Source organism: Meles meles, chromosome 17, assembly GCF_922984935.1.
Source record: "Meles meles chromosome 17, mMelMel3.1 paternal haplotype, whole genome shotgun sequence".
Taxonomy (NCBI): Eukaryota; Metazoa; Chordata; class Mammalia; order Carnivora; family Mustelidae; genus Meles; species Meles meles.
This window is the reverse complement of record NC_060082.1, coordinates 37,760,905-38,037,464: the sequence shown is the minus strand read 5'-3', so window position 1 is coordinate 38,037,464 and position 276,560 is coordinate 37,760,905. Positions and strand designations below refer to the sequence as shown.

Genomic DNA, 276,560 nt, shown 5'->3' with positions numbered 1-276,560 from the left:
TGCAAGGCAGGCAGACTTTAAGTGGTTATAGATCTACTCATCTGACCTGTGTTTAAAGCAGCTGATGTGTAAAAATTTGACTTTGATGCTGGCAGGCTTAGTACTAATGGTCCTACCCCTCAAGAAGCAAACCCTACAGGGTTCGTGTGTAACCCATTATACAGGACACCCCTAAAGAGAATGGTAGGTAGGGTGCAGGGTCTCCTTCAATCACTCCACGTTCTCTGCCACTGTAGGGCCCATTCAGAGAGCTGCAGGGTTGTCCCCAGACTGCTGCAGAGTGGCCTGGATCCCCATTCCCGCACCGTGTCTCAGCCATCGCATGTGAGGGCCCCGGAGCCTGGGAGCAGACCTGCCACCTGTCACCACCAGGGTCAGCCTCTCCACATGCACTTCGGAGGTAAGGACAGACTAAGCTTCAGGGCATCTCAAAGGTCCCCACCACCGCCTCAGCTCAACTCAGTTGGCAGAACCTCCATCATCCCAGCAAAGCCAGGCAACAACGTACTTCATCCCAGGACTGCCCCTGTCAATGACATTCTGGGCTGGGTATAAAAATGAAAGTGAAATAATGCCATCGCATTTGAGATGCTGCCGACTGTGTTATCTGATGAACCAGTAATACATGGGACAACTGTATAATGCATCCTGGTTGTTCAGTGTTAACTATGAAAACAGGCTCCCTGACTCGGCAGATGCAATGGGTGAGTGTGGCTGAGCCCATGCTCTTCCTGCCACACACGCCGCCCCCCCCCGCCCCCCCCCCCCCGCCCCGTGGTGTCAAGAAGTTCTCCGAGGTCCCTTTCTGATCCCACACCCCCTGGCGAGCCTCAGTGCCTTCTCCGGCCCAGATGCCCTCACGGGAGAAGGGACCCTGGGTCTCTCAGACATGAGGAGCCTCAGCACCTGACATTCTTAGCAGCAGGACACACGGCGGCTGGTGGGAAGCAGTGGTTCTCGGCTGCGGGGGCTGCCAAAAGTGGCAGCAGATGGAGGGTTAGGGCAAAGGCTGGGAGGTAGACCCCATCCAGGAGGGACCACATATGCCCCCTAGGGAAGGAAAACAAACGTCCCTCCCACCTTCTGAGTTCCCAGAGGAGACCCTTGTAATGAGAGACGGACAGGTGCAATTGTTGACGCAGAGATGTCCAGGGCATATGAGTAACTCCCGAGGCGGTGCAGAGTTCCTGCCTAGGCGGGAAGGGGGGATGCAGGCCTCCTAGGGGGGACGTAATGTGTAGGACAGGGACCGGACCAGAATGACAGCCATGACAAGTCTGCCCAGGGTCGACAGTATTCCACCCCCTGTCCTGTAACCCAGTCAGTCTTCCCAGGATGTGGTCTGTGACACCTGTGGTCCTTTGGAGGATCCATCCTCAGGCAGACAAGGACATTCAGAGAAACCTCCCCCTGTACCTGCTGTCCTCCAAGGTGGATGGGTGGGTGGGAGGATGGATGGGCAGATGGAAGGATGGGTGGATGGATGGATGGAAGGATGGATGGATGGAAGAATGGATGGATGGAAGGATGGGTGGGTGGATGGCTAGATGGACAGATGGATGTGGAAGGATGGAGGGATAGATGGATGGTTGGATGGATGGATGGAAGGGTGGGTAGGTGGGTGGATGGATGGGTGGATGGACACACAGATGGTCACTGTCAAATGCTAAGTGGAAATCCCATAAGAAAGGACATGGCTTATCTCGTGAAGTTCACTGATGCACTCAGAGCAGTGTCAGGAAGCAGAGGGCAGTTGTTTGGGGAATTTGGGGGAATGACTAGTGCTGGAATGGCTAGTGGAGACAGCAAGTGTAGACTTCTTTTGGAAGCAGCTTGGCTGGGGAGGGCAGAAAAGACAGGTATTTAGGAAGTAAGGTGGTTAAGAAAAGGATTTGGGTCTGCTGTAAGATGGAAGAGCCTTGATGCGTTGATGTGCTGGTGGTGGGGAGCTGAGGACCAAGGAGCAAGGGGAGGATCCTGGTTGGGGTCGGGTACAAACAGGGGTGTGCACAGCGTGGAGAGGGGAGGAGGGTGGGATGCAGGCTCAGGAGCTTCTCCACGACACCCAGGGCTATAGCCACAGGACGTGCCTGAACTTGGGAGAAAAAGGATAAACCTCAGTCTTGCAAACCTGGTTTTTTCCCTGTGTCAATAAAAAGCATTTGAGCTGCATGGACACCTCTCCGCCTTCCCCTCCCAGCCCAAGGTGGATGGGCTCTTGGCCACACTGCTGGGCTCTTGGCTGCACCAACACTTCGTTCTATGTGTTTGGGTGGAACTTTCTTCATCGGTCCCGTCAAGCAACATAGTATGTATGTGATTTCATCTTGTTTAAAATTTCAGTTGGGAAAATTAAGCCATGTAGATTTGTCATGGAAAGAAACGTTCACTTCTGCTAATAATCTGGATTTGGAGGGAACAGGCATTTTAGCGAACACTGAAGAATTCTCTCTCCCACGAGCTCCCTTCTCATTAATTGCACTTCATTTTCATGGAAAAAAATTTCCTTGAAGTGTTCTATGATCTGAGTCAGTCTTGAAGTGAATCTTTTGGGGGAAAAAGTGAGCTAAAATTGCTTCAGCTGTTTTTGACTGGTGGGATGTTGGAAAACACACACACACACACACACACACACACACACACACACACACTTCCTCTCTTTAAAAGAGAGGGAAGAAAACATGCTGACCTATTTTTACACCCGCGCAGCTCGCCATCAGCCGAGCCATAAACCCCAAACTTGGCAAGCTGGGCTGACGTCTTTGAAGAGGCAAACCCAGCTGGCTCAAAGGGACATGGCTGCAGACATCACAAAAGTTTAAAACCCTGCATCCGAGCCTGGGGAGGAGACATCTCTTACCCAGAGTTTAAGCAAACCTCATTAGAGGATCCCCACTAACAAGCTTCAGGGATGTTGCCCGCTGACATCTCTTTCGTTAAAAACAGCCTTAAAGAGGAAGAAAAAGCAGAGAGAAGGCTCCCGAGCTCCTGCAGACCCCTTCGCTGATGCCACAGACAATCGCGAGAGTTTCTCCTGGATGGATGTGGGTATTTTAAACCTGCATTTGAAGCAGGGACAGTAAAGCCCCAGGCACTGGGAGGCTGGTTCTCAGCACACCAGCAGATCTGATTCCTGGAACTTGAGACACTGCATCTCCCATGAAACAACAGCCCCACTGTGTCCCTGGATGGACTGGTCTGGTTTAGGGTGTGGGGTCTGGTGTGGGCCGCCCCCGGAGGGAAGGGCCCGGAGGTACTGGGCACCTGGGGTTTGGAAGCAAGATCCCTGTTCAGAGTCAGCTCTGGGAATTCCTGGATGCTCCTGCAGGGCTGGCGTGAGGCCGGGCAGAGAGTGGTGTCCGGCCAGCGGGGGCCACACGGAATGGTGTTGGGAGTGGGTCCCCGAGCCACATACCTGCCTTTGCTGTTCACTGATCGCTCCTTGGCTGCATCCTGGAGCCTCAGCCTCCCCGTCTGTAGGGTGGGCGTGGCAACAATGGTGCGATCGGCCGGGTCTGACACACACACATTGCCCTCCAGGTGTTAGGAGTCAGCAGACGAATGTATGGCATGTGGGATAAGCCGGACTACAGGGCAGCTTATTTTCGGAGTGTTGTGTGCACACGGGAACATGCTGCGTGGAACACACAAGAGCAGGTGTGCATTGCCAACGGCATCACCAGGCTGAAAGGAGAGCTTGCTCTCCCTCCTGTCAGACCCACATCAGGGCCCCACCTTTGGGTCCCCACAGTGAGGCACGGGGCCCCAGAAGTCAGACCCCTCAGCAGCAGCAGCTACCCACATGGTGAGGCCACGCTCATTGTCATGGTGCCCTGGCCACCAAGAGCCCCCAACTTGATTTCCTGGAACAGCCTCAGAGAATGTCCTCAGCTCCTCCCCACCTCTGCTGTCGCTGGGCTGTAGCCCCCCTTGTGCATCCCTCAGCCCATGGAGTGGGGCCCAGCTCCAGCCGCAGACCCTCCCTGCCGAGTCTGCAGGGCCCTCGTCCTCACAAGAGGGCCTGGCTCGCAGCCAGAGGCAGCAGGTCTGGGAGACATGAACCCATCATCCTCTGGCCGCCAAGATCCATTGCCAATGTGCTGTCCCCGAAACCATTAGCATCCCGTTCAAAGAGAATTTGTTAAGTGGGAAGAGATTCTCAGACACTGTCAGGCAAATTCCACGTTTTGGCGCCTGAGGAAAACAGCCTCCTGGTTTAGATCAGCCTTTGGTGCCAAATGCCTCTGCCAGAATTCTCATTTCCTGAGTGTGAGAGCCAAGGGAGCAGTGGCCACAACCTTGGGGCTCTTCTAGTGACTTCCAAACCCTCCAGTTTTGGGAGGGGAATCTGCTAGGGACCGCAGGCGGCCTGGCCTCCAGAAGCTGGCGTTGAGCACCTGCTGTGTACCATGCCAGGCGCTGGCGTGCAGGAGGAAGGAACAGGCCCTGGCCATCAGGAGAGGCCGCTGACAGCTAGAGGGGCTGGAGAGGCACGGATCGGATGTTCACGCAGCACGACAGAGCCTGCTGGAAGGGCACACACTCAGGTGTGTGGTCAGGTGTGCAGAACGAGGCCTGGAGCTGGTCCCGGAGAGGCGAGTAGGATCTGGGCTTGCTGGAGCCTCTGCTGGCCCCCCCCCCCCGGAGCACTTGGTCTTGCCCTTGAGCCAAACTAGGCATCCTCATGTTGCTTCCCCAGCACAAATCTAACTCCAGTGGGGGACAGACCAGAGAATTCTTGCTGAAGGGCTCCCTAGGAGATGGAGGAGAAGTGTCCACACTCCCCAGAAAGCAGAACTTTCCTGAGACCCAGGTCGGGGTCTCTGTTCCCTCAGCAGTGGCTCGCCCTGCCCCCACAGCCCCCAGACCCGCACGCTGCCCCCCAAGCTTCCAATCCCTGGGCTCTTGGACTCCAGATCACAGAAGGAAAGAGGCAGGGGCCGCCAGAGCAGAACTCTGCATTGTGGGGGCTGAATCATATGCCCCGCAAAATCCACATGTTCCTCGGAGTGTGACCTCGACAGGTGTCCTTAGAAAAGAGGATGTGTGCAGACAGGCCCACGTACAGGTATGCCATGGGAAGGGATACAGGCAGCGCAGGAGATAGGCCTGGAGTGCTGTGTTTCTCCGAGCCTCAGAAGGGGCAACCCTGTGACACCGGCAGGCACTGGACCACAGCCCTTACTGACACTGTGCAGAGGGGCACACGAGCTGGGGAAGTTAAAGCTGCCAGACCAAGTGCCTGGAGACACGCAAGGTGGCAGGAGGACTGGCCATGAGGAGCACCAGACACCACGCAGGGCGGGTGGTGGATGGGAAGTGGGGGCGGCTTGGCCTGGGAAGGTCAGAGTGAATCCCACTGCGACCTTGCGCCCTCTGCCCTCCACCGGGGCGGCAGGTGGACAGCCTCTCTCCTGGAACAGGAGCAGGTGTGCCTCCAGCCCTGGCGTCTGCCCCCCTCTGCCGTCCCTGTCCCCACACCTGTGCCAGACTCACTGCCTGATTCCCCGGGCCTTGTGGGTGTCCAGCCTCGCTCTGCAGATGGGCAGGGTTCCCACATGCTGGACGGTGACCAAGCTGGCTGGGGAACCAGCCTGTCTGAGCCACAGGCTCCTCAGCTATGAGGCGGGGCAGCCGAAGCCAGGGTCTCCCCCGTTCCAACACTCTGGGGATCTAGTCATTGTCACCTCCTAACAGCAGGGCTGTTCTGACAAAAACAGGGCATGGGGTGGGAATGGGGTTTTCTGGACACTCCGGGGCCCTGGCCAGGCCCACATTCCAGGCCAGCACATCCTCAGCACCTCCCAAGGAGCTGGGGGGTCTCCTCTGGGGTCAAGGGCGGCAGACCCCCACGGACCCCACAGACCGCAGCAGCCTCTGGTGGCCACTCCTCTCATCGCCCCCAGGTGGCGCTGCAGGACCTCCACCCAGGAAGTGGGGGGGCTTTCAGTTCAAGACCTGGCCTTCCAGAGCTTTCCAGAGGAGCTGGGTGAGGGCCTCTCACGGGTCCCTGACACTGACGTCAGATGACACAGTGCCCAGAGCCTGGAATTCCCACCTGGCGCCACTGAGTCCTGTCTGCCCCTGGACGCTGCCTCTCCTGCCTTTAGAAACCAAATGAATGCGCATGCCTTCCTCGCCACACATGCGTGCATGCGCACACAAACACATACACCCCACGGGTGCACAAACACATACACCACAGGTGCGCAGACACACACACACTGCCAGTGCGCACACACACATCCTGTGGTGCACGCACATACACACCCCCCACGGTGCATATACACACACACACCATGGGTGTGCAGACACACACACGCTGCAGGTGCACACACACACACACACCCTGTGGGTGCACAGACGGCGGACACACGCGCACACACATACAGAACATTGTTGACCTGTAGTCCCAGACTGGACTGGTGGGAAATCCATGCTGACTGGGGCTGAGCTGGGGGATGGTCTGTGCAAGGGGAGGCCCTGGGCCCCAGGGGGCGCTGGCCAGCCCCACCGTAGCCCCAGCTGCTGCTGTGGGCAGCAAGGCTGCAGGCGGACAAAGACTGTGGACTATTCTAGTAACCTTGACAGATCCCGTTTTCTCAGACTTCTGCCATTTTTGTCGGGAGTTCCAGGCTCCGGAGAGTAAAGCACCACTTACAAGGGAATGGAAGGGGACGGTCGGAGCTGAGTGACCCTGAATCACATCTCTGATGTGTGACAGTCGGAAGGAAGGTGGCTTTTCTTGCAGAAGGGCCCGTGGGACCCTGTTCCTTACCCCACTCCCCACCCTGGAGCTCGAGGCCAGAGGCCCCAGACCCTGGTCGGCCGCTGTCTGCTGCTCTGTGGAACCAGGCTGCCCCGGGTGCCGTCTCCTTGCAGGACGGTAAAGACTAAGCCCAGTCCCTGTGGCTGGGATGAGGGTAAATGCCGGCGTGAGAGGCAGTGGGTGCAGGACCCTGAGCTGTGTGCCCTTTCCACTCTGTCTCAGTGTGATGGCCAAGCCAACAGAGGGGTCAGTGCCCCTGGCCAAGTCCGTTTCACGATGTGCGAATCCCAGCCGGTTGCGCTCAACTAACCAGCTGGCCATTAACTTGGTTAACTTGGTGCTGGGCAGGTAGGGTTCACCCTGCCAGCCTGTTTCTCAACAGTGACCAGCAACCATCTTGCCAAACGAGGACAGCCAGAAGGTGCAGAATGCTAAGTCACTGCATAAGGCCTGGACAGTGGGAAGGACCTCCAGGAAAGGTATTGGAGTGCCCGTCTCTCCTCTGTGGGGCTGCGTGGGTTCTGGCACCTGCCACGCCCGGGCTCCATGCACTGCTGCGGGGCTGCAGCCTCACACGGAAGCACAGACGGGTCACGTCACCTATGCATGAGAGCCCTCTGTGTCCCCCTCCCCTGGCCCCGCTGAGGCTACCCTTTCCTGTGGCCCCAATGGAGAAGTCAGGCATGATGATGATGCAGGGTGGCATCTGAGCGAGGTCACAGACTGGCTTGGGTGGACAGAGCCCAGGCTTCCTGAAGGCCTAGTAAATACCCATCCTGCTCCCAGTCCACCCAGGAAGGTCTGCGGCACTTCAAGGGCCTTCCAGGGACAGAGCGGCGTGCAGGAGTGGCGGGACAGCCTGCTGGGCCCATGGCTGTGTGTGCCGCGTCTCCACGGGAGAGCAGCTGCAGACATTACCTCATCTCCCAGACACTAGCCTCCAGATCTCCAGTTTGGGGGGAATAGGACTCCCTCCCTCTCTCCTCCCTGCTCCCTGCACCCTACCCATGTGTGGACCAGGGAGGCCGCCAATACCCGGAAGGCAGGGAGGCGTCCAGAAACTCATGAGGGAAAGTGAATCTCCCTAGACCTTCCCTGCAGCCCCACAGGTCCGCTTGAGCCAGAGCCAGATCCTGCTGTTCGGGGTGTGGGGTGTGGAGTGGCGCCTAGGGCTGTTTGAGTGCCACCTCTGGCGTAGGGATTGGTGGGTTCTGCTCTTCTTCCTCCCTGGGCCCTGGCCTTTGTATCTAGCTTAGCTCTGTATCAATGTCGTCCTCCCTGCCCCGCGTCCGTCCACCCTCCTCACCCCCGGGCCCAACTGTTGTCCCCACTCCTGTGTCTGTGGTCCTCCCCGCCCCCCATGCCTGCTGCCCTCCCCGCCCCCATCATCCTCCTTGCCCCATGACTGCTGTCCACCACCCCGCCCCCCACTGGCCTCACGTCCTTTGTTTTCCTCAGGACAAGGACTTATATTCACTTTAGTCTCAGAGACCCTTCTGTGGGGAATGGCTTTTACATAATAGTTGCTCAGTAAGTGAGAAGTTAAATAAAAATGAATTAGTTTCATGAAGTGCAGATAATGGGGTAGGACCTTGGCCTCCGCTTGAACCCAGAAGGTGGATGCCAGGTGGGAGGACTTGTCTGCACCAGCCCCTTGTCTGTCAACTGTGGTCGGCAGCCCCTGTGGAAGGCCCACATGCCGGTAAGACCCTCATGCCCCACTGCCCCCCCCGGCTGGGCTGTGTACTTGGGGTGAGGCCATGCCCTTGCACCCTGTGGGAGCTGAGCGGCCCGTGCAGCAGGATGGAAGGGAGGACTTTCTGGGATGGAGCCTGTCATGGGTTTACTTGCTCTGGATTTCCTTTCTTTCTTGGGGGCTGTTATGGGAATTTCCCACTCGTCTTCAAGACTATAAAGCAATCTCGGTAAACCTAAGGCAGAAGAAGGGATGGGGAGGAGCTTGGCTGGTCAGGTGCTTCTGATGGCCCCACAGCTCCAAACAGGAAGGCTGCACTTTTCTGTGTGGATGTGGCCTCTGGTAAGAGGAAATCAGGACCCAATAACAATAAGAGTCCCCTGCATCCAGGAGCGTCCCCTGATAGCAGCCCCCGACACTGGTGTGCACCAGCTCCCTGGGGTCCATGGCCGCGTGTGTGGGGCAGAGCTTGGCGTGGGAAGGCTTGGTGTGGGAAGGCCTTGCGTGTGCAGGGCAGTAGCTGTAGCATGAAAGGCCTGGCCAGGGAAGGGATCACTCAGGGATGCCTGTGTGCCTGAGGGACGCCACTGGCCTGGGGTGGGGGGAGCAGCAAGGGGAGCTCTCGGGCACGGTTCAGCGTCCTTAACACTAAGAGGGAGATCATACCCCATGCGTGCGTGTACACTGTACACTTCGTCCACCCCCAAACGTTTGTGTCCCCTTGAAGAGACACGTGGACTGGAGGCGTAAGCTTGACTTAATCCTGGGAAGATGTGGTCACATCCCCAAGGGACAAAGAAATGGAGAGGCTCTCACACCTTGCCCTGGGGTGGCCTGCTGCAGGGCTGGTCCTCCAGTGGCTCTGGTGCCCCATGCAAGGCAGCCAGCGGGGCCGTGTCTGCACCTGCTGGGGGAGCCAGGAGAAGAGAGTGTGTGTGGTTCTGGAGTTAGCATACTCGGGGAACGTCCTCTCGGCTCTCGTGTGGGACAGGGGCCTGTCACTGAGGCGTCAGCGTCCAGCCTACAGGAGGGTGTTCTCGTGGTCAGAGCCTGAGGGTCCACATGTAGATTTTGTGGGTTGCCTGCTTTGTTTCAATCCTTGAGGATATTTCCACTCCAACCGTGTGTCTGGGTTGGGCTAACAGGGAGGGAAACGGAGGCACCGTGGCAAGAAGAGTGTGGCCTAAGCCCATTCGGTGATTTTCAAAATCCCAGAGCAAAGCCGGGAGCTGGCCAATGCCCAGTGGGTTCGAGTTGGTGTTTCCCATCTGCTCTTGGTGAGCAAATGGGTTCTGCAGGCCTGTCTTGTTTTTTAATCTGATGCTTGTTTTTTTTTTTAAAAGGTTTTATTTATTTGACAGAGAGAGAGAGAGCGATCACAAGTAGGCAGAGAGAGAGGGGGAAGCAGGCTCCCCGCCGAATGGAGAACCCGATGTGGGGTTCGATCCCAGGACCCTGAGATCATGACCTGAGCTGAAGGAGTGGCTTAACCCACTGAGCCACCCAGGTGCCCCTGATGCTTGTTTTTCTTTAGTGGTGCCTGATACAAGAGACAATGAGCCCAGCAACACAAAGAGCCTTCACTCGACCAGACAAATTATGAGCAGAGAATATATTCGCATAAAGGCTGGTCATTGAGCCGTCCATTTTCAGCACACTGCTGATGAACTAAGAGCCTCTTGCTGAGGTGGTGCGTGAATGAGCTGTTGTGTTCAGGATAGGGATGCCTACCCAGGCACACACCTCTCGTGGCCCACTGCTGCCGACACACAGCTCCCACGCCCCGGCCTGCAGGACCAACGTGTCACTGGCCCACAGCGGCACAGCCCACGGTCACATTGTCGCTCGCTCCTGCCCAAGACCACAGAGAGCAAACTGTCTCCTGCTAAAGAAAGAAGGGACTGCCCACAGGGGTGTGGGTTCCTTGCTACTCCTGGGCCCCGGGCCATGGTCACCTGCGGTCACTTGGGCCCCTCCACCGGCCCACCCTCCTGCACCGCCCCACCCCCCAACAGTCCATTCAGCAGCCCAGGGGCCCCTCTGAAGCCAGGAAGTTTGCTCTCCGTCTGTTCTATTTCTAGAGCTTGGACTTGGCCCTGGAATTTTACAAGCCTGGGAGGAACTAGTGTCTTGGCGCTTTCCTCTGCTCCCACAGGGCCCCTGTCTTCTGCGTCTGGGGTACTTGGCAGGGCTGGGTCCCCAGCCTGGCAGCAGGATAGGCTGCGGGAGGCTTTCCAAAGGGCTCCCAATGCAGGAAAGCAAAAATCTGTGACTTCTGTAACAAAAGTGATCCCTCAGCTAGAGTATGTGAGAGGATTCTCTAAGCTGACGTTGGGGCAAAATAAACTGGCTTCCACTGAGAGGGCTCCTGACCATGAAGATAAACGGCCTGTGACAATGTGTTTATGTTTTCAGGACGTCAGGACCCTTGTCTGAGTCCCCGCCCCACAGCCAGTGCTTGGGAGAGAGCCTGGCCCACAGCAGGTGCTTGGTAACGGCGAAAGGATGGAGGGAGGGAGGCATCCATGTCATAGCTGTGTGTCCTCAGACCCAGGGCACCCAGGGAGGAACATGGGGGGTCCTCCTACCAACATTTGGGGACAAAAGTCGAAATTCCACGCCTGAAAACCAGCACACCATCTTCACGTTTCTGCTTCAGTCTCCTCAGTCCCGTCGAGGGAAGGATGCAGTGGGGACCTCAGCCTCACTCTGGAAACAGAGACACTGTGGTGACACGCTAGTGTTGGTCCCGGCAGTTACTTCAGGGACGGCCAATGGCAGAAACCTTGCATGCGCCACATGCACAGAAATCACGCTTTAGAGCAACCCTGGGTTGGTGAGGCCCCATCTCTGTGTGGCAGAAACTGAGGGTTTTCCATTCAGCACCAGTGGCCACAGGCTGGACCCCCCTGTGTGGGGCTGTCCCATGTGCACAGGACGCCAGTGGCCAGTGGGACAACCAAAACTGTCTCCAGACCTCGGCCAGCGCCCCCTCGGGGGTTGAGAGTGTCCCAGGTCAGCCAGAGTTGAACTGCAGGGACTTTAAGGAAGAATGTGTATTTTCCTGCTAGGAAGGCTGGGGCTGGAGGAGGCTCAGTGAGCTGCCTCTTTCCTTGAGGTGATGGGGCCTGGGACCCAGAGAGGCTCACGGATGCCCCAGTGGACTCAGTGCAGCTGCTCAGAGCTGTGCAGGAGGACACCTGTCATCCTGGACGTGGAAGCCACAGCACTACCCTCCCCTCACCCCTGCCCAGGGCTCCAGCTGCTCTGGGTCCATGTGCTCTCCTGCTCGGGTTCCAAGGCCTTGCTTCAGCCAGGCCATGCCAGGCAGCCCCAGCCCAGAAGTGGGACTCTTCGAAGGGACCTTCCTTGGTGTCGCTCCTAGGTGCCCCCCTCCCCTGTTTCTCTGCCCCATGCGGCTGTTTCCTTGGGGTTCCCTGGTGCCCTGGTGGGGCCGCGTGCATGTTCTCTGTCTGTCTCCACCTCTGGGCCGAAAGCAGAGCACACCAGGGACATGCAGAATGGAGGCCTGGTTCTCTGCATGTTCTCGGGGAGGGCACTTCTGGACCAGGAACGTCCTCACCGGACCACGGAATGAATGAGAAATAACTGCTGTTAAAGACCGGGCGTTCAGACTGTGTCTGTCCTGCAACCAGCATCCTTAGGAAAGCACATGTCACGGGGGACTGAGGTCTCAGGGGTTCTTGATGGGGGCGGAAGCCATTGTGGCACCTAATGAGATAACCATGGGCCTTGCACAGAGCTTCAGGAGCTCCTTTGGCCTGCGGCGTTCCCGCGGTGGTGCTGGGTCCCTTCCTGAGTGTGTGATGCTGAGCCACGAGAGGCTTGCAGACAAGCCTGTTGTCAGAAAATAAAGCCTCAGCATTGAGAAGCTTACCTCCAGTACACACCCTCTGATTTTTTCACCTAAAATCTTCCCATGGAGACATATATTCTTGAGTCATGAAACAGAAAGGACAATCCAAGCCCTGGGCTTATCTTCTTCAGAAAAAAGAACAAAGACTTGTCCCCAAGTCACTCACTCCCAGAGCAAGGAATGGACCAGCCCCGAGGTGCAGCCTCAGAGCCACATAGAGAATATTTTAACTACTTTCAGAATAACCCTTTGCCTCTGCTTTCAAGGGCTCAGAAATAGTGAAGCTCAATCTTAGAGCAGCCAGCTGCTGGATAAAAAATATATTCTAATGATCAGCAAAGAGACGTCTGTCTCTGGAACGGTCATTTGCAGGAAGACAGGAACCTCTGGTTTCAGCTGGGATGGCAGGTCCAGACCCCTGATGAATGGGGCCCAGGAAGTCCAAGGGCCGCCCAGCCTGGAGACATCGCCTCAGTGCAGACAGGCCAACAGCTCATTGGGAACATGGGGACCCTGCACAGAGACTGTGCTCCGTGAGCCTGTGGGTCTGTAATTTGTCACTCGGTGAGAGCCCACCGCAGCTGCACTGCTTTCTTTCAAGCCAGTGACCACTGGCATTATCTGGGTTCGGGGCAGATCTGTACCTTAGCCCCCAATTCCTCCTAAGTTTAGAAGGGCCTTTTTTGGGGGCCACACATATGACCACTCAACGGCCCAGCTGGACCACACATCTGGACTGTTCAGGACTAATTCTTCATGATCTCTCGAGACCTCTCCCACCAGCCATCTTATGAGTTCCCGTGTAAAGGATGCCAGGCTGCACAGCCTTCCCCCGCTGTGCCCACTTTCTCAACACAGCCCTCCCTAAGCATGCTCAGACCACAGGACTCTTTCCTCAGCTCTTGGGACCTGGGTCAGCCTTTTGGGACATATTCACTGATTCAATGAAAGTTTATTGAGCACTCACTATGTGCTAAGTGCTAGAGATGGAGAATAAATACATCAAATGGCCCTACCTTCTTGGGGACCTGCCAATCATCATTCACGAGCCAAGCTTTTCTCCTCTTTCAGACCCAGCCTGATGCTGGTAACTCTGCTTCTAAGCTCAAAGACCACCTTGTAATTCTCACTCAGCTCCCCAAGCAGCCCAGCCCCAGGGAAAGAAGTCAGCAGACCCCTCCATGGTTAAGGGCCTAATCCTGGTCTATACATCAACCCCTATGAGTTTGGTGAATGGGACTCTGTCCCAAGAAACAGAGCCACTCTTGCTGGACTGACAGCACGTTTCTGGGCTTGTTAGACTGGGAGCCAGATAGTGGAGCCATCCCTTTTGCTGAGGGGAGACCTCTGTGGGCGTTTCCTAAGCTCGTCTCTCCTCGTCACTCTGTACGTCCATAAAGAGGTCACGGTGGTGTTATTGTAAGGGCCTATTTAGCCAGAGCGGCCCCACCTCGGTTGAACAGCCATTTTGTTGTTTGTGCAGTAAAACTTAAATTGACCCTGCCCTCCCCCACCCAGGGGAACTTACTTAAAAGCAAGTCCCGGAAACCAGTCCCAGGTAACAAAGCCGAAATACAAGGGTCGGTCAGGTCAGGTAGAGATAATAGCCCGAATGCAGGGGTGAGTTGGGTCAGGTGGAGACATCTAATCAGTGGGCGCACATACTGTCTCCCTAGCTACCAAGGAGTGTGGGCCCTGCCTTTTGGGAGCCAATTCTCACCAAGGTGATAGGCTGGTTCAAATATCTACTATAGGGTAAATTGTAATTCAATTGGTCACTTATGTGTGACCTAGCATGACTGTGCAGCTTTCTCTGTGTGTTACAATCTCATTCTCCACCTGTGTGTGGCCAGGCCCAACCACATGGCCTTTGCTCTATAAAAGTTAGTCTGTGAGGCAGGGAGGAGTCGGTTTGATTCTCAATATTTGGCATGAAATAAAGCTTTGCTTGACCTTCGCTTTGTATCAGTCTCGCTCCTTTAATCACGGACCCACTATTGGGGGACCCAACATCGGGGACCCAACATTATGACTGTGAGGAATACAGAGTGTGCCGGGTCACTGCGGGTGATACTCACTGATGTGCACAGACAGACCCAAGCAGTGGCCCTGGACAGACTGGGCCTGCTTACATACTGTTGGCCTCTGCCCTGCAGGGACTCAGGAGGTGTCTGCTCATGAGCAGAGCTCTGATAAATCCTGATAAATCCTGGCTCACAGCTTTGACAAAACCCAGGCAGTTAATTAAAATGAGAACATGCTTTCAGTGACTTGAAAACAGTGAGTACAAGACAACCAAGTTAATCAGTCTCACTGTTCGTGTCTCAGCAGAAGTGTTTTAATTCAACTACTTCCAATTCTCTATTAACTCACTACAAAGAGGATCCTACCATAATTAACTAGTTCTAAGAAATACTTTTCAGCCAAAAGCCTGGGCTGGAAACAGGTAACTCTGGGGAGCTGTCCACAGAGTCTCTGTGTTGGCTTGGCCCTAGCTCCCACGGGCGTCCCTTAGTCCCCACAAGTCTGCTCACTTACCTGCGAATTTATCCCTAGCTAGATGCTAGGGATAAATGACCTAAAAAACCATCATTATGGAGATTCCACTTCTTATGCAAAGTCCTCAGTGCTCCTCTCGACACTGGATACTCAGAGCCCCATCTTCCCCCTAGCCCTGTCTCCGCCTAGAGCCCTGTCACCCACTTGAGCCCCACCTCCTACCCCTCTGAGCCCTGTCTCCCCCGGGAGCCCCATCTCCCCCCCAGAGCCTGTCTCCCCCCACCCTGGAACCCCGTCTCCCACTCAAGCCCCATCTCCCACCCAAGCCCTATCTCCCGCCTGAGCCCCATCTCCCCCTCTGAGCCCCATTTCCCCCACCGCAGCCCTTTCTCCCACCCAAGTCCTGTCTCCTCCCTGAGCCCCGTCTTCCCCCTGAGCCCCGTCTCCTGCCTAAGCCCCGTCTCCCACCCGAGCACCATCTCCTCCCTGAGCCTCGTCTCCCCCTACTGAGCCCCATCTCCCCCAGAGCCCACTCCCCTGGGGTGGGTCTTGAGCCTTCAGCCTGTCCACCAGCGGGAGCTGAATAATGCAGAAGAGGGAGAAAGACTATGTTTTATGGCGTCTGCAGGATAAGGGTGGGGCTGACCGTCTCCTCCAGTCCAGCCTGTCCCCATCTCAGAGCCTCCAGGGAGGTGACATGGAAACCCAGAAGGGACATCCAGCACCACAGCGGTGCCACACTGCGACCCAGGACTGGGTCGTTCCCACCCGGGCAGCAGGTGCTGCTGTGCCCACCGGACCCAAGCCTCAGATGGGGTGGACGTGACCTTTGGGGGTGATTCAGTGATGGAGGTGAGGAGCGCGGGACTAGAGAGCTGACTCCTGCTCAAGTTCTAGTGTCGAGAGTCGTAGCCTCAGCGTGAAGGCCAGAGTTGGAGTGAAGGTCTACACCGTGCAAGCCAATTGTGTGGACGTGTTGCACTCAGTGTTGGGAGCCGGGGCGGGAGTCAGAGCCACAAGTGCTTATGGGGCCCTTGGTGGGGTGACACTCAGCATAGACTTTGCCGTGTCCCACTGCCTCACCGTCCAGGGCACAGGCAGTTGGGCCCTTGGTCCCTACGTTCGGCCCACACAACCACCTGTTTCAGGGAAGGCCAGAGCGCCTGCCTCCCTTTTCTCATTCAGATGGTCGGCACGTGTACCTTTCTCTGACAGACGAGAGCCTCTGGGGACTGGTCGGTTCAAACGGCAAACGTTGGCTGGGCAGTAGTTCAGCAGTTGTGAGAGATGAACGACTCCCCAGACGCTTGGCCAGGTGCCGCACTGCTGCTCACACAGACTTCTCAGAACGTTTGAACCAGGAATCCATGCCCCCACTTTGAAGGTGAGAAAACTGAGGGTCAAGGAGTTTGAGGCAAGTTGCCCGAGTCCTCCAGACACATGTGGGGACGCTGGCTCCCAAACAAACACCTTTGGCACTGAAAACACCACAACAGAAGCTGGTGTACACTCAGGGCCAAAGGGTGGGAGTGGGCGGTCTGCAGGTGGAGTGGCAGGTATGGGGGCTGTGGCATCCCAGGAGACAGACGCCCCCGAGGGGACAGCTGCCGGGCCCTTCTGGGACTCCCACTCTCTGTGCCTGAAGCAGTTCCAGGAACCGCCAGGGGCATCATCCCAAATACTCGCCTGCTCATTCTGCACTTAGCACATGCGCACCTGCCCTGTACCTTGTTCCGGACACCGCGTTGCAGGTCCCTGACCTGAGGGGCTTTACAGCGATCAACACAATAGACGAACACACTTCTGTGATGAGCAGACTTGAGCAAGGGGGCGCGCGGGGTGGTTTGATGGGCCCAGTCCAAAAGGTGGTGGCCTGTCCATGTGGTGGTGGCTCCAGAGCCAGAGTGAGGGGACCCGGGGTCATCCTGCTGCAGGCCCTGTCACCTTCCAGTGCTGGACACAGAGAAGCAGGCACTCCAGGCAGGGTGTGGGTGGGGCAGCTGTGGGCGGCGGAGGCCGGGGCAGCGTTGTTGTGAGGGGACGGGTGGTCTGGCGAGGGACGGCTCTGGGAAGGGGTCTCATGCTACCCTCTGTACACCACAGGAAACCATCACAGGGTCTCGAGTATGATCCTCAAGTCGGCTGATGGGGGGAGGGACAGCCTGCGTCGGGGGGCACAGGCAGCTCGGTGGGGAGGAGGGGAGATGGGCACGCAGTCCTGGCAGGCACATGAGCAGCGAGAAGATCGGAGGCTCAGGAGGCAGAGCTGACCGCTGACAAGCTCCGTCCTGATCTTCGTTTAATCCAGGAAGGGAAAGAGACGTGCAAACGGGGCAGTGTCTCTCAGGTCAGCCCCCACTATCATCGTGATTGGGGCCAGTGGCGATGCTCTGAAGTGACACCGATGACATGATGTTTGATTTTCCCTGACTGTTGTACTCCAACGGTGTAAGCCCCGCAGAGCCCAAGGGGTACACACTGCTTCAGTGCGAATGCAGTGCCTCCGTGTTCAGCCCTCCTGTGGGCCCACAGACGAGGTTACCGCACAGACCCTGGCTGCGGACTGAGGTCTCTGTCCTACAGGTGAAGTCAGAGTGGCAGAGTGGTGTCTGCATTCTTCCCAGTCCTACTGGGAGAAACACGCCCATTTCAGCACCAAAGTTCAGGCCATAAGACCACGCACAAGCCCAGGTCTGCCCATGCGGGGTCTCGGGACAACCTAGCCTGGGGGGCTGGGCCGTAGGCAGACATGCCCCCTCTGGTCCTAGTTCTGCTTCTCTCTAGTGCTGAGCCCAGTTCCCCTATTTCCAAGGTAGAGACACCGTCTTCTCTTCTTTCCCTGCGGGAGGTGAAGGCCTGCTCTGGGAAGACACCGCTGCAGTGTCTGCGGGACCTTCGAGGCTCAGACCAGGAGACCGGCAGTGCGCGGCCGTTCCGTCGCACCTGAGACACGCCCTCGTGGGCAAAACCCAGCTCGCCATTGTTGACAAAGACAAGGACGCGCTGTCACCGTGTCTTTGTAACATCGTTCTTGAAGGCAAAGAGAGACCACAGAGACTGGACGGAGCAGGGAAATTGTCCCTGTGAGCAGATGACGGGATTGCAGGTGCAGTAAGGCCAAAAGAATCCAGAAGGGATCGGGATTAATATGGTCACTGGACAGAAGGCCAACATACAAAACTGAAGTGTAGTTCTATATATGAGCAGAAAATGAAAACTGGGAAACTTCTCAGTGTCACTTACAAAAACATCAGAAAGGAATAGGATATCTGGGAACAAGCCCAACAAGAGCATTAGAGACTCTACAGGAGGACTGCAGAAAGGGACTTCAACCATCTAAGTAAGTGGAGACACACCATGGTCACGAACTGGAAGGCTCGGGATTTTTAAGATGTCAATCCTCCCCAAATAGATCTATCATCACCATTGGAATCCCAGAAGTGTGTTTTGTGTGTTTTTGAGAACACTGAGAAGCCGGTGGAGGCTCTGGTGGATGGGCCCTCGGTAGGGTCCCGAGTGGGACAGAAGGAACAGCTCCAGGGAGCTGGCTGCCGCTGGGAAGGATGCCCCTGAGCACCTCACGGCCGATGGGCGCGTCTTTCCTAGGAGGTGCCAACGTCATCCTTGCATGGCAGCCACAGGATGTCTGCATGTGTCGTAGGAAGGACAAGATGGCCCAAGTTTACACGGCAGGATGTTAGGGTCAGGCGGAACTGCAGCAGGGGCAGGTCTAGTTAGAGGGTGCCAGGAGAGGGTGGTCTGGAGCACCCCCGAGGTGGGGCTGCCTGTGGGACGCCAGCTCCTGGAGCCTGTGCTGGAAAAGCTCATTGAGACTCTTCCATGATTTTCCAGTTCCCACTGCATTTGGGCAAAAAGTGTGGACTGTGTTGTAAAAAGGTGACCCATCTCAAATCTCGAAAACAGTCCTCCTTGCAGAAGGCCTCCTCCTTCATTGTCCTCTGTTTTGGCCACATTTCCCTGGTGGATGGGTAGAAACATCTGTGGAGGCCCAGCGGTTTGGTTCCCCAGAGCATATTCACTCCTGCAGAAGCTTCCGGAACACGGATTTTACTGTGCTCTATAGAAGTACATGGCTCAGCCACACAACCAGACCAGAAAAGGAGGAATTTTGCCAAAGTCAAGGAAAGACCCATCTGCCATCAAAAGGGCTTGGAAAGTGCTAGTGGGAATGGACAAGACTCAGCACACGAGGACACAGATGGACACAGTTCCTGGATTTCACAGGCAGGCAGCAGCCCCGCAGGCATCCAGGAGGGGGCCCAAAAATGAGACGTTCTCCACAGAAACCACATGTGGGGAGCACCTGAGTGGCTCAGTTGTTAAGTGTCTGCCTTTAGCTTGTGTCGTGATTTCAGGGTCCTGGGATCGAGCCCCACATTGGGCTCCCTGCTCACTGGGAAGCCTGCTTCTCCCTCTGCCTGCTGCTCCCCCTGCTTGTGCTCTCTTTCTCTCTCTCTGTCAAATAAATAAATAAAATCTTAAAAATAAAAAGAAAGAAGCCACACATGTTTGCAGCAGACTTCCTGCCGGACTGGACTCAGTGTCCTCACATTTTCTTAGGGAAATGATTTCACCCCCAGAACCGAATACCTGCCAGCAGACCATTCTTGCGCAAAATGAAAACATCATTGGGCCAAGACTCAGAATGTTTTTCAGTGGAAAGGTAATGATTCTGGAAGATACTATGAGAGAGAATGTCCTTCAAGATACAGAAGAGTGGACTTGGAGTAGAGCAATGAGATCCAGGAGCAGCATGCGGTGAAGACACGGTGGCTGGGGCAGAGCTCACGGGGACACGGAACTGGGACATGTAAGGTGACCGGTACAAGGAGAAGCCTACAGTAAAACCCAAATGATGAAAACGCAGAGAGAAACATGTAAATAACTGACGCAGGAGAAGAGTGTCTGGAATGGCGACTCGGCTGCCGAACAGGACACTCCTGATGACTGGGAGGCGTGAGAAAGTCTCAGAGGAAACTGCTCCATTGAGTGTGGAACTGGCAGACCAAGAACCTAAGAGTGATTTTCAGTGCAGCACCGAATTTCCTGAGACGGCCCCAAACAGTATGGTTTGCTTTCTAGATTTCAAGGATTAATCCAAGCGAAGCCCCCAACTGCACAATTTGGAAACACTGAATGTTAAGGAAAACCCAATAAACTGTGTTCTTGCAGGGGTGGCAGGGAGACAGACCCGCCTGAGTGGGGCCTAGAGGCAGAGTGCCTGCCAGAGACCCTCGCCGCTGTCCTCCTCCCGGGGCGTCTTCAGTTCACACAGGTGCACAGCGCACACACTGGCAGCCTCACCATGATGCCACAGGCGCCTCCTCCTCTCTGAAATGCTCAGCTGCGGGTGAGGATCGCCCTCTACGAAGACAGCCGCGGACACTTCGCTGCTGCCCCCACCCCTGGAGGGTCAGCCAGAGCCCCGAAGTGCGTTCTCCTCTGTGGCAGAGTGGACACGGCGGGCGGCGTGGCAATGCTGGCTGCTTCCTCGGCGGTGACATCTTCACACGTCATGGAGCTCTACTCTCAGGACTCATGCACTTGATGTGCGTGAATGTCTCCAAGGAGAAGTCAGAAAGTGAAAAAGAAAGGGACCGGGAGAGTCTGTCACAGGGAGCAAAGAAATGGGTTCTGGGCTGGAGGCAGATGTGGGGTCAAGGGCCAGGTGTTTACAGTGTGTTTCCTGTACTAAGGACACCTTAGTGGGGAGGGGGTATTGATGATGACGAGCAGGGTAGGCTCAGCTGTTGAGGGAGGGACCCAGATAGGGTTCGACCTGAGGCAGCAGGACATTCCAGGCCCTCGGGGGGTCCAACACTGGGGCGTCACTCTGACCCTACCCTCCATGCCCCTGCTCTGTCCCTGCAGCTCTGGGGCTCAGAGCCAGCAGGCATCCCCCTGCCCCCGCCCCTGGGCCCTTGGAGGACCCGGCAGTGATGATGAGCCCCGTGAGCTGCTGGAGAAGCAGACTCCATCCCCCGACCCCTCAGATGTTTGGCATCAAGACATCAGATCACTGGCATTAGAACCTTGCTTGAAGTTGGGCCCAGGGCACCCACTGCTCTCCCCATGGCCACTCAGTATGGTGAGGGGTGTGGCCCCAGCAACGCCCAGTTCCCCAGCTCCGTGTCGGCGAGTGGAGCACATAGATGCTAGGAATTGGCCAGACTCCCAGCCGGGGTGTCTCTGTGGGTGTGCCGCTCGGGTCAGGCCACCAACGCCCCTCAGAGCCCTTCCAGTCCTCTGGCCGCAGGATCACAGCCCACACGCACCATGCTTAGTAACTAGTTGGTCAATTAAGTGCAGGGAGCAAACAAACTCTGGACAGAGTGAGATGCTGGCTAATGGGTCGGCTGACAGGCTGGGGCCTGGGCTGCGGGAGGGGGAGGCCAGCTGTGCTCGGGAACACGGGAGCCAGTGTGCCTGGGCCGCCAAGGTAGGAGGAAGGGTGGTGAGAAACTACTTGGGGCTTCGTTGGGCATTGGGCTGTTTTTGTTTGGGATGTCGTCATAAATTGACCCCACATGTAGGTGGTCTCAAAGACAGAACGGAGGAAGAAATACTTCAATTTTCGGGGATGGAATCAATGTCTCGAGGTTCCCAGGCCCCATGAGCTCCCCTCCCCAAGACTGCCCAGACCTTCAGACCTGGAGCTTCCAGGCTCTGGATGGGACGGGATGGGACAGGATGGGTGGCGGGCATGCCCGTAAGCAGATCACAGAGGAGACCTTGCCTGGCGGGCCAGGACAAGCTCCCCGGCCTGTAGCCCCTCCCAGTCCAACAGCCCCCAACCGGGCTTGCTCAGGGTTAGTGACAGGGTCCCCAGCTAGTGGCTGCCTCTGCCTCCCTGGAAATGCCTGTAGGGACGTCAGCCACTGCCCATGTGACAGCCACGTTGTCCCTGTGCCTGATAAGGCCCAGAGATCCCATAGCTCCTACACCCACTTCAGGGGGCCCCTCGGACAAAGGCCTTCCCAGGGGGCAGGGTCCATAGGTTCAGCCCATGCCCTGCCTCACAGAATCTGGAGTGTGCTTGGCGGACCCCAGACCCCAGACTCCCTCTGTGATGGCCCTGAGCTACTTATAGGACTCTCATGGGACTCCTCCCCCAGGACTGTCTCTCCTAGACACCAGGCAGCTCTCTGTAGGAAGGGGACCAGAGCGAAGGCCCGTGCAGGTCCACAGGGCACATGCGAAGCCCGGGCAATGCAGGGCAGGACCCTGCTGAGAGGGCAGGGGACCACAGCCAGCTCTCCCCTCACCTCCACCTTCTGCCGCACAGAATTCAAAATTCTAAATTCGACCTGGCCTGGATTCCAGTTGCCAAGAGGGTACATTTGTCAAGGCTAGAGAGTAGAACATGTCATGTTATGGCTTCTTGCAACAAATGCTTAGACGTGGGCTCTGGGTCCCGTGCATGTCAGGGCAAGTGTGCCCAGAACTGGGGAACAAGCTGCTCCCAGAGCCCACCCCTCCGTGATGGGGGCTGCTTGAGCTCAGTCAAGGTGTTGGATTTGAGGAAGTACATCCTTCCCGGGTTGGCCTGTGCCGGCAGCGTGTGCTGTGGTGCCCTTAGCTCTCCAGTGCCCTCGTGCCCTCTGTGGGCCCCCCAGTATCCTCCTCCCTCTTCCTTCCACACCGCCTGTGGGTCTTCTCCTCCTGATTTGCAGCTGGGCCACTGTCCTTCCTGACCCTGCTGAAGTGCGGTCTCCTTCAGTAAGGATGCCTCCCTGGATGACCTGCTGGGGCTCCATCCACACCTCTCACCCAGCTCCTGCGGGTTCTTGGTGTCTCTCTCATCCCAGACAGTGGCACTTCTGGTGGCCCCGTGGCTGGTTCTGCATGGAGCAGGCATGGACAGACGAGCGCACGTGGACACTAGTGTTTGGGGCATCGGCCGGGGTCTGGGAGTCAGGGGCTCTGTTCTAGACCTGAGTTAGCAGAGAGTTCCTCTGTCCCGGGGGCAGTGTCCACACTTTCACAGTGGCCACAATGATGTGGAAGTGGCTGCCACTACCCGCCCCTCCCAACCCGGCGACAAGCCCACGGTCCCTCCCTCACCCCAGAAGGCAGCACAAGGGCCAGTGTGGGGACAACACCAGCAAAAACCAGACATCAGACCAACCTGCCCGAATGCCCCACAGGATGGTCCCAATGGACCGTGCACTTCTTCTCACAGCATCCGACTGTAAGGGGTTTCCAGGGAACAAATGCACAGAAAGGGGCTGAACTGAGAGGTGAGGGTTCTGGAATGCTCCCTTGGAGGGAACTTACGATCGTAAGTGCCCAAACGCCTGCACTGGTTGGTGTCAGCATCTAGGCCAGGAGGCACTGTCCATGCTGCAGGCCAGGGCCCAGCCGAGGTGTCCGTCCCACCTGCACCTCACCAGACCCCACACGACTCCCTCTTGACCTAATGGCCTCAGCATCGGCTGTACCCAAATGGGGCTGGGTTCAGAGGGACTGGTGGTAGGACTTCGACACCGTTACCCCTGCCACCAAGACTCCCCGTGAACCCCTGTCACCATGCCCCATCCCGACACACAAGGAAGCTCATACCTTCCTTTATGTTTCTGAGAAACGTTATGGCATCGAGTGCCAACACCAGAGCACGTCCGATGTGTCCAGGGTCGGCTCTTGGCACAGAAAAACCTCTCAACTCAGGATGAGCCAGACAGCAGTGGGGCAACCGGCCTGACCCAAGGCTTCTGAGGGTTGACCTTGGCCTCCCGGTCAGCCGGCAGCGGGACTGCGGCGACACCAACACCCCTACAGCCTGAAGGTTGGATGTACGAAGCTGCCTGGTGGACTGGATGGCTACGGGCACTCGGGGTGTTTGGGTTGCTAAAAGGAGAATCTGTATTTTCAAGCTGGGGTTTCTGTTCCTGTTGTGCTTTTGCCTAAAGATGGCGGGCTGGGAGGACAGATGCTGGAGCCAGCATGTACGCTGGACACGTCCTTCTTTCAGACCCACGTTTGGGGCGGGAACCGTCACCAGAGTGATGCTCCCAGCCTGCCCGCTGTGCCCCTGACGCCCTCGCTGTGGCCGGGGTGCTGCTCCCGCTATCGTCCCCCTGTGATGCCCGGAGCGCGAGGAGGAGCAGGCGCTGTCCTGCATTCTGTGTGCCGGGGCCACCAGGTGAGTCCTTCCTGTGAGGACGTGGATGCCCTGCAGAGCCACATGGAGAGCTCCTCCCGTGGCATCAGAAAGGCCTCTGGGCTGGAAGGGGACCTGTCCTCTTCCCAGCAGAAGCAGGAGCGTGAGGAGGACCAACCCTCAGGCCTCCATGCCACCCCCCACCCCGCCCTTCATCAGTAAAGGCCTCTCGGGAAAAGAGCTAAGGAAATAAAAAAATCTCTGGATTTTCTGTGTGATGATCTTCCTGTCCGGGTTTTGATGCCATCTGGACCCCAGAGTAGGAGTTCAGCTAGTGTCCTTGCTCCCTCTGTCCCATGTTCTGTATCCCACGTCTGCACCCTGGGATTGGCGCTGTCTGTCCAAGGTCACCAGACACGGTGGTATCAATCTCCTGCCGACAGCCTGAGGAAACAGCAAACTCCTGAGTTGGAACAGGTCACTCTCATGCTGTGGACCCTCTGGGTGCTCCCCCAGGCCCCCCCGTGCCAAACCCAATTTTGCTCGCACCCTGCAATCCACCCTGGCTGCCTCCCCGCCCCCAGGGCACTGCCTGGCCTGGTCTTGCCCTGGCACTTGGCGCGTCTGTAACTAGCACTTGGGGTGTTCACCGTGTCCGTGTGCCCAGATGGCGAGTCTCCGACAGTGGACACCTGCCCTCACCCACAGTCCTCAACAGTGTGCCCTCAACAGTGGTGGGAGCACCAGTGAGCGAACTCTTTCCAGAAGGAGGATGGCACGGGGGAGCCTCTGCGGCCTCTGGACACGGGGGAGGGACTGGCGTCTGCGTTGGACCTGCATCGTCGCCTCTGAGCGGAGTTGACTGGCCCAGGCCAAGGCTGATCAGGGCAAGCAGCTTCATCACCTGCCATCCAGGCTGGTGTTACCGCTGAGCGGCCACTCAGAGTGCAGTAAGTCATTCACTGGTTCTGGAAGCTTCTGCCTGAGGCGAACTTGTCACACACACGATTGGCTCAAGTAAGTCACACGGCTGTGTCTAAACTTCACGGGGCCAAAACGAGTGGTCCTCCTCCTGTCGTTATCCTGTACTTTCCCGTATCGGGAAGTAGGCCTCAGGGAGAGCCTGGGTGGGGGTGTGAGCTTGGCTTCCTGCTGTCACCGTGGCAGGTGCCTGCCCTGCACACATTCAAGCCGGGGTGAAAGGAAGAGAGGGCCTTGAGCCCCGTTTCCCCTGGCACGCATGTGTTGGTCAGCACCAGGCCTGGAGCCCCAGCCGGAGCCTGTGGGGGCCACAGCTGACGTTTCCATCTCTCAGCCCAGAGGCTTCAGGGAAGCAATTCCACAGACCCTGAGGCAAACCCTCTCTGCAGGTGTCCTTGCAGGATCCTGGCCCCAGTCTGCTGCAGGCCAGGCTGGCCAGCTGTGCGAGAAGTCCACACTCCCTAGTGGTGAGGGGGTGAGACTCCAGGTGCCGGGTCTGTTCACCCTAGGATGGCACCGGGGCTTTGTGGTGGTGCCAGGGGAGCCTGCTTGCTTCCCTGTTGACCTGGTGAGCCTCTCTCCCTGACGTCCTGCCGGCTGGTTCTTGCTGGCTGCAGCTGCAATGATTTCCTTGTACAGCGTCTGATATGAACTTACACAAGCTCCCTTCAAAATGCTTAGTTACTGTGTTCTCTGAAACATGGAAGTGCATCTTCCCAGCCACCCAAGCCCCCCTGGGGAAGAAAGTAGAGAGGCTGGTAGTTCGTGCTATGAACCTGGGTCCTGGAAAGGCCACCTGGGCTGGGGGAGCTGGCTACCCCCCTCGGAAGCCACAGGCACGCTCGGTCCCAGGGACACAGCTTCCCTTCGCTTCTCCTGGCTCCTGCTCTTTGGCGGGGAGAGCTCAGGAGGCTCTCTGTCCTTTTGTCTTTCATAATGGGCTAACTCATGCCCGGGAGCTCCCGGTGGATTTGCTGGGCTCCGAGCATGTGCACCTGTGCCTCCGACCCTGCAGGGGTGAAGGGCAGAGAGACGTGCTCAGAGTGGCTGTCCAGGAGCTCGAGGCCTGCACACCCCACGCAGACACGGGGACTGCGGTCCCTTCACCACAACTCCTGCCAACCGGAGTATGCTGGGTGTGGGGCTCGGCCCAGAGAGTCGAGCCCATGTCTGCCAGCCAGGGGTCTCCCAGGCAGTGTTACCCTGATCCGCACATGCCCACGATGCTTGCTTCTAGACACCCGCCCACCCTGACCCTCCTCTAGACCCTCAGTCCACAGAGCCTGCACTGCACTGCTCTAACATATCTGTGAATTGTGCCACAAAGTCCATGCAGAATTCAGTCCTCCAGTGGCTGCTGGTGTGCCTGAGTCATAAAGGGCGAGCATCGCTGTCTGCCCTCTGACCCACTGGAGGCTCCATCCTGCGTGTGGTTTGAACGGAAGGCAGAGAGCGTGGGGGAGTCAGTGAGCATCACGTCCAGACCTGTGGCCCTCTGCTCCGTGGCACTTTAAAATTGCCCACTGATGCTTGAAGACGCGGGTGCCCGGAACACATCCTGACCAGCAAAATCAGAATCTGTGCAAGAGGGATGCAGGTGTGAGTGCATTTTCACCTGGGCACATAGAGAAGCTGAGCCGCACACCAGGTGTACGCACTTCATGAGGGGTCCTGCCCATGGGCGGGGTCTCCTCCTGTGGGGATTCTGGATTTCTAATAGGCTCAAAGTCATGCTGCCGCCCATTCACACACCTCACCTTGAATTACAAGGCACTCAATGACATTCCGAGCTTTCTGGAATTGCCCTGAGCACATTTTGTGACAGCTGCTCACGAGAGCCAAGTCCCCTGTGATGCACAAAGCTGAGTTCAAGTGCGTGTCAACGATTGGAGAGAACAGAGTGTATCTCGAAGCGCCCTAGTGCCCGTCCTTCAGATGCCCCACACGGCTCAGACCCCAGTGCCTGCCGCCTGCAAACAACACTCAGTGTCTCTGCCGGGACAGGCCAGAGCCCACCTCCAAGGGCTCCTGCTGGGGCCATGCAAGCTCCAAGCTTGTCCTGCACCAGGGTGTGTGTGGCAGGGGCAGCCTGGGTCTGGGAGCAGGGGAAGGCCAGGGCTGGGGCTGCTGGGCTCGGGGAAGGAGAAAAGCCTCCGTGGTGGCGAGTTCTGACAGCTCCCTTCCTGATAATCCGAAATCCTAGCAGCGTGAAACCAGAGAAGTATGTCCAGCTGTTTTTTACATCAAGTCCCCGTTGCAGCCCCACTTAGTCCTTGCAAGACTGGGGGAGGGTCACCCCAGGCTCCCACCACCGCCCCTGCCCCCTAGCTTCCTCCTGCCCTGGAGACTCCCCGTTCACTAAGCCTCCCTGCACTTGGGAGTCTTGTGGGGCCTCCAGATGGATGGACGGGAGCAGCTGCCTCCTTGGGAGACGGGGGCCAGGCTGCACTGCAGGGGCCATGTGACAGAGGCACGGGGGTGCAGCCACCTTGGTTCCCTGCCAGTCCTGTGGGGGGCCTACCCTGGGGTTCCATGGGGCATCCCCCTTCCCGTCATGCTTGCGTTGTGCGGGCCAGGCTGCAGGAGAAGCCAGGGATGCCCGTCCTCTCTCCATAGGGTCCTGGGGCTGGGGACACAACTTTGGTTCTGACCCGAGGTACGTCCCGTGGGTTCTGCAGGCTGCCCTGTTCCTCAGGAGCCTGCCGCCCGCGGCCTGATGACAGACAATTGCATTTGGCCCTGGAACATCTATGTCCAGGTCTTAGGAAAGTCGGCTGCATCACTTGAACCCAAACAGTGGTAAGACCCCTGTCTGAGAATGTGGGGAAGCCTGCACGGGTGAGCATGGCCCCGGGCAGGGGCGGTGCTGGGACTTGGGTGGCTCTCTCTCAGGGGAGCCGTGTTGGAGCACCTGGCGCAGGGACCCAGTGCTGCCGTCCCCCCTATCCTGTCCAGGAGCTACTTCTGGGATGCAGGGTTCAGGGGACCCTACACTCCTGGCTTCACTCGCACACCCTTGGCAAATGCACAAGCTGACTGGGCCTCCCCAGATCCCTCCAACCACCAATGATCCCTGTACCCAATTCCCCGAGAGCCCCGGTCCCCAACCTCAGTTTACCTGCTAAGCACTTTCATATGAAAACCGCAAAGGTTTTCTGCTGCTGCGAGCAAGGGGAGGAGGTATTTACAGCTAGGCGAAGCAGGTGCTGGGCGGCAGGTCTGAGATCCCAGCAGGATGCAGTGGGAAGCAGAGGCACACGGGGAGGAACCCACCACACCTGGGCTCCACCTCCCAGGCTTCTCAACCACGAGTGCTCCCGCCCTCCTCCTCTGATGGAGACACCGAGTTTCATGGAGGCTCATGGAGCAAACGATCCTCTGCCGTCAGGCTCAACACAGGCCCTGAGCACACATCTCCCCCCGCCCCCCATCCCATGAGTTCTGACGTTGAAGAGAAAGCTCAGCGGTGGTGGGAGGGAGGCAGGCCCGAGGGAGGCAGGCCCGGCGGCCCCCGGAGCAGTGTGGCCACCGGGGTCTCCTGTCTCACTGGCTGTGAGCAGATCCTGAGAGCCCCCTCACCTCCTGTCCCTGGGCTTCCTGCGGGAGCCCATGTTTATGGAAACGCAAGAGCCATGGAAGCCGTGAGGGACTCTTTCAGTGGAAATAATGTGAAAAGTCAGTTCCCTGGTCATGCAAGGCGCTCGGGGGACTCCTTCTGTCAGGGCCTCAGGCCTTCCTGTCCAGTTCTTCCCGTGCCTGGTTGTGGGGAAGGCCAGTGCTCCCGTGGGTCCGTGTCACGTGGTCCCTGTTTCCCTGCTGGTCCTGCTGGCCCCCTCGGCCCAGGCTGCCACCCAGACCCATGGGTCCTGGTCACCCCAGGGGGCACAGGTTCTTGTGGCCATGGGGTCCCCATGGGCCTGTCCCCCAGGGTCTCTGCAGAAGAGGGGCCAGTGTGGGAAGACTGTGTGTCCTGGGACACACAGACCCCATTTACGGCCCACAGTGTGGAGACAGGGCCACAGATGCCTCAGGCAGCAAGCGGGACTCTTCCCTCCTGCAGCCCAGACCAGACAGGCAAAGGGACCACCCCAGGTCTTACTGGTGTTGGCTGAGACTGGAGTAGAAGCCCCTCGGCCCCCAGGACCCTGGGGGGACACTCCCAGTCTTCCTGCTGGGAGAAGTCCTGGAGAAGATGCAGAGCAGCGACCCTCCCGTCACTCACTGGTCAGGATGTCACTTTCTTCCAGTTGGAAAGAAACAGCTCATTTAAGAAACTTCCGTGCCTGGGCAGCCTCCTGTTTCCTCCTCCCAATCTGGTCTAGCCACAGAGAAGGAAGAGCAGTCCATTCTCTTTGCTTCCTGCTCAACCCCAGACAACTGTTTCCTAGGGTGGGGCAGATGTTACCAGGCCCGTGCCTGTGAGAAAGTGGGCAGGGGGTCCTTGACGCCAATGGGCAGCACAGTGGCGAGAAGGGGCCCAGGCCCGCCTGAGGCAGGCAGCCCCCTGCCTGAGCACCTCCAAGAATGCAGAGAGCACCTCACTGTCTGCAGAAGACAGGCCTCTCTGCACACCTCGCCCCTGAATCTGTTGGGAATCCTGGCGGGAAACTGACCGAGAGCACGGGCCACCCAGTCAGTGGACAGTGAGCAGTCCTCGCCAGAGGGAGGAGGTAGCAGGGGACGACCCAGAACCCAGCGGGCACAGCATCCCCAACAAATGGTCAGCCCATGTTGGCAGACAGTCACCACTTCCAGTCCTTGTTGTCCAGGTGAGGCAGGGACCTACCCCATTTCTCCTCCTCTGACCTTGACCTCCAGAGCCTAGACCGATGGGTCCATCCCCCCTTGGACAGTGAGACTTCCCACTCAACATTCAGTTGCTGCTCTTTCTGTCTTTATCTTTAACAAAAGAAGTGTCACTCATCACAGAGGGAAAATAATTCTGCCTCTAACGCCAATGAGGGCACAGATCTAGAGCACTGCTGGCCGTCATCATGCCCTTGGTTCCTCGGGGCCCAGCCCTGACCTCCCAACAGGCTGGTCAGGTGCTCCCAGCTCATCCTGGGTGGATGGGAGCCTGTCTCTCCTCGTGCACAGCAACCGCGACACCCAGAATGTTCTCCCTACATCAAACCTCTGGATCTGCCCAATTATCCATGTGCACAAAGAGCCAGTGAGGCCCTGCTGATGCTATTCCCAGTCCTTGCATTAATGGATCATTTTCCCTTAGGGAAACAAAGGACTCTAAACACGTCTTCTTGTCTGTGTGCTCCCCACTTGGCCCGTGGCCCTCTTCTTGGTCGGGTGGGCCAGCCTCATGGGGAAACCGCTGGGGGGTCAGGCAGAGTCCTTGCCTCCACCCCAGCAGGGGTGCCCTTTGGTGAGCTGTCTACGCCATTGGCATCTGCTGGGGAAGTGGAAGTTTCAGACGCTATGAGGTCCTGACATTGCTGCTAGGAAATTTAGGACAGTAGTTAACTTAAGGATTCTGGGTAGAACTTCAAACCCTAAGTGAAATCCTAAACCTGATAGAAGTCAGTGGCTTGTGGAAGTGAAGACAAGGTGTTAGCAGGGATGTCTAATGCACCTGCCTGCATTTCACTCCTTTCTCCATCCCTCTATGAGGCCGATTCTGAACCCACCAGGAAGCCCCCTCCCCAGGCCCCCCACATTGTGTTGAGTAGGGCCCTGAGCTGCACCAGACAAAACCTATCCTGGCTGGTTTTCAGAGCACCGCATTTCTTAAGGGACATCAGGAAACTCACTGAAATCTTGCAAGCGCTGGAGTTGAGGGCACCGACTTTCCAGGAACAAGGTGGGTGCCTCACTGAAGAACGGCCGTGGTCCGGGAGCTACCAACCACCATTCACAAAACCCAGGATCACCTGCATTTGCGGAGGTGCCTGTCCCTGCTGGTGTGATTACCTGCACGCTGATTCTGACGGGACTGGCCAAGCCCATGCCTGCAGCCCTGGGGCAGGAGGGCTGGGCATATCTTCTGGATAGAAAGCAGGTTCCCAGCAGTGGTGAAACTCTCCAAGTAGGCACAGGCTGTTAAACTTTGGGGGTGCCCATGAGTGGACAAAGCCTGATACACATGCAGGATTCTCCTTTCTGTGAATCCTTGGGTGAGGTGAGTCTAGGCTCGAGCCCCCACAGCAGAAGCCCCTGTTCAGTGTTTACATTTAGAGCATCCAAGGAAGTTTACTGAGAAAAGGATTTGGATCACAGCCTTCCGAGCTCATGTGTGAACAACCGTCACAATGGTCCTCGGTTGTTAGCAATGGCTACTTAACCTTCCAAGTGTGTGCACCACCACTCCCAGGGCTGGCAGCAGCCAGGTGGGCTGTGTTTGGGAGCCCAAGGACACCCTTGCTGAAAGCCCAGCTCTGCAGCTGCATTTCCCGATTTCTCTTGTCCTCAGTTTGCACATCCATAAAGTAGGATTGTGTGCTGACTTCAACAGGTCAATAGGTTGGATGGATGGTGGGTGAAAAGGGACCACAAGGGCAGACAGCCAATGCTCAGGATTCCCCACCCCTTCCCCTTCCTTTCTTCCACCTCAAGTCAGCATTTCTGCCCCTCAAGTGTCAATGATTTTCTTATTTAAAAAATACCTACAACAAATTAAGTAAAAACGACCTATATTCCAGGCACATTGAGAAAATATATACAATAAATATATGCATAACATGAAATTACTCCTTTGTTAGTAATTAGTCCCTCACTGGACTCCATGCCCCAGAGGGAGCCTCTGCTACATGTTTTCTGTGTATCAATGTAAACATTTTATTTGAAACTCTGTTTTTTTCCACTTAATAAACCTTGGGTATCTATCCAGGTTAGCTTATAAATACCCGTGTCATATTTTTAAAGGCAACACAAAGAATTCCATAGTTATATTGATTTGGGTTCATTGGTGAATATCAAGTTGGTTTCACCAATATCCTCATACATGTCTTACCCCCTCTCACTGGCATTTCCAGAGGAAATGGTCCTAGAAATGGGATTCTTGTATCTCAGACTATAAACATTCACAATTGTTGTTAGAAATAGCCCTTTTGAAATACTGCATTGGTTTTCACTCATCCAAAACAGAGTCTCTCTCCCCTCATTGTCTCCGATCTTAAGTTCTGGCCCGTCTGTTAGGTGAAGATGGCAGGTCGCCTGGGGGCTAGACCACCCTGTACTTCTTCTGCAAAGTGCCTGTTCATGCCATTTGCCCATTTTTCAACTGGGTATCCTTTTCTTTTAGATATGTATGATAGAAGTAGTAACACTTTTTCTGTTGTAGACATTGTAAAATTGGTTTTCTTGCAGGTAGTCATTTGTCCTTGGTGATGGTTTGCTACCTACTCTGGACATTTGGGAGTCCGAGGCTCATCTCTGTCAGAGTCCTCCCCCTGTAGCTGGCTGGGACCGCACTCAGCAGTGTCTGTAGCATAAATGAGTGAATCAACGTTTGGGTGGCAGACTAATGAAGGGAAAGTAAATTTGCATTAGGGAAAACTCTATATTAGGAGATTGTAAAATGAAATACATATTCCGAGAAATGTCACTCCTGTCTGTCCATTTTCTGAAAGATTTGTCTTCAGTTCAGATCGTTGCAGAAAAAGCACTGTGGGTCTTGGGTATTGTTTTTCAATTCCTAAGCATTAAGAAGCCCTCAGAATGAATATGAAACACACATGTGGCAGTATTCATATATGTAAATAGCAAATACAGAACTAGAAAAACATGTATCTACTTTGAATAAGAACTAAACAAAGATTGACAGGCTAGTAAGTAATTGTGTCATGAGAGGTCATAGAGACTGCTAAAATCAACACAATATCAAGGAATCATTAACTGCTTTTTAAAAAATGACTTTGTCATAATGGGTTTATGTCATGGAAAAAACCCTGGACTACTAGCTTGGCACTTCATCAATTCAATGACCAGGTTAAGTCCCTCAGCCTTGGTTTCATCATCTGTGACTAGGGGAAACTATCTGCCAACCATTCATTGTCCTGTTATCTACTTACTCACTCACTCAACACTTAGCAGGCATCTTCAAGTGCAGGTTGATTTAATTTAAGTGAGGAGTGGTGACTCCAAGAACAGCCCAAGAATATAATGGGTGAAAACGGTGATGTGACTTCTGGAACATAAGTAAATGCCACTTATTTAAAACACAGTGCTGTCCCAGGGAGATGGACTAGAGCAGGATGAAGCCTTTATTATCTTGTGGCATTTGCACAAACACCCCTATGGGAAACCCCACACATGCACATCCACGTTCTCTACACTACACACACCAGCTGCTGCAGGAGCAGACACGCAGACAGTGTCAGTGTGATGTAGAGCTGGTGAACAACCCTCCGGGGCTGTGCTCTGCGTAAGAGCATCTCATGCATCTTGTCCACTGAGTCTTTGCTGCTCTGTAAGGACAGCATCCCAACTTTGGTTCATGGATGCAGAAGCTGAGGTCCTGCTCTTCAACCTGGGTCTTCCAAATCCCTCCATCTTTTGTTCATGCCAGGAGACTCTAGAATGCTCAAGACACTGACCCGTTGTCCCAATACCTTCATATCTCCCATTTGAACAGAAGTCTTCTTATGCAGTTATCCATTTTGCAAATCCCTTTTTCTTGGCGGGTGTAAGCTCTGCTTAAGGGCGAAAGCTTCCAGAAGGCAGAGGCTGTATATTATCAGAGGTGTTCTCCCACGCCCTGCATGCCACAGCACTCAGAGAGTCTGTGTGGCTTTGGCACGACAGGGTGCCTTGCTAGAGGGCTGCAGGAGTTCTGTCTCTCAAGGATGTGGTGTAATGAGGGAGACAGGTAATCAGGTGATTGCAACACCGGGCAGAGGATGTGGACTGTAAGCCAGTGCTGGAGGGACCCCAGGGTGGTTCCGTGTGACCCCCAGGACCCCACACTGCATAAAGGACCCATCCACATGATTTTCCAAAGACCCAAGTATGACTCCAAAACACAAAGAACAGAAAAACCTCCCTCCTGCCCTGAATGGGCTCAAGAATCCAAAGGAGTTCTCTCACCCAGAGTGGCTTGCAATAATCAATCCACAGAAGAGAAAAATCATTTTTTTTGTTTCCAGAGCAGGATCTGTCCCTAAATTGTTTTCTGAGTCATAGTTATTTAGAGGAGGGACTGAATTTTGTCCCAAAGTTTGCTTTTCTAACCTCTGCTCTCTCTTGGATGGTCAAGTGCCATGTGATTTGTCATGATTGGCAGGGAATCATCCACAAAAAGGAAGACTCCCTGCCTGGCATTCGAAGCCTGGGCTCTGTGATAGAAATATCCAACCGCTCAAGATCATCCAGCCATCTCTCTCCCCATCTGGCATGCAAAGTTCCAGAAACTGAAGGTCGAGGCCCAACTCGAGACGCACCTGAGCGTCAGCCTGAGTGAGGGCATCCCAGAGATTTCGTGCTTCCAAAGCCTTCTCCAGATCTCTGCACGAGCAACTTTGCTGAAGGAAAGAGGAGCTGTGGCTTTGCATCCCCCCACCCTTCAAGGCACCGCTGTGTGCAGCTCATGATTGCTGCTGGGATGCAGGAAACCAGAGGTCAGCAGTGGACCCCAGAGCTGCCCAAGGGGAGGGGGTCATGGCTTTGGGTGGGAAGCAGCCCACAAAGTTCACACTTAGGACCCTTTAAAAATAGATGTTGTCTCACTCTTCTCAACCAGTGTTTAAACATCGGGTAAGGTTTTGCCTTGAGATACTCCACCTGGACCGCTCTGCGTCATGAAGTGGGAGCAAGGTAGGAGCTCACAGCGGGGTCTCAAACTCGAGCTTGGCTTCCTCACATAACCTCTTTCAGATGGACTTACTTAGCAAATCCTTTCCCCTTTAAATGCAGAAAGCTAAAGTTAAGTTCACGGATCAAAAATGTCCAACTAGTGGGTAAAGGCTAAGTTGTCACTTGGCCACAGATTAAAACCAGATCTTGTAGGAATCTTGCTGGGGTCCAAAGGAAAACATCTCTTGCTAAAAACAGTCTGCCCCTTCATGTTTTAGGATGATGTAGATCACATTATACAAAGTTACGTGGAAAAAATGTGAATAGAAGGGCAGACATCAAAGTTTAGCTATTCTGGTTGATTTGAGCACAGGAAGCATAGCCCCAGAGTCACGGACAGTTCCGGGCAGGGCTCCCACCCTGACCCACAACAGGCACCGAAGTCAGGATGCATGTCCCATTTCTGACGTCTGGTGGGAACAGTGGGGGCATTGACTGGTAAGCCAACATTGGCTTACATCCCCAAATACAGCTCCTCATAACCGCCTGGGCCACTACTGACCTTCTTAAACAAATTAAAAGTACATGGTTCTCAAGGTTACTGAATGTCCTGGCCAGGAAGAGCACTCCTGAGTGTAGAACATCGCTGCTTTGTGCCCTGCTCTGCCTAAATCCGTGAGCTGCCCCAGATCTCAGGGGGGCCTTGCTGACATGCTGCGGATACCCGTCAGTCCTTAACAGCAAGCCGCCCTTGCTGCACTCATGCATACTGAGTGCTCAGGGGAGCGGAGGGCACGGCACAGACCCTTGTGACACACTGTGCTTTCTAAAGCTTATGAGAGCAGTAGTTATACTCTTGGTTTTGTTTTTTTTCCCCATGAAAAATCCTAAATTTGGGCAGTTAAAGCATTAAGAACAAAAGATACAAGATTCTACTGACCAACCATAGATAGTCATTACTGATCTTTTCCCTGTATATTTATAGGAAATGTGACATATATTTAAAGGAAATGAAACATGGAGGAAAGTGGCTATTTTAAAAAACACTGCAGATTAATATGATAATTGGACATAACAAACTGAATATCGGCAAACATTCTAGAAAGATGTGTAATGGTATAATGGGTATTTGAACACGATAGTTTCTTCTGCATTAAAAAAAAAAATCCCCTCCTGATTTCAACAAATTTCTAAGTTCATAGTTGTGTCTGAATTTTATGAAAAAAAATCTAGTTAAGTCTTTTGGATGTTTTTTACATGGATGTAATCTTTTACATGGATGTAAAATGACTCTGCTCATTAAAGAGAAAAGACACAGCTATTTTCAATCATGGTTTCCTCGTATTTCATTCAGAACTGTCCTAACTGCTGGAGGAAAGATGGTTTCCATGGGAGATCAGGTGAGTCAGGACTCTCACCTGATCTTTTGTAAGACCCCATCTTCAAACCACCAGCTGCAATAGTTTCAAACCCAGAACGATGAGAGCTGCAGCAGAGGGTGATAAAGAAACCGCACATGGGGCGCCTGGGTGGCTCAGTGGGTTAAAGCCTCCGCTTTTGGCTCAGGTCATGGTCCCAGAGTCCTGGGATAGAGCCCCGCATGGAGCCGTCTGCTCAGCAGGGAGCCTGCTTCCCTTCTTCTCTCTACCTGTCTCTCTGCCTAGTTCTTCTCTCTGCCTGCCTCTCTGCCTACTTGTGATCTCTATCTGTCAAATAAATAAAATCTTAAAAAAAAAAAAAGAAACTGCACAGAACAAGAGCAGAGCGCCGCCTCACACAACAGCGGTTCAAAGCGGGGAACGAACGTGTGTGGATACAGCCTGCGACTCTCCACTGACGCGCTTTGTGCTCGTGGCCTGTCCTGCTTTTCCATCGACTAGAGATGGAAGAGGTGACTCTGTAGGGAAAAAGTCACGGATGAATCTGGGAACGTGGGCTCGAACCTGAAAGTATGTTTTGTCACAAATACTGCCGAGCAACAAGTATTTCACAGGGAAAGCGTTCTTTCCTCATGTGTAACTCAAAAGCTTACCTGCTTTACAATTATCCACAAGGGGACCGTGGATGGAATTTCTCTGTGAGACAAAACGAAAATGGGGGCCCTTTGCTGCCCAGTAATGAGGAATTAAAAAAAAAAAAAAGATTTCTAGTTCCAGCTACCAAACTCTTTAAGAAATTCCTGCATGAAAAATATAGGCAGTTCAAAGCCCCAAATCGGCAGATGTAACCCACCTGAGTTTACAGCCACACTCAAGGTTCAGGGTAATGAGGCAGAGCGGAGGAAAGACGGGCCCACGGCTCCTGGAGCCAGAGCAGGTGCGGCAGGCTGACTGTGGGGCTGGCCAAGGGCCTGAGGGACAGAGGACCCCTCCCTCCTTGGCTTCCCTGACAGTCTTTCAGGGAGACTGTTCAGAAGTGTGTCTCAGATCATCCTTAAACTCAGTCTGTGTCTGTGCTGCCATAAGGCTGCTTGGGGTCACCACACTTCACAGTTATAGGTTTTCACAGGAAAAATAAGGAGTCCTATTTCAAACGTTCTCTCACCTGCCCTCTTCCTCTAACAGAGCCGAGTGCACTGAGGATGGACATAGAGTCCCACACTCAGGATGGGAGGGCTAAGCCACTCCCACAGGCAGCTCAGCGTCCACACCAGGCCTTACAGGTGGGTCCCCTCCACACTGCGTGAGGCTTGGCAGTGACGTCTGAGCCACGCGTTACTTCCATCCCCAAGAGAACAGACAGGAGCACCGCTCGGTTCTCCCCTCGGGGCTTTCAGACAGGCAGGGGTTGTCTGGAGGCGCTCAGTCAGCGTCTGACAGCTTAAAACCCTGTGGGGGAAGAGCACTGGAGGGAGCAGGGATGTCGTGGGAGGACGTCTCCAGGGATACCGCGTGGCAAGATTGGAGGTGTGTGTTTTCACTGCAGACAATGGGAGGACCAATGGGTAGAAAAGCCACAGGACAACAGACTGTAGTCAGCAAGGGAGTCAGGTAGTGAGTCCCTTGTCGCCAAATAATGGAGAAGCCAGAAAACTACTTAACAGAAATGTGGGTTGGAGTCAGGGAACCATAAGGTCCTTTCCAACTCCTGACAGCTTTCTTTAGGCCCTGGAATAATCGGATCCAATTTGGAAAACAATTCTCAGAAAATAAGCAATATGGCTTTTGGAAAGAACGTTGTTACTAAAAACATTTCCATGGGTGCCTGGATGGCTCAATCGGTAAAGCATCTGCTTTTGGCTCAGGTCATGATCTCAGGTTCCTGGGATCAAGTCCCGTGTCTGGCTCCCTGAGGGACCCAGCTTCTCCCCTGCCTGACATTCCCCTGCTTGTGCTCTTTCTCTCTCTCTCTGTCAAATAAATAAATAAAAATCTTAAAACATTTCCACCCACTCTCTTGGGAGGACCAAAATAGAGGCAGCGTGGGAGGGACATGGGTGCAGTGGCACGAGGAGGTGACCTGCCCTGTATCTCGGGCCCCAGACTGGTGGGACGGTGGAGGGGGTGGAGCTTCATGGGGCACCCTCACCCTGACAGCTTCCGGGCCCACGGGCTGTCTCCCCCATGCCTGTCCACGTGTGTCCGACCCCACCAAGTGCGGCGCTGCTCCTCTCTGGGCATAACATACGTGAGGTGAGGACGGCGTACTCGCCTTCTAAGTGACGAGACATAAGACCTGAATACTGTGCTTTTGGGTCAAAGTGAGTCACTGGCTTCATGAAAGTTCTACTCATGCAAACAGGCAGAAAGCACCATTAATATGCATGGCAATTAATATAAATTTTAGTGTGTAGTTCCTGGATCCCACCAAAGTGTCTCTATCAAAATCAGTGTTTATCTTAGGCCATCGGAAGTTGGAATGAGTGCACCCCACTCAGGGTATCAGGTGAGCAGGGCGGCCAGAGAGACCCCACACTTCCGGAAGCTTCTGACTCTGCACCTGGGGCTCACAGCTACTGCACAGCAAAGACACCGGCCAGCACTCAGCAAGCTGGGTATCAAGGTTAAAAAAAAAACAACACCTGTTTGAACGTTGTACTTTTTGAAAATATAAAATCCAATCATCAGCCAACACTCATGGGATATGTTTGTTGACTGTTCATACAGGATATGAAAATACCCCATGATTTTTAATGAACTGATGCCCATTCCCTTTCCAAACTTCTGGATTTCACTTCCATTTCAAAGGAACAATTGAGAGGCACCGATTTAGAATTTAACACGGTATTTATTAGAGTGTTTTTATTAACAAACTTTCACTAGAATGTTCTGAGTGTGTCAGTGCAGGGGGCACGCTGGCTTCACACTCCAGCATCTGATGGCCTGCACACCCGCATGTCACCTGGACCCCTTGGCCACACCTCTGTGGGTCATTAGGGCAGCACCGGGCGTCCCCTGTGCAGTGGTTAAACACGGGTTTTGGTTCATTCTGATTTAAATATTTGGAGTCCTGTGACAGGCATGGCTCAACTTTCCTTTCTGCCTCATCTGCTGGACCCCCTGGACCCAAGCCCTTGTTCCTGGCCCCTCTGCTGCCCTCCACGTTCCTGAGGTCTCTGTCTCTGGAGAGTCCTCTTTGGCTGTTCTCGGGATCACAGCTGGGTTTTTGTAAAGACCCGGGGCTTCTGTGGACAAAGGATGGAGGCTCTGGGGTCTGTGGACCGGGCTCCTCTGTGCCCTGGGCACTGGCCTTGCTGACTTTCTCCTGGACCTGCACGTGCTGCACCGGGTGGATAAAGAGGCCTGTGGGCAGAGGGCTCTGCACTCCCAGCTGTCGGGCTCTGCCCTGCAGGCAGGGGCAGTGGCGGATGTGTGGGACAGCGCATACAAAGCCTTCGGGGGCTTTCTGCATGTGCACAAAGCTGCTGGCGGCAGCGCATCGGGGGCACAGGCCATCGCCCGCCTGTGCTCCAGCATGCGGGCTGGGGCTCAAGTGTCTGTAGGCGTTTGGGCAACGACACTGCTGATTCAGAGAGAAGAAGCGACACAGGCTGTGCTGCTCGAGAGCGGGCGGGAAGGAGACGGGGCTGGTTTCCTGTTTGGAGCTCGGACTGTAAGCGGCTTGCACAGGCAGCCCCAGACTCTTGGCCTGGTTGCTGAAAAACTCGGAGCAGATGTGGGTCTCCTCATAAGCTGCCTTATCAGACGTGGAGCAGCTGTGGGACGCCAGGGGTTCCAACTCGTAAAACTCCTGCTCCATGTCGGATTTCTGGGCCCTGGGGTCAAAGTGATAATCACTCATGGCACGCGCTTTGCTCTGTCCCTTGTCAGCAGGGGTCGCGGACAGGGCGTGAGAGAACGCACTGCACTGCAGCTTCCTGGGCAGCGGAATCTGCCCACAGGTGCCCTGCGGCCCGAGGCAGCGGCACATGCACTGGAAAAAGAAGGTGGCGAAGGCCCAGCTGATGCACATGATGAGCATCATGAAGGTGCCCAGCTGGGTGTATGCCAGAACTGTGGATGGCATCATCATGGCCCCTGCCACAAAGGTGGTCAGCGCAGCCATAGCAATGGCAGAACCCATGCGGCTCAGCGAGAAGATCACCTTTCCCTCCCGGTCGGCGTCTGGGGCCAGGCGGTAAGCGACCCCATAGTGGACAGCAAAATCCACGGATAGGCCGACAGCCACTGAGATGATGACAGACTCCAGGACGTTCAGCTCCCAGCCCAGCAGGACAAGAGAGCCGACAGTGACGAATATGGTCCCGGCAATGGAAAAGATGGCATACAGGCTAATGATGACATTCCAGGTGGTGAGCAGCATGACGCTGAAGGCCACAGCCACGGACAGCCCCATGGCAATGAGCGTGCCGTCGGAGAGGCTGTCCTGGAGGTCATAGAACTCCAGGTTGCTGACAAACCAGCCGTTGCTGAGGCCCTCGGGGGCCGAGCTGAGCTCCCGGGAGATCCACGTGTCCACCTCCTTGTAGAACTGGTGCATCTTCTCATAGGCCAGTGTGAAGAGGTAGGTGCTCTGGAACTCCAGCACGACCGCCCGGATGGTATCGTTGACATCGAACCGCGGACCCGGGGTCTTGCTGTCCAGATGGTAGCCGGTACTTCTCTCCAGCTCCATTATGGCCCTCTTGATGCACAGCTCAAAGATCTCCTGCTTGTAGGGGAAGCTCCAGCGCCGGCAGCACAGGTACAGGGCAGGCTCGTCGCAGTCCTGGTTCTCCATCCACTGCTTGAATGTCTCGATGAAGCAGCTGGTGAAGTCCTGCTCCTCCGTCTGGTAGAAGAAAGTTTGGTTTCTCAGCTTCTGACAGAAGTGCAGGATCCATACCTGGGAAGCCGGGCTTGCGATGTTAAAGCTGCCATCCAGCGCCAGCTTCCCCTTACTCTTGGGGTTCAGGGGGTCTCCGTTGTCTTCTGGGGACACGCCCCAGACCACGGTGATGGGCATATGCAGCTCCTCCCCACGGTGGACACGCTCAAACATGAAGAGCTTCTTGTACTCGGCATCATAGCGCTCAAAGGGATGGGAGGGCCTGAAGAGCTGAAACTCGGACAGCTCCAGGGATGGCAGCTTCATCTTGGGGTTCACACACACAACATAGGCCCCGCCCACGGTCAGGGCCAGGAACCACAGCAGCCAAAGGTAGCGGAACTTAATGACGATGCATGGCAACACCTTCTCAAAAAAAATGCGCGAGGCTTCTGAAACAGCTAACAGCGCCCTGTGGCATGTCCGGCGGGCCACTGTCCAGCAGCTCTTGCCCTCGAAGACCTGCTGCGGTGGCTTCTTGAAGCAGCTGAACATGTTGAGGAGGTAGCGCTCGTGCAGGACGACGACGGCTGGGAGCCATGTGACCATCAGCACATAGTTCACCAGGATGGCAGTCCCCGCGTACACGCCGAAGCAGCGGATGGCAGTGATGTTGCTCACGTAGTTGGCGTAGAAGGCTGCGGCCGTGGTGAAGCTGGTGACAAACATGGACAGTGCCGCGTGCTGCAGAGTGATGCCCACTGTCTCCGCAGTCGCTGCGTGTGGCCGGTCGAACTTGGTGTAGCTCCACACGTCACATAGGACAAACGCATCGTCTGCACCAATTCCAACCAGAATAACAAGTGCGGTGAGGTTCATGAAAGGGAAGAACTCGAAGTTGAACACTACACGGTAGAGGAAATAGGAGACAATGAGGGAGCTGATGACGGCGAACATGGTCATCAGTGTGATGAACAGGGACCTGGTGTAGGCGCACATGACCAGGAGGACCAGCAGGACCGCGATGGCCGGGTAGGTGGTGTCCGTCAGCAGATAGTCCTGGAACAGGCTGTGTTTGATGCCGAACTCGATGCCCGCCACAGTGGTAACACCGTCCGAGCCATTCCAGTGCTCGAAGTTGTCCAGGTAGATGTCCATCATGCTCTCCCCCTTCTCTGTGGGAGTAAAGAGCATGCTGTACTTGAGAGCCGGCGCGGCGGGGCTGGCCACCTGTGCGGTCAGGAAGTCCTTGTCCACCAGGTAGTGCAGGATCTGGTAGACTGCGTTGTATTTGGTGCATTTGCGAGGCACACCTGTGCACTTGAGCTGCCCCTTTCTCCTGGCGCCCGCGTCCCAGCAGTCGGGCTCCAGGGTGCCGTTGTGGTAGTGCTTGGCGCATGCGCGTACCAGCTTCAGGGTGTGAGACACGTCTCGCTCCACGATCTTCTGGCAGGACGACCTGTTGTTGAGGATGGCGATGTAGTTCCCCAATGTCCAGCTGGGGCAGCAGGATGCAGCCGTTGTCCTCTGGCACAGGTCGCCGAACTTCGGGTGGGATCTAATCTGCAGAGAGAGACACGTGGAGACCGGCGTTTACAAACGTTTCACCCAGAGGCCTGAATTAAGGCAGCCTTGAGGGGCAGGTTAAATAGCTATCTTCCTAGTTAGGTGTCAGCTGGGAACAGGTGGCCATCCCTCAGAGTCTGCCCCGCACAGCACCCACCGGGCACTTCCCTCCAGACAGCAAACTGCTCAGTGTGCAGGGGACCCAGTGCTGGCTTGGTTTTAAGGAGGACACAGAAGTAGTAGCTCTTTAGGAAACAGGCCTTTTCCAAGTTACTTTAAAAGGCAATGAAAAGGACAGGCCATGGGCTCACGTATGGAAACTACAGGATTAATTTAAGAGAACGGTTGTTCAACTGATGGAGGAAACAAATTGATGGCTTTGCCTAAAACTTCTGGTTATCGGCATGAAATTTTTGGTGACAAAGGTAATATATCTCAACCAACTTAGCTGGAAGCAAAGATGATATTCCCCCAGAAAGCTATCAGTGAGCCCCCAGGTGACATGGTGAGCACTGATGTCAGGGGTGCATGAGAGACCAGGGGTGAAACAGTTTCCTGAGAAATGAGCAGAAAAGGGCAAGTTTCCTAAATTACAACAGTCTGCATATCTGATTAACAAAATACTTAGGTAGGAGCTGATTTCTTCTACTTCCTTCAAAACTTATTGGAGTTGGCTGATACTCTCTGGGTTTTGGTGACGTGAGATCTGCTGCGTGGCCGCCGCAGGATAGCTCTGGGTCTGGTGTGGACGGTGCCTTGCTTACAGCTGTTCCTGGAGGCCTTTCTTCTCTGGCTGCTCTTGTTACAGCAAACTGAAAAATGACTCCAATGCCAAGGATGGGGTTGCTGGAATATGGTGGAGCCTTCACAATTCCGTACAAATCTCTAACTGTGAGAGCGGCCCCTCTTTCCTGAGGCTGAGTTTAGGAACTACGTCCAGAGCTTTTCTGTAGAAGGCAACCACTCATTTCTATTTACCAAATGCTGCTCCAGGGAGGAGACTCCAAAGTTCAGAAAGGGCATGAGTGTGTTTCCTCTGCCGGGATTAAAGTACTCTCTACCTTTATTAAAGCTGACTCTATCAATCATAGGGAGTATTGGCACAAATAGTCTTTGGAACTTAGAATGATCCCAGAACCCTGTTCCCCATACCCCTCAAAGGCCTGGCCGTCAAGCTGCTTCAGTGGGACTAATCCTGGGGGTGGGTAGAGGACAAACCACTGCCCGTGTACCCCAAGTGTCGGAGCTGGGCGACCCACAAGGGGGGAGTCATTATACTAGTCTACCTCTGCATACATTTAAAAATTTCCATAATAAAGCATTTTAAAAGGGCATACTTTTGAAGGTAAAGACAAATGAGCCAAAAGGGTTATTATTCAAGTATACTAAAATGTTTACTTTAACAAAGGCTTAATTTTCAGCTCATTTCTAAAGAGCAATAATTATTCGACATTCTATAACACAGGATGATTAATATTTAATTAAATTTCAAATAAATTTATTTATTATATATTATTTAAAATAATTTATTTAATTTAAAATAAAATTAGTAAAAATATTCACATATGCTAAGTTGGGGGAAATGGAACCACCTAATAAGAAGTAACAGAAAACCCTGGGATAGCACCGCTCTGGGTTTTGTGACAGATAACCAGTTCCAATCCCGCAAAGAAGTATCACACAAGTCCCTGGAGTCAGCCTGGTGAGTGAGAAGAAAGAGGATACAGCCTCAGCACTGGACAGTCTCAGAAGGAGGAAAATGATCGCGTCCGTTACAAAGCCTGCCACCAGCTCCACACCTGTAGTTGCTTGAAGAACCAAATGTTAATGGTAAAGGGAACAGGGTTGCCAGCCAAAGCCTGGAAAGAAATGACTTCGAATAACCTTTTCAAATAGTAGCAGGGTTTGCATATGAGCATGACCAAAGATTAAAAAAGTTAGATAAGATAAGAAGACAAAAGCATATCAAAACTAGAATCTAGCAAGCCATTGAGCACCAGTCCTCCAGTTCACAGCTGTAGTTGGTTGATATACAACCTTCCACACAGTCCTCGAGTACTCTGACAGGGTTAGAAATAAGGACAGAGAAAAGATGCTGTGACTGATACTTTTTACCCTGAGCTGGGTGTCAACACCCTGAATCTAATGGAAGGGAGTCTCAGAGACTGTCTAGGCTCTGTTGGAGGAAAGCCCTGTATTCTCATCCATCCACCCACCCATCATCCATCCACCCACCCATCATCCATCCATCCATCCACCCACCTATCCACCCATCCATCCACCATCCACTTATTCATCCATCCACCATCCATCTATCCACCCACCCATCCAACCATCCACCAATTCATCCACCCATTTCTCCATCTGTCCAACATCCATCCATCCATCCATCCATCCACCTATCCATCCACCCAGCATTCATCCCTCCATCCTTCCATCCTCACATCCATTCATCTATTCATCCATCCAAAAGAGAAAACAGAATTTACTGGGCACCAACACACAAAGAAGGGTAGGAGGGTACAGAGGTTCTTGCCCCAGAGCTGCTTACAGTGACAGAGAGAAATTGGGATTCAGTGTGGAAAGGAGCATACTGTGTGTCAGGGTCCGTGCAAACCTGCAGGGGGGTGCTCAAGTCTTTGGGTGGTGGGATGGTGACACCAGTCTGGGGTACACAACCGGGGTGGTGAGACACTCCAGCATTTGTTACATCATGGGGCTGGAAGAGACTGCGAACAGGCACATCCTCACACAAAAGGCAGCTGCACTTTCTGCCATGTTGTTGCAAAAGAGATTTCATTGGAGTGATTTCAACATCTTTTAAGTTATCTAACTAAGAACAGCTAGTGGAAGTAATTTCTTGTAGCTCATGAGAAAGTGGCCGTTGCCATTCTAGTCAGTCATAGATTGGATGTTTTCGGGAACTGTCTTGCTGCTGTGGCTGTACCATGTCTGTGTACACACCTGTTGCCTGACCGCAGTAGGGGTGAGGTTGATTTAGAAGCAGGGGGAAGCAAGAAAAGAGAGAAAAAGAAGAAACCAGCAGAATTTTAAATGACACCTTAACTTTTAAAACTACTGGCAAAGTTGGCAAAAGTTGTAAAAGGTCGAGAATGAAGTGAGAATAAAGAATGTGCCCTACCATGGGATCCCATCCACTCTCTTCTCACGTTGCAAACCCCTCTCATACTAAAGTTCAAGGGAACCAGGCCCCCCCCCTGCCCTCTTTATGAGACTGATGCGCTACCTACTGCGCTAACAAGGCACCTTCCCCAGCCCTCTTTAAAACAAGCATCAGGAGGCCCATTTTTGGGGGTCCACTAAGCTTCAGGGGCTCTCATGTGTCCATAAAGCTTATGCAGTGAACAAGGTGGCAGGCACTAACTTTCAAATTTTCTCTTCAAAGCTGCTCCTCGAGTTCTAACTTCTATGAAGCGCAAAGACTGAGGAACAGGGAGAAGGGTTTCCAGCAGAGTCAAGATCTGAGAAACACACTCTGGCTACTGATGGCGGTCTGTCAGCACATCCCTGGGGAGGGAGATCTGGGGAGTCGGCTGAGCCTCTTCTGACAGCGTCTGAGGACACAAGCATTCTCTGAGGAGGAACTCTGGAAACAAAAGCCCGTTGGAACCATGAACTGAAGTGGACTCAGGTTGGAGCTCCACGTGCCGTAAACACAAGCAGGCGACAATGGCCGCATCTGGCCTGAGATGCCGTGCCAATCACCAGCTGTAGGTAAGCTCCTCTGCTTGGTATCACTTGCTGTGTGTCCCATCCTCTGATGGTGGCTGATAGCCATGTGCTGGAGCGGGACAGGAGGAGATCAGGGGAGGGGAAGGGATGGGACGGGCTGACCAGTAGCCTGGGGACACAGCTTGCTTGCACCACCACCAGGCTAGACAGCACTCTGTAAAGGCTCTTGAGCTGGGAGACCCGGAATGGGTACTGTAATAATCTGCAGGCTAAACTGCTACACATCAGTTGTCTCTTAGGGTGTCACGGGACACATTAGCTCCTTTGTCAGAAGGTTATCGCTGGGCACTTGCTGAAGAGGCCAAGACTGGAATAGAAAGGTGTGAGCAACTGGTAAAACAATACTGAACAAGTAAAATGATAACCTGCTCTGGGGCCTTGACCCTCTGTTTATTCATTTGTTGTTGTGGGTCTGTAACTGGCTTGACCATTCGGGCAGACATGTTTTGGGTCTGTTCCTCGACGTTTCAGAAGAGGACTGAGTGCCCATCGTGTTTCCGCCAGGAATCACACACTCAAACTCAGGGCCTTCAGTGCTGACTCTGAGTCCACAGAGAGAAATACTCAGACAAGGGGGCATACTGCTCCCTCCACAGTCCATACATTTTGCAAATGCGATCAAGTCAGACCATTGGGAAGCCACACGCTTAGACTTCACTGTTTCAATTTTTTACAGAAATACCTTTTGCCGGGACACCTGGGTGGCTCAGTTGGTTAAGCGGCTGCCTTCGGCTCAGGTCATGATCCTGGCGTCCTGGGATCAAGTCCCACATCGGGCTCCTTGCTTGGCGGGGAGCTTGCTTCTCCCTCTGCCTGCCACTCTGTCTGCCTGTGCTCACTCGCGCGCTCTCTCCCTCTTTCTCTCCGACAAATAAATAAATAAAATCTTAAAAAAAAAAAGAAATACCTTTTGCCATAAGTTCTCCTGTGACCAGCCCGAGACGCGGCTTAGAAATCAGCTCAGATTCATGACAGCATGTCTCGTGAACATGCTGTTAACTAAGAACTTTGTGTATGACATCACATTTCTTCTGCGGAGGCGGGGGGCCACGGAGATGGTGCTCCCCTCTGTTAGGACAGGGAAGACCAGGCTTCTTCTAAAACTGCAGTTTGTTGCCCTCTTTGTGACTTTTGTCACCGATTGCAAATTCTTTGCTCCGGTGGCCGGGGACGGAGGGGAGAGGTGAGCAGCCACCACCAGTGAGCGTGGGGGACTGTGGGCACATATCACTGAATTGAAGTCACACGTGTGTGGCTTTACCTTTTCCTCCCATGGTTTTCCCTTCAGTTTAGCCAGTTTGCCTTCTCTGTAGTCCTTCCTGTGAGCCACCTACTCATGCTGATTTTTATCATCTGATATATTCACATGTGTATGAAATAATGTCCTGCTTCCATTCATGAAAGTGTCCACAAAGTGTCCACAGTGCTCATGGGCTTGAGAGTCTCTGGGTCCATGCAGAGCCCAGCGGCACTCATAATCAGGCTGTTGCTCATTCGAGGCCATGGGGACTCTTTAAATCCTTTTATTTGCTTGTGTTCTGAATGGAGAAGTCCATGCCGAGGTTAAGAGGTGGATGGGGACTGGAACCCAGCCTTCCTTGAGTCTCTTTCCTGCCACACATCACATGCAGAAGACAACCACCCCTTTTCCCTTGTCTTGTTGTACCCTATATGCTATTTTCCACTCAGAGGATCCTCAATTCACAGCACCGTCACCAGGACTAAATGAAATAACCTCGTCAAGTGTTTGAGACACACCCTGACAAATTCCACAGTACCCAACACCGAGCAGCTACTAATCAGCTGTGTGGATCCAGTGGCCCGAGAGCCTTTAGGGGAGGGAAGGTCTAAAGGTCAACAGCAAAGGTAGCTAATCAAGGCGTAGAAGGTGTGGAATTCCTGAACCGTTCTGTTGAGTGTGGTCAGCATGTCACCGTCTGTGAAGTCGCATCACAAGTGCAGGGTCAGGGGCTGACTACGGGGAGGGGTGAGAATACTGAGCAGGAAGTCCTGCAGATAAAAACTGAGCAGTGGTTAAGAACCTCGGTTTGTGTGGAGAGGTTGGTGACTTTGGCCAGTTTGAACGGGGCAGAGAAAAGACGGTGCTCACGGAAAATCGCAATAGCTGGGCCGGCAGACAACACAGAGCTTTCAGAATGAGGAATAAAGTCGGAAGACCTGGGGCTCAGAATGAGGAATAAAGTCAGGAGGCCTGGGACCCAAGGGGGAACCCAGCCTGCTTCCCCGAGAAGCCCTGTGGCCAGCCCAGGGCCCTGCACCAGGGGTCAGGCTAGCTCTCAGGTGGGAATGTGATGACACTTCCTGCTACTAGTGAGTTTCCGCGTTAGAGTCACACTAGGCATACAACCAGCTCCTCTTCTGCCTGGTTCCTGAGCTTGGGTTAAGTGCAGCAGTGACAGCAGACAGCAAGCTCTCCTGGGAGAATCCACCTCTGAGCACACGGAACTGACAGTTCTTCCAGGCCTGGAGGCTGATGTCACAGTTTCTGGGGCTGACGTCTTCTGGCTCCAGAGACTGAGGATGGACGGCTTTTTGTTTTGAATCCTCTATCTTCAAGATATTCAGAGTTCAGGACAATCTGGGCTGGATTCCTCATCACTTACAGGGACACCTACACCCCTGGATGTCCCCTTTCCCAGCCTGGGCCCTAAATCTGTCCCAGATACCCACTGGTTGCCATTGGTTGCTCACTGTGGAGCAGAGATGCTGACAGTGGCCTCAGGAGGAGACACGGCAACTAGCTTTGGAGAGACAGCACCCAAGAGAAGACAAGACCAAGTCTGAGCTGTGAGATGGGGCAGTGGCAAGGAAAGTGCTCTTTGCTGAAGAAGGCGGCAGGTGTCAAAGATGGGGCCAGTGGAGGTGCTCAGACCCTGGGGTCTACAAGCGTGTGAGCCGGCCTCGGGCGTGTGGTCCCCAGGAGTGAGGCGTAAGTAAGTACTGTCATTCCACAAGTCACTGGGGTCAGCAGGGAACAGACTGGCAAAAATATAACCTTATTTGTTCTCAATACATTTCAGTTTTTCTTTACATACCCTTGAATTATCTACATTGCACATTGATTTAATGGCAGGTAAATTCCATAGTGTCTCCTCTCCAGCTGAAGTAAATACTACTCTGGAATATCGGTCACCTGGTGACATGAAAAAGAAAAGAAAAAGGTTTATAATTGTCCATTTTTTTCATCAGATTCAGCATTCAGGAGCAACTCAGAGTGGGGAAGCAGTGGGACAAGTCATTAACAGCAGGGAGTCTTTCCTTGATAAATTCCAGGAGGAAAAAAAATAAAGCAATGCTATAATATTGTTTCTGCTCACAGCCTTTGTCTACTCACGACATCTGAAAACTCGTAGGCATTATATAACAGATCCATTTCTGATCAGACTGTAATTAGGAACAGTAATCTGTAAGAACTCTCAGCACAAAATTAACTGAATGCCTCCCTCTTAATTTTGAAACATGTCACCAGAATGGGGTGTAAAAACCAAGAAGGATCCATTAGGGGATATCAAGAGTGGGTGTTCTCTTTGGCAGCTAACCAGGGAGGAAAGAGAGCAGATAATTGTTTTAAAAGCACTTTTTAAAAACAGTCAACCGGATACCAAACGCAGGCCAGGGTTGCAGACATATTCCATGTTCTGGCTTGGTCGATGGTCTCTCTGGGCCACCAGAGTCTAGAATAAATACTGTGATAATCACACTAACACAGACAGGCTGTGGGGCAGGCAAACCCAGCCCTGGGGTCAGAAGCGGTGGAACCAGGTCCTGCCTCACCCCAGCTCTGGAGATGAGCAGCTCCTCTGAACCCTCGTCCCTTGTTTAAAAGCACATCTCTCTCAAACAGGTGTGAGAACTAGAGGAAAAACAGCGGTTCAGTTAGTGCTGTTTCTACTCCTTCTGCCATTAGAAGAACTTCATATGATAAAACAGAGTGAATTCACTTTCTGTTATCTAAAATGCCTAATAGTGATGACAAAGAAAACCAATCTGCAAATTTATGAATAAAGCTTTATTACGTGAACTTTAATTCATGATTGTGAAGTTTTCTTTTGTAAACCCTTTTCTTCATCAAATGGCCATTATCTACGTTGACTAATTTCGAAGAGTGAAACAAACCCATGCAAACAAAGGACAGAATTCTCCCTAATTTCCTACTTTCATCTCTCGGTTACTACACAGTGAAACAGACCCTCGCCTAGCTCTAGAAACATCGGAGGTCCAGTGAGGTGCTCTAACGAGACAGGAAAATACACATTTTAGGGGGATTTTCAACAACAATTCTAAAAAGCTGCATTAAAAAAAGCACTGGTATGAAGATTGACTGAAGGAGAGGCTGCAGGTCCTCATGCCTGCTCTCCACGGCTAAGCAGCCAGCTCCCCATGCACCGGTGTCCCCGAGGCTGTGCCCTATGCCACAGCAGATGCTGGTTAGTCAATCTACTGCCAGTGTCTGGAGACCTAGCGATGCTATATTAAAATCTGGATTCCTGACCTCGGGGAAGTTCTTATACATCTAGACACTCATTCCTGCAAGGCCACATTCTGTGGAGCTAAGTGGTAGCAATTTGCGCTCCATAATATGATGTCACATCCCACTGCCTGATGCATTCACATGACAGGCTGTCCCCTGAAGCACTCCAGCTGTGGGCTTCTGGACCGTATTCTGTTCATCTTTCTATCTCTAATGCCTAAGGCACAGAGAAGGCTATTATATATGCTTTCTGAATGAAAAGAAAGCAAGTATATTTCTGATAATATAGTAGATTATTTTAGAGTTTGATCCAAAAATATGTACTTGTTACCTCACTGAGAATATTTTTTAAAATAATTTAATAAATTTAAATGATAAGAAATTTGGTGCAAGGTCAAGTTTTTTTTTTTTAATATTTTTTATCTTCCTTAAAACTGAATCTAACTCAATACTCTCATTAATTTTTATTATAGGTAAATAAATTTAGATTAGTGGTTGACTGACCTTGAGAAGAAAAACTAACAGCTAATATCTGTGTCAGTGCCCAGCATCTCCTCCCACCAGTTTTTGATTTACTCATGCTCCATCTCGAGTACAAGGAGCCCCAAGGGGCTGTTCACCTAATGCCACTCACTCGGAACATCACAGAAAAAGCTGTCTTTGTGGAAGTTCCAGTCAACTTCTCTTTTCTCTCTTTCATAGTGATCATCTGACCATCTATCATCCCGATGGCTGAAATGGAACGACAATGAGATCTTCAATAAAGCACTTGTGACAGCACAGGGAATGTAATCAACAACGTCGTAATAGCATTGCACGGCGGCAGACAGGGGCGAACACAGTGTAGGGCGCAGACTTGTTGAATTGCTCTTATATATCCGAAGCTAAACTATGAGTGTCAACCACAATGCAATCATAAAAACATAAAAATAAATAAAGTACTAGTTTTTTTAGGCCAATAAGGATACCAGTAATGGTGTACCACAGCCATGACCTAATTGAAATGAAAAGGATTGGGACACCTGTGTGGCTCAGTCATTAGGTATCTGCCTTTGGCTCAGGTTGTGATCCCATGGTCCTGTGACAGAGTCTCACATCAGGCTCCCCACTCAACGGGAAGCCTGCTTCTCCCTCTCCCACTCCCCCCTCTTGTAATCCCTCTCTTACTGTCTGTCTCTCTGTGTCAAATAAATACATAAAATCTTTAAAAAGAAGAAATCAAAAGGATTAATATAAGCAACCAACATTAATTTTCTCACTTCTGTAAAAGAAAAAAAAAACCCAAACCCTCCCTTTTTTTTTTTTTAACTTAATACAACAGAATCTTAAAAGACAACAAAAATGTAAACCAATTCAGTGGCAAAGGATTTTGAGCCACACACTGGCATTTAATCATCTTGCTTAGGCAATCCTTAAAAGCGGAATTTATCAAGTAATGTTTTGTGTAAAAATTAATAAACAATTACCTTTTGGCCTGTTCATCTGCATATTTAAAAGGATAATTTGCTAATGTTGCTTTGTATCCTGTATTTTTCACCATGTTATTCCATGTGACCAGTCTCTGGCCTATCGCAGTCCCTCTTGGCTCAAAACCCTGAGACAAAATATTAACAAAATCCCATTAGTGCATTTCTCTTCAGGCTATGAATGGTTACAGCAGTTTGGGAAAGCAATGCTGGGGCAACACGTGGTTTTCAACAGAAACACAGACGCTCCTCGCAGCTGCCCAGGGAATGGACACTACTGAGCAAGACGGTGGCCACTGTTCACCAGGACAAGGCAGTTTGGTTCTCTGGTGTGTGACCCAGCAAAGAGGAATAACCATATCTGGAGCTTCTCTTCCAAAATCATACCTAAGCAATTAGCAAATACTCACTTTGATGTTATAAAAAATTATGGTGTAATTGAATTATGACATGCACATTACAGTGTTTTATGGGAACACTTACTTAAAAACAGACCCTGCTATCTCTTAGTAAAACTGAAATTCCTTTCACTTCTCGGGGGGGAGGGAAGAAAAAGAGACATTCAGTCTTAAAGACTTTATGAAAATATTCTTATGGAATGCAGATTCTCTATTTTATTGCTTTTTAGCTTAAACGTGGGAGCCAAGAAGCAAATTTCCAGGTCTGTAATGGTGAGCAAGTTCCTTGACTTTTTAAGAACCTGAAAATAGGATGACAAGGTTTTACTTTTCAGAAAGAGAGCTGCATACTCCTCTTGATGGCTTGAGAAGGTTTTAAAAGAAACGGGATACTAAATTACATAATGTTACACATTTTAAAATACTGAATTTCTTGAGATAACTGTGGGCTACAGCAATTTGATGGGCTGAATTGTCCTTACCAGCAGTGGATCAGAGAAGTCAGGAAGCTCGGGCACTAACACCCCAACCAAGGCGCAGACGACGATGAACACAGTGCACATACCCAGCACCACCACGGGCCAGTCAGCTATCAGGGACGCGTAGCTGCAGAGCAGAGAGGAGCACACAGGAGGCCACTTAGAAGCAACAGAGGCTTTACTGCCTGAGAGAGCAATGTGTTAAATCCTCCTTGTTCAGACCTAGCCCTAGAGTTTATCAATCAAAGACGCAGTGAGATGATAAGACAGACAGCATTTCACATCTACTTCTTCTGTTCCTGGAGAGATCTCCAATCTACACCCTCATGTGGGGAAAGAATGTACTGGAACCCAGGACCCATCCTCCTGCAGCCTCTTCTGGAACTTGTTTCACCATCCTTGTACTCTGGCAGTTCTTGGAGAACTCAGCCCACAAAGAGGCTCATGTATCCATCTTCAGAATAACCAAACCAAACCCCAAACTTCCACAAACCTGCCACTTTCCTTCCAGCTGGAACTATAACGAACATGTCAGCCTCAGTTCCAGGACAGAGAGAGACCTGTTTTCTGGATTCATTTAGTGTCGTATCAGCACCTGGACCGGCACCTTTCAGAAGGCACCCCGTGAGTACCTGCCCCTCCCTTCACTCTCCAACCAACCTCAGCAGCTGGGTCTCAGTTTCTTCCCCTCCCTGTCACCAACTCTGCCCCAGGTTGGAGTCATTTCTTCCAGGTGTCCCTCCCTGCTGTAAGATTCTGGGTCTTACTGTAGTGACACATGCAGATCTTGATATGAGCTCTGTGCTGAACAGAAGTTGATGGAACAGAATTCTTCAAAAAATTCAAAAATGTATCTTGTCAACTTCAGGTTTCTTCAATTTTTGTTAGAGAAAAAAAAAAAGAATTTCACTTGTGGACAATTACTTTCAAATCCTTGACAATGTTAGCTCACTTGACTGCTATGATGGCTGTTTCTAGCTCCTTACTCCTATGTGTCTGGGTTATTTCTTCAAAGTCAGACCAGGGGTTTAATGAAGCTGGAGGCTCTAAACGTCACTCAGAAAAGCTGTTGTTTGTCTGTGTTTCCATTCTGATCACGCAACACCACGGATCTGGCTTTCTGTGGGTATTGACTTCAAATGAAATTTTAACACGAAATTAAAATACGGCGTAATTCTGCTTTAAGGGAACACTCGCACAGGGATTTTTCAGTGTTGTTCTTCTCAAGGTCATCTCAGGAGCAGGAAGAATGATCGCTTGCACTTACCAGTGGCTCCTACGGGTCACGCGTCACCTCACTTAATTCTCACAGCTTTTTGAGATGCGCTGCAGCACAGCTGGGATGTGCTCTGACTACTGTTGGCAACACCGGACTGCACATGTGAAAGGGCCTGGGAGAGAAGATTGTAACAGGCCTCATCACAAGAAAACAAAATTCTCCACTTCTGTTCGATGGCAGATACAACGCAGACTTGCTGTGGTGAACGTTTCACAATACATACAAATACTGAGTCGCCATGTGGGGCGCCCAAAGCTAACATAATGCTCTATGTCAGTTGTAGCTCAATAACAAAGTCACAAATAGGAACCCCAGACATCTGGTTCTAGAGAGGGGCCTTCTAACCACCACAATATTATCTCTTGCTCCAAACACGAGAGAAACAAAACACATCAGGACTAAGTCCACTTGCCACAAGAGTATGCACCCCCAAATTCACATTTTACACTGAATATCTACGCCACACTAACAGTTCATTTCATGATGCAAAACCACCGAGATCCATAGGCCCCCAAGTCTGAGCATTACTCACAAGCCTGCAAATTCTGAACTTAACAACTCACTCCGGAAAAGTTATGCCAGATAAGATGGACGATTCTTGGAACATAATTCTGAATGTAATGAAAACATATAAATCACGGAGGCTGATTTGGCTTGTTCAAAGGACACACTGTTTCCAGAACACGCCCAGTGCTGATAGTCTCCCTGGACTCTGTTTCCTCCTCTGCCAAGTGCAAACTCAGGATGAAAGCAATGAGTGTGGAAGCAATCTAGTCCTTTGTCAACAGCACACTTGAGACTTTCTGTTCCTGGCTTCTGCCTTAACAAGAGTCCTTTACATTTTAGATCTTTAAAATATCAGCTCTGTGAAATGAAAATGGCCCCAGGCTTAGACAATTACTCCCTATACTTTGAATGGACCAATCTCCTTGCAAATGGACCATAAATTCTGCGTTCTTACCTACAAAGTATTAACAACAGAGGGCACTGGGCCTGGAAGTGCTTCGTTTTCTCTCTGTGGGTCAATTTCCTCAGATGACTTCTTGTTCTGTGTTCTTGAAAAGTCTGCACACACACGCAACCTGAACACCCCCTTCAACTGTTGCTTTTCTTCCCTTGAGCACACTGGGGTTTGACTTTCCTGTCCTAGGCCATGTGTGGGCATGGACTGCACACGGAAACTTCACAGCATTAGTGATGGCTGTACGCTTCTTCCAAACCTGCTCCAACTCCAAAGGGCACTCCAACTCCCTTCTCCCACAGCGCGTGTCTCACAGGCGAAGCTCTCCTGAGATACTGTTCACACTTCTTGGAGTCACCCCGCTGAGCACTGCGGGGGTGGGGGTGGGGCGGACATCCACAGGGGTCTCTCCTTGATACCTCGTGACTGCTGCCTGCGCTGGATATTGCTTAGCCATGGGGACCACGTGAGAAACACAAGTCATATGTACCATATGAAACCCAGACAATGTTGTAATACTAAGATAAAAATCTAATAAAGCAGGAAAACCGGAGAAGCAAAGGAAATTAAATATGGCCTATAAATGTCACTGTTACATTTTTCACTAATCCCACTCCTGATGAGCCTGGGTTCAAGGCCTGTATGGTACCTAAATAAAAAGAATAAAGTATCTGTGCATTATGTTTCTGAGATATGAACCACATGTGTAGGAATGATGTGTCAAAAGGCCCACTGCTTTGACTGTGATACCTCCTCCTGCTGTCATGTAGTCCTGTCCTCCTTGTGCCCACTCTCGTTCTGGAAACTTCCAGATGCTACCACAGCATCACTGCAGAAGCCGTCGGCCTCTGTACCTCAGCATTTCCCAGCTGGTGACTGGGAGGAGCTCTCCCAGAGGTCCTCAGGATGTTAAGTCCCAGAGAAGACACAGATCAGAGGCACTTGTCCCTTCTACAGGACAGGGACACGTGTTGCAGCTGAGCTGGGGATCCGTGCAGGCGTGCAGCCAGCTTCCTGGCTCAGGCTGTCACCCACATGGCAGTTTGCACGAGTAGATCCTGAAGTAACTGTCCCAACAAATTCATGCAGTGTCTTTCAGGGTTAATCTTTGCTTGGGGTCATGGTGTAGGGGCTGGTTCTAAATGGGCCATTTGTACCACAATGGGCCTCCACAGGGTATTTTCCTCTCTTAGCTCACAGAGCTGTTTTCCTCTGCCCTTCCTGGCTTCTCTAGAAACAGGCTCTCCTTTCTCCCTTCCCTCTGAGCAGAAATCAGGGCTTCACAGTGTGAGTGCCCTGAACCCATGCCCCCCTTCCCGACTGAATACCCAACCCATAACCCCTTGCAGCCCGGCTGCACTCTCTCGAACCTGCCAAAGCCAACAGACTAGTTCTCTTTTTGGTTTCCATTCGCCCTCAACTGAGCCATATTGGACACTTCAGTTATTTAACACTTTTGCGGTATTTAACACTTTCTTCCTGAAAATCTCTTTTTCCTTGTTTTTCTTTTCCCTTCTATTTCTCTTAACCATTCCTATTTCTCTTGTTCCTTAAGGGCAAGCATTTCAAATGTCATTAATCATAGTTTTCCTAGTGACATCAGCTATCAATTTAGTGGGAGGACTGACTGAAGCTTGTGGAATTTCCCAAAAGAACACAGGATACAGAATTCTCTCTTTGTTTGGAAGTAACAAAGTCAATGCCCTTAGCGTCACAGAACAAGGGCGCAGGTGTCAAGGAGTAAAAACATGGCAGATGCAAATCTCACTCTTAAGGGACGCAGAACCTGATACAGAAAATCGGACAACTTTACAAATACTTACAAAACCAAGTAAAGAAGTATGTGTTTTTAGAGGGAACAGATAAATATTTTGTGAATTCAACAGAGATTACTTTCAGCTAGTGGAAGGGAATCAGAAAAGGTTTTTTTGAAGAAGTTGTATTTGTATGTGTAAGTACTGAAAAGACATAAGGACTTATAAAAATACCAATCTAATAAAAGAAAAAACACAAATGAATGTCCTCAAAATGCAAAACTCTCAGTCACTACAGAGAGCTCTATTATCTGTAGAAAAATGGAAATTTATTTCCTAACATGCCATATTTAGTTCTATAACCACTTCCTTGGATAAACACAGTCTATCCAGACAACGGACGGTCATTCAGCCTTTGGAAGGAAGGATATTCTGCCACTGCACAGATGAGCATGGAGGGCATCCTGCTGAGTGACATGGGCCAGTCCCAACAGGATAGACACCATGGGGCTGCACTCACGGGAGGCGTCAGTGGGGTCCATTTCATACAGGTGGAAAGTAGACGGTGGCACCGATGGCTGGGGGAGGGAGGAATGGCCAGCTCTGTTTAATGGGGACAGAATCTCCGCTCTGCAGGGCAAAGGGAGTTCTGGAGGTGACCGTGGCCATGCCCCACAGTGACTTGAACTTGGAGCCACAGAGCTGTGAACTTGCACACGGTTAAAATGGCAGATTTTATGCTCTATTTTAGCACAATTTTTTAAAAATAATTTTTAAATGGAAAGGGAATTTACAAATGAAAATTTATTTAGTAATTCTACTTAAAAGAGAGGATAAGGCTTTGGTCATCAGTGCTTCCCTAGCAGGTGAGTTTCGAAGACTGCATAGTCACCTACATCTGGAACCACCACCTACAAGCACATCACCAGGCTTTTTAAAAGAAACACTTACCCATTTAACATTCTGCTTTTCGACTGAAAAGATAAAACTTCAAAATTTCCACATGAAAGAATACCTCCACTTTAATATGGCAACCACATTTTGGGGAAGAAACACAGACAATCCATCTGGAACAAAGGGCTACAAACTCAACTCCTGGCAGATGGCAGAACAGTGATTCTGTCCTTGGCAAGTAAGACAAGAAGGAAGAGACCCATGGAAGGAGCCAATATAGACGGTTAAACACAAACAGAATCTAAAGACTAAACTTCTACCTTCAAGTCAAACTTCCTTTGGGAGTGAGGATTACTCAATCAGCCAAGTCAGGGGAAATGTATTTTTCCTTCATAAAACGAACGAGGAAGGCAGAAACAGCACCAAAATGTGAACAAAGGATTGAAGAGGAAAGTATGCAAGTAACTTCATCATTTAAGGAGATGATACAGCTCACTTTACCTTCTCGGTAATTTGAAAGGTCTGCACGGTCTGAAAAAAAAGCAGAGGAAAAGCAATCAGAAACAAGGCATCATAACATGAAGGCTTTTTATGTGCACTTGGCATTGTTTGAAGGCACAAGGTGGAGATGCAGGTGGAGTCCCCACGCACTGGGTGGGGTGGGGGGGCGGGCAGGGAAGGGGAAGGGTGTCAGAGCAGCTGCCCAGGACATGGACATATAAATGGATGACTTGACAACTGAATTAAATGGCACAATTACAAGAAAAGGCACAGCTGGCATGCACAGGCTGAATAAGCACCCTTGTCAGATGCTAGGGGCAGAGGCGCGTGGATGCCACGGACCCAAGGGCAAGATGGGAAGGAGCAACACCATGGAGTCAGTGAAGGGCTTAAAAGGGGCTTTCATTCAAAACAGCTACTACTCAAGAAGTTATGAAGAATATTTAATCTGGAGGATAAATATACCCCAAAAGCAAAATACCATATTTTTAATATAATTACATATTTGTTTTTTAAGCTTTACTGAGATATAATTCATAAACCATTCAATTAGTCCATTGAAAGTGGACTGGTGGCTGGTGGCTTTTAGTGCCTCCACACACTGGTTTTTACAGAATATGCTCCCTGAACACCAGAGATGAAGCTTCTCTTGAGCCTGAAGAGAAAACCACTTTTACAGAGCAGGAGAGTAAGGCGCTGAACAAAGAAGCAAATCACTTGTACCCGAACCCTTAGTATTTTACTCAGTGTTCAAATCATACATCCTCAAAACGACCTCCCGAACCCAACAGACTTTGTTGTCTCTACGTCGAGTGACCTTCAGAGCCACGACTCTGGGACAGATAGTACTCAGCAGTTGCAAAGAAATGATAGTCCATTCTATAGATTTTGGGTCGTAACAAATGTAAATTTTTTTCTCTCCTCCTACTCACCCCTACTAACTTCTTTTTTTAACAGATAAATTCATGGATCTATGACTAGTTTACTTCCTAGAGGCAGAAATACCCACAGACTCCTCACATTCTTTCTGCTTGAATAAAGACTTCATTCTGTGTGATATTTAGGGAAGTAGAGATGGTCAGATCCGTTGTACAAGGAAAATGGGTTACCACCAAGGTACCTCGTGGGAACACAAGAAATCCCGTTGACACAACAAATGGATGTGTGAACTGATATGACAACAGGCAGATACGAGACCCATCTGATTCACCACTGGTGATGGTTCCTTGGCTGCCTCTCACTACAGGGCACCTGCAGAGGAGGCCAGTAAAGCATCCCCCGACTTCCATCCACTAGAAGCTGTCTTCCATCTGTAAAATCCTTCCAGTTTGCTTTTAATCTCTACCTAATACAACCTGCAGGATGAGTTTCACCTAACCTCAGTCTTGCGTTGATAAATAACAATTCTAAAAACAAGCAAATCTAACCTCTATTACAGAGCAAAATAGTCTTTTCTAGAATTCATTCACATTCAGTACTATGTAAACTCACAGCCAAAACCAAACAAACAGAAATAATCTCAGGTGGGAACATCTGCCTGTTCTTTGGTTAGGTTTTAGTCTCTTTCAATGGGATAAAAAAAACCCAAAGCAGACACCATTTGCTCGGTAACAGAGTCCCAGGGATGAGCTTGGGTTGTGCGCCATTCCCAGAGGACCAGTTCCAGAAAAACATCATTACAGGCAAAGCTCCAATCTGCATAAGAAAGCACTTTGTAACTTTGTTAGTTGGGTCCTGGCAATTAGGAGTAAGCTGCTGGGCACCTCACACCTGAGAACAAGAACAGTTGGGGACTGTGGCTCTAGGACCCCAATGGCAGTGAACTGTGCTGTGTGTACATTGCTCAGTCAAGGGCACAACTAAGGAGCCTGCAAAGTTCTCAGGAAGGGAGCACAGAGGTACGGAGCGGGGGTATCTCCATGATGGGGTTGAGGCAGATAGAGAGGCAAGGGAAGTCTTTAAAAAGGCAATAGAAAAAAAGAAGTATGAGAGGAAAGTTAACAAGAAAGAAAAAACGTGGAAAAGCTATAAACGGTGTTTCTTTGTTTCCCTTGTGTTTTCTCTCTTGTAACAATGTCTGGGGATAGAGTAGGAGATTGCAGGGTAAGGGAAAGGAGATTAGGAAATCATCAACCTCACCCATCTAGATTGCTCCTGTTGACAAAGTTCCAGAATTAATATCACAACTTACAAAGAGACAGTGTCAGGCTTCACAAATTCTAAGTCATTCTTTTTAGCAGTTGGGAACATCAAAGCCATGGGGGAAAACTGTATTATTTCTTTATATTTTTTCTTATTTATTTTTTAAGTTAAAGTGTAGCTGACACAGGCTGTGACATTAGTGTCAGGCATGTGACATGGTGACGTGACAAGTGTGTGCGTTACGCTGCAGTGCCGTCCCTTCTGGGACTTATTCATCCCGTTCCTAGAAGCCGGACCTCCCTCTCCCCATCATCTATCCCTCTCCTTCCTTCCCTCTGCAACCGGCTCTGTTTCTGCTCTTGTTTGTTTTGTGTTTTGTTTTGTGATTTAGACTCCACATATGAGTGAAATCACATGATAATTGCCTTTCACTCTCTGACTTATGTCATTTAGTATAATACCCTCTGGTCCATCCATGTCGTTACAAATGGCAAGATTTCACCCTTTTTTATAGCTAAGTAATATTCCAGTGTGTGTGTGCGTGCATACCAACCGCATGTTCTTTTTTAAATTATTTTTTAAAACTGCAGTATTTTACTTAATTTTTTGAGTAATCTCTATACCCAGTGTGGGGCTTGAACTGAGAACCCTGAGGTCAAGAGTATTAGAGTCATATGCCCTACTGACTGAGCCAGCCAGGAGCCCCACTACCATATCTTCTTTATCCATTCATCACGTGATGGACACTTGGGCTCTTCTGTATCCTGGCTGCTGGAGGTAATGCTGCGATAAACATGGTATGCATGTTTCCTTCCAAATCAGTGCTTTCATTTGCTTTGGATAAATGCCCAGCAGTGCCATTACTGGATCGTAGGGGAGCTCTATTTTGAACTTTCTGAGGAACCTCCATACTGCTTCCCACAGCGGCTGCACCAGTTTGCATTCCCACCAACAGTGCATGACGGCTCCCCTTTCTCCATGACCTGGTCAGCACCTGGTGTTCCTTGTGTTACTGTTTTTAGCCCACCTGATAGGTGTTAGGTGATTGGTATTGCCTTGATGACCAGTGATGTTGAGCATGTTGGCCATTTGGATGTCTTCTTTGGAAAAAGGTCTATTCAGGTCCTCTGCCCCATTTTTTAACTGAATTATTTGGGATTTTCTTGGTATTGAGTTGTGTAAGTTCTTCATACATTTTGGATATTAAGCCCTTATTAGATGTACCATTTGTGAATATCTTCTCCTGTTTAGTAGATGGCCTTGTCATTTTGTTGATGGTTTCCTTTGCTGGCAAAGCTAAAAGGCAAAGCTAAAAAAGCAAAAGCTTTTTACTTTGGTGTGATCCTAATAGTTTACTTCTGCTTTTATTTCCCTTGCCTCAGGAGACATATCTAGAAAAATGTTGCTAATGCTGATGTCCAAGAGTTTCCTGCTAATTGTTTCTTTTAGAACTTTTATGGTTTCAGGTCTCACATGTAGGTCTGTAATCCCTTTTGAGTTTATCTTTGAGTATGGTGTCAGAAAGTGGTCCAGTTTCATTCTTCCTCATGCAGCTGTCCAGATTTTCCAACACCATTTGTTGAAGAGACTGTCTTTTTCCCATCAGATATTCTTGTTTCTGTTGTCAAAGGCTAATTAACCATTTAAGCCTGGGCTTACTTCTGGGTTCTCCATTCTGTTTCATTCCTTCTTTTTTGAAAACTGAGGTATAACTAACATATAATATTAGGTTCAGGAGTATAACCTAATGATCAATATTTGGATTCACTGCACAATGATCCTAAGTTTGGTTAACACTGACATAGCTTTGTATATTTCTGAAGAGTGAAAATGCTTTTTGAGGAAATATACTTTCTGCTTTGTGGCTGTAGTCAAATTTAAGTAAGAAAGTGCCTCAAGTAGCACGTTTTTGTCTCGATTGTCCCACTGGATTGTACCATATTGCCTTTTTGTAAAAGAGGGCAGTTTGCAAATAGTAACTTTTCAGTTCAGCGCTGGTATGTGAGGAAGAAAGTACCTTAAAGTAAAGAATCCACTCCCTGATGAGTGTTCTTGAAAGATTTCCAATAAAAGCAAAAGCATTCTTTGTCCTTCAGTGTTTGCACAGATCATCTCAGGGACCCTCGGGTGCTTCAAGAAGATGAAACAAGCAACCTGGACGTTCACGCACCAGAGGTGGATGTGCTGGGGTGATGCACTTCCTGAACGCTTGCAGACGTCCACTCCATGCGGGTCATCTTGCATCTGGAGTTGTTACCACCATGGAGCTCCAGCTACCACACGAAGCACAAAATGAACCATGTGGGCAGACGAAAGGGCCAGCAGTGGAGGACTGGCGTTTAAAGAGCACCTCACAAACACCAAGCACTTTATAAGTATTAACAAAGACATTCAGCACATATTAAATGCTTGAGTATGAGGAAATTGTCTTTTTTAAAAAAGATTTTCTTTCTTTCAGAGAGAGAGTGGGGAGGGGCAGAGGGAGGGAGAATCTCAAGCAGACTCTGTGCGGAGCACAGAGCTCGACACAGGACTCGATCTCGCAAGCCTGAGATCATGACTTCAGATCACGACCAAGAGCATGATGCTCAACCAACCAAGCCACACAGGCTCGGTCCCCTAAATATGTAAATGTGGTAAAAAATTTTGGAGGGGAACTCGGCAAATCAATAGCCCTCTTTACTCCGGGGGAAAGAATCAAGGATGAGTTCTACTTTGTATTTTTGAATTCATGAGAATGTATTCATGAATCGGTTGTATAATTAAACAGAAGTGAAAGAATTTTTATAATGAGAAATTGGGAACCTGTTCATTTAGGTATGTGTGACTGAAATATTTTACTTGAAAATTTCTCTCACTGATACAGAATCCTGACTAACTACAAACTAGATGAAAAGAGGTAACACTACACACAGATCATAATTTTCAAAGAACTTAAAATCCATTTAATATGAAGTTGGTAGTTCTGCTCAGTTCAAATATTTACTGCATGGTTTAAGTGACAAGTAATCTGATCGTCACCGGAATGAATCCCTTGGAGGCTTAATGAGACTAGGGTCCCAGGCTCCTCACCAGGGATGGGCTTCGTAGCCTTGGGGCAGGACCTACACAATCCCAGCCAGGGCGACCGCCTTGGAGAGTTGCCAGGAAGATATGACATCCAGACAAAAATAGCTAGAGAATAATACAAGAAAAGAAGCAGAACTTAAAGGTATGGGGCAAACATGGAGTAGACAGGGAACAGGGAGATAAGGTGAGGACAGAGTAATCCAGAGAATAGTGCTGAACTGGACGTGAGAAGCAGAATCTGAGTGATGTCTTGGGGGGCAGGCTGGGCTCAGAGAGGGACAGGAGGCAGACGGAAAGCAAACTTCACACATCGTGCAGGACCTTCCCAAGCAGATGGAGCTGAGTCACAGTGACAGTTTGGAGGCAAGGGCTGCTGTGGGGCTGAAAACTCTATTTTAGGATGAATGATCTGGGGCCGGAGTATAGGGTGAACCCCAAGGAGAAGCACTGAAGACTCAGGGAGCCCTGTCTGGGAGCTAGTGCGTGGTCCAGGAGCACAGCTATGGGAGAAAGAAATAGAATAACTTCTAGCTTCCTTTAGTGAAGAATCTAATGACTATGGGAATAAAAATTCTTAGTATGTATTTTCATAAATATATATGGTATGACCAGAAAACATTCTGGTGAAATGCTGAATAAAGCAGGTTGATACATCCTAAGCACCTTAGAACACACTTCCATACTCAGTGGTGTTTAATACTCCTTTATGATGACCTACAATCAGAAATGCCTAAAACGACATTGAACATCTTTATAGAATGAACTAAGAATAGCAGTCGGGCCCATGGAAGGGAAGTTAGTGACGATTTGGATGGAGAGATTGTCCGAAAGACTGGTCTGGAGGTTGAGGGCACAGTCTTGTAAGCACGACTTTGAGACTGACATTAAACCTGGTTCAACAAATACATTTAATCACTCTCATTAAGACACAGAAACACTTCTCACTTTCAAAATTCTATGGATCTTATCTATGAAAAATTAAAGCCATTTTTGCATTTTCACCACAAACTATACAAATTATATTAAATAAGAGCATGTATGTTAATCACGACCTCAGTGATGGGACATCTGAATTTAAGTCGAAGTTGTCGGGTTTTCCATGAGGACAGAGCCCTCCGTGGTGAGACAGAGACCATAGCAGAAACACAAACATCCTTCACTAACCTGTTGGTCACCTTCTTCAAGTTCTCCTGGTCCCCAGTTTTGGGTTTGACGTGTCCATATTTGGTTCACCGTGAAAACAATTATTTGAGCTCAAGATTACAAGAGACATCATTCACCTTTCTTAAAATTCATTTCCCACACATTTGGGATTACGTTGCCTCTCCAAAATTACTCTGTATCATACAAGTTTGTGTATGGAAGGTTGAAAGTCACACCTGCTACTTAAAAAAACAAAACAAAACAAAAACCTTTGAGGGGGAGTTACAAAAAAAATAAAAATCCACTGTATCAAAATGAATTGCGACAGTGTAAGCAATACCTCGCAGCTGTTGTGACATCTTCATTGTGCAGGCCAGGAGTGCAGGCCAGGAGTGCAGGCCAGTGCTCACCATCCACAGAAATTCTTTCGTTATGCTTTTGAGAACACCAGTATACAGAGAAACGAAATTTTCTTAACCACATTTGCTCACATTTATCCTGTAGCTTAGAAACTAAATTTACATAACTCCACTGCCAAAAGATCCAATAAAGATCAAAGCAAAACCCAAACAAGGTCAGCTTTTGTAAAAATATAGATAAAAAAGAGATTCCTTCTCAGCTGGAAGTCCAAGGTTAAAAAAATCAACTAAGCTGAAAGGAATCTGACGAGAACAAATGAGAATTTTCTGAGGGAACATGAGGAAGAGCCCAGCGTGGCAGGGCCCACCTGTTCTCAGCCCACAAGAAGCACCACAGCAGTGAGGCGGAAACTTCTGGGCCACTGTATTCGGTTCAGAGTGGTGCTGACTCTATGCCAATGACACCCAAACACCACAGAGCAGAGTCTGGATGTGTATTCTGAGGACAACGTAACAAGAAGATCATGATGACAGGTCAGGAAGCCTGTGACTAACAGGGGGCTAAGCGAGGGCCCCAAGCCTTCCGACTTCAGCCTCTTCTTCTGTACAATAAACAGAGCTGGATTCTATCGTTTCTAAGGTCCTCTCCTGCTTTGAAATTCTGCTGTATTCTGTGGAGCTTTAGATCCTTCAGATCACTACCTGGGTATCTGAACACCAAGCCATCCGACAAGAGCTGGAAAGCCAGGCGCTCCCAATCAGAGTTCTAGGCAGAAATCTTCATGGGAATAATCAATGGAAACGATCTTCCACAAGAGAGGGAAGAACTAGTGTCTTAAAATGTTTTGAAAAATAATGCTGACTCTTTATGTGAACAGCAAGTGAGAGAGATTTTTTTTTATAACTTTTTTTTTAAAAATTTTATTTATTTGACAGAGAGAGGTCACAAGCAGGCAGAGAGGCAGGCAGAGAGAGAGGAGGAAGCAGGCTCCCTGCCAAGCAGAGAGCCCGATGTGGGACTCGATCCCAGGACCCTGAGATCATGACCTGAGCCGAAGGCAGAGGCTTAACCCACTGAGCCACCCAGGTGCCCCGAGAGAGATTTTTAAACTGCTAAATCGATGGTTTAATGAAAAAGGTGCTAAAAAGGGCTTGGGAGGAGGGCTCCCCGTGTTTGGCTTCAGATGAGTATGCAGGGACCCCAGACGCTCAAAGGCAGTGGTGTCCCCAGCGCAGCTGACATGTAAGAGCGCTCAGGCTTTCCATAAGTCCCTCACTTGAGTCTCTCACCTACTCTTACTGAAAGGCAGCATAAAATATTCATTTTAAAAAATTTAAACAAATTAGCTTTGATGGGCTTTTTCACTTAATAAGTTTTGTCCATTCTAAAATAGGAACTTTAACTATTTTTTTAAAAAGATTTTATTTTATTTATTTGAGAGAATGAGCGAGCATATACAAACGGGGGAGAGGTAGAGGCAGAGGGAGAAGCAGGCTCCCTGCTGAGCAGGGAGCCCAGTGTGGGACTCAATCCCTAGAACCCTGAGATCATGACCTGAGCCAAAGGCAGATGTTTAGGGTATTTTTTTTTTCAGGGTATTTTTTTTTTTTTAAAGACTCTATTCATTTATCCGACAGAGAGAGATGACAAGCAGGCAGAGAGGCAGGCAGAGAGAGAGGGAGAAGCAGGCTCCCTGCTGAGCAGAGAGCCTGATGTGGGGCTCGATCCCAGGACCCTGGGACCATGACCCGAGCCAAAGGCAGAGGCTTAACCCACTGAGCCACCCAGGCGCCCCCAAGGGCAGATGTTTAACTGACTGAGCCACCCAGGCACCCTAGAACTTCAACCTTCAAAGGAAGGGCAAATCTTTGAGGGGAGATATATTTTCTGTTTTAATGTTGGTTTTGTTTTCCAATTGTAAAATGAACATACTCATGTTTTTAAAGCCTGAAAATGCAGAAAATCGTGCAGGAAAAGCAATCATCGACACTCTCACTACAAAGATCTAACTTCTATATTCTTTTCGATCTATTTCCTTTCAATATGTTCTCCTTTGTGCCTCAGTCTACACGTGGAACATACACAGGGCACAACCGGATGTGTAATGTGTCATCACCTCAGATATGAACTTTTCCTAAGGAATTAAAACTTCCTGAAAACATAACATTCTGAAGTCATATAGTGTACTATTGCGGTTATGATGATTTATTTAACATATACACAGAGCAGTAATCACACACTCCTCTTTGGCATGTCCACATGATTGTGCATTCACATGTACGCACACGCATCTCTCCTACTCATGTATGGGAACCTGGTGACAGCTGGGAAACATCAGTTATGGCAACTATTTTTCCTACTTGTTGTCTGGTCTGTTTTTAACATGATTTTTGGACACACATCTTAAAATTTCCATAGTTGCAACTTTCCTTTGTAATCTCAGGAACTACTTTTACCATTGAAGAGTGACCTTTGACCCAGAAGTCTGTGTTCTTCCCAATTTCCCCTCAGTAACCTATTACTTCATGATGCTTTGGCTGTCATCTTCTGCAAAGCTCTGCTTTCAGGGGAAATGAGGGTCTAAATGTTCATTTTCATAAAATGTGTGATGACAGCAAGCTGATCACGGAGCAGCTGCTGAGGCCCCTAGACCCACTGGGCACAACTGTGCCGCTGTTCACATGGGTTCACCGTCAGTGGTGATAGCTGTGGCTCCTGACTGATGGCCTTCGTAGCCTATGCTAGTGGTGAAGAATCTATTGATGAGTTGGTGCTCACCTTAGCCAGATCTGGTGACACTGGGCCAGAAATCACCTCCCACCTCCTCCAGGCTTTTGGCAGAAGCAGCAGCAAATGTTAGGCTCCATTTGAGACTGGGAGCCGAGTGGAAGTCAGAAACCCACAGAGTCATCAAGAGGTTTTACTTAAGTGAGGATTTATGTATATTGAGGTCTGTCTCATCTATCCTGGTGGGTCCACAGATTCCATGGTTTTCACAGAATCGCATTGTTTTTGTTATTTTGGCTTCAGGACAGGCAAGAGCTGGGACAGAGTGAACTTAGGAAATCCTACTCCCTTTAGAGAACAAATGGGTTTACAGTGTTACTGCTGCATCTGTGACTTCACAGTGACTCCGGGGAAGGAGAGAACAGCAGGGGTAATGAGAGGACAGCAGTTCTTCAGTGATGTGTGCATCCTACGTTACAGCCCAGAACTAAGGTCCTGAAGGAGATTTCAGAAGCCCTCAGCTCACTCAGAACCACTTCCTAACAGGACAACGGCATGAGCCCCAGAGGAAGAATTATAGCAGACTCCCAGATGCTTTCCTAATATGAAGCAATTTCTCACAAAGTAAACGTACTTTCCGTTCTAAGTCAACTGAGAGCAGTACGTTTCCCTGAACCTGACTTCTGTCATAGGATGAGGTATTTTGGAAGAAAAGGCTTACACATGTAGCCTCTCTCATGTCAGAAATGTTAGAAACACCCTCTCTGTTCCTTCTTCCTGGCCCTAAATCTGGCTCTTCCATATGGAAAATTGCAATCTTTTTATAACCTTGGCTTAATTCTATCGTAAGGCCTTCGACAGATGGATGGAAAAGATGTGTTACTGTCTCCACATGGATGGCTCTTTATTGTTTCCATATTACTGAATCATTCCTTTGCCATCTCTTCTCCACCCTAGAAGCTCCAATTCACTAGGCACTTGTTGAGGAGGAAAAGGCAGAGAGTAGTTTCTGCTCTCAAGCACCATGATGGGAAGATGGGCAGCTGACAGAGATGCTAGAAGGAAAGCAAACTGGGCAAGAATGTGATCGTGTCACAAAAGGCTCTACCCTTCAGCTTCTGAATAAAAATGCAGCTGTGGAGCACATGGTGTGCTCTCTTCAAATCCCGGAAAGCATTTATCCACACAAACAGCAAGGGGATGAGTCGGGGTGGGGGGTGGGGCGCGGAGCTGGGAGGATGACAAAGTCCCAGAGGAAAGTACCCCACACCTTCCTCCTGCCTCTTAACCCCTCCCGCTGCATAACCAGGAAGAGAAGAATGAATGGAATACCCCCCCTGTCTTCCAAAATGAGGAAAGGACATTTTAGTTTTTCAAAGGCCATACATCATTCCTATATGGTCTGGCTTGTCAGTAAGAGGCACAAAGTGTAAGAGTTGGACCTGATGGATTTTCACACATGTGCATGTCCGTGCCTCTCCCACTCAGGTTGGAATACAAGATCCCCCAGCAGGCCAGGAGGCTTGCCGGTGCTCCCTTCAACCAATCGCCATACTCTGCCCCCACAGGTAAGCAACGTTCAGGCTTCCCTCACCACACTCTGAGTTTTGCCTCAAGGACTGCCTTTTTTTAAGACAGCCAAAGAGAAAAGTTCAGGTCAAACTTGGAATAAAATTCAGCTTCGCTCAAACTTAGGAAAATATGTAAAGGTGAAGTCCTAGTAACATTTCAGTGGACGGCTCACAGATGAGCATCCACCGGCCCTTTGCCTCTGACGAGCAACACAACCTCGTTCATCAAGGCTACTCTTGGTTCAGTTTTCTGAAACATTATGCTACTTCTGAGTAGGTAATTTTTAAAAATCCATATTGTTCTGTTTCCTTACATTTTAATTTCTTCCAAAATTCACGATCTCGCCCAAGTCAATGGTATCTAGTTACAATAAGCTATGCTTACTTGTGTCTAATTAACAAAGGTACCCAGGCTTCCATTTAAGGGTTTCAAAGTGCTCTCTTCTGATACTTTGGCAGAATATTTGAAGGAAGATGTCCTACACGCTACTGTGAATACAGAGACATCCATCACATGAGAGATATGGGCAGGAAATGGGGATTTGAATTTCTTTTTAAAAGATTTTATTTATTTTTCAGACAGAAACAGAGAGCACAAGCTGTCGGGGGTGGGGGCACAGAGGCAGAAGGAGAAGCAGAGTCCCCACTGAGCGGGGAGACTGATGTGGGACTTGATCCCGGGACCCTGGGTCATGACCTGAGCTGAGGACAGACACTTCATCAATTGAACCACCTCGGCAGTCCAGGGATCTGAAATCTTTAACAGACAAGAGCGGGTAGGAAAACCACAGTGACAAGGTATTGGGAGAGAAAAACGTGGCTTGGTGAGCAGCACACAGGCAGGACGGTCACAGCACTCAGGAAAAGCAGAAGCACTCTGGGGCTACTGAGAGAAAACTGTGTACGGACGGGTCATCAGTGGGGGCTGTGAACCACAGAACTCAGGAAAAGAAAGGAGATGGTGTCACCGTTCTGGGTATCCCCAGGAAAGGGGGAGGGGGACAGTCAGCCTGCAGGTCATACAGAGGACAGACATGAAGTCTAATTACATACTAGAGACAGCAACTGTCAACATGTCCACAACTTCACTACATGTCAAACATGATGTCCTAAGCACTTGACATAGGAAAACACTTAATTCTGAAAACAACTCTGAAAGGTAGGTGGAGATTTTATAGATGAGGAACCGGGACACAGGAAGGATAAATAACTACCCAGATTTGCACAGTCGGCACGTGGGAGGGTAGGATTCAGACCCAGGACTCCGTGCAGCTGGTGGCAAATACCTTGGCTGTTCTCCCAAGCAGCTGGCGAGCCATCCACATCCAGTGGCTGAGGCTAAGTCCTGCTGGTGTAAACTGGAGAGGGAGGTGCACCAGGAAGTGTGCTCAGGGGCTTGCAGTGGTGAGGATGCAGTTCCCCCAAACCCTCAGGGGCGTCGGGGGCAAGCCAACATCTGAAGCAGCCGGTCCTGTCCAGACAGCTCCTCCATAAAGGGCATGTCACCCTTAAAAGCTGCAAGACAGACTCATTACTGCTGACATTTCCACCACCACTGTGTTTGAGTGCAGCGTGGATAGGACACAGACAGCAGGGAAATGAGGTGGACTCTCCCTCTGGTCTGTGTGAGAGGCATGTGAGGAGCCTCTGTGTCCTGGCCTGGAACTCCTCCTGTAGCCAGAGGTCCATCATCTGGATGTGATCAGCAATCCTGGAGGGGAGCCTGTGCGGTGCTTATGTCATGGCAGTCCTGACTCATGAACTTCTGCGGACACTAAGACACCTCGCAGTCAGAGACCAGGACTCACCCCAAGCCCCACACTCTCTCGAAATGGCACTTCATGGTCTCATTTAGCACTGGACAGAAGCAACAGCTCTGAACTCCTTGGGCTGTTTCCAGGATTAAATCAGAGAGCATGTGTAGAACATAGTACAAGGTCTGGTATATGGGAAGGGTTCGATGAAACCATTAGTATTGTTAAAAATTTGAGACTTTCTGCCACTGAAATCCATTTTCTTTGCCAAAGACACAAGTACAATGCACGATCAAGTCCCATCTCATAATTTTGAAAGAATTTTACTCATTCATGTGTTTACTTAAGACTGCTATTCATTATACCAGAATACTTTAGAATATTTTTAGTAGTGATAAGCCTTACTATTAAAATTCTTAGAAAGGTAATTTTGTGATGACATTATGGAAAGGACATAGTCATGGGATTGCAGAATAAAAATAATTCGAATATTATATAATCTAAAATGCAATGTTGATGGAAAACTAGTCTTAATTGTGCACATGACCAGACATATTCAAGGCGGTCATGAACACAGACCCCATTAGTAGTTGACTGTATTTCCACATGAAGCCTAAATCTGCAGGTGAGAGAAGGGGAGACACGACTCTTTACGACTGCCTTCATCCCTTCCCATCTTCACACCTTGGTAGCACACCTAAAATCCATGTGAGTGTGCTCTGTGTTTCACAGACTTGATTCACACTCATAAAGAACTGCTTTTCTTTTAAATCATGATTTTTAGGCAGAATGTCTTAGGTTGGTTATTTTAACCAATGAAAAATAAAATATTTAACTTGTAAACTATATGACTATAAATCCTATTTCAAACCATGTTGAATTTACACCTAAGATACATCTAGACTCCTCATTATGACCATTTCTACCTTCAGTAATGAATGTCTACACTTTTAACATACAAGTTTTATATTTTCTTTAGAACTTATGGGAAATGCCAGTCTATGGGAGAAAATAAGGCATGTTTTTCAAAATGACCAAACTGCTACAATGTCTGATTATGGGCGATCCTTCTGCTGAGTCCCCTTTGCTGTCTTTCACTTCTATGCACTTGAAAGCCCAGGTAACCATTTAGTGGCTAGTGGTCAGCTGAGAAAATCCTACCTCCAACTGTGCTATTAAATAATTTGCAGTTTCCCTCCTGGAGACAATAAAAATTTCTCAGAGATTTAATAAAAGATTCAGCAGACACAATGATAGAAATGTGCACTTTGAACATACTTAAAAACCCCTATGGCGACTTAATCAAAACTGGCACAAGAGGAATGCCTGACACTTAAAGACGTCTCTCCAGTGGGGATACAGAGGGGAGAGCGAGAACAGTGGCCTCCATTAGTCACTGGTCCTGGTGACCTGAGGAGGCATTTCCATGCGATGTTCCAAAAGTATGTTTTTGCATACTATACGTGATTCTCTGTCTGTCCTGCTCAGACTCAAAGCCTCTCAGCTGGGACAAATCCTACTTGCATGAAACAGCTTGAGTTCTAATTTAAGTTAAAAAGAAAGTTCTTGTTATTAGAGCCTGGTCCTAAGAAGCAAGCAAGAAATGATGCCATTTTGTCCCCAGTGATTTCAATAAACAAGAAAGGAATTGTGTTATCCAAAGCTGGGGGAAGGTGGGTAAGGATGTCACTTCCTCTACTATGATTAGTTCATTATCTCCTCTTTAGAGAGTGCTAGTTAAAAGGCAGCTCTTCAGCTGGCTGCTCCCTGAAAGGTGAAGGAAGCGGAGCGTGGGAAATTCATTTTCAAACACATTTTGTCTCTGCCACTTAGATGGGAGAAAAGAGGAGAGGCAGTAACCAAAGGTTGAAATACCACATGGCTCTGGTCCCATGCAATGCACACCCTAAAAGAGGAATCCAAGAATGCCTTATTGTTTTCACAAGGAAACTGTTTAAAGGCATTAGAACACTGAAAAAAAAAAGCACAATCAGTTCATTAAGAATAGTTTTAAATGGTTGAAAAGTGGCTTTGGTTAAGAAAGCATTCTTCCTCAGCCCATGAAGTTACATCTGCATGGTTTAGTTGGAGCCTATAAAGCAAACAGCCTCATGCATTACAGTTAACGTTACACTAAATTATAAAGCACTTGCCCTTAAATGTGAGCCTTTGCACGCCAGACGATTGCTATGAGCCCTACACCAAACATACTAAATAAGAGGACAGCATATACTTTTCTTAGTAAGATGTGAATAATAATCACTAACAAGAGATCCAAGAAAAGCTCAAAGAAAGCCAGCAAAATCTTATTAAACTTAACTAACTTAAGACCAAGGAATGCTGGAACGAAGTCTAAAATCCTCAAGCCAAAATACTCAGCAGACATAAACGCTGCTCGAGTAGAATGTGCTTTGGGAGAAGAAGGCGAGGGTATGAAAGTAAAGTCAGAAAAAAAATCGGTACAATGTGGTGCTCAATGTTGGGTTTAACTCTGTGTGTGTATATGTGGGGGAGCATTTTAATAATTGGATAATACATTTAAATGCATGTCTCCTAGGGACTGCTTTACAATGAAATAGTTTTATTTTCTGTGGTCAATAAGGTGGCCAAAGGCTGACAACTGAAAACTCCTAGGCTAATCCCTAAAAAATAAAGACCCAGAATATTTAGTGTTGGCTGGGACCCCCCAAATTACCTAAGTTTTAATTATGTGTAGATGGAAACAAAGACCCAGTCTACCGTTAATCAGATTTCCATTTAAACTGCTGAATGGCAGGAAGAAAATCTGTCACAGTCATCTCACTCACTGAGATCTGTCACCCTGTTCCTGTTCAGGGTTACGGACTTTTCCCTGAACTACCACCCTTCCTTCCTCCAGCAAACACACTCCCTCCCTGACTCCAATGCCAGGTCAAGGAGTTGGGGGAAACTGTGCAGGATCCCTGAGCCAGGGCCGAGAGGCATAATGAAAGCAGTGTCTCAGGAAGGGGAGGTGGGCAGGCCCAGGCGACCACAGACACAGAAATAGGATCTGAAGGAATGAATGTGCTTCTTACTAGATACCCAGAGCAGTGCTTAGAAGCAGTTAAACTGCTCACATTCCAGTAGAAAGCATCAAGCTTGAATCTCAAACCACTCAGTAATGATTCAAACCACTTAACTCACAAATCCATGTAGAACAAGGTATCATATCTCGTCCTACAACTTCTTGTTTGAGTCTGCTTTCTAAATTCATAAAATATATATGAATAAAGAATTCGGAAATTTATGGTTCATCCACCAGTTTTATAAAGTCACTCTTGCGGGACCTGCAAATATCCTGGAGGGGGCTGGGACCGAGCAAACAGAAAGGTTATTCCTGGCTGACTTCTGGAGTAAAGATTCCAGGCCCCACCTGACTTTCTCAAAGGAGCTCCAGAGCTGGGTAAGATAGCAGCTTGGGAGCTGTGTAAGGGCCTCATCTCTACATGTTTTTCCTTTCCTCCTTATGAACGAGTCTGTGATTTTTTTTTTTTTAAGATTTTATTTATTCATTTGAGAGAGAGAGAGAGAGAGAGAGAGCAGAGGGAGGGGTAGAGGGAGAGCGAGAATCTCAAGCCAGCTCCGCATTGAGCATGGAGCCTAGTGCAGGGCTGGATCTCAGGACCCTGAGATCATGACCTGAGTTGAAACTAAGAGTTGGACACTCAACCAACTGAGTCACCCAGGCATCCTCAATTATTTATTTATTTATTTAATTTTATTTTTTATTTTTTTTAAAGATTTTATTTATTTGACAGAGAGAGACAGATCACAAGTAGGCAGAGAGAGAGGGGGAAGCAGGCTCCCTGCTGAGCAGAGAGCCTGATGTGGGGCTCGATCCCAGGACCCCGAGATCACGACCTGAGCCGAAGGCAGAGGCTTAACCCACTGAGCCACCCAGCACCCGCCCCCTTTTTTTTAAGTCAGAAGTCAGTGCATTTGCAGGGAGATTTAAAGAACAGAAGGAGATATATCCCCCAATAGACTCAAACAACAGTAATAAAAGAGTGTTTTTAGGGAAACAGAACCTGTGGAGTCTTCCCCCACATTTGGGCAAATATCTTACCTCATTAGACCATTGGTTCCTGATTTTCATTATCAAATTATCACATCATCAAAATAAGCTCTGCACAAGAAAGACTTGATGGATGCTCATTTATTAGCCTGTTGAACAATTAATTTGAGTGTTTACTAAATGCCAGGCCCTATGTTGGGCCCTGGAGACACACAGTAGTACCAAAACCTGGTTCTGAGGGCCCAGGGAAAGGTCAGTGAATCAAAGGTATAGCTACAGCTATGGCTGCTGTGTGCGAGTCCTTAGTAAGTTCTTCATGATGCTTATATAACACTGGGCACATGCATCTCGGGAAGCAGGCTCCTTGGACCATCTCAGTGTGCTGTGCTTCAAGGATCCCATGTTACATACCCAGCACAACGTGCTGTCACCCCTCCTCTGGGTCCTTTTCCAGAAAAAGGCCACATACCATCGCCCTCCATGCTCCCACTCCCTTTAGGCCTCCTGCTCCTGCCACCTACTCCCAAGCCCTCACTCTCACCCTCTCCAGACCTCCTGCTCCTGCTGCCCCCAGGCCCCCACTCCCATCCCCTCCAGATCTCCTGCTCCTGCTGTCTCCCCATGCCCATCCCCTCCAGGCCTCCTGCTCTTGCCTTCCCCCCATGCCCCCACTTCCACCCCCTCCAGGCCTCCTGCTCCTGTGGGCCAGGTTTAGGAAAGGCCCTGAATTCCTTTCTGGGATTCACATGACTCTCTAGATTGTGTCTGTGCTCAGACAGCAGCTGAGTTTGCTGCAATCATCTCTACCCTCTGAGACCATCATGGCCCCTGATGCCAGTGACCAGTCTAACTTCACGAGCTTTCCTTAAAAAGTTTAAATTCTGTGAATTTTTCATTACATAAGATGTTCCAAGAATTACTGTTTTGTGATCATTCACTCAACAAATATTCACTGAGTTTCAGCTATGCTGCAGGCACAGTTTACACCCAAAATACCAACCAACTGGCTAGATACCTTGCTTGTACTTAAACAAACAAACAAACAAAAAGAGATGTATTTTTATGGAGTTAATTTGCTGAAAAGAATATATAAAATAGCATAGCAATCCTTTACCTCTTTGATTAGGTTTATTCCCAGGTATCTTATGGTTCTTGGTGCTATAGTAATGGAATCGATTCTCTAATTTCCCTTTCTGTATTTTCATTGTTAGTGTATAAGAAAGCCCCTGGTTTCTGTACATTGATTTTGTATCCTGCCACGTTACTGAATTGCTGTATGAGTTCTAGTAGTTTGGGAGTAGAGTCTTTGGGGTTTTCCATATAAAGAATCATGTCATCTGCGAAGAGAGAGAGTTTGACTTTTTCATTGCCAATTTGGATCTTTTATTTCTCTTTGCTGTCTGATTGCCATTGCTAGGACTTCTAATACTATGTTGAACAAGAGTGGTGAGAGTGGGCATCCTTGTCGTGTTCCTGATCTCAATGGGAAGGCTGCAAGCTTTTTCCCATTGAGGATGATATTTGCTGTGGGTCTTTCATAGATAGATTTTATGAAGTTCAGGAATGTTCCCTCTATCCCTATACTTTGAAGCATTTTAATCAGGAACAGATGCTGGATTTTGTCAAGTGCTTTTTCTGCATCAATTGAGAGGACCATGTGGTTCTTCTCTCTTTTCTTATTGATTTGTTCTATCACATTGATTGATTTGCGAATGTTGAACCATCCTTGTGACCCAGGGATGAATCCCACCTGGTCATGGTGGATAATCTTTTTAATGTGCTGCTGGATCCTGTTTGCTAGGATCTTGTTGAGAATCTTAGCATCCATATTCATCAGTGATATTGGTCTGAAATTCTCCTTTTTGGTAGGGTCTTTGCCTGGTTTGGGGATCAGGGTAATGCTGGCTTCATAAAAAGAGTCTGGAAGTTTTCCTTCTGCTTCAATTCTTTGGAACAGCTTCAGGAGAATTGGTGTTATTTCTTCTTTGAAAGTTTGGTAGAATTCCCCAGGGAATCTTTCAGGTCCTGGGCTCTTGTTCTTTGGGAGGTTTTTGATCACTGCTTCAATCTTGTTACTAGATATCGGTCTATTCAGGTTGTCAATTTCTTCCTGGTTCAATTTTGGGAGTTTATAGTTTTCCAGGAATGCATCCATTTCATCTAGGTTGCTTAGCTTATTGGCATATAACTATTGGTAATAATTTCTGATGATTGTTTCTATTTCCTTGGTGTTAGTTGTGATCTCTCCCTTTTCATTCAGTTTTATTAATTTGGGCTTTCTCTCTTTTCTTTTGGATTAGTGTGGCCAATGGTTTATCAATCTTATTGATTCTTTCAAAAAACCAGCTTCTAGTTTCATTGATACATTCTACTGTATCTCTGGTGTCTACCTCATTGATCTCTGCTCTAATCTTGATTATTTCCCTTCTTGCATGTGGAGTTGGTTTGATTTGTTGTTGATTCTCCAGTTTTTTAAGGTGTAGAGACAGCTGGTGTATTCTGGATTTTTCAATGTTTTTGAGGGAGGCTTGGATGGCTATGTATTTCCCCCTTAGAACCGCCTTTGCTGTATCCCATAGGTTTTGGACCGAAGTGTCTTCATTCTCATTGGTTTCCATGAATTGTTTAAGTTCATCTTTGATCTCCTGGTTGATCCAAGCATTCTTAAGCAAGGTGGTCTTTAGCTTCCAAAGGATGAATACCCAACTTTTGTAGCAACATGGACGGGACTGGAAGAGATTATGCTGAACGAAATAAGTCAAGCAGAGAGAGTCAAGTATCATATGGTTTCACTTATTTGTGGAGCATAACAAAGAACATGGAGGACATGGGGAGATGGAGAGGAGAAGGGAGTTGAGGGAAATTGGAAGGGGAGATGAACCATGGGAGACTATGGACTCTGAAAAACAACCTGAGAGGGGTGGGAGGGTGGGGAACCAGGTGGAGGGTAATAGAGAGGGCACGTATTGCATGGAGCACTGGGTGTGGTGCAAAGACAATGAGTACTGTTACGCTGAAAATAAATAAATAAATAAATAAATAAAAACAACAATTAAAAAAACCAAACAAAAAAAATAGCATAGCAATCAAAATTCTCCTAATAAACATTAAGTTATATAAATTCTTTTAAGTGACAGCTAGCCATCCACTTAAGTTTGGAAATAGGGTACTCTCTTTGGAAATAGGGTGCAAACGATTGGGTCTTCCTGAAGAGATGGACCTTATCCTTTCACTTGGGTTTACTGTTGGTTGAATTTCTTACATTTCTTTAAACTACTTTTTTAGCCAAAAGAAAAAGAGAAAATTTAAACCATTTCTTTTTTTTCCCTCTTCAGTCTCTAGTGTCTACTAAAACAACTCTCCCTGACAAAGAAAGGAGGTGAAGAAAGAACATGTTTGCCTCATTCCAAAAAATTAATTAGTTTTATGAAAGAAAGAGGGCAGTGTTTGCTGACATGTACTATGAAAGCAGAAGATGACCAAGGTCCAAATTCTGAAATGTGCATTTCACAGCCCCCTCTGAAATTCGTTCCTTTATCCACATTAGTCTCTAAGAGAACTCTTACCATAAAACAGGCCTTCACCCCACCTGCCTGCCAGACAGACTGACTTTGGCAAGCAAGCTTGGAACATTTCAGATTTTACAAATATTATCCTGTTTTAAAAGTTAATTTTGACTAATTTAAGGAATTTAAAAATAAACCTCAGTTTCAATGAACTCAAGATTCAATCTTACCAGACTTTTAAAATTAACCCCATAATCAGATGACATATTAACATTAGCACAGTGGCTCTGGGTCCCCTGGGCAGAGAGGCCCGCTTATTCTCCACAATCCTCTCCTCATCCAGATGGCGAGTCAGGGACCGTCTGCTACATTTGTTCTTCTGGGGGCTAGGGTCGGCGGGGACAAGAGTGAAAAGCAATACATCATGTGTTTATTTCAGCCAGGAGTCAGCCATAGCTTGATCTCTGAAATAAGACTAATGGAGTGAAGAGCAGCAGCTAGGAGAAAGAGAAGAAACAGAGAGGAACACACCAGAAGAGAATGGTCACTCCCGTCTTTGCAGAGACAGAAGGGAAGGCCGGGAGAAATGAATGCCTGCCTGAGACACAAAGACAGCAAGTGGCCTGGGCAGGACTCACACGGGCACATGTGTGCGAAGCCGTGTGCACACCCCTCACCTGGCATGGGGAGCAGGGGAGAAAGAGCCGGAAGAGTGAAAGGCGAGTCGTAAAGTAGTGGCTGTGGTGCCTCCCAGGATGGCTGTCTCCCAGAAAAGCTCTGCCTGACACTGTATTGTAGACCTTCCATCGACAAATGAAATATGCAGATACCTTTGCCTTCAGGTTCATCTAAATAACACGGCAACGGCTTTTGTGGGTGTAACCGGGGCCGCTAGAGGGTACCAACCCACTACAATGTTTTACAGTTGGGAGGCTTTACTCCTTTAGATTTTTGAAGAAAAGGGATTTTATCTTTTGACATTTCCCTATGATACAGTAAGCAAAACATAAGCAGTCAAACCCTAATTAATGAGAATCATGTTCACACACAAAAAAGGGTATCATTCACTGTCAAATACGGCTGTCACTCTACCTCGCTGGAGCTCCATTTGCTGCTGCAGAGGTCAGAAGGAACCTCAGTTGCTCCAAGAGAAAAGAGAGCCTTGCCCAGGGAAACACCCTAGCAGAATGCACATGTCAAGTATGGAAGCCCCGGCACAGGTGAATGGCGCCCAGGAGACTTAGAACTGAATTCCGAAGTTCACTGGGCCCTGTGAGCAGTGCACATCTAAAGCACGCAGTGGGACCACCCCATCCTCCAATGCGCCTGCCCGGCAGTCCCACCATCTGTAAGTAAAGGCTCATGATTATGTTGCTCTTAGTAAGAGAGGAAAACAGGAGGGAAGAATTTATGCAACTATGATCTGGTTCTCCTTCTGAATTAATATATGGACGAAGAGTGCCACTGTTTCACTTCTGGACCTCAGGAACCACTGTGGACACCTACCTAGAGTCCACCCAGGCCTACTAGGCTCTCACCCCATCCACACCACCCCCACACCTCTGAAGGTGAGGACCACGCGGTCTGCACCTCTGCTTTCAGCACCCGACACCAGGTACATAAGTACTCATTGACTACTTGCTGAGCAAGTGAAGCACTAACCTGGAATTTGTCCACTCATCACAGCAGCATCTTAGAAAAGCCATCTGGTTTGAGTCTAGTGATTAGGGCAAATCACAGACACTGGGATCGACATCAATGCCAGGTTCATGCCACAATGCTAGTGAAGTGTTCATTGTGATTTCTGTTTCAAATGTCCCAGCTAAAGGGAAATAACTCAATCGCCAGGGCTCAGGAAAGGGGAAAAGGGTGGATCACTGCAGAGCACGAGCATCACAGGAAGGCAGTTTGAGAAACAATGCTCAGAGCTGTCATTTGGCCCAGGGTGTTATGATATACTGTACACCAAGAAACCAGATTTCAGGAAGTAGATTCTCTCCTAACATAAAACAAGAATTCTCACTTCCTACTTTTTTTTTAAGAAGAGCTGAAAGCAAGTAGTGTCCTAGGGGAGAGCAAACAGAGCACCTCTGAGCAAGTGAGCCAGATGCTGGAAGAATCCAGAAGGACAACAGGAGAAGGTGACGCACACTACAAACGGCATAGGGTACAATGTTTGGGGCAGGGACAAGAGTGTGTCCCGCTGTCAGCCCCTTTCATGGGCTCCTCCAAGCCAAGCCTGCTCAGCAGCACAGCTCTTAAGCCTCTGGCAGTGGGGCACACTCAGAGAGTGACCATCTGCCTACGAGACTGCCTTCAGGGAAGTAGAAGTGCGCTTGCCGGGCACCCAGAACTCACATCATCCCTGCCATGATCATGAGTTTGGGACTTGCCAAGCATCATTCATGACATCCTCTGCCTTGACTGAAAACAGCTCAGAGCTTGCACTGGGAATCTGCTATTTTTGGATGCAGAATTCCTTGCTAATCCTGTCATATAATACTATTACCCTTTCATCTTCAGGTGGCAGTAAAAGGACCCCAAAACGCCAGACGGCACTTTCCAGATCTCCAGAGGACCAAACTGGGCTCAGGATACTCCAGCAGGGCCCGCTCTCATGCTGCCACACGCATGTGCATACACACACAAACACACACACACATTATGGCCGGCACAACCCTCCACTCCCGCCATCCTGCTCACTCTACTCATCCTTACACACACTGTCAGTCTGTATGCGCTCCCCTCCTCCTCCCCAGGATGTCCATGCTCTGCCCCTATCCCCTCCCATGCTCTGCCCCTCTCCTCTCCCATGCTCCATCCCCACTCTCCTCCCCTCTCCCTCTTCCATGCTATGCCCCCTCCCTCCCCCTCCTTCCATGCTCCTTCCCTGCTCCCCTCACCACCCCAACCTCCAAACCCTCTCTTGTCGGTCAGAAGGCCTCTCACCTCATCAACCCACAGGGCTCCTTCCCTCCTCTGATTGCCTAGAGATATTTTTTTCTACTGCAAAGGAAACATCATTATTATGGTACTTATTTAATGTTTAACTCCCCAGGTGATTCAGAAAGCCAGAGGGGTGCGTGCCTTGTCTTTTGGTAGGGGGACATTACTTCTTGCCTTTTGGATTCCTCAGTGTTCTCAGTTAGACCCAGTAATTAATGGCCAGACTATGGGTATGAAGATGGGAATCTAGAAATGAAAAATTGGAAGCTTTAAAATGATATCTAGGTAAACTGCTTCATTTTTGGTGATAAATGGAATTAAAATAGGTATTATCATGATTCTCACACTGACCTCCGTTTTATCCATCAACAGATTGACAGTTAAGGTTACAAAGCAAAAAAGCACACACAGGTGATTGATGTAATGGATCTTTTGGAGCAATGTGCTGGAACATAAAGAGCCAAGAAGGGAGGAGACAGAACCTATGACTTTATAGATGGTAAGGAAAGAGAGCAGCACGCATGGACCAGGACAAAATTACAGTTCCAAATTGACCCTTTAAAACATTCTCTATGACTTAGGTGTTTTATAAACAAATAAAACTAAGAACCCAAAAACAAACCCAAATACCAGTCAGGTAGGCCTATCTGTGGCGCGGGCAGAGAGACACGTCGTTGCGCAAACTGTTCCCGTCCTCATGGGTGACTAGCGTTCGGCCGCAGCCTTCAAGCCCCTTCTCTGCACCACGCCTCATGATTTCGTACCTGTGGCTGGCTTTTCTCTCCCTTCCCGCCACCTCACAGTCTCATCCTGTTCATAATTACATTTGCGATGCCCGGCATGTACTCAGAAAATACTGTTGACTATATAAATAAGTAAATGTTGAAACTAATATAATCCTGTATGTCAATTATAGCTTATAAGGACACATCCTAAGTGAAGTATGTGATAGACACAACTGCGAAGAGACACTCCTGTACAAACATCTGTAGAAGATTCCATCTGTTACACGGCGTTGATCAAAAGGCTCAAATTCTTGAGAAACATTCTGGATAGGAAAAATTTCTCAAGGAATATTCCACTTTTTCCTCCAACTTTTCTTGATAGACAAATATGACATTTTAATCTGTTTTTTAATGCTATTCTATTTATTTATTTTATTTTTATTAAAGATTTTATTAATTTATTATTTGAGAGAGGGAGAGCAGGTGAGCAGAGGGAAAGAGAGAAAGAGCGTCTTAAATACTCCATACTCAGCATGGAGCCCGACATGGGGCTCGATCTCATAACCTCTCATGAGATCATGACCTGAGCTGAAACCAAGAGTCACCCACTGAACCGACTGAGCCACCCCCATGCCGTCCTATTTAAAGCTGTATGAACACAGGACTCTCATTCCTTTAAGAATACGTGCAGAAACACTATGCTAAAGTCCTGCCTGTGTATTAAAAGAAATGGGTTACCTGCCCATAGGTTTAACATTTTCTGAAGTTTTTTAAAGGTGGGATCAGCCTCAAAATATAGAAGTATCTGTCTCCCCTCACATCCTGCAACCATATAACTAATGATTCTAAAGTGTCAATATCAGTGACCATTTAATTTTAAAGTCAAACACTTCCACAGTTTAATTCAAAGTAGAAGGAGCCTAGAGCAGGTCACATAGCACGACGCTATCAGGACAAACCTTCAGAGAAATAGCTTTGGCCCATCCTTCCCATAGTTCTGACTAAAAGACTCTCGCCCCTGACTTGGAAAATGTATTTAGAAACTGCAAGAACATACTGCAGAGGACGGTCCCCTGAGACCCATTGCCATTCCCCATCTCCCTCTGTGTTCTTTTTCAAACGGTGAAACCAGATAATGTCAACAGCAACCCAAAGGATCCATTCCTCAACCCTTTCTGGATCTGATCCTTTTTTTATGGAGCTGTAATTGACATACAGGGTTATATTAGTTTCAACATAATTTGATGTTTGTATACATTGTGAAATTAGCACCACAATAAATCTGTCACTACTCATAGTTACAAAAGCTTTTTCTGGCCATGAGAGCTTTTAAGATCTCCTTTATTAGCCACTTCCAAGCACACAGCCCTGTGTTCTTAGCTACAGTCAGCACACCATATGTATGTGACTTCCCCAGGCCACACTTCCCAACTGGAGGTCTGACTGACTCTGTAGGTGACTGTGAGCCTGTCCCAGGTACACAGTGCATTGTGACTCAGCAACAGAAAGGCAAACTATGTGGCAGTGAGTCGTGTTTCCAACACTATACTGAGTGGAAACCGTGGGACACTGACATGTACACACTATATGACCGCATTTGCATGACCTTTCCAGGCAAAACCAGCACGCAGTAGCAGAGCTCAAAGTGGTAACCGTGTGAGGTGAAGACAGCAGGAACGAGGAGGAGGTGGCCGGAGGGACATTCTCTGTCACCCCAGAAAGAAATGCTCCAAGTGGGCCGAGGTGTGGACCACAAGGGTCTATGCCAATGGAGTTGTGTGTGTCAGACTGACGCTTCTCCCTGGGTGTGAACTCTCCCCTCATTGACAAAGGAGAGTGCTTTCCCAGCTCACTGAAAGCTCATTATCCACACTCAGTGTTTCAGAAAATACCAGCATCGCTCACCTGCAGTGCGTGTGGGAGAGACTCAGAGCAGAAAGCACGCATTGGGCTAGGGCGGGCACTGGACATGACACAGGTGTGCCCAGCATTTTTCCGTCTACCAGACCCCAAAACACTTCATAAAATGTAGTTTTCAGAGACCTACGCTGCAGATCGACAGGGTCCCCCCTTGAGAGATGGTCTGATCTCAACATGGTCAACCAAAGCCCACGAACAGAGCTGGTGGACACGCCGCTCAGACGCACGCGGAAGCACCTGCTTCATTGCCATAAAGGTTGCCGACCACCAAGACTCCTGTTCAGGCAGCCTTGTCACAGATGTATCCCCCACGAGTAGTAACAACAGCTGCTGACAGTAAAAGCTTCATGGAACGTTGTAAGTCAAGGCCACCAGGACAACAAACTGACAGGCAGGCAGGCAGGCAGCACACAGGGGTCCATCAACGGATGAGACAGGGACATATTATTTCACATGCATTCTGGTTTCCTCCTACTGACACCTGCGGGCTTCTCCTTTTGGGGAAATTGACGCAAGCAGGAGCATTTGTGCAGACTTGGTGGGGCACAAAGGTGAGCAGAACCTGTGCACACTTACCTGAAGCTGGCCATGTGCGGTTGCCCGGGCTGGTGTGGGAAATGGCCAGGCCATGCGTGGTGCAGGCAGAAGGACGGAGAGGGCTGCAGGCAGCACGCAGCTTGGTAGATGGGTGTATGGCCAGGACACAGAGGTGCAGAATATTCAGAGTGTGGCTGCAGGCAGCATGAGGCCAGAGCAGAAGGTGTGCCTGGGCCAGCCTCGGGCCGGCCCTCTGGGTGACTGCTCTGGCCGGCCAGGGGCCGATGGAATGGGCACGGGTGGCAGCATGGGGACAGCATGGTGGGCGCTCTTTGGTGGCTGTCCATGGGCAGAAAGGAGGACTTCACGGTGCCATTGACCTGCAGGCATCCGTTCGGACTCACTTTAGTTCTCAGGGCCTCTCTGGCTGCAAGCTGCTGGGTGGCGAGATCCCCGTCACAGGGTGGGACGGCGCTGAGGGTGGGAGCACTGGTTGTCACGCTGCCATTGCCCGGACCCACAAAATCACTGTTTCCATCGCTCACCGCCATGTTCTGACTTCTTGGCCCTAAGAGAGAAAATGATATAAAATCAGCCTGTGACAGGCAGACAGGCAAAGATGCAGACAAGACAGGAAAGATACTGGAAGGAGTTGAAAGCGCAGAGAAAGCAGCAGCCTCTGCAAGGGGCCCAGTGGCTCCATGCACCTGAAGAGCCACCGTCCCGCCCACGCCTCCCCACTCCTGCTTTCGGCCCTTCTCTCCCTGTCCTTGTCCTCAGTGTGAAGCACGGGGTAAGACTTAGTGCATTTTAGGGGAGGACAGGGAAAGAGAGAGCACCAACATCACCCCCTGACTCTTCACCCAGGCGTGGGGCATTAGGACACAGGAGTAATGGACAAAATGAAGGGCCACCATGAGGGTGGTGAGTTGTGTAGTTTAAAATAATTTGGATATTTTTTCCCCTAAAGATCTTTATTTATTTATTTGACAGAGAGAGACACAGTGAGAGAGGGAACACAAGCAGGGGGAGTTTGGAGAGGGAGAAGCAGGCTTGCTGCTGAGCCGGAAGCCTGATGCACGGCTCCATCCTAGGACCTGAGCCGAAGGCAGATAATTAACCAATTGAGCCACTCAGGCACCCCTATTTTGAATAATCTTTTTTTTTTAAGGATTTTATTTATTTATTTAACAGACAGAGATCACAAGCAGGCAGAGAGGCAGGCAGAGATAGAGGGGGAAGCAGGCTCCCCACTGAGCAGAGAGCTCGATGAGGGGCTCAATCCCAGGACCCTGGGATCATGACCTGAGCCGAAGGCAGAGGCTTTAACCCACTGAGCCACTCAGGTGCCCCTAATTTGAATAATCGTAAGAACGTCTTGTGTCTTAGAAAAATCTCAAGAAAATAGGATCTTTCCCCTAAGTCTCTCAGGTCCTAGAATAAGAAGAAACAAAAGAAAATAAAAAACAATCAGTTAAGCCAAGATATCAGACACCAGAGTTTTCTCTCAACTGATGACTAGAATGCTTAAAAACTGAACAAGCATGCCATGGAAGCTGCCAAGAACGTATTACTTTGTCCTCTATGTTATGTAGCATTGTTTGCACATGAGAAAAAGAATAGTATGAGTGGGATTTGCTTGAAATGAGGTTTTTGTTCTTAACTTTTTTTTTTCCTTTTACTAGAAGGTCCAGGGCTTCAATGTAAAGGAAAATTAACAGTCAAATTACCAGTAGCATGTTTCCGTCCATCAACAAACAAAAGCAAAAACACACAACCTCCTCCCTCCCCTCTCACCCACCTCACCTCTGACCACGTGCACAAAATGGAATCTGCAGTAAGAAGAACGGGTCCCCCCACTGCCTGTGTCTATTTATCCCACACATGAATTCAAGCCAACAAGAAAAACGCTGTGTGGCTCTCTAAACCTGGGGCACTCCTTAAGCAGGTAGAACAGCCTCCAGAATAGTCCCTCCCTGGTCTCTCCCCACCTCCTGCGGACACGCAGGCACCAGAAGAAATCACCAGGGCTCAGTCTGAGCATGCGGCCATCAGACCTGGCAAACCTGCCTACCCCCTGCCCCGGGAAGGTCCCCGTGTGCACTGTCACCCACTCCATGCCCCCACAGCAGGGGACTTCCTGAGCAGAGCACGCCACAGCGATGCATGTCCAATCTGATACTGGTGCCCAGAAGATGTTGGCCACAACTCTAGCATCATTACTGTATTTCCCTTCTGGACAGAAAAAGACTCCCAAACACATGCACAAATTTAGCATCATAAGAAATAGACAAATTATATGGATGTCAAATAATTTCTTTGTAAATTATTTTAGTGGAGAAACAAAGACTATAAACCTCAGAATATACATAAAACTGTGGATGCTGGCTTCCCTCCACCCCTGTTAACACTACTGAAAGTGGTCACAGGTCCTGCCCTCCTTTGCAGGGACCATGGGGAGGGGTCGTAGTAAAGGCAGTTTCCCTCTCTGGGTTAAGCACCTGGCAGAGGGCTCTGGTAGGTCCCCGAGTCACCGGTCCAGAGAGGGGTTGCAGACAGGCCTCCCCTCACCTTCTCAGTGTGCTGGCAAGGCAAGAACTAAACCCTGAGGCCCTTCAGGAGGGATCTGTCACTCAGCTTCCTCTCCCCAAAGAATGTATCCTCCCTTTTGCTAACAACAAAAAAGCTGCATACAAATGTCTGAGAACAATAAGACAGGAATCATGGGGCATCTAAAGAGGCACTAGACTTTTTCCAAAGCCAAGTGAAATACAAGATGCTTTGTACTCTGAAGTGCAAGGCAGCCCAGAACGTGTAAACACAGGACATAAATGTGATCACATCCCAGAACTACTTGACACACAGGCATCATGGGCTCCTGTCCCCACACCAGCGACCTCATCTTCTCTCCAGAACTCAGCCCGGCTGCCCCAGCTTGTGGGGTCTGTGGTCCAATGGGGAACCAACTCTGCTGACCTCACCACACGGAGGACCAAAGGGGGAACATTTTCTCTGATTTGCTGGTCTGTCTTTACCGTCAGGATCATTAATATCCCCTCAGATAATTGATTTTGTCCATCAAACCTATCAATGCTAACCACAGCTGTCGCGGAAGTTATGCTGGCGCCAAGCGTCACCCAACCACCCAAATCCTCAAAGTTTTAACAAGAAAGTGGGCGTTAGACAGTGTCCCAGCCTCTAGCAGCCTTCCCAGTGCCCCTGATGTCCCTGCAGACTCTCCAGTTCCCTCTGTGTCCCCATCTTCCAACTGGACGCTTCTCCCAGGAAAGAGAGTTTTTGGTAACCAGAATCCCACGATCATTCTTAGTTTTACTGCAAACGCATCATTAGGTGATTATATAAGAGCTACACAGACTTGTGCAGGCTGGCCAAGTTCAATCACCAGTTCTGACATTTCCCCCACCACTGGTAAAACACACTCCAAGTGCCAACTCATGACTTACAAATGGATTTTTGGAACATAACCTGCTTCTTAAACTGGAGACTTCTTTCAATGGAGTAGGCACAAGTAGAGAGTAAACAACCACTTGAGCTCTGACTGGCTTATATTTGAAGTAAGTCACACGAGCTTCCTATGATCCAGGTTCTTCAATCTTAAAGTAGGAACAATCAAACTGACTTTATAAATAAGCTGTGAATTAGAAGCAAAAAATAATTAAAAGTGAAAACAGAAAAAAATTATTCTAAGAAATGTCTGTGGATTAAGTTCAGTGGGTGTATTTGGCCTGGAAAATAGCAAAGTTTCGATCCAAAGTCAAGAAGGGATCCTACAGCTTTACAGATAAAGATCTTATTTCTTTAGAAAAAGATCTGGTCTGAGCCTAAAACAGAGAGAGCTGAGAGGAAAGCAGATGAGAGAGGAAGAGACCACTTAATAAAAAGGAACTATCCTGACAGATGTAATGCCACATGATTATGTCTGCAGTGAGGTTTAAAGAAAGTTCTGGATCAAATGCCCTCAACTGCAAATCACCCATTTTCCCTGGGGCCATCACACATGGAGGAGGCCAAAAGAAAGCTGTTCTGAGTTGCTACTGGCTTGAGGTGTGACAGGGCCCCACTGCCAGAAATATCAGTGTATTTCCCTATTGTTAGTGAACACAATGGGCCAGTATCAATACACGCAAAGCTACTCATCCCACACCCCTTATCTCACCTCTTCTACCAGCGTTCTTGTAATGAGTGCTTTGGCAGTTCAGGGGCCATAAGGCCTTTGGTCAAGGACCATCTGCTAATTACATTTTAAAATTTAATTTCTTTTTTCTTTGAGCCTCAGTTCTTCCCATGTACTAATCAGAATAATAATCAACGTCCATCTCATAGGACCACCATTAAGGGCTTAGAAGAGGAAAGAAAGCTTCCAGGCTCATTTACAAGGCCAGCCTTACCCTGATAGTAAAAACATACAAGGACACTGCAAGGAAGAGAACTACAGGCCAATATCCTTAATGAACAGAGAGACAAAATCCCCCAAGGAAATATTAGCAAATTGGGTTCAAGAATACATTAAAAGGATTATACATCGTAATCAAATGCAATTCATTCCAGGGATACAAGGATGGTTCCATGTTCATAAGTCATTCAATGTGACACATCACATTAACAGAATGACAGAGAAGAATCATACAGTCATCTCAATAGTTGTAGAAAAAGCTTCTGACAAAATTCAACATACATTTGTGATAAGTAGTCTCAACAAAGTGGGTACAGATGAACAGACCTCAATGTAGTAAAGAGCACATATGACAAACCTTCAGCTAACATCATCCATAATGGTGAAAATCTGAAAGCTTCTCCTTTACCATCAGGAACAAAAGAAGGATGTCTACTCTTGACACCATTATTTAACACAGTATCAGAAGTCCTAGCCAGAGCAATTAGGCAAGAAAAAGAAATAAAAGGTCTCCAAGTCAGAAGAGAAGAAATAAAACTGTCACTCCTTGCAGACAGTATGACATTATGCATAGAATCCCCTGAAGACTCCACCACAAAACCGTGAGACTAAGTGAATTCAGTGAAGTTGCAGGATATGAAATCAATATATAAAATCATAAAGGCTGTGCATTTATGATGGAAGAATTATCATAATTGCCTGATTGAGTGTTAAGAATATAAAGAGATAAAGAATAATGCCTCCTAGCTTTAAAGCCAAAATTATGCTTAAAACAGCAGCTGAGGGGTGCCAGGGTACCTCGGTGAAGCATCTGACTTCGGCTCAGGTCATGATCCCAGGGTCCTGGGATCAAGCCCCATGTCTGGCTCCCTGTTCCACAGGAAGCCTGCTTCTCCCTCTCCCTCTGTCTGATGCTCTGCCTACTTGTGCTCTGTCAAATAAATAAATAAAATCTTAAAAAAAAAATACAGGGCACCTGGGTGGCTCAGTCAGTTAGGTGTCTGCCTTCAGCTCAGGTCATCATCCCAGAGTCCCAGGATCAAGCCCCACATTAAGCTCCCTACATAGCAGTAAGCCTGCTTCTCCATCTCCTCTGCCCACCTCTCTCCCTGCCTTGTGTTCTCTCTTTCTAATAAATAAATAAAATCTTAAAAAAAAAAAAAAACAGGGGCGCCTGGGTGGCTCAGTGGTTTAAGCCTCTGCCTTCGGCTCAGGTCATGATCTCAGGGTCCTGGGATTGAGCCCTGCATCGGGCTCTCTGCTCAGCAGGGAGCCTGCTTCCTCCCTCTCTCTCTGCCTGCCTCTCTGCCTGCCTCTCTGCCTGCTTGTGATCTCTGTCTGTCAAATAAATAAATAAAAATAAAATATTACAAAAAAAAACAAAAAACAAAACCCAGCAGCTGAGACATCTGTTGCTTAGAAGAAACAAAGCAATCTGAGTCTGAAAGCTGACTCTACTACTTACCACCTTTGAGAACATGGGTCAAATGATTTACATTCTTAACAGTCTCTACTCTTGGCTCTTCTGAGAGTTAAATTTCAAATGCAAATTAGCATAACCATCTAAGAGAGCAACATGGCACTCCAAAATAATAATTTTAAATATCCCCCTCTTTTGACCACAGTACTACTAGTAATTTAGATTTTGGATATACTTAAACAATGTGTAAAGATAAATGTACAGATAAGGATGTCAGAGACTGCACCAATGTCTGTACCAGTGAAAACTGGAAACGATCTAAAATATCAGCAATGGCAGACTTAAATTCTGTCATATCTCTACACTGGGTACTCTGCACCAAAAAAAAAAAAAAAAAAAAAAAAAGAATGCATTAGATCAGGCTATATTACTATGGAAAGAAGTCCAAAGTACATCTTCATATGTAAATAAAACCTAGCTACAGAACAGCCTACAGGGTATGAATCCAGTCCACTGAAAAAGGAGAGAGATATTTATATATGGTCAGGATACACAGACAGTTTCCAGAAGGACATACAAAATGCTAGCACTGTTTCCTGCTAGAGCTGGACTGGAAATTTTTGGAAGGGTAGAGAAGACTTTCACATTTCATTTTCTGTAGTACCCACAACTTTGGCTATAACTGTACCTTCTTTATAGTAATAAAATATGAATAAAACAACATAGAAAGTCTCTAGCACGGGGACTAGCATTGCACAAAAGATAATTATATTTAAAATGTAAAAACAGAAACAATTCGTCTTTTACATTACAGGATGAATAAACATCTAGTCAGTGGGCGCCTTTTACATTGTTTATCAGTGGGCGTTTTACATTGTTTATCTTCCAAAATGTATCTGCTGTGTTACAGTAACATCCATACAATATATTGAGTAACTGGATGAAGCAGGAAATGAACAGGAAGTTGAGGGGCAAGAATGGATGATACAACATATTCAGGACAGGCTCCCATGTCAGGTTTCTGGAAACACACATGATGATCTGCTGGACCAAAGGTATCTACGAACCAAGAAAGAGAACCATGACCAGTGCCACAGGTGGCTGGCAGATACCGCAGACCCTGCAGAGACCCCTTCGTTCGTGTTTCAATGTAGAGAGAAATGTCGTCGGAATTCTCGTGATTACAGGGATCCCATGATCACCTCCTACTCTGGTTTGGGACCCAGAAAACTTACAATTTAGCTGTAGAATATATAATTACATGTAATATACATAATTAGTATAATTAAATATAATAACATAGTAATACATACTTTTATAATATAAGGAAATTACATTTAAAAGACAGAAAGTAGGGCTGCCTGAGTGGCTCAGTCGATTAAGCATCACCTTCAGCTCAGGTCATGATCCCAGGGTCCTAGGATCGAGTCCTGCGTTGAGCTCCCTGCTGAGCAGGGAGTCTGCTTCTCCTTCTGCCCCCTCCTCCCCTGCTCCTGTTCTCTCTCTGTCTCTGATAAGTAAATAAATAAAATATCTGTAGTATATATATATAAATGAATAAAAATAAAAAGAGTGTCTCATTGAATATATTATTATATAACCACAGTAGGACCTGTTTGAGTTATAAAAATTTTGTCCATCAACATATTGTATTCATCAACATATTCTATAAAAAATAAGTTACAGGATACAGGGTCACAAAGGCCATCAAGCTATTTCGGTGGCTGGCAGAGCACAGAGACCTCCAATGCATTGCGATGAAAACCTCATCATAGCTACCTAAAATTGGAAGTCGGGACTACGAGCATGGTCAGAAGACTGCCAAGTTGAAATCTAAATGCCATGATGAAAAGAATACACAGACCTGCTCCAATCACCACGGTGACCTCCAGCAAAGCCAGCATGACCTTTAACAAGGAGGGGCTCACCAGCTGGAGGAGCACCCTCCCCACTCCCATCGATGGCTCCAACATTCCACAAGTAGGACCCCACTTGACTCGACCCCCAGACAAGCAGGCGGGGCAGCCATCACCAGTCCATTTTGCTGAAGAGAACTGGAGATGCGGAGTTTCTAGTGGTTGACCAGGAAGCCTGAGGTCCAGGATTTCAGGGCTTTCTGCTAAAGGACTCCGCTAAAGTTTGATCACACATTCTAGTACAACCCTTACCTTTGTCGGATCCGTATCACCAAACCTAACAGCTGGCAGCAAGACGGGTTCCCTAGCATGGTTCCAAGCTCTAGCCAGTTACCTTTCCCAGAAGCATGATGTTCCCCACAGCACAGCTTCACCGAGTAAAATACAGAACACTATCCCACCATTTCTCAAACTCAAGGATCACCTGAGCTGTTGCTACAATGCAGATCTGGCTCCAATCTGCCTGAGCAGGTCAGCAGGGCTCCAGCAAGATGCCCACACTGCGGGTCCTTGGAACACACCTTGTGCAGCAAGGCAAACCACAGACCTGCAACAGGCCTCAGTTATGGCAAAAGATGCACAATTCCAGCAGCATGGGTCAGGCAGGGAAAGGACAGGAGTGCCAGAAACAAAGGCCTGCTGTTCCGATGAAGTAACACATTTTAAGAGGTTCTAGCTGGTAACTAAGTTTAAGTACAGTTTACTCAAGTGCTACAGGCACAGATTTCAATCATTCTGGTGCAACTCACAAATAGGGATCAAAGCACCGTGCCCAGTTCATGGGTGAGACAATCTTCTTCCCTCAGGTGGTACCAGATATCAGGGTATGGATGTATAAAGACACACCAGGTATAAAGGCATTCGGCCACCTGTATCCATTATTTATCAAATATATTTGAACATGAAATCATTCCTCTAAAATGGCTGGACACTTGTCCTGAACGATGGCCTCATTTCTGATCACGGCCAGCAGGTTGGCCTGTTAATGCTGGTGCTGTGGCCAGAAGGTTAAGTAGCTTCTCCAGGTGCAGCGAGGACGTTCTATGGGCTCTTCTGCAACCGGGCTGCTAAGCTGGTCTGTAGAAGGCCGTGTCTCCAGGGACTTTTTTACCCTTAAAGGGCTACTAAAACTGTTTTTTAAAATCATCTCAGTGCATCAAGTGCTTTCCTTATAATACCTCTTTGTAGATATTACTAAACCCACTACAGAGAATCTGAAGGTTCCAAGTACTGAAGTGGAACTAATCTAAATCACACCATTGGGATTCCCTCTCAGACCAGCCCGCCAAGACTCTCCTGCCACCTCAAGATGCCCCCAGAAAAGGGCCCAGCTCCTGGAGCTTTGATGGGACCCCTGGAGGCAACAGATACAAAACTCAGTTTGAAGCCCCACATGAAAAATAGCCTCTGAATTCAGTATTTCCTAAGACAGTTTCAGAAGGTATAATTCAGCATCCAAGAGCATCAGAGATAGATTTCACTGAATTATGAATCATGTTATGCAAACCTGAAAGGCAAGGCGAGGGGCTGAACATTGTTGTCATGCACAATTTCAAAACATAACTGTGACCTGAGAACCAAATCTGTATCTTTATGCAGACACTCAGGCTTGTGAAGGAACTGACAAGACCGGTCATACACGAAGAAACAGAATCTTCTCCCCTTCTGAGACAAGTTACATTTTCTCATTTTTGTTTGAGTTCAGGAACTTCCTACCACAAAGCTCTCCTTCCACAAGAACACTTATCAGTTATCTTTACCAATGAGGATTTCATATGTTACAAAGAACTATACAGAAATGTTGTTATTGTCTGAGTGGTAGTGAGAGTTAATGCGTGCTTCTGTCATTCCTCTTCCTCAGAAACGGCACTAACGCAGAAGTCGTCTTCCCTGAGAGACAGGGGTGCACACTGGAGCACCTATCCTCTGAGCACATGCTCCCTGAGAGCCCCCCGCGTGCTCCAATGCTCTCCCCACACCATGAAGAAGCAAACCGACTGATCCCGGAAATCTGAGTCACAGATCACTCTTAGAATGAAAACATAACTATGTTCTATTCAATGTACATTATCAAGAAGGTAGTTTCCATTTACGATAATAAACACCACCTTTGAAAATGAAATCTATTATTTTTATATGACCTCTTTTAATATACACAGTTGATACTGATAAAGACATCATAAACCGTAAAAAATGTTTCATTGTTACAACTGTTCAAGGTATTTACAAACAGCTTCATGATATGGGAAAAAAAATGGTCTGATAAATTTTCCCCCCCAGATTTACAACCAAAAAATATCAAAGTTAAATAACCTTAGGCAGATCTTACAGTCACTGCAAGTCTGAAAACCCGGAGTCTGGGAAGCAGTCCTATCACCAGTCGAGAATCCAGTCGTCTGAGCAGAGACCCACGCAGGCAGGTGCCAGGTCTTTCCCGGCTGCAGAAATGCCAATCTCCATTTTCTTGTGTGTTTTATGTCCAAAGTGCCTTTGACAACAGGTCTTCCTGGGAAGAGAAATGTAAAATAAAGCTTATCTTTTACATGGGATAATGACAGCCAAGAATATCTTCTTGATGAACACTTATCTCCTGAAATTCCTATTTCAGGAGGACCATCGCTGCATTGTGGTGATGAGGACAGTTTTCAGAGTTCCCTTTTCCAAGTTCATCCACAGAAATTATCAGTCTGCACGGCAGGCACAATGTCTCCATACATCTATGGCCTTCAAAAAGAAAGGCTTCTTGTGTCTCTGAGTTTCAATTTCACATGAGCTCATGGGTAAAACTAAGACTATATAAAATAAAACCAGAGGTGTTTTCTCTCATTATTAATATCAATCAAAGGTCTTTCACAGAAGTTCTGGAAAGTCCTCCTAGAGCCAGCCATGACCAGCGTCTAGACTCGGCCACAAGTCTTTAAGGGAACGTAACACATACAACAAATATTTACAAAGGTACGAGTCTCTTACAATACTCTCAACCCTTTCTGCACTTTAAAATCACTTTAGTAATATAAAAAAAAAAAAATTGCAGACCCAGGGCCTTGACCCCAGAGGTTCTAACTGAATTCATACTGGAATGGACTGCGGTCATTAGTATTTTTTCAAAGCTCCTCAGATGATTCCAATGTGTGGCTAGGGTTGAGAATCACTGATTTATGCTTCTTATTAATTAATGCTGACCAAGTCATAAGAACAAACAACAGGCACTCAAAATATTCAACATGCAAAAAATATTGCCTCAAATGCAGAATGCTGCTCTCTACTCAAATTTGGAACCGGTACTCCATGTCAGACGTGCTTTGGAGCATTTAGATGATCTTAACCTCTCTTATGTAATAGTAAAGAGTCCTTCTGAAGTTCTGAAGGTGGGGATGAGGGCACAGTAAGGAGAAAGCCTTCGTCACACAGTCTGAGAGACAACAGTGAGGAATTCACATGCATCAACGTTGTGAAAAGGTGAAACATGGCGTCACGAGGCCTCAGACCCACAGGTTATTTGAGATTGAAGTTTAGGATACAGCCAATTTGACTAATGAGTTTATTTAATCCTCAAGAAAAATTATGTCTCCAACCCCTTGTCAGTCTTCAAAATGAAGGCCTAAGCCCTTGTTTTTTTTTTTAAGAGTTTATTTATTTATTTGACAGAGAGAGACACTGGGAGAGAGAGAACACAGGCAGGGAGAGTGGGAGAGGGAGAAGGAGGCTTCCCGCTGAGCAGGGAGCCTGATGCAGGACTCGATCCCAGGATCCTGGGACCACGACCTGAGCGGAAGGCAGATGCTTAATGACTGAGCTACCCAGGTGACCCCCCAAGCCTTCATATTAAAAGAGCATGTTCTCTGAAGTTTTGTGCCAAAAAAAAAAAAAAAAAAAAAAAGGAAAAGAAAGAAAAAGAAAAGAAAAAGACGTGTGATTGTATTTTAAGCATCTTGAATGTTCCAATGCTTAGACCAGAGAGCCTCAGACACCAGGCCTGCATCTCACCTCACATCCTGACAGGTAAGAATTAAAAGACGCTCTGTCCATAAGCAGCAATCCCCCTCTGTGATAGGTCAGGCCAATGTCTAGACCATAAGATTGCATCTGAAAATACTGCCTCAAGTGAAACCACACAATAGGCAACCTCGCAATCTGGCGAGCTCTCTGGGACACTGCAGCTCTTCCCCAGCAGAAACAGGATCCTATTACGGAGCTTAACTGACATGCTGAACAGACCACAAGTAAGCTCTAAGACACCAGGAATGTTAATACTTCACACATCTCAGAAACTCAAAACTGAGCAGCGAGCTAAAAGGAAAAACACGTCACTGAGATAAATCAAATCAAGAACATTCTACTCCTACATATTGTGAGGCAAAGGAATGTGAGAGAATTTTTCACAGATCCTCCCCAACACAGAAACTGAGATCAATCACCATAAAGGACATGGGGCTGTTTGGTTTAGATGGTAACTGTTGTTTTTTGACACTGCTCTGGAATCATCTAAGCTTTCCCCACAAACGCTAACGGGTCTGATAGCAGGCTCCCACGCCCTGCTGTTCTGTGAAGTCTGAGCAGTAGCAAATCCGATTTCCTAGAGCAGCACCCCAAAGGGGCTCTTTCTTCAGAGTCCAGCAAACAGTGCCTCAAGGACCTCCTTCATTCCACCGAGCAATTGAGCAGTCCCTCCTGGTACTGGTATGAGACACAGTTAAACATACCTTTTTACTTAAAGAACTCTGAAATTTACCTGCAGCTTAGGGAAACATCAAATTCAAAAAGACTTTTATTTTTCCTTGCATTGGATCAGTAACTTCCCTGTGTGTGAGAACCTGGGTGTGATGTTCATACAGCTGTTTGTCTTTATTGACATTATCACCATGAATGGTTGTGAGCTTGACCTGCTCTCCTGGAGGCAGCAGATGGACTGAAATCAGAGCGACTGGCCACGCGGGATCCTCATTTGCCCACAAAGGGAACCAACTCATGTTTTCCAGTGAAATAGGTGAAGGTCCTTCTTTAGCAAGCATTTACTGAGCAGCTACTGTGTTCACTGCGAATGATTCTCTTGGAATCTGTGATGCGCACCTGCAGGGTATGAGCTTGCTTCCTAGGGACTGAATCCATAAAGCACCGAAATCCAGATGGAGCCAATACAGTCCACTCTCTTCCCAGTCCTGCTTTCTCTAAGTTTTACTCAATTTACTTTGTTTTGTATTTTTCCCAAGAAGGACAGGCTAGGCACCTTGCCTGTCTTGTCCTAAACACCCATGTGTACTTCCTGTGTTAGGGTGTGATCGGGACTTGCCATTTTAAAGACCAGGTGTGTTCACAGAGCCAGTGTGGCAAGGCTGCCGGCTGCGCTCTCGGATATGGGTGAGGTGTGCACCCTGCTCCCACCAGGCCCGCAAAAGGCACAGACCCACTGGCAAGTGACTCCCCCACAGATGCCAACAAGGGCTGACTGGTTCAGTATAAATTACAGACAATGGGCTCAAGTTAAAAAGGTGGGATGAATCAGTCCGAGGATACACAGTATTTTCTAGATGAGGCAAGGTTTACATGTGTTTTCTAAGCTGCTTCATAGGTCAACCATTTCAGACACTTCCGCATTTTTTCATAATCAGAGCAAACAGGTCCTGCTCACAATCCTCCAGTTCACATCTAAGATGGAAGCTAGATGAAGTGTGGAAGATACATGAAAATACTCTGCTTTACTTGTGTACACTGACACAAGAAGTTACAAATGAGACGTAATCTAATAGAGTATTCCTATGTTCAAGTTTGGCAATGAAAGCGGGTAGCTTAATTAGACACGTCAAGTGTAAAAATAAATGACATAATGCAAAAGATTATTTATTTTAGCATTTTAAGAGTAGAAATGTGTCAGCAGACATTAAAACCACAGGAGGCAGTAAATCCACTGTCCACAAGTAAAACACGTATTAGTTTGGCATTTATTTACATAGCTTAGTGACTCCTGAGGCTTCAAAGGGAGCTAGAGTTTTCTTAATTATAAATACTATGATTGAAAACAACCTTTGTGTGGGTAAAAAGGATATATTCATTCTTTTTCTTTCACAAGATTTCACAAAATTTCTTGGACAAAATTTTACCAAATTGTTAACTGTGCTCTCAATTTCTTGCATTATCACTGAAGAAACTCATTTACGGTCAATGATTGGCATGAAATACCTCAGTTTTGACAACGTTTTTAATCTGCTTAATTTCTTTAAAATTTACATTTGACTCTCGGACAAATATTGCACAAGTTATTTTCCTGCCAGTGGCATAGAAATGAACATGGCAGGGATAAGAAGGATGTCCTTTAAGGTACAGACTTGCAACAGGCAGTAAACCAGTCAGAAAACTCATGCAGGGTAAAGAATCCACACAGCAACACTGAACTACCACCATCACACCTGCTAAGACACTATAATTTCACTACCCCTAACACTGGACAGAAAGGGTAACCATGTAACAGGAGAGCGGTGCTAAATATCACTACTACAGGGTTCATTGGTATAATACATAAATGTACCAAATCAATACACCCATGCCTACAACTTACACAATAGTAAATGTCAAATGTATTCAATAAGAAAGAAAACATGTAAACTCGGCCCACTTATTCTGACTTCCACTCTGAGTGGTAAATCCAATTACAATACATGAAACATGTCATCAACTCAAACACAGCCTGAGGTCGCACACAGCCTGTGTATTTAAGACAAGCGTCGCCACGACTTAGGCTTTCTGTGGATCCTTAGCTCTGAGGTAGAGATCTTTGCCAGACTTCTATCCATATAGTTTGGAAGATTCTAATATTCTTCCGTCTTTTTACCATATTTAATTCATACGAGTGAATAAAGTAATTCCTAGGGTTCTAAACCTAATTTTCTACCAGCTAGCAACGAGAGAAGAACATATTTTCAAAATCCTCTCATTTAGAAGAGGTTAAAGACGATCCTCAAAGCATGAAAGAACATAAACTACTTTAAATCTGCACATTTTAATAAACCCCCAAAATGGCTGACCTTACCTTACTGTGGCAGATCAAAATTCAAATAACCTTCATAAGATTTTTAGTGCGTTATTAAGATGCCATTCAAAGTTCATACCAAGATAAAAAAAGTTCATACCAAGATTAAAATTTGATCCTTGAAGAAGAGGACAAAGTTCCATTTTTAAATAGATTCTCAAAACAACAAATGCACGCATACAGAAGCACAAGTACATGTATTACCTTCGCGTGTAAAGAACAGAGCCTGGCTGGGGCTACTCGAGGGACCAAGGGACCTCGACAGCAAGAGCTCCAGGAGAGGCAGGCGGACTGAGGGTGAGCACAGGCAGAGCGCTTTGAATTCCGAGTGTGAGGGGCTGGGACTCTCAGTGTCTTCACTCCTATAGGACAGGGGCTCCTTCTCTCACTCCGCCTCCCGCCTCAGGGGCAGGGTCTGGGCAACAGGGAACAGCTGGCACACAGAGGCTGGATCTGAGCGCAAGGTCAGCCAGCCAGGATATGAAGGTGACATGTAATTTCTAGCCTTTTCCTGCTTCGACCAGGGAAATAGCAACAAGGGCTGTTTTTACTTATAACTTCCTTTGATCTTTTGGATTTAAAGTTACTTAGTAGATTAAAGCCATGTTAGCTGATATTATTTGCTTGCTTAGGCTAACTTAAGTGTTACAGATTCAGTTTTCTGACACTTAGGGCTACTACATTTAAACTAACACAAATAAACACCAACTGTGTTTATTTCCAAGTTCCGGGATTCTTATGTTTTTTTCACGAATGGCTCTTGACACTCTACTTTAAGGGCAGAAAGTTCAGAGTTTTTTTTTAATTTTTTAATTTTTTTTTAAAAAGTTCAGAGTTTTTAAGAGGCAGAGTCTTCTTTATTAAAGAGGAAAGTATTATTTAAAGCAGTGATAAGTGTTTCCTTTCAATTTTCCTAAACAAAACAGCAGTTTGTTAAATGACTTTGACACTACTTTTAATAGACGTGTGATCCTGATGATGTCATTATTTTAAATTTACAATGTAAAAATCTTGTAAATATCTGATATCAGCAAACAAATACTTTCCATTTACAGCCACTGGCAAATAAGTAATCATTTATTGAAACCATGAAATCTAACTCTTCATGATCTCTCTAATAAACAAATGTAACAGGCTATATTGATTAATTATATAAAGACAGCACTTTCAAAATTAAAGAAATTAACACCAAAAGCACATGTAATCCAAGAAAAAATAGGTAACACTGGACTTTGTTAAAATAAAGAAATTTTATACATCAAACAACATTATCAAGAATGTGAAGACAACTCACAGAAGAGGAGATATCTGCAAATCATGTATCTTAGAAGCTAGTATCCACATTATAGAAAATACAACAATAAAAAGACAAGTAGGGGGTGCCTGGGTGGCTCAGTGGTTTAAGCCGCTGCCTTCGGCTCAGGTCATGATCTCAGGGTCCTGGGATCGAGTCCCGCATCGGGCTCTCTGCTCAGCAGGGAGCCTGCTTCCTCCTCTCTCTCTCTGCCTGCCTCTCTGCCTACTTGTGATCTCTCTCTGTCAAATAAATAAATAAAATCTTTTAAAAAAAAAAAAAAAAAAAAAGACAAGTAGGGGCGCCTGGGTGGCTCAGTGGTTTAAGCTGCTGCCTTCGGCTCAGGTCATGATCTCAGGGTCCTGGGATCGAGTCCCACATCGGGCTCTCTGCTCGGCAGGGAGCCTGCTTCCCTCTCACTCTCTCTGCCTGCCTCTCTGCCTACTTGTGATCTCTCTCTGTCAAATAAATAAATAAAATCTTTAAAAAAAAAAAAAAGACAAGTAATACGACCTAATAGTCAAAGTTTTAGAATAGACATTTTTTTCAAAAAAATGTATGAATGGCTAATATGCACATGAAAAGTTGTTCAACACCACTAATAATTAAGGAAATGCAAAATAAAAGCATACCTATAGCACCGGACAATCATTAAGATGGCTATAACAGGAAAGAAGGGAGGTGGGAGGGAGGGAGGAAGGAGGGAAGAAATGGAGGAGGGGGAGGGAAAAGGAAGGAGGGGGTAAGGAGAGAGGGAGGGAGGAAGGAGGGGGAAAGGAGAGAGAAGGAAAGAAGGGGGGAAGGAGGGAGGAAGAGAGGGAAGGAAACAGGTCTGGAGTTCCTAAACAAATGAAACAGTTACTATCAGGGTAGGACAAAAGTACCACGCCCAGCACAGTGTTTGTGGATTCCATATTTGCAAATTTGCATACTAGCTCCAGTTTGCTCCTAGCTCAAAATCATCCTGGCAGGGGTTTCACATTACTTCTGACATGCGCACGCACATAATGAAAAATTAGAGTCCTCCAACACACATGCTCCCATATGACACTGAACACAGCGACACCCTGTCTTGTTTTAGTTCACAGGCAATAAACAAGCGTTCTTTACTGCCATGTTTTTTTTCACATTTCTGTGCTTTTCGTTGGCAATTTCACTGTTTAAACTGGCCTCAAAGAGCAGTGAGCAGTCTGCTCATTGTTCGTAAGCTCGTGAAGGTGTGATGTGTATGTTAGGTACGATTCCTTCAAGCATGAGTTATAGCTCTGTTGGCCGTGAAGCTGATGTCCCCAAACCAACAATATACATTAAATAATGTGTCTCTCCACAGAAACACACACAAAACAAGGTCAGGTACTGACTGAACATCCAAAATGGAAGCAAGGCTCGAAGGCACCTAATCGTGCATTTCCCTGATTTGGTGTCAGCAGCGATCGTAAGGAATAGAAACACTGCAAGCAACAAGAGGAGTGAAAACACTGGTTCATACGAACACTTGCACCAGGGTGTTCACAGCAGCACTGTAATCAGAACAGCAAGAAAGCAACTCAAATGTGCGTCAATGACACACGGACAAACAAAATGCTACACACACACACGAAGGGACGTTATTCAGCCATAAGGATGAAGGGCACATGTGACAACATGGACAAACCTGGGAAACAGGACGCTAAGTGAAAGCCCAGACGTGAAAGGTCACACACTGCATGGTTGCACTTATAGGAAACTCAAATCCATAGAGATGGAAAGCAGGTGAATGGCTGCCAGGGGCTGGGGTGGGGGGAGTCCTACTTGGACTTAGGGAGTTAACTGCTATGGGGGAGGCAAGTTCTTTTTGGGTGATAAAAATGTTCTGGAATTCAACAGAGGTGATTGTGCATGATCTTGTGAATTTCTGGAATACGGACTTTATCTCAACAACAACAAAATAAGTATAAAGTTATGGTGCATGATCTTGTGAATTTCTGGAATACGGATTTTATCTCAACAACAACAAAATAAGTATAAAGCCCTCTAACTTGAGTGTCTGTCAGAACATCCAGGAAGGCTGGGAGAAGGTAGACTGCTGCATCCCAACCCCCCAGGGCTCTGATCAGGTAATGCAGACCCTGCTGATCTGAGTCCACAATCTGAGAACCAGCATATGAAAGTCCCTGTTTTTGCCCAAAAGTAATACAATACTGCATGTCAATTGCAAACATCGAAAAAATAAAGACATTGTCTGAGCTCCTCCAGGGTAGGAAGGTAACTTTTCCCCTGTATCCTCTGAATTTATATATAGAAGAAACAATCCTGGGGTAAAAGACAAAGATGGAAGAAAAGAAGCATCTACTCAAGTAAATACATTAAAACATTCAGTCTCTGAAACCACAGGGTGTTTGAATTCCATGTCATATGGATGCCAAATGTTAAGACCAAAAAACCTCCCAAAAAAGGGGGAAGAACTACAATGAACATGAAGGTATTTTAGCATTCTTTGATGGTCTGAAGAGGACTTTAGTTCAGTTTATTAAAGCAGCTAATCCCATAGCATCATGCTTGTTGCTGCAAGAGATGCAAACAAAGGTTCTAGAATTGTTGATCCACCTCAAGAAACCCCTTAAATTAGTTATGGTGCTACAGAAACCAAAACCCAAACTCTTCAACTCTTAAACCTGCAAAGTCTTATTTATATTTTTAACCAAGCCACTGATTGGTGTGTTTTAATTACTTTATTTAAAAATGCTGGGTCCATGTTGAAGCAGAACATTTAAAGTACCCCTCTGGCATGGTCACATGCACTACATTACTATTTTACAAATAACCATCAGGATTACTTCCAAGGGCTTCTGTATGTTTCTCAATATACTATTTAGAGTAAAAAGTGAAGTGCTAGTAACTTTACAAAGTTCTCATGTTCTCTGAAAACACTACTGTTTTCTCTGAGGTCCCATTATCAAGGGATCTTTCTCCCTCCAGGACTAAACAGATGGAGGGTGGGAGATAGGACAGAGACAGGAGCTGGCAGCGGGGCACAGCATGGAGCCCTCGGAGAAGGGAAGACGGGTCTGCTGACTGACAAACTCTTTCACACTAGAACACAGTCAAAACGTCGCTCCAGGTTTTGCTGTATTTATTAACACTCCCATCCGATAATGTCCTTGTGTGCCACACAGCAGGTATGATGCAGTGAAGCACTGGGTTAGCACGGTCCTCCTAAAGGACACGTCCAGAGAAGGGGATCATAGGAACATTCTGCAGGTAATACTCCACATCATACTTTAATGTCTCTGCACATTGTTGGGGACACTGAGGACTAGAGTCCAGAGCACGCGGCTGCCCTGTCCTGGCCACTACTGGGGGTCAGTACCCCCAGCCAGCCCAGTGACCTTCAAATATCACACCCCCCAGTCTACAGAATCCACACATTGCACAAGATGGCCTCCAGATCCCTCCCAGCTCTGAGTTCAGTTTTTATGATTCTGGGCATCACTGCAGACGGATAAAAGGAGTCCCAAGTTTACTCTTCACATCTACACATTCGATGTCGAGGTAGTGAGCTTGGAGCAAAACCAAGACATCGGCCTCATAGATTCCTCTCACCGGACACATGGATTCCTTCATGTTAACATCTTCCTTTAAAATCCCATTTCTTGTTGAACAGCCTGCAACCGAAATCAACAACTCTTAGAGACGCACGCTTTATGAACCTGCTCCTTCCAGTCTGACAACCCAAGATCTGCTCCTCACCCTGGCCCTCACCGCACCCTCCTCCTCGCTCCTCCCTGCAGTCTGTGGTTGGCACCCACTCACTTCACTACCCTCCTCACACAGGCCTTTTGGCGGCACCCCCTCCACTGCATCTCCTCCTCCTCTGGTTTTCTCCCAGGTTTGTCAACACTACTGAAAAGCCACCACTGATGCAGGCTCTCACCTCTCAGCAGGCTGTCTATACCGCTGAGACTCACCACCCACCCACCTTCTCTGAAATCCCACAGGGCCAGCTAAAAACCCTTCTCATGCTCCCTCCCTTCTCCCTCTCCACAAACAGTGCTACCTCTTTCATGGAAAAAAATGAGACTATTTGGCCATGGGTTCCTTCGAATGTTGCCGTCTCTCCCTTAAACTTTTTCAGGCAGTCCTTCTCATTTCTCACAATGTCCGGTCCACTTTCTGAAATTAACTACTTACCCACTGTATCTCTGCCACCCAGTAAGGGAGCCACAAGCCACATGTGACAATTTACATTTAAATTAAAATGCCATGAAACTGAATTTTAGCAGGTCTAGCATTCTCTTCTTGCCAGACAGTCCCTCTCACCCCTTCTTAGCCCTACCCACCATCTGACCAAACCCTTCCTGCAGAGATGAAAAGCGACAGTCCTTTCTCAATACTCACTTTCTTTAAATTTCTTCATCTCATAATGCCCCTGGCAAGACTCTCTTCTTGCTCAGTCTCTGCTGTTCTCACATCCTCTGCATGCAGGACCTCAATTCCCTTTTCCGGGAGGACGCTTGTAATTCTCTTATTCTAAATCTTAGTGACACCCCAGGCTCTTGTCAGCTGTCTCCTGCCTGTGTTGTCACATCAACTTCTCCCCCCACCCTTTTTAAAATAAAGACTATTTATTTGAGGGAGAAAGCACGTGCAGGGGCAGAGCTGCAGGCAGAGGGAGAAGGAGGCTCCCTGCTGAGCAGGAAGCCTGATGCGGAGACTCGATCCTTGGACCCTAAGATCATGACCTGAGCTGAAGGCGGACAGATGCTTACCCAACTGAGCCCCCCAGAAGTCCCTGAACTTCTTTTCTAAGTTCCATTTCTGCAGCTCTTGCTATCTCAGGACATTTCAAGATACGTGTCCTGGCAGCGGCTCAAACTCAGTAATCGAAAAATATAGTCATCCCCCCAATCCATGGGGACGTGTGCAAGACCCCGTGGGCACGTGCACGTGAAATGGCAGACAGGATGGGCCCCTGCGTGACCGTTCCCACACAGGCACACTCAGGATGGAGCTTCCTGTATAAACAAGGTGCAGGTGGGATGAACGACAGTAATTTAGGATTAAACAGGGCCGTCACAACACAACGCGGTAATAACAGCGCGTGAACGTGGCTTCTCCCTCTGAACACCTTCTTCCTGTGATGGAGATGACATATGGAGTGAAGGGCACAGGCATGCAACATGGCACTGGGCCGCCCTGAGCCTCAGGCCACACGTCAGCAGGAGGGTCATCTGCCTCCAGACTGTGGCTGACCACGGGGAACCGAACCCACGGAAAGCCAAACCCAGAAAAGCTGAGGCGGGGGCAGGTATGGACAGACGGACTACTGTATAATTATCATGTCATCCTCAGACAGCCTCTTGATTTTCCTGTGTTTATTTATCCTTTCACTCACTGAAGCCTGAACTCTAACTGAAATACATATTTACTGAACGCCTGCCTGTGTGGCATCCTGACCCCCTCCCAGCTGCCTGCTGGCGCTGTGCTCTACTGTCCTCCCAGCTGGATCCACTGGCAGACACGCCCCTCCTCGGCTTCCCAGGCTGCCCAGTCTGCCCTCAAACCACTGCTGCCACTGCAGCCGTGCTCTCCCTCATTCAGGCAACCTTTGAGGTTCCAGAGTCCCCATCGGAACAGGCAGATTTGGGTACACTACGCCCAGTTCAGGAAACACAAGCAGCTGCTCCAGGAGCACAAGGTCAAGTTTAAAGTCCCTGGCTGGCATATGAGACCCTTTGGCTACGGCCCTTCCCATGCAGTGCTCTTGCCAAACAGAATGGGCTGCACACACGGCGTTTCGGTGCTATCGCCCTCCCTCACCAACGGTGGTCTCTGCGGCCACATCTTATCCATTCTTCACAACACAGGACGGATCACGTCCTGCCACAAAGCCTTCCCAGGCCACCCAGCCAGGAGCCCTCCAGTCCTTCTCCCTGAATCTCTTTTATGGCATGTACACCTTAGTTCTTTATCATGGTCATTTAAAAAAGGATTGTATTTATTCCATAGAGAGAGAGAGGAGGAGGAGCAGAGGGAGAGGGACAAGCAGACCCCACACCAAGTACAAAGTCCCACGTGGGGCTCTATCTCACAACCCAGACATCCTGACCTGAGCTGAAACCTGGAGTTGGACACTTAACCAACTGAACCACCCAGGAGCCTGTATCTTGCTCATTTTTATACCTCTTTCACCCACGTCATCTACACTTATCCCCACAAATTCTATCACCATCATTTTTATACCCGTCAGGAAGATCTATCACGTGACAAGTACCTGACAATTATTTATCGGATAGAAGGATGTTTTACAATTTGCTACCATTGTATTCTTTTAACTTCGGTATATTATTACTACTTTGTTAAACAGAATAAATGTGGTTTTGAAATGCAAAATAAAACTCAGTATACAAAATCTTTTTTTCCTGCTCATTTCTATGAGCCCCAAGGACCACTTCCACTGTGATTATGGGAAAGAAACAGCCAAGATTCAATATATTTTAAGTACGACTACAATATCTTGCCCTATTGTTGGCTTATAAATTTGGAGTAAATTGCTGTTGAATCATAAGAAATATCATGGTTGGCTTTTCATGCTTTTATCCAAACCAGCGGAGGTCGCTCCAGCAGCTAATATGCAAGCTTATTCTTGGGAAGTTTTGAAGCTTATTTTTATTTTATTTCTAAGGTAGGGTTTTCCTTGGCACTGGCATAAATATTCTTAAACAATGAACACAAATAAAAGCTTTCTCTCACAGTGAGCCATAATTTAACTTTCTTTCTAACTGCCAATTGGTCTTACGCTGGCATGAATGATAAGTGTCCTGGAAACAAGGAGATCTGGGAAGTCTTAGTTTTTATTCATTACATCCTTTGCTTGAGATTTGATTCAACACCAGGAAACTCTGCACATTTTATCAACAATCCAGAAAGCATTTTAGTCATCACAAATGAAATTTACTCATTAATCTATAAACTTCTAGAAATTTTCCTGAAGATCAGAAGTGGGCCTACATATTTTAAAGCACAACGCAATAAGGTTCTTAGTGACTTTTCAGAGAAAACGTAGTTTTCTATTTTCCTATGGAGAAAAAAATCTGAACAGGCAATACTAAAATAGACAAAAATTTGAGCCCTCCTTAACCTAATCAAGAGTCATAAAACCTTTTTAAATGTGAAAACCAACTCAGTCGTTAGTTTGGTTTGGGTTTCAAGAATTCTGGTAAACATTCTGACTTTGCGTGAGCAGCGGACTTAGCAGCAGGAACATCTCCTCCCACTGAAGGGATATGGAATGCGTTATGTTTTAGAGGAGGGGAGGAAGCCCAGAGTTGATAGTTTCATATCAAAAACAAGCTGGAACATATCAGTCATTACAAAATAACTAGACTGTAGATCAGCTAAGAATATAATCTTGTCATGCATGATGATTTAAAGGCAAAGCATAATGCACCCATGGGCTCTGGAGAGCTTCCAAAATATTTTTGGTTTGTGATATAAGATTTCAAAGGAAGATACTTTATTTTCACAGTTGATGCTCCTGGTATGACATATACTCCTCAAATGAAGACCACTGTCTTAACTCTGAATCTAACTGGAATATATTTTAAGGGTTTCAGCTGCACTGCTACCAAATAAATCTAAATAAATCTAAATGAACATGGTATGCATAGATTAAGAGCAGGATTATGACCAATAAATTGAAATTTTTGATTAGAAGCCAGACTTCTAATATTTATGGAGAAAATTACACTTACTTTTTGTATGTCATGAAACAAAAATACAGGCAAGTTCATTTTCCAAAAGTCAGACTTGGTAGGAAAACAGCTGTGTCACTCACATACAGACACCTGTCACCACTGCCGAGGGCTCCTGTTAAGTGACACCATGACACGCTGCATTCTTGGACATGAGAGGAAATTATACAGGAGAAAGTAAATGAGATTCCTGGTCCCATTTATTTATCCTTTCTGTAATGTGTGGTAATATTATTTTTGGCAGGCAAAAACCTTAAACTACTCAAACTCTGAGGCAGAAAACAGCATTTAGGAGTCTATTTCACAAATGCAGTGGGAGTCATTTCCTATGTGGAAAACACACTCATAACTGATTCAGAAGTTCAACTGGTCCAAAAATTATGAAACTGGTGCCACGTCTGGCTGATTCAGAGAGAGTTTATATGGAAAAAAGCTCTGTGAGATGCCCCTAATGAGATAAGAAAGGAGGTAATAACAAAGAAAGGAGAAGGACATGTATTCGTATCAGAACCCAAGACAGTAGCTATATTCTAGACTACTTGGGCTTCCTTGAAATCTTTTGATGTATCAGAGCATGGCAGTGTTGCTGGACTCCAATCAGAGGCCTGGCTGGAAGAGCACATTTAGAAACAGGGTACATCAGAAACTAGGATTAGGTCACGGAAGGTACAAGGGTTTCTTGACATGTTAAATGCAGCGTGTCACTGAGCTCAGCAAACACCACCTCAAAGTCTGGGGATAGAACCCATCTGGCGTGCTCCACAATGAGTCCACAATAAGACTCATCGAGAACAAACCATCTTTGGCACATTTGCTGCAAACCCCAAAGGTAAAGGCGCCTATGCCTCTCTAGCTGCTTATGACTGTCCTTGGCAGGGGGACTTCTGGGTTGTTAGCCAGGATGGATCTCATGGGTACCAACCAGTAAGAGCTCCAGCTCAGCGGCTGGGATGTGTGGTCACAGCAAGCCAGGTGTCCTGATGCCCATCCCAGGTCACCACACACGTGCCACATGACATGTGCTGTTACATGCTGGCATCCACGGAAGACCCAGGATGCGATGTCTGGGGGAGGGGGAGGCTAAACTGACAGCAGCCACTGGCCACATCATCAAGCCCAAGTATCTGCTCAGAGTCACCAGAGGAGCTGGGCAGGGGCTCACTTCATAAGGGACATACTTTACTTACAAAGCAGGTCATTGTATCAGAGTTTTGAGTTATGCTAACAATAGCTTACCACCACCATGACCTCTGCCTTAAAACAGAAACAGACAAGAGGTAGTCATCACAATGTCATTAGTAATATCCAGTACTTAGATTTGCAAAGATCTGTCACAGGACAATGAAAGATGAAAAGAAAAACAAACAAACAAACAAAAAACAAAAAATGGGGTGGGAAGGTGGAACCTGGAGAAATGGAACCAGTGAGTCATTTGCTTCATACCTGAGTTAAGGCATCGGCTATGTCCGGTCACCGAACAGTCTTGGTCTCCCTGGATATCTCCAGGAAGACCTAAGTATGACCCTTATTTAATAACCTCAACTTCATAACCTATTAATTCCCTCACACAGCAGTACAACATCACCCTGAGCCACAGAAAGGAAACACTGTACATTCCCCCACGCCATTCCTATGGGATATTAGGCAACTTGGCACTCATTCCTTCTTGTGCCAGTGGAATGCCTTAGTAACAGGCATCCACACCCTGCTGGCTTTGCAAGGAGTCAAATCCAGCGCCAGGGATCAAGCTTAGAACCCCTATATAGAAACAAGTGGGACTGTCACAAATCTCTAAAATGATCTCTAAAGCCAAAATATATTTCTTACTTAGATCAAAGAAGCCTAACTCTTAGGAACGACTGCTTTTCCTAATCTCTGATTATATTTGAAACAATGGCTACAAAGACTGTCCAGGACAACTGCAGCTGAGCTCAGATTCTCTGAAGCCAGGAGGACATGAAAGATGCTCAGTCTTGGGGCATCTGGCCGACTCAGTCACTGGAGCGTGTGTCATGAGTTCGAGCCCAACGTTGGATGTACAGATTACTTAAAAATAAAATTTAAAAAAATCAGATGCTCAGTCTTTGCTCCTATGACCTTAATTTCCTCACATTTTTGTCAGACTAAATTTTACAAGATCTCAGCATTATCTCTTATGAAGGGGGTAGTATTTACAGAGCTTATTCTCACAGCAACAAGTAACCATGTATCCTTCTCAAGAGAGCAAGGAAGAAGCAGGGGGTGAGAAAACTGAAGGAGAAAGTCCTGATGCTCACGTCTTGGTTCTACAGCAAAGCCCTTCAAGCTGGTCCAAAGAAACCTGAATCTTAATAAAAAAGCACAAAACACACAGGGTCACAAGAAAAAAAAATTTTCTGACCCCAACTTCAAAGCATAAAACTAATATTCCATTGGTATAATACCTTTCAAAAGGCAACTAAGTTTGTGTATAGTAATACACTTTCACTTCTAGATTCTGTTGCTCTGTCTGAAAAGCTCAACTGAGCATTTGCACGGTCTCCCTAAAAGAGCTTTTATTTCTAAAAAGTTCCTTCTGAAAACCTAAATCCTGATGTCTTTGATCAAGACTGACTTCAAATAGAGGGACAAGCGGTTTCATGACAGCCTGAAGATTTTCATGATTTTCATTGGATCTCGGGCATCAAACTAAGTCTATACCCGCCTGGGTCGGAGGAACCAAGAGCATCACTTACACAGCAGACCTCACCCAGGCTCTGTGCAGAGCATTTCTTAAAAAACCAAGTACTCCTACTTTCAAGTACGAATATGGGAATAAAACAAGTTATCCCCACTTGGCTCTGGAGGAGACCAATTATACAGGAACAGGAGTGTATGAATCTCAAATTTTATAAGTTATCCAAAAGACAGATGCTAATAACATCGCAATTTCATGTTTCATCTGCTCTTTCACTGAATGTTTAATGCTAATATCTTGTGACTTCTTTAATATGAAAGGTTAAATAATAAAAGCAGAGGAAAAGTGGGGGAAAAAGCATTTCTGAGTAAATAAAAAAATATAGTTCAAATTATTTTAATATTTTGTGAATCAACCTCCTTTTCAAATAAGCCCTTGAACTTAGAAGTTCAGATTGGATAATATAGGTCTTAATGATTAACACCTGTACTCTAAATTGATACCTACAAGCTAATAGTTTGATAAATGAAAGCTAATTATTTTATTCATGAAAAATAAACTTAAGCCATTCATTTCTTGGCTTAATTCTTTGATATTTTATTAAATGACTGTTTTGATTTTATATTTCATTTCTGACCATGTTTGGGGTAATAAGACTTTAAGAGACAGTGGGGCAACACTTTACACAACTTTGAAATAAATCTTTTTACCATGCTAAGTTCCAATTACCACTTTCTACTTTATTCTACCATTTTAAAGTACGGCTCAATTTTTTTTTAAGTATAGGTTTGTTTGTTGTTGTTTTTTTTTTTTTTAAAGAATTTATTTATTTATTTGACAGACAGAGATTACAAGTAGGCAGAGAGGCAGGCAGAGAGAAAGGAGGAAACAAGCTCCCCACTGAGCAGAGAGCCCGATGCGGGGCTCAATCCCAGGACCCCGGGATCATGACCCGAGCCGAAGGCAGAGGTTTTAACCCACTGAGCCACCCAGGCGCCCCTGTTTGTTGTTTTATTTTCAGCATTCCTGCTATAACCATACTCCTACAGGTTGAGAGTCCGGCAAATGTCTCGCGGTCTGAGATCATGTGGCTGCCTCTGGCAGCTGGGCCTTCCTCTCGCCCCCATTCCCGCATGTGCACCAATACTCAGACAAGAAAGTGCTTCCCTATCACTTGGCCATTTTTCTAGTTCACATTCTTTAGTGAAACCTCAAATAACCAAACAAGTTCAACAAAAGTTTACCGGAGCTTATGAATATAGTGCTAATGGCTTTTCTTCTGCTGCTATCTAATGAGCCCAGAGAAGAAAGGTAGAAAGAACAGCTTGTTTAATATAGGGGTCACCCCCCCTGCAAAACAGTGCAGGTATATGGGAAGTGGACAATGACCACAGAGTTGAGGTGAGTTTAAGACGTACTCACCAGATAACGGGGAAGAAGGGCAGCAAGGCAGAACTCGGGCCATCTGAGGAGGACACAGGGAGCTGAAGGGAGAGGACAAAATACACCACTCAATCTAGGAAGGCAGAGGGGAATTTGGGGGTTTTATGCTGTAATCAAAGACAGAGAGGTCCTCTTGGTTCCTACACCAATTTACTGGCAGCAGGAACACAACTGGAGCAAATCGTGTCCCTGGGCAGACCTCGAGAGTCACCATAGGGGTGGGAATAAGCGTTTCCATGCACCGTGGTTCTTCCTGAGATTTCAGCTTCATTCTCTTCTTATGACCCCTAACAGCCATTATAACCCTGGATCCCAGGGCTGTGGTTAAGGCATGCAACTAAGAGCCTGTGAAACACAGGGGACTTTAGGGGTCCCAAGTGGAGAGACGCAGCAGGGTCCTCAGAACGCCACGGCACCTGCCCCCGATACTTCCCCTCAGAATGCCACGGCACCTGCCCCCGATACTTCCTGCAGCTGGAATGGCCACCTCAGTCCCTCAGGATCTCCTCCCCCTGCAGGAAAGAGACACCAGATGTTCTCCCCAGTGTTACCATTGAGCAAAGTAAATGTGAGCTATCAGTTCCTTTGTGGCAGATATGTTATCTTCTGGACGACTCAGGGAAAAATAGAAACAGGCTTCCATTGGGAGCAGATACTCGCTGCTGCTGGGACACCCTTAATTTATACCAATCCCTAAGCAGCCTTTATTCAGTCTGAGGATCCCCGGAGGGACAAAGGAAAAATGGGTTTTAACCATAAGTTAAAGTAATACAAGGAGATGAACCCGTTTCTCTTGATACAGAGACACTCCCATGCCCCTGAGAAGGGCTCCAAAAAAATCCACTACTTTCTTACATAAATCCTCACGTCGGGACAAACTGCCCTCAGTGTTGAGTCCTGAACCTCATTACCTATGTGCACTGTGCTCACGATGCTGTCTCCTGTGAGAGCTGCAAAGCTGAATGCTGTTTCCTCAAGGTACAGCTAAAACCTCCTTTCCTCCTTTTAGACTATGGACTCATAGAAATCCTTCTTTCCTTTGATTGCCTAACAGCTAGTTTCTGTGCCCGTACTGGATATTTGCGGGATCGTAAGGGCTTCTATTTTTGTAGTAGGAGTAAGTGAATTAAAGCTGTTTATTAGCACACCAGGTTCACACCTGACTCCCACTCCTCTGACATATTCACCCCCTCCCGTACTACTGTCCAATCTCACCCACGTGCTCCCTCTAGGATAATTCTCTTCCTGTTGATTCTATTTTTTTGGTATTTCCTCTGGGAGGTTATGTGAACAGTAAACACTCTTATTTTATATATTTTAAATTTTCTTAATTTTGTTCTCCTCCTGGAACAACAGTTTAGGAAGATACAAGATTCTACACACACTGTTCCTTTCTCTTAGCCCTGCTGGATTACTTTCCTGTCTTCTGGCATCTCAGCTGCCAAGGACAAATCTATTAAGGGAAGCCTTTCCCCTCTTCATTGTACAATTCTCTCTATGTCTAGGATAGTTCATGTGAATTTGCCTTTATTTGCTGTTTGGTCCCTGGAATCCTTCTGTTCTGCTGCCTCTTGACCTTCATCGATTCTGGAAGACTTGGGGTTGGGTGCCCAGCCCTTCTTCCTGAGCATCCCAGACACACTGATCTATAATCTTTGTGAGAAAGTTCCAAGAGTGGATTCGATATCCCAGGATTTGCTCTGTCTTCCTTAACAGATGCTTTGTCACCGAGGTTTGCAGGATCATTTTTGAAAGAGGTCATTTTTGTTTTGTTTCGACCTTGTTCTCCTGACAACTGTCTTCATAGCTGCCTGCACTTAATTCTTCTCCCAGCCTGACTGTGTTCACATACATGCTCTAAGACAGTGTGGATATTAGCGTTTTAGAGCTTCAGTTCTATGGTGATATCAGGAATAGAACAGAACCAGCAGACAATCTGCCTTGGTTTCTGGTCAAACCGTGTTTTTATCCCACTTTCTTCCCTTGCTTCACAACTTCCAACAACACGACGGCCCCAACACATGGCAGAGCTCGTGAATTCTTGCATTTGGTCACAACGGTGATGGAAATCAGGTGGGGGAAGAAGGGTTCTCGCTTTCACTCTTTCCTACAAACAAGGAGCCCGGCTCCACTGCCCCTATCCCAATAGCCAAGGAGCCCTCATGCACCTTCCCACTCTGGCCAGGAGACCAGCTGGCTCACCTTTTCAAGTTCTAGTCCGATCACAACTTCCTATCTCTGAGCACCTTCTGGTCTTTGAGGTGTTCATCTTGATCTTTGGGCGGACTGTGTCACTTCAGTTTTCTCTCTTGTTCTGTCATCAGCATGTGGAGGACAGTGCAGAATATCAGGCCTACGGAGTGGGAGCCGCACTGACCAGGACTCTTCTGGCACCCAGTGTGGTGCCTAATACACAACAAGTAAGTGCACACAACCCAATGTTGATGGAGTCTTGAATCAGCATAGCACAGCGTCAACAGTCATCATGGCATATATGTTTCATTTGCTTTGATTAAAAGTAGCCATGTCTGGGGCACCTGGGTGGCTCAGTTGGTTAAGCCACTGCCTTCGCTCAGGTCATGATCCTAGAGTCCTGGGATCAAGTCGCGCATCGGGCTGCCTGCTCAGTGGGGAGTCTGCTTTTTCCTCTGACCCTCTCCCCTCTCATGCTCTCTCTCACTCTCATTCTCTCTCAAATAAATAAAATCTTAAAAAAAAATTGCCATGTCCACACCAGCCACAGGAATGTGACAATTTCCTATATTACTCATAACAAGCTTGAAAGAGTTCTAAGAACACCAGCGAGCTAATGGGTATTCTCTACATTTAATGTATTATTGATGACAGGATCCTAAGAAAAATGTTTTTTGGATCCGAAACTGAAATTTACACGAATTGGCTCAAACCCATTTAGCCAACATCATTCTCAGAAGAAAGGCATCCTGGAACACCTGGGTGGCACAAGTGGTTAAATGTCTGACTCTTGGTTTCGGCTGAGGTCTTGAAGTTGATGTCCTGATCTCAGGGTTGTGATCTTGGGATTCTGGGATTGAGCCCTGCATTGGGCTTTGCACTCGGTGTGGAGTCTGCTTGGGATTCCCTCTCTTCCTCTGCCCCTCACCTCATGTGCGCTCTCTCTTTCTCTCTCTCAAATAAATAAATAAATAAAATCTTAAAAAAAAAAAAAAAGAAAGTAGTAAGCCATTCCAAGAAGCTTTTCTACAGGAAATGTGTAATGTAAGGAAAAACAGTGTCTCCCAACCAATCCCGAAGCCATCAGGATAAAATACATTTGCAAAGCATAGCATATAAATACCACAGGAAGAAGAGTAATAATCCCCAGGAATTCTCAAAACAGAAAAAAAAAAAAAAGGAAGAAAGAGAAAGAAAAGGTCAAAGAATAAAAATTTTTCATATGGCTTCAGCACTAACCAGGAAAAAATGGTCTTTGATTTTTTGAAAAGTCTTCCATTTATTTAACACGGAAATATCTTGGTACAGAGAAATTAAATTTATTAGGTTGTTGACTTCAAGATAAATAATGCTTAAGAATATCCAGCTGCCACTGACTTAATGCTCTGGGCATCACACAGCTGCTCTGACTGATAGTTTTACCTTCCAGGAGAAAAAAACACACCGCATGAAAGTGTGTCATTCTGTTCAAGCTAGTTTCGTTCTCGCTTTCACATAATATATTGACCATGTATTTTACAAAGAAGTCTTTGGTTACTTCTGGGTAAATTGATAACCTGCAAAGCTGAAAGCCTGTGGTTACTCCATCGAAGTACAAACATCACTTTCTTTTAAAACTCTGTACATTCCAGGACTAATAATCTCTTGACAGCTGTGCTAAATCATCAAATCCTTAAACCACCCTGTCTTCTGTTGGAAATGACCCTAGTGGTCGTCTTTCCTATAGAATTCCTGATCCTCGGCTGTTCCCTGATGACCCTGCTGATACAAAGGTCCCTGGAAGGCCCATTTAAAACTCACTGGCAGATTCCAATTTAGGGATTTGCATTTCTAACAAGCTCCCAGGGGATGTGGAAGCTGCTCGTTGGAGAACCTCACTTTGAGAACCATGGTTCTAGCTTCTTTCTTTCCCCTTCCACGACATCCAATAGAGTTCAACCAATCCTCCTCAGGCCAGACATCAATGTAACAAGCAGAGCTGCCACATGAAAGCTAAAACAACTCCTTTTCCTCCCTTAGCCCCTCTGTTAATCAGATCCCCTGTCCACCCCCACAGCATCTCTTGTCCAACCAACCAAACCCTTTCACAGCTCTGACTACCTGTGATCTCACTCGGCTAGAAGGCTCTCCTTATCTGCCAATAAATGGTCACTCTTTTATCATTCTTATTCATTCACTCAGTAATTCAATAACTATTTATGAGTCACCATACTTAGTGCTGTGAAAAATACTGAGGTCAAAACCAGCCATAATTAGCCTCAAATCAACAAATACTCCATGACTCCATATCCGTCTTAGAAATTAAATTGTTTAAACAAGCAAAAATAAGTCCCCCCAAAGCATTCTGGTTTTTCCAGGAGTGGAAACAGATATGTGGTGTATCTAGTGTAGTCTCTTTCCTGGTCCTCTTGTAACTTAGTATCTATTTTGTTTTATTTTTTAAAGATTTTATTTATTTATTTGACAGAGAGAGATAAGTAAGCACAGAGGCAGGCCGAGAGGCAGGCCGAGTGAGAGGAGGAAGCAGGCTAGATTAGAGGACCTGAGCCTAAAGCAGAGGCTTAACCCACTGAGCCATCCAGGCGCCCCTTAGTATCCATTTTAAAGAGTTCTAAAAAGAGTTAAGAATGTAACAAAGATTCCACTATGTATATGCTAAATTGATTTGCAACCTCATGCTGTAGGCTTAAGAAAACTAATTGCGGGGCGCCTGGGTGGCTCAGTTGGTTGGGCGACTGCCTTCGGCTCAGGTCATGATCCCAGAGTCCTGGGATCGAGTCCCACATCAGGCTCCCTGCTCCTTGGAGAGTCTGCTTCTCCCTCTGACTTTCTCCCCTCTCATGCTCTCTCTCACTGTCTCTCTCTCAAATAAATAAAAACCTTTAAAAAAAATTAAAAAAAAAAAAGAAAACTAATTGCTGGTAATTACAAATTCATGCTGGGTATTCTCTCTACATAGAAGGAAAGTGAAGTATTTGAGGGCCAGAAATAAGCCTGCCATCTTGGTATTCCTGGAGCTTAATGGCACATGACAGCTCAAGATCTAGACAAAAGGATGAAACCACTCTCTGCCTGTTATATTTTTCATATGAAATATTTTTATAGATAACTCCACGGCAATATATATTCAGTGGTCCTACTTTACTCAGTCTTTTGTACCAAACAGACATTTTCCTAATCCTCAAAGTCCTATGAGTACATTTTTACTCTTTTTACTCATGCTTAATTTTTAAATAATATTTATTCATTTTCCAGTGCAAATCTTAATGAAGTCATCCAAGTTATCCAAAACTAATAAGCCCATGGAATAAATGGAATTAGTAATGATAAAGGAAGCTTTCACACAGACCCAATTAAGTCAATTTTATAATTTTATTAAAGTATGACAGAAGAGCCCATGTAAGTGCAATAAAGTTTAATGGAAACTCAGTCTGGTACTAAGAGTGGGCATCGTATGCAATGAAAGCATAAGTTATAAATAAGAAACAGTCATATAAAAAGTCTCTATTTCCTCAGAAATTAGGCAACATTTATGCACTCAGAGCTGTGGATAGCTAAAATGATGCTATATACTGCTTGTACAGTTTGCATTTGAAAAATGAAGTTATTCTTTAATTAGCATTTCTAAGCCAAAGTTAATGGCTGTTTGAAAATGAGGCTCATTACATGATTCTGTAAATGTACTCGTAATAATTGACATTACCACACAGCTGTATAAACATATTTACCATGACATTTTTCTTCTACTGCAGGTGTATATTTTCCATTCTGAGCATTAGTAATATGTATCTCAGACTAGCCTGGTTTAGTAGTAACATTGAAGGGAAAAATATTTCTTAAATTATTTAACTATTTGTAAAATAAAATGTTAACCCCACAGAACATATGTCATAAATACATCTTATTTTTGTATTTTTATGCTCCGACTTATCCCTGAAAGAGTTTATGGTAGCCACTTAATTCCTTTTTTTTTTTAGATATATTAACAATAAAATCTTTATCTAAAAGTTCAATGAAATCAGCCTCCAAAGAAATAATCTGATTTGCATGACCAGCAGACATTACTTGCAACCTGAATATATTTTATGTTTTTCTAGTAACAAAATAAAATATTTTAAAAAGGTAAAATATTCCATAATAGAATCAAACAACTAGGAATCATTCAGCAAGTCCCTGAAAAAGCTAAAGATAAATTACTCTTTCTGAATTTAATATAAAGTATGACATTAAGAGGAAAGGTTTCAGGAATGAACTTTTAGCCTTTAGAACATCAAGAATGCTAATGTGTTAGGTGATAAAAGTCTAAAAATATAGCACACAAATAGCATATTTGATACCGTTCTGAACCAATGGCTTAGTAACAACTTACAATGATCACTTACAAGCAGAGGTTCAGGAAACTCCCACAAAATTTTATTATCTATCTAACAATTCCGAAGCTTCACTCTTGGAGACTACTTTTTAGTTTTGGAAAAATAAAACTGCTTAAAAACCTCACACTGGCAAGTAATCAAACACCTTCCATGTCTCAAGTGATTTCTTTTTTTTTAAATTTACTTATTTATTTTAGAGAGAGATAGAAAGAGAGTGTGAGCAGGAGGGGCAGAGGGAGAGGGGGAGAGAATCTCAAGCCGACTCTGCACAGAGCACAGGGCTGATGCAGGGCTTGATCTCAGGGGCCTGAGATCAGGACTTGAGCCAAAATCAAGAGTTAGATGCTCAAAACAGTCCCCCAGATGCCTACAGTGATTTCTAAAGATGTTGCAACCTTTACATAAAGGACATAAGACTATTTTTCAGCTGGTGCCCAGTGCCTATTAGCTTTACCCTTCCTGAAGAAAGGAATACACAAACTTTTATTTTCCATAAAAGGGATCTGAATTGTGGGGAACCCAGCACACACGCTGAGTTCTCTCAGATCTGAACATGAACAATGGAGGGGACGAGGATAATAAAAGATGTATTTAAGCACAAACTTGATGTGGGCTGAGCTAGCACCCAAACACACAGCTTCCAACACACAGGAGCGGCGCTCTTCCCCAGTCTCTGTGCAAACACCCCTGGAGGTCTCTGGCATCTGATAAATCCAGGATTTAGACTATTTTTTTTTTAAGATTTTATTTATTTGACAGAGAGAAATCACAAGAGAGGCAGGCAGAGAGAGAGGAAGAGAAGCAGGCTCTCTGCTGAGCAGAGAGCCCGATGCGGGACTCGATCCCAGGACCCTGAGATCATGACCTGAGCCGAAGGCAGCGGCTTAACCCACTGAGCCACCCAGGAGCCCCCAGGATTTAGACTATTAATGTTTAGCATACCTCAAAGGTGATGTCAACTATCTCTGACACCTTACACAGTGCATTTCAGGTCCCACTTCACCCACCATCTCTGCACAGTGATCACAAGGCAGACCAAGGGACAGGAGCTTGCAGGGCTTTTCTGTGTCCTCACGCATCCCAGAGCAGAAGCATAGTAATTTTTGTAACAAAGCAATCTGCTATAGTCAAGCATGTGCTCCAAGTTCTTCCCACTGTAATATCAGAAGATACATTTAAATATATATATATAATGCTACAATTTAATATTTACTGTTACAATTAATGCTTCTTTAGATCTATCAAAATACTGACCCACTTCTATGCTCATAGTGATTTTTGCCTCTCACGCTTGCATCTGGCTTCAATTTCCTTCTAGTTGAAGGATATGGTTCTGCAGCTCTTTTGGCAAAAATCTATTGATAGGACAAATCCTCAGTCTCTGCAGATCCCAAAATGTCTTCTCTTCACTGTTACTCTTAAATTATTGCCCCTAGCACTTTGAAGGTATTAGCCCACAGCCTTCTGATACCTGCTAGGAATTCGGCTGTCAGTCTTAGGAAGGAAACCCACCGTTGTCTGCAGTCATTGCTAGCATTTTCTTTTCGATGACTATTTCACACCTGGTCCTGGCTCTTCCAGCCTCTGACAAATCTGCCTCCATCTTCATGCTGGGCTAATGACCTGGGTTTCTAGTTTCCCGGAGATACATGAACAATCAGTGTCCACACTCACTGCCAGGGGCCCAGCAGCAACTGCATGCAGGCCAGCTCTCTGACAGCTGCCTTCTTACAGATAAACGACTCTCACTCATGAGGCTAACCCTACACTTGTGCCCTAGATGCATTCTCTCATACGCTACAGAACTCTGCCCAACACTTCTCACAAAATCTTCCCTCTCTACTGGCTCACCCCATCAGTTCATAAATAAGCTCTTAGTTTTTCTGTTTTAAAAATAACAAGACAAATATAAAACCTCCCCCCAGCTCATGCCCAGATTTCCAGACAGAGCCCCCACCTTCAGCTACCATGCGTCACTCTGTTCTTATAATATCGGCTTTGATCACAAGTGAGATCATACTCAAGTTTGTTGGGATCACACTGGGATCACTTGAGATCACAGTTCGCTACTGCCATATTGATCTATCTCTAATTTTTCAGGTGAGTTACTATCCTGCCTTAAAAGTATGTTCTGGGAGGAACCACTATATCTTTTAATAGATGAACGGATAAATGAACACATGCACACAATGGAACATTACTCAGAGCTAAAAAGAAATGACAATTCAAGCCATGAATAGACATGGAGGAATCTTAAATGCTTATTATTACGTGAAAGAAGCTGATCTGAAAAGGCTACATGTTGTACAAGTCCAACTACAGCACATTTTGGAAAAGGAAAAACTATGGAGACAATGTAAAGATCCATGGTTGCCAGGGGTTAAGGGGGAAGGGAAGGATAAAGAGGTTTATGAGGGTAGTGAAAACACTGTGATACGGTAACAATAGACACACATCATTATACATCTGTCCAAATCCACAGAATGCACACCACCAAGAATGAGCTCTAATGGATACAACTATGGCCTCTGGATGATTACTATGCGTCCATGTAGGTCCATCTACCCTAACAAGTGTCCTGTCTGGTGAGGATGTTGATAGTGGGGGAGACTATGCATGCATGGGATTGGGGAACACAGAGGAGCTCTCTCTACCTCCTTTTCCATCTTGATATGAAACTAAAACTGCTCTAGAACAAATACTACTTCTGTTTTAAAGCAAGTTCTGGGTTATTTTGGTTATTGCTGTTTTCACTGAAAGTCTAACTAAAGTCAAGTTTCAGTCTTTCAGACTGATATACCATCCAGTTTGCAAATTTGTTGAAGGATGGGACTTTTCCATTTTTCAATTAATTCCTTGTTCGGTAGGATCCCCAACAGAAAAAAAGAAAACAGAAGCCAAGAACAACAACAAATGAAGGGTATGATGAACTGAAAAGCCACTCACCAACTATATTTTCTCTTTCCTGTCTCATCTATTGAGATAGATAATCCAAATTCCCTGCATTGTGTGACCATATATAGATGACCTGTTATTCACCTTAATTCTCATTCTTCCCCGGAGAATCAAGTACCATGATTATCCCCATTTCATCAGTGAGAAAATGAAGGTTTAACAACATTGCAGAACTGACAATAAAGCCTGGCATCTGAGACCAGAGCCTAGACTCTTACCCACTGTACAGGTCAGTCCTAAGGACTCAGGTTTGTAAGGTAACGTGTGCTCTCCAACACATAAGCCCCGTCAGGGTTTTAGAAACTAAACTACCAGAATTTTACTTTTTAAAATTAATCGTACTAATTTACCTAATGACAGAGCATATACTGTACTTTTAATTAAACTTTATAGTAAAATTAATTGAACTCTTGAAGTCAGAAAACTTTTGGGCGTGTAAAAGCCATTACTTTTTAAAAAACTGGATTAAGGCAACATACAGCTCTACATAGAAATTGACATTAAATCTCTTCTTGGGGTACCTGGGTGGCTCAGTGGGTTAAGCCTCTGCCTTCAGCTCAGGTCATGATCTCAGGGTCCTGGGATCGAGCCCCACATCAGGCTCTCTGCTCAGTGGGGAGCCTGCTTCCTCCTCTCTCTCTGCCTGCCTCTCTGTCTACTTGTGATCTCTGTCAAATAAATAAATCTTTAAAAAAAAAAAATCTCTTCTTGCTCTGGTTAAATAATCTCATTCCTTTAAGCCAAACGATATAAAATAAGGCACTCACCCTTTGCAATGAGGACATCATTAAAATGGAGATTTTATTGCTGAAAACTTGGTTAACGTAAAAATTGGATTTGAATGCCCACAACTTAGAAATCGCAGATGATAATTCATCAACTAAGAAGACATCTTAGTCTTCATCTGACATCTGCCTGAGAAAATTAGATACTGAAGGCAGAGACTGAAGGAAAGCAAGTTACTTTTAAAACCATTGTAGATATCCTCTTACTGTTAGAACCTAAGACTCTATTTTCTTGATTTTCCCCCTATGATCAACAGGTTGAAAATTTCAGGAGATGGCACAAGGCAGTGGAAAGACTGTATGAAACATAATTTTTGTGTACTTCGGTTTTCTTGTGGCCTTATTGTACGAATCAACTGAAAAGTAAAGGTCTGTATTCACACCAAGTGTTATTTCAAAAAGAAGCTGCTCAAAAATGTATTTGCAACTTATTTTCTAAAAAGATATATAAATCTTTTCTCAGAAGCATCAAAGATTAAATGTCACGGGGCGCCTGGGTGGCTCAGTGGATTAAGCCGCTGCCTTCAGCTCAGGTCATGATCTCAGGGTCCTGGGATCCAGCCCCGCATCGGGCTCTCTGCTATGCAGGGAGCCTGCTTCCTCCTCTCTCTCTGCCTGCCTCTCTGCCTACTTGTGATCTCTCTCTCTGTCAAATAAATAAATAAAATCTTTAAAAAAAAAAAAAGATTAAATGTCACAAAAGTTAAAGTAGCTCAGTGTTAGTTAATTACAGTAGCTCAGTGTTAGTAACTAGTGTTAGTTAGTTACTTTGATAAACCAGATCAGGGCCCAAGTACACTAACTAGCTTGTTTAAACTAGTCTGAAATTCAAGCTCAGATATCAGGAGATATAAGGGAATGAAAGTAATGTAATATGTATTATATAACCTAACCCTGGGGGCAACTTCACACAGCGTCTATTAAAAATGGAAACTGTGCCTTCCCTGCCAACCCCAGTAGGCTGTTGGGGAGCTCACGAGAGATGCTGCATTTGAAAAAGGTTGGCGACGGGAGTTGGGGGGTGATGCCTGGGTGGCTCAGTCTGTTGAGTGTCTGACTTGATTTCAGCTCAGGTCATGATCTCATGTGCCCCGACATGGAGCCCAGCAGCCAGCTCTGTGCTCAGTGGGGAGTCTGTCTGCTTGAGATTCTCTTTCCCTCTGCTCCTCCCACTCACACTCTCTCTCACCCTTTCTCTTTCAAGTAAATAAATAAATCTTAAAAAACAACAACAACATGGTTTTAAGTGTTAGGCACTTTTTTAATTGAAAAAAAAAAAAAGTATTCTTGTTATTATTAAACCAAAAATTCAACAGGAAGGGTTTCAAGACCTATAAATGACCTAAAAATTTTCATTTGTTTTTCAAGAGAAGCACTTTTCCTCCTCAAAGAACATTCTATGCCACATAAAAATCAAGCTGATACTTCAGTCATTGTGTCCCTCCCCAACCACTGTGTGAACTTGGGTCTTTTAAAAAATAATTCCCCTTCCCACCTCTGAAAAAGACATTCTGATCTGGCTTAAACTTTTATAATACATCAACTGATACAGATTTTCTCCACTCAAAAAGATGTTTGTATCCCTGCAGCTAAATTTCTTCCATGTGCTATAAGCTATAACCAATCCTGAAGAAAGCGACCAGGACTCTACAAATAAGACCATTTCATAAGCAAGCTTATGTTTTTGCTCCAAGAACTCAGCTAGTGAAAATCAGATGCCAACAAACCATCTGTAAGACACGCAGACACAAGGCAGGAAAGCAGGACAGCGCATGCAGGTGCTGCTGACCAGCAGCTAGAGACGGAGATGGGGAAACGCGTGTTCTCAGTACTCAGGTGACAAAGGGAAAATTTTCTCCAAAGGAAATCCAAAAGGAACACAATCGTGTTTTTTTTTTTTTTAAAGATTTTATTCATTTATTTGGCAGAGAGAGATCACAAGTAGGCAGAGAGGCAGGCAGAGAGAGAGAGAGAGAGAGGGAGAAGCAGGCTCCCTGCTGAGCAGAGAGCCCGATGCGGGACTCGATCCCAGGACCCTGAGATCATGACCTGAGCCGAAGGCAGCAGCTTAACCCACTGAGCCACCCAGGCGCCCCACAATCGTGTTTTTAAGGCATGTGTAGTTTAACCAAGACACCAAGTACTTGAGCCTCTGAAGGCACAGTCAAATATATATATAATAATACTGGTATGCACATTAAGTATATAAGCCACTCAGCTGAAAGTGAGAGCTGTAGATGTTCAGAAGCTTTTCCCGGAGACAGCAGGGCAGACCTCGTTATTTCTCGATCACACCACATCTGTTCGGTGCAACGTTAAACCATTCATGACCGACTCATGGAACGGCCTCCCCAAAGGGTTAGTACAACCCCCTGGAAAGACAGACGGCTCCTTGCAAATTTAAGTGATCATATACTTTCTCACAAATACACAAAACTAGATGCTAACAGTATTTGAATCATTGAAAATGTAATTTCACTTTCTCATTTTTAAACAGCTTTGTTGATGTATCATTTCCACACGACATGTACAGATTTCACTGAGTTTTGAAAAACGGGTGGGCTTGTCCACATGACCACTACCAGATTCGAGCTACAGAGTATGTCACTTCTTGCCCCCTTTCCAGCCAGCTCCCCACTCCATGCCACTCCAGCCAGCACCGATTAACCCGTGTGTTCACAGATGCCTCTTTCCCACTAGAGCACTGACTCAAAGACTGCACCACAATGCGTTTACACATTCTCCTGTGGATACACGCCAAGGTTGTTCCCAGCTTTTGTCAATTATAGATAGAGCTGATGTGAACACTCATGCACAAGTCTTTGTTTTCACTAGCTACACAGCTATGGAATAGCACGTGTGTTTACTCAAGAGACTGGCTGTTGGGCATGTGATAATGCCACGTTCCCACCCACTGAAAATGTTCCACTCGTTCTGCTTTCTGTCCAACACTTGTTCTTCTCAGTCTTTCTTATTTTAGCCATTCTGGTGGCTGTATGTGGTATCTTGCTATGAACTGTATTTTATTTTATCTTTTAGATCTTATTTTTAAGCAATCTCTATACCCAATATGGGACTCAAAACTACATCCCCGAGATCAAGAATCAGGAGCCCCCTTGCTGTGAATTTTAAATAACTGAAGTGTCTTTTCAGGTCTGCCCATTTTTTAAAAATCATCTTATTACTATATTATAAAAGTTCACTAGATCTTCCAGGTACAAGCTCTTTGTCACACATTGTTTCACAGATATTTTGTCTGACTTTGTTTTACTTTTCATTTTTTAAATAGTAACTCTTGAAGGCCAGAAACATGTAGAGTCTTGAAGTCCAATTTATCAAAACATTTTTTAAATTGTATGAATAGTGATTTTTCTCCTAAGAAATTGTTATGGTCTAAATGTTTATGTCCACCCCTCCCCCCCAATTTGTAGTTACATCCTAATGTGATGGATTAGGAAGTGGGCCTTTAGGAGGTGATCAGGCCATGTGGATGAGGCCCTCCTGAATGGGATTAGTACCCTTAGAGAAGAGAGCCCAGAGAGAACCCCAAGGAGAATTTCACCTTCAGGAGGATGGCCCTCACCTGACCATGTAGGCACCCTGATCTTGGACTTCCAGCCTTCAGACCTCTGAGAAGTAAAGTCTGTTTTCTGTAAGCCACCCCTGCCTGTGCTACTTTATTACAGGGGCTTGAGTGGACTAAGAAATCTCTGCCTAACCTAAGTATATAAAGGCTTTCCATGCTTTGTTCTGTAAGCTTCGGGTTTAGGTTTTACAACATTTAGGTCTATGATAGATTTTTTACAGACCTTGGTATTTGTCGTAAGACAGAGATCAAGGTTATCTCACCTGACCCCCAGGAGACCCAGTTAACCCAGCATCACATGTTGAAAGGCGAATGGTTGGCACCTCTGCCGAAAAGCCAATTGGCTATACACGTGTGGATCTATTTCTGGACTCTTCATTCTATTCTGTTTATCTACCAATCATTCTCTTAACGAGGAGAACTGGACTTTATTTCCTCTGTCTTGGTATCAGGAGTGAGAAGCAGAGCAGCTGCTGGTGCTGACGCATCCCTTCAACAAGGAGTAATAACAGATTGAGAAAAATGGCAAAAGTTTTTATTTTGGTATTCTTTAAAAAGGATCACTTCTAGGGGTGCCTGGGTGGCTCAGTCAGTTGAGGGTCTGACTCTTGATTTCAGTTCAGGTCATGATCTCAGGGTCATGGGATCAAGCCCCCATGCAGGGGGGGGGTCTGTGCTCAGCGGGGAGCCTGCTTGAGATTCTCTCTCCCTCTGCCCCTCGTCCACATGCACACACCTGTGAAAACATATGCACATGCACGCTCTCTCTCTCAAATAAATAATAAATCTGGTTTAAAAATGGTCACTTATTTTTAAAACAATAAATATAAGCCAAGGTAATGCTAAAATGTGTTCAACTAGTTTTCTAAGTTGACTGTTATTCAGTTAACTACTTGGAATGAATATAGAGGCAAAAAAGCACCAAGAGGGCTAGCCCCACAAAGGGCTGTCAGTAAGCCTTTCAGAATTTCCCCCAAACGCTTTCCCTGGTCTTCAGCTGGACAGTGCTCCCCCAGACTCATCCCTGGTCAGCTTTCCCCAACTATAACCACCCTGCCCTGGCCAGCCAGGCCATGATAACTAAGAGGTATGAGTTCACGCCTTCTTTAGAGAGAAAACAGAAACCATCTTTTAGATTTTGAAATTCATCCATATTTCCATGCATCCTTAGTTCCTTCCCAGGAACTTCCCTCCTTCTTTGCTGGATTCTCTACCCATGTCCTTCATCTTAGCCTCATTGTCTCACATTGTGAATCCGCGACATTTCTGAAACCAGAAACTGGAATCCCCGAGAATTCTCAATACCATACTTTAGTCCGTATTTTTCATACATTTATGTTTTAAATAACAAGTGACAGAAATTATACACAGTGAATAATTTTTCCAAGATAGAATTATATTAAAAGCTTCGGAGATTCCCTGTAACATAAGATATTTAGTAACAAAGGCATGGTTTTTTATTATTATTATTATTATTATTATTAACCACCAACATATTATAATAAGATTACATATTCCAATAACATGTAAAAATGATCTATACTTCATAGACATCTAATAACAGAAAATAGTAAATGAAATGAACATAATGTAAATGTCCAACAAAAGTCATTTAAAAATGAAAAGATATATAAAAGTCATCATATTTTATTTTTCAGTTTTTTTAAGTAGGCTCCACACCCAGGGTGGAGCCCAACATGGGGCCTGAACTCATGACCTGAGACCAAGACCTGAGCTGAGACTAAGAGCCGGACGCTTAACTGACTGAGCCATCTAAGTGCCCCAAAAGTCATTTTTTTTTTCCATTTTATTTATTTTTTCAGTGTAACAGTATTCATTCTTTTTGCACAACACCCAGTGCTCCATGCAAAACGTGCCCTTCCCATTACCCACCACCTGTTCCCCCAACCTCCCACCCCTGACCCTTCAAAACCCTCAGGTTGCCCCAACCTCCCACCCCTGACCCTTCAAAACCCTCAGGTTGTTTTTCAGAGTCCATAGTCTCTTATGGTTCGCCTCCCCTCCCCAATGTCCATAGCCCGCTCCCCCTCTCCCAATCCCACCTCCCCCCAGCAACCCCCAGTTTGTTTTGTGAGATTAAGAGTCATTTATGGTTTGTCTCCCTCCCAATCCCATCTTGTTTCATTTACTCTTCTCCTATCCCCCTACCCCCCCATGTTGCTTCTCCATGTCCTCATATCAGGGAGATCATATGATAGTTGTCTTTCTCCGATTGACTTATTTCACTAAGCATGATACGCTCTAGTTCCATCCACGTCGTCGCAAATGGCATGATTTCATTTCTTTTGATGGCTGCATAGTATTCCATTGTGTATATATACCACATCTTCTTGATCCATTCATCTGTTGATGGACATCTAGGTTCTTTCCATAGTCTGGCTATTGTAGACATTGCTGCTATAAACATTCGGGTACACGTGCCCCTTCGGATCACTATGTTTGTATCTTTAGGGTAAATACCCAGTAGTGCAATTGCTGGGTCATAGGGTAGTTCTATTTTCAACATTTTGAGGAACCTCCATGCTGTTTTCCAGAGTGGTTGCACAAGTTTGCATTCCCACCAACAGTGGAGGAGGGTTCCCCTTTCTCCACATCCTCGCCAGCATCTGTCATTTCCTGACTTGTTAATTTTAGCCATTCTGACTGGTGTGAGGTGATATCTCATTGTGGTTTTGATTTGTATTTCCCTGATGCCGAGTGACGTGGAGCACTTTTTCATGTGTCTGTTGAAGCCATCTGGATGTCTTCTTTGCAGAAATGTCTGTTCATGTCCTCTGCCCATTTCTTGATTGGATTGTTTGTTCTTTGGCTGTTGAGTTTGCTAAGTTCCTTATAGATTTTGGATACTAGCCCTTTATCTGATATGTCGTTTGCAAATATCTTCTCCCATTCTGTCAGTTGTCTTTTGGTTTTGTGAACTGTTTCCTTTGCTGTGCAAAAGCTTTTGATCTTGATGAAATCCCAATAGTTCATTTTTGCCCTTGCTTCCCTTGCCTTTGCCGTTGTTCCTAGGAAGATGTTGCTACGGCTGAGGTCGAAGAGGTTGCTGCCTGCATTCTCCTCAAGGATTTGGATGGATTCCTTTCTCACATTGAGGTCCTTCATCCATTTGGAGTCTATTTTCGTGTGTGGTGTAAGGAAGTGGTCCAATTTCATTTTTCTGCATGTGGCTGTCCAATTTTCCCAGCACCATTTATTGAAGAGGCTGTCTTTTTTCCATTGGACATTCTTTCCTGCTTTGTCGAAGATTAGTTGACCATAGAGTTGAGGGTCGATTTCGGGGCTCTCTATTCTGTTCCACTGATCTATGTGTCTGTTTTTGTGCCAGTACCATGCTGTCTTGATGATGACAGCTTTGTAATAGAGCTTGAAGTCCAGAATTGTGATGCCACCAACTTTGGCTTTGTTCTTCAATATTCCTTTGGCTATTCGAGGTCTTTTCTGGTTCCATATAAATTTTAGGATTATTTGTTCCATTTCTTTGAAAAAAATGGATGGTATTTTGATAGGGATTGCATTAAATGTGTAGATTGCTTTAGGTAGCATAGACATTTTCACAATATTTATTCTTCCAATCCAGGAGCATGGAACATTTTTCCATTTTTTTGTGTCTTCCTCAATTTCTTTCATGAGTACTTTATAATTTTCTGTGTATAGATTCTTAGTCTCTTTGGTTAGGTTTATTCCTAGGTATCTTATAGTTTTGGGTACAATTGTAAATGGGATTGACTCCTTAATTTCTCTTTCTTCAGTCTTGTTGTTGGTGTACAGAAATGCAACTGATTTCTGTGCATTGATTTTATATCCTGACACTTTACTGAATTCCTGGACAAGTTCTAGCAGTTTTGGAGTGGAGTCTTTTGGGTTTTCCACATATAGTATCATATCATCTGCAAAGAGTGATAGTTTGACTTCTTCTTTACCAATTTGGATGCCTTTAATTTCTTTTTGTTGTCTGATTGCTGAGGCTAGGACTTCTAGTACTATGTTGAATAGCAGTGGTGATAATGGACATCCCTGCCGTGTTCCTGACCTTAACGGAAAAGCTTTCAGTTTTTCTCCATTGAGAATGATATTTGCGGTGGGTTTTTCATAGATGGCTTTGATAATATTGAGGTATGTGCCCTCTATCCCCACACTTTGAAGAGTTTTGATCAGGAAGGGATGCTGTACTTTGTCAAATGCTTTTTCAGCATCTATTGAGAGTATCATATGGTTCTTGTTCTTTCTTTTATTAATGTGTTCTATCACATTGATTGATTTGCGGATGTTGAACCAACCCTGCAGCCCTGGAATAAATCCCACTTGATCGTGGTGAATAATCCTTTTAATGTACTGTTGAATCCTATTGGCTAGTATTTTGGCGAGAATTTTTGCATCTGTGTTCATCAAGGATATTGGTCTGTAGTTCTCTTTTTTGGTGGGATCCTTGTCTGGTTTTGGGATCAAGGTGATGCTGGCCTCATAAAATGAGTTTGGAAGTTTTCCTTCCGTTTCTATTTTTTGGAACAGTTTCAAGAGAATAGAAATGAGTTCTTCTTTAAATGTTTGGTAGAATTCCCCTGGGAAGCCGTCTGGCCCTGGGCTTTTGTTTGTTTGGAGATTTTGGATGACTGTTTCAATCTCCTTACTGGTTATGGGCCTGTTCAGGTTTTCTATTTCTTCCTGGTTCAGTTGTGGTAGTTTATATGTCTCTAGGAATGCATCCATTTCTTCCAGATTGTCCAATTTGTTGGCATAGAGTTGCTCATAGTATGTTCTTATAATTGTCTGTATTTCTTTGGTGTTAGTTGTGATCTCTCCTCTTTCATTCATGATTTTATTGATTTGGGTCCTTTCTCTTTTCTTTTTGATGAGTCTGGCCAGGGGTTTATCAATCTTATTGATTCTTTCAAAGAACCAGCTCCTAGTTTCATTGATTTTTTCTATTGTTTTTTTGGTTTCTATTTCATTGATTTCTGCTCTGATCTTTATGATTTCTCTTCTCCTGCTGGGTTTAGGGTTTCTTTCTTGTTCTTTCTCCAGCTCCTTTACACGTAGGGTTAGGTTGTGTACTTGAGACCTTTCTTGTTTCTTGAGAAAGGCTTGTACCGCTATATATTTTCCTCTCAGGACTGCCTTTGCTGTGTCCCACAGATTTTGAACCGTTGTGTTTTCAGTATCATTTGTTTCCATGAATTTTTTCAATTCTTCTTTAATTTCCTGGTTAACCCATTCATTCTTTAGAAGGATGCTGTTTAGTCTCCATGTATTTGGGTTCTTTCCAGCTTTCCTCTTGTGATTGAGTTCTAGCTTCAGAGCATTGTGGTCTGAAAATATGCAGGGAATAATCCTAATCTTTTGATACCGGTTGAGACCTGATTTGTGACCCAGGATGTGATCTATTCTGGAGAAGGTTCCATGTGCACTAGAGAAGAATGTGTATTCTGTTGCTTTGGGATGAAATGTTCTGAATATATCTGTGATGTCCATCTGGTCCAGTGTGTCATTTAAGGCCTTTATTTCCTTGTTGATCTTTGGCTTGGATGATCTGTCCATTTCAGTGAGGGGAGTGTTCAAGTCCCCTACTATTATTGTATTATTATTGATGTGTTTCTTTGATTTTGTTATTAATTGGTTGATATAGTTGGCTGCTCCCACGTTAGGGGCATAGATATTTAAAATTGTTAGATCTTCTTGTTGGACAGACCCTTTGAGTAGGATATAGTGTCCTTCCTCATCTCTTATTATAGTCTTTGGCTTAAAATCTAATTGATCTGATATAAGGATTGCCACCCCAGCTTTCTTCTGATGCCCATTAGCATGGTAAATTGTTTTCCACCCCCTCACTTTAAATCTGGAGGTGTCTTCGCGTCTAAAATGAGTTTCTTGTAGGCAACATACTGATGGGTTTTGTTTTTTTATCCATTCTGATACCCTGTGTCTTTTGATTGGGGCATTTAGCCCATGAACATTCAGGGTAACTATTGAGAGATATGAATTTAGTGCCATTATTAGCCTGTAAGGTGACTGTTACTGTATATTGTCTCTGTACCTTTCTGATCTACTACTTTTAGGCTCTCTCTTTGCTTAGAGGACCCCTTTCAATATTTCCTGTAGAGCTGGTTTGGTGTTTGCAAATTCTTTCGGTTTTGTTTGTCCTGGAAGCTTTTGATCTCTCCTTCTATTTTCAATGATAGCCTAGCTGGATAGAGTATTCTTGGCTGCATGTTTTTCTCGTTGAGTGCTCTGAATATATCATGCCAGCTCTTTCTGGCCTGCCAGGTCTCTGTGGATAAGTCTGCCGCCAATCTAATATTTTTACCATTGTATGTTACAGACTTCTTTTCTCGGGCTGCTTTCAGGATTTTCTCTTTGTCACTAAGACTTGTCAATTTTACTATTAGGTGACGGGGTGTGGACCTATTCTTGTTGACTTTGAGGGGGGTTCTCTGCATCTCCTGGATTTTGATGCTTGTTCCCTTTGCCATATTAGGGAAATTCTCTCCAATGATTCTCTCCAATAGACCTTCTGCTCCCCTCTCTGTTTCTTCTTCTTCTGGAATCCCAATTATTCTAATGTTGTTTCGTCTTATGGTGTCACTTATCTCTCGAATTCTCCCCTCATGGTCCAGTAGCTGTTTGTCCCTCTTTTGCTCGGCTTCCTTATTCTCTGTCATTTGGTCTTCTGTATCACTAATTCTTTCTTCTGCCTCATTTATCCTAGCAGTGAGAGCCTCCATTTTTGATTGCACCTCATTAATAGCTTTTTTGATTTCAACTTGGTTAGATTTTAGTTCTTTAATTTCTCCAGAAAGGGCTTTAATATCTCCAGAGAGGGTTTCTCTAATATCTTCCATGCCTTTTTCGAGCCCGGCTAGAATGTTCAGAATCGTCATTCTGAACTCTTGATCTGACATATTACCCATGTCTGTGTTGATTAGGTCCGTAGCCTTCGGTACTGTCTCTTGTTCTTTTGTTTGTGGTGATTTTTTCCGCCTTGTCATTTTGTCCAGATAAGAGAATATGAAGGAGCAAATAAACTACTAAAAGGGTGGCAAAGACCCCGGAAAAATGCGCTGTAACCAAATCAGAAGAGACCCCAAATTGTGGGGGGGAGAAAGGGGATAAAAACAGCTTCTGAAAAAAAAAAAAGAAAAAAAAAAAGAAAGAAAAAAATTTAAAAAACAAATAAAAAATATAAAAAAGAAAGAAAAAATATATATATTTAGATGAACTAGTCAAAAAATGTTAAAAAAGAAAAGGGTAAAAGTTTAAAAAAAATTTAGCAGAAGAAGAAAAAAGAAAAAAGAAAAAAAAATTGAAAAAAGAAAAAAAAAATTGAAGTAGCCGCAAGACTAAAGAATCATGGGGAGAAAGCCATGAGTTCCGTGCTTTGCTTTCTCCTCCTCTGGAATTGCTCTGCTGTCTTAGGAATTGAATCTGCTTTCTCCTTGATAGATGAACTTCGTCCTGGCTGGATATTTTGTTGATCTTCTGGGGGAGGGGCCTGTTGTAGTGACTCTCAAGTGTCTTTGCCCGAGGCGGGATTGCACCGCCCTTACCGGGACCGGACTAAGTAATCGGCTCGGGTTTGCTTTTGGGAGCTTCTGTTCCCTGAACGCTTTCCGTAGAGTTCCGGAGGACGGGAATGAAAATGGCGGCCTCCCAGTCTCCAGCCCGGAGGAGCCGAGAGCCTGGGGCCCCACTCCTCAGTGCGCCCCCAGAGGACAGCACCCAATCACTCCCGTATCCCCAGCCTCTAGCCGCGCTCCGAGCTCACCCAGCCCGCGACCGGTTCAAGGTAACCCCGAGCTGAGAGTTTAGTCCTCGGCTCTGTCTCTCCAGCCGGCTTCTCCGTTCTAATACCTGCGAGCTCTCCGACACTCCGACACCCCCGATCCTTCTGTGACCCTGCGGGGCCTGGGGCCACGCTGGCCCCGCGTGGGCTTCACCCCGGTTTAGCCCCTGGAGCAATGTCCCTCAGTGGAACATACTTTTAAAAGTCCTGATTTTGTGCTCCGTTCCTCCGCCGCTTGCCGGGAGCCGGCCCCTCCCACCGCGGTCTATCTTCCCGTCGTTTTAGATTCACTTCTCCGCCAGTCCTACCTTTCAGAAAGTGGTTGATTTTCTGTTTCTAGAGTTGCTGTTCTTCTTCTCTTCGCTCTCCCGTTGGATTTGTAGGTGTTTGCAATGTTTAGATAAGCTATCGAGCTGATCTCCTGCTACCTGATGTAGTCTCAGGCTGCTACTTCTCCGCCATCTTGACTCTTTTTTTTTTTTTTTTTAGAGAGAGCATGAGTGCGGCAGAGGGAGAGGGAAAGAGACTCCCAAGTGGACTCTATGCCCACCTTAGAGCCTGACTGGGGCTCGATCTCACGACCCTGAGATTATGACCTTAGCCGAAACAAGACTCGGATGCTTAAAAGACTGAGCCACCCAGCACCCCAAAAGTCATAATTTTTTTAACAAAAATTTTAAAACACACAAAACAGTGACCATCTTAATCTCTGCTTCATGACAAATGATCCAGACACAGAAAAATTTCTTTCATTTTGCACAGATGCAAAAAAAGCACCAAGGGGGCTAGCTCCACAAAGGGTTGTCAGTTGTGACAAATGGGTGGGCTGGCCATTTGGGTATATTTTGCTTCATTTAAACTCATTTCCATTTTTTGTTTTCTTAAAATCCAATATAGTTGACATACAGTATAATCCTAGTTTCAGGTATACAATATAGTGATTTCACAGTTCCATACGTCACCTGGTGCTCATCACGACAGGTAAACTCCTTCATCCCCATCATCTGTTCCTCCCATCCCCCATCTCCTCTCTGGTGACCATCAGCATGTTCTCTAGAGTTAAGAGTCTGTTTCTTTGTTTGTCTTTTTTTTGTTTCTTTGTTCACTTGTTCTATTTCTTAAATTCCACACCCATTTCCTTTTTTTTGCCCCCCATTTCCTTTTTTAATGGTGAGGGCATTTGCCTGCTTGCCCTGATTTTGGTTTTGCCAACAAGGTCAGTATTGGGTCATGAATTCAGATTACAAATCAGTTTCAATCCCACAGCCACGCTCACACCTTTGTTCCACTCAAGTACTAACAATAATTGCAGCCTATAGCAAGTATCAAGCCCTGGAAACTGTTAGCAAACATAATGAGGTAGCATTCCAATAATGTCATTTGAATCTTCTAGAGAGAGAAATGTCATGACACAGACCTGCAGGTCCAGACGGCCAGTTTGCATGAGTACCGGCTAGTTCTTGGAACACCACTCCCTGGAATCATACAAAGTGATGAAATATATAATGGACTTATTAATACTTATTTTGTGGGGTCTTGGGGGGGCTCAGTCAGTTAACTGTCTGCTTTGGCTAAGGGTTATCCTAGGGTCCTGGGATTGAGCCCCCTGTCAGGCTCCCTGCTCAGCAGGGAGTCTGCTTCTCCCTCTCCCTCTGCGTTCCCCCTGCTTGTGTGCTCTCTCTCTCTGATAAATAAATAAAATCTTTAAAATAAATACTTTGTTTGCAAGAACAACTCACTGTTAGCAGCAGACATGACTAAGAATACACATGAAGGGGCGCCTGGGTGGCTCAGTGGATTAAGACGCTGCCTTCGGCTCAGGTCATGATCTCAGGGTCCTGGGATCCAGCCCCGCATCGGGCTCTCTGCTCTGCAGGGAGCCTGCTTCCTCCTCTCTCTCTGCCTGCCTCTCTGCCTACTTGTGACCTCTCTCTCTGTCAAATAAATAAATAAAATCTTAAAAAAAAAAAAAAAGAATACACATGAATACATGTAACAGCCAAATGTAACAGGAGAGTGTGAATCTTTCCTTCCTGCATGCTTCCGTCCAGGTTCCCAGGAATGTGTGCCCTGGCCCCTGACACCTGCACCCAGGTTTCCTGCTCTCTCTAAAGATTTGATGTCAGCAGGACCCTTTGAATCAATCTATGCCTTCATTGCTGATCCTTAATTTTTACAGGAGAGTTACAATATTTTCCCTATTTTCCTGATTTCCCCACCATTTAGGGGTCTGGGGAATAGGACATAAATTGTGCAAGGAAACAGGTATTTTCATCACCTGTGCTTCCCATTCCCACTGATTTCCTGCTCTTGGCTTCCAATCAAACCATTCTGAGCGCTGCCTTCCTTCCCCTCTCCCCTACCACTGCTCAGTACATTTACTATGTATTCTTATGTTGTAGTATAAATGTATACTATGTAAAGATCCTTACTAATGATTTACTCCTGCTCCTCCTCAACACATAATAGTCAGGTTTCCACTCTCACCTCCTACAGAGCCTGGTCTTTGACCTCTGCTCTCTTCTCAGCTCTCCTCCTCCTCCACCTCCACGTAGCACCTGCTGCCACTAATCAGTCCTCTAACTTGGTTTTCTGAGCAGGGCTCCATCCAGGTACATCCGACTGCCTTCCTGTGGGCTGCTTGTTCTGACCTCTTCCTCCAATGAAGGTTTTCCTCAGGTTCTAAGGAGCCCAGGACTTCCATCTGAGACACCGTTCCTGAGTGATTTCAGCAAACTCTGACCCAGCACGCCCTGACCCCCAAGTCCTTCCCTGCAGCTGCAGCCTTGCTCCTGACCGACAGATACAAACTTCCATCTGCTAGATTTCAGCACCTGGAGATGGCAATCCTAATTTCTTTTAGGCCATGCTCAGGGCACACACAGCCTCTGCACATGTCCTATCTTTAGCATGTCCTAGGGCCACCTCACTGCACTGGCTCCCAAGTCTGTCCTTCAGTGAGCCAGGCTTCCTTCCAACACGAGACCTTCACATGCTGTCCTCACTTCCTGAGAAAAAAGTCTTCCCCTCCCCTCTTCTTCACTTGGCCAACAGGTGTTGTGAGTTGCCATGTCCCCCCAGATCCACACACTGAAGTCCTAACCCCAACACCGCAGAATGACCTCATTAGGAAGTAGAGTCAAAACCGAGGAATTTCTTCAGATGAGCTCCTATGCCTGGGTGTCCTGATATAAAGGGGAAGCTTGGACACACACACAGGGAGAATGCCTGTGTCAGCATGAAGGCAAAGACAGGGGTGATGTGTCTACAACCCAGAAATGCCAAAGACTGCCCACAATCACTAGAAGCTAGGAGAGAGGATGGAAGAGATTCTCCTCGGAAGCCTCAGAAGGAACACCTTGATCTCAAACTTCTAGTTTCCAGACTATGAGACAATAAATTTCTGCAGTTGAAGCCACCAGTCTGTGGCACTTCCTATGGCAGACCCTTGGAAACTGACATACCTAGTCGCCGTTCAATCTTAGCTCAAACGTCACGTCCTCAAGGAAGGCCTCCCCGTCTCCCTCAAAATGAACTAGTCCCCACCTCCCTCACTTACATGGTCTCACTCTACTCTTCCTTTGTGGCATTTATCTTATTTGTCTGTGTGATTAATTGTACTGGCACTGATCTCCTCTAGTCTATAAAACAGACTATGTCCAGGTCCACGGCTATTTCTCTCTGGCCTTGAGGTCCTGGCCCCATCTGAAGTTAGCTCAATCATCTATGTATGTACTTATTTACTGTTTGCTTCTTCCTCCACCGAGCATGACCCTGGCCTGTAGGAGGGCACAGGTATGTGGCTGGTGTGCAGTGAGCTTGCCCATCCCAACTAACCCCAGAACCCAGGTCTGCTCTGCCCACTACTGACTGTGTCCCCAGTGTATAGTCACACAGAAGGCAACTCGAGTTCTCCAGGCTGAATAAATGACTGAAGGAGCCTAGTTAGTATGGCGGGCAGTTCATTATAAGGATGCTGTAATCACTTAAAAACATGAAAGTTTGAGGACTATAATCTTCTCTTTATTAAAGAAAATCTCATTAAGCACTAATACATTCTTCATCAACTCATTTCTGCTTTCCAGCTGATATTTAATATTTAAGAATGTTTGCCAACAAAAGAACTCAAAAGGCACAGCTCTTAGCTATGACTGATCTCAAAATGATTTAAATTCGTGGACTGAAGATAAAACTTTTCAAAACTTTCAACAAAACCAAAAGACAACTGACAGAATGGGAGAAGATATTCCAAAATGACATACCAGATAAAGGGCTAGTATCCAAAATCTATTAAGAACTTATCAAACTTAACACCCAAAGAATAAATAAATAATCTAATCAAGAAATGGGCAGAAGACATAAACAGACATTTCTGCAAAGCAGACATCCAGATGACAAACACACACATGAAAAAGTGCTCAACATAACTCAGCATCGGAGAAATACAAATCAAAACCATAATGAGATACCACCTCACACCAGTCAGAATGGCTAAAATTAACAAGTCAGGAAATGACAGATGTTGGCAAGAACGTGGAAATAGGGGAACCCTCCTACACTGTTGGTGGGAATGCAAGCTGGTGCAGCCACTCTGGAAAACAGTATGGGGTTTCCTCAAAAAGTTGAAAATAGAGCTAACCTATGACCCAGCAATCGCACTACCAGGTATCTACCCTAAAGATACAAATGTAGTGATCCAAAGGGGCACATGGACCTGAATGTTTATAGCAGCAATGTCCACAATAGCCATACTATGGAAAGAATTTAGATGTCCATCAACAGATGAATGGATAAAGAAGATGTGGTGTATATATACAATGGAATTCTATGCAGCCATCAAAAGAAATGAAATCTTGGCATTTGCAACGACATGGATGGAACTAGAGGGTATTATGCTAAGTGAAATGAGTCAATCAGAGAAAGACAATTATCATATGATCTCTCTGATATGAGGAATTTGAGAGGCAGGGTGGGGAGTTGTGGGGGGTAAGGAAGGAAAAAATGAAACAAGATGGGATCGGGAGGAAGACAAACCATGAGAGACTCTTAATCTCATGAAACAAACTGAGGGTTGCTGGGGGGTGAGGGGTTAGGGCTAGGGTGGTTGGATTATGGACATTGGGGAGGGTATGTGCCATGGTCAGTGCTGTGAAATGTATAAGACTGATGATTCACAGACCTGTACCCCTGCGGCAAATAATACATTATATGTTAATTGAAAAAAAAAACACAAGACACTTTTCAAAACTTTCTTCATTATGTTTTCTGCTCTGAAATAGCAAAATGGAGAAGGGCTAAATGTTTTTTTTCTAGATATTGCCGATGTAATGCTAGCAATATTAAGAAAAATTTTTAAAGATTTATTTATTTATTTATTTATTTATTTATTTATTTATTTATAGAGCAAGCAAGCAGAGGGACAGAGGGACAGAAAAGCGTGGAGCCCGACATGGGACTCAATATGAGATCATGACCTGAGCTGAAATCAAGAATTGGATGCTTAACTGACTGAGCCAACCAAGTACCCGGCAACACTGAGAAATTTTTTAAAATTATTTTTACCCATTATCCTAAGTTTCTAACAGAATAGGGACTTTCTTTTTTTCTGTGTTTCCTATGGTCTTTGCTCAAAGCACATACATTTCATGTAGTTGTAATAATATATAGCCATGACTATGAGAAAAATGATAAGCCAATTCAAAACTATATCTGGAAGAAAAACAGTATCACACAAACCAAAGATATTGTCCCAAGTGCTTTTGTTTGCAAGTCATCTTCAATCAGAAAAATCAATCAAAAGAGCTCCGTTTACACAGGAATCTTTAGGAATTGCAGAAAAGCACTTATTGGCGGGGGGGAAGATCCCCTATCATTAATTATCTGAGCAGACAAGGTAACTGGACACCAAACAGAACCCTGGCTTTCAAGGGATTAGATGTCAATTTATTTAATACTCACTTACTTGGATTTTGACATTTCTTCTTCCCTCATTCTTAAAGTAAAAATTCTTGACCTCAGAAAGGGTCCTGATACTGTTTTCCAAAATACACCATAACCAGAAAAACATGACTTGAAGTGTAAAATGTATTTTTAACAAGAGTTAGAATCTCAGGAAAATAAACATACTACTTATCTAAAAGGTTTCAAGGCTAAAAATAAGTAAACAACTTAATAAACTAAGAAATCTCTTAGAAGTCTTTCCAACAATAACAAAAACCCACCAAAACACAGAACACAAGCAGTGACTCAGGATAAGGCTGTCACTAAAGTAACATAAAAAGAAACTCTAAAATGTTTGCAGTTCTCATAAAAGATAGCACTGGGGATGTTGTGGAAGTTTGTGGGAGAAAATAAGGACCGTTGGAACACCTTCTGTAACCGTCAGGGACAGCAACGATAAAAACACCGTACACTGACCGTTTCAGAGATCCTTCCACTCTTGTGCACGAGCCAATAGCACCCCAGCGGGCACACCCTTGCTTCAGAAAAAAAACTTAACAAAAGTAGTTTTTTTTTTTTTGTTTACAGCATAACAGTGTTCATTGTTTTGGCATCACACCCAGTGCTCCATGCAGTACGTGCCCTCCCTATTACCCACCACCTGATTCCTTAACCCCCCCCTTCAAAACCCTCTGATTGTTTTTCAGAGTCCATAGTCTCTCATGGTTCATCTCCCCTTCCAGTTTTCCTCAACTCCCTCTCCTCTCCATCTCCCCATGTCCTCCATGTTATTTGTTATGCTCCACAAATAAGTGAGACCATATGATACTTGACTCTCTCTGCTTGACTTATTTCGCTCAGCATAATCCCCTCCAGTCCCGTCCATGTTGCTACAAAAGTTGGGTATTCATCCTTTCTGATGGAGGCATAATACCACATCTTCCTTATCCATTCATCCGTTGAAGGGCATCTTGGTTCTTTCCACAGTTTGGCGACCGTAGCCATTGCTGCAATAAACACTGGGGTACAGATGGCCCTTCTTTTCACTACATCTGTATCTTTGGGGTAAATACCCAGCAGTGCAATTGCAGGGTCATAGGGAAGCTCTATTCTTAATTTCTTCAGGAATCTCCACACTGTTCTCAAAAGTGACTGCACTAACTTGCATTCCCACCAACAGTGCAAGAGGGTTCCCCTTTCTCCACATCCTCTCCGACACACGTTGTTTCCTGTCTTGCTAATTTTGGCCATTCTAACTGGTGTCAGGTGGTATCTCAATGTTGTTTTAATTTGAATCTCCCTGATGGCTAGTGATGATGAACATTTTTTCATGTGTCTGATAGCCATTTGTATGTCTTCGTTGGAGAAGTGTCTGTTCATATCTTCTGCCTATTTTTTGATATGATTATCTGTTTTGTGTGTGTTGAGTTTGAGAAGTTCTTTATAGATCCTGGATATCAGCCTTTTGTCTGTACTGTCATTTGCAAATATCTTCTCCCATTCCGTGGGTTGCCTTTTTGTTTTGTTGACTGTTTCCTTTGCTGTGCAGAAGCTTTTGATCTTGATGAAATCCCAAAAGTTCATTTTTGCTTTTGTTTCCTTGGCCTTTGGAGACATATCTTGAAAGAAGTTGCTGTGGCTGATATCGAAGTGGTTACTGCCTATGTTCTCCTCTAGGATTCTGATAGATTCCTGTCTCACGTTGAGGTCTTTTATCCATTTCGAGTTTATCTTTGTGTACGGTGTAAGAGAATGGTCGAGTTTCATTCTTCTACATATTGCTGTCCAGTTTTCCCAGCACCATTTATTGAAGAGACTGTCTTTTTTCCATTGAATATTTTTTCCTGTTTTGTCGAAGATTATTTCAGCATAGAGTTGAGGGTCCATATCTGGGCTCTCCACTCTGTTCCACTGGTCTATGTGTGTTTTTATGCCAGTAAAAGTAGAAGTTTTATCTCTTTTCATTCAATATGCTACCACGAAAAATTTTACTTAAACTCTTTTCCTAAGATTGGCTTATCCAACACATGTAATAGCTTGAAATTTTACTGTTTAGAAGATGGTTTGTTCCATCTGTGTGTGTAAACACCACACACATCTGTAGGGACCTGCTCTGTGTTATTCATGCCTGTGCTGTGGCCAGCCTGTGTCACCCAGGGTGGGGGTGGGGGTCACTGGGATTGCCTCTCCAGCTGAGATCAGACTGTACCACAGGCTCTTCTCTGTGCTGCACACACATCACTCAGAGGCGAGGGGGGAAGCTCAAGGAGAGAATGCTGTGACTGTTTGGGAGAAGTCTACAAAGCTAAACCACAAAGTAGGAACGGTCTTCAGTGAAACAATTGGTAGGAAATGCCAACTTGATCCTCACATTCAGGGAGACCGACTTTGCAAATCCACCCAAACTGTGAACTCCTTAAAGTTCCTTAATCAATATTCAAAGTCCAAGCAGCCAAGGTCCCAGGAGAGTCCCTATTGGAACCCAAGATCATTGACTGGAACAATCAGATGATAAAGCGTCCGCAGCTCCACTTCTCTGCCATTGTGACCTCTGAACCCCACTCCCACCTATTACATTAGGACAAAAGCTGTTTCCATTTTTTTTTTTTTTTAAGATTTTATTTATTGGGCGCCTGGGTGGCTCAGTGGGTTAAAGCCTCTGCCTTCGGCTCAGGTCATGATCCCAGGGTCCTGGGATCGAGCCCCACAACGGGCTCTCTGCTCTGCAGGGAGCCTGCTTCCTCCTCTCTCTCTACCTGCCTCTCTGCCTAGTTGTGATTTCTCTCTGTCAAATAAATAAAATAAAATAAAATAAAATAAATTGTATTTATTTATTTGACACAGAGAGAGAGACAGCAAGAGAGGGAACACAAGCAGGGGAAATGGGGGAGGGGGAAACAGGCTCCCCACTGAGCAGAGAGTCCAATGCAGGGCTTGATCTCAGAACCCTGGCATCATGACCTGAGCCGAAGGCAGAGATTTAATGACAGAGCCACCCAGGCACCCCAGCTCTTTCTATTCTCAAGGACATCATTATTTTGAACATGAAGATGTTTAAAACAAAAGCAACATGATATTTATAAATAATAAAGCAAATCAGGCCATCAACAAACTGAAAAGGCAGCCGGCTGAATGGGAGAAGATATTTGCAAATCATACATCTGATAAGGGGCTAATATTCCAAATATATAAAGAACTCACATAACTCAATCGAAAAAAAATCTGATTTTTAAAATGGGCAGACAACCTGAAGAGCCATTTTTCCGAAGGAGACATACAGATGGCCAACATATACATGAAAAGAGGCTCATCATCATTGATCATCAGGGAAATGGAAATCAAAACTGCAGTGAGATCTCACCTCATGACTGTCAGAATGGCTAAAATCGGCAACATAAAAAACAACAGGTGTTGGTGAGGATGTGGAGAAAGGGTAACCCTTTGGCACTGTTGCTGGGAATGCAGACTGGTGCAACCGGTGTGGACAATGGGGTGGAGGGTCCCCAACAAATGAAAAGAAGAGTTACCCAGCAATGCTACTTCTGGATATTTATTGGAAGAAAAGGAAAACACTAACTCGAAAAGATATCGCCAGCCCCATGGTTACTGCAGCATTACTGACAACAGTGAGGATGTGGAAGTAGCCCAGATGTCCGCTGATGGCTGAATCAATGAAGACAATGTGAGTGTGTGTGTGTGTGTGTGTGTGTGTGAGTGTGCGTGTACCATATCCCTATTCAACCATAAAAAAGGATGAAGCCTTGCCATGTGCAAAAACACAGATGGACCCTGAGGGTGTTAGGATAACTGAAGTAAGTCAGACAGAGAGGAGTGAAACATGAGTGCCATAGGATCGCCCTTATTTGTGGAATCGAAAACAAACACCCCAAACTCACAGGTACAGAGAACAGACATGTAGTTGCCAGAGGTGTGGGAGGTAGAGTAGGAGAGATGTAGTTGTTGTTTTTAGTTTAAAGAAATTGAATTTCTAAAAAACAAGATTGAACTTTTTAAAAAAGACCAATGTAGTATTTATAAGTAATTACTTAGCTCAGGAAACTCTTATGCCTGACACTACTCAGTATTTTGGCCTAGGAGTGTCCGAATAATGGGAGAAGAAAATACTCGATGGGGTTCTTTCACTCTCAACTGGTAGAGAAATGTCCAGATGCTCTGGCTATGATCAGGACAGCCACTCAGAAGGATGACAAACCACACGAAAATAAGGTTTGTAATTCAGGTATTCAAACAAGTATTTTTAAAATGTGCCTGTCTTAGCAAGCAAGGTTTTAAGCTGTGAGAGGGTAACACAAACCAGCTTTTGGTTTCCGATTTCCCATTAACCTGACCTCAGGGAAGAGAAACTCGGTAACTCCACATCTCTGAACTGAATCGTCAGCATCTGTGATTTTTTTCCCCACTTGAAACCCTTCACTGAAAACATCTCAAGCACACACTTGGTGTGTGTGCAGAGTTGTGCACTCATTCGTCACCTGGCCCTTCCCAGCGATGTCTGCAAGAACATATGCCACCCGCCAGAGGACTTGAAGGGCCCACCACACCCCGCCCAACTTCCCATTGAGGAATCCTCTTCAACAACTAATCCTCTGCCTATAGGGAAGCCAGATTAACTCCAAATAATCTCTCTCAAAACTCTTTAAGTAAACATGGTGTTTCAAATAACCCGCAGCTATTTTCAACTCCCTTCTGGCAGAGGAATTTTCTTTCTAGGCTTTTCTAGGTCACCTGACTGGTCCCGGGTATGCCAAGATTGCCTTGAGTCACTCTGCTTCAAAGGAAGCGCAACCTAAGACGGTCTCACAACAGTTCCGACATCAAAGTCCACGCAGCTTCCTCTACTGCTGGGATCCACTGGCCGAGTCTACACAAGCTCAGGGAACTTCAAAGAGCTGGATCCCAGCCAGCCACATTTGTGCTCAGCTGCCTCCTATCCTAGTCAATCCTCCTCGAGGAAGAAATGCAGGCATTCTTTACAGGAGAGATCCACACTCGGCCTTCCTACCACCTGCGTGGGTAAGTCTTAGTGTTTTCAGAACTTTTCAGTGTAGTTCTAAAGCACATAGTAGGTGCTCAGCAAACATTTCCTGACTGCAAGAATACCTGAATCGGGCAGCTGCTCCGTGGGCACGCTGTTCCCCTCCTGCCTCTGATGTTCTCCCAGCACTCACATTAGAGGACCCAGCCCCTCGCTCTGTGCCATCAGCATCAGAAAAACGTGGAGAAGAAACACTAAAGGAGCATGAGCATCAGCTCCAGTGTCAGAGCTGGAGAGGTCTCCCCACAGCTGAGAGGCAGGGACTCCACGGGTAACAGCACACACAGCAGATGAAGCCTAAACATGGCCTACCGAGCTGCCCTCTGCAGGGTTTTCACATTTTCTCATGGGGCAGAACGCACTAGAACATCATGGTGCTCTTTTTGAAGTATCACATTGAGTTTGCGTGAGATGGCATAAAACAGGATCTATTCAATTCTATAATACAAATTAGGAATCACTTCACTGCAGAAAGTGTTACTGTGTGTGTGTGTATTCCCCCCCCCCCCCCAGAAATTTATTTCTTTGGGGAACCTGGTGGCTCAGTCAGTGAAGTGTCTGCCTTCTGCTCAGGTCATGATCTCGGAGTCCTGGGATCAAGCCCAGCATCAGGCTCCCTGCTCAGTGGAGAGTCTGCTTCTCCCTCTCCCTCCTTGTGCTCTGTCTCTCTCTCAAAAAATAAAAAATCTTTTTTTAAAAAAAGAACAAAAATAAAGCAATTATTGAAACACTTCCCTTTAAAAACTCAACCAAGGGCCTATATCACACACAAAAAAACAAGTTTATGAATTTTATATTATCATTTAAAAGTCTGGCATTAACAATAATATAATTTAGCTCTTCATTTGTCTTTCCACGTAATGTTTACTAACAAAAGGTAAGAAAAGATATGAATAATTTATAAAAGAAAAACTCAAAACTGGGCAAATCCTATCCAGTTAATCTATTTTTCAGGGAACTTGGAATAGACCACGTTTACTGGACATAGCAGAGACACACCAAGGCAGTGTGTGGGACATCAGAGCACCACAGAAGCTGATTTAAGAATGAAACCATGACAGTCAGGGAGGCTGAAACAGGGAAGCCGGCTCCACACACAGCCCCTAACTCTGCCCCTGCCAATCCTCTCCCAAGAAGCAGATCCAGCCCCGCACAGGCCTTGGAGAGCCATGGTAACCCCCCCTTAGCTCAGGAAGAAAGGAGACCCGAGGTCCCACATCCCCTTCCAGGGCACCTGCTAGGTCAGTCCCCTTTTCACTCTTACTCCCTTATGAGTGTCCAGTGCAGTTTTCTGGAGGCTACATGATAAGCAACATTGTAGCAGACTAAGCAAACAGAAAAATCCAGCTCTTTCTAGTGACCCAGACAGTGAAGAAATTTGTAAACAGTGTAAAACCGTGTCACTGTTCTCTTCTTTTTATTTGGAAAAATAGTTATTTTTTTCACAAAATACGTTATTTATCTTAACATGTGATAGGTTTTTTTTAATGAATTAATGACTATTTTTTTGAAAGATTTTATTTATTTATTTGACGGAGAGAGAGATCACAAGCAGGCAGAGAGGCAGGCAGAGAGAGAGGAGGAAGCAGGCTCCCTGTGGAGCAGAGAGCCCGATGCGGGGCTCGATCCCAGGACCCTGAGATCATGACCTGAGCCGAAGGCAGCGGCTTAATCCACTGAGCCACCCAGGCGCCCCGAATTAATGACTATTTTTAAATTCTCTTTTTAAAAGATTTTTTATTTTATTCATTTGAGACAGACAGACAGACACACAGAACACAAGCAGTGGGGAGCTGGAGAAGGAGAAGCAGACTCTCCGATGAACAGGGAGCCTGACATGGGGCTCAATCCCAGGACCCCGAGATCATGACCTGAGCTGAGGGTGGATGCCTAAGCAACTGAGCCACCCAGAAGGCCCCTAAAATTCTGTTTTAATTCCTACCATGGTAAAGATTGATAGCTGTAACTCACATAAACAAAAGCTCCTTAAGGTCCTCAACCAATGTAAAGAGTGTAAAAGGTTCTACAGATCAAAGAGTCTGGGCACTGCGGCACAGCTGGCCGGAAATGTCTAGGCAAAGACCGAGAATAAGGGAGACCCCAAGCAGCTCACCTCGCTACAATGCCAGGGTTGGCTAATCCATTTATACTTACTGCCTTATGCTCTAATAATTATTTTGTTTGAAGATCCTGGAACTCTCATTAATCGGGACTAGGTCAATCCTATTTAATCAATGTAACACATCAACCTGGCACTTAAATTCTGGGATCCTTTACCCTCTGTTTTGGGGAAGGGAGGAATATTGTGTTGCCAGACATTTAGTCCTGAGTGAAGAGTCCCCAATTCCAGCTAAACTACCTGGAGTGGTCATACAGAGTTTCTCAGTGTCAGATATCCTGGAAACACCCCGAGGGGATCTTCAGTTTGTCCATGTGGAAAACCATTCACATCTGCCCTCAATATTGTTTTTAAAAGAAAGTCATTTTTTTCTTTGCTACATAGCAGTAAAATTAAAACTTTTTTCTTCCACCCTTGTGCTCCTGAGCACACACCCCCAATTCAGAATATAAATTACAGAAATGTACTTTTGTACCAAAAAATTAATTAAATTCAAAAACATACAAATTAGAAATTTGTTAACAGGACAATGTAAACAATACATTAAAGTACTGTTTAAGTTATTTAGTTATTTTAGTTATTTAGTTATTATTTCAAAAACTGCTTCACTATAACATTTTTATTTATTATTTATATATTGACATAGTAAGAACAGTGTTATTATATATATGTATGTGTGTATATATATGCATTTTTTTTAAAACCATACAGCCACCTCCTAGCTGGCTCAGTCAGAACAGCATCCAGCCCTTGCTGTCTGGTCGTGAGTTCAAGACCCACCTTAGGTGTAGAGCTTACTTAAAAAAACAAACAAACAAACAAACAAACAAAAAACCAGGGTGCCTGGGGAGCTCAGTCAGTTAAGTGTCCGCCCATTGATCTCAACTCAGGTCTTAATCTCGGGGTTGTGAGTTTGAGCTCCAAGTTGGCCACATAGAGCCTACTTAAAAAACAAAACAAAACACAACCCTAATTTCAGTTTATTAGGTGCCAGTGGTTGTCGCCATGGGGAAGAAAAATCTCAAAGATAATATGTGGATCCAAACAGAAGAAGCACATTTTTAGCTGCAATGTCAAATCACAACACTTGCTTTTTGATCTACCAATGAGTTGTTAGAGGTCTGTCTTCACGTACTGCGAATTTAAAATGTCAATAAGCTCCAGGTGGTGACTTTAATAGCAAATAATCTCAAGGTATGATATGCTCAGTGTGAAATCGATCACTAATAAGAGGCATATTATCTAATAAGCTGAAGAACTAGGGTTCAAAGCCAAAAAATATGACTTCAAAGTCAGGCCATAACCCTTGTTGCTCGAAGTGTGACATACAACCAGCTACATCTGCTGGGAGCTTATTACAAATGCAGAGTCCCAGGCCCCAGGCCAGACATACTGACTCTGATTCTGCTTTTGAACTAAATCCTCGGATGATCTGTGTACCTACTAAAATCGAGAAGCACTGCTCTAGAACACATATATATTTTTAAAAATTGCCTGAATGCTTAGTATCCCAAAACATCTGACTACAGATGCTCCCTAGAGAGTTCAACTTCATATAGTCCGATATCTAGACATCCTTAAAAGCCTGAAATGACTTCTATTTGAAAGAGTCAGAGACCTAAAATGATCTGTTTCTCCAGATGGCTGTTTTTTTTACCACAATAGCTGACCAGAGAGGTACAGATAGTCTGCATTTGTTGGGCCTTCTAGGGAAAAGCTTCCACAAAATCATGATTTACTTTCGCCGTAATCTCTTATATTGCACATCGATGTAAGAAATAGCTATTCTAAAACCACCAAGAGCCCCCCTAAAATATGAACCCCTCAAAGGCACGAGCCAGGTCTCAGTTATTCTGTCTCACTGGGGAACAAGTATAGCACCCCAGCACATAGTAGGGATGCAATATATTTGTTACATGGATACATGAAAGAATGAACACAGCTCTCATCTCAGCTCCCTTTTTGTGTGGATGTTTTGATAAACACCACGTGTACACTTTCACACCCTCATGACAACCCTTGGAAGTACAGACTCAGGGAGGGAAAGTAACTTACCCAACATTACATATCTGATTAGAGATTGGATGTAAATTCAGGTCTGACTTCACAGCCCATGGGCTAAACACCGGTTCTGAAAAAAGGTGAAAATCAGAATCATCTGAGGAACTTGTAAAAACTGCTCTGTACTTTCGGAGCACATCTGTCTGTCCTGTTCTGACTTTTAGAACCTACGTTCAATTGACCACACCCCACACTGAGTACAGACACTAACAAAGGACCCTAACTGGGTTATGAGTGAGTCACAACCATACTGCAGGAGGCAGAGGAAGGAAATGGTCCTAATAAACTCAATTACACTGTTTTGACTGAATACTGTAAGACTAAAAAAAAAGGAACTACATAAAGATTATGTGTTTTTCATAGGGGTATAGGCTGGCCATTCTGAAACTGCTCAATGCCCCAGGTTTCTCAATGTGGGCACTACTGGCATTTTGGATCATTTAATTCTGGTGTGGGGGCCGTCCTGGGTACATCTCTGGTCTGTCCTCACTAGATGCCATTAGCACTCCCCCACCTGAGTTGCGACAATGGACTATGTCTCCAGACAGTGCCAAATGGCCTTTGGGGACAAACCGACCTCCAGTTAGAGTCATTGCTTTTTGTGTCTACAAGATTTGAAGAAACAAGTAAATGTACTATAGATAATAGGAGACAAGTCTCTCACTGCTGGAGAAACAAGTGACCAGTAAGATGGGCGATTTTAGAAAGAACCCTGTCCTACGGGATTTGAGTCAGAGGGATGTAGATGCTGAAATGAATGTGTGCAGCTGAGTCCGCATGCATATGTGCGTTAACTAGCTCCGTCCAGCCAGACAGACCTAAGAGCAAAGACACCCAAACAGCAGGGGGCACATCCAGCGTCCTGATCTTGGTTTCTACATGCCACTCTCCAGTACAGGAAACCCTTGGAGCTCTAGAGCCATTGCAAAAAAAACCAGCTTAGAATATTTTGTGATGCGTCAAAGTACAAATGTGCTAAAAAAAAATGTGGAAAGAAGTCAAAAGCTAATTCAAAGGAGTTCACCATGGCCAAGGTTGCAACCATCTAAGCAGGAAAACAAATTAATGATGGTACTGGATGAAAGCCCACAGAGTCCAGTAAACACTCCTGAGGCCACACTGACATAAATAATTAAATGAGAGGAAAGGGACAGTTCTTCCTTACAGTTGCTTTCCAATTATTAATGTGGAAGGAAGGGTAAAAATAAACAATCAAGCAAGTACCACAGTGATACTTGTTTCAGGAAAGAGTCACAGCATTTTGATGAGAATCAGGATATTTACAAAGTCATCAAGCCACAGATGCTGTTGACTATAAGAATCACTACTATGGTATCCTGGTATCTGCCTAATGGTAAGGTTTGTTGAGAAATAGGATAGTTGCAAAGCACCTCCTCACAAGATACTTAATTACAAAGGAACAAATAGTAACTTTACAGAGGGAAACAAACCTGGGTGGACACCATAAGAAATCAAAGTTACCATCACCAGTAATAAGACTTGACATCATCTACCCCTTATAGGATTTACTCACAGGTATACAGCTCCTGTGGTATTTCTGCCCCAATGCATAACCTCAGTCTAATATGAGAAAACATCAGATATATACCCAAATTGAGAGACATTTACAAAAAAAAAAAAAAAAAAAAAGGCTCTTCAAAATTGGCAACATCATGGAAGATAAAGACTCAAGGAGCTACCACCATACCCTGAAAAAGACTGGGCAAACAAGACAATTGAGCACAATGTGGGCTCCTAGATCAGATTCTGGGCCACAAAAAGGATGTAAATGGGAAAATTGGCAGAATTCAAATAAGGCTTATAGATCACTTAATAGTATGACAATGTTCATTTCCTTGTTTTAATAATTGTGCTATCGTTACATAGGGTAACATGAAGAGAAGCTAAGTGAAGGGTCAAGGGGACCTCTAAGTTTGTTTTTTAAGATTTTATTTCTTTATTTTAGAGGGGGGGATGAATGGGGACAGGGTAGGGGGCAGAGGGAAAGGGAGAATCTCAGGCAGACTCCCCACAGAGCAAGTGCACAGCCTGACCCCGGGCTCCATCCCTGGACCCTGAGATCGTGACCTGAGCTAAAATCAAGAGTCAGGCACTCAACGGACAGAGCCACCTAGGCGTCCCTGTTTTTTGAAGGTTTAAAATTATTTCAAAATAAACACTTGGGAACAGAGACCAGGGCATATATATATATATATATATATTTTTTTTTTAAGATTTTATTTATTTGACAGGCAGAGATCACAAGTAGGCAGAGAGGAAGGCAGAGAGAGAGGAAGGGAAGAGGCTCCCCGCTGAGCAGAGAGCCTGATGTGGGGCTCAATCCCAGGACCCCGGGATCATGACCTGAGCTGAAGGCAGAGGCTTTAACCCACTGAGCCACACAGGTGCCCCCCACCCTCAGAGCATTTATATTTTTAAACATCTCAAGTGGGGCACCTGGGGGATCAGTCATTAAACATTTGCCTTCGACTCAAGTCATGATCCTGGAGTCCTGGGATTGAGTCCCACATCAGGTTACCTGCTCAAAGGGAAGCCTGCCTCTCCCTCTCCAGCTCCCCCAAGCTTGTATTCCCTCTCTCACTCTCTCTCTCTGTCATAAATAAATAAAATCTTTAAAAAATAAACAAACAAACAGACATCTCAAGTGATTCTGGTGAAGTCACCCGGCAGGAATTTGGAAGACTGCACCAGCAATCAGAGTCTAGAGAAAAGAGTGACGGATGAAATACAAACCCCTGACTGAGAGCCAGCTATAGGACAGGTCCTCTGCTGGGGAACCAGGATGAGAAAGACAGGACGGGTCCTTGTCTTCTGAGCTGTTACTCTGCCGGCTCTCCTCATCATCAGAGCCCCTTCCCATCGTGGTGTGTCACCAGCCCTCACCACGGTGCGGGTGCAGCTGGCATGTGTCTATCCGGAAGCACAGTTGCACACCGTCCAGGTTCGCCATATTCTGGCACCGTGACCCTCCACACTGCCCACTTCCAGAGCCATGGCTGTACTTCCAGTGAGCCTCGTGCAAGCACATGTACGAGTCCATCTGCAGAATTAACAGCTCTGGGAGTGCTTGTGGCTGAGCCACTATGTCTTGTAACTCCTGCACAGTCTGTCTCTAAACAATCAATCTGCAAAGTGGAAAAAATAAGGTTTCTATACAACACTTGGTCCGTGTGCATACCCTTGGTCTCTGTTGCAGCTGTGTCTAAGTCTTTTCAATTATTTTCTTAAGATAAATGTTTATGCTTGGAATTCCTGGGTCAGAGGCTATGAACATATTTACGGTGCTTAAGCTGTCCTCTGCATCATTCAACCTGACAAGGACTGGGCCTCCTCTTCTTTAAAAAAAAAAAAAAAAGAAAGAAAATAACAGTTTAAAAGAAGGAAATGATTCTCCTGCCTTATTTTAACTGGCATTTCTTTAGTTAACAGTACCCTTCCACTAGTCTTCTTGCTATATGGACACACATCTTTCCTAAAGGCTGGTCCAGGCATAATCTTACCTATTTCAGTAAAGCCTCTACATGGGACAGACTTTGACATTCTTTCTGAAAAAGTCCCTTGGAAAACGTTTGTCTTCTCTGATAATATTTTTAATTTTTCCACTGGATATTAGTTTCTGCGTATCTGTACAGATCCTCTATGCTGATGTTTAACATACTTTCAATTGTTGCCATTATCATTTATGTCCAGTGAGACTGGCCCGTCACAGAAATAAGGAATTTATGTCATTCCATCATAAACTGTTTTCTTTGTTCTGTCAAATTCCATGGAAAACCAAGTCAGACAAATGGGAAATGCCCTAAAAGAGGAACACATAGGAAGTTGTAAAACTACAACAAAGGGAACATAGAATTTCTCCATTTACAAAGTTATAAAGAGAAAAATTCAGTTCCTTTGCATTAACCTGCAAATTTGTAGTATTTCTTCTTCCCTCACCGGACAAAGATGCTTTCAAATGTAACGCAGACAAGACAAGATCCCACCAGACAAGATCCCACCATCTCCTCCTTTTGCCACGCTACTGGAGTCCTCCAGATACCTGTCATTCCCAAATTACTACACTAGTTAGAGAAAATGTTCCTTTGTGGTGCAGATGATTGGAATGGCCCTTGAGTAGTAAAGAGAAATTCACACACCTGCAAGGAGGAATTAAATTTAGAAGCTAAATCTTAAGAGATGAGAAAAATTGTTGCAAAATAACAGTATTATACTTATTTGCAATGTACATTTTATCTTAAATGATCTGCAATGTACAAGTATTTTATTCTTGATTATCTCATGACATGAAAACACATGGTAATGAGACCATGATGGAAAAGATTAAGAAAAGCTAAAAATTCTCCATGTCAGGCTCAGAAGGAAGTGAGACAATTCCTTGTCTGCTCATGTAGTGCTTCCTTTCAAGATGGGGCAAGGTTCTAACTCTACAGAAAGAAAGAAAAGCTGTTTTTCGAAATGTTAATTATTGAAGTCCCCACCTCAAAATTTCCTTTAATCAAATGTTTTCATTTGGTAAAATAGTCTTATTTCATGTGTACGTGTTGGATACATAAACCCACACAAATATATATGAAGGTACTCACTCAAAAATTTATTCCTGTCTACTCTTTCCAAAATAGGAGCATCTTTTGTGTCCCTTCCAAAATCTAGAATTAAAGAGTGTCAAAGTAGTATTCTTCTTTTGAACCAAAACCAAAGGTACAATGATCCATAAAAACACTTGAGCACAACAACTGAAAATACTGTGTTGCTAATTTTACAAGCTCAAATTATACCCCAGTGTCAGCTGGCTCTGCCAATAAATCCACGACGAAGCCGCAAATGCAGCTCCTCCCTCACCACTGTAAGGAGAACTTCAGAAAGAAAAAAGACAGAAGCGCTTGTTTGAACCTCCCATTCCTTCCTTAAAACCGTGGATGTGAACAACAGGAATGGTTCTGCATCAACGGTGCTAAAAGGTATGGAGCAGTTCCCTGTCATGGGACACAGCAGGCCTGTGAGTGTTCTCAAAGTCATGTGAGTTCAAACCAGTTTTCCTATACAGCACACTCTCCTGCTGCTCTTCTAGAAGGCCACACGGCCCCCTCTTCACACTCAGGAAAGCTGCACTTCTCCCAGAAGGGCTCAAGCATCCTTGAGTAGTTCTGACAGGAAAGTGTTGTCCTCTCTTTGGAAAACATAGGTGCTTTCTCTGGAACAAACAGCCTTCTTAGACTGCTAGGAAGGCCAAGGCAGGCTGCCTTCCCTCGCATGGGAATATCGTCCCAGAAGTTATTTTAAGTAAATACTGTCTGCTCTCTTTCTGGTGATGGACGTAGTGCATGCATACTGAAGAAACACTGGACAGCACAGAAAAGCATGAACACAGATAAAATAATCACCCACAATCCCAAAGCTGGGATGCTCTCTCAACATCCCAGTGCCTGTATTTCCAGGCCCGTGTATGTGCCCACGTTCCTCTTTTTACAACAGAGCTGGGATTGTGCTCCTGTTTCCTCCCCACTTAATAGGACAACCCAGTTCTCAAGTTAAGCTTCATAAATATAAATTGGAACAGTTGCATAATATTCCATCATGGTGATACCTCATAATTTATTCAAAAATTCCCCTGATAACCATTTAGATTGCTTCTGATTTTTACAATTAAGAAACCTCAGTGAATTACTTTTTTTTTTTTTGTGAATTACTTTCATACATGACTTTTTCATGTGTACTGTCATTTCCTGAAGACTCCCAACAGTGGAGTCTTGATGCATACGATAAAGCCATTCTCTTGAAGTGTTCTGTACTCCACAAGCAAGGCATGAATGTTCATTCTGACAAACCGTCAACAGCATGAAGTTTTTGTCAAATGTTTATTTAAAAATGTTTATCTTTGTGCTTCTCCATTTTCTTAAACTACACCTGAAGTCCTTGATCCTCTCCCATTACCTGCCAGCTTTCAAAATGAGCTGGTTCCTTAGCAATCTCTAAATGTGATCCGTGAGGACCGAGATCTAGTTCTCTTATTAAGCACTGTCTGGGGCCCAGCTCACACCTTCTCCCCTCTTTCTGGCTACCCTTTATTGCTGGCAGAGACATGGGGACCACCTCAGAAAGCACGGGGAGCAGCTCCACAGCCGGGGCTGGGTAGAGGGGAGCGATCCTGGGAGCGAGGAGGAGCACACCAATACACTCGTCCATCGATCACCCACTGCACATGGTGCTTTAGCCATAGTGAACTCTCAACAAATGTTTGTTTAACTCACGAAAGGTGGAAAACACTGCAAACATGCACATATTAATAGGCACTTCAGCTGAGGGTGGCAATGAGTAGGAATGTCACGGTCATTCTGGTAACAGTGGTTAGGCCCAAACCATTTATTTAGAACACTGTTAAGTTCCTTGGTATTTGTTCACTATTTATTTTAGGCTTTAACTCTGTGTTTGTGTAACAGTGTAAACTTAGGAATGTGCATCACAAAGCACTCTATTATATTTAATGATGGTGACCTTTAGGGTGAACAGCTACTGGCAAAAAGGACTAATGGAGTGAGGACCAAGACTCTTTTCCAATGGCACAGATGTTTCAAAAAACTACCCACGGATTTGTGGATGTAGCTTCCACCCTCTCAATTCTTGTCTTCTTCTAAAAAGCCATGTAAACTCTGGCTACCCTGGGCCCTCCAGATCAATGTGTAAGACTTCCTAACAATGCCCCCATTGTTTACAGTTGTTCCCACGCCATCCTTCCAGACTGTTTTTGGTTCACCCTGATTTTTAGGGACTCTAGTCCACCCGACAGTGTCTTTCCTTGCTCTTCTCATTCCCCACATACCCAGTTGGGACTTCACAGGGCCACATATCTGACTCATACCTTCTAGCTTCATCTCCAGTCCCTCCCTCTGGAGCTCTGCAACCTGTTCCACTGGCCTCCTTTGGGTTCCTCTCTGGCTGTGCCCCCTCCAGCAGCACTTCTGGGCTGTGCCTTTGGGCTGGACCACACCACCCTCTCTTTTTCACTGAGCTCCTGCTCTTTTTCTTCAAAGCCTAGCCCTAAGACACTTGTCAGAGGAGCCTTTTAGGACCTCCCCAACCAGCTTCTGGTCCCAGTCCTAGTCAGTTTGCACGACTGTAGCCAGAAACTCATAGACTGGGGGGCTCAAACAACAAACACGTACATGTCACATTCTGGAGGCTGGGCAGTCCCAGATCCAGGCACCAGCATGCCAGAAAGGGGTTGTGGTGAGAGCCCCCTTCTTGGTTTCCTCAATAGGACAACTGATGAAACACGATCTCTCCTGTCTCTTCTTACTAGAGCACTAATCTCACCATGAGGATGCCACCCTCAAGAACTACCTACCTCTTAAGGACCCCATCTTCAAATGCCATCACACTGGGGATTAGAGTTTCAATAATGAATCTGAGGGCACACAAATTTGTGGTCCATAATATCCCCTATTAGAGGGAATCACACTTGCACATGTCTTTCAAGACACAGGTTACAGGTGTCATTTACATTTGTGTGGGTGATTTAACTAATGGTCTACCTCCCCTATGATGTAAGGGCAAGGATGATGTCTGTTGGGGCTCAGACCTTACTGAAATGCCAGTTCTTGGCATTTCTGCATCAACAACTATAAAAGGCACTTTAGGGATGCTATTAATTCCTAACAAACTGGGATTGAGACACTATTTTTTTTAATTATTTTATTTTTTGACAGAGAAAGGGAGTGTGTATGTGAGCTGAGGGAAGGGGGAAGGGCAGAAGGAGAGAGACAGAATCTTAAGCAGGCTCCATGCTCGATACAGAGCCCAACATGGGGCTCAATCTCATGACCCTGAGATCTGAGCTGAAATCAAGTGTTAGATGCTTAACTGACTGAGCCACCCAGGAGCCCCGCGGTATTATTATCCTTACTTTAGAGATGAGATCACAAGCTCAGAGAGGTAAAGCCATGAGCTGAGGGGTAGAGTCCAAAGAAGCAGAGAGGGCAGACCCATGCCTCTGACTCCAGGGGCCACACTGTCTCTCTCTTTCCTTGCTGCTTTTATGGTATCTCCAAGTACTTATTTTAATCTGTGTTCATGTAAAGTATTTCAAACATAAGGAAGAAAAGAGAAGGATATAATGAGTGCCCATGCCCTCATTTCCCAGCTTTATAAACATCTTTAAATTCTGTCTTATCTGCCCCCCACCACCATATTAAGTAGATTCCCCTGCAGAACATTCTGCGATCCTCTTCTCTTTTTTTTTTAATTTTTATTTATTTATTTGACAGAGAGAGATCACAAGTAGACAGAGAGGCAGGCAGAGAGAGAGAGGGAAGCAGGCTCGCTGCTGAGCCCGATGCGGGACTCGATCCCAGGACCCTGAGATCATGACCTGAGCCGAAGGCAGCGGCTTAACCCACTGAGCCACCCAGGCGCCCCTCTTCTCTTTCTTCATGCCAAAGATATGACTGCTATCCTGAATCCGGGGTTTTCACTTGCAAGTATTCCTTGGGCTGTTGCTCCATGTGTATCCATACACAACAGGGTACCATCATGCAAGTCCTCAACTTCCTATAAATGCCGTCACATCACGTGCACTGCTCGTGTTGAGCAGTGTTGGCTCACTGCTGCTTCTGCAATCCCTGCTCTCACACAGCTCTGCTTCCTCCTTCTAACTGCTAAGGCTTAATCCAGTGTGGAGACGTTAAAGTTCACTCACATACTCGCTTTTGATGGACACTGAGGAGTTCTGGTATTTTACAACTGCTGACGGTGCTGCAATGAACCTCTTTCTGCCTCTGGTACATGTAGGCAATTCCCCAGGGCTCCGGTGACCTTGAACAATGCAGGTCTGAATTGCACAGGTCTGCTCCTATACATGTTACAGGACATGACTGTATATGTGCTCTTCCTTGTGATTTTCCTAATGCTTCCTGTATTGTATGAGTGCAGTACACAATAAATACAACAGACAGGATATGTGCTCATTGACAAGATATCGGTAAGGATTCCCAGTCAACAGTAGGCTCTTCCTGCTTCCTCCTCTCTCTCTGCCTGCCTCTCTGCCTACTTGTGATCTCTGTCTGTCAAATAAATAAATAAAATCTTTAAAAAAAAAAAAGTTACATAGAAACTTTTGATTGCCTGGGAAGTTGGTGCTCCTAATCCTTGCATTACTCACTAAGAAGTGAAACTGTTCATGTACACAGAGGAATCTATGCACAGAAAGAGCCAATCTGCTCACCAACTTGCAGGTACTCCTTTCATTTTAATTGATTAAAGATTAAAGATACAACAGATTATATACTTGGGAAGCTGAGTCTTTTCTGTTCCTACAAACACTGATCAACCAACCTCTCCCCATATACACAGAGCAAGTGAGTAAGGTTTATGAAATAAAATGAGTATCCAAACCAAGAAATTTATTAAACCTTTGTTCTGTGTCAGACACGATCCTAAGAACTTCATTCATTCATTCACTCATTCCAGTAGGCTCTAAAGAACCCCAGTCCACAGGCACTGCTGGCTCAGGTCTTGGCTATACTCTCGTGGTCTTTTTTTTTTTTTTCCTTTTTAAGATTTTATTTATTTATTTGACAGAGAGAGAGATCACAAGTAGGCAGAGAGGCAGGTGGGGGCGGGGGGAGCAGGCCCCCTACTAACAGAGAGCCCAATGTGGGGCTCGATCCCAGGACCCTGGGATCATGACCTGAGCATAAGGCAAAGGCTTAACCCACTGAGCCACAAAGGCGCCCCACTCTCGTGGTCTTTTAAAGACACTAATTTTGTGCTACTTTAATGAAAACATAAAAGCCTGACACAAGAGCAACTGATCATACACACAGATCTTGGCCAAGAAAAGTGTTAGTATTTTGTTCTCTCCACCCCAAGTACACTCAAATTGTGACTGGCATTTTTCTTCAAGTTTTAAAATTGACTAGTTTTTAAGTTTGATGTGAATAATGGCTTTCTTAGTGCTACGTGAGGCCTATGACTAACACACTTTCAGTAAATATTTACATTCAAAAATATTTCTCTTTTATTAGTACCAGTGATTTAAAACAAACAGCATCTTAGGAGTGAGGCATCCCTTCTGTTGGAAAATTACAAGGGTATCTACACTTATTTCGGTTACTAAGCCTTAGAATTTAAGAAAATTGCAAAATGCAAAGTGTTCATGTTGTTCTCTTTTTAAATGAAAATTATAATTACACTAAGCAACTCATTTCTTGACAAAAGAAAGGTCTGAGTCTTCACTAAACCATGGGCATGAGAATTTATTAGCCTTGGTTTCCCATGGAAACAACATTCATCTTTTATTGGTAAATATACTTATTTAATCAGTTGATGCTAAATACAAAAGCTTATGAATTATGTAAATGCTTAAAATTATGTGAATGAACAATGTAAGCATTTGAAAAATGTGATCTTAGGGAAAGCACATCTGAAAATTATCCTCAAGATGTTCTTTCTGTATATGTTATTAATGACTAATTTCAGCGTATTAGAAACCATCCAAACAGAACCAATCAGTAGCCAGGTAATAATCCATGATTTTCTTCTATGGGAAATTCTACTTATTGACTTCACTGTTACAAGTTTATTAAAACACACACACACACACCACCCTGCCAAAAACATCAGTGCTTGCTCATACACTAAAATTGGAACAATACAGAAAAGATCACGTGGCCCCTGTGCGCAGATGACATAGAAACTTATGAAGCAGCCTGTATCTTTTATTTTTATTATTTTTATTTTTTTTGAGAGCAAGAGAGATCGAGCCCATGTGTGCATGAGCTGGGGGAGGGGGATGCACAGGGAGAGAGAGAGAATCTTAAGCAGGCTTTGCCCAGCGCGACTCGGGGCTCGATCTCATGACCCTGAGATCGTGACCTGAGCTGAAGTTAGGAGTCAGATGGTCAACTGAGGCACCCATGTGCCCATGGCATTCCATATTTTTAAAAAAATCACAAATACACAAAGCTATAGGTTGATTTTAATTTTTATTAGGTCTTTTTCATAAAAAAATAATAGATGCTTCTTGAAACAAATTAAATCATCTAATGATAAACAAAAAAAGAAATAACAAGGTTTCCAGATCCCACTCCAGGAGACAATGCATACCCCATGCACATTCCCAGATAGAAAAACCTCTCATATGTAACATACATGTATATACGTTGTATGTGTGTGTATATCCCTACATTCCTCATATGGAGACATATGATATAAACACACATGCGCAGGGTTTTATTTTATTTTTGATCAGATAATACATATTACTTCGCAACTTGCCTTTTCTCACAACACAGAGCATACACAGTCTCTGTAATGCCCACACCTTTACTCCCTAATCCTGACAGATGTTCAGATTCTTCCCGAATGAATGCTTGCCACCCTCAACCCTTCCCTGTGGGCCTCCCTCTCATTAACCCCCTCTGCATCCCACACTCCAGGAGCGGTAGGAAGGACAGAAAAGCTCCTTCTTAATCCCAATTTTACGGGTAAGGCTACCCCTCACTGTCCCCCTTTGAATATATTTAACATACTGCCTAGATAAATCTGCATGGAAAGACACTGATATATTATATGGTAGTAAGAAGTCTATTAGTTACAAGAAAGATACACAAGACAGAGAACCATGAACCCCAGGCTCTATTTCCAGTTTCAGGTGAGCCACCAATGTGACACTGAAAAGTTGCATAACTACTTAGAGGGCCATTTCCTCCCCTAAATAATGAGCGGCTTGAACTAGATAATTTCTAGTCCTTTCACACTAAAATCAATGATCCTATATTGTTCAATGAATGAGGACTTTATGACAGCCCAGAGAGGGTATTTACTGAAAGAACCTCTGTGTAACTCCCACAAAGATTTACTAACAAATGAATAGTGGAAACAATATTAAAAGAACACCTATCTTAACAACTCAAGAAAGCAAACTTTTTAAAGTACTTAAATATTTCCATAAGAACATTATAATAACCTATTTATAACTTATATGCTAATCACAATTATAACAGTCATTTTATTGAAGCAGTAACTAAAAATCTCACATTATTATATATGTTTGGTTCAGTTCCAATTATTATAGATCTTGAAAATAAAAAAATTTTTTTAAAATGTAGTTAGTGTTGAATGGCTACTGAGAACCTTCCTGTATTTCCACCTCAGCCATTCAGTTTCTAGATTAAGTTTCTTCACTTAAAAAACTCAGAAGTACCCCCAAAGCTTTAGGAGTCACTCACTCTTTAAATGATCTATCAAGCATGTCCAGGGTGCTGGGCTGACACTGTGCTGTGTGCCACAACTATGGGAAAGACCCATCCCCCCTGGGGTGGCCCCTCACCACTGGGACAGCACACACCTACAGTTCTGCACCCCAGACTGTTTTCTAATTCAAACTGGTCCCTCCATCACTGGACTTGATTCAACTAAATTTCAATATACTTCTGTTTAAAGATTTGTGTGTCATTTTTTTTTAAGTTTTTTTTTTTTTGGACAGAGAGAGAGAGACAGTGAGAGAGGGAACATAAGCAGGGAAGTGGGAGATGGAGAAGCAGGCTTCCCGCTGAGCAGGGAGCCCAATGCGGGGCTCGAGCCCAGGACCTCGGGATCATGACCTGAGCCGAAGGCAGACACCCAATGACTAAGCCACCCAGCAGCCCCTCATGTGTCATTTTTTACAAATGTTCTGCTGCATTTTGGGTTTTTTTGTTTTTTGTTTGTTTGTTTTTCTGGGTTTTTTTTTTTTTTTTTGAGAGAGAGAGTATGAGCAAGCGAGAGCAGAGAGAGAAGTAGGGAGAAAGATAATCCTGAGCAGCCTTCATGCCCAGTGTGGAGCCCATCCAGGGCTTGATCTCACAACCCTGGGATCCTGACCCGAGCCACACTCAGGAGTCCCACCCTCAATGGACTGAGCCACCCAGGCACCCCTCTGCTGCATTCTTTTATTTATTTGTTTATTTAAGATTTTATTTGACAGAGCGAAAAAAGGAACACAAGCTAGGGGAGTGGGAGGGAAAGAAGCAGGCTTCCCACTGATCAGGGAGCTCGACATGGGGCTCAATCCTAGGACCTGAGATCATGACTTGAGCCAAAGGCAGACGCTTAACGACTGAGCCCCCCAGGGGCCTCTCTGCTGCATTCTCAAACACAGAAAGGAAAGTCAGCAAGACTTCAACCAGCAAGAGAGGCTTGCTCACTGTAAATTATAGGAAAGGGTGACAAGAATTACTTCACACCCATGAGTACCTTTAGTTCGTGAGTGAAATGAAAATGTACCTGCATCTTAATTTGCATGATGTTTGTCTCACTTAAAAACATATAAGACAGAATGAAATACAAAACAAACCCCAAAACACTGCATGGATCCCATTTCTGAGGCCATGCTCTCCTGTGAGAGAAAGCAGTGAAGACAAAGCCAGCACAGACAAGAGATGAGGCTGCGCCTGGTGGGGGGGTGTGGGGGGAGGGGGACAACGGCCAGCCTGGAAAAAGACCCCCACTGGCCCCTCTGCCTCGCCCAAGTCCTCCTGCTTAAGGGGAGGAATGGGTGAGCTGGCAGAGCACGGACGCACTGAGGTAAACATGAGTTTCCTTGGGTAACTCCCAGCAGTCCTCATGCCAGTCTGGTTCCTGGGTGGCCCACTCCTTGAAGAAGTTACTGCATTATCATAAACCCAACAGGGGGCCCTGAAGTGACAATTCAAAGAGAAAAAAAGTAACTATGTGCTACTAGTGCAAAGATATTTCTGTAAATATGCCAACTACACATGAGCCCGTATGTCAATTAGTAATACTAGGCTGACTCAAGAGCAGTCTCTGCAGCAGGGAAGCATAATAAAACACTTTAAATCCCAAACCCCTACCCCCACGCAGTGAAGTAATAATCCAGGGGCACCTGGGTGGCTCAGTCCAGTAAGCAATCAACTCGTTTCAGCACAGGTCACGATCTCAGGGTCTTGAGATGGAGCCCCACGTCAGGTTCCGTGCTGCGTGGGGAGTCAGCTTGGGATTCTATCTCCCTCTGCCCCGCCCCCTGGTCGCATGCATGCATTCTCTTTCTCTTCCTCTTTAATTAATAATAATAATGATGATGATGATAACAATGAATCTTGGAATACTGAAAAAATAAAATTTAACAGAAGAAAGAAATCCAAAAAACTTTACTTTCAAACATTTAATCTTAGAAAAGAGTATGTAAACTGTTAGTTTTTCTTTAAATAGGAAGGGATTTCAAGACTAAAGTTGTTTAAATGTCTTGATTTTTCTTAGTTTTAAAAGATGCAGAATCCTGGCACTTCCCCCTTTTAAGCATGGGGACAAAAAACTTAAATGTTTTTGTAAAAGTTTAAAGAAACCATATTGGAAGAAAATGTCTTTAAAACAGAAAATGGTTGGGGCGCCTGGGTGGCTCAGTGGGTTAAAGCCTCTGCCTTCCATTCAGGTCATGATCCTGGGGTCCTGGGATCGAGCCCCGCATCGGGCTCTCCGCTCAGCAGGGAGCCAGCTTCCTCCTCTCTCTCTGTCTGCCTCTCTGCCTACTTGTGATCTGTCTGCCAAATAAATAAATAAATAATCTTTAAATAAATAAATAAAACCTGAAACTGGTCAATTCCCAGCCAACCATATGGAAAAGTCTACCTGAACATAAAACTAACCCCCTTGTTTCTTCCTAAATATCTGGTAGCATGACTCTTTAGAAATTACATTGTGAATTCTATCCTAGAGGTTACAATACATATGCTACACTTAATATCCTTCAAGTAAAGAGAAAAAGCAAATACAAAAAAGAATAAAGTAGTTTTTTTTTTTAAGATTTTATTTATTTATTTGACACAGAGAGAGAGATTACAAGTAGGCAGAGGCAAGCAGAGAGAGAGGAGGAAGCAGACTCCCTGCTGAGCAGAGAGCCCAATGCAGGGCTCGATCCCAGGACCCTGAGACCATGACCTGAGCCGAAGGCAGAGTTAACCCTCTGAGCCACCCAGGTGCCCCAAGAATAAAGTAGTTTTTTAAACAAGTTTCTAGGAATAAAATAAGAGTTTATAGAGCAAGGAGTTACTTAGTTTTAATTATATCAAGACAAATATAGGCATTTCCTGAGGTTTAAGGAAAAAAATTCACTTCATGAAGGAACATCATTAATGGCTGTCCTAAATTGTAAATCTACAATCTTTGAGGGCGTAGGTGAATGAAGCTCCACTGTTCCCCCCACACCTGGATTACTCATAGTTAATATAGCTGGCAATGAGTCTGAAGGTTATCAGAGATTTCTGATCACTTACTCATACATTATCTTCAAGTATTCTTTCTTATATAATAACAAGCCCCAGTGACATGGAAATTCTTTTTGTCTGAAACGGGGGCGTAGGAACAGAATTTAGATGAAAAACTTATTTCACGTTGTAGAGCTGACAAATGTGAAAAATGTGCCAGACTCTGCAAGCTACAATTTCTGTAATCAGAAAAACAGGAACCTTTTCAATGATGCTGCCCAAATCTGAGGTTATTCAAATAAAAGAACTCTTTTTCTTACAGAGTAATTTTATTTTTATTTATGACTTTTTCTTACTGGAAAATGATTGTTCCTATTAATTGAATAATTTCTCTGCATCAAGCTTTAAATGGCAAAAAAAACAAGAGTACTTAGGGTGCCTGGGTGGCTCAGTCGGTTATGTGTCCAATCTTGGTTTCAGCTCAGCTCATGATCTTGGGGTCATGGGATTGAGCCACATGTGGGGCTCCACGCTCGCTCAGAGTCTACTTGGGATTCTGTTTTCCTCTCCCTCTGTCCCTCCCACTCATGCTCTCTAAATAAATAAATAAATATTAAAGAAACAAAAAGAAATAAAACAAACCAAGAATACTTATATGGAGTCCTATCTCAGCTGGTTTAAAATAAAATAGGAAGATACTGGAGAGGAAAGAACCACTTGTTCAACAAAATTTTATTTACCACCTACCTCGTGCCAAATTTTGGTCACAGCAGTGTGATTATATAGAGATAACACGTAATAACTGTATTTACTCATTCATTCATCCAAATCCTTAAACCATGGATTTACCACTCAATGCCAAAGACTTGGACAAGATACTAGGGACACAGTAAAGTATCACGGAGCCAGGTTTCCCCTGTTGGAGTTACAAACATGCTGAGACTAGAACAAATCATGGGCTGCTGGATTTGAAGTACAATGATGTCAAGCGTTCACGTAGATACAGAGCTTTAGTTCAGACACAGACAGGTGTGTTTACACACACAGGTACACACATTCCCTGGCTCAGTCTGAGAGATCGGAGACCTGACAGGATCTAACGTCAACAACAAATTAGTAGCAACATGCACGCCAAGCACCCAGATCTTGCCTTTACAACACCATTCTTCACAAAAAGGAACCAAGACACCCTAGAAAAAGGCCGAGTCCAGGGCTGGGGCAAAGAAAGTATATGAAGAACTTAAAACATCTTGTTATGCCAAGAAGCATGAAATTCTCAAAGAATGATGAAGACATTTCCAAAGGTCAGAGCAACAGTTAATAGGTAGGAGCTCCCACAGACCAAAGCAGGAATAATTTCAAGCATCAAAATAATTAATGACTGTAAGGAATATAACTCCTTGAATAAAGGAAGAACCTTATGAGTTTGAGCAAATATAAATTTTAAAAAGGAAGAAAGGGAAACTCTTTCTTAGAGCATAATACCAACTAACAAATAGGGAAGGCTGGAAGGATGGATGCTGTGACTGTAGAGTAAAAGGTTGATGAGGAACCAGTATTTACAGTTTCAAAGCATCTCCTCACAAATTACATATTAATTACAAAGGGAGAACAATCATTTTACAGTGGAGAGAACTGGTGGATGCAATCTAACCGACTGACAAATCAGTGTATTTGTACTTGACCTCATGTACCTGCCGATAGGAGATATGAAGAAGGCACAACATCCCTTCTCTGGCTTTGCTGCCCAAACTAGCAAACTCCAACTGAATCATGAGGACACATTAGACAAACCCAAACTGAGGACTACTCTACAAAATAATTGAACTCTACTCTTCAAAGCATGTTAATTAAGGTCAAGAAAGTAAAGAAAGATTAAAGAACTGCTCCAGATTGAATTAAAGGAGGACATGAGGCTTACGTGGACCATCTGACTCTGGACCGGAAAGAAATGGCTGTACCAGACAGCATGAGGCCATGGACTATAGGGGAACAGAGCAGTGTATCAAGGCTAAATACAGAGGATGGCACTTTAAAAAAGAATGGACTACTTGGGAATTACGTAGTGAAGTATTTAGGGGAAAAGGGGCATGATGGCGGCAACTTACTCTCAAATGGTTCAGAAAAACACTATGCATATATAAAAAATTAAAAATGTGGGTGCCTGGGGGGCTCAGTTGGTTAATGTTCTGCCTTTTGACTTCAGCTCAAGTCACAATCTCAGGATCCTGGAATCAAGGCCCAAGTTGAGCTTCCTGCTCAACGAGGAGTCCACTTGGGGACTCTCTCTCTCCCCTTCTCCCTCTGCCCAGACCCCCACATGTGCACACACGCAATCTCCCTCTCAAATAAATGAATATATCTTTTTAAAAAAATGAAAACTTAGTAAACAATTGGTAAATCTGGAAAAATAGTATATGAGATTTCCTTGTACTAATTTTGTTAACTCTTAAGTTCAAAATTATACCAGAATAAAAAGTTACAAACAAACAAAATACTATAGTTAATCCACTCATGAATGTAGTCCTTCACCTAACAGTTAAGACTTTATAAAAGTCACACAGTGGACAAAGATGAACAGAACATAGATTCATACCCTTGAGGACAGCTTAGTCTTGAAAGGGTTGTTTGTTTAGCCTTTCAGAAAAACAAATGATGAAATTATCTTCATTTTTTTAAGATTCTATTTTTTAAAGTAATCTGGATACCCAACGTGGGGCTTGAACTCACAACCCCAAGGTCAAGAGCCACATGCTCTATGGATGGAGCCAGTCAGACACCCCTAAAATTATCTTATTACTACTCTCTTCTAATGCACCCAAAATACCTCATGAGGAAAGCATATTGTGAAGGACGTGAACATTTTCCCTGCTGTACTAGAAGTTTGATAATAAACATTCCTAAAAATAAATGTCTGTCTCCCGAGAAACAGAATTTTTGCTTTAAAAATATTTCTGTTGTACATGATCTATATTACAACAACATTACTAGGGAATTCAGGGAGTGTGGCTTTACTAACAAATATTATTTTTAAACGCCAAATTAATCATTCACTATGGTGAATGAATTTTGGAAGAACAGTAGGATGATGATCAAGAACACCACACGGTGAGAAGGTGGAATGTTTGGGAAGGTGTGGGCTTGTCGGTGTTAACTGGAAGTCAAGGGAGAGCACTTTAGCAAGAGGTGGGTGCAGACATCCACACAAAGGACAGCTGAAAAGCTGTGCTGAGAGTCATGAACATGAGCTGAGCTGCTCTGACTTCATAACCAGACAAAGCCAAGGGCAGGGATGGCCGCACAGAAAGGCAGAAACAGCACCAAGAGCAGTCTCTGGCCCATGCTGAGTGCTGAGTGGGGTCCCTGCCTCCCCGCACCCCTCCCGACTCAGAGGGCACCAGGCCAGGATGTGACAGAGATGGGACTCAAATCCAGGCTCATCTGACTCAGAAGCCAAGCTCTTAATCACTACATGCTTACTTAATTGCTACATGAACCTGTGTTTCATGGTGTAAGAGAACTCTGGTCAAACGTCTGAGGATCTCCCATGTGCACGGAGTATGACAGACACTTAATGATAAACAACATAATCCCTGATTCCACAGAGTTTCTGGTCTAGAATATGTAAATGGCTGGAATAACAAAGCACTAGAAGGCTTCTCTAGAGTGAAATGTGCTATTAGTAATTTGAAGTTACAATAAAATTACCACCAATGGCTCATAAGGGGTGGCCTTGGTACATAAATGCAAAGTCACCACAAAAGAAACCAAAGAACTAGGGGCGGAATGCTCCCAGCCACTCACTGGCCTGTGATGGAACTGACTGTCCTAAGGTCTCTAAAGGAACACAGTAATTCAGAAGGCAGGATGGCAGCGACGGAAACCGAGAGGATAAGACATGGGCTGCCCCAGAGGGAGGGCTTCTTGGCCCACGGACAGCCACACTCTGGTGACAACTGTGGCCTTAGTGGAGGAATGGGTGGACCCTGGTTCCATCAAATATCTGAAATTTAATTTTTACTTTTATCAAAACAACCTATTTACATAGTTTTAAAAAGTCGTTCTAAAGGGCCCATATTGGGGGGAAAAGTGATCCCCTGCCCCTCTTGCTTCCCCTACACCTTCTCCTCATTCATTACCTGCAGTTCACATGTTCATAACTGCTTTGCAAATTTTTTCAAGTAGGCTCCACGCCCAACATGGGGCTCAAACCCACAACCCCAAGATCAAGAGTTGTACACTCCATTGATGGAGCCAGCCAGGCACCCCCTGCTTTTTAAGTCTTTCAGGCATTATGTATGGACTTCACACAGGCGATAGGAATGTAGCTCTCCAGAGCATCCCTCCCCCTTCTCTGCAAATCACACCTGTTCGCTAAATCAGTACTTTTCACATTACAACTAAATAGTACCTCAATATTATTCCCAAAGGAATCGCCTATAGAACAATGATCACAGTTCTTTCTTGACAACATGCTTCCTTCTAATCTGCAGCCTCCTACTTTTCTGCTCATCTTCTTAATACAAGGATGATTCAGTGACAACACCTCCAGGCCTGTGACATGTGTACACAGGACAGCAAACAACTCCCAACTTCATGGGATCTAGAGTCTAGAGTACACAAGCCTGGACAACAGCGGTCCCCCCAAACCTATCCTGGAGTTCCACCTGTCCTGTCCGTCCTGAAAGCCCTGTCCATCATGACAGTGCTCTTGTCCTGTCTGTCCTGTCCATCCCATCTGTCCTGTACCTCCTCCTGTCCTGTCCGTACCTCTTGTCCTGTCCATCCTGTCTATCTCGGAGCTCCTTCTGCTGGGGTCCTGTACCTGCACCTCCCCAGCAAACACCAATGCCGGCTCCCTCTAGCTGCACCTTGTTACCTCCATTCCCACTTTATTGTCTGCCTCCCTGCCTGCTGAAATCTATTTTGGGGAAGGTAGTCTCCATTTGATGTCCCAGACCTTCTATTGAATTAATAATCTTCCAATATCCAAGAGCCCTATTTATTCTGTGAATGATCCTTTCTGGAGCCCTTGTTGTTCCACAGACACAGCGTCTTTTCTTACACCTGAGGATTTTAATTACAGTTTCCTTGAAATGTCTTTTGCTCCTTTATTGTTTCTGCTCCTTTCACGTTCTTTTTTTAATCTTCCTGTTTGTTTTAGTTTCTTTCATGTGAGAGGCTTTCCTCCAGCACGTCTGTCCGAGTTAAGAGACAGCAGAGACATAAGCAGTAGCTGTATGTCGATGGCAGAACTGTTTCTTTTCCCTAAGAGATCCTCCATTCTCCTGTGTGTGTGTCTGTTGGGGGTGGAGAAAGGGGGGGGGTGGGTATAAGCCTGGGAGCCTCTGTGTTTTCGCCAAAATTGGTCAGAGAGCATTGCAACTCAATATGCAGACTCTGGTTTGATTCTGTTAAAATGTTAAGTCAGACTGTGTTACTCAAACTCATTCTAAGAAAAAGCAAGTACTTACAATAGCCAGCCAGGCCCTACATGATCTCCACTGCCCACTGGCCCTTCAGTACTCCTGACCTCATCTCTCACTCCCCTCCACCAGCTAACCTCCTTGCGGCTTCAGTCTTGCATCTACCTCAGGACCTTTGCACTACCTGTTCCTCCACCCAGAACACTACCACCTCCAATCTGCAAAGCTCTTTTACTCTCCCAGTGCAATACTCAAATGGCTCCCACTTGGCCACCTCGTTTTAAACCACAGTCCTTCCCCCCAGAACTCACAACTTCCCTGATTCTAAGTTTTTCTTCTCTAAGTATTTATCACTTCTGACCACTTTACTACATCCACTATTTACTGTCCATCTCCTCCAACAAGAACAAAGCTTTTTTGATCCATTGAGACCATTGAAGTCACTCATACAGACCCAATACCCCATCCCTAGCTGTGCCCAACTTAAGGATTCTGAAAATACAGCACCGGTCTTCTGTTACAGCAGGGAGAGGCAGTCCCCTGGCCACATGCAGCAGAGACAGGAGCCCAGGAAACCAGTTTTCAAACAATTCTCCTGTTTGCAGCTCCTGCAGCATGCTCGCCCTCAGATAGCCCATGCCCTCCAGGTCTGTGGCCTCCAGGGACGCGATCTTCAATCACTCACTTCTTGTCTGCTTCTACCCTGTTCTGTCCTCTGCTCTACAGTACCCATCAGCACAGTGCTGGACGATCCACAGTCCAGCCTCCAAAATACTGGTCAAGTTCATTCTATGGTTGTCATCCTCCATTCCATTACAGTCAGTTCAGTGAGAGTTCATAGGGGCCAGAAAATAGAGCACATGTTCAGTTTACCACATTTACCTGGGTTGCTAACTATCTGAATCCCAGAACTAGCTCCCCCTTTCACACTCCTCTGCTCCCCAAGAAACCTGATGCTGATTACGGCTCCTCAGCTCTCTGATCTGGTGCCAGCCAGAAGCCATAGTCTGTAGAGTCCTATTAGCAGGCAGTAACTGCAGTTATCTTGTTCTGTGACCTTGATAATGTCTCCCCAGGAGAGAGAGCTGGAGGCTTAAGAGGCTGACATACCAGCAGACTGAAAGTCACACGAAGATAACATAATCTTAGAAGCCTCTTGGGAGATAACCAGTGAACCTTTCATTTTTCATACATTTATCCTTTATGCTAAGTATTCTCATATTTTAAATTTCCACAGAACACAATTAGATTTTTAAAAAATATTTATTTTTGAGAGAGAGGGTGCAAGTAGGGGGAGGAGCAGAGTGAGAAAGAACCCTCAAGCAGACTCCCCACTGAGCACGCAGCCCCACATGGAACTCGATCCCACAACCCTGAGATCATGACCTAAGCCAAAACCAAGAGCTGGACACCTAACCGAAAGAGTCACCCAGGTGCCCCCAGAATACAGATGGATTTAAAAAAGAAGGGGGAGGCCGAAAAAAAAGATCTGTAAGATAAATATAAAAATATAGGCAAGTAGGTAGGCAGGGGATGGGTGAGCAAGCAGACAGACTGGACAGAGACAGACAATTCACAATAAATATATAATAAATCATTTACTGAGTACCAAACATGCCACCCTATACCTACCATATCATTAACCCTCAGACTAACTCTGTAATCTGTTATGCTATTTTATCTAAACACAAAAACAAAACAAAACAAAAAACCCTAAAGCCCAGGATCTTATGTCACTGGCCTGAGGTCACAGAGTCAGCTGAGATAAAGTCAAAACTGCCCATTAAAAGTTCCATGATTCTTATTCCATACACACTGTTTTTAAGTGTCCATTAATACAGTTTGAAATGTGAAATGGGGGGGCACCTGGGTGGCTCAGTGGGTTAAAGCCTCTGCCTTCAGCTCAGGTTGTGATCCCAGGGTCCTGGGATTGAGCCCCGCATCAGGCTCTCTGCTCAGTGGGGAGCCTGCTTCCCTTCCTCTCTCTCTACCTGCCTCTCTGCCTACATGTGATCTCTGTCAAATAAATGAATAAATAAATTTTAAATAAATAAATAAAAATAAAATGTGAAATGGATACATTCTGATCTGATTTTAACAGAATGTTAAATGGTGACATTTTGAATGTTTCCCAAAGTACTATTATTTTTATTACTTGCAATAAACATTAAAACATACTGTCCACCCAGCTCAACATTCTGTCCCAAAATGGCCAGTGGCATCAGTTGATAATCCTGTGGTAGGAAAGAGCTGCTTTCCCTCACACCAGCTTCAACACCTTAGGGCCAACCCCCAGCACAGTCTCGTTTTTCTAGAAGACTCTGCCCTACACTGGTCCTCCTCTGTGCTGTGTCTATGAGCAAGCCCACACCCACCAGCCCAACAACAAAGCCCAGTTATGTCAGGGTAGAGAAGCCTCCACTTCCAGCCGCTGGAATCTTCAGCACATGATCACGCCTTCTCATGGGAAAAGGCAAACATTGCCTTTGGGTTCAGAAAAGGAAAATTACAAACAGTGAGCAGCCATACCTGGATTAGTAATGAGTGACAGCAGCACAGCCGGGAATTATTAGTTTCATCTGGGCCGGAAGGAGCCTCAGTGCAGGAATTTTTGGCTGTAACTCTGCTCTTTGCTGAGAATTCTGAAAATTAAACACTGATCCCCTCGAAGTGGGATGGCTATGCAGATCACAGAAGTGTGCTGGCCGTTGCAGCCAGAGGTTTATATGAGATCTAATAAAGCACTACACGTCGGAATACAGTTTTCAATTTTCCCATTTGAAGTCAATAAAAAATAAATGACAGTCATGGCGCTCAAAATATTCACACCCTGGAGCTGCCAAGCTAAATAATTCAGTATCTTTTTGAACAGAAAAATCTTCTCCCCCAGGACATATTTTTCAAAGTATTAAATGTTCTGTTAGCTCAGCCCTCCTTCTGCAGCCAGCTGCATTCTGTTTTTGAAACTGGAGAATGATGGTCTGTCTCTCCTGTAATTGGAGAAAAATTCCAGTCCTATTACGTAGGAAGCATTCAAATCACACACCCTTACAGCTTATAAGTTATGGTATTCTTAATATTATGCAAACTCTGAATTAGTGAAAATATCTTCAAAAGGTGGGGAGAAAAATGTGCTTTGAAATAAAAAAAAGGAAGCATTTTACACTGCATAATTAAGCTAGTTAACTCTTTAAATTTTGTTTCATTAAGCATGAAAAGCACGTAGTAACCAAGTAAGATTAATTGCAAAAATCAGGGCAGCTTGATTTGATGAAGACATGGCCTGAGTGAGGCAACCTGGGATGTGCATCTGTACCCGGGCACCTAAGAACCATTTCCACGTGCTGATCCTCAAGGTTAAGACTCATCACGGCTACAATCTGCTGCTTTCTAAATAGTTTAGAGTGCTGGTTACTTCTGTACATATTCTTAATGAAGATAAGGCAAGATTTTCATTTAGTGAGAAAACGGAAGAGTATCTTTCAGGGCTTTCAAACTCTGATTAACATTTAAATCCATCATTTCTAATAGCTCTTACTTTCCTCGCTCTCACAGTGTGGAAGTCAACTGTTAAACAGGTCCTTCCCCTACTCTCCTTGTGTGAGAAGGGCAAAGGAGGCCAGAACAGGGAAGTCCCGGTGAGAAGGTTCCTGTGAGGGCTCCTCATCACAGGCAGAGATGTTTCGGGGGCTAGTGTACACGCTTTACCTCAGGCAGGCTCTGCGACAGTCAAGAGCTTCCACTGCTTTAGAGTTCTTTGTTTGGCTTTGTAGCAGCTCCCTGGTTAAGGGGAGTAGAGTGGGCTGAGTCCCCACTCACGGCATCTCTGCAAACCTGCTATCCCTGGCCACCCCCAGGGTTGTCTGGGGGGCCCCTGTGCCCCAGAGACAAAGGTGAAAATGATTTACACTGAACTACTCTGGCTTCCCCACAGACAGGACTGTTGGTACTCTGGAGCACCCACTCTAGCCCCCCAGTTTTGTTCATCGAAAGCAGCTTGACATCCCCACATATCCTTCAGTGCTCAACTTTCAAAGCACAATCTTATAGATAAGCAAAAAAAAAAAAAAAAAGGAAAGCAAACAAAGCGGTGAATTGGAAAATTTAGGCTAGACAAAAGGATCTGTTCTGATGAACAGGAGGGAAAGCCCTGAAGCCGCCATTTCAGCAATTCCAAGGCAAAGTTTGTTTCCAGGCACAAATACTACTGGATGACTGCAGCTTTGTCTCTGAACTGCCACAAATCATGGCCTGGCACCGACTTTATTATTAAAACACAGAATAAACATTAATTATCAAGACTAGGCAAAGGGCTCTACTTTCTCTGCCAAATAACTCATGGGAGGTGGCTTTTTAAAGCAAAGACTACCCTCTCCTCAGGCCCTATTCGTCTGTTTCCTGTACTTGAGGCTATTTGTATATGAACATATGTAGGACATACACTTACACACATACACGTCTGTCTCCAAGGCAAGAACTGTCAGTGCCAAGTTCACTGGCACACGGCCCGCACAAGCACCTGCGAAGCACCATCACAGCAATGTTCACTAGCACACTGTCCAAGCGAGTACCCATGAGGCACAGTCACTGCCAAGTTCACTAGTACACTGCCCGTGTGAGTACCCGTGAGGCACAGTCACTGCCAAGTTCACTAGCACACTGCCCAAGCGAGCACCCGCGAGGCAGTCACTGCCACATTCATTAGCACATTGCCTGAGTAAGTACCCGCAAGGCACTGCGAGTGCCATGTTCACTAGCACACGGCCAGAGTGAGCACCCGCGAGGCACAGTCACTGCCATGTTCACTAGGACACTGCCGAGCGAGCACCCTCAAGGCATAGTCACTGCCACGTTCACCAGCACACAGCCCAAGTGGGTAGCCGCAAGGCACTGTCACAGCCATGTTCACCAGCAAACTGCCCACGCAAGTACCCACGAGACACCATCACTGCCATGTTCACTAGCACATGACCCAAGCGAGTGTACTCAGTTACTTTTGTTCAATATGTATGTGACACCCTGTTAGCTAAGTCCCACACACTAAATCAGGATTAATCACCAGTAATTTTTTAAAAGGGGGATAAGGTGCTTGTGTTTGTTAATTTGGTTTGATTACTCCCCAGTAGAATTAAGACCCTTGAAAAAGGACATATTATCTTTGAGGTCAGAATTAGCAGTGCAGAATAAAACCAACATTGATTTCAAAGGAGTATCTTCCTTCTCTCAACTGTGATACATGATAAGATGTGTTACTTGGGTAATTCGTCCTCCTAGAGGAGGTCTGACTTCGTCAGGCTATCATGGTGAGTCACATGAATGATGATCTTAGTCAAGAAGACAACTTTGCACTTTGGCCGACTAGAAAAATATACACTAAAAGTCTACATTATTGTTTTGTTATAGTTGACCTGTCTGCCTTCAAAGGCTTATGAGAAACCCCAAATGCTGTCAATCTGAACTTTTTCCTAACGATTCCAAATAAAGCGTTCCTCCACTGGGCAATTAGCTTCAAAAATATAGAATGCTTTTGTTTCCAAGTTGGAAAAAATACAATTAAAATGAGAAACATCTATTTTGTTTTCAGTAGAGCTGGCCACTTGTTAGGAATATCTGAAATGGAAAATAACTACAGAATGCTTTTTATAACCCTAATACCATTAAGATATTTAAAAGCAGAGCTGTTACACTCAAATACTGAAGCACACCCAGGAATGTAACAGTTAATGAATTACTGGGGAATAATTAAGTCCCTTTATACTTGTATGGTGCAGATCTTCTATCCTCCCTGAATGCAGAGAATAAAGTGAGGAGCACCTTCCTGTGTACATAGAGGTTCCCTGACACCCAAGAAGCAAATGGAAAGGGCCCCCACAAATCACCTGGGAAGAAGGACATCTTCAACTCAGAGAACTCATGAAATCCTCTGAAACTGGGAAAGAACTATGGGAATTTCTCTTAAATAATGCATCTTCAAAGAATCTTGCGTACAATTCCAGTGATTCAGCAGCCCTGCTGAAGGCATGCAAAGACAGGAGCACCACAAGGAAGAAGGAATCATGGCCACTGGGCTGTCAGGCAAAGGGACAGGAATTGGGAAATTTAAAAATATGATAACCCTTGGGGTAAAGTGGGAAAAACAGACAGTGAGGAGAGAGAAAAAGGGAAGGACAAGGGAGCTAGTGGAACTGAGAACACGTGGGAAGATGAGAACACCGAGGAGGAGGGGGAAAAGGGGTAAGCTGGGAGTGAAGGAGGGAGGGAGGAGGTCTGTTGGTATCTCTCATGTCAGTGCCCATGTCAATGCCACAAGCACTGCAGGACATCCACCTTGCACATGTCCCAGCTCAGGTGCTGGAGGCACAGAAAGGGGAGGCAGCCTTGCCGCCGACCAGCAAGTGACTTCAACAGAGGCCTGCTGCCCCACTCCGCCCATGCCCTGTGCTTCTCTCCACATCCCTCTTCCAGAGGACGTTCTAATATGTCTGGGGCATCAGAATGCATTCTCTTTCTCAGGGGGCACCCTTTCAGAATCTCAGTGACATGCCTGTCAGGAGCCAAAACGGTCAGGGTGTTCTTTTCTCTTTTTCCGGCTGTGCTGTGATACAATCGATGTATCACGCTGGGTCGTGATGTTTGTTCCAACTGAACTGGTACTTTTATTTTAAGGCTTTTGATTTTTAGAAATTTCATAATTCCACTTGTCAAAATGCATCATATGCATTAAAATATTATAAAAAAAATGTACTAGAAACAAAACCTGTCACAGTCACTCACAAAGGTACTTCAAGTTCCACAGTCTTTCCGAGGTACATGTTTGTCAGACCTGCCGCCAGCTACTTCCCTGACATTATTGTCAACAATATTATTTTGTGAATGCTGCCTTCCCAAATCATGGAATTCTTTTTCTAGCTACACTGATCTGGAAAGGTTTATGTTATACAGATCTGGTCTATTGCATCTAGCATGGTTCTGATTTAGATGGCCCTTTTTGCATGCATACTCAGTTTACAAATAACATTCTTCCCAGAGTTTCAGTAATTGGTATTTTTCACACAGTTACCCTGCAAAAATAGAATATATGCCTCAAAGCTGGCATGCCCCGGACAGTGTGTTTCTCTTTTACAAGTGAATGGCTAAAATCATCTTGTCATAGGTGTGGAACATACATAGAATAGACACTTGGGATTTTAAAATGCATTAATTTGATCTTTTCAAAAAACCACACAAACTACTTACACGACTTTAGTCACAGAATTAGAAGCATTCAGAGAAAACATTAGAATAACGTACAGAAATTACCACCATTTTGTTAATATATGGTGTATAGACATTCACTATTCAGGATTAAACATGGACTACATATAGTTAACGTATTTAATAGAAAATACACAAAGGAAGCATTCCCAAAATGTGGCTTTTTGCTTTCGAGATTGGCATTTTACAAGGATTTGGGGGTGAAGAAGGGGGCGGATATATACTACCCTGAGATGTAGTTCATGGGAAGCTAGCATTAAAACAGTATTTAAGGGGCGTCTGGGTGGCTCAGTCATTTGAGCTTCTGACTCTTGGTTTCAGTTCAGTTCATAACCTCAGGGTCATTGGATCAAGCCCTGCGTCAGGCTCTGCACTCAGTACAGAGTCTGCTTGAGATTCTCTCTTTTCCTCTGCCCCTCCCCCTACCCCACACACGTGTGTAGAGTACAAAACTGAGACATTCTGAGTTTTTACGGAAAAAAAAAGAGATGCCAATACTTCTTACTATGCTTTTTACGTTTCTTTTGCAATTTTCACTCTTACTGTTTCAGTAGTGGATTCCTTCTCCACTGAGATGCTAATAACAATGAGTAGTATGTGTTGACTGTAGTAGAGAGCTAGCTCTAGTCATTTTCTTACTGAGGTATAACTGATGTACATTACATTAGTTTCAGGTGCAGAATATAACTTGATATTTGTGCTGATTGTTAAATGATCACCAAAGTAAGCAACGTACAACTATGCACTACAGTGTTATTTTTTTATTTTAATTATTTATTTGACAGACAGAGATCACAAGTAGGCGGAGAGGCAGGCAGAGAGAGAAAAAGCAGGCTCTCCGCTGAGCAGAGAGCCTGATGCGGGGCTCGATCCCAGGACCCTGAGATCATGACCTGAGCTGAAGGCAGAGGCTTTAACCCACTGAGCCACCCAGATGCCCCACTACAGTGTTATTTTTAATAAAGATTTTATTTTATTTATTTGACAGAGAGAGAGTACAAGCAGGGGGAGCAGCGGGCAGAGGAGAAGCAGGCTCCTCACTGAGAAGGGGGCCCGATATGGGGCTCCATCTCAGTACCCTGGGATCATGACCTGAGCCAAAAGAGCCACTTAACAAATGTAGCCACCCAGGCACCCCTGCACTACAGTGTTATTAACCATACTGCACATCACAACCCTGTGACTAGTTTACTTTATAACTGGAGGTTTGTTCCCTTTATTCCCCTTCACCCATTTCCCCCATCCCACACCCCCTGCCCCTGGCAACCATCAATCTGTTCTCTGTATCCAGGTGCTTGGTTTTTATTTTCTAGATTCCACAAATAAGTGAGATCACACAGTATTTGTCTTTCTGTGACTTATTTCATTCGGAGTGATGCCCCCAAGATCCATCCTTGTTGCAAATGGCAAGATCTCATTGTTTTTCATGGCTGAATAATATTCCGATGTGTACATATCACACCTTCTCTACTCATTACTAATCATCGGACATTTCATTTCTCATGTGATGCTCACAATCACCCTGTGAGGTGTTATCCTACTATCAGGCAAACAGTGGAACAAACAGATAAAGGGACATACATAGGAACGCAGGAAAACAACAATGTAAAGCAGAATTGGGTAGAGATGGCATCTCAGCTTGGATGGGGAAAGACAGACCAGTGAACATCAATGCTGGAATAATTGGACTCCATTTGGACAAACTCCAAACTCCATTTGGACACATCAAATAGAATTAGATCCTAAAACACCCCCAAGTAAATTTCAGGTGGATTAAAGATTCAAATGTCAAAAATAAAACAAAAGGCATATAGAGTACTACAAATACTTTCATGAACTTAGCTGGTGACATGAAAGTCAGAAAAAAAGGAGAGAAAGAGAAACTGATGAAATGGTCTATTTTCAGGTTTAAAATTCTAACTGGCCCCTTCCTTCCTTCAGTTCTTTCCACCCGATAGAGTAACTGGGACAAGATTCACTCTCTTCCCGTCCCTCACCTTTTCCCGTCCCCTGGGCCGGGCATGGCTACTGGGAAAGGGGAGCCAACAAGTCCTGTAGCAAAAATCTAGCTAATTATAACCAGAAGAGTTGTACATATAAGTGACTGAACAAGTAAGCAAAATCCTGAGGTTAGTGGGAGGCAGGCTGCATGAAAAGAAGAAAGCCCTGTGACACCAGACTACAACAGAGGGTATTTATACAGATGAACAAATGCAGAAACACATATAGATATGTATTCCCTGCGTAGACACCTGGGTGTGTACACACACACATGCACATTTATATATGACTTCCAAAGCCAGTCCACTGACAGGACCTAAAAGCAAAGAGGGCTTGGCAGTAGTGAGCACACCGAGTGTCTAGATCTTTGTTTCAAACACTGTTCTCCACAAGGAAGAACTGGAGCTCTTGGGAGAAATAACTGGGTACAGAGCTCGAGCAGGGAATGAACAAGATGAGCCCAGAACATCTCTTTAGACGGGGCTGTAGAGATGTGCCAGACACCAAAAACCATACACTTAAAATGGGTACATTTTATTATATACAAATTATATCTCAATAAAGTTAATTTTTTAATTTTTTTTAAGATTTAATTTATTTGAGAGAGAGAGCATGATCTCAGAGAGAGGCAGAGGGAGAAAGAGAAGCAGGCTCCCCACTGAGCAGGGAGCCTGACCCAAGGCTCAGTCCCAGGACCCTGGGATCATGACCTGAGCTGAAGGCAGACACATCTGAGCCATCCAGGTGCCCCAATAAAGTTAATTTTATTAAAAAACTAGACTGAGAGACTAAAAAATGTTCATTTAACACTGGTTACCAAGATTACACATGTTTCTGACTTCTCCCCGGCTGGCTCAAGCTATTCAGGGTAGAAGTATTTGGTCATCTGTAAAACATATTTTAGTAATACAAAGCTCAGGTATGTATCATTGGTTCTCCTTCATGTAAATCATTCTGCTTCCACATTTTTAAAAATACTTTTAAAAATGTTTAAACAAGGGGCACCGGGGTGACTCAGTCAGTTAAGTATCTGACTCTTGATTTTGACTCAGGTTATGATCTCATGGTCGTGAGATCAGGCCCCGTTTTGGGCTCTGCACTGGGCATGGAGCCTGTTTGAGGATTTTCTCTCTCCCTCTTCCTCTGCTCCCCCAACCTAAAAAAAAAAAAAAAAAAAAAGTTTAAACAAGATTTATCCATACATAGAGACAGTGCCATTACAGCATTGTTCACAAAATCCAACAATGGAAACAGCGTAAAGGTCAGTCAAAGAGGACAAAGCACATGCCCCACCATCCCTCCAAGGGACTAGTAAGCAGCTCTGTATGCACGTATACCTACTGTTTACAGACTGAAGTCTCACAGAAGCCAGCATTATCCATTCAAAAACCTAAAGCAGACATCACACTCAACTAATCAGGCACATAAACAAGCCTTCTAAGGGCCTCTCACCACTCTTAAAATGAAACCCAAACCATCTGCCTTGGTCCTACCTGGCCTACTGCCTGCATGCCTGACTCCTTTACCTTCCATGCCCCCATCGGTACTGATTTCTTTACCTGGAGCCTCCTTCTGCTCATCTTCTCTTGGCTAGGCACTTCTTGTCAGACAGGTCTCCATTGCTTCTAAGACCATCCCTAAGCACCACAAAATAACCCTATTTTAATAATCATCCTTTCTCTCCCTGTGTGTGTTTATCTCCCCTACTTGAATGTGAGCTCCATGAGAATAGAGATCTCGCATATTTTGTTCGCTGCTGTATTCCCAGGATGTGTGCCAGCCAGGCACTTATTAATACACACTTTGGCTGAATAAATGATCCTAAGATGTGTTGTGAAATAGGGGAGAGGGCACAGATGCTGCTTGCGGTATAAATAAAATATATGCACATATCACATACATGTTTGTATCTGCATACAATCTCAGGAAGGAGACTGAAGGAACTGGCATCAGCTGTCGCTTCCAAGGTAGGGGAAGGCTAGAGGGACTAATACCTTTACCCCTTTTGAATTTTTTTACCACACACATACAGTATCTATCCTAAAAAGTAATCTGAGATAGAAGCTGTTACCCCTCAAACGCAGTAATATTCAATGTCAGAAATATTAATATTAGAAAATGAACTTCAGAAAGCATGTCGTTTTACAGCTTTACAGAGCCCTCCCACACTTCTGAATGGAAATGACATCCCCAACCAACACGGTTCTTACACTCTCCTGTCATTATATGTACTTGTTAACTGCGCTTACTCATCATCATAAAAATATTTTGATTCTGTTTGTTTACAACATTGAAAATGGATCCCATGGCACCTGGGTGGCTCAGTGGGTTAAGCCACTGCCTTCAGCTCAGGTCATGATCTCAGGGTCCTGGGAGTGAGTCCTGCATCGGGCTCTCTGCTCAGCAGGGAGCCTGCTTCCCTCTCTCTCTCTCTCTCTCTGCCTGCCTCTCTGCCTACTTGTGATCTCTCTCTGTCAAATAAATAAATAAAATCTTTAAAAAAAAAAAAGAAAAGAAAATGGATCCCAAACAAATCTACTACTTTCCATCTTTCTTCCTCCTAATGAATACCCACAGCTGTTATTCTCCATGTAAATCACGCCGTAAAACACAGGTTTAAAAAAAAAAAAAAGAAAGGAAAAAGCAGAAGGCAACACTTGCCCAAACAACAGGCTCAAGAAATAATCACAGAAATCTCACTAGGACGATTACAAAAATTACTCCAATCTGTTTGGAGTTAATGACATTTTATTCTATATGAGCAACATTCTACACTGTGGCTCTGGACCAAAATAATATAAACCAAGACAAATAAAAAACAAGTTATCAAATTAAACATTTAAATTTCATTTTTTTAAAGATTTTATTTATTTATTTGACAGAGAGAGAGAGAGATCACAAGTAGGCAGAGAGGCAGGCAGAGAGAGAGGAGGAAGCAGGCTCCCTGCGGAGCAGAGAGCCCGATGCGGGGCTCGATCCCAGGACCCTGAGATCATGACCTGAGCCGAAGGCAGCGGCTTAACCCACTGAGCCACCCAGGCGCCCCCATTTTTAACAGAATTAAATTATTTCAAAATTCAAAATTAAACTGGTAGGAATCCAACATTTAAAATTTTAAGAAATTAAAAACAGAGTTTCCCTATGATCCTGCAATTGCACTACTGGGTATTTATCCCAAAGATACAGATGTAGTGAAAAGAAGGGCCATCTCTACCCCAATGCTCATAGCAGCAATGGCCACAGTCGCCAAACTGTGGAAAGAAACAAGATGCCCTTCAACGGATGAATGGATAAAGAAAATGTGGTCCATATATACTGTGGAGTATTATGCCCCCATCAGAAAGGATGAATACGCAACTTTTGTATCAACATGGACGGGACTGGAAGAGATTATGCTGAGTGAAATAAGTCAAGCAGAGAGAGTGAATTATCATATGGTTTCGCTTATTTGTGGAGTATAAGGAATAACATGGAGGACAGGGGGAGATGGCGAGGAGAAGGGCGTTGGGGGAAATTGGAGGGGGAGACAAACCATGAGAGACTGTGGACTCTGAGGAACTAACTGAGGGTTTTGGAGGGGAGAGGGATGGGAAGTTAGGTGAGCCTGGTGGTGGGTATTATGGAGGGCACGTGTTGCATGGAGCACTGGGTGTGGTGCATAAACAATGAATTCTGGAACACTGAAAAGAAATTTTTAAAATTAATAAAAATTTTAAAAAGAGAGAAAAAAATAAAATAAAATATATTTTCAAAGTATCCTAGAAGTTAAACCTGATAAATTTACATTTTACTCAGGTAAAAATAGCAGATATTCAATAAAGGACATTGACTAGTTGTTAAGAATTCAGTTTCACTGTAAATCATTCCGAATATTAGAAGCATGTAAAGTGATTCATGCATTTCTAAATACTATATAAATATAAATACTATAAATAAATACTATAAATACTATACCCATATAGTATTTAAATACTGTATCTCAAAACATACTTCCACCCCAAAATCTTGCATCTTACAGAGGGGGGAAAAAGTAGAGTAAGGCTTCAAAATTATCTCTCAATAGCATGATCACTAAACTATCTGGCTGAGGTCCAGATAAAGCCAAATACACAAACATGCACACAAAAACAAATTAACTCACAGTCATAATAAAAATCATTCAAAACAACCTAAACATATTGTTCAAATAACAAGAAGCTCATCGAGAACCCTGCTAAGAAATGTTTCCTGTGCTAATGTAACACTGCAGATCTACATAATGTTTCAAAAACACTAGTTGAAAACACATCTAATAGCTATGTAATTTTAAGTCTTTTATCTTACATTGAGAAATTACACAAATTCAAACAAATTTAAGTTAAAAATTCTCTGGGATTGTTTTTTTAAGAGTCCTTTAAAGAATAGTGTGTGTGGTTAAAAATCAAAACACACACATAAACTCTAGATGGCATTTACTATGAATCTAATCATTCTGTCTCCATTTCTGTTTTTGCTTTAGGATGACAAATGGAGTACAGAATCAATCTCGAATGCACACAGAACATTAGTGACACTTCTGCCTTTCTTCGACAGTTACCACAAACCAAGTGAGTTAGGTTTGAGTATTCAAAGAAATATCAACTTTGCAAACTCTTTTGCTCAGCCAAAAACAAACAGTAAGGTATCTGAATTATGATTTTACCTTTTTAATCACTAGATTATAAAAAACTACTATTTTAACCTTTATAGATAAATGATTGACAGTTTTCTTGAAATGTACAGTCAGAAAGCTTAAGTATCCCATTTTTAGTCAGATTACTGAGCTATAAACCCTAAATGTGGAATCTGAAGTTTTTACTGTTAATCAGCAATTCCCATCCTTTATATTCAAAACACCCCTTTCACAGTCTACAACTAAAATGAAGCAATTGTTGGACACCCTGGGGAGTTATTCCAAACTCCACTTCACAATATCTTAAATTACTCACTTAGAAACACTATTATCAATACAAATCCTGCTGTAATTGTTCATTCTGCTTCCTTGCCACATGGCACACAGCCCTATAATGTCCTTTTTGCATTCTGAAAAACTCAATGTCTTACTTAGAAACAGCTTTGAAACTTGGCTTGTGGCCTGTTCATAATTGATACTACAGCTTAAATACCTTTCCAACAAAGTTACAATAACTTCAAAATACTCTGGGATCAACGATTAAAATGTTTTTGTTTCGGTTACAACACTAATGAGCACCAAATGTTAGAATTTGTTTTAACGACCTAATACATTAAGGATTTTCTTAAAAGGAAAAGCTAGATCAGCTATCCATTATATAACGAAAGGCAGATTAGTCAGTGTTGATACAGATAATGTTTGAAGATTTAATACTTAGAGTGCAGAATCAAGGATCTAAAAGTTAAATTCAGAAAGCCTGCTCAGTCAGCCATCATAGTTTTTCCCTGTGAAGATACCAAACTTCTGCTCATGGAAGCCTCCTTCCCTTCATGCTTTGCATTAGCCACGCAACCCTCACTGTGATGTCCCCCTTCCTGTCAAAGGGGTGACACTACCATGCTTTACTATACTTTCTTGTAGTACAAAGGAATTAAAGTATCGAAGAAGCAAAAAGCAATTAAAGGAAATCTCAACATATCAGGTTTATTAAAGCCTGGTAAGAACCGCTGATATGACAAGATTTTACAAACAAATGTATAAATGCTATTTTAAAAATACAACAAAGAGGAAAAAATGGAGCATTTAGATATATTCTGGAGCTGAACACTTGGCATGCAAACAAGCAGCAGGGTAAGGACTGCTGCCACCCCACGGGCGTATTCCCTGGACCCAAGTGCACTTGGCAGGGTGAAGCACACTGGCACCCACAGCGGCCACCACGACAGCCACACAGGCATCTCTGGCTTTGCAGCTGCTCCTGCTCCTTCCGAGGCTGGCTCGTCTGCAGACTGGCCTCTGCCTTCAGACCACCTCCATGTCTAAGCATCATAGCATCTTGTCTAAACATAGCATCATGTCTAAACATTTAAGCACTGCTACAACCACCATAACTAATTTCATCTTTCTTTTCCAGCATCTTTTCACTTTCTTCGGCATCTTATCACTTTTTCTTATTTTTTTCATTCTCGGTAACTTAATACTTCTTGATATTCAAGCTGGACTTTTACAGAACTCAACAAACAGACGCCTTTCCTTTTGGTTTAACAATTATTAATCCTTCCTTTTGGCTTTAATGGTCAAGTCTTGGGTTCTTGTCAATTTTTATCACTGCTCAAATTATTTTTTCCTTCTTCATCATTAGATAAGATCTCTCTTTTGCCTTATTTCCATGTTTCATTCTACTCTCAATGAGGACACAGCTCACTAAATAACTAAGGTTTCATGAGACATGCCATATTAAGAATCCGTAGCAGATTAATTTATAAGGAAATGACTTAGCAAGCAAATACTATAAATAAGATTCATGTCATAAAAGCTAAAGCCTTTGAAAGAAATGCTTTACAATAATCTCAAGTATTTCAGAAGTACCTACATATTTGCACCTGAACTAACTGTAAGTCACTGATACTTATTCTTTAAAGAATTTCCGCTCAGAATCTCCTGCTTGGGAATATTTTGTTAGCATAATTGGTGATGAAATATTTACAGTGATAAAACTCATTTCTTTAAAAAAGTCTCTATTTTTTGTATTATCTTGGATTTGCATGACTTCCCCAAGAGTTGGAATTAATAAGGCTTATCATTCTGACCCTATATATCAAGTAGAGAATAATTAAGTCATTTGTAAATGTTATGCCTACAAATATAAGGACCATCACATATAAATTCAAAGAAGATTCACTGTAACTTCAATTTCTAACAATTTCTAAGTGCTAGTTCCTAAAATCTATTTATTAACTAGAAATGAAATGATGGTAGATTTTTGATGGATCGTTATTCTGAAACCTCAGCAAAACACTACATTGTTACACTGCTATACTGCGTACCATTATTTCTCAGTCTGTGGATCATAAAGGACCAACAGATATTATGGGGGAAGGGGTTCTAGGTTCCAACAAATGTGGGAAATGTGGAGCTAAGGAAGCGAGGCCAGTTTTTATCACTACAGGATTTCTCCGTATCATTAACATATTCATATATACTGTAGCTCCTCAAAGCACATGTGCTGACCCATCCATCTGTGTGTGTTGGGAGGGGTGGTACTGATGCAAGTGTTCCTCAGCTTATGATTATAAAACCACACTGCAGCGGAGCATCCCCCCAAAATAAAGTCTCACAGAATATATTTTGGCAAATACTAAGATTTACAGAGAATAGTCACTATTGGTTGTTGTTTTTAATCTTTAACATAAAGCAATTTCTGCAAGATGCTGTATTTGTAAAGGTACTGGTTACTGGGGAAAGAGGAAAGGCATAAAGGTTAAAAAAAGAGATAAAGTTAATATTCTTCTCCTAAGAAAAGTAACACCCGAAAAGATAAACAACACTCTGTTCACATTTAACCTTTCTGCTGTAGCTGTATACGAATTCAACAGATAATTCCTTTTTTTTTTTTTAAATGACAGGTTTTGCTTAAGAGATGGCACAGTGAATTTAGACATTTCATTTTTTCAAAATTCAGGCTAATGGGGACTTTAAAACAACTAAAATACTAATATCCAAAGGCTTTTAAAGGGCTGCATATAGCCATAAACAAAATGTAAATTGACTGACTTGATTTGTGTGATACCAAACTCAAACTACAGTGGAGCGTGAACCTTCAGAGTGCTCTCCTAGATCACAGAATTAGGTAAGGAGAAAGACATTCCAATTCCTCAGGTCCCAGGGCTATTAGAGCAGACCAAGGGCAGTCCTAGGTTCAGATTTCACTAGGTGCCTAGCACAGGTGTCAAAAATAACAGGTAGATGTCTAAAAATCCAATCCTTCTGATCCAACAACTCTCATTTCTTCTGACAGTTCAAAGATGCTTCAGACAGAAAGAGCAATTTACCAACAGAAAGGTAAAGCAACCCAACAGTCACACCCCCATTACAATTGAAAATAATGCCCACTTGCCACTATCAATAGTTTATCAATGTAACTATTAAAGGCACACTTAAAATATACTTACAAAAAATTTAACATTTTAAATAACCCAATATAGGGCGCCTGGGTGGCTCAGTGGGTTAAAGCCTCTGCCTTCGGCTCAGGTCATGATCCCAGGGTCCTGGGATCGGGCCCCACATCGGGCTCTCTGCTCTGCGGGGAGCCTGCTTCCTCCTCTCTCTCTCTGCCTGCCTCTCTGCCTACTTGTGATCTCTGTCTGTCAAATAAATAAATAAAATCTTTTAAAAAAAAATAAATAACCCAATATATTCATTACATAGCTTGAAGATAAGTATAGTGAAAGTTACTCTCAGAAAATTTCTATTTTAGCAAAATTTTACTATAGATAATAAGATAAACCCCACCGGTATGGACAGTCTTCTGGAGAGATGGAAATAGATTCCGAGTTGGTATTTGTTAAAAACAGGAGTAAACCTACTGTGGTCTTGAAGCACAGACTCTGGAACCCAGACACAGCTGCAAATCCCACTGTGACTCATACTAGCCGGTAACTGAGCAAGTTACCTAACTTGTCAGTACCTCAGTTTCCCCATGTTTGTGGCATAATATCAACAGCCACCTCCTAAGGTTTTCATGAGAAGAGCATGACTTATGGAGAAGAGGACCAGACACCTAAGAAGCACTACATCAATATTTGTTATATATGTCATTATTTATTTGTTACAGAATCCAAATTATAAGGGAAAATTACTTGAAGTTTGTTAAGCTTTGTTGCTGTTGTGGTTGTTTTTAAAGATTTTACTTACTTATTAGAGAGAGAGCACAAGCTGGGGGAACAGCAGGTAGGGGGGAGAGAGAAGCAGGCTCCCTGCTCAGAGGGACTTGATCCCAGGACCCTGTCTGTGATGATGACCTGAGCTGAAGACAAGATGCTTAACGGACTGAGCCACCCAGGCATCCCAAAATTTAGTAAGTTTTTAAAAGGAAGGACTCGGGGCGCCTGGGTGGCTCAGTGGGTTAAAGCCTCTGCTTTCAGCTCAGGTCATGATCCCAGAGTCCTGGGATCGAGCCCCGCATTGGGCTCTCTGCTCAGCGGGGAGCCTGCTTCCTCCTCTCTCTCTGCCTGCCTCTCTGCCTACTTGTGATCTCTGTCTGTCAAATAAATAAATAAAAAAAATAAATAAATAAAAAATAAAAGGACTCAAAATACCCAAGGAAAGCAAATGAAACATATTCATAACAGAAGAATTTATGGATGATAATGATATGTGTATCAACTTAAAAACTGTTTCTTATACCCTAACTCATGGACTCCTTCATGCAAAAACATGCTCATGGCTTTGTGCACACCCAGCACTGTGCTAGGTGCACAGTCACAAGGATAAACAAGATAAAATCTTTGACCCAAGATTACAGGGGTACTCTGCTCACTTTAGCATTTATTAAAAATTTAAAGTTAATAAACTATATGTATATAGTATGTAATTAAATGGTGTAACTGCGCACAAATGTGGTTTTATTGTCACAGTTTTTAAGAACCCTCTAGGCATACCGCCAGTGAAACGTCAAGCTGGTGACTCAGGCGGACAAGCACATGTAATCACATCTTCCCTTCTGCTCCACACTCACTAGCTGATTAGAGCCTGCTGCAAAGGATAGCCTGGCTCTGGGAGTTGAACTTAAAAGAAACTAGTACTGTTTTCTTTACCAAATAATTTGATTGCTCTGAGAGAAATGAACAGGGGCAATTAGAAGCCTGCAATGTACCTCTTTTGTCTCAGGCAGGTTTCCAGTTGCTCTTAAGAGACCCTCATTTTTCTGCTGTGGGTTGTGATATGTAGCCTGATCGTCCTTCTAACTTGGCCACTTGTATCAACCTTGCCTAGTAATCTCCAGATTTTTCAAGCATACACCATGCACACAAAACTTCAATCAACACAAATAAATGGTCACAGTATTTATTTATTTTTTTTAAAGATTTATTTATTTATTTATTTGACAGAGAAAGATCACAAGCAGGCAGAGAGGCAGGCAGAGAGAGAGGAGGAAGCAGGCTCCCTGCTGAGCAGAGAGCCCGATGTGGGACTTGATCCCAGGACCCTGAGATCATGACCTGAGCGGAAGGCAGCGGCTTAACCCACTGAGTCACCCAGGCGCCCTGGTCACAGTATTTAAAAGAAAGCTTTTATATAGAAATTTTTTAAAGATTTAAGTCTATAATCCCTTTAAGAGCAAATAGCTCTTACCTATTTACCTATTACCTAAATACCTCTCTCCCTCTGTACTGTCTCAGCAGCTAAAATCAGCAGCGTATTTCTAAATATTTAGGATATCAGATACTACAATCTTAGGAAGAGTCTAACTTCTAGACTTAGACTACTCCACTGGGCAAAATTAGTTGCATGTGATTACCTTTAAATTGATCACCAAAAAAAGTGGTTTTTTTTTGTTTTGTTTTGTTTTGTTTTGTTTTACAGAGAGAGCACATAGGGGGTGCCCAGAGATCTATCTGAGATCATGACCTCAGCTGAAATACAGTTGGACACTTCACTGACTTAGCCACCCAGGCACCTGCCCCAAATATTTGATATCTTTCAAATTTTCTCACTAAAATACAACCCCTCAACTATTGCAAATGACTTGTATCAACTCACCATTCTGTCAAAATTGAAAAGACAAGACTAGTGGCAAGGTAGAGATCATACTAAGCAGAAACAGCACAAGAATGGAAGGGAAGACAAAGTTCACTGAAGACGAGTAAAGATGACTATTATCACTGTTGAAAGACAAGAGCCGTCAGAGCAGGCTCAGAGTGTAGGCCTCAGTACCAGAATGCATGGGATCACATTCCAGCTCTGTCTTTACTTAGTTCTGTAACTTAGGGTATCTTAAGAGGGGTATCCTAACTTGTCAAAGTTCACCTGTTTTATCTGAAAATGACAATTCTAGAAGCCACTGTTATATAAGTTGTTTTCAGGTTCAAATGAGATAAAGCCTTCAGCATAGAGGCTAGCATTATATAAATACCCAACAAATATCATCTTATAAATAAGACAGGCATGACCACTATGTGGCCATAGATGTGAACCCTTGGCTCTTCAGTCACATTACTGGGTAGGAACACTGCTGCTGAGCTGTAGGGCACGCAGCCATGGTTCCACTGGCCTTCAGGAAGTGATCACTGAAGAAGCTTTGTTCTCAATGTAGGGGTCAGCAGAGAATGTAAAAGAATAATCAGAAAACAACCATCTAGAGCTGCATGAATACTGATTCCCCAGATGGGAATCTGAATACCACTCAGTAATCACAACATGTTACTCAACCTCTGTGTTCCATATATATTATAGTATAGCTTAAGTCGGGCCATGTAATGCCCCCAGCTTTGTTTCTCTTTATCATCATTTCCTTGGCAATTCAGGATCTTTTCTAGTTCCATATAAATTTTAGGATTGTTTGTTCTAGCATTTTGAAAAATGATGTTGGTATTTTGATTGGGATGGCACTGAAGTATAGATTGTTCTGGGCAGCATAGACATTTTAATAATGTTTATTCTTCCAACCCATGAGCATGGAATTTTTCCATCTTTCTGTGTCTTCTTCGATTTCTTTCATGAGTGTTCTGCAATTTATATAGATTCTTTCCCTCTTTGGTTAGGTTTATTCCCAGGTACCGTGGTTCTTTTTTTTTTTTTTTTTTTTTAAGATTTTTTATTTATTTGTCAGAGAGAGAGAGAGAGAGGAGCGAGAGTGAGCACAAGCAGACAGAGTGGCAGGCAGAGGCAGAGGGAGAAGCAGGCTCCCCGCCGAGCAAGGAGCCCGATGTGGACTCCATCCCAGGACACTGGGATCATGACCTGAGCCGAAGGCAGCTGCTTAACCAACTGAGTCACCCAGGTGTCCTGGTACCTTGGTTCTTGTTGCTATAGTAAATGGAATCGATTCTCTAATTTCCCTTTCTATATTTTCATTGTTAGTGTATAAGAAAGAAACTAATTTCTGTACAATGATTTTGTATCCTGCCACATTACTGAATTGCTGTATGAGTTCTAGTACTTTGGGGGTGGAGTCCTTCGGGTTTTCCACACAAAGCATCTTGTCATCTGTGAAAAGAGAGAGTTAGACTTCTTCTTTGCCATTTTGAACACCTTTTCTTTGCTTTTGGTGTCTGATTACTGTTGCTAGGACTTCTAATACTACGTTGAACGACAGTGGCAAGAGTGGGCATCCTTGTCATGTTCCTGATCTTCAAAGAAAGGCTCTCAGCTTTTCCCCCATTAAGAATGATATTCGCTATGGGTTTTTCATAGATCGATTTTATGAAATTAAGGAATGTTCCCTCTATCCCTATACCTGAAGAGTTTTAATCAGAAAAGGATGCTGTATCTTCTCAAATGCTTTTTCTGCATCAATTGAGAGAACCATGTGGTTCTTGTCTCTTCTCTTATTGATTTGTTCTATTATACTGATTGATTTGTGAATGCTGAACCACCCTTGCATCCCAGGGATAAATCCCATCCGGTCATAGTGGAAAATCTTTTCAATGTACTATTGGATCCCATTTGCTAGGATCTTCTTGAGAATTTTGGCAGCCATATTCATCAGGGATATTGGTCTGAAATTCTCCTTTTTGATGGGGTCTTTGCCTGGTTTAGGGATCAAGGCAATGCTGGCCTCATGAAGAATCTGGAAGTTTTCCTTCTGTTTCTGTTTTTTGAAACAGCTTCAGGAGTATAAGTATTATTTCTTTGAATATTTGGTAGAATTCTCAAGGGAATCCATCAGGTCCTGGACTCTTGTTTCTTGGGAGGCTTTTGATCATTATTTCAATCTCAGTAATTACTGGTTATTGGTCGATTCAGGTGGTCAATTTCCTCCTGTTTCAGACTTGGTAGTTTATAGGTTTCCAGGAATGCATCCATTTTTTCTAGGTTGCTTAGCTTATTGGCATATAGCGGTTGATAATTTCTGATGATTGTTTATAATTTCTTGGTGTTAGTTGTGATCTCTCTCCTTTCACTCACAATTCTATTAACTTGGGTCCTTTTTCTTTTCTTTTGCGTAAGTCTGGCCAGTGGTTTATTGATCTTATTAATTCTTTCAAAGAACCACCTTCTAGTTTTGTTGATGCTTCTACTGTATTTCTGGGTTCTAATTCATTCATCTCTGCTCTAATCTTAATTATTTTCCTTCTTGTGCATGGGTTAGGCTTAATTTGTTATGGATTCTCCAGTTCTTTAAGGTGTAAAGAAAGTTTGTGTATTTCGGTTTTTTCCTATTTTTTTGAGTGAGGATTGGATAGCCATGTATTTCCCCCTTAGGTCCGCCTTTGCTGTATCCCGTAGGTTTTAGACCGATGTGTCTTCATTCTCATTCGTTTCCATGAATTGTTTAAGTTCTTCTTCGATTTCCTGGTTGACCCAAACATTCTTAAGCAGGATGGTCTTTAGCTTCCAAGTGTTTGAATTTCTTCCAAACTTTTTCTTGTGTTTGAGTTCCAAAGCATTGTGGTCTAAGAATATGCAGGGGAATCAGATCAATCTTTTGGTATCAGTGGAGACCTGATTTTGGACCCAGCATATGGTCTTTTCTGGAGAAAGTTTCATGTGCACTCGAGAAGAATGAGTATTCTGTTGTTTTAGGGTGGAATGTTCTGTATATATCTATGAGGTCCATCTGGCCTAGTGTATCTTTCAAAGCTCTTGTTTCTTTGTTGATTTTCTGCTTAAATGATCTGTTTATTGCTGAGAGTAGAGTGTTGAAGTCTCCACATTAATATATTATTATTAATATGTCTCTTTATTTTGGTTAACAGTTGACTTATGTAGTTGGCTGCTCCCATGTTCGGGACATACATAATTACAATTGTTAGATCTTCTTGTTGGATAGACCCTTCCAGAATGATAGTGTCCTTCTGTATCTCTAATACAGTCTTTAGCTTAAAATCTAATTTGTCTAATATGAGAATTGCTACCCCAGCTACCTTTTGCAGTCTGTTGGCATGAAAAATGCTTCTCCATCCCTTCACTTTCAGTCTGTATGTATCTTTAGGTTCAAAATGAGTCTCTTGTAGACAGCATATGGATGGGTCCTATCTTTTCATCCAATCTGCAACCCTGTGCTGTTTTATGGGAGCATTTAGGCTATTCACATTGAGAGCAACTACTAAAAGATATTATTTTACTGTCATCATGTTGCCTGAAAAGTCCTTGTTTCTACAGATCGTCTCTGTAAATTTCTATTCTATATCACTCTGGCGGTCTTTCTCATTTTATAGAACCCCACTTAATGTTTCTTGCAGGGCCAGCTTAGTGGTCACATGTTCTTTCAGTTTTTGCCTGTCGTGGAAGCTCTTTATCTCTTCATGCATTCTGAATGCATGGTGTTCATCCATCCAGCAAGGCTGGATGAAGTGTTCTTGTCTGTATGTTCCTCTCATGAATATGTCTTGCCAGCCCTTTCTGGCTTGCCTGGTCTCTATGGACAGGTCTTATGTTATTCTGATGTTCCTCCCTCTGTACATAAGGAATCTCTTGCCCCTAACTGCATTTAAGACAGTTTCCTTAGTTCTAAGATTTGCGAATTTTACTATTACCTGCCGGAACATTGGTCTGTTCTCCTTGATCTTAGGAGGTGTCCTCTCTGCCTCTAGGACACAAATCCTTATTTCATTCCCCAGATTAGGGAAGTTCTCAGCTAGGATTTACTCATATGTATCTTCTGGTCTCCCCCACCACATCCTCAGGGATCCCAGTAATTCTGACATTGGAACTTTCATGGCATCATTTATTTCTCTTATTCTGTTTTCATGGATTCTAAGCCGTTTGTTCCAGGCCTCCTCCTGATCCTTCTTTTCTATCAGTTTGTCTTCTAGATCACTAATTCGTTCTTCTGCCTAATTTACCATAGCTGTTAAGGGTATCTAGATTAGATGGGATCTCATTGATAGCATTTTTAAGTTCTGCCAGATTAGCTCTCATTTCTGCCCTTAGAGTATCTATGCTTCCATTAATTGTTTTCTCCATCCTAGCTATTGTCTACATAACTGTTACCTTGAAATCTATTTCCAACATCTTGCTTATATCCATATCCATTAGTTCTGCAACAGATATCACAGTCTCTAAAATTTTTCTGTGTTGGGGTTCCTTCTCTTAGTCATTCTGTTGAGGGGTGGTTGAGGAAATGTACAGAGTCCAAAGGACTGACCACAACCCAAGCAAGATGCACCTGTTTTATAGGGACCTTAGGGTTGTTAGCCTCTTGTTCCTCCAGCCTGTCTTCTGGGGGAGGAGCCTGTTGCGCTATTACTCAGGCAACCCTGGTTGGGTATAGTTGCCCTGCCCCCTGTGGGGGTGGATGGGCTCAGTGAAAACCTGTTCTGGGGGCTCTTCCCAGGTGGCTTTCCTCATCTCTTCCGAGAGTCAGAGCAAAAGTGACCGTAACCAAACCTCTGTCTTAGAACAGAGAGATACAAGTCTGCTGTTCACTGAGTTATCCAGGCTATACTGTCTCCATTTCTGTCTGTGCTGCTGCTAAAAACCACTGTCCTGGGCTGTTGTACCCCACAGCCTCACTCCCAGCCCTCACTTCCAGGTCCAGGCAATCACTGTCCTTTGTGCTTCTAAAACCGCCAGCCGTCCCCAGTTAATACATGTGCCCCCTGCAACTCCAGGTTTCAGTCTGGGGGGCTTCCCTAAAGTCCTTTCCCTGCCGCTACCAGTCTGCAAGTCTTCGCCTGGTTCCCAGCACAGGAATGATTTTGGGCTCCAGCAGCACAGGATCCCGGAGGCTCCCACCCCCTTCTGTTTTTCTTCTGATATCTCCCGGCAGAATCACAGTTCCCCACTTGTATCTTGAGACCAACTGCCGGAGATATTCTTTTTGTAGAGATCCAGATATATCTTCTTACATCTCAGGCTGATTTCGTGGGTGTTCAGAGTGATCTGGTAGATACCCAGCTCAATTCAGGGGACCAGTTGAAATAGGGTCCCCTACTCCTCCACCATGTTTCCCTGCCTCTAATCAATGAATAAATTACACAACTAAATCACTGAAATGATTTCATCCATTACGAATTAATTCACTAACCTACCGAAACACAGCTACCTAATAGAGTTGCTACTGATAACCAGAAACTCCTCACTAAGCCAGCTGACAGGAGTCCTACTGGCATCAAGCGGAGATGGTTTTGGAAGTCTCTGCTTTGTTCTGCAAGACTCTGACTCTCCCTTATTATAGGAAAGAGAATTATTACTAAACTTGATGTCAGTGGAAATAAAGTGTATTAGCTTTGATTCAGAGGAACCAATCACAAAAGGTCTCATGTTGTATGATTCCATTTATGTGAGATGTCCAGAACAGGCAAATCCACAAGGAAAGTAGATTAGTGTTTACCTGCTGCTGAGGTGGGGAGGGAAGGGAGGAGCAGGGATTGCTCATGGACATGGGGTTTCTTGTGGGGGTGTTCTTGTTTTTCTCCTATTAGATGTGATGGTTTCACAACCATCTGTGGGTATACTAAAAACCACTGAACGGCACACTTACAATATGTGAACTGTTATGTGAAATATATCTTGATAAAACTTCAAAAATTACATACATACAAATATGTATGTGCATGTGTGTGTGCGTGTGTGTATGTGTATATATACACACACATATCTGCAAGATTTGAGCATGTGTTCTGACTTGTTTTTCATGACTGTCAGTAGTTTAAACTACAGGACTTGGATCATTAAGTTTTTTGTTTTTTTTTTTTTAATGAGCTGGGAATTTGACACCCCATGATAAAACTTCCTAAAAACAGAAATTATATCACCATCACCAAAAAGTGTATCCACCCCTTAAAGGAATATATCAATCATGCCTAGGTTTATCTCAAAATCATCTTTCATTTCAGTGGAAAGATGAATGATTTACACAGTTCTTTGAAAATGAAATTTCTGGCTAAAATGAGGGTTGAATGACACCAAGAAATGATATCCAAACCTGTTATCTATTAGGAAAGAGTCCACAGAAGCATTTTTGTCCAGGATGTAACCTGGACAAGGACCCCAGAAATGACATTAGAACACTATGAAGACAGCTCTTAAAAGGTGGGAAAACTGAAGACCCACAGTCACGTAGGAGGAATGCCAGAACTGCTGTGGCAGACAGTGAGGTAAGGGAAGGAAAGCCTCAGAGAAGTGGGCATGCTTGACGGCGTGTACCGGGATAGGCTGGAAAAGCCGCTGGCCACTCTGCTCCAGCAGGGCCCAGGGGCCACTGCATCTCCCAAATCAACGAGGATCGCCCCTGCAAGAAGGCTACCCATACTGCTGAGAAGCTCAGTGATGGCTATCCTTGTAAGGCCAGGCTGGCCACCAGAAACACTGCTAGAGAGCTGGGTTCCCTGAGGCACAAAGACCCAGTGCCTGGATGTGTGATAATCCCAAGGTTCAGAGCTGCCCAAGGGGCTGACTCCAGGAGCAGTGGAAACTGCACTGTGGTTAGCTCCTTCCTCTGCCCAATCTCGCTTCACAAGCCCTCACTTTCCTACAGGTGTTGCTGCCAAGAGAATTGTCTAAAAAACCTCCTGCATGCAAATCTCTGCCTCAAATCTCTATTGCCTGAAGAACCAGACCTAAGACAAACTTAAACATTCCAAAATGCTGCATGAAATAAAACAAACATTCCTTAAACACACAGTAAGAAATTAAGTGCTGAGAGGCCAAAATCAGGCAGGAGCGGGAGACCAGAGCAGTCAGCATGAACTGACTAGTTGCTGGGGGGAGATTTACCAGTTTCAATAACCAAGGAGCTCGAATTTTAACACCTATCAAGTAGCTGGAAATGAGGACTTAACCCTGAGAGACAGGGAACGGGAATGAAACACCCTCATAAAACCAATTTCCCCATCGAAGAAGCTTAGCTATACCTTGGCCTGAGTTCTAAGTGGATTAAAAAAAAAAAAATCCCCCAAAGCGACACTGAGAATTTGAGTTATATGCCAGCCTTCACAAAGGCCTGAAGTTCAAATTTATACTACCTGCATGATCCAAGAAATCCAAGTCTCAGAAATTTATAAAAAGAGTGATTTCAGGCCAATACTAGCCATGGGATACCTAGCAGAAACAAATGTGTAACTACTCTGGGCCTGCAGAATTCCAACAATTAAAAGCCTCACTAAAGATGAGCTCACAGCCCAAAGCTGCAAAGCACAAGAAGAAATAATCTACCAAGAAGGGAAAGAACAGAAAGAAAAACAACAATTAGACAACAAAACACTTCAAATAACAGTACAGATAGAAACTATAAACTATGCTTACACTTATTAAAAACAAAAGTCTTGGGGCACCTGGGTGGCTCAGTGGGTTAAAGCCTCTGCCTTCGGCTCAGGTCATGATCCCAGGGTCCTGGGATCGAGCCCCACATCGGGCTCTCTGCTCCACAGGGAGCCTGCTTCCTTCTCTCTCTCTGCCTGCCTCTCTGCCTAGTTGTGATTTCTCTCTGTCAAATAAATAAAATATTAAAAAAAAAAAAAAAGTCTTTATAAAACTTTGAGGAGGAAAAAAAAAAAAGGACAGCACCAGAGAGGCCATGTGACTTCAGGGGAAAAAAGAAAGAACTTTATTAGCATTGAAATTAAAAAAAAAAAAAAAATGCACAGTGAGTTCAAGAGCAGATTAGAAACACAAATTTTAAGGAAACCTTCTAGGAAAAAGACAATAATAGTTTGTTAACAGGTAAAAAACCAATAGAATTTGAAGAATTAGAGAAGAACAATTTATAAAAAGCATAATGATATAAAATATGATGATGATTATGATACTTAGTGATCAAAGCAGAAATATTAAAAATAAGCACAGGTAATGGATACTGTGGTTGCCTTCCCAACATCCATGCCCCTTCGTTGTTTTTGGTTTTTTTTTCTTTTGATATCAGTTCTGCTTCACATAACCTATATGTTTTGGGGGCCTAGAACCACCCTCATTCTAGAAACAGGGCATGAAACTCAGAGGCAAGGTTAATCAGTATAATCCCTGCCCCTCAACCCCACCCTGAGGTTTAGAGAGGTTATCAGGTAACTTCTGGGAAAGAACCTCTCTCAACCTGGAGCTGCTCAGCCATTTTGGAACCATGAGGGAAGGAAGCCTAAACACACAGTCAACATGTAGATCAGAGCAGAGCTGAGAGAACTGCAGACAAAAAGAACAAAAGTTTTGATCAAATAGCATGTAAGACTGACCTATCTCTAAACTTTCCAGTTAGGTAAACAGAATAAATCTCTACTGTTTTATTTAGCTAGTTAGGTTTTCTGTTATTTGCAACTAGAAGCATTCTGTCTGATACCCATGGTAAAAGGTAAAGTTCTAGCTGATCTACCACTAAAATTTCCACTCATTTTAGACTGAATACAAGTTTTGAATGAGAAATTATTAGGCTATCTTTCAGAATTGGCTTAGAAGCAAAACAAGGGTATGCCTGACATGGGAGACTTTCAGGAATGCCAAGACTGTAATTCCCCAGGAGTCAGGAAAACTGAGCATTCCCAAATCAAAAGCCTACCATATGGTAACACAATTTCCATAGAAAAGGGTAAAGATGATGGAGCCAAAGGGAAAACAGGACATATGTAAATGAGGTTTGCCCCTGGAACAGTCCACTGAGCATGAAACTACCTCATCTTAACAGTCTTTGTTTTCAGGCTATTTGTTTAAACTTTACTATTTTAAAACACTGAAAGCCTCTGGTTAAAATAGATCTATCCCCACTTATTCCCGAAACTCCACTAAAATGCCAATGAAGCCATTTTTTTAAAAGTATGAAACACTTAAGTATGAAGACTAGAAGTGATTATAGACAAAAGAAGTTAATCAAATTTTAGAAGCTGGAAAGCAGAAGTGTGAGTACTTTCTGCCATCACAGAACAGAGAAAAATTGATGTAGTCAAAAGGATACCAACAAGAAGGTAATTCACAATGAAGAATCGTAGATAAGGCTCAGGACTATGGGCAGAGTGGTGGGTGGGGCAGAATCAGAAGGAGAGAAAGTTTCGTGAGACAGCTGGGTGTAAAAATGTTCTCTCTGATTCTCCGAGTCTCTTTCTAGCAGCATGCAAGCAGTTACTCTCTGTGGAAGAAACAGACTCTGACAGACTCTAGACTGAAAGGCTGCAGGCGCTGAGTACGAGGATGAGACACCGCAGGGAAGCAGAGAGGACAGAGGCAAGTTTATATGCTGAGCAATGAGCTACCCACTGCCCCTAGCTCTCTCCCCTACTCATCCGCCAGAATCTGGTGGCCAGTCTTACACCCCCTTGATAGGAGACAGGATTCCTCTTTGGGAAGAAAATCAGAAAAGATTACAGGCATTAAGAGTCAGAGATGTGTAATAAAATAAATCTGGTCTTCAACTAACAGCCCTGGAATGAAAGCCATGCACACAGCTTCCACTAAGACTTCTCAAATTAGCCAAGCACTTGAGAAATATGTGAGGAATTCCTCTGCATGAAAGACAGAAACCAAACCACAGAAAAACAAATGGAAAAGAGATAATACGGTACACAAAGAAATCTTATTTTTTTTTTAAACTGAAACTAACATCTTCAGATGGATGAGATGAAAGTCTGTCCATAAAACACTAATGGGGCCTATCCAAAGAAATGTTTACACAACAAGAAAAAGCTTTTGGGATTTTAAAATAGAGCAGAAACATAAATACATACATAATATGAAGACTGGAAGATAAAGCAGAGGAAAAGTCCCAGATACTAGAAAGAGAGAAAGAAGAAAAAAAGAAAATTAGAAGACCAAAATCCAGGAGATCCAATACTATACTTCAGAAATTCTAGAAAAGAGAAAAGGGAGCAGAAGAAATAATTAAAAAGATAATACAAGAAAAATTTCCCATAAACCCCAAGACAAACAAGTTATGGGAAAAAGTGAATATAACTTGCAGTCACTGTAACTCCACTATAAATAATACTTAATTATAATAATGAAGTCATTGACCAATCAAAAATTGTGTACCTGTTATGAAGAACCAGTGTTGAAGGGGAGAGGGAGAGAACTGAAAAGCGAGGTATAAAAGAGGTCAATCCTCAACTGCCTCATTAAAAAGCCAAAAGATAAGTGACAAATGAAGAAACAGCATCATAAATAATATTTTAAAATACAGAGGTAAATACCAGAAGAGACCGCTAAAAGAATTCAAACCAGGTGCCTCTCTGGGGCTACTGACTCACATCTTTCTCTAGAGGCTTGACCTCATTGGTTGGCTTTTTAACAGTAATTAAACTCATAAACCTTTGTAAGAAACAACCATTTATAATACCAAATAACATGAAATACCTCTCCATATATTTTTACATTCCTTTATGTCTAAATTAAATCATTTTTCCAAGAATTAAGTCCAGTTATACAGTTATAAACTTCTTTTTCTTATAAGTTTCAAGATCCACTCTTCTACTTTCAAATATGCAACACGGTATCATTAATTATAATCACCATGCTGTACATTACATCCCCACAACTTATTTTATAACTGCAAATTTGTATCTTTTGACCCCCTTCATCCATTTTGCCCACCTGCACTCTTGGTCTTGGGCAACCGCCAATCTGTTCCCTATATCCATGAGCTCAGTTTTTTATCTTTAGGTTCCACATGTGAGATCATAAGGTATTTATCTTTTTACGTCTGACTTACTTCACTTAGCATAATGCCCTCAACGTCTATCAGTGTTGTCGTAAATGGGAAGATTTCATTTCTATGGCTGAGTATTATATTTAAATATAGATACACACACACACACACACACACATACTGTGTTTTCTTTATCTATTCAGCCATCGATGGACACTTAGGTTGCTTCCACATCTTGGCTATTATAAATAATGCTGCAATGAACTTGGGGGTACAGATACGTTTTGAATTAGTGCTTTCATCTTCTTCAACTATATTTTCAATTTTCTTGAGGAACCTCCACATTGTTTTCCCAGTGGCTGTACAAATTTGTATTTCCCCCACCCAAAAAAATTTTTTAAATAAATAAAAAAAATATGTGTATAAGCATGAAAAAAAATTACATTCTCACCAACAGTGCACAAGGGTTCCCTTTTCTCCATATCTTCACCAACTTGCTATCTCTTGTCTTTTTGATAATGGCCATTCTAAGAGGTGTGAGGTGATATCTCACTGGGGTTTTGACAACTGGTGGGCAACTTCCGGGTCTTCTTGCTGACAACTGGTGATGTTGAGCGGCTTTTCATGCACCTGCTGGCCAGCTGTATGTCTTCTTTGGAAAAATGTTTGTTCAGATCTTCTGCCCATTTGTTAACCACAATGTTTTCTGCCACTGAGTTGTATGGGTTCTTTATATATGTGGATCTTAGACCCTTATATCAGATATATGATTTACAAATATTTTCTGACATTCAGGAGGCAACCCACAACTCTTTAAGGTAGCGTTTTATTTAGGCCACTAGGTAGAATGCAACAAACTGTAACAGCTGTAACAAAGAAATACAGAAATGCAAGGGCTTAAGTAAGACAGAAGTTTATTTCTCTCTCACCTAACAGTTCAAAGGGAAGGAGTCCTCCTCATTTGGTGTCTACCTCTGGATCCAAGGCTGGTGCTTCAATTCTTACCATTTCCCAGCCAAAGAGAAACAGGAACTGAGGACATTCGGGGCAAATAACTGTCTTTAAGAAGAAGACCCGGGGGGCGCCTGGGTGGCTCAGTGGGTTAGGCCGCTGCCTTCGGCTCAGGTCATGATCTCAGGGTCCTGGGATCGAGCCCCGCATCGGGCTCTCTGCTCAGCGGAGAGCCTGCTTCCCTTCCTCTCTCTCTGCCTGCCTCTCTGCCTACTTGTGATATCTCTCTGTCAAATAAATAAGTAAAAATCTTTAAAAAAAAAAAAAAAAGAAGAAGAAGACCTGGAAGTTGCCCACAACTCTTCCTTCCAAATACCAGGGTCCCAAACTTAGTCATAGAGCCACATCCGAGTGCATCTTGCTAGGGAATGCAGTTATACCTGGGGTGTCATGGGTCAGCTGACATTGGGATGGGACCAGAAAGCTCAAAAGAAGAAAAAAAATGAGTACTGGAATATAGTTAGCAGTCTTTGTCACAGGTAAATATTATCACCCCTCCTTCTTAAATGAGGAAATTGAGATTCAGAGCTATCTGCCAAAGGTCCCATAGCTAATAATAATTAAGCCAGGATTCAACTGCATATTCTGTCTCTAGATCCTATACTATTTCTACTAAATCATGCCAAGTAACAAAAGGAATACATATTATGTTTAAATTTCTTGCTAGGATGCCTGGGTGGCTCAGTCAGTTAAGTGTCTGCCTTTGGCTCAGGTCATGATTTCAGGGTCCTAGGATCGAGCCCCACACTGGGTTCCCCACTTAGCGGGGAGTCTGCTTCTCTCTTTCCCCCTGCCTCTCCCCCCACCCCCACTCATGCTCTCTCTCTCAAATAAAATCTTATTTCCTGCTAAATACGGCACAACTGGATTGGTTCTAACTAAACACTCCTGGATATCTAAAAGTCGTTGCCTCCCCACCCACAGCAGAAACGACCTGTCCATTTCCATCTGAGGGGTTTAACCTGCCTATGGAAATAGTAATGATCTCCCCAAAGGCAGCAAAATATTGTCATGCAAGATAATGCTGACTGTCCTCAGGACTTACCTCTCCCACCCCTCTATGTTTCTGGACCTATAACCAGACTCAAGTCCCACCAGGTACCTAGAGGTGGGATACAAAGTGTGACTCATGAGGAAGTACACTATATTTCAAAAGAACTACTTGGGTTTTCTAATTTATACAAGGAGAAATCCAAGGAACATGTATAGGAATGGATATTTAAGGCCGTGGAATAACAGTGGAAGAAACATCAAGATGGATCAAGCTGAATTGATTGATATGGGCTCACAAAGAAGAAATTCTGCATTTAATGTTGTAGCTCAGGGAGTTAGCAAAGGCTCTAACCATTGATCAGTTCATTGGCTGGTTGGCTGAGAGGCAAATCAAAATATGCTGTGCCTGTGAGCAGCCTAGAAATGCCCAAGCTTCCTTGATTTAACGCAGAGGAAAGGATTCAAAGGCTCAGGGAGACCAGACTATTAGAGTGGACTGTCATTAAGATCAGCTCACTCGGTGGGGGAGGATCCAGAAGATATAATTTTCACCCATACTTTGATAAATAAATTTGAGGAGAGGTCCCAGCCTTTTTGAAGAGCTCCATTAATTGCTCTCCTCTATGAGCCAGACCTTACACTGGGAACTGCAGCCAACTCAACTGGAAAACCTGAAAGCAACAGAAGTAATTGGATCCCAGAAGGGCAGCAGCCAAGTGACAGCACTCAACAGCCAAAAGCAAGGCAAATATAGTTACTGTAATGGACAGCAGCCAAAACAGCCATCAGAACAGCAGGACTCTTCCAGGCCTCTGGCACCGCCTGGTTATCCATGGTGCTGCCAGAAGTGATGTAGATACTAAGTCTACTAAATTCCCACCTGATCTGCAGAAGCAGGAAAAGATTTAGGTCAACTGAACAAAAGTCTAACTCAAAACACAAACAGAGCCATGATCCTCCAGTCAATTCCCAGACTTGAGTCAGTTTACAGATCTAGAGCCCCTCCCCCTTTTCTAAAGTAGGCTCCATGCCCACCATGGTACCCAACATGGGGCTTGAACTTCAAGACCCTGAGGTCAAGACCTGAGCTGAGATCAAGAATCAGACGCTGAACCGACCAAGCCCCCCAGCTGCCCCCAGATCCAGAAATGAAGGGGAGGCCCAGTCCCCTTGAGGAAGGACCCTGGCACACTACTGAAAATGAATACAGTTAATGGTTCTCCCAGCATCCCTCCAAAGACACCTACAGAGGCCTTTCATAAACTGTGCACTGGGGAAATGGAAATAATTAGGCCTTTCAAGACTAATGGATACTGGGTCTGAAATGACACAGACTCCAGGAAACCCAAAACATCATGTGGCCCTCCAGTCAGAGTATGGGCTTATACAGAGGTCAGGTGATTGATGGAATTTTTTTTTTTTTTTTTAAGATTTTACTTATTTACTTGACAGACAGAGACCACAAGTAGGCAGAGAGGCAGGCAGAGAGAAAGGAGGAAGCAGGATCCCCGCAGAGCAGAGAGCCCGATGCGGGGCTCGATCCCAGGACCCCAGGATCATGACCTGAGCTGAAGGCAGAGGCTTTAACCCAATGAGCCACCCAGGTGCCCCGATTGATGGAGTTTTGGCTCAGACTGTCTCACAGGGGCCCAGGGGTCCCCAAATCCATCATACAGTTATTTCCCCAGTGCCCGAATGCATAACTAGAATATGCATACTTAGCAGCTGGCAGAATCCGCACATGGGTTCCCTGAACTGTGCAATGAGGGATTACATGGGAAAGGCCAAGTGGAAGCCGGGAGAACTAACCAAGGAAAATAGCAAATCAGAAGCAATACCACATCCCTACAGGGATTGCCGAGTTTACTGCTACCATCAAGGAGCTGAGAGATGGGGGGGAGGGGGGGATGCCTACCACATCCCCGTGAAAATCCTACTGGAGAGAAGACAGACAGATCCTGAAGAACAATGGACCATTCGAAGTTAACCAAGTGAGAACTCCAATTATAGCTGCTGCGCTAGATGTGCTCCCACTGCATGAGTGAATGCGTCCCGCTGGGAGCTGGCAGGCAGCTACTGATCTAGCAAATACCTTTTCCGAAGACCTGTCCAGAAGGCCCACCAGAAGCAGTTTGCTCTCAGCTGCCAAGGTCTACGATACTGAAGGAAAAGTAGAAACTACTCTAGCCTGACTGGTAAGACACATCGAAGCATGCTGACCACCCATCCTCTCCAAGATGAAGGGCAAATTGTATCTGGTCCCTCCTACAACCAAAGAAACATACTCCTCATTTGGGTGTAAGACTCCAGCGCACTTACCCAGTGACTGGAAAAGCTGCTGGTTTGACTGGGGCTGTGCCCCTTGGGTCACGTGATGCAGCGGATCCCATGGCGTCTGAAGTGTCAGTGGCAGATGCGAATATGTTTGGAGCATCTTGCAGTCCCCTAAAAGTGAGTCACCACAGGCCTTCAGGATTTTGGAGTAAGGCCTGGCCATCACCCTCAGACAATTACTCTCGTTTTAAGACATGCTCTCAGCAGGGAGCCTGCTTCCCTCTCTCTCTCTCTCTGCCTTCCTCTCTATCTACTTGTGATCTCTCTCTGTCAAATAAATAAAATGTAAAAAAAAAAAAAAAAAAAAGACATGCTCTTAGCCTGCTACCGGGCCTTTGTAAATATTAAATGCTTGGCTATGGGCCCCAAATTACCAAAAGACCTGAGCCGCCCATCTTGAATGGAATGGAATGTGACCCACCAAGCCACACAGCCTGGCGTGCACAGCACACTCCGTCATCAAATGTACATTGTGCATACATGGTCAGGCCCAAGCAGGCCCGGAAAGCATAAGACAGACATATGAAGTGGCCCAAACGCCCATGGCCCTCACTCCTGCTACTCTGCCTTTTCTCTCCCGGCCTGCACCTACAGCTTCATGGGGAGTTCCTTATGATTTGCTAACAGATGGAGACTCAAGCCTGTCTACAGACAGGTCTGCCTGACAAGGAGGCAGTGCCAGAAATGGCACTACCCCTACTCCTCTGGGGCATGGCTCAAGGATAACAGTGAAGGGAAGCCTCTCAGTGGACAGACTCGGGGCAGCGCATCTGGCTGTGCACCATGCCTGGAAGAAGAAATGACCAGACACTCGACTCTAACAATTCGTGGGCTGTAGCCAGTGGTTTGGCTGGATGGTCAGGGACGTGGGAGAAAGAGAATCAGAAAACTGGGAACAAAGAAACCTGGGAAAGACAAATGTGGCCAGACCTCTCTAAATGGGCAAAATGTATAAAGATCTCTGGGTTCCATGTGAATACTCACCAAGGGTAACATTAGCAGAGGAGGACTTTAACAATCAAGTGGCTAAGATGATCTGTTCTGTGGCGATCAATTAGCAACCCCCAAGTCAACTGGCAAGCTCATGAAGGTATTCGTGATGGCAATGCAAGAGGATATGTATGGGCTCAGCAGCACACACTTCCACTCACCAAGGCTGACATGGCTACAGCCATCATTGAATGTCCAATCTACCAGCTGTTCGGAACAAAACTGAGCCCCTAATATGACACAATTCCCCAGGACACTAGGCCACTTCCATCATGGGAGAGTCAGCATTGTGTCCTTACTGGAATGAACACCCTTGGATATTGATTTCCCTTCCTTAAACACAAGGGTTCTGCCAAAACTACCATCCGTGGATTATAAAATACCTTATCCACCATCATGGTATTTTGCATTGCTTTTGATCAAGGAACTTACCTCAGAGGAAAAGAAATGCAACAAGGGGCCTATATTCTTGAAATTCATAGGGCTTACCATGAAGTCTATAGTCCTGAAGGAGCTAGCTTGATACAAGAGTGGAATGGCAATAAAAATAAACTACTTGGTGTATGTCAAGGACAACAGTATTTTTCATACTTGCTTGATTTGTCCACATGAAAAATAATTTTAAATGATGGCTAGTCTTGTTTAGTGTCTCACAAAATTTTCATGAGCAATTCTGCATTATTGTTAAGAACAAGTGAATTGGGGGGGGCGAGGGGAAAAAAAAAGAACAAGTGAATTAATGTAAGTGGGATTAAAGTTTATAAATGAGCTATTTAAAACAATCATTATGTTTTATAATATGTCTACTTAAAAAGTTTCCAAAATCTTGGAAAAAACTTAGCTATACTAAGTTAAGTTAAATGATGGGTAGTCACTGAATATTTTGACCATTTTCAAATAACATAAAGCACTGAAACATTAATTGTTAAACATAAGTTTATATACTTCTTGCTTCTTAAATTTTATACAGAGACAAAAGATATTTAGCTCTGTTAGCAAACATGTCCTTTGCTGCACTGAAAAGTTGTACTTAAAGGAGGCACATGCCTCTAGAAATTGTGAAGTAGTGTGTTCATAAATTTACTAGTATACTACAGATGGTTAATATGTGGCAGACAGTTCATAGTTGTCTATTCCCTAGTTTTCACTGAAAATTAAGGTTACTAAAGATTAAAAATTCTTATCGACTATGTAAATGAAAATACTAAAAATAAAATAGATGACGAAGAAGAAAAATATACAAAGTATGCAAGGAAAATAAGATGTGTTTGTGGTAGGAAAAAGTATACAAGGTATAAAGGATATGATTTTGTTGAGAGAGAGTAATTTGTCCTAATATAGGATATGACTGGCTGTTCCAGAAAGAGAAAAAGGAAAATAGGACAAAAACTGAGTAGATACTTTATTTATTTTGTGTTTATTTATTTATTGTGTATTCATGCTGCTAAGATTAAAGAGACTCATTTGTAAGTAAAAAAAAAAAAAAAAAAAAAAGATGGGGGTACTCATCACCCACCGAAAGATGGGTGGCTCAGTCAGTTAGGCGTAGGACTCCTGATTTTGGCTCAGGTCATGATCTCAGGGTTGTGAGACTGAGCCATGCATCAGTCTCCACACTCAGCAGGGAGCCTGCTTGAGATTTTCTTTCTCCCTCTTCCTCTGCCCCTCTACATGAGTGCTCTTTCTCTCTCAAATAAATAAATCTTAAAAAAAAAAAAAAGATGAACCTTAATATCAGAAGTATACTGATGTAAAACTAGAATGACAGGTTTTCTTGGATTATTGGTCTGCTTTCATTAAGAAACTGAAAAAAGATTGTTATCTTTTAAGTAATCTTCCTGGGAACCAAAGTTTTGTGTGTTATTGGAATGATTTCCTAGGCTTCATGTTGTCTTTATCAGGTCTTTGATTACTTAAGAAAACCAAACCTTATTAAAAGAACTAAGGGTTTTAAGAACGTTTTTTGGTCACTTTGGTTAAATAGATAATCACGTATTATAATGATCCATGGTACTATTTAATCAAATATTCAAATCTTTTGACATTTTGACAAGCTTTCCAAAATCAAATTCGAAATAAAGTCTTTTTGAACTAAACTAGCTTTGTTATTTTAAAGAGGGTCCTGGATAATCTCAAAGAATTTCTCACTTTGTGAGAAATGTTAAACTAATTAAGTTTAATCAAATAAACTCCATGGGAAGCATTGTCAAATAAGTGATAACTTTCAGTTTTATTTGTATGGATACATGCTATTAATATAAGTATTTCAGAACTGTATGAAGTTCACAGAAATTTGTCAGTACTCTTAATGTTCATGATGTTTTGAGCATCATGTTATCAGTCACAATTCTGGTTATCACATTAGAGTATCATATGTCATTGAAACAGAGTTCCTTGACAGTTACATTAGAATGACCTCTCATCAGGTTTTTATCCATGGCCATTTTGCAGTATTTTGTCATTTAGAGACAAAAGACTTGTTTTCTTACTCCTGATCCTTCTCTGAAAGTGTCTGCAATCAGCTACAGGTGAGAATGCCAATGATGCCATCACTTTGAGATCACACCAGTGGACTAATCTTCCAAGCAATGAAGTTGGTGGGGTCATAAAACTGCTAATCAAAGATCAACCAGAACGATAATTGATTACCTGAGACTGAATCAACTGATGAGGGTTATAATTTTTTAACAACTTTTTGAAACATTGCTCATTCTATAATTTTTGGGTTTCCTCTCAAACTATAATTTACAGCAGCTTGGTAAAGTATACTTCAGTGAAGAGATGAGACAATTAGTTTTTCTTCTCCCTGGTCCTTCCGGAGCTCAGAACCTCTTACTATTTTTGTTTTCATGGCAATAGTTATTTGCTTAAGTCCAATAAAAATCGGTTTTCCTTGTAACGGGAACTAACTGAAAACACTGATTATATTACCGAGGCTTTGACTCAACTGTCATACTTGGGAATGCTGTATACAACTAGATATGACCAGACAGTTTTAAGGACAAAGATGATCTTTATGCAGCCAGTGCTAATAAAAGTCTCTTGAGGAAAAAAGTGGCAGGTAATTGGCTTACAGTCTTCCCAGCCTTAAGGTGAGTAAGGAATGCCACTTCCTAGGAGACCCAGGAAACTTAAAGTATTTTGAGACTCTCAGAAAGAGAGGAATACAGCCAAATCTATAGGTACTGAAGGCAAAATCTAGTAGCAAGTTCCTGGCTTCCTAGCCATGAGAAGCTTCTAAATCTAATTTGAGAGTCCTCATTAAAGGTTCTAGCAAGGCAGACTTAAAAGTTTGAGTCTAGTGCTCAGAGGATTAAGAGGTACCACCCTCCAGTTACAAAATAAATAAGACAGGGCAGTGTAATGTACAGCATAGGGAATATAGTCAATAATATTTTAACAACTTTGTATGGTGACACAACATAACTTACTGTGGTGACCATTTTGTAATGTATACAAATATCGAATCTCCATGTTATATACCTGAAAAAAATTTTTTGAGTCTATATGGTTAATCCCCATTCTTGCTGCACTTGTGTATATAATCAGGCCAAAGTTAATGAGACTAGCCTTATTTTGCAAACGAAACACCTTATCTTTGATAGAAATGGGAGTGACTATAGAAAGAAAAATGTTTCAGCAGCTAACTGAATCCACCTTGGGGGGGTCTTAATTTCTACTCTTATTCACTGAGTTTAAGGTTTTGTTATCTACTTATAAATTGGACTAGATCCTGAATTCTTCTGGCTTCCTCCAAAATCTGGCTATAAATCCCCAAATTAACATTTCCAATTTTTCTCCCACCCTCCTGCCTTGGAAGCAGTGAGAACTCAAACTGTCCTTTTCTTGAAGCCCTGCAAGCTGAGGATAGCTGATTTGATTTAAACACCTGAGAAATCGCCCCAACAGATCACATGTGAGCAACCTTCCTGCCTGCAGCCATGTGGGCCACTGGGAAAGTTCACTGAAACACATGGTGACCCCAGAGACATTCAAATTGCAAACCAGGAAAATCTGTCAGATTGTCTCTGCCTGTCCTCACTCCACCATCTCAAAGATGCTTTGAACCCAACATCTAGAAATCCTAACTGCCTGCATTCTGGACTCAAAAACAGAGTTTAGAGTTTGTTCTAAACATTAATCTTTGTTTTTCTTTTGTCTCTAGAAAAATGTCTTCTTCAATGCCTGACTGCTCATACCACAGAGAGGCCTACTGTAGGTGGGTATCTACTCCCACCTAGATACTACCACCTCCTGAAATGAGACACAACTGTTTGACAGGACTGACCTCTTCCCAGGACAGCGACTGGTTCTGTGGGTTGTGGGACAGTCTACCAACTTGGGGTTTGGACTATGAAATTTCTTGGGAAGGTTTCACATGGTGGAATGACAGGGTTCAGGACGTGCTGTCCCAAAATATGGCACCTTGGCATACTGATTATTATATGACAGGGTTCAGGACGTGCTACCCCAGAATATAATATTGAATATTATAAACTGAAGGAATTTGAGAAATAGCACATGCAGGAAGGACTACCTGAACTTCCCCTGAAGTAGGTCATAAGGCCCTCAAATGAGAGGTGTCCTCCCTGTATCCAGAGGGAAGGAGCATACTTCTCTCTAAAGATGGAGGGACACCAAAAAGACTCTTGTTTTCCTGTTTACTACTCTTAGCTCATACTCCTTTTTTTCCTATCGTATTTTTCATTTTCCCTCTACTTTTGATGAAACCTAGGATAAAAATCGGTTTTAACCATTTTTTTTATCTTCATTTCCTTCTGAAGCATCCACACATAAAATCTGTATTAAGTAAATTTGTATGCCTTCTTTCAAAAGTCTTCTGTTATAGAGAACTTAGAAAGGAAATTTATATTTTCTCCCCTACAATAAAGCACCAGGTGACTTCCAAAAAAACCCCAAAACAAAACAAACAAACAAACAAAAAAACACTTCTGAATACTCCCCTTTCTGAAGGCTTATATTGACTGTCCTCTTGAGGAAGAAAGAGAAGTCTGAAAACAGATCTTTTAGTGGGGCATTAAGTATTGTTTTACCAGAATCTTATTCTGAGATAAACAGGAGCCAAGAATTACTTAATCTGAGCATCGACTACCATGTGTAAAGCTCAGGTAGGAGCAAATACTCTTAAGAATATTTATAATATTGGGGTGCCTGGGTGGCTTAGTGGGTTAAAGACTCGGTCTTTGGCTTGGGTCATGATCCCAGGGTCCTGGGATCGAGCCCCGCATTGGGCTCTCTCCTCAGCAGGGAGCCTGCTTCCCCCTCTCTCTCTGCCTGCCTCTCTGCCTACTTGTGATTTCTATCTGTCAAAAAAAAAAAAAATCTTAAAAAAAGAATATTTATAATATTAAGGCTGAAATTACCACGAACATGTCAAAACTTACTTGTATTGGAATTTTGCAGAATTCTGAGGATTTACCTTCTTCAAGGGCCTCAGTAATCTTCAAAGAGATGATAACTGTACCTCATCAGTTCTCTTCAGATTTTAGGCTCAAGAACAGTTTTTTTTTTATTAAAAGAAATTAGATAAGAGAAATTTTCCTTGTATTTGTTTTAACTCGTTTTGGTTTTTTTTTTATTTTTTTAAATTTTCAGCGTAACAGTACTCATTGTTTTTTGCACCACACCCAGTGCTCCATGCAATACGTGCCCTCCCTATTACCCACCACCTGGTTCCCCAACCTCCCACCCCCCACCCCTTCAAAACCCTCAGGTGGTTTTTCAGAGTCCATAGTCTCTCATGGTTCATCTCCCCTTCCAATTTCCCTCAACTCCCTTCTCCTCTCCATCTCCCCATGTCCTCCATGTTCTTTGTTTTAACTCGTTTTTAAGTGAAGAAATCATGCATTATCAAAAATGGTGTCTGTTCTATTTTTCATCTAATCTCCTTATTTAGCAATAAATATTAGGAGGTCACGCAGAAGTAGAAAATAATTTTAGAACAGCGTTTCCTAGATTCTTCTTTCCTTCATATAATCTTATAATGTGATTACCTACATAAGATATGTCTTTTCCTTTGCTCACTAAACATTGTTAAATATCATTTTAACAGGAAAGATGATTAATCCATATTTTTTACTTGGTTAAGGTTAACATTTTATCGAGTTATTATTTCTGTAGCAGGTGGTGTTAATTCAATGATGCTGGCAGTGGCTTTCAGTTTGTGCTAAGAGAAAAAGATGAGCATTTGAAGGGAAACAGTTGCTTGCTTTTAAGTGTGATGTTGAGTAATGACTACGTGCATTCATTTGCACAGTCAGTATAACCTCCAGAAAGATTTTTCCATGCCTTTTCCTCAAGTGGATCATGTGATCTGGTGTTTATCACTGACTTGAATACCTTCAAGTCTTACAAACCATGTAACGTGACCATGAAATCAATCAGCTGTTTCAAAGGTCTCTTTGCAAGCAGATTTTATTTTTTTTTATTCTGGGAGGGGGTGGTATCAGGTTATTGCAATGAAGACTGTACAGTCTAGGGTGCCTGGTTGGCTCAGTGGATTAAAGCCTCTGCCTTCAGCTCAGGTCATGATCCCAGGGTCCTGGGATCAAGCCCCACATCAGGCTCTCTGTTCCGTGGAGAGCCTGCTTCCTCCTCTCTCTCTCTCTGCCTGCCTCTCTGCCTACTTGTGATCTCTGTCTGTCAAATAAATAAAATCTTTAAAAAAAAAAAAAGACTGTACAGTCTATGTGTGTATACTGGAAACTTTTCTCCCCTTACCTTCATGTTCTTTAAAGTGACTCTCAATGCACAGATTTCTTTTTATATATATATATATATATTTTTTTTTATTTATTTGACAGAGAGAAATCACAACAAGGCAGAGAGGCAGGCAGAGAGAGAGGAGGAAGCAGGCTCCCCGCGGAGCAGAGAGCCCGATGTGGGGCTCGATCCCAGGACCCTGGGATCATGACCTGAGCCGAAGGCAGAGGCTTTAACCCACTGAGCCACCCAGGCGCCCCTCAATGCACAGATTTCTACACTACTTTTTAGTTGTCTTCTCCAAACAGTCCCTGCCAGCAAAGAGTTAGCTTTGTGCTAAGGCGAACAGGCCATTATGTTTTTAAAAAAATCAAACAGTGTGTATGGCATTTTGAGGCTTTTATAGAAGACAACAAGTCAATGCCTGTGAGATTGTAACTTCTGCTTTTTGTCCTTTTATTTTAGGGGTGATGGGGAAGGAGCTAATCTCTAAAGAATGGTGAAGTCTGTGAAGAACCTGCAGAGATTGTTATGGTAGCACATGGAACTGATGGATCTCCTGGATTTCTACACCTGCAATGTTCTCAATGTAGGTTTCCTCTAAAAATTGTCTGTGGGTCCTTTTTTGTTCTGCAGGACATGTGTGCACACTAGTTGTACAGGACCTTTAATATGCTGGCCTTAGACTGTGCTAATGTGAAATGCTTCTCAGATGATTTTCTTAAAAACTGGGTTGTTTTAAGACTGAATGTCAGCATTATTATCGGATGAGAGCTACCTCTCCATTATACACACATACACATGTGAAATTACGAATGAGGCAGTGATGTGTGAAATACGTGGCTAGTATTTGGGAAGCAGTGAGCTTATTTTTGGATAAAAAAGTTATTCTCAAATCTATTTAACAAATACATGCATGCGGGACGCCTGGGTGGCTCAGTTGGTTAAGCAGCTGCCTTTGGCTCAGGTCATGATCCCAGCGTCCTGGAATCGAGTCCCACGTCTGGCTCCTTGCTCAGCAGGGAGCCTGCTTCTCCCTCTGCCTCTGCCTGCCTCTCTGTCTGCCTGTGCTCACTCTCTCTGATAAATAAATAAATAAAATCTTTAAAAAAAAAAATACATGCATGCCAAATGCCCATGACGTGTACAGATCAATGTCTGATGCTGGCTAGAATTTAGAAGCAGCTATACATTCTCATCCTTGTCTTCAGTGACCCACATCCTGTACTTGTTAGGTATAAGTGTTGTAGTGATTCAGAAGAGATTATCACGGACAATGAGATCAGAGAAAACTTGGACATAATTAATTGGGTTTCAGGATTTGTTTTTAGGCTAAATTTGTAGTATGCTTTTATAGATTTCGGACAGTGCAGGACACCACATTCTGTTAAATAGTAGGCAGTAACTCAAAAGACACATATCAGAGCAGCTTCACTGACCAAAAGATAACTTCAGATTTTGAAAGGGTCATTATTCTTTAATTTTATTTGGGTTATATTTGTATCCTGGTCAAAGATAATAATCTTCTCAAACTAAATTGGAGTCATCTAGACTATAAGATACACCAATCATGTCATACTCTCTCTGTCCTGGAGTTACCATCTCCAGTCCACCTTTGGTAATACTACTGATTTTAATTTTCCAATCCTGACAACCACTACTATACTATATGAAGTAGACAATGGGGATAAGTTGTTGTCTTGCAAATATTTGAAAATTTTCCCAGGGGCACCTAAGTGGCACAGTTAGTTAAGCAACCAACTCGATTTTGGCTCAGTTCATGATCTCAGGGTCAAGAGATCAAGCTCTGCAATGACTGTGGAGCCTGCCTACGATTCTCTCTCCCTCTCCTCGCCTGTGCTCTCTCTCTCTTTAAAAAGATAAATAAATAAAAAACAAAACAAAATAAAATAAAAACACTTTTAAAATATCTCATCAGGTTTCAGACAGAACAAAGAATAAAAATTCCTGGCAATACTGAACTACCCCCAACGCCCACTTTTTTTTTTTTTTTTAACCAAAGGTATACCTATTTCAAGTGACTCCAAACTGATGAGCCTTTTATGACTTAAAATGAGCCTTTTATGGCTCAAACATGGACACAACCAGGTTTCCCCAAAGAGGCTGCAGAAGATATAGTCCTCTCAAGATCTAGAGTCATCCCCAAAGACAGCCAAAAGAAAGACTAAGACAACACCCCTGAGAAGTAGCAATAGTGTGGAGGACATTAGCCACAAATGAGGTGCCACATCCCTGGGAACCCCAACCTGCATCTGGCCAACTATACACACAAGTCCAGTAACTCGTATGCCCCAGCAGGGAGAAAGGCAAGCCAGGCTTTCAGGACACAAGGAGACAGACAGGAGATGGAGGAGAACAGATGTCCCTGGGAGGGAGAGGATCTGTACTCAACTGGTTACCCAAAACCAAATTCATGAGAGTCACAATTCAAAGATCTGATTTTAACAACTATTTTTCTCTTGCTAATCTGAACTTGGAAAGGAAGGGGAAAAGAAAAATATTTCCTTCCTCTCTTTAGTATAGACTGGGCACTAAGGACAGAGATCTGGGAGAGCTGACTGTGGCAAGAAGTCTTACCTTTCTTTCCTGGACTTTTGTCAGTTTTCCCAAGATTCCATCCACAGACTGTGGATTGAGTGGGGTGCCCCAGCCATGCCCTCACGGTCATCAGAAACTATAGGGGAGGAAAATATCTTTTCTCTCTCCCTTCTAAAATTTGACTGGGTCTCTGTAACAGAAGACAGAGTAATAAGAGAAAAGCATACCAATTTATATAACATAAATGTTATGTGACAGAAGGGCCTTCAGTAGGAAATTAAGACCAAAGAAATGTTTTCATACTAGATACGACACAAGGATTGGAGTCATGGAAAAAATGTGATGAGATAAAGAAGTAGTAAAATGGGGACACTTAGCAAGGACTATTCTTTAAATTCCACTTGGCATTACTCCATCCTCAGAGATAAGGATGATACTTTCCTCTGGGTTTAGTGAGGGCACCTCTCATATGTGGTCTTATGACCTGTTTGGGGGGAAGGTCAGAAAATCCTTCCTATACCTGCCATTTCTCAAATTCTTTCAGCTTAAAATATTCAACATGCCAAAGTGCCATATTTTGGGGTAGCATGTCCTGAACCCCATCATTCTCTTTCAAACAAGTTGTTTCTGGGGTACCTGGCTGGCTGAAATAAGTTATTTCTTATGACTCTCAATGGAAGAGTTTTGCCTGTTAGTAAGAATGGGTATATAAGTCCTCCCCAACGTTAGATTCAATGCAAAACACTTCAATCAAGCACACAACAATGTGGACTTCTTTGACATACAAACCCAATGGCTGGAGATTCCCTAAAAATGCTGTATTATATATTTTTAAACTATTTTTTAAATGTATGGTAGAGCCAGCTATAAAGCCAGAGAAATGTTCTAAGGCAGAAATGGTAAGAAAGCACAAATCTAGAGATGAGTTAGTTCTGAAACCAGCATGTCCTAGGCACATGTGCACGGTCCTGGTGGCTAGACTTGAAGTGGGGAGAGGAGAAGCTATAAGAAACAGGATAACAGAATGCGAAACTGGGGGGCCTAAGCAAAGCGCAGAGCCAGAGCACAGCCCCTCCCACAGAAAGCCCTAAAGGGGGATAATTTAAAAATAATTCATCTTCCTGTCAATAGGTGCAAAAAATTGATCAAAAGAAGAAAAAAAAGATAAATGCATATGGGTAAATCTAAATACTGTATTATTTCTGAGGTTAAAAGATCAAGTCCCGGGATGCCTGGATGGCTCAGTCGGTTAAGCATCTGCCTTTGGCTCAGGTCATGATACCAGGGTCCTGGGATCAAGTCCTGCACAAGTCCCACATCAGGCTCCTTGCTCAGCGGGACATTTAGTGTTCCCTCTGCTGCTCCCCCTCCTTGTGACTTGCACGTCATCTCTCTCTCTTTCTCTCTCACAAATAAATAAAATGTTTAAAAAAAAAAAAAATCAAGTCCCAGAACCCACAATACCAATAAAAATAGTTTGTATCAGAAAAAGACTGATCTTAGATGGCTCAGTCAGTTAAGTATCTGCCTTCAGCTCAAGTCATGATCCCAGGTCCTGGGATTGAGTCCTGCACTGGGCTCCCTACTCAGTGGGGAATCTGATTCTCTTTCTGCCCACCCCCCGGCCCCAGCTCATGCTCTCTCTCAAATAAACAAAGTCTTTGAAAAATATTATGTTATCTCATAGATATGTAACTTATTTCAGTTAATTAAAATTTGGCAAAATTCAGAATTGAGCATATAATCCCAAAATACAATGAAATAATATCTGTTGTATATAGAATATTTTGTGAATTTAGAAACTGCTCCAAAAATCAGAATGTTCAGTAAAGCTTAGTAAGTCAAGTGTTTCCCAATGACAGTGTTATAAAGGTTGACTCCAAGGACAAAAGAAAGTGAAAAACCCTTTGTTCGACGACCCACATATGGATTATCCGTGCCCTCGCCCCATCCCCACTTTAAATTGTCCATGGCCAATTTTAAATTCTGAGTAGACTTTTTTCTCTTCTACACAGGACACTTCCAGAACTTCCCCATCTGTACATTTTAGAGAACAGAAATTAATTTCCATGCCTACGATAAACTTCAAATGACAGATCTGCCCCTAAACTCCAATATGACCCAAAATACAGTATGAATGCTTTAACTTTTTGTTTCTCCCAGTACAAAGGTTTGGCTACCAACTTTAAAGCAGTATGTCACATAGTCAACAAGGTGACACAGTCTTCTCACCTGGAATAAAAGCTGAACTGTTTTGCAAGACATCAACTGGCAACCACTAAAACTAAAGAAGAAAGTTCTATTTGACTAGAAATGTAAAATCCCGCATGTACACATAGACTCTGTCTGATAGGCCACATGGACTTCCAGGAGTAGGAAGCTTCAACAGAGCTGGATGATGTCTACACCTGAAGACATCAGAGCTTGCTGTCCGGCAGAGTAGTTAAGGGCTGTGGCCCTGAAGTCAGGATGCCCGGATTTGGATCCCAGCCCTGATGACGGTGTAACACAGGTAAGCTATTTAGCATCCATATAATCCAGTCTCCACCTGGGAGGCTGGCACAATAGCCCTTAACAGGACTGCAGTAAGGATTAAATTAGATATGACAGATGTAAAAGCCCTCAGCATAATAATCACACAGTAAATATTTCATAACTGTGAGCTAGCCATGAAATTATCCTGTTTCTAATATTATTTTACAATGCCACACTACCAGAAGTGTCAAAAAGCACCTCAAGCAGTGGCTAAATAAATTATATTTTTGTCACTCCCTGACAGGAAATAATGCAAATGCCCACCATATAGCATTCCGTAAACACAGTAACTAGATCCAATGCCAAAGAGCCACATATTAAATCATTAAAAATTATCAAGGCATCACAGTGGAGACTAATCTGCTCACTCAAGTCCAAAGAACTGATCACTAATAATCAAGTCACAGTATTGAGGGACTAATGAAAATTTTCTACAATATGCTGCTGCAGTGACCTTGAGGGGGCAACGATAAAAAACCCCAATAAAGTAAAAAAGAATCAAGAACCATACAAAGTATGCTATAACCACAGCACCCCGATATGCCAGCCTCACAGCCTGGGCAGCTGGGGGCCAGCAGGAGCTACGGGAGGCTCTTCGCAACAGCTGAGTTCTCTCGTGTTCCACGGGACAAGTACCCACAGCAGATAATTCTAGAAGTCTGGTTTGTGTTTGACCTTGACAGCCTAAAAAAACCTTAGCAGTCTCAGGGAAGGTAACACCTATGCCCAAAACCTACAACTCAGGGATGAAAAGAAAAGACTGAAGAAAAACTGAATTCTTACACCACCCCTGGGGCCGAAGCTATTTGAGACCCAGCTGTGAACTGGCAGCTACCACCATCAGTATCACCTGCACCAACTCCTAGAGCAGGAATCGAAGAACCGCTTACCTGTGGCCACTAATTCACTCTTCATTTCAAAGCGGCCTTTTTGTCTCAGTTTAAAAAGATCGAGAATGTTTAAAATTCTCTTTGCAGCAAATGGAAATGTATTCATCATAACTCCCCATTATCCTTTTCAGCTGGCAATAACGTGTGGTTGTAAAGCAGAAAAACAAGAAAGAGTCTGGGCGGTGTTGTCAAAGCTCAGATTCCAGCCCTGCCTTGCAGCCCGCTGTAATATGAGAAAGTTCCTGCTTCGCATTCCAAAAGAAATTCATTCTTCTGTGACCAGCCCTCTACTTTAACTGCCACCTCTCTTTGTGTCATTGCAGCAAATATTTTGTAAGCATTTACTAAACTATTTTAAGCTAGAAGCTATCTTATGGTACCATCCTTGAAAGAAACATTTATCCATAATACCCTGATTGCATTTCATAGACGTTTAAAGTGGAACACTACTGTGAGTGCATGGATATTAAAAAGAATTCTAGAAGCAACATGCTGCTTACACTCTCTAGGAAGTACCTGAGGGTAGACACCAAATTTAAGGCTCTTTTGAAACACAGCGGAAAATCATGTACAATCAAAAGCAGATGGGCTTTAGAATTTTAGTTCCATTGTCTGTGTTATAAATTTAGACAAATTACTTAATCTCTCCAAACTTTGGTTTCCTCACCTATAAAAGGGAAATATAAATATCTACCTTAAATAAGGCTACTGCGAGGGCTGAATACAACGTCTCCTAAATGCCCTGTGCAGTGCCCAGTATGTAGCACATGATCAATAAATAGAAGCCAGTGTTATGAGAGACATTATCAACAAGAGGAACACATGTAGTGGTGACTTACACTTTTGGGTGGAAAAAATTCATCATATCAACAGAACTTATTATTACTGTTCTAAAAAGAACAAGTGAAATCATAAGCTTCACAGGAGAACCTGTAACTCAATACCATAAATTAGGAGCACTTAACTTATGGCAAGGTGGAAGACAGGAACCTACAATTAAGAAGTGAGTTAATTTCATAAGAAGAGTATTTAAACAACAACAACAACAACAAAAAATGTAATGAGATTGCGGAGGAAGGACCTGAAGAAGGAAGAAAGTCATGAAGCGGCTATACTGATATGTCAAGTTGAGAAAGGTACTACCTCTCCCTATTATCATTTCTCCTCTTCTTAACTCCTCTAGGGAAGAAACATGTTCTCCTAGAAACTGGGAGTCAAAAAAAAGGAAGTCTGAAGAGACCAGTTAAACAAGCAATCTCTATATATTAAACCATGTACTAACACTCTAGACTGACAGGTTTTTGTTTGGTTCTACAAATTTCACTTTAAAATACATAGACAATTTAGGGGCACCTGGGTGGCTCAGTGGGTTAAAGCCTCTGCTTTTGGCTCAGGTCATGATCCCAGGGCCTGGGATCAAGCCCCACATCGGGCTCCTTGCTCAGTGGGGAGCCTGATCCTCTCTCTGCCTGCCTCTCTGCCTACTTGTGTTCTCTGTCTGTCAAATAAATAAATAAAATTTTAAAAATAAAAATAAATAAATAAATAAATAAAATACATATACAATTTAAATAGTGTACCTTAGGAGCAGGTCTATTGGTCATCCACACCTTCCTCTGAATTAACATAATCAAATAATTATGGAAAATTTCACTGGGAGGAGAGGTTAAGGTACTAGAGGGAGAGAGAAATGGGTGATACAGCAGAGCAGGGAATGGAAGAGCCTCAAGGGTTCCAGACAGACCCATACTCAACAGACGTCCAAGTACCAGCAAGGCTCCTTAGAATGAAACTAAACACTCCAGGTTACACTATTCTGAACACTAGGGAAACGGCTCCTGGGTCTGGTTCAGAAATAATCACACAGTTGGAGCCTCATGTCTAGTCATCTCAAGTTTGATCCCATACACTGCAAAATTCTGTTAGACTACTGCCGAGTCTACATCCATAAATGGTTTTATATCTTAACATGCAATTATTGGACAAAATGCCTTTTTAAGGCAATCCTCTTTGGAGAAGGTATCCACTGAAATACTGCATTTTGTTTTCTACTCAAAACCTGAAGGAAATAACACTTTGAAGAGGAAAGGGAGAAGTTGCTTCAAAATCCTGCACCTTCACTCCCCTTTCCAACTGTATCTTCCTAGTTATAGTCCAAAGGGCAAAAAAAGTAATAAAATTGGAAATAATGCCATAGTTAAGTATACTGTTCCAATTTGATGAGATGAAATCTGCAATTGAAATACAACCCCCCAAAAAAGGGCAGAGCTTATTCAGAAGGACCAGGCCTGTTGACCACAGAGATGAAGCAGCACTGTCTATGGTCAGAGATGTGCCGCTGCCTGGAGATATTAAAGCTGAAGTAAGAAACCACATTGAACAGCTGTGGGCTGGCACGAAGTAGCTGGAGTGAGCATAAGCGAAGGGGAGAAAGAAAAAGGATCTCTAGTGACAGCTTCTGATTAAGACTCTCAGCCAGCAGCCAGGATACAGTATATAAACGCTATCATTTTTAGTACTATGAGCCAGGCATTATGCAAATGAGCACATGGCATACATCATCTCTTTTACTCCCTCTACCGGCTATGTGCAGTGGGTATCAATACGCTTATTTTGCAGGTAAGGAAGTAAACTTGGACGATGCCTAAACCCCCGCAACCTTCTAAAGGACCCATTTACTTCCTACAATGTTCTCACGATGCCCCACAGAACCCTTACAATTCCCTCTTAGGATTTCCGAACTCCACCCTGTGCTGCTCAGAGAACACTGGAGTTTCAACAGCTCCTATTTCTCTACTAACCTCCTCAGCAAAGAAAGCTCTCTCAAGCAACTTCTTCCGAACCACACATTCTCCCCAACTTGAGATCCTCTGGAATATCCCCTGGGAATCATCCGATGGCTAGCTTGTACTTCCTTGTGGAATCTCTCCAAGTCCCAGGGGTATCCCATGTTACTGTGGCCCTAAGCAGATATGCTGTCCACCTGTGCACACCACGGGACACACCCACTTCTCTCTGCCCACCCTCCTCCCAGTGTCACCAAGTGGCCTGAATATCATCTCCATTCTCTCAACTATCAATTCATACTCAATCCCTTAAGTAAGGACTCAAAATCACCCTCTCTTCAGAAAAGCCCTTTACTTCTCTGTAATCACGCTCGTAGCAGAACCATACTGGATTGGAAATCAGATCCCTCTTCTAATGATGGTTCTTTGATTCGCTGTTACCTGGACAAAATCATCCACCTTCCTGGGACTGGTTTCTCAACCACAAATGAGGAGAATTGACGAAATAAGCTCAAAACTAATTCCCACCACTTAAGAATTTTTTATGCAAAACGGCTAGTAACAACTTATTTAAAAAAAAGTTATAAAATTCTTAAATTATTCAAGGCACTCTAAATTTTAAAAATACACAATATATAAAAACCATGAAAAACAGAACTTGTACGTTTCAAAGGGTGACAAGGTTGATTTAATTGTCTATCTTCTATTCTTTATTTGGCACATGAATGAAGACCCAGGCAATCCCTTGGAAGCTACTGGTCTGTGAATACAGACATTATCCTCATCAGTACTCACTACCCAGTATTTTAACATACCAAACATGTTTTAAGAACTGTGAAAGCTGGTCTTATGGTCAACCTGGTTGGAAGGTATTTTGTAGATGTGGTTAATATTTCTTCAAGAAGCTGACTTTATATAAAGGAGATTACCCAAAATTGTGTGGGTAGGACTCATCTCTTAGCTGTAGGCTTAAGAACAAAAACTGAGGTTTCCCAGAGAAGGAATATCTGCCTCAAGCGTGACAGCATCAATGCTTGCCTGACGTTCCAGCCTGTCAGCCTGCCCTACAAATTCTAGACTTACTAATTCCTACAGCTTCATGAGCCAATTCCTTCAAATAAATCTCTTTTGAAACACACACACACACACACACACACACACACACACACACACACAGAGGCTCTGTTTCTCTGGGGAGCCCAAGACACCAACATACTCAAACTGATATTTTTTTTCTTTTTTGTTTTTGTTGTTGTTTGTTTGTTTTTTAAAGATTTTATTTAACAGAGAGAGACACAGGAAGAGAGGGAAAACAAGCAGGGGGAGTGGAAAAGGGAGAAGCAGGCTCCCCACTGAGCAGGGTGCCCAATATGGAGCTAGATACCAGGACCCTGGGATCATGACCAGAGCAGAACGCAGACACTTAATGACTGAGCCACCCAGGTGCCCTTATTTTTTTTTTTTTTTTGAATAAGGGTTAACAGATGTCTGTTTCTTGTAATCTCTTCTTTAAAATACAAAAGCATTTTTTAAAGGTTAAAGTTTAAATAAGTGCTCAGAAGGTTATTTTTAAGTTAGTACTTCCCGCACAACACCAACAAACTAGCAATACCGCTATCACTGTGCTTTTCTTTACTAAAATACATAGGAGGGAAAAGAACAGTGATATTTCCTATATGGAATTTTTAAGCTCCAAAACTGATTTCTGAAGACTGTGAGAGTCCATTTTTTTTCTCACTGTCATGGCTTTGAAAGTATTTCCTCACTACCCATTAGTGTAACATCACTGTGGGGAAAGTCAACCATCAGCCCAATCTCAAACACTGAGGAACCATACAAAATAGATGTAGACCTTGCCCTACTTGGTGACATTTGCAAAATCAAGCTGAGTATTCTCCAGCTCTAATTTTTATTGTTGATCCATCAACTGGTGAATCTTCAACAGTGACATAGAAAAAGATTTCTGAATCACTACACACAAAACTACTAAGGATCTAAGAATCACACACTTAGTGACACACTGGTTCACACACTGGTGCCATTCAAAAAACATGATACATGATAACTAGAAACTTGTTCTGTAAAGAGGCCAGTAGTGCTTAGGCCTTGCAGGCCATAAAGTCTCTATGGCCACCACTCACACCTCTGCTAGTGTAGCCCCAAAGCAGCCAATGAAAATCCATAAATGGATGAGCATAGCTGTGTTCCAACACAATTTTATCTACTAACACAGGCCATTGTTAGCAGGGTGGGGGGGTGTCCTTTGCTCACCCCTGCCATATATTCAGGAAATCACCCAGCTGGAAAAGTCCCTGGAAATCACATGGTACAATATCCCACTTGATGCCAAAACGCCTGTAATTACATCCCTGACAATTAGGTATCTGGTCTCTGTTTAAGTCCCAGTGACTTTCCTGCTCAGGACAGTTCCCATAATTAGACTCTTCTCCAAGCTAGACAGTGTTTCTCCATGAGGGACATCAAGATTTTAGGATGGGATATTTTTCTTATCGTGTAGGACTGCCCAAAGCACTGTGGGTCATTTTGCACCCCTGGTTCCCAAACACTAAATGCTAACTACACACACATACATCCCTCACTGTGACAAACAAATACTTTTCCACAGATTTCCAAATCCCCTGGGGTGGAGGTGTTGGCACCCAGTGGGTCAAGATACACTGAACTGTATCAGCAATGGGAGTACGTGGTAGGCGTCCTTTGCAGCCATTCCTCCTTCAACCTACAGCAGATAGAATAAATCAGAGTATTCTTTAATACCGAGTGTGGACTCTGCCTCACATTTTTAAGTGTTCAAGAATGAATCAGAATGTGATGTTAGCACGTATTTGTTGTCCCTAATCTAAAAAAAGTTCTGCATACACACTCTGAAGAGAAACTGGCTTCCTGATTTTATAAGGCTGAAACATAATACGGTTTAATTTTAAAACCTATGGGGCTTTGTCAAAGTCTGGTTTTGAGAATGGTTGAGGGGCACTGAAGGCACCGAGGGCCACTGAAGGTGGACCGAGGTTAGGAGGGCAAGACACACAGCAGCCCTGGGCACAGCTCACTTCAGCACCACGAGGTCATCCTGCGTCCTGTTTGAGTGGTGAATATCCCACCAGAAACATATGTGGACAGAAAACCATGCTCCCTATGAGGAGCATGAGCTATGTAGCTATCATCAATCCAAAGCCAGCCCTGGCTTCACAAAAGTTTGAAGAGCTAAGTATTATAAATGTAAAAGACAAAGCTTAAAAGGATAAGCAAAGTAAGAAAATTGACCAAAATAGATCACTACAGGCTGAAATGCTGAGACCCAGGCAGGATCAAATTTAACAGGAATAAATGTAAAGTCCTGTGGTTCAGTTAAAAAAATAGTTAAACAGGTGCAGGGGCCAGACTAACAGATTCCCCATGAAAATCTGGGGGGCTTTGACTTACCAAATGCTTAATATAAGAGCAAGATGTGTCTTCTTACATACAAATGGCTATCAGACACATGAAAAAATGTTCATCATCACTAGCCATCAGGGAGATTCAAATTAAAACAACATTGAGATACCACCTGACACCAGTTAGAATGGCCAAAATTAGCAAGACAGGAAACAACGTGTGTTGGAGAGGATGTGGAGAAAGGGGAACCCTCTTACACTGTTGGTGGGAATGCAAGTTAGTGCAGCCACTTTGGAGAACAGTGTGGAGATTCCTGAAGAAATTAAGAATAGAGCTTCCCTATGACCCTGCAATTGCACTGCTGGGTATTTACCCCAAAGATACAGATGTAGTGAAAAGAAGGGCCATCTGTACCCCAATGTTTATTGCAGCAATGGCTACGGTCGCCAAACTGTGGAAAGAACCAAGATGCCCTTCAACGGATGAATGGATAAGGAAGATGTGGTACATATACACAATGGAGTATTATGCCTCCATCAGAAAGGATGAATACCCAACTTTTGTAGCAACATGGACGGGACTGGAAGAAATTATGCTGAGCAAAATAAGTCAAGCAGAGAGAGTCAAGTATCATATGGTCTCACTTATTTGTGGAGCATAACAAATAACATGGAGGACATGGGGAGATGGAGAGGAGATGGAGTTGAGGGAAATTGGAAGGGGAGATGAACCATGAGAGACTATGGACTCTGAAAAACAACCAGAGGGTTTTGAAGGGGCGGGGGGGGGGGGGTGGTGAGGAACCAGGTGGTGGGTAATAGGGAGGGCACGTACTGCATGGAGCACTGGGTGTGATGCCAAAACAATGAACACTGTTATGCTGTAAATAAACAAATAAACGAGTAAAAAAAAAAATAAAATAAAAAAAATAAATAAAAAGATGTGTCTTCTTAAATGTTAATGTAATTTTGGACTTCAATAATATTGAACATGCAGTAATAGAACCTTACAGTAAGTAATGGTCCCGCTATTTGCTGCCTTAATCTGATGTCTAAAATAGTGCAGACAATTATGGAAGCCATATTTTCAAGATACAGCCAACTTAGTGCAGCTAGAATAGTATGATCAGGATGGTAAGAGATCTAGGTAGTGGCATTATTTAACCTGAGAAGACACATTTATCCTTAAATAAGTGACAAAATTTTACATTGCAAAGAGAAAATAGACCTATGTTGCTCTGGATGATATAACTAAAACAAATAGATAAAAACCACAATAGGTAATTTGGATCTGTTATAAGTAAAAAAAACCACCTTATAACTGGAGCCGCCCAACAATGAACCAAGGCTGATTAGAAAGAGGTGAACATCTTGTTACTCTAAGTTTTCCTGCAAGGGCCATAAAAAAATCCCTTCCCATAAATCCCGGAAAGGGAAGGGTCATGAAAGTATCCAAGTTAGGTAGAAGACTGGATTAAATGACTACTACCATCTACTCTAATCCTGAAATGATACTATGTTAAGTGCAGAAGAAAAGATTAAGTAGAATCAGTGCTTTCTTCCCTTAACACCAAGTTCAGTTGGTGAAAAAAGAGAACAAGAAAGCCAAAGGGATTTTAAAATACATCCAAAAATATGTATAGAGAAGGACCTAAAAGCGAGATGCAGTAGAAGAGTGACTCAGGATAAAGGGTATATGGATTTGGGGTCAAAAGACCAGGCGTTGCATCCTAGATCGAACACAGCCTCATTCCAGAGGTATCGGGTAAGTGACCGAATCTTTCTACAGCTCATGGTTTCCGTCTCTGACATGGGAAACTACCTGTCCTGCCCTAAGGACCAAATGACTAGATAAGAGAAGCACTCTATAAATAACTTACACATAAATGATCAGTCATTCATTATTCTACTTAGACTCTTCCAAGCTCTGCTCATCGCACTTTAAAAAGGATATGAAAAACCTGGGATCTTGAAACCAACCAACATAAGGTCCTGTGAACAGACTAAAGACATAGAAAGAATATTTTTAGGTACAAATCCTAAAGATATAAAAATAGTCTTAACTGAGGGATTAACAAGGTATTTATTACAAAATAGGCTAAATGTCCTTTAAAAGGATACTGTTCAGATGTTTTCAACAACCAAGGACTAGAGGTTAAGAGGAGGCAGATTTGGGAAACCCAGGTGTCTCAGTCAGTTGAGTGTCTTGGTTTGACTGAGCCGAAATCCTCTTGGTTTTGCCTCAGGTCATGATCTCAGGGTCCTGAGATCAAGTGGGCAGCAGCTCCTTGCTCAGCAGCGAGTCTGCTTGAAGATTCTCTCCCTCTGCCCCTTCCCCCATGCATGCTCTCTCTCTCTCAATTAAATAAAATAAATCTTTAAAAAAAAAAAAAAAGAGGCAGACTTGAATGAATGTAAGCAAGATCAGGTATGTCTAAGAAAGAATATTTATGTGCTTGTTTTGAGATCAAATGAAAATGTAGAAGCCACAAAGCAATAAACAGACATAGGAATTATAACCCCAGGTCAGGATGATAAGACCTTGGAAGAGGCTACAGACGTCTAGAAATCAAAGTGCACTGGTCGTGGACTAGTCAACATTCACCACCCTTCAGTGAGGCACGTCAGATTGTCTACCAACGTACTTTCTAGCACTAGCATTGGGCGAATTAGAGCCAATCAATTAACTATTTGTTAGGAAAGAAACAGAAAGTTAGCAGTTCTATTCAGAAGTATATTTTACATGAGCCTTCTACTTGGGGGACCTGGTTGGCTTGGTCAGAAAAGCACATGACTCCTGATTTTGGGGTCATGAGTTTAATCTCATGTTGGGGGTAGAGTTTACGTTAAAAAAAAAAAAGTGTTGGGGCGCCTGGGTGGCTCAGTGGATTAAGCCACTGCCTTCGGCTCAGGTCATGATCTCAGGGTCCTGGGATCGAGCCCCGCATCGGGCTCTCTGCTCCGCAGGGAGCCTGCTTCCTCCTCTCTCTCTGCCTGCCTCTCTGCCTACTTGTGATCTCTCTCTCTGTCAAATAAATAAATAGAATCTTTAAAAAAAAAAAAAAAAAAAAAAAAAGTGTTCTTGTTCTTAAGTGATAAAGCAAATGGGGTAAAATGTTAATAGGTGAATCCAAATAAAAGGTGTACAGGTGGTTCCTTGTACTATTTTTATTTTTGCAACTCTATTCAATCACTGTGGGAGAATCACCACTTAGGTTTAAAATACTAGGTCTTGGGGCGCCTGGGTGGCTCAGTGGGTTAAAGCCTCTGCCTTCGGCTCAGGTCATGATCCCAGGGTCCTGGGATCGAGCCCCGCATCGGGCTCTCTGCTTGGCAGGGAGCCTGCTTCCTCCTCTCTATCTCTCTCTGCCTGCCTCTCTCCCTACTTGTGATCTCTGTCAAATAAATAAATAAAATCTTAAAAAAAAAAAAAAAATACCAGGTCGTGACCCTGATAGTCCTTATCTGCATAGTAGTTAGCTCTTAGGATAAAGTCTAGAACTTGATAATGCATCACTTCCTAGGATCTGCTCTACCTCCTCCACTTTAAATTAAGACAAATTTCTTCAAATATACTGCCTGGCCTTCTCATCAATCTCCTCGCTTTCTTCTTCTAGATATTGAAAATGAACACCAAAGCTAAAATAAACCTCAGTATTTTTTTTTAAGATTTTATCCATTCATTTGACAGAGAGAGAGATCACAAGTAGGCAGAGAGGCAGGCAGAGAGAGAGAGAGAAGGAAGCAGCCTCCCCACTAAGCAGAGAGCCCAATGCGGAACTCGATCCCACGACCCCGAGATGACCTGAGCCGAAGGTAGAGGCTTTAAACCCACTGAGCCACCCAGGCGCCCCCTCGGTATTTATTTTTTTATTCACATTTCAACCCTTCCTTCAAGTCTTTCCATGATTCCTAATTACCACGTAAACTTTTGACTTCAAGAGCCTCTGCAAGGTCATTCTCATGGAGGTGAGAGAAGTAGGCGGGATCCCTCTTTCTGCCCCCTGCAAGCAATAAAGGACTCATTGTCTGTAGGGTACTTTAAAATATGATAAAGCCACCTAAGTCTTTCTGCTTTTATTATCACCAAGCACTGGCAATTCTAAACAATGTCGGGGCTAAGATACTCCCAACCACCAGAGACCGCTCCCACCATCACCTCTTAACACCTCAACAGTAATGGCTGCTTCCCCCACATCTTTTATTTGAGTTTTTCTTTTCATTAGGATCTCAAATTAAAGCAAACCAACAAAGAAAAGTAGTAAAAGAGCAAAGACTAATGGCAATCAGTGTATTTTCTAGAATATCTCCAACTGTATCATTTTAATAGGAAAGTTCGTGTATAGTTTAATGTGATGCCTCATTCTAAGCAAAACTGAGTCCATTTATATAACCCAACCCATTATAATTTAGCATTAAAACTATTTTTTTAAACAATAATAAAGGAAACAAGTGGCTCATAGCCATAACTAAGTGTCTGGAGGGTTGAAAATTTGCCAAGATTTATGGGCTCAGACTTGGGAGAATGAACAAGACTGTACCAACAGGACTGCAGCCCTTTTGGCCACTTTGATCCCCCAAGTCACACTGGGGCCAGATTACCTTAGTCACTGAGAGAAAAGGTCTAACTTGGCAGAAGAAAAAGACAGAAATCCTTCTAAAAGAAGGGGTTGACTATGCCTCGGCCAACCTTGCTGAGGGCCATGCTTACATTACAGACAAGCCAGCTGGCTGGTAAGTTAGCAGAAAATCAACACTCTCCTTGGAATCTCCTTGTCCAGAAGCAGTATTCCTCAGCAGTAACAAATACTCCTGATTCCATCAAGTGGCAGGAAAGGCCTTTCTAAGTAGGGGGTACAGATAACTGAGAATGGACTGTGTAATTATAAAACTGACAATCAGAGAGCACAGAACCAAAAAACAACATAGCAAACTACTTCATATATTACAAACAGGTGATGATGGAAAACAGACTGTGTAAATAGATGTATACAAAAACAGACTTTGGGCTATCACTGTTTTAGAAGTTCTCCCAAAGCACAGATATGTATTTTGCCATAGCAGAAACAAAAAGAAATAATAAATCCGTAAGAATAACTAGTAATTTGCTGTACCCACATAAAAAATTTCCACTACTGGTTAAACTGTAAAATGTATCTAAATCCTACAGAATAACACATAGATTTTAAAAATTTACTCAATTAGGACAAAGAACAAAAATTCCAAAGATTATCCAGAACAAAGACCAATCAAATTTCAAATATTTCATTCAGACATACAACTAGAGACTTGCCATAGAAGGCGAGCTCTTGTGTTTCAAAAACAAGCCTTTCCTCTACCCAAACTAAAGTCTTAAGATCTTCACACTTTCTCAAGTGCTTTACCTCCCAAAAGTCAAGGGAAAAGGGGAAGAACACATTTTTTAAACCAAGATTTTATGGAAAATTGAGGACAAGCCTTGTCAGAAAAAGAATATTATCTAATTTAAAGAAATGATATAAAATTAACATATATGTATGTAAATGTACACAGCAGTTAATTCAGTAACTATAAAGATCAGTGTCTTTTCATTTTCTAATTTGAGAAATTATTCAATATGCTCAATTACATGTTAAAGCATTGTTTATTCCTAAGCATTGCTTTCCAATCATGTCCCTAAATATAAGGAAATCATAACTATGTCACTCAAGCACAGACTTTCAAGTCCATCAAGAGTTTATTCATGTTACTAATACTGTAATCTGAAATCTGGAACAGAGTAGATCTTAACTGTTCTCCCCACACCTCCCCCCCCCAAAAAAGATGATTAAGTATGTGTGGTGATGATCTGTCATCAGTTTGACTGTGGCAATCATTTCACAATGTATATGCATTATCACACTGTACACCTTAAATAGATAAAATTTTTTTAAAAGATTTTATTTATTTATTTGACAGACAGAGATTACAAGTAGGCAGAGAGGTAGGCAGAGAGAGAGAGGAGGAAGCAGGCTCTCCACGGAGGGGAGAGCCCGATGCAGGGCTCGATCCCAGGACCCCGGGATCATGACCTGAGCCAAAGGCAGAGGCTTTAACCCACTGAGCCACCCAGGCACCCCAATAGATAAAATTTTTATTTGTCAATTATACCTCCATAAAACTGGGGTTGTGGGAGGAATTTATAAGCTAGCAAGACAGTAAGGCATCAATAAATATAAAATATTCTGGTTTATTTAATTAGTGCAAGTCAGACCACCAAATCAGATCCAAAAATTCCCTATACCAATACAGTAATTTGCAAAATAAAAAAGTTTAACACTTGAAATAGCAAACACCTGCAACAGGCAAGGGCTCATCAAATCTCACCCCCCACCAACCACAGTGGGATGGCTGTCCCTTGCTACCCTGCCCAGTTTGTACACCCGAGGCTCACAGCCAGCTGTCTCCATAATTACACTTACGGGAGACACTACATGATATAGATTGGGAAGCACAAATTCATTGCAGCCAATAAAGCTCATATATAACGCAGACAATAGCTGAAATTAATAATGATTACCTCCGGCAAGGTTACAACAAGCCCATACACTTCACTGGACACTAAGGAAAACTGAATGTGTTTAATGTGTACATAACGACAGATCTGGGGTCATTAGTATTTGTTAACACGCTGTCAACTGCAACGTAGCAGAAATGAAAAGTAAGTAAATTCTCAGGAACTAGTCGAAATCGGCTGCAGGGCTCTGTAATGTTGCGCTTTCTGGTTAAACCGAGCAGGAAGCAAGAGGTAACTCGGTGGAAGCGCGTCGGTGAAGCAGAAGCCGGGCGAGTCCCACTGCGGTTGTGAAGGCACATTCAGGAGCTAACCCGGACCGCTGCCCACTCAGGGAAGACCGCCCAGCAGACCACGGGTCTCGGGGGCGCCTGACTGGCGCCGTCAGGGGATGAGGGTCCCAGCCCCACCGCGGGACAGACGACTACAGGTAGTGCATGACCTGACGGCTCTGACAAAAACAGCCGCACGAGTGACCGCGGCTAGTGGAGAATCCACGTTTCCCCGGGAATGCGGGTCTCGTCCCCGTAGCCGGCACCACCTGGCACGCGGGTCCCACGAGCTCGGCGTCCAGCAGCTGGCGGCCAACCACCTGCCCTACCCTCTGTATCTGCACACTTCCCGCCTGCGACCCCCGGACGACGGCTGACCCTGGCCGCCAGCTCCGGACGCCGCTCCGCGGCCAGCGTCCTCCGGGCTCCCGCCCTCCCGGACGCGACCCCGTCCCGGGCTCCCCCGCACGCCTGTCTTCGGGGTCACCCGCGCCCGCGGCCCCCGACCGTGCTCGCCTCCCTCAAGCCCGGGGCCCCGGCGCGCCCTCCGGCCGGTGTCCGGCCGCCGCGTCCCTACCCGGTCTCCCCGTCCCGCAGCGCGGGGCAGCAGCGGCGGCGACGGGGCCAACACACCTCCACTGAGGAGACGAGAGCCCAGGACGCGCCAGCTCGGATGCCGAACCGGAGCCGGCTTCCGTCTCCCACCGGAAGGCGTCCGCGGGCGGGACCGGAAGTCCCGCCCAGCCTGGAGGCGCGGGCTAGGGGAGGTAGGGAGGCTCTGGCCGCCGCCGGTACCCCGGCGCTAGCTCGGTGCGCGGCGGCCGAGTCAGAAAGCGTGCGCCGTGGCCCGTGGAGCCCTTGAGCCTGGCGGGAGGTCACCACACGTCCGCGGGCTGGCCAGGAGCCGGCTACGAGCTGAAGGCCGGCCGAGGCGGGAGTGCATGCCGGGGAGAGGGGCGCCGGACACAGCACGGCCGCGGGGGGGAGCCGGGAGTGGGGCGCGGGAGACTGCATCAGGGAGCCCGGGGTTTGCATGGCGGGGGCGGGCCCCGGGGCGCATTGGGGAACGCGGTGGGCATGTCACTCCCACCGAGCGAGATGGCAGCTGAAGCCGCAGGGAAGCACAGAATGGTCTGAGAAAAATGAAACTTAAGTACCCGCTACAGTAATGAGGATTGTTGGCTCCATGTAGTTATTTTCTTGCTTTCTACTAGTGTTTAATAAGTACCTTCTTGTACACCAGGCCCCGCTTTTCCGTTTTAGAAAGAAAAAGCGTGACAACAGTTTTCCTTTTGGTAGTAGCAGAGTATGTTGTGAAATACACAGATAGGATTGTTACAGAAGAACGGGGGAATGGACGTCGTACAGAGTCTGTACCTCAACGCCACAACATCCCCTCTGGATGGAGTAGAAGGGTACAGCTTGGGGTTTCCCCACCTTGGGGAGGCGAGCAGCCCATTTGTGGTGGGGTATGAAATAACCCAATCATGTGGTAGAGAGTTGTAACTCTGAAGGAACGAGAAGATGGTGTGTGTGTGTGTGTGCGTGCGCTCGTGCAAGTGCACAGGGTCTAGGCTACCAAGAAGTACAATGTAACAGGCACTCCATGAAATGTTTTGCTATAGGTCACCACAGCTATTGGTTGCTTGGTTGTTAGAATGCCCTAACACACAGGGCAATCCCTTAAAGAGCCATATATGCATATACAGGTGACCCTCTTCTAGGGCAACCAAACGTCTTGGTTTGCCCAGGATTGAGGGGGATCCCAGGACACTGGAATTGTGGTGCTTAAACTGGGATAGTGCTAGGAAAAGTGGGACAAGTTGGTCCTACTCTCATCTCCTGTAAAACATTAATCCAGAGATGGACACATCTTAAACCAGGCCACTTAGACTCTTCCCCCACCCCCAGGAATTTAAAACATGGCATAGGAAAACACAGAAGATAGCCCTTAGAGCAGTCACATAAAGGGCAGTGCCCTAAAGAAAAGATCACCCTTTGTGGAGGACCCAGGACCTGCCATGTCTCCTTTGATTGCAGGAGATACCTCTGTATACTGCCAGACATTTTGCTTGACTAGCCAGAGAAGGCTTCTGCTGCTTGCAGGCACCCACAGCACACCCTTGTTGAAGACTATCCTCTCTCAGAGCCTCTGCTGAATGGGTCCATAGTCATTGCCACAGCAAACTGGGGCATATCCACCACAACACCAAATAGCTTGTGAGTTTCATGCACAGATCTGGGTCATAATCAGAGCTGTAGTTGGCCTCTCTTGTTGAGCTTAAAAGGTCATGTGAACCTAGAATTGGCTTAGCCATGAGCAAGATGTCCGAGGCCAGTGGAGCGAAAGGGGGGAAACTGGAGGGAAGAGAGAAGACAGCATTATCTGAGAGGTGTTCATCTTAGTCCCCACCTGTCAGGTTTTGATTTCTAGTCCCTTGTGGTGTCCTGCTACACTTCCTGTCCTCAAGTTGTATTAAAATTCTGTGTCCTTCTGGGATACCTGGGGGGCTCAGTGTGATTTCGGCTCAGGTCATGATCTCAGGGTCCCAAGATGGAGCCCTGTGTCAGGCTCTGCACTCAGTGGGGAGTCTGCTAGAGATTCTCCCTCTGCCGCTTCCCCTCCAAAATAAATTTTAAAAACTTTTAAAAAGTAAATAAAATTCTATGTCTTTCCAATAAAGTCCCCATTTTTCTTGGGTTGGTTTTAGTAGGTTTCTATTTCCAACACTGAAACAAGACAGCAATTCACAAGGCACAGATTGCCTGCTCACCCTACAGCAACCCACTCTTCTCACCAGAGCTCTGAAGCCAGCTTGTCCTCCCAGGCCAATGGCAGGAGGAAGATTTGCACACCTCCACTGCTGCCTGGTCCCTTCAGGAAAACTGCCTCAGTATCACAGGGTGCATGGAAGGGAGACAGGGAAACCATGTATTCCAAAGTCATTATGCAGAGGGGAGAAGGAAAGCCCACTTGGATGGAGTGGTTTTCCCAAGGTCAAATAGTTCAACCATCCCAGAGACAGGACTGGTTCAAATCTCCCTCCTAGTCTGTGACCTGATTTTCTGGTAGGGAGGGGGAGTGTAGTACCCCCTGCCCCCAGACCCCACTGCAAAGTCCCCAAGTGTGCAGCTGAACATCCTGGCCTCTGGCATCAGCCAGACTGCAAAATCATGACTTCCATTTCATTGTCAGTGATGGTGGCAAACAGACAACTTACTCGGAACCCGGAGAGAATGTTTTAAGAAAAAAATCTCAGGACTCATCAACTGGATCAGACAGATGAATGGGTTCATTAATAGAGCTAGTAAGGTTAGTTTAAAGAGTATATTTACACTTTCTATATTCTGTCTCATGCACACATGGGTGTTTTTCTTATCTGTATTCATAAAGATCAACCAACATCACCATCCTCAGCAGCACTTCGGTCCACAGCTGAGCCTTCCTCCCTTTGCACACAGTTACTGGTCATTTGTTGCAAAATAAACTCTGTAGTTGGAGGCAATCAGAACAGCATGTTCCTGGGAATACTAACCGCCTACTGTAAAATCATATTAATTAAAATTATGTATGGACTGATAAGGCCAATGTTCTCCAGTTGATAATTCCCAACTGGGCTGCAGGGTCCTAATGGCAAGGTATTCTTTTTTTATGAGGATCTCAATCTTCTGTGATTCAATAATACCGCTTAGAGTGAAAGTTGACTCATGACATTTAAGGTGGCATTTTCTTCCAAAAAGAGGAGCCTGGGGAACTGCCCCAGAAATGTCCCCAGTTGATTGGAACATTTAAAAAATACAACCTTTGAGGGGCGCCTGGGTGGCTCAGTAGGTTAAGCCGCTGCCTTCGGCTCAGGTCATGATCTCATGGTCCTGGGATCGAGTCCCGCGTGGGGCTCTCTGCTCAGCAGGGAGCCTGCTTCCCTCTCTCTCTCTCTCTGCCTGCCTTTCTGTCTACTTGTGATCTCTCTCTGTCAAATAAATAAATAAAATCTTTAAAAAAAAATACAACCTTTGATATTCTGGTCTAATTTGTTTTATTGTGGTGAAAGATATAAAACACAAAATTTACTATTTTGGCCACGCTCAAGTGCATACACTAGACGTTGTACATCATAATGTTGTGTGGCAGCTGTCCCTATCCATCTCTAGAACTTTCTCATCTTCCCAAACTGAAACTTCAGACCCATGAAACAGTAACTCGCCGTTCCCCAGCTCACCTAAATCTGATTCTGGTCTAGGTTTATGGGTTTTATATCCCATAAAAATATGTTCAACACAGATCTATAGCCTTTGCAAGTAAACATTTATAAATAGAATAAAATAGGGCCTTACTCACCTCTTGTCTCCTATGGAATTCAAATGAAGCCTGGAGATCCGCCTGTGCCCTCCCTGGGCTGGGGACCTGCATCAGTAGCCCAAGCCCCCAGCCCTTGGGCCTCCATGAGAAGGTCCCTGTCCTCTTCCTGGCCCTTGTCTCACTTTGTCACCTGAGACATCTTCCAAGCATTGTCTGTAAACACCTGTGGCTCCTCTCTACGTGGAGTCTGACCAATAGTATCTAGACAGACATAGGGCTTTCCTATCCGTCCTTTTTAAATATTAGCCTTTGCCAGCAACCTTCTTATCGACTAAGCATGCTCTCAGTCTTCTGTTCACTCAGCAGGTATCTAGACAGCATCAGCCCTGCTCAGCTCATCAGGAAACAAGACATAACAATTCCTACCCTGAGTAATTTGCATTCTAAAGGACTGTGGCCCAGCGAGGGTGGGAGTGGGAATAAATAATGTAACAATGTAGCAATAAATAACTGTTAAATATGTTACAATTTAACATAGTTATTTATTCACATGATGATAAATGTTCATTTGTTATAACTTAACATGTTTATCTTACAGCATGATAAATATTTTAGGAAAAAGTAGGGCACTGTGAAAGACAGGGGAAGTGGTGGGGAGGGAATCAATTACAATCATCAAAGAAGTCATACTGGAGCAGAGACTTGAAAAAAGTGAATAGAGGGCACATTTTTTTTTTTAAAGATTTTTATTTATTTATCTGACAGAGAGAGAGATCACAAGTAGGCAGAGAGGCGGGCAGAGAGAGAGGAGGAAGCAGGCTCCCTGCGGAGCAGAGAGCCCGATGCGGGGCTCGATCCCAGGACTCTGGGATCATGACCTGAGCCGAAGGCAGCGGCCCAATCCACTGAGCCACCCAGGTGCCCCTAGAGGGCACATTTGAGGAAAAGTTCCAAGCCAGAGCAGCCTGGGGAAAGGTCCTGAGGCAGGAGTAGGAAAATCCAATTCTGATGTCCAACTCTGAAGCTTGCAGTGTGCTCACATGTGTTTCGGTTCCAGCTCAGGCTCAGACTGGACTCCCTTCCAGAATGACTGATTTGCCTGCATTTCTGTCTGCCCCCTGCTCCCAACCCTGTGGACTCTTCCCTTTACCCACTGCCCCTGTGAGGTTACCATGGGGTCAAGAGTGGGACATTACTTCTGCTTTCTATTGGCATCAGCTGGGCTGACCCTTTGCCTTGGGAATGACTGTAGGGACCAGCCCCCAGCCTCATCAGGTCCCTGGAGGGTGGGGGTCTGCCGTGTTCCCCAGTCTCCCAGCCCCATAGACAGGATGCTCTCTGCCTCCCTCCCCGGGTGATGTCCATCACCCGGGTAACCAATTCCCTACAGAGATTGTCTTCTTTCGGGTGACTTGTTCCTGCATGGAGCTTGACAGATGAGGAAGCTAGAATCGACATCCCTGAAGTCACAGACCGTGTTTTATTGGGCTCCTATTGCACACACCCAGCACAGAACCCAGCCAGTAACTGTTCTTGATCAAGCTTTGCTGAACGAATAAGGCACAAATATCCTCTCTACTCATCAGCTAAGTAAATTGAGACCAGGGACTGGAGGCGTGACATCCAGCCCCAACTTTGTCATTACAGATTCAGAAAACTGCCTTGGTTTGCCTTGTGAGAGTAGTGCAACCCGTGCCCAAGCCCCCACCTGCCTTGCAGAGGGAATTTGTACAGAATGCGGAGGGCACACATGGCAAAACAGTCGGGAAGAGTCAGTCCTCATGCACACAGTCGTTAGTCCATGGAGGCTCTGAAGCAAGGAGAGAGTGTTTAGGTTAAAATTGTTTACTGAAATCATTAGCGTTTGGCACAGTGCCCATCGAAAGTCTGCAAAAACATGGGCCACTTACCAACAGGGAGCCCCAGCCAGACGCTGAGCAGCCTAGTTTCATTTGCTCTGAAAATAGAACAGAACATCCCTCTGGGAATACTCATGCACTAAGGAAACGCCACCCCCGTTTTAAATGCTGGACTGTATTCCCGAAAGGAAATTGGGTTGTAATAGAAATGAAGCCCATGGTACCCTGACCAAGGAGCAGGGCTGCCTGGCCCGCGTGCAGTGAGCGTGGAACGGGCATGATGCTCTCCCACCCTCATTCTTTTTTTTTTTTTAAAGATTTTATTTATTTATTTGACAGACACAGATCACAAGTAGGCAGAGAGGCAGGCAGAGAGAGAGAGGGAAGCAGGCTCCCTGCCGAGCAGGGAGCCCGATGCGGGACTCGATCCCAGGACCCCGAGATCATGACCTGAGCCGAAGGCAGCGGCTTAACCCACTGAGCCACCCAGGCGCCCCCCACCCTCATTCTTTATTAGAGCTCCAGTCTATGACGAAATCATCCTGCAGAACTTAGACCGCTTTGGATCCCGTAACAAGCGGATGAGAGACTGTTTGACTCTGATGCACTTTTCCATCCTGACTACGGCCTCCACATAAACTCCTTTTTTTGGATCGCTGTAATGGCCTCCAGACTGGACTGCTGGCCACTTGCTCGGGCCATACTACAGGTTGCTCTCGGGTGTTTTTCCAAATCTCCCTTATTTAGTTCAAATACCAACTTTGTCCCTTACTGACTATGTGGCCTTAGTTAACTTGGTCACCCTCTTTGTGCGTTGGCTTCATCATCTAAAATGGGGACGATAACAGTACCTACCAGATAAAACTGGTACCAGGTTGAAGTAAGTCAAAGCGGGTGGAGTACTGAGGACTATGCCTGGACACTGACACCGAGAGGAAGTGGTGGTCATTCTTATCACACATGCAAACACTAGTTGGCTTCTTGCTGCTTTGGGGATAAAATGCACTCCTTTAGCAGGTACGGGCTTTCCTACTCAGAACCTCTGTCTTTTTAGACTCATCCTCCACCTTTTCTCTTTCCACTTCTCACCATGATTATGTGTCTCCTCACCCCTCTGACAAACCTATCTTCTTTCAAGAAAGTTCTGTGATTGGGACCTCGAACACTGCTGTCCTCCCTGTCTTTTCTTATTGAGTGTCTTTTCATGTGCTTTTCTCTATACATGGAACATTCTTCTGCCTCTTCTTCCATGACACATGCCTTCCACCTTCCAGGCCCTCCCAGCTATGACTCTCTCTGTGCAATCCCCCAGCATCCTTCAAACAGGGGAAGCAGCTCTGGTCCTCCAGGCCAATGGAAGCCTTCATGTCTCTGAAGGGCCAATAACCACTGTGTACGCCCCCTCATGCCATTGTTTCTTGTCTTTCCTCATAGGAACTCATACTCCCTGGAAGGCAGGAAACGTACGAAGACTGATGACTTCGGTGCCTGGCATGTGTTTGAGAAATGCGCAAGTAAATGAATTGATCACAGAAGAGCAGTTTGGAAAAGGGCAAGGGGACAGGCCCATCACTCGAGGCTTCCTGCACCACCGTCGCTAGGTGAGAGGAGCTGAGACTTTGAGCCGGGGTGACTTCTGGCTCCATGACTCCAAGAGAAGCTAGGAAAGTTCATGCCGTGTGTTCACATAGTTGGCTGGATGCAAATGGTAAACCCGAACTGGACCCCAGTGCTGCCATTTCATTGTACTACTTTTTTCAATTGGTATACTAAAAAGATGTGTAAATACATAGGATGGACTGAATGTTGGTTCTTGAGGTAATGAGTTTCGTGAGCGTTCACAGATGGGAGAGCTCAGGTGTACTCGTGTTTCATACAAGGGGTCGTCCTTCCAATTGGAAGATCTGAAAAATGCATGCTGAATCTATGCTTCTTGCTAAGAAAAGTCAAATGCAGAGAATGATGAAGTAGTGGGTGAAGAAAGGCGGGTGCTGCAGGGGCAGAGCAAAGGAGCTGCTTGAAGAGGACTGTCGACAGTGAGGTGAGCAGGGAGCTAGCTGTCCAAGCTGCTCCAAATCCCCAGTCAGTGTGTTTATGTCACTAACATGCAAAATGAAAAAGGTCCAGCAGTGGAAACGCTAGCAGCTTTTCCTTGACAGAGACACAGGGGACGCAGCCTGGAAGATACCTCTTTTCATCTGAGAAGTTTCTCCTTTTCAGACTTGACTATGTCACAGGGAAGTCTGACGTGGATCATATGGGAAAGTAGAGGTGAAAGAATGAGCCTGCAAGGAAAATCAGTCCTACATATTTTTTTAAAAGATTTTATTTATTTGACAACACAGAGAGAGAGAGAGAGTGAGAGAGAGAGTAGGAACAGGGGAAGTGGCAGGCAGAAGGAGAAGCAGGCTCCCCACTGAGCAGGGAGCCGGATGTGGGACTCGATCCTAGGACTCTCAGATCATGACCTGAGCTGAAGGCAGATGCTTCACGCAATGAGCCACCCAGGCGCCCCCCTTCCTACTTATTTTTTTTTTAAAAACAAGCGTATATTTAACATATTAAAATCGTTAAGGCTGAAGAAATACCAAGGAAGATGGGTGGGTACAGGAACCCTCGTGCTTTTCTGGGAATGGGATCAGGACAGCGCTGTGGGAAATAATATGGAAGGTCCTCACAAAGGTAAAAATAGAAATACCATATAATCCAGTAATTCTACTACCGGGTATTTAACCAAAGAAAACAGAAACAATTTGGAAAGCTGTGTGCACCCTGTATTTATTGCAGCATTTTTTACAGTAGTTAGAGGAACGGATAGCGATGTGGTATAGATTGATAATGGAATATTGCATAGCCATCGAATTAAGAATGAGATCTTGCTGGGGCGCCTGGGTGGCTCAGTGGGTTAAAGCCTCTGCCTTTGGCTCAGGTCATGATCCCAGGGTCCTGGAATCAAGCCCCGCATCGGGCCCTCTGCTCGGCAGGGAGTCTGCTTCCTCCTCTCTCTCTGCCTGCCTCTCTGCCTAGTTGTGATTTCTCTCTGTCAAATAAGTGAAATATTTAAAAAAAAGAATGAGATCTTGCCATTTGTAATGATGTGGATGGAGCTAGAGGGTACTATATTAAGTGACATAAGTCTATCAGAGAAGGACAAATACCGTACGATTTCACTCGGATGTGGAATCTAAATCTCAAAACAAACAAGGGCAGGGTGCCTACTGCTCCCCCTGCTTGTGTGTGCTCTCTTTCTGTCAAATAAATAAAATCTTTAAAATGAACAAACAAACAAACATAAAATCCCTTAGTCATGATGTGAAATGTAGTTTTTTTTTTTTTTTAAAGATTTTATTTATTTATTTGACAGAGAGAAATCACAAGTAGACAGAGAGGCAGGCAGAGAGAGGGAAGTAGGCTCGCTGCTGAGCAGAGAGCCCGACGCGGGACTCGATCCCAGGACCCTGAGATCATGACCTGAGCCGAAGGCAGCGGCCCAACCCACTGAGCCACCCAGGTGCCCCAGTTTTTTGTTTTTTTTTTTTAATTAACAAAAATGAAGATGTGTTTTGGACCAGTTTACCTTTATCTTCCTGTTTATTCACAGATGAAAGAGAAAGATAAACTTTCCTGCTTTTTCTTCTCAGGCTCCCGAGGAGATCTGTTTACAGAGGCAGAGAACATTCTTTCTGTGCATAGAAAGCTCGAGGTGGCGGGGTGCAGCCCTTACCTCTAGCGCCCAGAGAGAGCGGCCAGACCTGGGTTCCCATGAGTATCCTAAGACCCACAACTGTTCCTCAAAATTTAACATTTTTGGAAATAAATAAAATAGAAGTTTTTTGTGTGTTTTTTTAAATGGGAATCTTTAGGGTCCTGGGACTGAGTCCCGCATCGGGCTCCCTGCTCAGCGAGAAGGCCGCTTCCTCTCTCACTCCTCCTGCTTGTGTTCCCTCTCTCACTGTGTCTCTATGTCTAATTAATTAATTAATTAATTTTAAAAAAGGAAATTTTTAAACAGAAGTGCCCAGATAAAAGTATAATATTACCCCAAGTTTGAAAGCAGTCATTTTGTACAGTTTTCAAGGCTGGGGGCAGAATCCTGTTTCACCGTGTGTGTGGCGTCCAGCCAGCAGATCCAAGTGTAGGTTGGGAAGAGTGTCATCACACAGACAAAATGGGAGGCAGTGCCCTTGGCTAAAGTTTACTAGGATCTCAGATATCCAATCCGATTACTTGTGTAAGAACGCAGACTTGTCGGATCCCTTTAGGAAACTTTTATTTAAAAACTATGGTCATTGTTCTACCTCACGGTCTCTGCCTGAGCCCCTTCTCCCTTCAACAAATGGGAAACCCTGAAATGATCACTGGGAACAAGAGGAGGACCTTCTCCCATCCTTCGTGAGGGTCAAAGCTCGGAATTCAGCCAAACCGCTCTGAGCATTTACAATATGCAAACCCTGTCTTGGGGGGCCCAAGAGCTCTCTCCCCTCAGGGACAGACCTTCAGGAATTTAGGAATTGCGCTATTCCCTCCACCCACCTTCAGCTGTCTTTGCTCTGAGGTCCTTGGGGTTGGTTTTACTTTGTTTTGTTTTGTTTCTTCTGGACCTCACCCAGAGGTCAGCGATTCTTAACCTTATTTCACTCATGCCCCTTTCGAGAACAAGGTGAAGGGTTTGCATCTATTCCTCCATGACAAGGCATGCCAGTGCACACACTTGTGCACACTCAGTTTTGTGTATGATTTCCATATGCTCATGGACAATCTTTTGGTTTGGGTCTTATCTTAGAAAACCTTAACTATATAGACAATGTGGACCCAATACATTAGAAAACAATAGAGCCTATGTTTGTAAAGTCTTTGCAATGAATGGTTCCACACAGCTCAGTCCCTTCCCGGGGCAAGATATGCCAGCCTGGGTTTCAGAAACACACACCATTGGAGCCAACCCAGCCCATCTCCTCGCCTTAGGCTGGTTTCATGGTCTGCAGTAAAAGATTCAGGAATGCCGACCAGACCACACGTTTTGCCTCAGGTTGTACTTCTCTATTACCAGAACATCATTTGAATTAGCCTTTCTTTGGAAAAATGTCTTGACTGGGTTGTACTCCCTCCTCCCTGCTCACCTTCCCTGCATCATACTTCTTTATTTGGAGGTGAGAACAGAAACATGACCAAGATAAGAAAGTCAAACTGTGTTTGTGAAATACCTGTGGTGTCATGGGTCCTGAGTTTCTGAGTGCAAATATGCAATGACTTGTGTTGTCAAAATAATCATTCTCACGTGGAACAAATCTTGAGAATTTAGAGGTTCCATTAGAATTACTGAGGATTATGATTGTCCATTAATTTAACAATGAGAGTTTAATTGCAGTTGGACACTATAGAGACATTTTTCATTTATATATGAACAGATAAATCCAAGGACTATAGTACTTTAAAAAGCCATTTCAAAGCCTTTTTGATACCGTCTATTTTAAACTCCAAAACCTCTTTCAGGGGCTTTGAATCAGAAGCTTCCTGAGTAAAAGCCAAGTAAGTAGAAAGGGAGAACAGTAAGTGGGAGGAAATGTTCCAACATCTTAAAACAAAGCTGTATTTTTGTTATTCGCCATTTCTGAGTATGCATGCATTCTTGCTGGAGAACATGAAGAGGGGCCGAGCACAGAGGCACGTTTGCTGGCACAGAGAATGGCCAGAAGAAGGACACAGGAGCACAGCTCTGGGACACCAGTCAGGAAGCAAATGGAGGCTGCAGCCCGGCCTAGCACACCTGCCTCATCAGAATGTCTAAGGCAGAAGTGAGCGGCTGTCAGGATCAAGGGATCAAGGATCAAGGGATCAAGCATCCAGGGGCTACTCCAGACTGAGCCAGGGAGGGAGGCTCTGGCATCGATCTGGTTGGAAGAGCGTAGGGGAATTTCCCTGGAGCTGTTTCCAAAGCAAGCCTGCCTGAACTATGACAAGTGCTGGCTGTGGATTTTCCTGATTTGGGGTAGCCTGAAGAAGGTCAATGGACCTCTGGTGCAAGGTGTCCCCTAAATCCTCCTCTGGAGCTTCTGTTAACATGCTTTCTTGCTCCTTCCCTCCCCTTTTTTCTCGCAGAAATAACCTGCTAGCCACGCCCCTTCCCACTCCTCACCTGAGCCATCTCTGCCCCCAGTCCCTCTGTGTGCAAATCCCTGCGCCCACTCCTCCGAGCAGAGTCACTTTAGTGGAAGCTCATGGGTCATTCTCTCATCTGGACACCCTTAAGGGTGTTCATTAAGACCATTTAATGAGTACAGTTTATAACAGACAGGTTTTAGTGACTGTCTCTCATTATAACAAACGTGGCTCACATTTATTCCTCCGCTTTTCCAAGGACTTTACATGAATCTATGCATTCAATCCTCACTATAACTAGAGATTCCCTATCCCTGAACTTCGTAATGAAATTGTGCAATAGGTACAATGTAGTTTCTTGCACTCCACATTTTGTCTGTGAGATTCCTCAACAGTGTTGGGAGTACAGTAGCTCACTCATCTTCATTGTGGCTAGAATTCCAACGCTTTCACGAGAACTGCCCATGTCAGTTTACACGAGGACATCAGAGCAATACGCCTCCATTCCCATCTAATGCCAGGATTACTCGTGCTTGAGTTCCCAAAGTTCTCCGCAGATATTTTAATTACAGTTTTAAAATAAAGCTTTTGCCAAAAGGAAAGAAAAAGAGAAATTTTACCAGTTAAATTCCTTGCTTGTGATTGAAGTGAAAGGGAGAATTCTGAAGCTGGTCTCTGGGCTCTAGGCTTGAGTTTAAGAAGGTAGAGCCAGATCTTAGGAAAGTTCAGGAAAAGGAACAGAAATGTCATCTTTGGAAGCAGATGCCATACTTTAAGAAGGTGGAAAAGAGGAAAAATTAAACTTTTTAGGTAATAGTTCTCATTGTCTGTAAGTTACACTTCCAAGTTCCAAGTACTGACCGTTCCTGGATCCCAGAAGTTTGCTTACTGAGCAGCCAGCAGGCTCCAAATGTACACAATCATCCAAACCCCAGCTATAGCCACATACATGGGCATTTGAAGACTTAGGAAGTTGGACAGCTTCTCCAGATTATCCCCTTTAAATCGAAGTCTTGTTGCTTTAAATTTAAAATCTCATGGCTTTGACAGCCAAGTTGTGGTGGTGAAGACCTTTACCAAATACTTTGCTCCCTGGTATCAGGAGAGGAGACTGGACTCCAATGAACCTACACAACCAACAAGGTGGCTGGATCTTTCAGGATGCCAAGAGAATAGAGAAGAACCCTGTTGTTTCTGTCTTTATTTTACAGAAAAGAACAATTATATTCTCATTAAAATTTCAGGCAAAAATGAACAGTTTCCTTCATCCTAGCAGAATTTCCCCCTTGTTCAAATTAAATAAATATTTATTAAGCATCGATGGTGTGTAAGTCTCAGTAATGGATTCTATAAGGGATATAAAGATAAGTGAGAGACATTTCCTTCGTCAAAGCACTTATAATTGGGAAGAATGGGGAAGCCAAAATACAGAGATTCAAAAGTAAATCTGTGGAGGATGAGGACATAAGAAAGGCACTCCAAATTGGTACGGGGCAAAAAGGACAGATAGGTGAAACCAAGTTCAGAACAGAGGAGGGAAAGTTGTCCCTGTCTTGAAGGATGGGTGAATTTCGGCCTCAGCAGGGGTGGGCAGGAAGGTGTACAAGCATAGGAAACAGGGCAAAGCCATGGACACTGGGAGACACTGGACGTCTTAGGGAAACAAGGGATCACAGACCCCTGGGCTTATGAGACAGAGAGGAGTTAACGGCTCCCTTCATGCCCTGGTTCCAGACAGTGCCCTTCCTCCAAAGATGTTTCGTATTTACTTATTGTCTTAGTTTACTTATTGTCCTAGTTAGTTAGATCAGGCATAAGCAAACTCTGGAAACTGGGAGGTTTACACAACAGACACTTCCTTCCTCACAGGTCTGGAGACCGGGGGTCCAAGCTCAAGACGTCCAGGTTGGTTCCTCCGGAGGGGCACCCTGGGCCTGTGAATTTGGGGGTGCGGTCTATTACAACTGCTACTTCTGGGAGAAGGGGTCTGGTTTTTCTCCTATCTCTTCGCCATGTGCCCCAGCCAATGCCTGGCACTGAAATATTTCTTTACCCACTTTTTGCTAATTTGAGGTTAGGATGTAGATTATGTAGGTTGGAGTCTGATGATAGAGAAGAGCTTTCAATGGGAATGGAGAGGCTTAAATATTATAGGATAAAGAATGGAGGTGTGGTCACACGAGGAGAAGCTCTCTTCAAGACAATCGTTCTGTCATCAGTATAGAGGATTTGTAGGAGGTAAGAGGACACAGAGGCAGGAAAGCCTGTCGGGTCGCCCAAACCAGGGAGGAAGTGAATGGCAAGACCCTTCAAGGTGTGGATGCAGCACTGGAAGGCAGGGGGCGGGAAGAAGGCAGAAGATGAGCTGTGTGAGTCTGACCACTTGACAGAGCTGCATCTGTTGAGAGGTGAACAGCAAGTGTGTGATGCATGTGGGCTTCATGGTGTGTCCTCTGGGCGCTCAGTGTTTTCTCAGTCTGTGCCCCAGCGGAGAGCTGAACATGAGGGTCCGTGGTCAGAGGACAAGCTGTCAGAGCAAATCGCGTGACGGATGCAGTTTTATCTTATTCACTCTGGTGTCTGCGGCCTGCACGCCCAGCCCAGTCCCGGTGCATCTGTAAGACCCAGGAAGTAGTCGCTGGGTGGATGGAACAGGGATGGGAATGAACAGATTGCAGTGAGGTACGTGATGGTCAGAATCAAGGGAACGAAAGGAGGACAAGCAGAAGTCTCCCTCTTTCTGTAAATTAGGGGAAACACAATAGGTAACTTTCCAAATTACACAGAGAAAAACAATCTCTGTATCTACAGAAAAAGGGCGTTCTGAAGAAATGAGGAAAAGCTATGTTGTCCCACAGCGACACCTTGTGACCGGTCTGCAAGCAGCATTCAGCTCTGTGAGAAAAGAGGTCGGAGAGCGGACAGGTAGGTGCTGCAGGCGAGAGACTGCTAAGGTTTGCCGGGCACTTGGTACTTTGCCAAGCCCTTGTCTCTGCCTTATTTCACCCGGTATCTTAGCCGGATGCCATAGAATGTAATCAAGTCCGATGGGGTCTGGGCTCCTGGTGAGCTGGTGTCCCTCTGCTCTCTGTCACAGATGGGAAGGGGTGGGCGGGAGGACGCAGCCCCGCAGCAGTGCCAGATGACAGAGACGCACGGAGGACTGGGCAGCCACTGCAGGGCCTGCACGGTGTCCCCTCAGGGGGAATGATGCCTCTGTCTGTCTGCACTGGGGGGCCCCTTAATGACCTTTCCAACCCCTCTCCCCTGAGAACCCCGGACTCCAGAGCCTGGCACCTGTCACATGACTGTGTCAGGATTTGTGATCACAGGATGTTCCCCACACACTGGTCCCAATGGTTGCAAAGGGCTACCATGTCTCCAGACTTTAAAATGCCCACATTTCAATGACTGATGGACAATTTCTGTCTCCTCTCTTGGACTCTGGCTTCCTCAAGTGAGGGTCTTCCTTGCCCCTGCAGCCCCAGCACTTGGGGATGGTGCATAGGTAGGTCTGGGTGTACAGTTAGCTTGGGTTCCAAATGATTAGCATAAGGTCTCAGCAGTTTTCTGGAGCATGAGCACACAGAAGGAAACCAGAATATATCACCCCAAAATATGTCACGTTGCCAGAAGGGTTAATTCGAGCTGAAGGCCATCAAGAAGAAGCAGAGATAGGGAAGTTCCCTGTTTTTTTTTTTTTAAACCCAAAACTCCAGGACACAAATATTCAAAGGTGTTCCCCCTCCTTCTCTATCAGGAAGGACAAGAGGAAATTGCCAGCAACTTTATTTTCTTATTACTTTTTAAAGATTTCTTTATTTATTTGACAGTTAAAATGAGCATAAGAGCGCATGCAGAGGGGCAGAGGGAGAGAAAGAATCTCAAGCAGACTCCATGTTGAGCGTGGAGCCCGATGCAGAGCTCAATCCAACGACCCTGAGATCATGACCTGGGCCAAAACCAAGAGCTGGACACTGAACAGACTGAGACACCCAGGCACCCCCCTGAGGCAACTTTAGATCCTTATCAGTGACTCAGAGCCAGCGCCATTCACCCTCAAAGCCACCCCACCCTGGACTCTGCAAACTGCTTCTCTGTTCACTAGGTGGCTGGGAGCTGAGCTCTGCTAAGAGGCCACACCAACAGGAGACCAGAGCTCAGAAGGAAGCTTCTGCATCTTGCCCACGTTGCCTAATCTAGAAGCCTAGACGGGGTGCCTTCAGCCCCAGTTCCAGCCCTGGATTCCAGTCTGCAGTGTTCCCGGTGCACACCGACCCAGCCTTGTCCCTGCCCCTTCAGAGATGCCAGCTCCAGTGGGACTGGGAGCCCATCTCCCAGCCCCCAGGGCCACCGTGGGGCTCAGGATGCCAGCACCCAGGCTCTGGGTTTCAACTCTGCAGGGTGCCTGGTCCAAACTTCAGGTTTTTTTCATTAACAGTAAAATACACACCATGTGGAATTTACCGCTGTGATCACTTTAAGTGTACAGTTTGAAATTGTTAAGAGCATTCACATGGTGAGTGCAACCAAATTCCAGAACTCTTCTCATCTTGCAGAAGGGAAGCTTTATTCCCATGGAACAGCAACTCCCCATTTCTCCATCCTTCCAGGCCTGGGCTGTCACCATTTTACTGTGTATCCATGATTTTGACCACTGTAGGTATTTATGGACGGGGCATTGTACAGTAATTGTCCTTTTTTAAAAAGATTTTATTTATTTATTTGACAGACAAAGATCACAAGTAGGCAGAGAGGCAGGCAGAGAGAGAGGAGGAAGCAGGCTCCCTGCTGAGCAGAGAGCCCGATGCGGGGCTCCATCCCAGGAACCTGGGATCATGACCTGAGCCGAAGGCAGAGGCTTTAACCCACTGAGCCACCCAGGCGCCCGGTAATTGTCCTTTTGTAACTAACTTACTTCCTTTAGCATGATATCCTGAAGGTTCATGCACAATGAAACAGGTGTCGGAGTTCCCTTTCCTTTTAAGGCTGAAAATTATCTCATTGTGTGTATGGGCCATATTTTGTTTATCTGCTCACCATCCATGAACCCCTGGGGTGCTTCTGTCTTTCGGTTACTGTGAGTAGTGCTGTTGAGAACACGGATATACAAGTATCTTTGAGGTGCCGCTTTCAATTCTTGGTGTGCACCCAGAAGTTGAATTGCTGTGTCATATAGTTATTCTAGTGTTAATGTTCTGAGGAATTTCTAAGTGTGAATAACTCCAAACTTTCCCCTCTGTCCTCCATGCCATAGGGGTGGTCGCTTGTTCCCCTTGTGTTGTTTTCATTATTTTTATTTCTTCAATAATTCTTTCTATTCAGTTGTGGAAAATTTTATTGCACATTAATTTTTGGAAGATAAACTCTAGAACCTAATGTTTAGTTACAGGATATCCAGCTTGAGTTGGGATTGGACTTGAGTACTCCACAGCATCCTGACTGGGTTCTGACAGCAATGCCCATTCCACCTGCTGAGTGAAGGACACCAATACATGACGTACGTGTGACAGAGGAAGGACACTCAGCACATCATCCACAGGTTTCTCACACCCTGGGTTCCCCTTGCTTAGGTCTGGAACCACATTCCAGCCTTGTCTCCAGTCTGGATTCCTTTCTTCCCCCCCCCTTTTTTTAAAAGACTTTATTAATTTATTTGAGAGAGAGAGCAGGAGAGGAGCACAGAGAGAGAGGGAGAAGCAGATTGCCCACTGAACAGGGAGCCAGATGTGGGACTTTATCCCAGGACCCTGAGATCATTACCTGAGCCCAAGGCAGATGCTTAACTGACTGAGCCACCCAAGAACCCCAAGTGCTTTTATTTTTAACCAGACTTAAAACTGAGGGCAGGTACAAGGATATGTATTGGGTGCCCTTTAGCAGGAGGTGGGACTGACAGACAGATGGATAGACCTGGACAACAGTTCACATTGGGACATCAGAAAGTGAAGTTCTGGAAGGTGCTGAGATCAGACAGTCCCACCTCCTGGTCCTCCAAGGAGACCAGGAGGATCGAGAGGACTTTTGAGTCTCTGGGCCCCAGGACATTGGCTGACAGTAGCTGGTACATGGTACATACTCAGGAGATGAATAGGAGGAAGGAAAGGAGGGAGGTCGGCGGTGGGGAGGTTGGAGGGAAGGCAGGGCACCAAAGCAAGAGTAAAAAAGTGATTCTTGCCGAAACTTACCTCAAAACTCAGTTCTCTTTTCTCCCGGTCTAGCTCTGTTTCTGCTAGATTATTCACATTTTTAACATTACCAATGTTGCCAAAAATGTCATCTATTTTTCTGTTGCTGACAACCATTTAACTGTGAAAGCAGTTGCCTGGAGTCCCTGCAGCTGTTGCCCCATGTACCTGAGATGATGGTACTCCAGCTGTCACCATCGAGAGCCCAGCATGCAGGAAAACAAGACAAAATACTCTGCTGCCTTAATTCTGGTGGGGATTTAATTTAATTAGCATCTGATTTACACAATGTGCTTCTGACAGCTGTGTTTGTGGAGTATCCGTGGAAACGAGAAATTACCCTTCACTGAAATCATCATCAAAGCTCATTTGTCTTCCTGCTGCACCTGCCAGCCTTCGGCTGTGGGGACTTCATGGAGAGTCCAGGGAGTGTCCTGGGGTCTGCCAAGTGTTTTGTGCAGATCCTTCATAGGACAAATCTGGAAATGGGGCTTTGGAGTTTTGATCAAAGGATGGATATTTTTTAATAGTGGGTTTTAAGACATATTAAGGATCTCAAATGAGAGAATCTCACCACTGGGGTCAAAGGAGTGATCACAACCAAGACACACCACTCTTGCTGCTCAGGAAGGACAGGATGATCTGGGATGGGTGGCTCACGGGGGCCTCCCCTGAGCACCTGAGGCTGTGCAAGGGGGCCCAGGGGTTATCGGTGTTTATAAGAACTAGTTGTTCAATGAATGAACAAATGCATAGTATCAAGTGTGGTTGACTACTGGCTCAGCTTTTCAGTCCTGGGCAGTCATTCAGCTACCCCCGTTCAATAAACCCATTACCTCTGAGTGTACAAGTCACTCAAACACCAGCAGGAGGCATACTAATCAGGGATGTTCTAACCAAGTCCTGAGGAGGGAGGGTGACCATCGGAATACCAGCCAAAGTGAAGTGTCAAAGAACAGGTAGGTTTTGAACGACACAAACGCTTTGTTAGAGGTGAATGTTTTAATAACAAGAGATAGGAGGTGAGGATTCCAAAGAAAGAACACTATGTTAACAGATATGAAAATGCATGAATTAAGACTTTTTAAAAGATTTTATTTATTTGACGAGCAGGAAAGAGAACGAGACAGAGTGTGAGCAGGGGGAGCAGCAGAGAGAGAGGGAGAAGCAGACTCCCTGCTGAGCAAGGGGCCCTAACCGGGGGACCCTGAGATCATGATCTGAGCCAAAGTCAAATGTTTAACTGACTGAGCCACTCAGGCACCTCAAAATAAGATTTTTTGAGGAGTCAGGAGCTTGGCTCACAGAGAGAGGAAAGGCAGGGTAAGTCAGGATTAGGCCACGAACGACCTTGAAGAAACTCAGATTTTATTTAATAACAAAGTGGCATCTTTGAAGATTTTTGATAAGGGGGATGACCTGATGAGAGTCATGATTTGAAAGAAAAGCCACCGGCGTAAGGGAAAGAATATACAAGCTGAGAGATGTCCTCCCTAGTTAGAGAGACTTTCAGGGTTTCCACTCGCAAAGCAATAATCAAGAACCATGTCCACCAGCAAAGCCTGGAAGCAGGGTTACTGCCATGGAAATGAGTTTCAGAGATGACATGAAGTGTCAGATCCCAGTGATGGATGGACTCCCAGCTGAGAGTCAAGGGTGTCCCTGAAGTATGCTGCTTCTGTCTGGGCCAACAACAAGAATGTGATGCCATGAAGAAGAGGGAAAATTCTAAAACAGATGCCAGTGAAAATAACAAATTCTTTCCCATTTAACCCATCGTTTGTACACCTGACACATGCCCAATTTTCTTGGTCCCATTCTGGCGTGATAGGATATGAAAATTAAAATTATCTGCTGTAGTGTTTTTCAAAGTCAGGTCCTCAGACTGCTGCTTCTTGACATGCACAAGTGATTTGATGAGCAAAACAATGCATGTGAGTATAGTAAATACTCTGCAAAGTCCTGCAGCAAAGAAACCTTCTTCATTTTGTTTACAATGAACTACTCCAGAAAATTAAGTTTTTGTAATCTTCTTAAAAACAAAACTTATGAATGAATGAATGAATGAAGAACATATTTTGAGAAAAGTTAATTTAGTCCAAAGTCTTCATTTTGTAGATTAGAAAACCAAGCCCAGGGATACCTAGTGGCTTTTCCAAAGTCAGAGAACTTTCCAGAGTCAGGACTAGAATCTTCTTTCCAGAATTCTGTATGCAGTACTTTTCCTTCTGGGTTTCCAAGTACTAAAATGGCGATCTGTGCAGTCTCTCTGAACCAGAAACAGCTAGAGGGCAGAAGACGCGTCCGTCCTATCCTGCCCTTTCTCTCAGATCCCCTCCCTCCACAGGCACAAAGCTCCCTCAAACCGTAGGTTTGACTCTTCTTTCTACCTTTCCTTCCGACCTTTCCAGGGCTGAACAATACACATTCAACTGAGTAAATGAAAAGATCACATTGGCTTTATTGAACAATTCATGAATTGGGCAGCATCCCATCCTCGAACTACAGAAGAATGTGTTTCTCCAGTTAGAATGGACAAAATTAACAAGACAGTGAAAAACAAGTGTTGGTGAGGATGTGGAGAAAAGAGAACCCTCTTACATGGTAGGTGAGAATGCAAGTTGGTGCAGCCACTTCGGAAAATGGTGTGGAGATTCCTTAACAAATTAAAAATAGAGCTTCCTTATGACTCTGCAATTGCGCTACTAAGTATTTATCCCAAAGATACAGATGTAATGAAAAGAAGGGCCATATGTACCCCAGTATTCATAGCAGCAATGGCCACAATCGCCAAACTGTGGAAAAAGCCAAGATGCCCTTCAACAGATGAATGGATAAAGAAGATATGGTTCATATATATACTATGGAGTATTATGCCTCCATCAGAAAGAATGAATACCCAACTTTTGTATCAACAGGGATGGGACTGGAGGAGATTATGCTGAATAAATTAGTCAAGCAGAGAGAGTCAATTATCATGATTTCACTTACTTGTGGAGTGTAAGGAATAACACAGAGTACATTGGGAGAAGTAGAGGAGAAGGGATTTGGGGAAAATTGGAGAGGGAGACAAACCATGAGAGACTGTGGACTCTGAGAAACAAACTAAGGGTTTTGGAGGGGAGGAGGTTGGGGGTTGAGTGAGCCTGGTGGTGGGTATTAAGGAGGGCATGTATTGCATGGAGCACTGGGTGTGGTGCATAAACAATGAATCTTGGAACACCAAAAGAATTAAAAAAAAAAAGAATGCATGTTTCTGTGTCAAGGTCATGCTGCCCTGATTACGATGGCTTTGCAATCTATCTTGAACTCTGGGACTGTGATGCCTTCAGCTTTGTCCTTCTTTGTCAAGATTGCTTTAGCTATTTGGGGTATTTTGTGGTTCCATACAAAGTTCAGGATTCTTCAATCTAGTTCTGTCAAAAGCACTATTGGTATTTTGATAGGGATTGCACTGAATCTCTAGATGGCTTTGGGTAGTGTCCACATTTTAATATTAATTCTTCCAATCTGTGAGTATGGTTTATCTTTCCATTTATGTGTAAGTAGTGGTAACTTCTTAAAAAATATGCTGGATAGCAACGGTATCAGGATTCTCCAAATGAAAAGAGTCAAGGGATTGGCTTATGGAATGTGGGGCTGGCACATGAAAATCCATAGGGTAGGCCATCATTCTGGAGACCATTCTGGAGACTCAGCTGGGGTTTGATGCTGTGGTCATGACCCACAGAATTCTTTCCTCTTTGAGAAACCTCAGTTTTTTTTTTAATTTATTTATTTTTATTTGTTTATTTACAGCATAACAGTGTTCATAGTTTTGGCATCACACCCAGTGCTCCATGCAGTACGTGCCCTCCTCATTACCCACCACCTGGTCCCTCAACCTCCCAACCCCCCCACCCCCCCGCCGCCCCTTCATAACCCTCTAGTTGTTTTTCAGAGTCCATAGTCTCTCATGGTTCATCTCCCCTTCCAGTTTCCCTCAACTCCCTCTCCTCTCCATCTCCTCATGTCCTCCATGTTATTTGTTATGCTCCACAAATAAGTGAGACCATATGATACTTGACTCTCTCTGCTTGACTTATTTCGCTCAGCATAATTTCTTCCAGTCCCGTCCATGTTGCTACAAAAGTTGGGTATTTGTCCTTTCTGATGGAGGCATAATACTCCATTGTGTATATGGACCACATCTTCCTTATCCATTCATCCGTTGAAGGGCATCTTGGTTCTTTCCACAGTTTGGCGACCGTAGCCATTGCTGCAATAAACATTGGGGTACAAATGGCCCTTCTTTTCACTACATCTGTATCTTTGGGGTAAATACCCAGCAGTGCAATTGCAGGATCATAGGGAAGCTCTATTTTTAATTTCTTCAGGAATCTCCACACTGTTCTCCAAAGTGGCTGCACTAACTTGCATTCCCACCAACAGTGTAAGAGGGTTCCTCTTTCTCCACATCCTCTCCAGCACACGTTGTTTCCTGTCTTGCTAATTTTGGCCATTCTAACTGGTGTCAGGTGGTATCTCAATGTGGTTTTAATTTGAATCTCCCTGATGGCTAGTGATGATGAACATTTTTTCATGTGTCTGATAGCCATTTGTATGTCTTCGTTGGAGAAGTGTCTGTTCATATCTTCTGCCCATTTTTTGATATGATTATCTGTTTTGTGTGTGTTGAGTTTGAGAAGTTCTTTATAGATCCTGGATATCAACCTTTTGTCTGTACTGTCATTTGCAAATATCTTCTCCCATTCCGTGGGTTGCCTCTTTGTTTTGTTGACTGTTTCCTTTGCTGTGCAGAAGCTTTTGATCTTGAGGAAGTCCCAAAAGTTCATTTTTGCTTTTGTTTCCTTGGCCTTTGGAGACATATCTTGAAAAAAGTTGCTGTGGCTGATATCGAAGAGGTTACTGCCTATGTTCTCCTCTAGGATTCTGATAGATTCCTGTCTCACGTTGAGGTCTTTTATCCATTTCGAGTTTATCTTTGTGTACGGTGTAAGAGAATGGTCGAGTTTCATTCTTCTACATATCGCTGTCCAGTTTTCCCAGCACCATTTATTGAAGAGACTGTCTTTTTTCCATTGAATATTTTTTCCTGTTTTGTCGAAGATGATTTGACCATAGAGTTGAGGGTCCATATCTGAGCTCTCCACTCTGTTCCACTGGTCTATGTGTCTGTTTTATGCCAGTACCACGCTGTCTTGGTGATCACAGCTTTGTAGTAAAGCTTGAAATCGGGTAACGTGATGCCGCCAGTTTTGTTTTTGTTTTTCAACATTTCCTTAGCAATTCGGGGTCTCTTCTGGCTCCATACAAATTTTAGGATTATTTGCTCCAGCTCTTTGAAAAATATCGGTGGAATTTTGATCGGAATGGCATTAAAAGTATAGATTGCTCTAGGCAGTATAGACATTTTAACAATGTTTATTCTTCCAATCCAAGAGCATGGAACAGTCTTCCATCTTTTTGTGTCTTCTTCAATTTCTTTCATGAGTGTTCTGTAGTTCTTCGAGTGTAGGTCCTTTACTTCTTTGGTTAGGTTTATGCCCAGGTATCTTATGGTTCTTGGTGCTATAGTAAATGGAATCGATTCTCTAATTTCCCTTTCTGTATTTTCATTGTTGGTGTATAAAAAAGCCACTGATTTCTGTACATTGACTTTGTATCCTGCCACGTTACTGAATTGCTGTATGAGTTCTAGTAGTTTGGGGGTGGAGTCTTTGGGGTTTTCCATATAAAGAATCATGTCATCTGTGAAGAGCGAGAGTTTGACTTCTTCCTTGCCAATTTGGATACCTTTTATTTCTCTTTGTTGTCTGATTGCTGTTGCTAGAACTTCTAATACTATGTTGAACAAGAGTGGTGAGAGTGGGCATCCTTGTCGTGTTCCTGATCTCAACGAGAAACCTCAGTTTTTGCTCTTAAGTCCCTTCAGCTGTTTGGATGAAGTCCATCTCCATTATTGATAACGATCTCTTTCACTTCAAGTCAACTTATTGGTGTTATTAACCACATCTACCAAACACCTTCACAGCACCACCTGGATTATGCCTGAATAAATAGGTGGGTCCTAGACCCCAACTAAGCTGACACATAAAACTAACCATCATATAGCCAGTGAAGAAAAATGATATTTCAAGTTATTGACTAAAATCAGCATTAATTAATAAATTAGCATGAATAAAATCAATAAAGTTTCAAGAGCTACCTTTCTCACAATTTGAAGTTGAAGAAGCACTCCACCATCAACACATTCTTGGGACCTGTCAGCGAAACTAAATTTTTCCCAAGACAACCAAAGACCATCTTGAAATAGTTATCTTGGGACATGTTTTTTACCAAAATTCAGTCAATTCCAAATAAAATTTTTGTGTCGACCCCTTCTCCCTGGTTTATGCAGCTGCTTGAGCAGGTGAAGAGGACAGAGTGAATGTCTCAGGAAAGTAACATCCACCTTCTTTTGGGTGATTTGTTGCAGGGTCCTTCACGTTCTTTTTCTCAGTATCAATATCACCCAATTAAACTCATGTTGACAGAAGCATGTTTCTCTGTCCTTGTCCCTGGTGTCAATAAGACTATACAAGGAAGCAGTTCTCTCTGAAAGACATTCACCCTTCCCCTCTGTTGCCTCAAAAGCTGACTACTGTGTTTGCCAGCACTTGTCATTGCTGTATAAATGCCCTGTGAATATAATTGGTATGGTTGGCTTCATTTAGCTGTAGGGATAAGAAATAACTACATGGTGTGGTTGGAGGTGCTGAAGTTTGGCAGAGGTTAGAAACCTTCACAGGGATAATTGAAGGGCATCCTCATCAAGATGCCTATGAAAGGGGCGCCTGGGTGGCTCAGTGGATTAAGCCGCTGCCTTCGGCTCAGGTCATGATCTCAGGGTCCTGGGATCAAGCCCCGCATCAGGCTCTCTGCTCAGTGGGGAGCCTGCTTCCTCCTCTCTCTCTGCCTGCCTTTCTGCCTACTTGTGATCTCTCTCTCTGTCAAATAGATAAATAAAAAAAAAAAAGATGCCTATGAAGAACAAAAAGACCCAAACAACTCCTGGCTGGCTGCTCACCCAGGCAAAGATGGAAAGGTGGGAGACTGTGGCTGCCAAAGACCTTCCCTGATCATGGCAGATTTCCTGAATTTTCACTCTATGGGTGAAAGGTTAGGTGACTCCATTATTAGACAGAAAAAAACAGAAAAACTGACTTTAACTTAACTGCTTTACACATCACAAAGTGTGGTGATAACGACCCAAAATGTTAAGAATCAGAAAACCATCCGAATTACCTTACTGATTCAAAAGGTGTTTTGTTATATAATTAATTTAATTAGGGACTTTGGGCTAAGTGAGAACCTAGCACCTGCTGGATGTGCAAGTCAGTTAGATCCCAACATTGCATCTTGAAAGATCTAATGTTGAAAGATTTCAAGATCCCAAAATTGACTCTTGAAAGCTGACAGAGCTGGGAAATACTTTTCCTCCAGGTACTCTTCAGCACCCACACATTTGTAGAAGGCAGTGCCATCTCCCAGGAGGAGAATGCAGGTCCTTCTCCAAGGGGCAAAGAGGAGCCGGTGGAATGGATGGTAGCATTTAGTAAGGCGTCTGCCTTCAGCTCAGGTCATGATCCTAGGGTCCTAGGATAGAGCCCTGCATCAGGCTTCCTGCTTGGCGGGAAGTCTGCTTCTCCCTCTTCCACTCCTCCTGTTTGTGTTCCCTCTTTTGAGGTGTCTCTCTGTCAATTAGATAAATAAAATCTTGAAATTATTTTTAAAGTAAAGCACAGTCTCAGAGCTGTAACTGGGTGCAGTGCCCTTTGTGAGGGGGAGAAATGAAAGAGAAGTATAGGTTGTTTAGGAACCCAGGAAATGGCTCATTATGCTCCCAATGGAATACAAGCCCCTGTTAGCCTACCCTGGCAGTGGCAGTGTGTGTGTGTGTGTGTGTGTGTGTGTGTGTGTGTGTGTGGCTGCTCACCTGGTTGTCCATCCTGGGCTCTGAAACCTGACCAGGTGAATCACTTGTGACTTGAACTTGGGAATTTATAAAGAAAACAGAATGAAGCCTGCAGGGTGCCTGTATTCTTTGCACTCAGACAACTCCGTGGAGCAAAGGAACTCATCACCCATGAGAAGTGTCAGGATCCTTGAGGGTGTGGGCTTTGCTTCATGGGAAGAGGTTGTGTGTTCCTCCTTATCTGAACCAGAGCCATATTGTCTGGTTATAGAGATCTAAAACTTTACGTGCCTGTGTCATTATTATTCTTATTTTTTTTTAAAGATTTTATTTACTTATTTGACAGACAGAGATTACAAGTAGGCAGAGAGGCAGGCAGAGAGAGAGGAGGAAGCAGACTCCCTGCTGAGCAGAGAGACTGATGTGGGGGTCGATCCCAGGACCCTGGGATTATGACCTGAGCTGAAGGCAGAGGCCTTGACCCACTGAGCCACCCAGGCATCCCCTATCCTTGTTATTTTAAGAAAGCAATCTAGGGGCGCCTGGGTGGCTCAGTGGGTTAAGCCGCTGCCTTCGGCTCAGGTCATGATCTCAGGATCCTGGGATTGAGTCCCGCATCGGGCTCTCTGCTCAGCGGAGAGCCTGCTTCCCTTCCTCTCTCTCTGCCTGCCTCTCTTGTGATTTCTCTCTGTCAAATAAATAAAATCTTTAAAAAAAAAAAAAGAAAGCAATCTAGATATTGACTTTGAGATACAAATATCAAAAGGAAAAACATAAGGTCAAATATATATATGAGGACTGAACTTGTGGCATCTCTCATTAGTATGTGTAATATAGGGCTGCCCGTATGAGAAAGAACAAGGAATTCTATTTGGATCGAAGTGTGCTGTGCACATATGCTGTTTTATGCTATCATTTTCCTTATTTCTCTGAAGGGAAAATAGAGTGGTGATTGGAGCTTGGTTTATGATTTTTAAGGAATGGGAGACAAGAGATATGAAAGGCAGTGTTCATGCTGACGTGGTACTCAGTGCCCAGTGAGTGAAGGTTTGAAGCTTGGACTTGGAAGCTTTGGTGTTCAGGGAGGATGTTGCCTGAGTTTCCCACACAGAGTCACTTGGCTGGTCTACCTAAATGGGCCAGCTCCTGCCATTTTAAAGGCAGCTTGAATATGGTTTGAAACCCTAGGGCACTTGAAGAATGATCTGGTTGGGACAACTGTTTGGGTCAGTGTAGACACAACCCAGGAAATTTCAGAGCTAATGATGAGCACATTTCTGAGGCTGGAGTTTGCTTCTCTTTGAGAAGCCTTGAGCTGGAGTGGGAAGCAGTTTCTGGGTCTAATGAGTCATCGTGTGAGCAAGTCTGAGCCTGGCAGGGTCGTCAGATCAGATAGCTGGGAGATTGTGAGGCCATGGGGGTCAACCATCGCTCTTGATGTGCAGGCCACCTGGACAGGGCTTTGCTTCCTGGCCAGCCCTTCTGCTGCAGATGTGATTCAAAAGTTGCTTCCTGTTTGATTCTCAAGCCCTCATCTCAGCAGGGGGCTTGGTGGGAAGCAGCTCAGAGGCAGCATTATTGATTCTTGCCCAGTGTGCCCCTTGCTTCCTCGGATGAGGTGCAGCAGTTGTTCTCTGCCTGGTGTCTGTGAATTAAGCCAACAGAACCACTTCTTTCAGAGCCACACCCCTGAGAAATCTCTCCACATTCCTGTGCTGTGGGGGAAGAGGCCAGTTTTCATTTGGAACTGAAATGTCAGCTCTTGCCATTAGGCTCCGAGGCCACCAGCCTTCATGAAGCTCTAGTTCCATGTGGGACCTGATGTGCAAGACTGAGGTCTGGATGGCCTGTTGCTGTGGCTGGTGCAGGTTCCTTCCTGAAAACTGTTCAAAAGCCTAGTTTGTGATGATGTCCCAGGAAAGAAGGACTGGTGCACCATTCTGCTCCACCTTAGGAGGATGCTGGACTTCAATCACAGGTGGCTGGTGCAGGGAGGAGAGATGTCTGTTTTGCAGGACCTTGGCCAGAGGGAGATTTGGACCCTGGAATGCTTCTCTGCTCAGCTTCCTCAGACAAGCACCTGAGGCAAGGAGAGGAAGTATATGTGCTCACCTGTAATCAAGGAAGGTGTCTGGTTTCAGTTTTCATGTACAAGTGGTTTCCTCTTATGGCTCATTTTCCTGATGGTGTTCAGGGTGCAGTAGGTGGACCTCTTTTGCAGGACATCCTGGCTGTGCAAGAGCTCTGGTCACCTTTTCCCCCAGAGCTCTGGACTAGGAAATCGGAAGGAGTCAGTGGTGAAATCATCCATGTAGGCCTCTATTTCTCCCTTGCCCAGATGGACTAGTGAGTGTGATAACTGTTCTGGAACTATAAACTATATAACTGCTCTGGAGACAGGGCTGAGATGCTGACGGGGAAGTGGGGGTATTGCTTGCTACTCACATAGGGGCCAGGTGGGACTTCGCCAGGAAGGTGATACTTGAGTCAAGATCTAAAGGAGGTGAGTGATATCACATCAGGAACCTCTAAACGGAAGGAAAAGCATATGTAAAGGCCTAGGGGCAGGAGTATACCAGGTATGTCCAGGAACAGCAAGAAGGCCCTGTGGCCACAGGAGACAGCTTAGGACATGACCTCAGGGAGGTGACAGTAGGGTGACAGCCACTGCAGGGCCATGACCAGTTTCACTGGGCCATCCTGGCTACAGTGCTGAGAGCAGAAGACCCAGGGTTGAGGATGGGCAAGGGAGGTCAACAATGAAGTTTTCCTGAAACTCAGGCAAGAGATGGGCTCCAGCGTGGACCAGACTGGTGGCCTTGGAAGGAGTGGTTAGCCCTGTTCTGGGTACCTATTGAAGATGGAACTCACAGAATTTGCCGATGGGTTAGATATTGGGAATCGGGAAAGGAGGAATTGAGGTAACTCCCAGCTCTTGTTTGTAGTCCTGAGGGAGGGGAAGGAGGGGGTAGGAGGTAGTCTCTGTTACTCCTGCTGAAGAAGGTGCCTTTCACAGTGGATCTGCTGATGTTTGTGTCCAGGAGAACTTATACCCTTATATAAGGATATAACTTAACATCTTATACCCCGTTAGCAACTTTCAAGTACAAGTTTCCCCAACTTTTCTCAAAGTTCATGGTAAGACATTTGGCTTTTTGAAAAGATCTATGTTATTACTCAGCTTCAGTAATAGGAAGAAACCCGAAGAAGATTTCCCTTTTATGAAAATAGTTGAAAAGTGAGCACTGCATTCAGTATCTGTTTTATGGGGAACCACCACAGAGGTGGCATGCACACCATCCAGCTCCTTTCTGGGTACTACTCTCTGAATCCAGCTGCCAGCGCTTTGAATTGTGTCTGTGAGCATGTGCTGTGTTTAATCTCCATTTTCTTTGGGCATCTGTTAGGATGTTGTGTCCTGAGGCCTAAGAAAGGTCAAAGAGAAGGAATTTGTGGAGTCTGAGCATGTGCACTAGTTTTTCTTTTCTTTCCTTCTTTTTTTTTTGTATGTACTGTCAGTGTTTATTTTTTAAATTTTTTACTTTTTTATTTTATTTTTTCAGTGTTGCAAGATTCATTGTTTATGTAGCCACTTTGGAAAACAGTGTGGAGATTCCTTTAGAAATTAAAAATAGAGCTACCCTATGGCTCTGCAATTGAACTACTGGCTATTTAACCCAAAGATACAGATGTAGTGAAAAGAAGGGCCATATGTACCCCAATGTTCATAGCAGCAATGGCCACAGTCGCCAAACTGTGGAAAGAGCCAAGATGCCTTTCAACAGATGAATGGATAAAGAAGATATGGTCCATAAATACAAAGGAATATTATGCAGTCATCGGAAAGGAAGAATACCCAACTTTTGTATCAACTAGTTTCTGTATAATTTAATGGTAATTCCTTCTTTACACCATTTCTGCTGTGAACAGTTTCTTAGGAAAAATGTACTTTCAAATAGCGGGGGAACCTGTACCGCATCCTGCAGGGTTAGGTTTAGTCTCCATGTTGCACAGAATATTCCATGACTAGGGATTTTTATCACTCAAGCATGGCACCTTTGACCACCTTCACCTGTTCCCCCCATCCTTGAATCTGGCAACTGCCAATGTGTTCTCAGTATCTATGTGTTCAGTATTTTTTTGTTTCCATGTGGAATATCCATGAGAGGATCTGGTATTTATCTTTTTGTGTCTGAGTTACTTAGCATAATGAGCCCAAGGTCTATGTTTCCATGTCTGGCTATTGTGAATAATACTGCAGTGAATATGGGAGTGCATTTCTCTTTCTGAGGTAGTGTTTTGTGTTCTCCAAATAAATACTCTGTAGAGCAATTAGTGGGTCATATGGTAGTTGTGTTTTTTTTTTCATGAACCTCCGTACTGTTTGTCACTGTGGCTAGACCAATTTACATTCCCACTAACAGTGCACAGGGTCCCCTTGTGTCCACACCCTTGACCACACCTGGTGTCTGTCTCTGGGCACTGGGTTCCAACAGTTGTGAAATGACAGCTGATTTTGGTTTTTTATTTATGTTTCACTGATAATGATTAGTGATGTTGAACAACTTTTTCTATGTCTGTTGACCACCTGTGTGCCATCATTGGAAAGTATCTATTCACATATTCTCCCCATTTTTAAAATTTAAACTCTATTTTATTTTTTCAGTGTTCCAATATTTATTGTTTATGCATCACACCCAATGCTCCATGCAATATGTGCCCTCCTTAATACCCACCACTAGGTTCTTCCAACCCCCCAACCCCCTCCCCTCCAAAACCTTCAGTTTGTTTCTCAGAGGCCATAGTCTCTCATGGTTCATCTCCCCCTCCATTTCCCCCCAACTCCCTCTCCTGTCCTACTCCCAATGTACTCTGTGTTTCCGTATGCTCCACAAGTAACTGAAACCATATGAAAATTGACTTTCCCTGCTTGACTTGTTTCAACCCTGCATAATCTTCTACACTTGCGACCATGTTGATACAAAGTTTGGGTATTCATTCTTTCTGATGGAGGCATAATTTTCCATTGTATATATGGATCATATCTTCTTTATCTATTTGTCTGTTGAAGGGCATCTTGGTTCTTTCCACAGTTTGGCAACTGTGGCCATCATTGCTATGAACATTGGGGTACAGATGACCCTTCTTTTCACTACATCTGTATCTTTGGGGTAAATACTCAGTAGTGCAATTGCACTAGGGAAGCTCTATTTTTAATTTCTAAAGGAATCTCCACACTGTTTTCTGAAGTGTCTGCACCAATTTGCATTCTCATCAATAGTGTAAGAGGGTTCCCCTTTCTCCACATCCCCTCCAACTCGTGTTGTTTAGTGTCTTGTTGATTTTGGCCTTTCCAACTGGTATAAGGTGGTATCTCAATGTGGCTTTGATTTGAATCTCCCTGATGGCTAGTGATGATGAACATTTTTTTCTTGTGTCTGTTAGCCATTGTAGGTCTTCTTTGGAGAATAGCCTGTTCGTGTCTTCTACCCATTTTTTTTTTTTTTGACATGATTATCTGTTTTCTGTGTGTTGAGTTTGAGGAGTTCTTTATAGATCTTGGATATCAGCCCCTTGTCTATAATGTCATTTGCAAATATCTTCTCCCATTCTGTGGATTGCCTCTTTGTCTCATTGACTGTTCCCTTTGTTGTGCAGAAGCTTTTGATCTTGATGAAGTCCCAAAAGTTCATTTTCACTTTTGTTTCCTTTGTCTTTGGAGACATATCTTGAAAGAAGTTGCTGTAGCCAATGTTGAAGAGGTTACTTCCTATGTTCTCCTCTAGGATATTGATAAACTCCTTCCTCATGTTGGGGTCTTTTATTCATTTTGAGTGTATCTTTGTATGTGGTGTAAGGGAATCATCAAACTTCATTCTTCTATACATAGCTGTCCAATTTTCCCAGCACCACTTATTGAAGAGACTGTCTTTTTTCTTTTTTTTTCTTTTCTTTTTTTTTTTTTTTAAGATTTTATTTATTAATTTTGACAGAGAGAGATCACAAGTAGGCAGAGAGGCAGGCAGAGAGAGTGAGAGGGAAGCAGGCTCCCTTCAGTGCAGAGAGCCCGACGTGGGACTCGATCCCAGGACCCTGAGATCATGACCTGAGCTGAAGGCAGCGGCTTAAACCACTGAGCCACCCAGGCGCCCGAGACTGTCTTTTTTCCACTGGATATTTCTTTCCTGCTTTGTCAAAGATTAGTTGACCATTGAGTTGCGTGTCCATATCTGGGTTCTCTACTCTGTTCCACTGTTCTATGTGTCTGTTTTTGGGCCAGTGCCATGCTGTCTTGGGATCACAGCTTTGTAGTAAAGCTTGAAATCAGGCAACACTATGCCCTCAGTTTTGTTTTTCTTTTTCAACATTTCCTTAGCTGTTAGGGGTCTCTATTAGTTCCATTAAAATTTTAGGATAGTTTTTTCTAGCACCTTGAAGAATGCTGGTGGAATTTTGATTGGGATGGCATTGAAAGTATAGATTGCTCTAGGCAGTGTAGATATTTTAAACAATGTTTATTCTTCCGATCCACGAGCATAGAATGCTTTTCCATCTTTTTGTGTCTTCTTCAATTTCTTTCATGAGTGTTCTGTAGTTCCTCAAGTACAGATCTTTTACCTCTTTGGTTAGGTTTATTCCCAGATATCTTATGGTTCTTGGCACTATAGTAAATGGGATGGATTCTCTAATTTTGATTTTTATATTTTCATTGTTAGTCTATAAGAAAGCAAATGATTTCTGTACATTGATTTTTGTATCCTGCTACATTACTGATTTGCTGTATGAGTTCTAGTAGTTTGGGGATGGAGCCTTTTGGGTTTTCCAAATAGAGTATTATGTCATCTGAGAAGAGAGAGAGCTTGACTTCTTTGCCAATTTGAACACCTTTTATTTCTTTTTGTTGTCTGATCACTGTTGCTAGGACTTCTAGTTATAAGTTGAACAACAGTGGCAAGAGTGGGCCTCCTTGTCATGTTCCTGATCTCAGAGGGAAGGCTGTCAGGTTTCCACATTGAGAATGATATCCGCCATTGGTTTTTCATAGATAGATTTTATGAAATTGAGGAAGGTTCCCTCTATCCCTATACTTTGAAGTGTTTTAATCAGGAACGGATGCTGTATCTTGTCAAATGCTTTTTCTGCTTCATTTGAGAGGACCATGTGGTTCTTGCCTCTTCTCTTATTGATTTGTTCTATCACATTGATTGATTTGCAAGTGTTGAACCATGCTGCAACCCAGGGATAAATCCCATCTGGTTCTGGTGGATAATCTTTTTAAGGTACTATTGGGCTCTATTAGCTAGGATCTTGTTGAGAATCTTAGCATCATATTCATCAGGGATATTGGTCTGAAATTCTTTTTGATGGGGTCTTTGCCTCGTTTGGGGATCAGGGTAATGCTGGCTTCATAGAAAGAGTCTTGGAGGTTTCCTTCTGTTCCTATTTTTTTTGAAACAGCTTCAGGAGAATAGGTATTATTTCTTCTTGGAAGGTTTGGTAGAATTCCCCAGGGAATCCGTCAGGTCCTGGGCTCTTGTTTTTGGGAGGTTTTTGTTCTCTGCCTCAATCTAGTTACTAGATACTGGCTTATTCCAGTTGTCAATTTCTTCCTGACTCAGTTTTGGTAGTTTATAGGTTTCCAGGAATGCATCCATTTCTTCTGGGTTGCTTAATTTACTGACATATAACTGTTGATAACAATTTCTGATGATTGTCTCTATTTCCTTGGTGTTAGTTGTGATCTCTCCCCTTTCATTCATAATTTTATAAATTTGGTTCCTTTCCCTTTTCTTTTGGATTAGTTTGGCTGTGGTTTATCAATCTTATTGGTTCTTTCAAAGAAACAGCTTCTAGTTTCATTGATGTGTTCTACTGTGTCTCTACTTTCTAACTCATTGGTCTCTGCTCTAACCTTACTGATTTCCCTTCTTGTGCATGGGGTTGACTTAATTTAATGTTGATTTTCCATGTCTTTAAGGTGTAAAGACGGCTATTGTATTCTGGATTTTTCAGTTTTTTTGAGGGAGGTTTGGATGGCCATGTATTTCCCCCTTAGGGACCGTCTTTGCCGTATTCCATAGGTTTTGGACTGATGTATTTTCATTCTCATTGGTTTCCATGAATTGTTTAAGTTCTTCTTTGATTTCCTGGTCGATCCAAACATTCTTAAGCAGGGTGGTCTTTAGCTTCTGAGTGTTTGAATTCCTTCCAAACTTTTTTGTGTGGTTGAGCTCCAGTTTCAAAGGACTGTGGTCTGAGAATATGCAAGGGATAATCTCAGTCTTTTGGTATCGGTTGAGCCCTAATTTGTGACCCAGTATGTAGTCTATTCTGGAGAAGGTTCTATGTGCACTCGAGAAGAATGAGTATTCTGTTTTAGGGTGAAAAGTTCTGTATATATCTATGAGGTTCATCTGTTCCAGTGTGTAATTCAAAGCTCTTGTTTCTTTATTGATTTTCTGCTTGGATGATCTGTCTATTACTGAGAGTAGCATGTTAAGATCCCCTAGAATTAATGTATTCATTCAATATGACCCTTTATCTTGATTAACAGTTTTCTTATGTAGTTGGCTGCTCCCATATTGGGGGAATAAATATTTAAAGTTGTTCGATCTTGGTGGATAAACCCTTTAAGAATTATGTGGCGTCCTTCTTTATCTCTGACTACAGTCTTTAGTTTAAAATCTAATTTATCAGGGCATCTGGGTGACTCAGTGGGTTAAAACCTCTGCCTTTGGCTCAGGTCATGATCTCAGGGTCCTAGGATCGAGCCCTGCATCGGACTCTCTGCTCGGCAGGGAGCCTGCTTCCCCCTCTCTCTCTGCCTGCCTCTCTGCCTACTTGTGATCTCTGTCAAATAAATAAATAAAATCTTTTTTAAAAAATCTAATTTATCTGTTAAGAGAATTGCTACCACAACCCTCTTTTGAGGTCTGTCGGCATGAAAGATTCTTCTCCATCCCTTCACTTTCAGTCTGGATGTATCTAATGGTCTTCTTCAACCTAGCCATTGCCTGGATAAAATTCCCTTTCCTACATACTGTTTTTGTCCATATCTAATAGTTCTGTGGGAGTGGGCACAGTCTCTGAACTTTTCCTCTGTTGGGTGTTCCTCCTCCTAGTCATTTTGGTGAGAGTTGGTTGAGGAGATGTATAGCTGAATGTAACAACCATGATTCAGACAAGCTCTACCCTGGAAAGTTTCAGAGTAATTGGAAGACACCACCAGGAAGAAAGAAAAAAGAAAAGAGAGAGAGAGAGAAAGAGGGAAAAAAAGAGAGAAAACCCAGTCAAAATGAGCCCCAAAAGTAAGATTTATAATGTACATAAACAAAAATGATCAGGCTGACAGAAGTAAAAGGCAAGAAAAAACAGAAAACCCAGCCAAAATGAATATTATTTATAGAACAATTTATAGAACAAAAACGAATACACAGGAACACTAACAGAAAAATAAGATGGGAGGGTGATTATAAATCCTTGATGTGGGCGAGAAAGCTTATTCCATTCTTCCTGGGTATATCTTGATATCTTTGTTAGAGGACTCAACTTTCCAGAGATACAGGGAAATTAAAACTGGTTTATATATAGGGGTAGTATTGAATAGGGTAAAAGGATTACCTTGACACTTATGTCTGTATGTATATTAAAGAAAAAAGAAAAATAGAAAGAAACAAGTATATGTATTTAAAAAAAGTTCAAGTTAAAAGATTGTTATGGAATATGTTGTGTTAAACATCTAGTTGTAATGATAAGTAGGTTAAAAAATAAAAGAACAAGAATTGTGAAAATGGATTTTTTTAAAAAAGAAAGATAAGTTGTATCTATGAAATATACAGTTCTGGGGGAATACTGGGAACTTAATATATTGTTTTCCTCTAATGTTGGGGTTTTATAGTTTTATGGGGACCCTGTAGTGGTTTTCTTCTCATTCTTTTGGCTTGCCTTCTGGGGGAGGGGTCTGCAGCATTGTTTTTCAGTCAGTCCTGCCTGGGCTGAGTTGCCCTGTCACCTCTCAAGGGGCAGGGTTCTGTGGAAACTGGTTTTTCAGGCTTTTGTTCTCTAGAGGATTTTGTTATTTGGCAGCTTTTGGTGGGGTTTTTGGAAGTTTAGTGGAAAGTAAACTGTCCATACCCAGACCTCCACCTCAGAGAGAAGTGTCAGACTTTTCCCCTCTGGGTGGTCCAGAACACACACTCCCCCTCTGAAAACTCTGCTGAACACTGCATCCTCCCACAGGTGGTGTGATCCCCCAGCCACTGTCTCAGTGGATGCCTAAGGCCCCCGCTTGTCTCTGCACCCCAGTACTACTACAATGGCAAGTGATATTTGTTCAGGTGAGCCCAAACCCAGGTGACTGCCATCACTGGAACTGCTTTATGGGGTCCACACCCACAGAGTGTGCTCGCACCCGGCAGAGGGTCAGACTGTGGATGGCTGGCGGCCAGTGGATCCCAACCAGAGTTTGCTTGGCCTTTCTCAGGTGCCAGTGGGAGTGCACCAAGCCTTAGCAGTGCTGCGAGCAGTGGAGAGCTGCAGACTCAGGGACCATGGACTGGAGACCCTGCCCAAGTCTCTCTGGCACAGGTGGTTACTGGTAGTGACAGTCCTGGGAATGTGGGCTTAGTCCCATGCCTGTGATTGCCCATTTCCACCATTGGTCTTTTAAGATCTTTTGATCTTAAAAGCACTTTTTGAGTGCTTTTAGCCACACTCCAAGTTAATACCGGTCCCCAGTCACAGAGCACTTTTGTACTGGGTTATTACTTTCCAGTGGGTTGCTTCTTTTTTTTTTTTTTCAATGGGTCGCTTCTGGTAGCTCTCTCCCCCTTCTGTTTATCCTCTGATATCAGTTCAAGCATTCTCACTCCACTTTACCTCTCCACTGATGTCTTCTGACCCTGTAGAGATCCAGAAGTGTATAATCTTACATCTCAGACTGATTTCACGGGTGTTCAGGGTGTTCTGGTAGATATTTAGCTCACTTTAGGGGACAGGTCGAATCAGGGTCTCCTACATTTCTGCAATCTTGTCCCTCCTCCTCAAGGCTGTAATTCTTGAGCACAGACATGGGAAAATGGGATAAAACTAAGTGTACCACTTCCTTAACTGTGTATCAATGTTCTGTCTGTGCAGATGCCTCGGCTTCCCTTTTTCTCTTTGCCCCTTATCTCTCTTCTAACCGATTACAGCATTTGACACAGATTGTGTGTGTTGATTTTATATGATCATGGCTCCTATCTAAAACTGCTTTAACAAAATATTTTCTACTTTTCTCTCTGATAACAATATCAAATTATGCTTCTACCAAAGAACCAGTCTAACCTGATAAACAAAAGCGATTCATTTTTTAGTTTAAGTTAGTCAACAGCAAACCAAAAAGGTCATTTTGGAAATTATTATTGTTAATCACATTAAAATATTGAATTTCTTGCTGGAAACAACAAGCTAATTTTTTTTAACCTCTCAGTTATTATTTGCAGACTTGTGTTTATACATGACACCTCCTTTAAAGTCAATTCAATTGAAAATTCACAAAATGCGGTGTTCAGTAACCAGCTACTTTAACTTGTAAACCAAACTAAGTGACTTCATAAGTGAGTTTTCAAGCTAGGGATAAAGCTTTGCAAAAGTCTGACGTGAACCAGGAAGCCTGGGAGATCCTTGAGGGCAAAAGTTCACTGGCTTCTGCTTCCTGTTCAATCTGCAGCATCTATAGCAGGTCGGTAGACATTGGTTCTCCTAGCTGGGAAAGAGTTAATATGTATTGTATGTATGTATTCTATTTATTTATTTTGAACTGGTACCCAAGGATGGGCAAGTAACAGAGTTAAGAACCAAGAAAAGGCACCACAAGGGAGGTTGCAGAACCAGAAAGGGAAGCAGGACAGAGAGGAATGCAGAGTTAGGAGAGCAATTGAAGGGGCGTGTTTTAGCTTGGACAGCACTGTGGGTGTGGGGAGAGATCTGGCAGGAAGCAGCCAAGACTCCTGGAATTCCTTCTCAGAGAACAAATAAAAGGAAAGACATGGCCTTAGAAAGGGAGCAACAGGGGAGGAGACAAGATGGTGGAGAAGTAGGAGGAGCTGTTTCAACTGGCCCCCTAAAGTGAGCTGATTATCTACCAAAGAACTATGATCACCCATGAAATCAGGCTGAGGTTTGAATTATACATTCCTGGATCTCTAAGGGGGCAGAAGGAGTCAGTGGACAGGTAAAGCAGAGTGGGAACACTGGGCTGATATTGGAAGGTAAACAAAAGGGGAAGGGAGCCACCAGAAGTGAGACATTGAAAAGTAATACCCCAATACAAGAGTGCCCTGTGACTGGGGACCAGCATTAACTTGGAGTCTAGTTGAAAGCACTCAAGAAGAGCAAAAGATCTTAAGGGGAAATTACTGGAATTGGGCAGTTAGGGACAGGGGCTTAAGCCCATGGACCCGGATGACCACCACTGATGCTGAGCCGGAGAGAGTGCAGCTAAGAAGCCAGAACTTGGTTCCTGAGCTGCTGGCATGTGTGAGAGCATCTGGGTGGTGGTGCATGTGAGAGAGTCTGGTGTAGATGCCAGCCGGCACTCTCTAGAACCACAGTCTTTTGTATTCTGCACGCACACTGCATGACTGGGGTCTGAGTCACTCTCCACATCCTTCCCTAAGAGAGATCCGGGCAGGCACTAGCTGGTGCTCTCTAGGACCAGGGTGGAGCTCCAAGCCCCAGCCAGCATGAAAATCTCAGTGGGCTATCTCTGGTTGGGACCTCTCTGGCGGTTTGGACCTGCCCAGACAGCAGCAGCAGAGGCAGCCACTGGAAGCCAGCTCTCTGGACTAGTATTTCTTGTGGTTTTGGGTACAAGTGGGAGCTCCTCGACCCATGAGACTGTGACTGTGGACGTGCTCTGCCAGCAGCAGAGGGGGAATTTTTGTGCTCTGGAGCACCCAGAGGAGAACGAACTAAGGCTTCTCTCTGAGACAGAGGTCTGGGTACAGTTTGCTTTCCTGTAAACATCCAAAGAATGGCCAAAAGCCACCAAGGGGAGAGAAGAGGGGGGAAAAAAAAACACTCCAGAGAACAAAAGCTTAAAAACCAGTTTCCTCAGAGCCCAGCCCCTTGATAAGGAGCAGAAGGACTCAACTCTAGCAAGACTGCCTGAAAAAACACATGGCAGGCCCCTCCCCCAGAAAACCAGCCAAAACCAAAAAACAAAAAACAAAAGCAAAAACAAAAAACCCAAGAAAAAGAAAAGAGGACAATCATCACTACTTCATAGATACAACTTTTATTATTAATTCGTTCCCACTATTCTCATTCTTTGCAATTTTTTTATAATTTTTTAACCTATTTACCATCACAATGAGATGTTCAGTACAACAAATTCCATAATAACCTTTTAACTTGAACTTTTTTGATACATATACCTGCGTTTTTCTTTTGTTTTTCTATTTTATTTATTTTATTTTATTTTTAAAATATTCATATAGAGATAAGCTTCAAGGTAATCCCCTTTCCCTAATCAATGCTACCCCTATATATAAAACTTTTTAAAAGATTTTATTTATTTATTTGACAGACAGAGATCACAAGTAGGCAGAGAGGCAGGCAGAGAGAGAGAGGTTGAAGTAGTCTCCTTGCTGAGCAGAGAGCCCAATGCAGGGCTCGATCCCAGGACCCTGAGATCATGACCTGAGCTGAAGCAGAGGCCTTAACCCACTGAGCCACCCAGGCACCCCTATAAACCAGTTTTAATCCCCCTTTATTTCAGGAAAGTTGAGTCCTTTAACAAAAATATCAGATACATCCAGGAAGAATCAAAATAACCTTCCTCGCCCACACTGAGAATTTATAACCACCCTCCCATCTTTTTCTTCTGTCAGTATTTTTTTTTATTTTTTTTTAAAGATTTTATTTATCCATCTGACAGAGAGAGAGATCACAAGTAGGCAGAGAGGCAGGCAGAGAGGGAGGAGGAAGCAGGCTCCCTGCGGAGCAGAGAGCCCAATGTGGGGCTCGATCCCAGGACCCTGAGATCATGACCTGAGCCGAAGGCAGGGCTTAATCCACTGAGCCACCCAGGCGCCCTTCTGTCAGTATTTTTGTGTACTTGCTTTTGTTCTGGTAGTATATAAATCTTATACCTGGGGTTCATTTTAGCTGGGTTCTTTTTTCTTGTCATTTACTTTTGTCGGTCTTTTTGTTTGTCAGTTTTTGTTTGTATACTTTTAAAATCTTACATTTGGGGCTCATTCCGGCTGGGTCTTCTCTTTTATTTTTTCTTCTCTCTCTCTCTCTCTCCTTTCTTTTTGGTGGGAATCCGATTGCTCAGAAGTATTCCAGAGTGCACCTTGCCTGCACCACAGTTAATACATTCAGCTACATATCCCTTCAGCCATCTCTCACCAACATGACTAGGAGGAGGAATGCCCAACAGAGGAAAAATTGAGACTGTGCCCCCTCCAATCAGAGCTATTGGATATGGACATAAACCTATGTTGGAAAAGAGAATTCAGGCTAACAATTATCCAGGTAATGGCAAGGTTGGAGAAAACCATTAATGACAAAATGGAATCAATTAGGGAAAAAGTGAAAGCCACCAGGGATGATGCATTATTAATGCTACCGATGAGTTCAAATCTAATCTAAATTCTCTAACAGTTAGGGTAACTGGGGCAGAAGATAGAATTAGTGATCTAGAGGACAAACTGATAGAGAAAAAGGATCAGGAGGAAGCCTGGAACAAACAGATTAGAAGCCATTTAAACAGAATTAGGAAATAAATGATGCAATGAATTGTTCCAACATCAGAATGATTAGAATCCCTGAAGGAGAGGAGAAAGAAAGAAGACTAGGGGATATAGTTGAACAAATTCTCCATGAAAATTTTCCCAATCTGGCGATTGGAACCAGAGTTCGTGTCCTAGAGGCAGAAAGGTTTCCCCCCAAGATCACAGAATCTAGAAAGACCTCAGGACACCTGATTGTGAAAGTGATGAATCATAATTTTAGACAGGAGCTCTTGGAAGCAGCGAGGGGAAAGAGATTCCTTACATACAGAGGAAATCCCATCAGAATAATGTCAAACCTGTCCACAGAAACCTGGCAAGCCAGAAAGGGCTGACTAGATGTATTCAGAGCACTAAATGCTGCAGAGAATACTCTATCCAGCAAGTCTAAAATTCAAATGGAAAGAGCTTCCAAGACTGGCAAGGTTTAAAAGAGTATGTGACCACCAAGCTGGCACTACAAGAAATATTATGGAGGGGTTCTATAAAAGAAGAAAGAATCCAAGAGTGTCATTGAACAGAAATTTATGGAGACAATCTATAGAAACAAGGACTTCACATGTAACACGATGTCAATAAAAACGTGTCTCTCAATAATCACTCTCAATGTGAATGGCCTAGACACTCCCACAAAATGGCACAGGGTTGCATATTGGATAAAACAACAAGACCCATCCATATGTTGTCTACAAGAGACCCATTTTGAACCTAAGGATACATCCGGACTGAAAGTGAAGGGATGGAGAATCTTTCATGCCAATGGGCCTCAAAAGAAGGCTGGGGTACTACCGATTCTCATATCAGATAAATTAGATTTTAAACTAAAGATTGTAGTCAGAGATAAAGAAGGACACCACACAATTCTTAAAGTGTCTATCCACCAAGAAGACCAAACAGTTGTAAATATTTATGCCCCCAATATGGGAGCAGCCAACTACATAAGAAAATTGTTAATGAAGATAAAGAGTGATATTGATATGAATACATTAATAGTAGGGGATCTAAACATGCCACTCTCAGTAACAGACAGATCATCCAAGCAGAAAATCAATAAAGAAACCAGAGCATTGAATGACACATTGGACCAAATGGACCTCATAGATATATACAGAACCTTTCACCCTAAAACAACAGAATGCTATTCTCCAGAATAGACCATATACTGGGTCACAAATCAGGACTCAATTGATACCAAGAGATTAAGATTATTCCCTGCATATTCTCAGACCACAATGCTCTGAAACTGGAACTCAAACACAGGAAAAAGTTTGGAAGGAATTCAAACACCTGGAAGCTAAAGATCACCTTGCTTAAGAATGTATGGATCAACCAGGAAATCAAGGAAAAATTTAATTCATGGAAACCAATGAGAATGAAGACACATCAGTCCAAAACCTATGGGATACAGCAAAGGTGGTCCTAAGGGAGAAATACACAGCCATCCAAGCTTGCCTCAAAAAAATTGAAATATCCAGAATACAATAACTGTCTTTACACATCAAAGAACTGGAGAATCAACAACAAATTAAGTCAACCTCACACACAAGAAGGGAAATAATCAAGATTAGAGCAGAGATCAGTGAGATAGAAACTAGAGATACAGTAGAATACATCAACAAAGCTAGAAGTTGGTTTTTTTGAAAGAAGCAATAAGATCAATAAACCATTGGCCACAAAACAAATCCAAAAGAAAAGAGAGAAGACCCAAAATAATAAATAAAATAATAATAAAATTATGAATGAAAAGGGAGAGATCACAACTAACACCAAGGAAATAGAAACAATCATCAGAAATTATTATTATTATCAACATTTATATGCATTTATATGCATTTATGTGCAAATAAATTAAGCAACCCAGAAGAAATGGATGCATTCCTAGAAATCTATAAACTACCAAGACTGGAAGAAATTGACAACTGGAATAGACCAATATCTAGTAACGAGATTGAAGCAGTGATTAAAAACCTCCTAAAAAACAAGAGCCCAGGACCTGACTTTTCCCTGGGGAAATCTACCAAACATTCTAAGAAGAAATAATACCTATTCTCCTGAAGTTGTTTCAAAAAATTGAAGCAGAAGGTAAACTTCCAGACTCTTTTTCTGAAGCCAGCATTACCCTGATCCCCAAGCCAGGCAAACACCCCACCACAAAGGAGAATTTCAGACCAATATCCCTGATGAATAGGGATGCTAAGATTCTCAACAAGATCCTAGCTAATAGGATCCAACAGTACATTAAAAAGATTATCCACCATGACCAGATGGGATTCATCCCTAGGTTGCAAGCATGGTTCAACGTTTGCAAATCAAGCAATGTGATAGAACAAATCAATAAGAGAATTGATGCAGAAGAAGCATTTGACAAGAGCATTTGACAAAAGCAGTTGAAAAAGCATTTGACAATCCGTTCCTGATGAAAACGCTTCAAAGTATATGGATAGAGGGAACATTCCTCAACTTCATAAAATCTATCTATGAAAAATCCACAGCAAATATTATCCTCAATGGGAAAAAGCTGACAGCCTTCCCTTTGAGATCAGGAACACGACAAGGATGCCCACTCTCACCACTCTTGTTCAACATAGTATTAGAAGTCCTAGCAACAGCAATCAGACAACAAAGAGAAATAAAAGGTATCCAAATTGGCAATGAAGAAGTCAAACTCTCTCTCTTCCCAGATGACATGTTACTTTATATGGAAAACCCAAAAGATTCCACCCCCAAACTACTAGAACTCATACCGCAATTCAGTAATGTGCCAGGTTACAAAATCAATGTACAGAAATCAGTTGCTTTCTTATACATTAACAATGAAAATACAGAAAGGGAAATTAGAGAATCAATTCCATTTACTATAGAACCAAGAACCATAAGATATCTGGGAATAAACCTAACCAGAGAGGTAAAGGATCTGTACTTGAGGAACTACAGAACACTCATGAAAGCAATTGAAGAAGACACCAAAAGATGGAAGACTGTTCCATGCTCATGGATCGGAAGAACAAACATTGTTAAAATGTCTATACTGCCTAGAGCCATGCCATTCCAATAAAAATTCCCCTGCGTTTTTCAAAGAACTGGAGCAAACAATCCTAAAATTTGTGTGAAATCAGAAGAGACACTGAATTGGTAAGGAAAGGTTGAAAAAGAAAAA

The 276,560-nt window shown here is 44.6% G+C and overlaps 1 protein-coding gene and 1 pseudogene across 20 annotated transcripts; one reads left to right on the top strand and one right to left on the bottom strand.

Annotated features, from left to right (window-relative positions):
• Nucleotides 1-38,894: 38,894 nt before the first annotated feature.
• DISP1 (dispatched RND transporter family member 1) lies at nucleotides 38,895-232,906 on the bottom strand. 20 transcript variants are annotated; one of them, XM_045982193.1, is made up of 12 exons: nucleotides 232,798-232,906; nucleotides 149,637-149,712; nucleotides 120,282-120,493; nucleotides 112,753-112,814; nucleotides 94,953-95,129; nucleotides 84,913-85,441; nucleotides 58,438-58,467; nucleotides 53,052-53,175; nucleotides 52,172-52,299; nucleotides 51,340-51,437; nucleotides 49,270-49,367; nucleotides 38,895-42,457 (listed from the first exon to the last, which is right to left on the bottom strand). In XM_045982193.1, the coding sequence occupies exons 4-12, from the start codon at nucleotides 112,793-112,795 to the stop codon at nucleotides 38,918-38,920; spliced, it is 4,767 nt and encodes a 1,588-aa protein (XP_045838149.1). In that variant the 5' UTR covers nucleotides 112,796-112,814; nucleotides 120,282-120,493; nucleotides 149,637-149,712; nucleotides 232,798-232,906; the 3' UTR covers nucleotides 38,895-38,917. The 20 variants fall into 20 exon arrangements, with proteins under 20 accessions (XP_045838149.1, XP_045838157.1, XP_045838151.1 ...); XM_045982201.1 differs by lacking the exon at nucleotides 112,753-112,814 and having other exon boundaries at nucleotides 94,937-95,129; XM_045982195.1 differs by lacking the exon at nucleotides 120,282-120,493.
• Nucleotides 160,280-160,376, top strand: LOC123928538 (annotated as a pseudogene).
• Nucleotides 232,907-276,560: the final 43,654 nt, after the last annotated feature.

Bases quoted from the DNA above. Each gene is read 5' to 3' on its own strand.
- DISP1 (XM_045982193.1), bottom strand. From the start codon at position 112,795: ATGGCCCGAGTTCTGCCTTGCTGCCCTTCTTCCCCGTTATCTG. The intron at 95,130-112,752 runs GTGAGTACGTCT...TTCTCTTCCCAG, and splicing joins CCCTTCTTCCCCGTTATCTG to GAAGACCTGTTGTCAAAGGC. The intron at 52,300-53,051 runs GTAAGGACAATT...ATTTTGTCTCAG, and splicing joins ACTTCTCTGATCCACTGCTG to GGTTTTGAGCCAAGAGGGAC.